Here is a 286,428-nt window from a genome sequence, read left to right as displayed (position 1 = left end):
TTCAAAATCGGGCATCTCACGCTAAACATGCTTATTAAGACCAAAGCATTTGAAAATTTCCCATTAGTAAGTGTTTTCTAGCTTTTAAACCTTGCGTGACCCCAGCCTGGCCGAGCGGGGGCATCAGTCTGGTCACTGAGAAAAAAAAAAAAAAAAAAAAAAAAAAAGGACGTGCAGAGCAAGAACTGCGCAGCGCAGTTAAAAAATACCTCCTTTAGGTGAAGCGAAAATGGTTGGAATCAGCACGCCTACCCCAGAGAGAGGTCTACCTGGGAGTCCTGGGTTGAAGGGACCACAAGGCCCTAAAGGAGCACAGGGTGATCCGGGCAGAAACGGAACACAGGGACCCCAAGGACCTCAGGGACCTAAAGGAACACAGGGTGATCCAGGAACAAACGGTACAAAGGGACCTCAAGGACCACAAGGAGCTGCCGGGAGGACTGGTGACAAGGGAAATCAAGGACTCAAAGGAGACCAGGGAGCCGTCGGGAGGACTGGTGACAAGGGATCTCAAGGAGTTAAAGGTGAAAAAGGACGAGACGGAACTGTGAAGTCTGGAGTGCAGTATATTCGCTGGGGAAGGACCACATGTCCTAGTGGTGCTCAGGAAGTTTACAAAGGTAAACGCAAAATATATACTACGGTTATTTACCTACCGTAAAAACTCGATTAGGCCTGCCGGCGGGAGGGGCTTATTTCGATTTCAGTCCAAATATCCTCGAGCCTTGCCCGTCTTCCCCAACAAAATTTTTGCCCGTACACCCATGACCAGTTTAAGGGCGCTTAAGCACGTCTTTGAACCACGTATCTTTGTGTCTGGCGCACTTTCACTCCCACTAAACAAACATTTAAAACTTGACATTTAAGATAAAAAGTCGATAATACGCTCCAAAGCAGAGAACGTTTGAGTACCGGTTGACGCCCATGGCTCAAAAACGTGTGTGCTTAATTTTTATTAAAAGCTCTAGGTAAATCTGTTATGAAGGCTAAATTGATAAAAGCGCTCTATTTTTTACTCAGGTGTTGTTGGAAGTGATCAATTCGATAACTATGGTGGTGGTGGGGAGTACCTTTGCTTGACAAAAAACCCAGCGTATACCAAGTACAAAGACGGACCCCAATCCCACTCATACATCTACGGAACTGAATACGCGATCAGTTTCAATCCATTCTCACCAACTGACGTTCACAATTACGAAGTCCCTTGCGTGTCTTGTTATGTTGCGTCACGTACAGCTTACATGATGATACCTGGGTTTAATGGCTGTCCCTCTGGTTGGCACGAGGAGTATGGTGGGTATCTGATGTCAGGACAATCTCCCCATAAGAAATCTCGTAATTTTATTTGCACTGATGTTGCGGCTGAGGGTGTACCTGGGACCCAGGCAGACCGCGATGGCGCGCTTCTGTACCTTGTAGAAGGAGTATGCGGCTCGTTACCATGCCCCCCGTACGTAAATGGTCGAGAACTGTCATGCGCAGTGTGCACTAAATGACAATAACAATTGCAGTTTAGAGTGTTCGTGGTGTAAGCCTGCACGAAATGCTAACTCTTTACCCTAACGATAAGGCGACAAACCACCTGGCACTTAAACACTGTTCAACTGTCTCACGTACAGTCGGGAGAGCAGGTTCTGTTTTTGAAAAATCTTCGTTGCAGAACTCGTTTAGTTTCCGATTTTTGTTGTCCAATCATAGAAGAGCACGAGCACCAGAGAGTGTTATGAGTAAAGAAGTACACGTCCGTACACTTCAAGAGTTTATTCTCAAGTACTTTTACAGAACATGTGAACTAAAGATCACGTGATAACAACAACTACACAGGACAACCAACTTATCATAACATCCCCCTTCTTAAGCTAGTTGGCTATCTTCTACAAGGTTAAGTTAATTCTAATAACAACTGGATCAAGCAGTAAACAACTCAACTGTTGATAATCCTACGATTACAATTCTTTCTACATAACATAATCCTTATGCCAACTCGGAACAGATCTGACCCGTGTAGAGCGACGTAGACCTGAGGGAACATCATTGTCAGGAGGGTCGTGTTCTGAGTTAGCACTGCCTGACTCTGCAGTTACACTAGGAAAGTTTACAATGGTTTCTGTAGTTACAGGTTCTGAATCATTGCTTATATCATCATCTATTGTTATAGGTGGCTCCTGAGTAAGATGAATATGTCGTCTATTTCTACGATACTCTTTACCAGTTTCATCAGTAATCAAATATGATCTAGGAGTCTCATGTTTACCTTTAACTACAGCAGGTGATAAATGTTTGTCACCTGGTTTCATAAACCTTACACTATCCCCTTCCTTAAGTTGTGGCAATGGTTTTGAACCTTGCCTATCATAGAACTCCTTATATTTAGCTTGACGCCTTTCTAGTAGTGCAGGAATGTCATGACAAATCTGTGGCACCAACATCCTAGGGTGAACAGGAACCCCGGTCCGAATTTGCCGACTGAACAACATTTGGTTAGGTGAATAAGGGAAATTGCTTATGGGGGTGTTGCGATATTCCATAAGACCTTCATTCAAATTGCACTCTTTTCTAAGCAAGTTTTTAACAATATGAACTGCCTTTTCTGCAAGACCATTAGCCTGACTATACTTTGGACTGGTTGTTACAATATTTATGCCACATTGTGTAGCATATTGCTTCATTTCTCTAGAGTTATAAGGCATGTTATCTGCAACTAGAGTTTGTGGGTATCCATGTCTTGAGAATATTTCATTCAGACTCCGAATAACAACACTGCTTGTTTTACCATTAAGCCTGAAAGCCTCAATATACTTTGAATAATAATCAATAACCACAAGGTAGTTTTGATTTTTGTATTCAAGGAGATCAGATGCAACTATTTGCCATGGTAATAGTGGAACTTCTCGAGTTTGCATGGGTTCTTTGGGTTGCTTACTCTGATATTTCATGCATTTTTCACAACTAGACACCATTTCTTCAATATGCTTGGTCATGCCAGGCCAAAATACTGTCATGCGGGCATTGGCTTTGGTTTTTTCAATGCCACAGTGGCTAATATGCAATTTCTGGAGAATATCTTTTCTCCATGCAGATGGAATGACAAGCCTGTTATCCTTGAGTAAAATTCCATCTGTATCATGAATGTCATTCCGCACATCCCAGAAAGATTTTAGAGGGGAGGGTACATTGCGTTTGTGTTCAGGCCAACCCTCTCTGGCATATTTGTGTAACATTTGCATAGTAGGATCACTGTAGTTAAGTTCTCGTAATTCCATCAACTTTACATCTGAAATTGGAAGATTGGTGATCACGGAATGAATGAAATGCTCCATGTCATGATGCATATCACTGTCAGTAGGAGCACTGGACTGATCAAATGCCCTGGAGAGAGTATCAGCAATGTAAAGAAACTTCCCTGGAACATATCTGACATTGAGATTGTACTTTTGCAAACGAAGTCTCATTCTTTGCAATCGAGGAGGTACTTTGAAAAGAGGCTTTTTGAAAATGCTTTCCAGGGGCTTATGATCCGAGAGCACCTCAATTTCTGCTCCATATGTGTACATGTTAAATCTCTCACACCCAAAAACAATTGCTAAAAGCTCTTTTTCTATTTGAGCATAGTTTGTCTCAGAATTTGACATAGCACGTGAAGCATATGCAACTGGTTGGTTCTGTTGCAACAAACATGCTCCTAAGCCACTTTTACTGGCATCAACTTGGAGTGTGGTGGGTAAATTTGTGTCATAGAATCGTAGAACTGGAGCACTACTCAAGACTGATTTGAGTTTTGTAAGCGCAGTATCGTGCTCTGGAAACCAAGCCCATGGTACACCACACTTAAGCAAGGATCGCAATGGGGCAGTTAATTCCGACATGTTTGGGATATACTTAGCAAGATAGTTGATCATGCCCAATAACCTTTGCAGGTCTTGTTTGCATGATGGGGTGGGCATATTGTGAATAGCAGAAATTTTTTCAGGGTCTGGTGAAAATCCTAACTCACTAACCACTTCACCCATGTACTTGACTTGGCTAACACGAAATTGAATTTTGTCACGATTGAATTTAATGTGGCGCTCTCGTGCTCTGGTCAGAACTTTGCGTAGGATCAAATCATGTTCTTGTTCATCCTTACCTCCAATGATAATATCATCAAAAATTGGTAATGCACCTGAAATATCACCAAAATGTTTTTCAACCATTTTCTGGGCCACTTCACTTGCACATGAAATACCAAATGGCATTCTCTTAAACCGGTATCTCCCAAAGGGCGAGTTAAACACGCATAAAAATGAGGATTCTTCTGTGAGCTTTTGGTGCCAGTAACAATTTGACATGTCAACAACTGAGAAAACTTTGCAACCGTTCAGCGTGTTTGAAATTTTTTCAAAGCTTGGAGGTTTGAAATCTTCCCGTTCTATAGCTTCGTTTAGATCTGGTGGGTCTAAACACAATCTCAGCGAATTGTTTGGTTTTTCAACAATCACTAAATTACTGACCCATTCAACCGGTTCTTCCACTTTGGCAATAATATCATTTCTTTCAAGGTCATTTAAAGTTACTTTGAGTTTGTCCAACAATCTTAGGGGAACATTCCTTTGTGGTTGAATGGTGGGAAGACTATTAGCCTTCAACTTAATGTTATATTCGCCCTCGACACATCCTAAACCCTCAAAAACATCCTGAAATTCATCCAGTAGGCTAGGTTTTGCTTGAACTTCACCCACACTGAGACCTATTTGTTCTACTTTGTTATTCAGGCTGATTAACTCTAGCTCTAAGCATGAGTCTAAACCCAGGAGAGGTTTCACATCATTCCGAAGGACATAATACTCCAAAGGAGTTGTACCCTTACTCTCGTTTACTTTCGTGTCAAGAAAACATTTGCCCACTGTGTCTAATTGGTACCCCCCAAATGATTTGAGTAACATGCTTGTTGGCTCTATACGGGCATTTAACTCATTTGCCAAACGCATGGACATTACATTACATTCTGCACCCGTATCGAGTTTGAAAGTTACAGGAACATTATTAACTAATAAGTCTGACTGAATGTTCCTTTTAGTGCTACCTTGAATTTCCTCGATGTACAGCCCCTCCACTGGTTCTTTGTCTCCACTCAGTTCAATTTGTACGTGACGAACTCTTCTTTCTTCCGTACCATCCTTCGGCTTGAGACAGCACCGAGCATAGTGGTTTCGCCCGTTGCATTTGAGACACGTGGCGCCATAGGCGGGACAATTTCCTCTGTTGTGAGACATGGCGCAGAACTTGCATTTGAGAATTTTCTTTGAGTCTTCCTGTTTGGATTTTCCTGTGTCGACCGGCGGCTGTGTTTTCTTTACGGTATCAATGCTGCTCTCTTCGGTAGTTGTGGGGGAGCTGAAGATTTTAGATTGTTCTTTGGATTGTTCCGTAATTCTGCATAATTTCATGGCTTTCTCGAGTGTTAGATCCGTTTCTCGTAGTAGTCTCTCTCGGAGCTTTGGATCGCTTATTCCAACGACAATTTGGTCTCTTATCAGAGATTCTTTAATCGCCCCAAAATCGCAGTAATCCGCTCTTCGTCTAAGATCTGTGACAAATACGTCGATTGGGCGACCTTCTTGTGCTGTCGTTCTGAAACGGTATCGTTCGTAGATTGTGTTCTTCCGTGGTACACAATACGTTTCGGGCGCTGTTAGAATGCCTGCAACGGTTCTTTCTGTGATATCTCCGGAAATGCCCGGTAGGGTTTTGAGCACTCGTCTTGCTTTGTTCCCGAGAACACTTTGAATGGTTGCTATTTGTACGGCATCGTCCTTTTCGTGTAGGCCGCTCGATACCCGATACAATTCCCACGCTTCTTTCCATTCATTCCACTCTTCTGCGAGGTTCAGACTATCAATATCCAATTCCGAGGGAGGTTTAATGCGTTCCATGTTACAGTTCAGAGTCAGTAAGCTTACTGTTGAAAAGATCCTGGTACCATGTTATGAGTAAAGAAGTACACGTCCGTACACTTCAAGAGTTTATTCTCAAGTACTTTTACAGAACATGTGAACTAAAGATCACGTGATAACAACAACTACACAGGACAACCAACTTATCATAACAGAGAGTACTCCGAAAGTTGGCACGCCATCGAGGCTCGGTTGATTGACGTTAAAGTTCGAACTAAAATGTAGTTGGAACGCTTACCCAAAGGCGAAAGAAATGTGGATAGATTATACATTAATATAAAGCTTGATCAATGTCGATCAATGACGCATGCTAATATTTTTAGAGGTTCTACTCCTCACTTTCAACTGTACGAACCCTTTGTGTAATATGCTCAACAATTGAGACGGGAAGGGGGGGGGTGGGGGAGAAATGGAATAAATTTGGTTATTGTGCCAACACTTTTGACGAGGGTTGCATGAAAATGTAGAAATCAAATTAATTGTTATAAAAATTAAAGGAAAAGAGATATAGCTACCATCATGATATTGTCTGATGGTTGCTTACTTACTGGCCCTTATGGTGGCAAGGTTATGACCCATGACTGTGACTGTCATTTATCGTTCAATGTTGAACCCTTCGTGGATAAGGATTGTCTGTGCAATATGTTGGGAAGCTCAACATTAAGAGGGGGAGGAAGAGTTGAGGAATAATTTTGGTAACCGTGCCAACAATTTTCACGAGGATTGTAAATTTGTTGGAATTTTCTCATTACATTGAACCTGATTTAGGTGGCTGGCGACAGTTTCCAGCACTTTCCAGAACTAAGTATTTGATGGATTTTTACTACCAATCTTAATCAGTTGATGCTGCAATGACGGTATCACTCAAATTATATTCGATTCCAGATTATTTGTCAACACGTTGTGGCCATTTTTACACGCCTGGTTACCATAGCAACAACATAGCTAAAATGGAGCTCGGTGACCCCAAATTTACTAAGATACAACTTTTTGCAAATTTTAAAAAAATCTGCTGAGGAAGTTCAGAGCCACCTTAAATTTTAGAAAATATTCAAAAAACTGATAACAGCTTGTAATTGTTATTGAAAAATCTTCTTGGGGAAAGAATTTTATGTTGATGTTGGATTCTGTACCAATTCTGTTCAGTACCAGCCGGACAGATAGTTGTCAGAACTTCAGCAAGGTATAGACTAGCCTGTTCCAGACGTTCGGTTAGTTGTGAAGCAGCACGAAAAACGGCCCATTTTATTTCGCTCACCGTTCTTCGCACTGTTCCCCAAGATATAGACGAGGTTCCATTTTGAATGAAATAGCTATAATAATATAAAGTGAAACTTAAAACAGCAAGGGGCCGCCAACGATGCTGCTGTAACGTAGGATCTACAAGATCAGCCGAAAAAATGAAATCACATAAACAAACACTACAGCAAGGCTGATCATACTACATGAAAAGTAGACTTTGCGAGACACCAACACAACTTGAACCAATAAAGCAGGGTTGCAACCATGGACAGCTGTTTTTCCTTATTGGGACTCGTCAGCACTGTGATAACAGGTTTTTGACCTAGGAAAGCATTTTATAAAACCTGAGGGAAACTCTTTAATCCTGGGGGAACCTGTTTGCTGCGGGAAGGTCGGGATCTGTAACAGCAGACAAAATCTTCTGAGACGACTAGAACAGTAGACAGAATTTGGGTCCAACGTAGACTTTAATCTGTAGCCAAATAATATTTTACAATGCAGTTCTATTTAGGCGAAATAACAGGATTAAGTAATTTTATCAAGAAGTCTTAACTAACATTAGATCATGCACTTTGAAAAGCACGATTGGCTATAACGGAATTCATCTTTTACAACATTAATTACTTCCAAAGCAGAGCTGGTGGATAACAGTTAAACAAAAGGCTAGTGCAGGTTACAGTTACACTTCAACACCAATTACACTTATGATCCGACACAACAACGGGTAGTGGTTACCGCTTACTAAACTGAAAACTGAAAGAAATATTTTCTACGTTGGCTTTTCTTTTTTTTCTATTCTTCCTGTATTTTTCTTCCCTCACAGCACGGTGTAGCAAATCTGAAATATTAAAAAATAAAAAAGCATTATAATCAGGTACAAATCCCTCTTTTTCCTAAACCCCCTTGTTTTAACTATCCCCCTGACCAAAAGAAGCGAAGGTTCTGAGGACGAGAATAGCTTGAAAACGTTCTCACCGAGCGAGACTAAACTCTACTCTTTAACCGCTGACCAACAAGTTCGCAGAAAAAGAGGCCGTGTTCTCCTTTCTTATTCCATTCTCATTTCCGTTCTAAAATTACGTTAAAACCCTACTCAAAACATGTTGTAACTCTTATTAAAATATTGAGTTCATGGTATTTTGATGTCGTTCCAGGAGCACTTCAGTAAAACAAAAGACCGTTTTGCTCCAAGGATTTATTGATTATTTATTTCTTTACAAAATGTCGCGCAGGTGGTTTTGTCAATTTTTGTTCATGAATTAAAAATACCGTTCTTATTGGCTGGAGTTAAAAGCCCCTGGAAATTATCCACCTGATATAACGACTAGAGCTATAAAACAAATAACGTTAACAATATTCAAGTCTGGAAAGTGTCGAATCAAAAAATTCGAAGCGCTCGCACTGGCAATAGCTATGGAAGAAATCGGTGACAATATTTAATTTATCGTTCTGGCAATTCTGAAAAGGCTTTATAATGTTGATAATTGGAAGTTTGCGGCCGGGAAAAGCGAGAAAATGAAGCAATTATCTATCAGTAGGGACGAATACAATTCTCCCAATTAAAAGCAAATAGGTTTTTGCGGACTGCAGTCCACAACCTGATGAGCTGGATTTCAGCAGGTTTTAAATTGAAAAGTCTGCAATTTTACCTACGCAAATCAACTTAAGTGGAGTGGATTTTGTCGTGCTTTTAAAACTAGCGAACCGCCGGTGCGACGTTTGAGCTGTTCTCCACGATTCTCTGCGGACAAAATATTTATTTACAAGTCTTAAAGTGCATCTGTCAATTGAGATGACAGATCTTCACGTCGCTCGGTCAGTGTCGTCGATGAATATCGAAAATTTAACCTCTATTCCCGTTGGAGGAAGTATTACTTTGATAAACTACGCTCACAGACAGCTACCAGCCGAGTACAGCCAGGCGAAGGATCGTGGATGGGCATGGGTCGTTTGTGCAGGATCTTTTTTTGTCATGTTTATGGTGTATGGCATTCATACGTCGTTTGGTGTGCTCCTTGTTGTACTGCTTGACCATTTCGATTCAAACAAAGCGAGTACCGGTAAGTTATTTTTTCTGCCGTAACTCAGAGCCGTACTGATTAAGTTATGATCTGCAAAACATCTCTGTGAATGCAATAAATTTTTAGCTGCGACTGTGAACTCTTTCCAAGGATATAAATTTATTATTTTTGTGATCGATTCGGTCGAAGAAATTAAAGGTGACGCTAAAAAACAAAACCAAATATACCCCTCATATTCGTAGCAATCAAAGTAAACCCTTTAAAATTATTTTAAGGTTTTCGCGGAAAGGCCGCAGTCACTTAAATATTGTCTATGTCATGCAATATGCAAATTTAACTGGTTTTTATATATCGGTCAAGGTTGAAAACCTGAAAATTATTTTCATGCTTCAGTACAAGATCCTAAAGATCGAAATGCCTTTCCTCTTCGTTTTTTAACACAACAATGTATGTTTTTACAACGATGCAGGAGCAATAAACGTAATGGCCAAACTATTGTTACTAAATATTATTTTGACTCGTAATTCTGCATCTTTGTACTCTAATTTGAAACAGTTTTGATTTTCCATTTCATCAGCCAGTTTAAATTGACATTTCTTTCCGCTTTTTAACATAAAATGAAACAAAAAAAAATGCAAGGGTCGGTAGCCGACAAAGCATACGTTTTACTAAGCTAGAGATATTTTATGAAACATTCTGTTGGTAAAATAACATAGCTTTTTCAATTTCTTTGCATACTAATCATATGCAAATCGGACCAGCAAAACTTTATTCGCCGGTCGGGTTCTTGGTCGAGTAATGAAATATTCACACATACAAAAACCGCGCAACCAGTTTTTTGATGGGACCTCAGTGTTAGAGTTTGTAATAGCATACGTTAGAACATTTTTAAATGGTGCTGTAATATATATTTTTTTCTTTTCACGATTTAAGAATCTTGAATCGTTGCTTAGGCTACATGAAACGGAATTTAAGGGAAACGTTTTACAAAGAAGTTGGTGTGCTATCGAATTTTCGTTTAAAGCGATCAGCAAAAAGAAAGAAAAACGAACAGATTTACTGGTAAATGGTGTTTTGATCAAGTGTTCGATCGATATTTGAAGTCGCGTGGGCAGAGTTCGAAGATAGGTACATTTCTTGATAAACTACTGTAGATCATACAGAGATCGAACAGATGCCTGGAGTTGTACATAATAGCTTGAATATGTAATGAAGGCCTCATGCGTTGAAATTCAAAGTAAGTTAGGTCTAGATCAGTGCTTAACAGGTGTAATACGATAAAAAAGATGAAAATTTCTATGACGCACGGTCTGCCCTATTAAAGTTATTGTCATAATTTTGCAACACTTTCAAATAAAAGTTTCTAGAATGAAATAGCACCTTTTCAGGTAAATTGTCTTTAATTGAATTATGTTAGAACCCCGTAATAATCTTTGGGACTGACATCATCGCTAAAGCTGGTTTTAACTAAGTAATGTCACTTCTTTTTAACATTCTTTTTTTCTTTGAACAAGCTATAGCTACCATGGTTTATTTTTCGCAGCCGGCTGAGAATGCCATTGCTTCGATTTGCTTCCTATCCTACTAAAGTATTTATTTCTTAAACGCATGCAGTTTTAAGCAGGTAATTTGCCATCAAAGTAAAATCAGTACAATTCTCGCAGCAAGAAAAACCCCACCTCATTATTCATATTATGTCTATAAGCACATCAAAGTCTGCCGATAATTCATACAACTGCAAACCAACCATTGGCAGTAAATATCGGGTTTTCGCTACAAATTACCTTTCCCTTCATTAGTTTTCTGATGGGCCGGTATAATAATCTTGGTTCACCATTGTTTTGACTCAGGGAGTCTCATTCCTCAATTCAATTCTAAATATAAAAAAGCGGCTCATATCATCTCTTGTAGTCATAATTACAAAAATATACAGTCTCATGAAGTCTGAAGCGATGAATTTTTCTCGAAGTTTCTTCTGATCAACATCAAATCCCTAAAAAGTGTATCAGTGCGATAATATGACGCTATACCATGCCGTGCTTCTAAAGTGGTCGCTTCCAAGACAAATGCAGAGTGGATGCACTTGTATAAATGGTTTAAATTGGAGTTATATAAACGACCATTCTACGAGCTCATGAACGAGTAAAGAAGCTCGTAACGACCTCCTAGTCTCGCTCTTCTAGCATTAGGTCTGTTTCCTGGTGTTAACGATTTTTGATTCTTACACTTGTTATGCCCACAAAACTACTACTTACTTTTCGCGTAACCGCTTTTAAAGGTGGCTACTGTTCTGCGCACGCACGCGTACCAGCGTGGAGCCCCTTTTGGAAATTTGAATTACCGTAAAGTTACTTTATGAACGTAGTAAAAACATATTTTAAAAAAAGCGAGATTATCCCGAAAAAAAAAAAAAAAATAAAAAAAAAAAAAAAAAAAAAAAAAATTAATAACAGATGGACAATTTCAGTGTTTATAGTAAAAACATGATTATATAAAAATATCAACTGCATGGAAATGTTCAGAAGTGTCCCCTTCGAGATTTATTGTTTGGCTAAACGGAGAGGGAAGACGAATGACATTTTCCGCTGGCAAATCGCTTCTTTTATGAACTCCGTAATGAATAATTGCAAACACAGTATTGTTTTTCATTGATCATGAGAAGAAAAAAAAAACAAACCTCTGGTCGCGGCAAAATGTTCGCCTTGTCCGCTTTTGAAGTTATCCGCTATCCGGAAGGGGCCAGGTCCGTGGGAAAAAATAACTAATATATAATTTGTTTGTGTTTGAAAACTTTTTTATTATCCAAAAGCAAAAGTTATTTTCCAAAATCCACTTTTTTAAATGATACACAGAAAAAATATAAGTAATGCGGGAAGCATGCGAGATCGGAAGAAAACGGCCAAATTAATTATATTATTTCCATTTCCGAGCTAACCATTCCCACAATTTTTTTAATTTCCACATTGCCTCTACATTCACTCTGATTTCAATGCCCTCTTGTTTTAACCCTGCCTCCCCCGTACTTGTACCTTCCCCTCTCTCCCCGCGTATACCCTACTTCCACCCCCCCCCCCCCTCCTCCCCCCCCCCCCCCCCCCCCATCGATCCCTATATTTCCTTTGTCCCTTCCCTTCCCCACTACCTCCCGCCCTCTCTTTTTCCCCTCCCCCTCCCCCCCCCCTACTCTACACTCCACTATTTACCTAGCCTCCCCCTTTGTTCCCTTTAACTAGTTCCCCCTTACTTCTAATCTCCCCTAAATCCCACTTCCCTCTACTTTTAATTTTCCTCAGTGATTTTACAGGAATTTATTTTTTTTTACCTTTCCCGCCATGCCTCGAACCTGCGACCTCCCGCTCTAAAGCGCGTCCTCTTATCCACTACGTACACCACGCCGCTCGCTGTTGAAAATACTGAACAATTTTTTTGTGATATCATAACTTATTAGCCCCAGGTCCGCTCGGCCAAATGTCCAAAGAAGAGTAAAATTGTATCGTGACTAGTACACGTCTAACTTGATTTATAAAAAGGTGGCTTTCGGGCTGTTAAGGAATGTATGGGGTTTCATTTTTATTTTTATTTTGAGGACATGGAGAATTGTTCGGCTTTCTTTCTTTAAAATGTTGCCCTTTTTAATGTAGGGATTTCAATTTTACTTTTTTTCTTTTCTCCCTCTCTGCCCCCCCCCCTCCCCCCACCAACCCCCCTCCCCTCTAGATTTACTTGTGGTTAGTTTAGCCCAGTCTCTAACTCCAACCCCTCTCTATCATTTGAATTCTATCGCGCGCGCGCTGACTCGTACTATTCTCTCAGACGTCCGTGGAGGGCTTTTTTCGGCCCGCTTCACGGACCGTTGGTGTCTCGGTTCAATCTGTCGCGTGGTAATGTTTTTGTGGCTCTGCGGTTTGCAAAACACTAATCACGTGATGCCATTTTGGTTGTTTTGAACTAAATAGCATCACGTGATCAGTGTTTTGCAAGCAGAGCCAAAACAGTGAACCGTCCGTGAGCGGCCCCTTGTCCACGGACGGATAGTGAACAGTTGTGATCTACTTTCCATTTTCTGTCTAGGAGTTTGCCGAGAATCTATCCTGTGGGTGGGTTGATTTGCGTCGGCTGGTGGGCAAAGCTACGGGTTGAACACTTACTCGTACGTTGCCAGGTCAGTGCTGGCGGTCTTGCCCTCATAACTCGGAACTAGACTTTAGGGCTGTTTGAGGCGGTCATGACGATATTTGGCTTGAACATTTCAGTGGCTTTAGACTTAGAATTCTTTTGGCGGGGTATTGCGGGCTTTTTCCACGATTTTTTTACATCCGGGGTATTATGAATAAGATAAGAAGATTACAAAGATCGCAACTAATGGTCTAGGAGCTAGAAATCACTTCAAACCTTATGTGAGTAGAATTTCTTATTTGTGATTTTTTTGCCGTTGGTTTAGCTGCGTGAGCGCTTTCTGAAACTTTTTAGTGAGAGAAATTCGATATGCGTGGTTTCCGGCCGTGAAGTGACATGAACAATGCCGAATCGTCTCGCTGAGTCATGAATTATTTAGTTATTCTAATCCCGATTTCCTTGAAAATGAAGCGAACGTCGATGTAAAACGCCTCTTGATAGTTCATTTTAGACCATGCATGGATTAAGAAAGCTTCAGTACGCTCTCGCTCTAGCAATGTTTAAGTTTGTTTTCAGTTGATGTTATTTCATATTGTAAACAAGTTAATTAAATTGGTAAAATTCTTGATTTGAACAAAATGCCGAAATAGTCTATTGTTCGAAAAGAATAAAAAGAGTTTAGTTCACCTCGAGCTAAAATAGGCCTCATTCAACGCTCCTTGCCGAAATATGGCTCAGAACAATAGTGTTGTGTCAAAATTCAGAAGACACGTTTTACTAAATCAAGTTAGACGTATTTTGCCAAGCAAAGTGTGTTTTCAAGGCGAAAAAAATTTAAACATGTTTTTTTCCTTCTTTTTTTCAGCTTGGATTGGCTCAATATCCGTCAACCTACTCTTTCTCTTCAGTCCCGTCACCAGCTCTCTCGCGGGCCGTTATGGCGTGCGCGTTGTTACCATTGCTGGAGGACTAATAATGAGTGTTGGACTCTTTCTCAGTTCTTACGCGCCAAGTATTCTCTTCTTGTACATCAGCTACGGTCTTCTTCTAGGAATTGGAACAAGTCTCTGCGCGACCATGGCATTGATTGTATCCGCGGACTACTTTGACAAACATCTTTCTCTAGCCACAGGCATCGTAGCTTCAGGAAGCAGTTTTGGGACTCTGGTTTTTCCTCCAACGTTGCAAATTCTAGTGAAAAATTACGGCTGGCAAACTACCTTCCGCATTATGGGACTAGGAGGAATTATGATGGCCATTACAGGACTTGTTTACAGATCAGTGCATAGAAATCATGTTCCTCTTCCCGCTGATGGAAACCAGTGTTTTGACATGTCGGTTTTAAAAAATAGAACCTTTGTTCTGTGGACTATTGCTACTACTGTTGCTGGGTTTGGGTATTTTATACCTCACTTCTTTCTGGTACGTAAAGATTTCTAGTCTGAAAAAAATAAAAACATTTCTGTTTGCGCGCGGCAACTCGTTCCCACTCAAGTGGTCTAAAGTCAATCCAAAATATTTAAAAAAAAAATGACAAACCTCTTCAGACATGCGTGTATCTCTCTGATTACATGGTTGTTTTTAGAACTTGCGCGCGCAAATTAAATTACCAACCGTCAGACTCTAGAGCTACGTTAATCCCAAGTGCCCCTTGAGCGGCGAAGAATTGAGCGCAGCTTAACGCCAATAGACCATTTTCGTATTCTTGGTATTGGACTGGAACTGGCTTGCAATGGATGCTAATGCGGGTAATCTTTTCAAATGCAAATGACATGACCCTCTTTTTGTGATATTCCCCCGCATTAGCCTCCATCGCAAGCTATTTCCAAACCAATACTGGGAATACGGTATTGGATTATGTTTATTTACTCGGGAGCTGTTGTTTAGTTCGTCTCGAAACGCTTGAGAAGTGTTCTCAGTTGAGAAGTGTTGTGTTACAAACCAATCATGGCTGCGAAAGAGATGAGCTAATTCCCGGAGGTTTTTTTTTTCGTTTCCTCTAGGTCCGTTATTCTGAAGACTTGGGAGTACCGCTGTCCCAAGGCAGCTGGCTCATGTCTTACCTCGGGATCTCCTCGGCTGTCGGTCGGATGTTTTTCGGACGATTCTCGGACGTTTGCTCTTTTAGAAACATTCACATCTACCGCGCCTGCATGTTTCTGTCTGGTTTAGCCTCGGTGTTGTGTCCGTTAGGAAACTCCTATTGGGCCCTAGTGCTGTATGTTGTGGTGCTGGGAATCCTGGATGGCTCATATATAGGACTTATGTCCATTGTGACCCTGGACATTGTGGGCGTACACAAAATTGCCCCCGCCTGGGGGATCCTATTTTTCTGTCAGTCGTTTACTTATTTACTTGGGCCTCCGGCAGCAGGTAATGTGACTAAAACTAAAATTCTCCATACTGATTTCTATAACTTTCTTTAAATGGCACTTTTGAGAATTTGGTGGCAAATCAAGACAATATCTTCCACTTGATGAATTTCTTAATTTCCATCACCTGTTTGACAATTAGATACTAATCACTGTAGAGCAGTTTCCAATCATTTTGAGTGTCGTAAAACCAAAACCAAAGTAATCACTTTGGCCAATCACAAAAGACGCAGACAATCCAGTGAAGCAATCAAAACTCGTAGCAAATACATGTAGCCGGCACGAAGCGCGGGAAAACGTGCGCGAGCGAGGCAAGATTAATCTGGTTTTGGTTTTATTTCTGATTGGCTGAAAAAGTGGCGGGAGTTTTTTAAACCAATCACTAAGCGTAGTAATGCAAAACCAATGCAAACGCAAATTACTCTTGACGCTCAAATGAAAACCGCTCTATTGCACACCCTCAAGACTAGCAAAACAAAATCTAATAGAGACAAATTACAATTCTGTTTGCAGGTTTTATGTACGACGATCTCCAAACCTTTAAACCTGTGTTTTACCTGGCCGCTGGACCAATGATTTGCGGCGCTTTTATGTTGTTCTTCGCTGCTTTTTGCAAGTCGAACCAGACTTCTGTCGGCCGACAAGACGTCACGAGTTATGTGTCGTCCCCCAAGCACTGTAACGGCGTGAGCTCGAGTTATCAGCGATGTTCTACTCCTCCGAGGATTATTTTAACTGGGCCTAAAGAAAGAGATTCCTTCATTGTTGTGGAACGGTTAACGGTGTTATGACTTTAATTAAACAGAAGTTGCAGGGTTTGACAGACAGACATCTGCATTACTTTGGCAGGCTCCATTGTACAATTATAGCCAATCAGAATCAATCATTACGACGGAAAATAGCGTTGTTAACCAATCAGAACTCGTCGCAAGCAAGCGCGGGAAACTAAGTGACGCGGTAGGTTTTGATTCTGCGCTTGATTGGTCAAATAGACTTATCTTCGCTCTGATTGGCTCGGGTGTGTGATAGTCACGTTTCTAAAGGAAATTATGCGTTTACTTTGGTTTTGAGTTTGCTCATTTCCAATTGGTGCAAAACTACTCGTGCGACCCACAATGGCCAATCAGAACAAACGATGTTGTTTTTTGCATTTGTTCTTTTAAACCAATCACGAGAAGACCGAAACCAATCGTGACTTGGCTTATGCCTGGTTCACACGTGCGACGCAATTGTAAATGAAAACGCAAGGAAAAACACGTCTGAACTAGCACAACGAAAACGTGAACGCAAGTGCAACTGGAAGCGCAAATGGTTCATACGTGCGACGCAATTGTAAATGAAAACGCAAGGAAAAACACGTCTGAACTAGCACAACGAAAACGTGAACGCAAGTGCAACTGGAAGCGCAAATGGTTCATACGTGCGACGCAATTGTAAATGAAAACGCAAGGAAAAACACGTCTGAACTAGCACAACGCAAACGTGAACGCAAGTGCAACTGGAAGCGCAAATGGTTCATACGTGCGACGCAATTGTAAATGAAAACGCAAGGAAAAACACGTCTGAACTAGCACAACGAAAACGTGAACGCAAGTGCAACTGCAAGCGCAAATGGTTCATACGTGCGACGCAAACGCAAAGGTTAAGTCACAACACGCGCAAAGAACGTAAGATACGCAGACACAGTTGTAGTCTTTTTCCAAGATGGCGGACAATTCATGCTTTTCTTGCTTGCGTTTGCGCTTGCATTGACGGTAGCAACGTTTACACTCAATGCAAACGCAAACGCAAAGGGCAAATGCAAGGAATGGAAAACTGTCCATTTATTCCTTGCGCTTGCATTTGCACTTGCGTTTTAGTTGCGTTAGTTCACACGTGTTTTTCCTTGAATTCGTGCATGCATTTGCGTTTGTGTTTGCATAAAATAAATAAATAAAATGTGTGAACCAGACTGAATGGAGAATTGCGCAGAATTATGCGAAAAAATTGTCCATTTTCTTGCACGTGACTTGCGCTTGCATTTACAATTGCCTCAGGTGTGAACAGTGCTAAACGCAAATGCAAGCAAGCGAAGCGTGACTTGTCCGCCATCTTGGAAAAATGACTTCAACTGCGACTGTGTATCTTACGTTTCTTGCATTTGCGTTCTACGTGTGAACGTCACTTTCATTTGCGTTTGCATTCTCGTCCTACAGGCTTTACACGAGTTCTCCTGGGTTAATTAGTCCATACCGGTTCTATGTGTCCCGCGCTTGGCACCGGTTACATGCTTTTGCGCCGAGCTTTGATTGTTTCACGGCGTTATTTGCGTTTCTCGTGATTTAACGTCGCCTGATTGGTTAGTTTTTATGAGACTAATATAAAACCACGCTGACCAGAAGTGAAATAAAATAACAAAATAATTCTTAATGTTTTGGTGGTCTCAAATAAAGTTTTGTTCTTTTTGTATATTTGTGTCGTCAGATTATTATAAACGTAATGTGCTTATTGATCAGTGAAGAAGAGTTTGATAGTTTTTTTCGTGAAATATAAGGCCAACCTCGGGCCGTGATTGATACAACTGAATACAAATATGCAACCACACATATTTGTGCGGAACACACTAGTAGTGATTTAAATCTCTGCGGCTTTCATTTTGAGTTCCCTCATGTTTTAACTTGTGCGTTTCATTTTGAGTTCCCTCATGTTTTAAATTGTGCGTTTCATTTTGAGTTCCCTTGTGTTTAACTTGTGCGTTTCATTTTGAGTTCCCTCTTGTTTTAACTTGTGCGTTTCATTTTGAGTTCCCCTTGTTTTCACTTGTGCGTTTAATTTTGAGTTCCTCTTGTTTTAACTTGTGCGTTTCATTTTGAGTTCCTCTTGTTTTAACTTGTGCGTTTTATTTTGAGTTCCCTCATGTTTTAACTTGTGCGTTTCATTTTGAGTTCCTCTTCTTTTAACTTGTGCGTTTCATTTTGAGTTCCCTCTTGTTTTACCTTGTGCGTTTCATTTTGAGTTCCCTCTTGTTTTAACTTGTGCGTTTCATTTTGAGTTCCCTACTGATTCAACTTGTGCGTTTCATTTTGAGTTCCCTACTGTTTCAACTTGAGCGTTTCATTTTGAGTTCCCTACTGTTTCAACTTGTGCGTTTCATTTTGAGTTCCCTACTGTTTAAACTTGTGCGTTTCATTTTGAGTTCCCTACTGTTTTAACTTGTGCATTTCACTTTGAGTTCCCTCTTGTTTTCACTTGTGTGCTTCATTTTGAGTTCCCTCTTGTTTTAACTTGTGGGCTTCATTTTGACTTCCCTCTTGTTTTAACTTGTGTGCTTCATTCTGAGTTCCCTCTTGTTTTAACTTGTGTGCTTCATTTTGAGTTCCCTCTCATTTTAACTTGTTCGCTTCATTTTTAGATCCCTCTTGTTTTAACTTGTGTGCTTCATTTTGAGTTCCCTCTTTTTTTTCATTGCTCGATTCATTTTGAGTTCCCTCTTGTTTTAACTTGTGTGCTTCATTTTGAGTTCCCTCATGTTTTAACTTGTGCATTTCACTTAGAGTTCCCTCTTGTTTTAACTTGTGTGCTTCATTTTGAGTTCCCTCTTGTTTTAACTTGTGCGCTTCATTTTGAGTTCCCTCATGTTTTAACTTGTGTGCTTCATTTTGAGTTCCCTCATGTTTTAACTTGTGCATTTCACTTTGAGTTCCCTCTTGTTTTCACTTGTGTGCTTCATTTTGAGTTCCCTCTTGTTTTAACTTGTGCGTTTCATTTTGAGTTCCCTACTGATTCAACTTGTGCGTTTCATTTTGAGTTCCCTACTGTTTCAACTTGAGCGTTTCATTTTGAGTTCCCTACTGTTTCAACTTGTGCGTTTCATTTTGAGTTCCCTACTGTTTAAACTTGTGCGTTTCATTTTGAGTTCCCTACTGTTTTAACTTGTGCATTTCACTTTGAGTTCCCTCTTGTTTTCACTTGTGTGCTTCATTTTGAGTTCCCTCTTGTTTTAACTTGTGGGCTTCATTTTGACTTCCCTCTTGTTTTAACTTGTGTGCTTCATTCTGAGTTCCCTCTTGTTTTAACTTGTGTGCTTCATTTTGAGTTCCCTCTCATTTTAACTTGTTCGCTTCATTTTTAGATCCCTCTTGTTTTAACTTGTGTGCTTCATTTTGAGTTCCCTCTTTTTTTTCATTGCTCGTTTCATTTTGAGTTCCCTCTTGTTTTAACTTGTGTGCTTCATTTTGAGTTCCCTCATGTTTTAACTTGTGCATTTCACTTAGAGTTCCCTCTTGTTTTAACTTGTGTGCTTCATTTTGAGTTCCCTCTTGTTTTAACTTGTGCGCTTCATTTTGAGTTCCCTCATGTTTTAACTTGTGTGCTTCATTTTGAGTTCCCTCATGTTTTAACTTGTGCATTTCACTTTGAGTTCCCTCTTGTTTTCACTTGTGTGCTTCATTTTGAGTTCCCTCTTGTTTTAACTTGTGCGTTTCATTTTGAGTTCCCTACTGATTCAACTTGTGCGTTTCATTTTGAGTTCCCTACTGTTTCAACTTGAGCGTTTCATTTTGAGTTCCCTACTGTTTCAACTTGTGCGTTTCATTTTGAGTTCCCTACTGTTTAAACTTGTGCGTTTCATTTTGAGTTCCCTACTGTTTTAACTTGTGCATTTCACTTTGAGTTCCCTCTTGTTTTCACTTGTGTGCTTCATTTTGAGTTCCCTCTTGTTTTAACTTGTGGGCTTCATTTTGACTTCCCTCTTGTTTTAACTTGTGTGCTTCATTTCGAGTTCGCTCTTGTTTTAACTTGTGTGCTTCATTTTGAGTTTCCTCTTGTTTTAACTTGTGTGCCTCATTTTGAGTTCCATCTTGTTTTAACTTCTGCGCTTCATTTTGAGTTCCCTCTTGTTTTAACTTCTGCGCTTCATTTTGAGTTCCCTCTTGTTTTAACTTGTGTGCTTCAGTTTGAGTTCCCTCTTGTTTTAACTTGTGTGCTTCATTTTGAGTTCCCTCATGTTTTAACTTGTGCATTTCACTTTGAGTTCCCTCTTGTTTTCACTTGTGTGCTTCATTTTGAGTTCCCTCTTGTTTTAACTTGTGTGCTTCATTTTGAGTTCCCTCTTGTTTAAATTATAACTTGTGTGTTTCATTTTGAGTTCCATCTTGTTTCAACTTGTATGTTTCATTTTGAGTTCCCTACTGTTTCAACTTGTGCGTTTCATTTTGAGTCCCCTACTGTTTCAACTTGTGCGTTTCATTTTGAGTTCCCTACAGTTTCAACTTGGGCATTTCATTTTGAGTTCCCCCTTGTTTTAACTTGTGCGTTTCATTTTGGGTTCCCTCATGTTTTAACTTGTGTGCTTTATTTTGAGTTCCCTCTTGTTTTAACTTGTGTGCCTCATTTTGAGTTCCCTCTTGTTTTAACTTGTGCGCTTCATTTTGAGTTCCCTCTTGTTTTAACTTGTGTGCTTCATTTTGAGTTCCCTCATGTTTTAACTTGTGCATTTCACTTTGAGTTCCCTCTTGTTTTCACTTGTGTGCTTCATTTTGAGTTCCCTCTTGTTTTAACTTGTGTGCTTCATTTTGAGTTCCCTCTTGTTTAAATTATAACTTGTGTGCTTCATTTTGAGTTCCATCTTGTTTCAACTTGTATGTTTCATTTTGAGTTCCCTACTGTTTCAACTTGTGCGTTTCATTTTGAGTCCCCTACTGTTTCAATTTGTGTGTTTCATTTTGAGTTCCTTACTGTTTAAACTTGTGCGTTTCATTTTGAGTTCCCTACTGTTTCAACTTGTGCGTTCAGGGACGGCGAAGCAATTTTCCAAGTGGGGGGGCTGACTAGTGACTTGAAGTGGGGGGGCTTAAAAGACTTTTCTCTTAGTAAGTCTGTATTTTTTCGGAAATTCTGGGGGGGCTAAAGGCCCCCCAGCCCCCCCGGCTCCGCCGTGCCTGGCGTTTCATTTTGAGTTCCCTACAGTTTCAACTTGGGCATTTCATTTTGAGTTCCCTCTTGTTTTAACTTGTGTGCTTCATTTTGAGTTCCCTCTTGTTTTAATTATAATTTGTGTGCTTCATTTTGAGTTTCATCTTGTTTTAACTTGTGTGATACATTTTGAGTTCCCTCTTGTTTTAACTTGTGTGCTTCATTTTGAGATCCCTCTTGTTTTAACTTGTGTGCTTCATTTTGAGTTCCCTCTTGTTTTAACTTGTGTGCTTCATTTTGAGTTCCCTCTTGTTTTAACTTGTTCGCTTCATTTTGAGTTCGCTCTTGTTTTAACTTGTGTGCTTCATTTTGAGTTCCCTCTTGTTTTAACTTGTGTGCTTCGCTTTGAGTTCCATCTTGTTTTAACTTGTGCGTTTCATTTTGGGTTCCCTCATGTTTTAACTTGTGTGCTTTATTTTGAGTTCCCTCTTGTTTTAACTTGTGTGCCTCATTTTGAGTTCCCTCTTGTTTTAATTTCTGCGCTTCATTTTGAGTTCCCTCTTGTTTTAACTTGTGTGCTTCATTTTTAGTTCCCTCTTGTTTTAACTTGTGTGCTTCATTTTGAGTTCCTTCATGTTTTAACTTGTGCATTTCATTTTGAGTTCCCTCTTGTTTTAACTTGTGCATTTCATTTTGAGTTCCCTCTTGTTTTAACTTGTGCGTTTCATTTTGAGTTCCCTCTTGTTTTAACTTGTGTGCTTCATTTTGAGTTCCCTCTTGTTTTAACTTGTGCGTTTCATTTTGAGTTCCCTCTTGTTTTAACTTGTGTGTTTCATTTTGAGATCCCTCTTGTTTTAATTTACGTGTTTCATTTTTTGAGTTCCCTCTTGTTTTAACTTGTGCGTTTCATTTTGAGTTCCCTCTTGTTTTAACTTGTGTGTTTCATTTTGAGTTCCCTCTTGTTTTAATTTACGTGTTTCATTTAGAGTTCCCTTTTGTTTTAACTTGTGCTTTTCATTTTGAGTTCCCTTTTTTTTAACTGTGCGTTTCATTTTGAGTTCCCTCTTGTTTTAACTTGTGTGCTTCATTTTGAGTTCCCTCTTGTTTTAACTTGTGTGCTTCATTTTGAGTTCCCTCTTGTTTTAACTTGTGCGTTTCATTTTGAGTTCCCTCTTGTTTTAACTTGTGTGCTTCATTTTGAGTTCCCTCTTGTTTTAACTTGTGCGTTTCATTTTGAGTTCCCTCTTGTTTTAACTTGTGTGTTTCATTTTGAGATCCCTCTTGTTTTAATTTACGTGTTTCATTTTTTGAGTTCCCTCTTGTTTTAACTTGTGCGTTTCACTTTGAGTTCCCTCTTGTTTTAACTTGTGTGTTTCATTTTGAGTTCCCTCTTGTTTTAATTTACGTGTTTCATTTAGAGTTCCCTTTTGTTTTAACTTGTGCTTTTCATTTTGAGTTCCCTTTTTTTTTAACTTGTGCATTTCATTTTGAGTTCCCTCTTGTTTTAACTTGTGCGTTTCATTTTGAGTTCCCTCTTGTTTTAACTTGTGTGCTTCATTTTGAGTTCCCTCTTGTTTTAATTATAATTTGTGTGCTTCATTTTGAGTTTCATCTTGTTTTAACTTGTGTGATACATTTTGAGTTCCCTCTTGTTTTAACTTGTGTGCTTCATTTTGAGATCCCTCTTGTTTTAACTTGTGTGCTTCATTTTGAGTTCCCTCTTGTTTTAACTTGTGTGCTTCATTTTGAGTTCCCTCTTGTTTTAACTTGTTCGCTTCATTTTGAGTTCGCTCTTGTTTTAACTTGTGTGCTTCATTTTGAGTTCCCTCTTGTTTTAACTTGTGTGCTTCGCTTTGAGTTCCATCTTGTTTTAACTTCTGCGTTTCATTTTGGGTTCCCTCATGTTTTAACTTGTGTGCTTTATTTTGAGTTCCCTCTTGTTTTAACTTGTGTGCCTCATTTTGAGTTCCCTCTTGTTTTAATTTCTGCGCTTCATTTTGAGTTCCCTCTTGTTTTAACTTGTGTGCTTCATTTTTAGTTCCCTCTTGTTTTAACTTGTGTGCTTCATTTTGAGTTCCTTCATGTTTTAACTTGTGCGTTTCATTTTGAGTTCTCTCTTGTTTTAACTTGTGCATTTCATTTTGAGTTCCCTCTTGTTTTAACTTGTGCGTTTCATTTTGAGTTCCCTCTTGTTTTAACTTGTGTGCTTCATTTTGAGTTCCCTCTTGTTTTAACTTGTGCGTTTCATTTTGAGTTCCCTCTTGTTTTAACTTGTGTGTTTCATTTTGAGATCCCTCTTGTTTTAATTTACGTGTTTCATTTTTTGAGTTCCCTCTTGTTTTAACTTATGCGTTTCATTTTGAGTTCCCTCTTGTTTTAACTTGTGTGTTTCATTTTGAGTTCCCTCTTGTTTTAATTTATGTGTTTCATTTAGAGTTCCCTTTTGTTTTAACTTGTGCTTTTCATTTTGAGTTCCCTTTTTTTTTAACTGTGCGTTTCATTTTGAGTTCCCTCTTGTTTTAACTTGTGTGCTTCATTTTGAGTTCCTTCATGTTTTAACTTGTGCGTTTCATTTTGAGTTCGCTCTTGTTTTAACTTGTGCATTTCATTTTGAGTTCCCTCTTGTTTTAACTTGTGCGTTTCATTTTGAGTTTCCTCTTGTTTTAACTTGTGTGCTTCATTTTGAGTTCCCTCTTTTTTTGACTGTGCGTTTCATTTTGAGTTCCCTCTTGTTTTAACTTGTTCGTTGCATTTTGAGTTCCCTCTTGTTTTAAGAGTAATTCATTTTGAGTTCCCTCTTGTTTTAACTTGGGCGTTTCACTTTGAGTTCCCTCTTTTTTTTCATTGCTCGTTTCATTTTGAGTTCCCTCTTGTTTTAACTTGTGTGTTTCATTTTGAGTTCCCTTTTGTTTTAATTTACGTGTTTCATTTTGAGTTCCCTTTTATTTTAACTGTGCGTTTCATTTTGAGTTCCCTCTTGTTTTAACTGTGCGTTTCATTTTGAGTTCCCTCTGGTTTTAACTTGTTCGTTACATTTTGAGTTCCCTGTTGTTTTAACTTGCATGTGCGTTTCATTTTGAGTTCCCTCTTTTTTTGACTGTGCGTTTCATTTTGAGTTCCCTCTTGTTTTAACTTTTTCGTTTCATTTTGAGTTCCCTCTTGTTTTAACAGTAATTCATTTTTTTTTTTTATAATTTAATACTTTATTAAATTAAATATACAGTTACAAGCACAGATATAGATACAGATACAGAAGTTTGAAGTACAATTACACTTTGAAAAAATACATAGTTACGGGTGCACTACAGTTACAATTTTTAATTTTGAAATACTACTACAATTACTCTGGAAACAGTTATGCTAAAAAAAAAATAATAAATAAATAAATAAATAAATAACAAAAAATAACAAAAATAACAAAAACAAAACAAACAAAAAAACAAAAAAAAATAAATTCAAAAAAAGAACGAAAAATGGCAGACGTTGCATACATTTACTTTAAATAAGTTTATCTAAAAAATTTTCCCATTTAACTAAATGGAGGTGCAATTTATTTTTCTGCTTAGCAATAAATTCTTCTATTTTAATAGTTTTCCTTAGTAGAGCATGGAAGACATTCAAACTGGGATTAGTAGATCTCTTCCTACAAAGTACAATTGTTTGTTTTGCCACAAGAACTATGTGGTTTACAGCCATAAAATGTTCCTCGAGATCAGGCAAACCAAGTATAACATTGACTACTTCTGACAAATCAACACTAATTCCAGTGACACACTGTTGCAGCCAGTTGAAAATTTCATTCCAAAAGGCACTAGAATAAGAACATAATGCAAACAAATGTTCAGGGGTTTCTTCCTCCTCTCCACAAAAGGTGCACAAAGGCGACTCCACCAAGCCAATCTTACACAATTTAGAATTTGTAAATAAGATTCTATTAACCACTTTGTATTGAAATTCTCTTGTGTGCGCATCTAACGCAACCTGGAAAGGCAAGCTGTATATTTTACTCCAATCACGCTTAGGGTCAGGGAACATTTCATCGAATTTCCTTTGTGCTGTTGGTTTTTCACAAACCCTTGAGACCAGACTCCCATACAGTTTTTTGGAATTTACTTTTGATGTGGGTACTTTAACTGAATTAATAGTTAAAGTGGATTCATTTGAATACGAGTTCAAGATATAAGGACCTGTCATGGACTTAATAGCTTGTTTCCATTTAACTGGTATTGCATCGATTAGACCTTGCCACAAAAGAAAGTTTTTCATTTTAAGACCTTTGTTATGCAAATCATTCCATGTCAAAAATTTACATGTCCCATCCAGTTTAATCATGTCACCAATTTTGTTTATACCTATATCCATCAGTTCGCTAATAAAACATGATTTATTATTTATACAGATGTGTTTATTATTCCAAATTATTTCGTTTAAAATTTCATCACTTGTTTCAGGCATTGAACCATTTAATTTTGACCATAAGGTCAAACATTCGTTATAAAATGGGGGGATAGCAATTTTCAAAGAACTTGGATCAAAATTGCATGTTAAGAGGTATGGGCCTCCCACAGGCTGTAGAAAAAAGTTGAGAACATATTTCCATTCGGCACCATCTTCCGGATCAGAGTACCGTTTCAAAAAGGATATCTTCTGTGCTTGAATAAGGGATTCTAAATGTATCATTCTTAATCCACCGTTCTCAATATTATTAATCAAAGCACGTCTTTTCACTTTGTCTTTACCCTTCCAAATAAATTCGTAGATGATCGTATTCGCTCTCTTGATAACGTCATCTGCAAAAAGGTAACTGCGACGCTCTATACAGGAATTTAGGGATAGCAAACGATTTTATAATTTGAATTCTTCCAAGAATGGTTAAATGTCTCCACTTCCACAGATTAAGAGTCTTTTTCAGCGAATCCAGGATTGAATCAAAATTTAATTTAACGGCTTGCTTCTTATCATATGAGAAAAAGATGCCAAGTATCTTTAAAGGTTTATCCATATTTTTAATACCGATATCAAGCTTTATGGACGAGTCGCCAAGATGGAGAGCCTCTAATTTCCCGTTATTTACTTTAAGGCCTGAACAGCATCCAAAATCTCGCAACATTTTTAAAAGATTTTCGAAAGATTGTTTATCTTTCAAGAAAGTCGTCAGATCATCAGCGAAAATGGTTAACTTAATTTCTTCGTTATCTGAAAGTTTAAAGCACACACATGAACAGGAGTGGTTTTGGCACAAATCGAGACAACTCGCTCGGCTCGCCCGGGCTCGCCTCGCTCCTTGTCACGATTAGTGACCAAAACCACTCCTGTTCATGTGTGTACAAAAATAGCGAGCGGCAAACAAAAATCTCTGCGGCTTGAGCGCTCAAAAATATCAATCTGACTTGCTGTGCCAGAAATAATTCCTATTGAACAAATACCCAATAAAGATAAAATGGGAAAAGGAAGGAAATCAATCATATCAACATGCCCAAAAAAAATCTCAAACAACACAAAAGAACAAGACATCATGCGTCCTAATTACCAGAAAAATGCAAAAAAAGAAAACTTTTTTATAAGAGAAGAAACCATCGAATTGTTAAAATCAGTTGACAAAAAGCTTCTTGCAAACTTTTTGACAAACAACGCGTGTTAAAAAACATGCAAATCATTGTCTGACAAAGTGCAAAAACGTTTTTTTTGACAGAAAATGGTTGCCCTGCTAGCGGCACGCAAAATCGCGGGCGACTTACGTGAGTTGCGTGACATTTTCAGAGAGAGTCTGGAAACCATATTTTTAGTTCTCAGGCCCTTGGACGAGCAGGAAGAAAACATGGCGGCCTAATCAGGATTTAGTGTTTGGGCCGATAAAAAACGAAACAGAACAGATATTACAAAAAAAATACGCTCAGTTAACGCGCTGTAATTTTTTGTGCCCCCACAGAAGCTGGCGAAGTGAAGCGAAGAGAAGAAATCGAGAAATAACAGGATTTGATCACAGAAGTTTATCGATCGATCGAAAGAACTTTCCCGAAACATCGGACTCAATCGGGCCTGTTTATTTTTTTTTCTGCTTCAAGCATTGCTTCCACGACTTGATATGTTATCTGTCTGACCTCATTTTGCCAAACGGGAGTAGAAAGTTCGGTTAAAATAAAGCAAATCGCTTGGAAAAGCACCAACATTTTAGCCTATTTACCAAACTTTACCAAGTGTCTAATTAATGATGACATCATCCTGATGCCCAAAAGCGCATGCGTACTTGCTCAAAATAGGTGAAAGGGTACCACAAGTGAAAAATGTGACAAAGTGAACTATATATAAGTTAACGCGGCCGTAACTTTTTGTTAGTTCACAAATTCTGGTGAAGTCAAGGGAGGTAGTGGATGGCCAACCACTTGAATCCTGTTATAATGGCTTGTGCGGATGGTGAATTACGGGGTATAGGGGGACTCCTTTCAGTGGGAGATACCCCTGGGTGAACCCGCCTCGGCCCTACTGATAACGTGGGGGTGCTCAGAAATTCCTCGGGATTTCAAACCTCGGCAGAGGTAAAAATGCGGGACAGCCGCCTTGTCAGCGGCGGGGAAAAAGTCCTAGCCGGGGCTAGGCAAGAAACAGCCAACGAGCACCCCCCGACCAGGGTTTTGCCCTTTCGTTTGACCTGTCACGCAACGTCACGCGTGACTGTCACGCTTTGTGTCACACAATGTCACGCTGTGTGTAACACAATGTCACGATTTGTGTCATGCGTTAATTTTATTTTTCTGAACACTAAGATTAAATCCAGTGTTTATTTTCTCAAATCTGATTTCGACTCTGCTGATATTCTTTTTTTTAACCTATCTAATTCTTCTTGTCGAATTTCCTGTCTCAGTTTCTCAATGTCAGGCTGTGGGGATGACTTTTTTTGGCTTAAATTTTTTGTAAGGTGCATGCGAACAGTCTCTTTGAGGGCCATGTAACGAGAATATTCATCCAAAATAATTTGAAACTCTTTGTCATCAACTTTATTGTCAATGAGAGCGGCAGAAACAAGTCTATTGACAGTTTCACGTTTGGCAACAGCAAGAGAAGTAATTTCATTATTTTTCATAATTTTTGGTTCAAGTTTTTTGCTCGCTCCAGTGAAAGCGGCAGACAAAACGCCTGTAATTGCAGCACATGCTGCGAGAGGAACGCTTACCGGCAAACCAACGACTGTTACCGCTGTTCCAAGGCTGGAAGCAGAGAGAACACTGGACAAACCACCCATTGAAATCGCGGAATAATGAAAAAAAGACTTCACCTTTTTATACTTTTTCAAAACAGCTCGGTATTTTGCAACCTCTTTGTCAAATTCTGAACAAATTTGATTGATTTTTGTTAACCTAAAGTTTTCTGGTTGATTTGGCAAAGCGGGATACAGTGTTTGTTTTACGCTGTTTTCTTCGCGATCACCATAAGCAGGGGCACTCGGGAGAACATTAGCAGATGACATGGTCGTATACAATAAAAAAATATTAATTTAATTCTAATTCAAAATGCAGCGGAGCTCCAACAAAGTCAAACTTACTGCCAGTTTTGTCTTTGACGGTCAATGTGACACTGTTCACACTCTGAAAAGCGTCGATTCGACGTGAATTATTGATAAAATTTTGAGGGTAATGAACCAAATCATAAGGTTTCCCGGTTATTGGTACACAAGCGAGAATGTCACTTGGCTTTCCATTATACAAGTTATTTTCTTTGGAAAGTAAATCGCAGTGAATGTAATAAAAGTCTGGTATAGTAAAATCTTCAATTCTTGCGTTAGCAGCATCAACAATAGTGTTCTTAAAAAGTTTAGAAAGATTTTTATCAAAAGAAAAGCTTTCAATATTTTTTGTTTTTGTTATTGAAAAGCCTCTTTTAAAATCATCCATTTTTACTGTTAGCTTTTGTTGATCTTTGAACTTATTAGTCAGGTAAGTTGTAATTTCATCAAAATTGTAGTTGCCTGGAAAAAAAACAGCAACATTGTTGCTCACATTGTTTTGTTTAATGCTTATGGAGCCAATTCCTTCCAGATTATGCCAGCTGTTTTGTAACGAGCATGACAGCAGGCTGATAAACCTTGGTTTTTCAATTGGCCGGTCAAAGTAAACAGCTTCCCCGTTGGAACTCGCGTCGATTGTGAGCACAACCACCTTTTTTATAATTATCTTTTGAAAAATAAATCTTTAATATAAAATGGCTCCGCCTATTCCGAGAGCTGATGACATTTCTCAATCAATTTTTCTTGATTCCAAAGAAAGAGATTTTATGAAGTGGATGAAAACCCCAGAAGCAACTACAATTTCTGAAGCGGCAAAAGACAAGGCATGGAAACCTTTTCTTGCAAAATATCCAAACGCTGACCGAAAAAAATTTAAAGCACAGGTTGAGTTCGCATACAACCACACAGCAACGGCAGACATTTATTTCAAGGCAGGGCAAGGCCATTTGATAAATGTTTTTGGCTCGAACAGCAAATATTGGAGCCCAGAAATGAAAAATGCACTCGGTGTTGCGCAAAGCGCTGGAGGTTTTCCACAACAGCTGTCACCAAGCGGCGCAAAAGGCGCATCTTTACCAATTCCCGCGGTTGGATTTCACGAAGCCGCACCGAGTTTGAAAAAAATATTTAACAGCAAAATTAACATCTACGTCACACCAGATCAATATTTCACAACGAAATTAAGAGAGATTTTTCAAAAAACAAAACTGAAGCATCCATCAGGAAAAGAGTCAAAAAGGTGGCTTGCTAGCCCTAATATGGGCTACTGGCCTCAACAACTTAACTTTGCTGTCTGGTGCGCGACAACAGGCAGTGGGATAAGTCGTGAAATTTTTGATGAAGAACACTCAGCTCTCAGTTTGCCACCTGTTGTGCGTAATTTTTACCTTTTTCACGTTTATTTTACAATAAGGCGAATATTGTTTCAGATGGGTGGAATTCAGAGCGTAAGCGCCTTGCCAGGCGACCCAACGTTTAGCCAGTTCGACAACAAGTACGACGTGGCTTCGTATAAAAGAATATGCGCTGAGTTCGGTGTCGACCCGTCAAGCGATTTTCGTTTCACAAGAGGTGCCAATCATGGGCTTGGTGATGTTTATATCTGGTTTACTAACATTGGACCAAAAAATTCTGGAGCAAAATACCCCGATTACGATAAATTTTCGGACGAAGGGGGAGCTGCAAGCAAGGGTAACTTAATTCAATATATCGAGCCAGACGACGCTGCATATGCACAGGCAGACTGGTTTTGTCCTAACGCCGCAGAAGGGCTGACTCAGGCAGGTTTGTCGAGAGTAAACCAGTCGATAGAGGCTTTTGTCTACTGTATTCTGGGTTCGCAGGTCAACGTTCGAAGTAGCATACTTGGCACAGGCGGCCGCGCAAAGGAGGCTCAAAGTGAGTTCCTCGTGTTGGTTGAAGACGCTATAAGGCAACCAGATCTGGCAAAGTCAGTTCAAAGATACCAACTTTCTATCGATGAAGCGAAGGTTCGGCTTAACCTTGCTGTCTGCCCTGGTGCCTGGCTGATGCCGGGTAGTATGGTGATAAACACAGAAAGCGTTGTCGGCTACAACAATCAGCTGAAGCAGGCTGTAGCAGGAATGAAAATAGGATTGAATAATGATGTTAATAAATCAACAAAAAAAGCAGCTCTTAAACTGATGGCCGGAGGACCATCAAAGGTAAACCCACCAAACAGCCACCCTTCAAATCCTATACACAAGGAGTCACAAAGGGACACAAAAAAAACTACGGCACCAGTGAGCACAGAAGGTGCTAAAGCTGAAAGCGCGCAAAGCGCAAAAGCGACGAAGGTCGAAGTCAATGATACACACGAAATAAACATAATGAGTTGCATAATGAGCGGCCGTGTTTTTTTGGGCTCCGTGTTTGGGGTCTGTTTTCTGCTCCTGCATCTGTGGTTTCCTTTCCGAATTTCTCGGGGGTGTGTGGAGGTCGATGGGGAACAGTCCAAAGACCTTTTGGGCAGTGCTCGTTCGGGAAATTTGCGGATTTGCGGGAAGTTTGATGATGGTGGAGCTAGCAACGGTAATGAAGTTCGAATTTGTCTGCCGCCTATTTGCATATTTCTCAGAAATGGAGCATATAACACCTCCAGAGATGTACACCTGCAACAATGGTACCAAATGAAGTGGACAATATCAATGGCTTCACATCACACCAAGCAATTGAGCTCCATTGTTCAACGAAAGTTTTTTAAAAGCAGAGTGCCGTACTCTCCGAAAAGTACTTCGACCTTTAATCTATCTTCGTTGCTGATCTGCATGGATGTCCACCCAAATCCCGGGCCTGAAGCTCCAACAGACAAAAAACACAAAATTAAATGCCCAAAATGTCCAGATTGTGGAAAAACAGTGCAGAAAAATCATAAAAGTTTTCGCTGTGATAACTGTCAAGACCTCTTTCATGCACGCTGCACAAACATCAACTATCTTGTAAACATCAAGGCCAAGGAATGCCGAGTATGGACTTGTAACAATTGCCTGGTGTCCGTGCTGCCATTCCATAAATGCTCTGAGATTGAGTTTATGTCACTAAACGACTCGTATCAAATTATCTCCGAGACGGGACGCATCCCGAGCCATAACGTACACTACTCCAACTTGCCGGCAAGTGATCAGCACTTAATAACAACTAACCGAGCTCATTTATCCATAATGCATTTAAACACACAATGCATGACTTCGACCTTTGATGAACTTTCACTACTCGTTAATGATTACAAGTTCGACATAGTTACTCTAAGTGAAACATGGTTAAAAGATAATCCACTTCTCCTACAGCATGTCAGTATTCCAGGATATCAGGCTTGTTATCGTAATCGGGATATCTGTAAAGGTGGTGGCGTAGGAGCCTATATAAAAGAATCAGTGAAATACAAGCGTCGAACAGATCTCGAAAATCTATACCCTAACATGGAGCATATGTGGCTAGAAATACCTGGCAAAAACAAGAACAGTAAATTACTACTGGGTGTAATGTATCGCTCACAAAGGATTATGGACTGCAATGAGTGGATTGAAAAATTTGAAGACATTCTTTCGAAGGTTGTAACTGAGTGGGAGGGCATGTTAGTCATTACAGGCGATATGAACATCAACCTGTTTAACAAGAGAGACCCCACTGTTAGGCGCTACAGCGAGATTCTGGAATCGTTGAACCTGACACAGCACATTGCGCAAGCTACAAGAACAACTTCGACTTCAAGAACTCTCATAGACCACATGATCTCAAATAACCCAAGTAACATCTCTCACTCTGGCGTACTGCCATGTGACTCAATAAGTGATCATGATGCAGTGTATGCTACTATTAACGTACGTGTTGCCAAATACGCTCCAAGATACAAATACATACGTAACGAGAAACAATTTGTAGAGTCTGATTACATCCAAGACTTTGCAATGTTACCTTTGAGTTTGGTATATGGCCTAGAGTCACCAGATGATAAACTTAATGCCCTGAACGACCTTATTACGGAGTGCATTGATCGCCATGCACCCCTTCGTAGAGTAAAAGTCACGCGTCCTCCTGCTCCATGGATGCACTCGGATGAAATAAGACAGCTACAGGCGAAAAGAGATCGCCTTAGAACAGAGGCTCACGCTAAGAACACTAGCACATCCTGGACAGCCTTCAGGGCTGTACGAAATGAGATAAAAGCCTTAACAAGTAAAACAAAGAGAGCATTTCTTTCGAAAGCACTCTCGTCGAAGCGCCCTAAGGAGGTATGGAGTGTTATACACCGAGTACTCAATCCTAGCCCACAACCGATACGAGCTGACCCAAATGATCTGAACCGCCACTTTGCTTCCACTGCAGAAAGAACACTTGGAGCACAACCCGATGACATTGATGATTTATTTCACCTTGTGAACTCTTTCCCTAATCAAGATGGTCCAAGGTTCAACCTGAACAAAGTGACACCCGATGAAGTTATGAAACAAATTAAAGTCCTTAGAAGTGATTGCTCAACAGGGGATGATCAAATTCCAATCAAATTTATCAAACCTGTTGCACCTTTTCTTGCATCGCCACTTACTCACATAATTAACCTATGCATAGAAACATCAATATTTCCTAAAACTTGGAAAACAGCTAGGATATCACCAATTCCAAAGAAAGATCACCCTAGCAGCGCTGACGATTATCGTCCAGTTTCAATCTTGCCTGGCTTGTCTAAAGTCTTTGAAAGGATCGTATTGGAGCAACTAATCTCATTTATCGACGAGATGGCAATAATTGGTCCCCGTGTGTCTGGTTTTAGGAAAGGGCACTCAACCACCACCGCTCTCCTAGGCATCCGTGATGACCTGATACGTGCAATGAGAAAGGGAGAAGTTTCCCTTCTAGTATTTGCTGACTATTCCAAAGCATTTGACACTGTCCGGTTCAGTACTGTTGTGAGGAAAATGCACAATATGGGCTTCTCGAAAGAGTTCCTAAAGTGGACAATAAATTACTTATCGAACCGCCAACATTTCGTCCAAATTGATGATAGAAGGTCAGATAAAGAAAGCGTAGTATTTGGTGTGCCTCAAGGCTCTATATTGGGTCCTTTCATATTCAATTTGTACGTAGCAGACCTTCAGGATCACCTTCCATGTCGATGTTTCCAGTATGCAGACGATACTACACTATACCTTCATTCAAAAGTCTGCGACCTGCAAAGTTCTATCTCTGAGATGAACAATGTCATGCAACAGCTTGGTTCCTATTCTAATGATTGCAACCTATCACTGAATAAAGCTAAAACAAATTGGATGTTGGTGTCTACTGCACAGATGAGTCGTGTACATTCATTGGATGAAAAGCCATTGCATCTTACTTGTGACGGAGCTACATTAGATCGTACTCGTCAAACTAAACTGTTAGGGGTTTACTTAGATGATCACTTATCGTGGAGTGAACACGTAACAAAGACTTTATCTTCTTGTTATGGCAGTCTAGCAGTCTTAAGGAAATTAAAACATTTAGCTCCTTTCTCATTAAGAAAACAGCTGGCTGAAATCCTGGTTTTATCAAAACTTGACTACTGTGATATCGTATATAACCCTATACCAGAATACATGCTAAAGCGCTTGCAACGTGTGCAGAATGCATGCGCCGCTTTTGTGTTGGGGAAATTCGCAACTGTTAACGATGTAATTAGTTTGAAATGGCTACCGGTGCGTGAAAGAAGGGAGTTAAGTCTGCTAAAAATGACATTCAAAGCACAACATAGCAATCACTGGCCAGACTACCTACGTTTGGATGTACACTCAGTTACAGCTTATAACCTGCGATCATCCGTGGCACCCAAACTATCAGTTCCGAGAGAGGCGGACACTTTCCAACACATGGCCGCAACTAGTTTTAATGGCCTACCAGCGAACGTACGAAATATACCCACATACACCCTTTTTATCAAGGCCGTTAAAGAGATTTTATTTAAAAATGCAAAGTCTCGCATAGGTTAATTTTTTCCCTCATTTTTCTTTTTTTTTCTTTTTACAAATCGAATGACTTTTTAGTGATCCATTTTTATAATATTCGTGTAATTTTACGAGAAGTTTTAGATTTCATAGTTCTTACTTTTTATTGTAAATATTGTAAATAATAATCTTTTATATATTTTAATAATTCTTTGTAAATTTAGTTTATTTGGAAGACGAAGAGCCACTCTGTGGAAGCTCTTCCAATAAAGCCGTTATTATTATTATTATTATTATATTATAAACAAAGCAACTGTCGCTGTTGGCGCGGTTGGAGCTGCAGCTTTGCTCTACGCCCTTATGCGTTAACGTCTCTTTTTGATGTATTTTTCAACAAGAAAAGCAACCACAGCAAGGATAAGCAGCCAGGTGTGTTCAGCAAGAAAACCGATGGCTTGACCCGCGGTTTTGAAAAGAAAGCTCACAATCGAGCCAATGAGCCCTGGCAGAGCTGATGCAACCTTTGAGCCAACATCTTTCAGGCCTTTTCCCAAAGCTTTGCCGGTAGCCTTCAAAGAGTTTGTAATGGCCCCAATAACAGCACCAATCGTGACACCAGCAGCAAGAAAGATCGCTGTAACTGTCACGCCATTTTTTTTGAAGATTTCTTTGATCCTCTCACGAAGTGGAAGCGCTCTTTCTCTTTCTGCAATCTGTGTTTGCAAACGTCCAAGTTCCTCGGTTCTTTCCGCAACTCTTTCTTCCGCGGCTTGTTTTTCAGATGGTGAGGCATTATCATCCTCTATTACAGCCTGATCTTCATCGTTTTGTCTCTTCAGCTCGGCTTCTTTCTCACGAAGTTCATTAAAAGTTTTTGTGTCGTTGTACCTTTCTTGCAAAGTGTTTCTTTCAATTTCTTTTGCAGCGATGATTGCCCTTTGTTGGTTGGCTATTTTTTTATATTTCTCTTTCTGCTTTGCTTGTTTTTCAAGAGCAGCAATTTCTTTTTTTGTGTTTTCATAATCTATTTGATAGTTTTTTATACGTTGCTCTAGCTCGCGCAATTCTGATTCATTTTCAACATTTGAACCAAGTTGATCCTTTCTAGCTTGGGCTCTCTCTTTTTTCATTCTAAGATCTTGCAATTTTTGTTTGGCTTTTTCTTTTGCTGTTTTGATTTTTTCGCCTTCTTTTACTTCTTTTTCAGTTTCTCTTAATCTTTGGCGCTCATCTTTTATTTCTTCATTGTCTCTCTCAATAAGTTTTTGTGCCATTGGTCCAAGTTCTTTCCTGATTTCTTTTGTAAGACTTGGATTTAGCTGTTGTTCACCACCTGTACCCCTTTTGGTGGTGAAAAGGTCATATAATTTTTTACCAGCTCCGGCCATTTTTACTTGTAATCTGCCCTTTAGACTGTAAGAGGCTTCAAGATTTGTTGATGAGCTTTCTGGAAACACCCCTTTTAGAGCATTCCATGCCTTTTCGCTCATTGATTGCGCACTGCCAAGCAAAGGTGTTTCTTCGTAGGAGGTATCAGGCAGCCCGCTCTGTTCGTGCTGCATCGTTTGCATTTCATGTTCTTCACCATGATGGTAGAATGTTGATGCCATATCTGGCTGAAATTCTGTTGTTCTGTTTACCTCTTGTTCCTCTTCATCATCGTTATCACTGTTGTGGTCAAGATCTCGGTCCAAATCAGGGTCCTCGTATCCAAAATCACCACCACCTGTTGCCATCACGTAATTTATATATATTTTCAAATTAAACTTTTCAATTTAACAATAAAACCAATCGAGAGATGGCTGCTGTTCAAGAAAACCTTCGACCGGGACGCACGGAGAAAATCCTCGGCGCACTGAAAGCCGAGCGCGCTGTAAAACGAATCACTTTTGACCGCACTGAAGCCAATCCAGAGGAAACGTTGTATGTTTCAGTGCCAAAGTTGAACGAAAACGAGGTCATTGTGCCTGGCTCGCTGGCGCTGCGCTTCAACATCGACTTGAGCGGAGGCCATGCCAACAACTTTCTGGTTGACAACGTCAGCCGAGCTCTGGTCGACAAGTTTGTTGTAAAGTACGAAGGCACCGTCGTGCAGGACACGGTTGGCTATGACATCTACAAAATATTTGAGGATTTTTTCCTTTCGCAGGAGGAGCGCGACGACAGGGTGCCAGAGGGCATTCAAAGCGAGGACCTCAACAAAATTCGCTCAAATGCTGGCGATAAGAAAACTTCAGGAGTTGACGCAGAAAAAAAGCTGAATGAGCTATATGGAAATAAATACCGGATACGCCTGGAACACCAGATTTTAACTGACCACGGTGCATTTTATCCACAGGCACTATACAACGATCTTGTTTTTGAACTGAAGCTCGCGGCAGCCGAACATGTTGTAAGAGGCTCAGATGCAACAAAACTGAAATACAAGCTGACAAACATACAGCTAGAGTACGAAATGATAAGAAGCAAGGAAATTGCAGATGAGGCGTTCAGCGCTTACTCGGGCGGCAAAGAGTTCGCTTACGACCACATCCAGCGTGCCGAAGTTGTTACTTTTGCAAAAGGATCCGACACACGTCTTAATCTTAAGGTCAACCCTCAGAGGAGGTCCCTAAAAGGTATCTTGCTACTTTTTATAGAGCAATATGCCAAAGGTGCAAGGATCTCGGAAAAGTACATTAACCCAGACCTTACAAAAGTAAGCGTCACTGTCAACGGCTCGCCAAACATGCTGTACAACAACGGCATCGAAGGAATGGACATATGGGAAGAAGTTAAAAGATTCTACATGAAAGAAAAAAATAAAACGCAGCACATGACCCTGCAAAAGTTTTACACAGAAGACAAGTTCGGCCTTCTGATTGATCTGCGTTCCATGGCTGACCACTCGATGCACGGAAGCGGCAAGCGCCTTGTGAACACAAAGGACGGTGTCCAGCTTGAGCTAGAGAGGAAAACAAGCGGCTCAGGTAATTTGAACTGCCACATTTACGTAATCAGCGACGCCCAGATGAACATAATTAACAGGCAGTTAGAATCTGTGCTTTTATAATATACGAACGCAAACGAAGTTCTGTTCTGACATGGATCCTTCCAATATTCCCTTCAACGCCCTCATTGTGGGACCAACAAACTCAGGAAAAACAAGGTACGTGGTCAATCAGCTTTGTGGCCCTTTCCGAGGAAAGTTTGACTACATCGTGCTCATATGCCCGACTTTCGCGCACAACAAGACTTATTATCGCTTTGCTGAGGAAGATCTTCGATTTTTTGTTTTCATTTGCGAGCAGCACGAGGTTGAATCTTGGTTAAAGCTTTCAAGATTTCTTTTTGAGGGTGCGAACACGCTTATCATCCTCGACGACTGCGCTGCTTCTAAAGATGTGAAAGGGCGAACGGGGGAGTTGGTGAATCTTGCTTTCTCTGCTCGCCACGCAGGTTTGAGCGTTTGGGTGCTGACTCAAAAAATGACAAGCATTACATCCTCATTCCGCGAAAATGTTGCGGCAATCGTTTTCTTTTACACCCCCTCTGCCAAGACCACGAAGGCAATCTTTGAGGATTACGCTGGCGAACTTTCCCATGAAGATTACAAAGAAGTCATTTCAAAGCTGAAAAAAAATAAGTTTTCGCATCTTGTTATTTCTCATCGCCACCCTTACGGCACAGAATTTTTTTATTGAACATATTTTTTTGAGTAATAAATGGCTGACCCGTTCGCAACTTCCACCGATATCACTGCAAGTGAACGAATTATGTTGGAAACGTCCGTAATGGAATTGCTTGAACCTGAACCAGGCAGTATGCCGTCAGAGATGCAAGCAGCGGGACCTGACATTCCAGCTTTACGTGAACAGCTTGCAAGACTTGTTTCAACAGGCAAGTCTAAAGAAGCAATCGGTGTGCAGCTAACTCACGATCAGGTAAAGCGCTTGACCGAGAAAGACGTCGAAAAGTACTTCAAGAGGTACGAAGCGTATGTTGGGGCCAAGACCACAGAAAATCTTATCGACAGCGCGCTCACTCTTTTTACGAAAGCCGCAAGTCTGTTCGTGCCCTTAAAAAATATTGAAGCTTTGCAAAAAGAGCTAAAAAATGACTACATCATCAACAACGAGCTTTCCAATCTTGTCGGCGGTTTGTCTTTCAAATACGGCAAGTTTCTTGCTCCAGCTTCTGTTGCTTTGATAACAGCAAAGCACATTGATTACAGCACAGCACCACAAGCGACTCTAGAAAGCGAGCATAAAGATCTTCCTGAGTAAATTACTAAGCAATGCTAAGAAAATGCTAAGTAATTACTGAACAATGCTCATTAAATGCTGACCAAAAAAGTTTGCTAAGCATTTTTCATTTAAATATTATTATTTTTTCTAATAAATGGCGGACCCTGAAACACAAATACCGAGCGAACCTGCAGTTGTTCTTGAAAACGTTCCACAAGTCACTTCAACAACTCCTGCAACAAAACCTGCCAAAAATCCAAAGCGAGTGGCTGCTGGCAAGCTTGCAGCTGAAAAAACAAAACAGGCTCGTGAAGCACAGAAAAAAGCTGCTGTCGAGGCCGCTGCCATAATTGCAAAAGAAAAGGAAAAGAAATCTGCGTCTGCTAAGCGAAATGTAACTCCACCCGTAACGGACCCAGCTCCGACCGAGTCTCCGCCGGAATCCAGCGGTCTAAGCACAAATCAATGGATCTCTTTGCTGGGCATTGGCGTTGCAATTATTACAACTTATTTCAAACGCGAAGACATCAATGCCTTTTTCAAGAGCAAAACCCACCCAGCCAAAGGCACGGCACCAGAACCCGAGCCCGCTCAAGAGGCTCCTGCAGAGCGGCAGCGAATCAGCGCATCATCGAAAATTCCGCAACCAAAAAGAGGAATTCGTCCGATGGATTAATAAACTTTCAATTAAATATTTTTTCATCATTTTATAATAAAATGTGGAAAGTCCCTGACATCCAACAGTTTATGTTAACCGTTGCTGCAGTTTCAACGGTTGGCTTGGTTTGGATAAATTTCACGGAAAAGTGCGTCAAAACAATCGTTTGGATTGCAAAAAACCCAGATATTTTCGTGAAAGTGCGCGAAAGCGCTCAAGAAGAAGGGGAACAATGAATTTTCAATTAAATGTTTTTTTTTATTTTATACTGAACTAAGTTCTACCGTCATGTCCGACAACAAACTCGTGAAAACACTCATGGATGCAGCCACCATTACAGGTCTAGCCGCCGGAATCGGCTGGGCTGCCAAAAAAGTTGTGAAAGAAAACTTCACATCCGACCCAAGCAGCAGTTTTATGAACTATGTAAAGTTCACAGCCGTCATGACAGGCAGTATTGCACTAAAACAATATCTCGAGGACCAGAAAATCCTCCCAACCAATTAAAAAAAAATTCGCATAATATAAGAACAAAGACACACAATGGCAAGCATCGCGATTATGGCTGGCGGAGCTATCTTGAACGCTGCTGCTTTCATTGGCGGCAACTACCTTGCTCGAGCTTTGGGTGGCGGAGATGACGCCGCTTTAAAAGAAAAAGAAAGACACGACAAAGCTCTCGAGGCTTACCAGGCCGCTTACGCTAAATACTCTCGCGACCGCACCAAGCTCCTCGACTGGATACAAACTAACGCGGAAATAAAAGAGCAGGCCAAACAGAACTTCACTAACACTGACTACGCTTTCAAACTCTACAACCAGGCACATCCTGACAAACAAATTATTTCACCGAAAGAGCCAAAGTTTTCTGATTTTTATAAGCCAAGCGAGCAGCAGAAACAAGGTGAACTTATGTTCGTTGGTGCTGGCGCGCTTGCACTTGGGTACGCTGCCTTTCGGTTTCTTTAAACTTTTCTTTTTTTCTTGTATACGCATGGATGCAAAGATCTCGAAAGTCTACTATAGCCCCCAGGGCTACTGGAAAGGAATTGCCGCGATAAAAAAATTAGCCGAGGCCGCCAAGGTTTCCGAAGATGCTGCAAAAAAGTGGCTAGTTAAGCAGGCCCTTTGGCAGATCTACCTTCCGGCACCACGATACGTTCCTCGCCCAAAATTCGATGTTTCTACTCCTAACGCGGTCCACCAGGCGGACCTTCTTTTTCTGCCACACGACAAACTGCCGAGAGGGAGAAAAGTTTTCAAATACGCGCTGACAGTTGTTGACGTTGCCAGCCGTTTCAAAGAGGCCGAGCCATTGACCTCCAAAGATTCAACTGAGGTTGCAAAAGGTTTTCAGACAATTTACAGGCGAAGTGCACTAAAATGGCCACAGATGCTTCAAGTTGACCCCGGGCGCGAATTCATGGGCGCTGTTACCAAAGAAATGGAAAATCACAAAACCTATATTAGGCGCGGGCGTGTTAACATTCACAGAGATCAAGCTATTGTTGAACGTTTCAACCGCACACTGGCAGAGCGCCTGTTTGGTTATCAGTACGGTGTCGAGTTGACCCTGCCATCTGGCCAGCGGTCGACAGCGTGGGTTAAAAGGCTACCCGAAGTTGTTGCCGCTCTGAACAACGAAGTAACCAGTCTTACTGGTAAGAAACCAGCTGCAGCAATCAAAGAAAAGGCTGTTTCGTCAAAACCGTCCTCAAAATATACAAGACCTGTTGGCAAGAAAGAAAAAAAAATCCCTTCTCTCGTTAATGTGCGCTTTCTCTACCAACCTGGCGAGCTGGAAGGTGGTGTAAAAAGGGCAACAGATCCGATTTGGTCATTAAAAGTCTACAGCATTGAAAGGTCTGTTACTAAACCTAATCAGCCAGTGCTTTATTACTTACACGATGGTCCCAAGCGCGGCTTCGTGCGTGAAGAATTGCTAGTTATTCCTCCAAATACACAGTTACCGCCAGAAAAGCTATAAAAGTTATTTTTATGTGGCTTATACCCGTAAGCATTTGTATGTATTCCATCATCCGCTATCCATCGCTTTGAGTCAAAAGGCGACAACGAGACCTTGTTGAGATGCATTCCGTAAATCTCATGACCCTCGCTTCTAAGTATGTTCATTCCATGCCATAACTGCTTAGTGCTTAAAAGCGTTTCCTTATACTGTTCATGTACAATTTGCTTCTTGACAACGCTCTTTTTTACACCCTTTGCTTTCTTTATATTTTTTTCGTCCGCCTTTATCGATAATTTTTTTGGCCCCTTACAATCACACTCTGATATGTATGTTCCGGGAAATTCGTATTTTATTTTGTTTAAAACCTTTTCATCTTCGTCCTCAGTCTTTATCGATAACACTTTCGTTTCCGTACAAACACACTCTGATATGTATGTTCCCGGAAATGCGTCGTTTATTTTTTTCAAAACCTTTTTACTTTCTCCCTCAGTCATTATCGAGTACATTTTCGGTCTGAGACAAACACACTCTTTTATAGGGGTTCCTGCGCATTCGTCTTTCATTTTTCCCAAGACCTTTTTGTTTTCGTCAGAATGGAGTGGATGCTCTTTCGGATAGTCGCTTGTATCATACAGAGTTTTGTTACATTCGATGTCTGTGTAAATATCTTCTGTTTCGATCTCGAGCAAAAGGCTATCAGTGTCAGTATACAATAACTCACATCGCGGGCCGTACACCTTTTTCATATGGTTGTAAAAGAAGTCATACATTAGTATCTTGCTGTTGTCAAGGATAGTCATTCCAGTGTAGACAGGCTTATTGAGAATAAGCTTGCTTTTGCGCATGTCGATTCCGACAAGGTCGTTTGAAAACATTACATGCCTTGAGTACAAAGGGCTTGCAATCAATTTTCGTATTTTATTTGTTTCATTGCTTCGTACTATTTTTATGTCAACACGGTTACGCAGGTTTTCCATTGTTTTTCCGAAAACTGAGTTATTCATTAGCTTGTAAAAGTTCTTTTCAAAGTCGTTTTTCGCGTTTTTCCTAAATTCTGTGTTCATCCGGATGTACGGCTCCATCCAGCATTCTTGTTCAAACTCCAACACTTTGTGCACTTTTTTGAGTTTCATTCCCTGTTTCAGATAAAACTGCAAGTTTCGATAATGCACAACGTAATTAGTTTTGCCCTCAAGAGTTAAAACAAGCTTTTCGCTGTCTGGTGGGCCCAGATCGAGGTTTTTTATCAATTCCTTTTGGTATGATGAAAACAAGTCCTTATTTATTTTCTTCTTCTCAGGTGCTAACGGGTAGCTGTTGTGCTCTTCATGCAGTTCTGCAGGGTATTCGAGGTCTACCTCCAATATCCAGCCAGTTTTTGCAAACTCTTTTTTTCTCATTATTTCTTTTTCATTCGGCATAACTCTTTTCCATGTAAAACCACTTTTTGGCAGTGGATTGCTCATAGCCCAACCATAAAGGTTGTTTGCGTCAAGGTACATTATATATTTTTTTGGCTTGCTTGGATCGTAGCCTTCAACATAACGATTGTTTGCATGGGCATATCTCTTGCTTACCATAGATATTCCACCCCTTATTCCCCTTTCGACAAAAAGATGCATTTCATGGTCTGTAAGGAGCTCAAGCTGCACGCCTGTCTTTTTCAAGAGTGCGTCCCAAGAAAGGCCAGGCGATGTAAAATAGTGAGCTGGATCGAGGCCATACTTTTCTTGGCATATGTTTCGAAAGTTCTCAAAAACATCAGCCAAAAGAGTTACGTCAGTTTTAACGTACAAATCGTGGTAGTCGCCCAGAGTTTTGCATCTAAAAGCCTCCCATACACTCTTTGCGTGATCGTACTCTTTATCTGTTATGTGCTCGTCGTTTAGCTTACTGTAAAACTTTTCTTTTTCTGGCAAACTTGTCTCGATAAATCTATCCCATGAGTCCATGTACTCGTACGGATAGATCCCCTTTTTGTAAAGAAGTTCTGCATTTTTTTCTATTTCTGCTTTTTTATGATTTTCTGATTTTCCCCCAAATTCTGCATTTTTTTTCACTGTTTATTTTTGATATGACTTTTGTTATTTTCAATGACTCCTTCGGTGTTGCTCTTACAAGTGAATCGAGGCTTCCTTGTAGAAAGTTTAAGCTGTCAATAAAACGCAGACCACCAAATGAAAATGTAATGTATTTCTCCATGTTGTTGGCGACGCATTTCACCTCTTTCTGTGTCGCTTGCGACAGCTTCGACATCGCTTGCATTAAATGGTGTGCATCATAGCCCCTCAGGTTGTGAAATACAACTGGTATTTGGTCCGTTTTTGGTTTTATTCGCATTTTCAGGTTGCACGCGTTGTGCGCGGCTCCGCGGTACTTGCCTGTTATGTGGCAATGATCCTTTACAACATCTCTGAAGTTTTTCTGAAGTAAAGGTTTGCCACAAAAGAAGCAGTTTTCCTGTTTTTGTGCATCTTCTTTGTCTTCTTCTTCTGTTAACCTTTTTAAGAAAAAATTGTAATATTTTTGTTCGTATTCACAATAAAAATGTTTTTTCTTTTCTGTGTAGAAACATTTTTTATGAGATTGGCCGCAATATTCAGGTTCTGCATATTCTTGTTCGATTTCCCAAACTGGCAGTGAGTCCAAAAACTCATCTTTTATCAAACTTTTTTCACAAATATGGCAATCTGTTGCATTTTTAAATTTTACCCAATCTTCTGAAGTCATCACAAGAGGTTTTGGCAATGACAAACTATTTCTTATTGTTTTCTCTTCCTCTTGAAGACAGTTCAAAAACACTTCAACAGCATTTTCACCTCTGTAAACCACTGGTCGTTTGTTTCTGCCATCACTCCTTACAACTGTGTAAGCAAAACCACATGCCTCATGCTTTTCTGTCTTTTCTGTGTAGCTTTTTTGTTTGCTTTCTGGGCCACGCTCGCGGCCTTCAATCTTTCTTATCAATGCCTCAAAGTCGGCATATATCACGTATGGCGCCCTCATCTGTTTGTTATGATTTTGGAAAAAAAGGGTGTTTTCCCCATCTTCCGGCATCTCGATCCTTGTCGGCCTGCCGTTCATGCCATTGCAATATTTTTCGTGGTTCTCGAGCAAGTCCGCTCTTGAAAAACCGGTCAAGCACATCATGCAAAAGTGTTTTTTACAACACCTTTTGCTCTGATCAAAAAGTAAAGCGCTTACTCTTTTTACATAACAATAGTGCTGAATTTCTTCAGACTCAATTAAAATAAGGTTTATACGAGGAATTGTTTTTTCTTTTTTGCTTATTCTGTGCACAATCACACGATTGTCTTCCCAGCCAAACACATTTATTGCGAGGCTGCTGTTTTGCGCCTCAAGCTTGTCAATCTGTTTTACTGGTGTTGGAAAGACAATTCCTCTGTAGTTAATTCCGTCGTTAACCGGATATTTGCTTGTTCTTTGCAAGTTTTTTCCGTCTCTTGGTGGGAATAAAGCAGCTCTTAGAGCCCACTTCAAACATTCGTTATCCCTGTTTCGCACGTTAATGATTGCTTTCTTGTTTGCCAAATTGACTGGGAGGGGTAAGTAAGTTCCTCCTTTCAATGGCTGATAGCGTGCAACATTCAAGTACGCTGCCATTATTCTTTCAAGAACCCACCCTGAGCCCCGCTCTGACCAAGCCTCAATTTGGCCCTTTACTATTTCAATAAATCTATCGAACTCTTGTATTATCTGTTGTTTATTATGTTCGTTAAAAACGTGCGGTTCTTTTTCTTTAAAATAATGCTCCATCTCTTGTCTTACACCAGTCTCAAAATTTTCTTTTGTAAACTTTATTTTCATCTCAAAACTTACTTTTACGCTTTCCAAATCTCTTATTTCATTCTTTACCAAATCAATAAACTTTCCTTTTGTTTTCTTTTGAAATACAAAAAGGTCTTTGCTGATTTGGCTTCCTTCTGGTATGGTCATTTTCCATACTCGTAGCCATTCATTAAAATCGGATTGGGCCAATAAAAACTTTTCGTTTCTTTGTGGTTTTCTTTCAAATTCACGAATTTCCTTCAAGAGTGCTTGCAAAACTTCTTGCGAATAACTTGCAGCAGACATCTTGTCTTATATATACTAAGAAAAAATTTTTTTTCAATAGAAATTAATTCTGGCACAGCAAGTCAGATTGAAATTTGTGAGCTATAAAGCCGCAGAGATTTTGGGTGCCGCTCGCGCGTACACACATGAACAGGAGTGGTTTTGGTCACTAATCGTGACAAGGAGCGAGGCGAGCCCGGGCGAGCCGAGCGAGTTGTCTCGATTTGTGCCAAAACCACTCCTGTTCATGTGTGTAAAGCCTTTAATATTTTTACTGCTTCTAATATTTATAGCAAGTATCTCGAGAGCAATAATGAAGAGGTACGGAGACAAAGGGTCGCCTTGCCTAACTCCTCGCTTGACGTCAAAATGAACGGAGGAGAAGCCGTTGTTTGTAACACAGCTTTTAATGTTACAATAAAATGTGCTTACCCACTTGATAAAAGATTCACCGAAATTGAAAGCCAGTAGGGCCTTATTTAAAAAAGCCCAGTCAAGAGAGTCAAACGCCTTCTCGAAATCGATCGCGACAAGCAGTCCACTTAAGTCATTAACTTTGGTATAAGACATGATGTCATCAATAATTCTCGTGCTATCGGAGATCAGTCGGCCCTTGACATAGGCATTTTGATTCCTGTGTATTATGAAAGGCAAAATGCATTCCAATCTCTTCGCTAAAGCCTTAGACGCAATCTTGACATCGACATTTATTAAGGAGATAGGCCTCCAATTTGCTATATACATCTTGTCCTTATCTTTCTTTTCAATTAATTTAATAATAGCCATTTTTTGTGACGTTGATAATTCTCCATGCTCATGCGCTGCATTCAAGCAGCCCACTACCAGATTCCCTATAACTGGCCAAAAAGCTTTGTAGAATTCGACTGTCAAGCCATCGTTTCCGGGTGCTTTACCATTTTGAAAACTCAGTAGCGAACGATAACATTCATTGAAAGTTAATTTCCCCTCACACTTCATCTGCATTTCCTTGTCTAGTTTTGGTATGTCAGGGTTTCCTAAGAAGATTTTAGCACAGCCCTGATCAATATCCGCCCCGTTGTTTTGGTATAAGGTGGAATAGAAGGACTTTAGCTGGTTTAAAATAACAGCAGGTTCCGTAATGACATCTCCGTCGTCTTGTTTTATTTTCCTTATGCAGGATTTGTTATGATTAAAGTTTTCAAGTCGCAGAAAATAGCTGTTACTTTTCTCCCCTTTTTCATACCATCTAGCGCGAGATCGAATCATAGCACCTTGTGTTATATAATCATACATAGCTTCATATTCTATTTTTTGCTCCTCAAGTTTCGCAAGATTCTCAGCCGTTGGTAACTCATTACACTTTTCTTCCCATTCTTTCACGCTTTTTTCAAGTTCAGATAACTTATCACGACGGTCTCTAGCTTTACGCTTGCTATAACTAATCGTTTCCTTTCGTATTCGATATTTGATTATGTCCCATAACAGTCTTTTATCTGTAATATCCCTATACTCATCTAGCCAACTAGGGTACGAATTTTTTAAAAATTCGGCGTATACAGGGTCGTCCGCCAGACTCGAATTAAACCTCCAGTAGGATGGTCCCCTATCATAATTTGTTATGCTTTTGAAATGAAGAGAAATTGCTGAATGATCTGATTTTATTGCGGGTATCACGTCTGTAGCAAGAACTTCTTCTTGGCACGAATCGCTTACAAGCCAGAAATCTAATCTACGTTGACAGTAATTCATTTTGAGTTCCCTCTTGTTTTAACTTGTGCGTTTCACTTTGAGTTTCCTCTTTTTTGTCATTGCTCGTTTCATTTTGAGTTCCCTCTTGTTTTAACTTGTGCGTTTCATTTTCAGTTCCCTCTTGTTTAAACTTGTGCCTTTCATTTTGAGTTCCCTCTTGTTTTAACTTACGCGTTTTACTTTGAGTTCCCTCTTGTTTTTACTTGTGCGTTTCAGTTTGAGTTTCCTCTTGGTTTAACTTTCGCGTTTTTGAACTTGAGCGTTGCATTTTGAGTTCCCTCTTGTTTTTCACCTGTGGGTTGCATTTTGAGTTTCCTCTTGTTTTAACTGTTGTGTTTTACTTTGACTCTTGTTTTAACATATGCGTTTCATTTTGACTGAGTTTTCTCTTGTTTTAACTTTTGTGTTGTTTTTTTTTAGTTTCCTCTTGTGTTAACTTGTGCGTTTGGTTTTGAGTTTCCTCTTGTTTTAACGTTTGTGTTTTACTTTGAGTTTCCTCTTGTTTTAACATCTGCGTTTCATTTTGAGTTTCCTCTTGTTTTAACTTTTGTGTTTTACTTTGATTTCCCTCCTGTTTTGACATATGCGTTTCATTTTGATTCCCGCTTTTTTAACTTGTGCGTTTCATAATAAGTTTCCTCTTGTTTTAACTTGAACCTGCTTGCAGAATACTGTATAGCTTTAGAAACCCGAAAAATTTGGTAGTTAAAGGGTTAAACTCCGATCACAAATATTCCGCGTTGTAGGACAAGTGAAATACAGTACGTATGTGTTAATGATATGTTGATGCCAAATAGGTTTGATTCTTTCCGTAAAATGTGATGATAGTATGATGTGACTTCTGAAATATTCACAATGACTTATATATTTAGATATTTTTATTTTAACAGATTGAATTTTAGGGATGGAGACTTTTTTGTAAATTTTCCCTGGTCTATCGATCAACATTCGTACTCAGACAAATGGTCAAATGGAAAACTGAAAACGAAAAATACCAAAATTGCAGTCAGGAGTTTACTTTAATGCTCTTTATAAATTCTGACACTGACTTATTTGAGCGTAAACAACGCTCATAATGAAAACTGAAAACGTTTATTGATAAAACGAAAACGTTGATAAAATGAAAACTGAAAACGTTTATTGATAAACTTTTGCAGAATTGCAGAATTTATTGCTCAACAGGCGAGCTGAACGTTTGTCTCTTGCAACTGAACATACAGTACATGCGTAATCTCATTTCTTTTCAAGATGTAGATAAAAGTACACCCCATGGCCCCATGGCAGATTAAATTCTCTTCCTTCCGGATTCCTGAATTGAATACCAAGTTGGTCACCGCTTTTTCAGCCCAGAATGAAGAGATTTGTATTGTATACTTTGTTCCAGGCTACAAATTCTCCATATAAAAATGCTATAACCAACGGCACAAAAGTTCTAAATATCAAGCCAAAAATAACTTAGAACGTGCAATCCGCTTCCGTCACGGGAAGGGAGGGGTTTGCTTTTGGCATCCTTTCATTCTCTTCAAGTTCCTAGTTTCCAGTTTCCCTTTCGTTTTGTGATAGGCTTGGCTACTAAGCTACTACTACTCGTCAATGTTTTTGTGGTGACTCGTCCCGAAAAGTGCTTCGTTGTGGTTTTTTAACGTAATATGTGATCATGTCTGTGTACTGTTTTTGCTACTCAGTTAAGTTTAACAGTAGCAAATGCTGCAAACAGAGGAAAACGCTGCAATGAAGATCCGTAAACTCTTGATCCCCGCGACCGAGCAAGTTGATTCTTACACGGTATGTGGTCGAATTTGTGATCATATTAAGCTTATGCATAGCGTTTTGTTTTTGCCGTAATGAAAGCTGTATATGGTAACCGAATCCGAAATGACCATATTTATGTATTTCATGAAGAAGGTGTATGAGATCAGAACAATTTACTCCAAAAATCTTGGATTTTCTGTTGCTATCGGACATGCAACTTACAAGCTGGAACGTGTAAATTTTTGCAGTGATTTCGACACTAGAAACGTTTTTCGCAAGATTTATTTAAGGGTCAAGCTTTTACAGTAAACATTTAAATTTTATGACTGTTTCTTTACTGTAGTCATAACTTAGATATTGAGATATGTATCGATTTTGCAATTAGATAATATCATCAGGAGATCTTCGCATCACTGACTTTAATTTACATTATTTAAGCAACATTGTACACTTGAAATTTATTGAAGATCAATACCAAAACAAAATCAACGTGTTCAAAGTGAGGTTACGATGTCTATTTTTAGGTGTATTATATTGAAGTTTACATAAGGGAATATTCTTGGATTGTGGCAAGAAGGTATAGAGAATTTTATGAGCTACATGAGAAGGTTGGTAAATTCTTTATGAAACTTGTAAATTATCTTTTATATACAGCAGATTCAGGTTGAGTGTTAAACGGTCTTAGTTGTCACATTCATTGTCATAGTTGATTGATTGCATTGCAAGACAAAATGACAGAAATATGGCGGAAATATGGCGGAAATGGCAACATTCTGTCTGCCAGTGGAAAAAGCACATTGTTACTTGTCCAGCGACTATTACTAGAAGAGGTATTTGTGTCTTGGATCTTATTAATCTTCAATCGCCATAAAAAGATCCAAGACTGAATACCTTGTCTAGTAATAGTCGCTGGACAAGTGACAACCTGCTTTTACCAGATAGAACGCTGTAATTCCCGCCTAGCAAGGTCTGTCATTTTGCCTCGCAACGCAATCAATCAACTGGTCAATGAACGCATCAACTGAGACCGTTGAACACTCAACCTGAATCCACTGTATCACATGATAACTAAGATACATGTCGCAAATTATAGGACCGTCATGTTAAGATAAGTAAAGATAATAAATTATTAATTTTTAATGCAAACAACTGACAACTACAGTCCACTTCCATGGGGACTCTCAGCTGTCTCATCATCATCGTCATCATCATCATCATCTTTTATAATTATCATCATCATTTCAAAAATTATTGCTACTAAAACTAAACTATTTCAGTTATAATCTTTAACAAATCAAAAATTAGTAATTTTATTAATAAAATTTGTTCTTGATAGCTTGTAAGAAATCATGGAGTGGATCGCTCTTTAATACCTCCAAAGAAATTTTTTGGATTTCTTCAACCTGAGTATGTGGAAAAGAGACGTCAAGCCCTAGAGGCATACCTTGAAACGCTGCTGTCAACATTTGCCGACAACTTGCCAAAAGAAGCGTTGGAGTTCCTTGAGACTGATAAATTTGTAAGTAACAATGATTTTATGGCATGTTATCTTTTAATAATTTAAGGAATCGCTACCAACATTCAATTGTCAAATGTTAATTGAAGGTTGTGTGGATCCAGAAAATATCCGTAGTAATCTCTACCCCAAAAAGCTGAAATTTTTGAAAGAAAGTTCAAGGCCAGAATTTCTGAGGGGGAGAAGGGGGGGTTGGGTTTTAATAGGGGATATTTTCTGGAAAACTCAATGCCCTGTGTTCTCGTTGAATATTTATAAACATGAGTCAGGGTCAAAAGAAAGAAAGTAAGATTTTAAAAAAATGAAATTATTTCTTATTTTTCTGAAGGGTGGCCGTGGAAGGAGGAATCTTTTGTTTAGAAACTGCCAAAATTTTCATTTTGTACTTGTCTATTGTTAGGATGTTTGTGGAGTAACACATTCATTGGCTAAGGAATTATTCACAACTGGTAAGTTAATTGAGCTGATAATCATTTTCTATAAATTGCTGGAATAGCGAATTTCAGTATTTATTACAAACACATTTGGGCAGACATCTACAGTAGCAACAGTCTTTTTCAGATTCAGATATAAATCTGTCAAGATTACTCTTGTAGGTTCCAAGAAACTATTAGCAGTTACCCAGGGCTGCAAATAACAGTTGGTCATCGGGCATTGGCTGACCAAAATTTGCTCATTCCCGACAAAATCCCAAGTGTGGTTGGACATAATGTCCGGACAATTTTTTGACCATAACTCGTTTTACGGCAACAATGAATAAAAATCTGTCTGTCCACAATTTTGTTTTGTCCGACCATGATGGTGTCTTGCAGCCCTGGTTACCTCATGTAATCTGTGTCGAAAACTGATATTTTTTTTTCTATTAAAGGAGATGAAATTCTGGCCAAAGAACAGCAGTTCACCCTAACACCTCTTCAGTTGCACTGTGTTACAAGCAGGCTTGGCATGGCCGCACCTACATGTGGTATGATGTTCCTAAATAATGTTTGATAAAAAGGCTTAATTTTATGCTTGTGGGAAACACTGGACATGACTTTATGGTGCGTCTAGATGCCTTGACCAGCATCCAGGGGTTAAACTGATTCATTGACAGTTTGCCATGCTGTATTCTTGGGCAAGATGCTCTTCTTTCACACTTTATATATTATCCATAAATGATTTCTTTCATTACTTTCACTGTGCCTCTCTTTCTTCATCCATGTAGATAGGTTAAGTCTGCATTTTGGGCCTAGAGGCCCATATCAGACTGAAGCTTAATTATCTCAGTTTCCATAGCATGAAGCGACTAGGAGTATTTCTACTCCCCCCTGGATGAGATCCTGGTCCATTGCAGGGTTACCTCCCAGCATTAAATTCACCGGTACACATGGTGGATTGATGAACTAATAAAGAATTATTTTATCTACTACCCAAAAGGGACTACTACTAGTCCTGGGTTATTGGATATTTTACCCGGGGGGGGGGGGGGTACTCCGGGTTGTAAATGACGGGGATGATCGAAGGATTTTTTTGGGTTGGAAAATTTGGCAAGTATTTTTTTGGGTGACTTGATTTAAATAGGGGATTTTTTTGGGTATTAAAAACATACTTTTAAGTGCCTTGGCGTATTTATGGTATGATGAATAAACAAACACGAGCATTCAATTTTTTATGGTTTTCTTTGTGTTATATTTATTGCCCCTCCTGGCAATTTAGGGGTAATTTTACAAGGGATTTTTTGGGGGGTTATTTTTGGTCCAGGGATTTTTTTGGGTAATGTCGGAAGACACAGGGATTTTTTTGGGTCCTGAGTTTTGCCTCCATTCGAGCCGGAGTACCCCCCCTGGGATATTTTACACCCTGCAATCACAACATCTTTTTGGTCATCCCGAAAGTGAACAAGATTTCTTATTTTTCTTGTCCTAGATTCTCATATTCCACATGGAGAAATAGGGAATCTCTATGACTTCTTATATCAACTGAAACACTTGAAGGTAAGTGCACTGTACTTACACTCATGTTCTGCTCATTTTGTAAGCAAATGATTCTTGTGTTAATATACCTTTCCTGCAAATAATAATTGTACTTTTATGTGGATTTCAGGCTTCTGGCAGTAAGAAGCTGGTAGAATTAAGTGACAACATAACACTGAAGTGCAACCTTGCTATTTTCAAATCCTTGAAGAGTCTTGAGGTACATTTAACCTAGCTTTCAATAGCCAGTACGTAGATCTATTTAATCAGTCCGTCTGTCTTCCTGTCTGTCTGTTTGTCTGTCTGTCTGTTTGTCTGTCTGTCTGTCTGTCTGTCAGTCAAGCAATAGATCAGTGAGGGATTCAGTCAGTTAGTACAATGAAAGTCAATCAGTCAGTAATTTGATAACTCAATCGGTCAATCAGTGATTGAGTGAGCCAGTCAGTCAGTCAGTCAGTCCGTCAGTCAGTTGATAACTTGATCAGTCAATCATTGAGCGAGTCTGTCAGCCAGTCAGTTAGTGAGCCAGTCAGTTATCACTGTGCTAAGCATTCCAAAATGTTTTCATTTTGTTAAGATTGACAGTTGTGAAGTGGAACCATTTGAAGGACTGAGTTTTGTTCAGAGTCATATTGAAAAACTTTCTGTTCACCATTCTGTTCATTTACTGAAGGTAAGCCAAGCTAACCACAGGAGATATTATGATCCATTTGTTCTCAGCAAAAGGACAGCAATCATTATTGACAACTTTTAAAATGGTAATTCTGGATAATTTACATGTGCACTTTTTCTGGCCCAGGATCTTTTGGTTTGAACCCCGTCCCTCCTCCACCCCTCTGGAAATTCCAGTTTAGCTTCATAAAACTTGGCCTTGTCACACCTCCCCTCCCCCCTTGGTATTTCCAGTGACCTTTCTTGGGATGGATATGGATGTTTCCTGAAACCACACAATAAAAATTTTTAATTAGTATTCTATTTGCTGATGATTTCCAGGACATATTGGTTGATGATGAGATTTGGGAGCAAGGAGTTCTGGAGAGTGTTGGAGCAGATGGTTCAACATCACTTAGCCCATCGTCAGACTTCCGAGCATGGACAGCTCTGACTGAAGCAGATTTCAGCAGGAATGACCTTCCATATATTGACGAATCAGTGGTAAATACTAACATAATAAAGTTAATTAGAGCGATTTTGGATTGAGTGTTGAAAAAGCATAGTAATGCAAAACCAAAGCAAATGAGAATCACATTTGACACTCAAGTGAAAATTGCTCTATATATTAATACATGTAGCAACTAAAAGGTTGATGTCTGGCCCCCTTGATAACCTTATTGGGTAGTGTGTTGCACTCGGCATCAAGTGATCTGCAATCATTCCCTGGCATAGGTCATTGTATTGTGCAGTTGAGCAGGACACTGTCCACTCACAGTGTCTCTCTCCACTCAGGGGTAAACAGTGGGTACAGGCTTATTGGCAGGGCAACCTAAAAAAACAACAACAATAACAACAGTGAGAGTAGAATAGTCAGGACTACATTGTAGTTGCTTCATTCTACCAAAACAGTAGTTAACTTTTTATAACTACATGACTGTACCATATGCAACACATACATGCTCACTTATGACTCCTAACTGCCTGCCTGCCTGCCTGCCTGCCTGCCTGCCTGCCTGCCTGACTTACTGACTGACTGATGGAAGGACTGACAGACTGACTGACTGATGGAAGGACTGACAGACTGACTGACTGATGGACTGGATTGATGGACTGACTGACTGACTGACTGACTGACGGACGGATGGACAGATGGACGACTGACTGACTGAATGACGGAAGGACTGACTGACTGATGGACTGGATTGACGGACTGACTGACTGACTGACAGACTGACGGACAGATGGACGACTGACTGTCTGACTGACAGAAGGACAGACTGACTGACTGATGGACTGGATTGACTGACTGACTAACTGACTGACAGACTGACAGAATGACTGACTGACTGACTGATGGACTGACTGAAACTGATGACCCCTAACATTCCTCTGACCCATAGAATTGGATGACCCTTTATCCTTTCTACACCCAGCAACTATTAATATCACTTAGCCTGCCAGCTGGAAACTGTCGCTTGTTACATTCAAAATTCAGGTAGGAGATAAAATGTCCACTAACTTTTCGTCATGTCTTGTTGTTAGGCTTTGTTACCAAATGTGACATGCTTGAATCTCAGTCACAACCTGATAGACACTGTGGAACATCTTGAGGTATGTCAAGACTGTTGATCAACAACTGATTTCTCCTGACTAAATGATTTTCCAAATGTGATAATGCAAAATTTGTTAATCATTGTTCTTTTGTGGAGGCTATGTGGCCTATCGTGGTTAGGAAACCCAACTACACTGTATGGGAGGCTATGGCTCGGTTTTTTAGGTAATTCTATTTATTTCCGTTAATTAAGAGCTCCAAATTTCAAATTGGCCGAGCAAAAGTCTTTTATTGGAAAAATCACAGCCACATTGCAAACAAGGATGATTGTCAAGCATTGTAAATTGACACTTTCATACAAATCAAGATGGAAAAATGTCAGCCAAAATTTTTTAAGTTATACCGAACGCAGTCCGTTTTAATCTTCTTGAATAATTGCCCATCCATTCCCCTTTTTGGCCTCTCTGTGTTTGTTTTTAGTTCTTCTACAGTTTTAAGCCGTTGTGAACACAATTTTGATATTTCAGTTAGAATTCTATGACCAGTTGGTTAGTGCCGAAATTGCCTAAAATTGCGTGACATAGCCCCTTTAAGTGTGGTGGTCCTGAATTCAATTCCATCATGCTTTGCTAATAGCCAACTAATTGGCCTTTGACCAGTTGAATTTTTTTTACAATATTTGTCTGTTTATTTAATTATCAGCACAGTATGGCTAATTACCTTGACACTTGCATAAATTGATTTATTTCCAAGGCATTGTCAAATCTGGTAGAGCTGGATTTGTCTCACAACAAAATAGCAAAACTTGCAAACAATTTGAATACAAAACTGGGAAACATCAAGAAACTGAACTTGGCAGGCAACGAACTGGAAAGTGTTGAAGGTAATGTACATTGTTTATTTTTTTTTTGTAGTTAAAATTTATTTTGGTTTGAAATTTTTCAAACCAACTACATTGTAGCTTTTTACTCGTCCTTTGTCTTATCCTGAAACAAAAAAATAAAATAAAAAATTGTTTCATACCAAAAGACCACAACTTGTATTTTTAAATAATTATGTCGTCGAAAGGTCCATTAAAGGAGATCTCAATTTGGGAAGCTGACGCGTTGAGTGTTAGCCCTTTGTAGTGGCAGTTCCTTTACTTGATAAGGAATTTAATAAATTTTATTTTATTTTTTTATTTTATATAAACAATTTGCCCATGGCAGGTGATAACATAATAGAACATTAGATCCCCTACAAGGCAAATGTTCTCTACAAGGCTTTTGTTGGTAGAATCATAACATTTCTTTTACAATAATGATAATGATAATAATTAACAATTAGACTACAAGCCCGAGTTTTCTAAAAAAAGGTGCAGCTGAGTTGACTATCACTCATAGAAAACAAGGGCAAGTAGTCTATAGTAATTGTTTTAGTAGAAACTCTAAATGATTGCAGTCCAAAAGCTACAATTTTATGATCTTTTAAGCCAAAAATCAAGAATTATTGTCTGTTAAAGAGCAACGCATGCGCGATTGTGTTCTATCAGCAAATAGAAAACAGTGGGAGAACCAATCAGATTCGCGGATTTCCAATAGAACACAACTGAGTTTCTACTGATGATTTATATATGATGATGATAATATCGTAATTAACATAGTTGTAATCTGAGCTGACTGAACTTTCCTTTACTCTTAGGTCTTGACAAGATGTATTCTCTGACAGATCTTAACCTCAGTGAGAATAACTTCACAGATATTGGCTCTGTACTGACTTTAGGAGAGTTACCCTGCCTGGAAGTTATTGACTTCAGAGAAAATGCCATAACAAAAGAATCCATGTATCGTATCAGAGTCTTCACAGCATTTGATGATCGTGCAGAACAGGTTATTAAGTCTCTGTTATTTTATAATGTGTGGTTCCAGAAAATGTCCATACTCCCCGCACAGAAGAGATATAGAAATTCTTGGGGGTGAGAGGGGTCTCAAAGGACAAAAAACTTTAAGGAAATATATGAAGGTTAATTGGAATTTCTCGAGGGGTGGGGTAAGGGGGTCTTAGGAAAAATCCCTTCCATGGGGAAGGTATGGATAATTTATGGAACTACACAATTTATCATTTTTTAACTGTGACCTTTATAAAACTTAGTTGTCAAGTCTGTACCAGGCCAAAGTTTCCCAAGTCTCCAGAGCTTATCCCAGTTTTTGTAGCACGAAATAACTACAGCTGAGGAGTAATTTGGCTACTAACCCCAGCAATTTGTTCAAGTTGCCCTGATGATTCATTGTGCTCAAACCTGGCATCTAATCCGATAACCCATCTGTCTTATTTTATCGTCATAAAATTTCCAATGTTGAAACCACAATTGTAACACTTAGGCTTTCAGATTGCATTTACAAATACTGATAGTTACTGATTTTAATTTTTTAGTTTTTTTAATTTAGAAATATGTGATTACAGGCTGGAAGTTACAATGTGTATAATTTAAAACTGTATTATCCCATTTTAGCCAATCAGAGCCTGTCTAATATTATTTCATGTGATTCTTTTTAGATTCAACCAATCAGAGCCTATCTAATATTATTTTATGTGATTATTTTTAGGTTGGTTCAACCAATCAGGGCCTTCCTAATATTATTTCATGTGATTATTTTTAGGTTCAACTTGATGGTCAACGCCCATCAAGCAGAGAGATGAATAGAATCCGTGAGCTACTCCAGGAAGAGCAGAATTTTGAAATCATCAATTATCCAACTCCTCCACAGTATTCAATGCCGAGAAAAGGTCACAAGAAGGTAGTTAAAATAAGGATTTAATGTTTCTGTACTCGCATACCCACTAACAACATACCATTTAGTTAACTTGTGGTTGAGTAACTACAGTACCGCACAGAAATAAGCGTCCCAAAGTATACGTGAAATACACGTGTGCGTATGCGCGCGTATGGGTATGTGCGTATACTCTGTATACGCGTATGCTCTACCGAATGTCATTGTTTCTTTGATTTTAGACCAACAGGGATTTATCATACAGATAAATTACAAAGTGGGTAATTTAGTTTGTCGTTCGTTGAATAGGACCTCACTGCTGACTGCAAAATCCTTTATAAGCCTACTTTTTAAGCCAATGTAGCAAATTCAAAAAGCTGACGTTTCCAGCGTTGGCCCTTCATAAGAGGAAATAAGAAGACTTGGGGTTTGAGATCGTGTATGTAGAGAATAAGGTTATGTTATTGGGGAAACGCGGTAATGAAAAACGAATGACTGTTTGTTTTGTCATTTTTAGGCCAAAAGCATCGACAGAGTGATAGCCCTTGATTCTGGAACAGACATCCAGTCAAGTTCGTCCATAACAGGTAGAGTCAATACTAAATTGCAAATGTTAATGATTGTTGTGATTAACAGCTGTTGTGATTCTCTTCATTGATTGACAGTGCGTTCTTAGTTGTGGTCCTTAGCATAAGAAGAGCTAACGTTTTGATCTCAAACTTAAAAGGTCTAAAAATCAAAATGTTCAAATTTGCTTCACAGATTCGAATTCATTTGTGGATGATACAGATGCAGAGTTTCGTTCCCGAGTGGAGAAAATCCGTCAGATTGGAGGAGATTCATGGCTCAAGATATTTGGTGAGATACAAGGAGAAGAAGAAATGACACAGGTTTGTACAAACTTCATAGTTACACACGTTCTGCACGATCGTCACGTTCTACACGTTCTTCACGATACAAATTCTTTGGCTCATGTCAAAGGTTTTCTTCAGTGGAGGGAAGTTTCTGGGTGGGGCGTGCGGCCCGCCTTCCAGAAACCCTTATTCTATTTCATACCAAAATATCTGACCAGGCTCTTCCCATGAACTGCTTTGGTTTGCATAAATAGTTGAGAAGAGTTTCAAATCCCCGACTTTTCTAAAGCGCAGTTCTCGAGGGATGAACAATGACAATTATAAAACAGTTTCTTCCAAGAATCGCACTAAATTGCTGACATGATACACAAACCATACGGCTCAATTTCAGACCACAGCGGCTTGAAAACCATATTCTTTGGGGACGCATATACTTAGTAGCTTATGTAAGGGAGTACATAAGATTGTTAAAAAGAGATTGTTAAAAAGTTACTGTATTTTTATTTCGATTTAGCTCCAAGGGAATGGCCAAGTCTGTTCAGCGGGTGACAGGAGTCAAAGTGAGCCTGCAAGCGATCAGCCGTCTCCCAAACTTGACATGATCAGTGGGGCTAATGCCAGTTCGAACAGTCCAGCAGAAGAACAGGTTGGATGATGTAGCTTGGGTGGTTGTGAGTGATGTCATTGCGTAAAACGCTCATGATTCGTAATTACAGTGGGGACGAGGAGCGGAGGGGGGGGGGGGGTGGGGGGGTGGGGGGTGCAGGGTGCAGGGGTTATGGTGTTGGGTTAGCGCTTGTATCCTTGTGCTATAATCCGGCCAGGACACATTAACTAAATTTGTGGTGGTTCGCTCGTCCATAGTTAGTAACTGTTACTAACTATGTCTCGTTTTATTCCAAGGTTTTTTTCTCCGTGTTTTTCGACTTTCCTCCCTCCTCGAAAACATAATTATTTACAAATTCCAATTGAACTACGTAAAGGACCCACATGAAATCTTGCTATAGCTGATGTGGCTTTCCTGTTTAGAAAGAATGCGGCCTTCTAACACACTTCAAAAGCATAGTGCTAACTTAATCCGCAAAAGTGTCCTACAGCTCTAGGTTTCTGAAACAAAACTTGCTCTGCTGTTTTAATTAACTAATGAACTTACGTGGGGTAGTTGTGAACGTGTTCATTTCATTTTTTAGGTGACTGCGGGCGCAGTGAACGAGAACGGGGCTCATCCTCGGCGTCTGCAGTTTGGCTTTGCACCTGAACTGGAAAAACTCGTTCACGACAAAGTGGAGTCAAGTGCTGACTTGTACGTAACCTGGAATTTTTTTTGGTGAAATGTCTTCATGTTCTCACTTTCTTTAAAAGTCAAAACTTATCTCCGTAGTTATTTTAAGATTGATCATTGTTTTGAATTAACTTGTAGGACCTCGGGCACGTTTATGGTGGAGGTCGAGGGCGAGGAGCATAATAAAGGAAGCACTGAGGAGAGGATGGTTGGAGTGGACCTATCTAAGGGAGTCATTCTCGAGATACAAATAACGACGGGCAAGACATTTGCCAAGCATAATTTGGGTAAGACTAAAGCAGTTTTCAATTGAGTGTCTAAACAAAACCAAAGTAATTACTTTGGCCAATCACAAAGTACACAGACAATCCAGTGAGCCAATCAAAACTCGAGGCAAATACAAGTCGCAGGCACGAAGCGCGGGAAAACTTGTGTGGGCGAGTCGCGATTGGTTTTGGTTTTACTTCTGATTGGCTGGGAAGTGGCGCGAGTTTTTAAACCAATCACTAAGCGTAGTAATGCAAAACCATTACAAACGCAAATTACTATCGACACTCAAGTGAAAACCGCTCTTTAGCGTTACTGATGTGACTTCTTGAAGATTTTTTTTGCTTATTTATTTACAACAACCTTTTCCCGTGTCTTGTTGTTTTCCAGAGGACATCAGCAGTGTTGACATTTTGAAAATGCAAGACGTCTTCTGTGTTGACATCCGGGACATTTTCTCCAAGGAATGGCGACGTCACCACGTGGATGACGACGGCAACTTGACTTCCGGTCACAGCAAAGACTATCGACAAGTGGCAAGGTACCGCATGCGCTCAATTGAAGATGCCGCTGAGCTGTTTGTTCTGCTTTACAAGTTCATAACTGAAAGGTAAAAAAATCACTGTGTTTCCGTCCGTTCGTTCGTTCGTTCGTACGATTGTTCCGTTCGTTCGTCCGTCCGTCCGTCAGTGCGTCCGTCCGTCCGTCCGTCCGTTCGTTCGTTCGTTAGTTCGTCCGTCCGTCCGTTCGTTCGTTGGTAAATTAGTACCGCAAATTATTAAGGCAAGCTGTCAAAATACTGGGGAGTAAACTGCGATGTACTAGCATCCCATCCGGAGGGGCAGGGTTAATCATGCTACAGAAACCTGCCTTCTGACCAATTGAATTATAAGGCTTCGAAAAGGCTTTACTTATATCCGCCACCAGATTTTGGTAGCCCTTTGGTTAAAAAATTCGCTTTCGAGCCTAGTGGCCCATACGACCGGTGTTTTTCTCCAGTTTCTCTTGCGAGAAGCGACTTGGAGTATTTCTACTTCCCCCTGGATAGGATGCTAGTCCGTCGCAGGGTTACCCCCCAGCGTTTAATTCGCCAGTACCCATTTGTGCACCTGGGTGGAGAGAGGCACTGTGAAAGCTGAGTAAACTGCTTTGCGCAAGAACAATAAACAGTGACCCCGGTCAGGGCTCGAACCCGGTCCGCTTGATTCGGAGTCCAGCGCACTTACCATTGGGCCACCATGCCCCCGACCTTCTTTGGTTAATAGGGTTCTTTGTCCAAAAGTAACGTCACCTTCAGACTTTAATTCATGTTCTTAACTCTAGCTATTCTTGTTAACATTTACAGGTCGTCAAAGGAGTCGATTCCCAGCGTTTTAATACAAGGACCACCTGCAGATCTCTTCTCAGGGAATATAGTGGAATGGCCGAATCCATTAGGAGTACAACAAGAACTCCTACACAAGTTTTTTGACCACTTTCTCCGCGAACCTGATAGGAAACAAGCGTCTTACCGAATCTAATTCATCGGACAGCCATCGCACGCAGAGGGTCCAAACAATTTATCAGGCCCTTCACGCCGAGTTCATAGACGTGGGGTGCTTAAGACATGATCGTTCCAGGCCCTCCCCGGAGGTGATCCGTTTGGTACTATGGTCCGGCTGTCTTCCGTATGTTTGTCCAGAACATGAACTTCCAATTTGTCTTCTGATGACAAATCTCAACATCTATTTGTTTCATTCGTCGCATTTAGACGCATCCGAGAGTTTACACACATTGAAGACATCCGGTGATCTACGCGAGATTCTGCAATGTTTCTACAGCTTTCCGGTTCGAGAATTGAACGAGGTTGTGTTCGGTTTGTACGATCAGGGCTTCAGAATGGAGGTCAAACTCGATGGCCCTCGAGGGACCTTTACGGTACTTACGCGTGATGCAGAGAAAACAGACAAATTTCTGGGGACATTGAGTGATGTCCTTGGGGAGCCCCTGAGTGAGGAGCAACCTACAGTCCCACGCATCAGGAGACAGTTTTCCTCCGGAAGTCTTCCCAAACTGACATTTCCCGACGAGGAAAAAATTAACAAATTAAAATCTGAGCTGGCAAAATATGACAAGGTATCGCCTACGAAGGACCAGCATTTGTTAATGTACTCCATCGTCCGAGAAATTCCCGACAGCGCCTCGTCAAGTGTCCAAGAAACCGGAGATCTCACGAAGATGCTCCGAAGCTTGATCGTGACAAACTCGCAGATTTTTCTGTGCGACGAGGATCATGTGCACTGGCCGCTGCCCTCGTTCGTGCGGGCGCCGCCGTCTACGCCTCAGTGGGTGGTTACCAAGTCGCAGCGAATCAGCAAAATCATTGGGCTTGATGTGTTTGAACTCGGGGGAAAAGCGTGCGATTTGTTTGGCGTGTTTGGGTTATCCCTGATCTTTGACCACGACGAATCCGAACCAGCAAACGCTGACGAACAACACTGCTGGCACTTAATTTTCCGAGCCGCTGACGAGCGCACACAGCTTCAGCGGTCTCTGTCACAAGTATGGAAGGATGATTTTCAAGCTGACCTCAAAATTACTTACTGCAACCCCAAGTCGTTTCCAGTCCCACACGATGATAAAGATAGCTTCCTCGAATCCACTTCTTCGATTGGCGTGCAATCTCCCGTGGGTACCCCTGTGGAGCCTAAGTTCAAAAAGACCCATCGGAGGGTGGGGTCGGACAGTTTGCCAATTTTCAAACCTTGCATGTTGAACAGCCTTGAGAGCTTAGTAGCGCTGGACAGAAAGGTGTTGAATGGTTTCTTTCACAAATGGATTTCACAGAAACAACACAACGAGGCTGAAACGCTTCTTCATGTTATGTGGACGGGTTGTACGCCATATTTGTTCCCATCGCAAGAATTCAAAGTCTGCATCTTGTTAAGCAACTTGTATGTGTACATTTTGGCAGACAAAGAACACAAGATTACTATCAACAAGAAGAAAGGCGTTAAGCTGAGAATTTCGGAAGATGTGGACTTAAAAGAAGCTAAACCTACCATTTGCTATAATTTCATTCCCATTAACAAACTTCGCCAAGTGTGTGTGGGTTTGTTTGATCAAACGTTACGACTCGAAACTGAATCGAAAGAGGACACTTTCACATTGATCACGCGCGATTTTCATCTCACGAGTACTTTTCTTGAACGTTTAAGCACCATCTTGTCATCAAATCACAGTGGGGATTCTCCATCTCAGACAACCGACACGGCTCCCACGAGTATCTACGACTCACAATCGATTGGCGATGCTGATCCGAACCCGTTTACGAAAACGGATTATCAGCACACGAACAGTGGGGTGCGATTCGTTTACCCGAACGATGATACTCTAGAGATTCTCAAAGACGTCATTGCTGAATTCAGCCGTCAGTCAGTTAACTGCAGTGTGCTTGGCGATGTAATTATTTTAGTCTATCTCTTGGTCTTCCACGAAACGGAAACAGCGCACGAAGAACCCCGCACGCTTGTAATCATGGACAAATCTCTATGCCTGTGCATTGAAGATCACGTCAATTACCCGCTGCCGTTATTCGCGACGGGACTTCCCGAGGACCCGCAGTACAACGTTCAGGACTTGCGTGACATCAAATCGCTGTCACGCGTGGAATTCAGTGACTTCAACTCGTGCGACTTTAAAATGGTTTTCTCGCCGACTCGACTTCAAGACGAGGATGCGCCGGATGGGTTTGATTCAGCAAGTATGGGGGAGTTGTGCGTTATAACGCATCATCTACCTGACCCTGAAGAAAGAGATGTTTGCTGGAGGATTGTTGCGCAGACTTACGAGGAGAAAGAGAAAGCTTTAAGTCTAATCTGCAAATTATGGGCAGACATTCATGGAGGAGCCCTGCCGGTCATGAAAGCCAAGAGTTAGAATCACGGTGGGATATGTTCTAGTCTCAGGAGCAAAGCTCAAAGTAGTAAAAGCGAAGTTGTTCGATTTAAGACAACGAAGGAGTACACCGCCCTGCTTCCGTGAATTGCCCAATGAACACAAATGAATTGGGCGACGAAATGTCAGGACATGCGCAGAGAAACGTTGACTCGAACAAGTATATCGACGGGAATAGGACTGATGACGGCATCAAGGCTCGTTCCCAGGGTCACTGAGACGCAATGCGCCATTGACACTTGCTAAAATGATTGAATAGTTTTTGATAGCTCTTTGACAACTCTCAATTGGTTTTCCAATGACCTTTCCTTCTCGACCAATTAAAGAGACAATAAGGGCACGTGCGATTTATCAGTTACTTTGAAATCCCCGCCTCTTAGGCTAAAGAATTGGAAAATGGGAAACTGGCAAAAAATGTCAAAAATCAATCAAGAACTTTGTCGCTTTATCGTTTAAGGCGCGACATACAGTCCTTAACCATTAAAACAAGTTATACATGAAAAGCAACGCGGAACTTAAATTGTAGGCTTTTACGATATTTAAGACCATAAAACGCTGCCTTTTGATCGCCAGTGTCTTGAATTACCGCAATTTATTAAGATGCTTTTGCATATAGTAACTATTTCTGGTAGTTTTATACCAACACTACAAAGGTATTTTTATAGAAAATAGCAGAGAAAACCCGTGCTCTAATTGGCTGAAATCAGTTTTTAATAAGAAAACACAGAACAGTATTGTATAAACTATTTTATGAAAAAAAGTTAAAACATTTCAGTCGTCTCTTCCTACAGAGTTATAAAATCACTCATGAAAGTGTGGGAGAATTGAAAATAATTGAAAACGAGCCGTAGGCGAGTGCTCCCACGGTTTTGCGAAGTCTCGCAAACTTTTAGTCGTGTTTCTATTACTCTGTAGAAAGAAGAAAAAGTATGTAATTTATCGTAAAAGTCACACAGAACATATCCACATATTCTAACAAATCAATGTATTCGTATATTTAAAAACTGGTAGTTTTATGAACTATTAATTCAAAAGGTGTATTGAAAATAAAATGAGGTTTAATAAACTATTATGGGAAATTGTTAACAGCGCTTTCATTTGTGTCAGTTCTAACGTCATTCTTATTACTCACTGTATTCTTCTTTTCAATAGGCTATTTCCGAGTTACCCTTTGCCTCTGTTTCAAAACGAGTCTACGTGCGAAACCATTCATATGAAAATGAGTTTGATTTGCATTAAAATGGACTTGTAGGTGAAACTCATTTTTAAAAGAATGGTTTCGCACGTAGACTCGTTTTGAAACAGAGGCGAAGGGTAACTCGAAAATGGCCTATTGGTTTGGATTTTTTTCGTGTTCTATTGGAAAGGAATTGATTTCTGTTGCCTAACTGATAAACTTTTTTGACCACAATTTTACTTGGTTGTTACACTTCGTGTAACGTGGCCTTAAGACAGAGAACATCGGACCGACGAGTCGCAGCGTGTAAATTTGCTTGGAACAAATCAGCCCGACGAATCGAAGCGTGTAAACCAGCCTTTGATTTGTCGGGCTGATTTGTTCCAAGCAAATTTACACGCTGCGATTCGTCGACCGGTTTTTCTATGCCTTATTTAAATTACGAGGATGAAAATTGGCCCGATTTCTAAAATTTGTGGCACTGCAACAGATTTTTAAAATTCGGGCCGATTTTTAACTGCGCACTCATTTCCCTATCAAATCTGAGCCAAATCAGGCCGAAAAATGGCATCGTGTAAACCAGCCTTAAGACAACACTTTCCAGCAATTTTGGATTGAAATATTTACAACCAAATTAACCGAAAACAGTTTCCACCAATAGAACACAGCGTAACAGCTGTGAACAGTTTCAACAGAAAAAGGTTCGTGTTCCAGTACTTGGATGTTTCGTAGGTGTTTGTGTGTGTGTGGAGGGGGGGTCTATCCCTTCTCGACAATAAGCTCCGCTTACTGATTTGGCCGGAAATTTCGTGACGTCACTGAATGACAGGCCCTTAGGTCAACCTTCCCTGAGAGAGGAGGAGAACGCCTAGGAACTAGACTGAGCTCTTGGCTGATATTTGTTCAAGGCTTTTTAGATGGAATTATTTTCATGAGGAGGAGCAAAAAGGGGGTTATTATCGAGGGGCATAATATGTATTGGTAATCAAATAGTGACGAGTGAAATTAGGAAATAATTTCACGCGCGTTTTGTCAAAATGCCAATAATTTCCCGAGCCTTTAGGCGAGGGAAATTATTAGCATTTTGACAAAATGCAAGTGAAATTATTTCCTAATTTCACGAGTATACCATTTGATTACATTTTAATATCATAGGTGACAAATTACGCTTGCAATCGTAGGTTTTTGACTGGTATATTCGGCATCGCAAACTCCGAGCTTTGAAAAGTTGAAAGCATACATTTTGCTCAAGTTCGCCAGTTTTTTAGTCTTTGAAGAAAACCTTTTACAGATTCCTTTTTGCTGTTGACAAAAAGTTTCAAAGATGAATCAACTGTCAATTATTTCTCACATTATGACCGTAGTTCGTCTTGAATGAACTGAAAACGGTGCCCGTGTAAAACGCTCAAAAATCCGCTCGATGCCATTTATGTAATTGGCTTAAGTCTAGAAGTCGTTTTGACGTTTTGAAATATAAAATATCATCAAAACGTTTATTACATGGCCAAGGCTAGCTGGCTAAGATGAAATTCAAGCGAAAATATACAAAGTTTAAGCTTTAAAACATATTTTATTTCGGACACCATCTTGCCGCTAACTACGTTGCCATGGCAATTTTATAATTTCACATGTGAAATTATAAATTAACGTTAAAATTTCGCGCCAAAATTAAGGAGTAATTTGTCACCTATGATATTAGGTAAGGAATGTTTGCTTTTCAACAATGTTGCAGAAGATCTTGCATCGGAAATGTTTAAAGGTGAGTACAAGAACACATTTTGTTAATTAAATGAACGTTAAAAGTCTCTAAGCATACTACCACATGAACTACATAACAAGCTCTCCAGCAGGTGAAATAAAATAGGTGCAGTGCCGAAAAGGATTTTTTCCCCATCCTTAGCTGTAATTTTCTAGTGCCACGCAGTATTTGGAACTTTTATTATCTCCAGTAAGTGGCTTATAATAGAAAGAAGTTAAATTTAAATTAGCGCCCATGGGCTTGTATTCCAGGGCCCAGTTGTTCAAAGGGTGGATAACGCTATCCACCGGATAAATCGCTATCCAGTGGATAAGTGCTTACAAAACATACTTCGCTATCCACCGGATAGTGATTTATCCGGTGGATAGCGTTATCCAGCCTTTGAACAACTGGGGCCAGGAGTTGGGGAGGGGGGATGGGGGCTTATCATCAAAAGAATGTTTGCGTCTCATTTGAATTGCAGATAAATTTTTACATTAATATTCAATTATTCATCCTTCGCCAACACGAGAAAAGAGAAGGCGAACGACGCTACTTTGAACAGCGTTTTGTAGTAATTCTGCGAGAAAGAATGCTCCCAAGTCAGCGTTATAAGCATCAAAATCGTCCATATCATCATGGCAGATGTTCTTTGGTACGAGGTTTGAACAAGGGAATGTGGAGTTGTTGTTTTACAAGAACTTTACCTTGAAAAGATGGCCGCTAACACGTGCACATTCAACGTGGAAGAAGTTGATGAATTGTTTCGTTAAGGGTCTTCTTGAGAGGTAATCCACATGTATTGAACTGTTTTTTAAGTTGCTTCGAAATTTCACTACAGGCTTCGTTTGTGTCACAGACACAGATTTGCAGTAAATAAATTTAACGGATTTACCCGACTAATTTGCATAAAGTATATTTCGGGAAGGAGCCCGGACAGATTTTAAAATGTATAAATCTAGAATAAAAGCATTCGATAGTTATGACGAAAATTTCTGATAATAGAAAGAACCATTTTTACAATCTTCTTTATAAAAGCAAGGTATATAATAATGAAGGTTGGGGGAGAGGCAGTGTTAGGGATGAGTTGACTTGCTCTTCACTTCTACTGATTCAAAACATTATTTGCACCATTGAGGAGAACTCGCGATCTTCGAGCCTTATTTAACCGACGTTACAATATTTTTTGTCTTAAGGCAAGACTGATCACACCGTGGTGCGACTGGAGACAGTTCTCGTGATTGACATGGACAGTCAGACAGACAGACAGTTGGATGATCATGAAGTTCCGTAAACCACAGGTTAGTGTTACTGTATCAGTCTCTCATTAAGCAAGTGAAGATAACTTCGCCTTTGAGTTAACGCGTTCCAATTTAGAAAAATTCCTCTCAAATTTACCATATAGCCTGCTGAAATATTTTTTTATTCCGAAAGATACGGTCTAATTGCATTGAGGAAAACTGTCACTCTGTCAAGTCCAGGGGTTGTAAGACATAACACGTTCCCTATTCCGTCAAATCGACGCCCTACCTTTAAAAAAAAAGACACCCCTGAAGACCTCAATAAATTTTTTAGAACTTATGACATCCCTGAAGACCTCGATAAAGTTTTTAGAATTTCTGACAACCCTCAAGACCTCAACAATACATTAGTCACACAATCTTGCTCCGAAAGTAACCTCAACATTTTTACTTTTTTCATTGATGTTCTATTTTTAAGTGTATATACACCATCGTGGACAGGCACGTTACCTACATATGGAAACAAAAGTCTTTGGATACTTCACCGTTTTGACGAAGAATGGGCGTTGTATTCACCTTACCCTCTCCACCCCTGTGCAATGTTGATTTCTATCCATCTAACTGTGCAACGATATGTCAACATTGTTTGAGAGAGGGAGGCTAGAAGAATTGAATAATGACTTCTCGACTCGAAGGGACACTAGGCACTATTCCGTTAAGTGTCCCGAGGACTTTTGTCAGTTTTCACATGGTTCGTATCTCTCTTTAGGATGATGTTAATTTTAAGCATTAAATGGGAGAAGATTGAAATCAGTAAGCCCTACTTGGAAGAGAAGGTGCAGCTTCAGGATGACGTTTGTTAATGAGGTTAGTTGAGTTGTTCAAACACTATTAGTAGCATATTAGTAGCATATTATCTTCGAAAAGCCCCCATGGGGAAAGATAATAAAGTAAGTATGTATGTACTAAGCCGTGGTTTATTGTTGCGCGAAACACTCGTTGACGTTCCGCACGAGACTCAACCTCGTTCTCAGGGTCCTCTCCTTCCTGTCCTCTGGAGCTGCAGGGGACGCGAAGGAGAGGACCCTGGGAAAGAGGTTAATTACAAGAGTGAAGATCCTTTACGTTAATGAGGTTAGTTAACCGTCGTTGCAAATTATGGGAAAAGCTGATTTGTCGGACGTTTTCCTCGCCCTTCCTTATAGAAACGCGAGGTTAATAAAACGTTTAATGCCACAAATTGCTTTGATTTTATCCATTGTCCAGAGTGAACAAGTACAATACCTACTGGATACTACTTCGCCTTTTATTTTAAAAGAACATACTCATCACTAAATTTGTTAACAAGGTGCAAATCGTGGGGGAAGGGAAGGGGAGCCCGGAACATGGGAACGCTAAAATATTCGCCGTGGAGCCTGGAGGTCTATTTGTAAAGCTGATTGTAGCCCCAAATTGCTGGGTCTTGGCTTCTTTTGGCCTGGGCGTGTTATTGAACGCTTGTCATCGCACGCCTGTCATCGCACGCGTGTCATCGCACGCGTGTCATGGCACCCGTGTCATGGCACGCGTGTCACGCGTGCCATCGCACGCGTGCCATCGCACGCTTGTCATGGCACGCGTGTCATGGCACGCGTGTCATCGCACGCGTGTCATCGCACGCGTGTGATGGCACGCACGCGTGTCATGGCACGCGTGTCATGGCACGCGTGTCATCGCACGCGTGTCATCGCACGCGTGTGATGGCACGCACGCGTGTCATGGCACGCGTGTCATCGCACGCGTGTCATTGCACGCGTGTCATCGCACGCGTGCCATCGCACGCGTGTCATCGCACGCGTGTCATGGTACGCGTGTCATGGCACGCGTGTCATCGCACGCGTGTCATTGCACGCGTGTCATCGCACGCGTGCCATCGCAAGCGTGTTATCGCACGCGTGTCATCGCACGCGAGTGATCGCACGCGTGTCATGGCACGCACGCGTGTCATGGCACGCGTGTCATTGCACGCGTGTCATCACACGCGTGTCATCGCACGCGTGCCATCGCACGCGTGTCATCGCACGCGTGTCATGGTACGCGTGTCATGGCACGCGTGTCATGGCACGCGTGTCATTGCACGCGTGCCATCGCACGCGTGTCATCGCACGCGTGTCATGGTACGCGTGTCATGGCACGCGTGTCATGGCACGCGTGTCATTGCACGCGTGTCATCGCACGCGTGTCATTGTTATCGCACGCGTGCCATCGCCAGCGTGTTATCGCACGCGTGTCATCGCACGCGAGTGATCACACGCGTGTCATGGCACGCACGCGTGTCATCACACGCGTGTCATCGCACGCGTGTCATCGCACGCGTGCCATCGCACGTGTGTCATCGCACGCGTGTCATGGTACGCGTGTCATGGCACGCGTGTCATGGCACGCGTGTCATTGCACGCGTGTCATCGCACGCGTGTCATTGCACGCGTGCGATGATAAGCGTCGTAGCCCTGGAACTCTAAACCCCGCTGGGACCCTGTATTAAACTGGGAGCGGCCCTAACGTTGTACACCCTATCAATGATTTTGTATTGATATAAATCTCCAAGTACAGGCACGTTACCTAGCAAGTGTTCTCATGGTTCTTATCTGTCTTTAGTGAAATGTCAAGCACAGAATGAGAAGAGCAGGAAATCAAGAAAGGTTACTTGGAAAAGAACGACAACTTTATTGTTAATGAGGTTAGTTATCTAGTTTACACGCACTTTAAATCTGCCTAGCTGGCTCAAGTCGTTTGAAAGTAGATTATCCTTAATGCAGGATAAAAAGCGGATCAAAACTTTACTCCTTTTGGTTTAGAATGTTTTAATAATTTTTTGACTTGTACTTGAAAACAGAATTCAAATTACGTTTATTATCCTGGATTACCTAAATCCTACTTTTAACAGCCTGGGCTTGAATTTAAGCGTTATCGAATATTATACAATCTCGTACCTCTATTTTTCGTTCCTTACTGTGCAAGCTTGACGAAACGAGCGACTCTTAAAAGTTCCGTTGCAGGATCGAATCTGATTGGCTTTAGAATAATGCAAATGGCCGGAAGTAAAATACTAAAAAGTTCGTTGGTAATGCTTTTGAAAGCTGGCCATATGTCAAATCGGAACTTTCCAGGGTCGCTTGTTTCTCGACCGCTGGTCAAGGAGAACGAAGACCCTGGGTACGAGGATGAAGATTTTAGAGCCTGTACGACGAGAATGCGCATGTCAATTTGCGACACTTACCAACGAAGGCTGTTGTATTTTGTGTCTAAACCATTCTGCTTTGTGAAAAACAGCTACAAGAACCGACCAAAGATATTATTAAACCTAGAGCAGCTTGTACAGTACAATCATCGTTTATAGTTGCCCACAAACACACCACCACCACCAACAACAACAACTCGCAGAGGTCATGGGTTCGATTCCCGTTCAAGCCTGAATTTTTTTCAGGCTTGCTTTTCTCAACTGCTTAAGTTGAGTACATTACTGCGATGATCTTTTATTTGCTTAAAATTTATATCCGCAGTACAAAGATATGAATTTCATATATTCATTTCATATCTTCTCCATCCACGGGTATATTACGAACTCACAAGTGACCAGCTCCCAGTTGGCTTGATAGCTCAGTTGGTTAGAGCGCTGCACTAGTATCGCAGAGGTCATGGGTTCGATTCCCGTTCAAGCCTGAATTTTTTTTCAGGCTTGCTTTTCTCAACTGCTTAAGTTGAGTACATTACTGCGATGATCTTTTATTTGCTTAAAATTTATATCCGCAGTACAAAGATATGAATTTCATATATTCGTTTCATCACAGGCTTACCATCCTATATTTGTATCCTATATATTTTTCGGCTACATTCCCGAGGCGGTACCGGATTTGTCGATGTCGAAGTTGCACGCCTTGTGTAAATATTTGTATTCAGTACACGAGTCGAAATTTTAAACTCCCAGAACTGCTCTCGCGCGCTACAAATTGCCAAGAAAATGGTATAAAAACAAACTTAAACAATGCGAAAATATTTCTATTTCGTTTTATTACAAATACAAGTCGTAAAAGCCGATTTTAGAAGCTTAAATATTTACAATAGCAATTAGTGAAGAAATTTGAATATTTATATGGGCATGCTGTGACCTCACAAACATAGGATGGTAAGCCTGTGGTTTCATGAAGAAACACTGTCTCGCAACGACTGAAACAGGGCAATGACACTGTTATACTTCCAGACGACGTAGAACGCTTCCTGGGGCGCAGGGGTAGGGGGGTTCCCATACAAAAGTAATAGGGACATTTCTCGGACAATGTTAAAAAAGAACCCGAAAAGAACCTGGGACGTCGGTTCGAGTTCGTTTTTGCTGCATTCCAAACTGAAATGTATGAGTGATGAGTAACAGTAGCCGGCCAAGAGCCAAGTCCCAGAAAAAAAGAGATTGATTTCAATTTTCTAACTTGACAGCTTGTTCATGTTCGTCTTTGTGGCTTACTTTGATGACGTACCTGTGAAATGTTGATTTGGAACACCCATATGCGGTAACAAAACATATTTTACTTTTAGCCCCTTATGGGTACAACGAGCATTCCTTTCTTGTGTCATGTTGACATTGTCCTCGGGGAGGATGCGTGACTGTTGTCCTGTACAAGGCTGACTATTACAACAAACTTTGCGCACTTTTTAATGACCAACAACTTTATGAAGTACTTACTTAAGACTCGACGCTAGGGCTGTCCAAAGATGCTCGGCAACTTCTGGGCAACTTTTCATCTTTCAAGCATCTTTTCTCCTTTCAAGCAACTTTCGAGCAACTTTTTGCAATTTCTAGACCTTTCTAGAAAAGAAGTTCCAAAAGTTGTTCGATGGCCATACGAATGTTTTCGAACATTTTTCGCACATCTCCGAAGATTAACGAAATTTGCCGAAGATTTCCGAAAAAATTCAGAAGATGCTTCAACTTTCCGATCATTTAGCATTACATGTAAAAACTCGTCAGCAAACATGACGTCATCGCTTTCTTCACAATAGTTCTTAGTGAAAGATCTAGAAATTCTTATAATTCAACAAATTTTAGCCTTAAAATGTTATTTAAATTAGTCTGTTGGAGTTGAATTGCATGAAAATGCTTAGAAATCCTACCTTCAAATGGAAATTAGCATATATCTGGAGAATTTTCGTCTTCAAAAGCAACCTTTTGGATCTTTTGAGGCAACCTTCGAGCAACATTTTTGATTTTGGAGCAACTTTCGAGCAACTCTTTAAGAAATTTCGAGGAACTTTTTGGGAAATTTTGATCATCTTTGTGACAGCCCTACTCTATGCCAGCTCTTCAACGTAACTTTGACGATGCCTTTTTTCACTCTTTACTTTACTAAGGTCTGAGATGCTGTGTACGACACTGACCACTGAAACTGTATGGACAAAGAAACTGCTTTCACAAGTTAATCACAATCATACGAACTCGCCAAGTAATTGACGACTACACTTCAGATCAATCGCTTAGCGACGGATCAAAACAAAAAGTACAATCCACTGAAAACGTTGTTAACCATTAGGACGGTACAAATACCTGGCGACTACTAACTAGATTTCTGACGTAAAACTCTTCAACAGAACATAAACCGGTTGACAAGGTCCCAAAAGGGGAGGGGATGGGGAATGAGAAAAGTACGAGCCCTGCAGCTCTGAAATGTTTGGACAGTTTACTCCTACCAGCAACCTACTTCTACTACCCTTCTTCTATAAATCGATAACTATACTTAACAAGAAAGCACGATTTTTGTCTCCATTGATTGCCACAGATCTTAAGAAAAACTGTACCAACCGATTCAAATGAACTACACCCATAAACGTTACTACATCGACAATATCTTGCATTAATCGGATGCCTGAAACAATAACATGGACTGACTGACTGACTGACTGACAGACTGACTGACTGACTGACTGACTGACTGACTGACTGACTGACTGACTGACTGACTCACTGACTGACTGACTGTCTGACTGACTGACTGACTCACTGACTCACTGACTGACAGACTGACTGACTGACTGACTGTCTGACTCACTGACTCACTGACTCACTGACTCACTGACTTGCTGGCTTACTCACTGACCGACTGACTGACTAACTGACTGGCCTTGATGACTGACTAGCCGATTAAATGTCTGGCGACTGACTGACTGGCTGGCTGGCTGGCTGGCTGACCGACTAACTAACGCACTGACTGACTTACTGGCTGGCTGACTGACTAACTGGCTGACTGACTAACGGACTGGCTTGGCTGACTAGATGGCTGACACCGACTGACTGACTCACTCAGTCATTGATGGACGGTCCGGCTGAAGGACGGACTCCATTCTTGCTTTCTGGACTGGTTGACTGACTGGCTGACTGACTGACTTGCTCACTAGGAGGATATAAACAACCATTCTACTGAACACTACTGACAAACTAGACATTAGAGAAACTGGCACAAGGCTGAATGAAGTCGCAAAGCAGATTACAGCAATTGTACTTTGATGGATTGAGATCACACTCTTATATCAGTTTATGATAAAATAATAGTGTCAAACGAATGCCATGGCAACAGACACCCCTAATTACAGCTTATGTGCTTATAACTCGAAAACGAGCTTTATAACCCCAATTTTTGCAAAGTGAAAAAGTTCTGCGAAAAGGGTTCATAGTCACAGTTGCTATGGTAACCTGCTATGCCGTGAAGGTCACCAATAATTGGGCATTGATTTGATTATCATACCGTCAACGGTAACTGGATCGTAGTATTCATCTTTCAAAGCACAAGGGCTGTTAAAGCGTTGCGAGCCACCTTAACAACAACAACAACAACAACAACAACAATTACTGCAATCAACGACTAGCACTATTTTGAAAACGGGTGCACCATTCTGGAAAAGACACTGATAAAGCATGTTCCTGTACCTTACAAATAAGGAACTTGACATCAACTAACCCATAACTTTAAGTCAGCAACCAGGCTTACCACCGACTGACAGACAACTTTTCACTTGACTCTGGAGATGATCTTCCAGTAAGTTTGCAAAAACGTCAGTTGCAAACATACAACCGTCCTTTTCAACTCTACCTTCACTCGTACGATCACACTAAACAAACTATAAGTTACTATACTACGTTGCAAAACTAAGCTCATGCTATAGACAATTATAATTATTTCCCGATTAAAAAAATGTTTAGCAGTTTTGTTAACTGATGACAGATTAAGGCCGAAACTCGCAACTGATTTCAAGGTGTTATTATGTTGAATGTTTCAAATGAGATATGCTCTCGTGTTGAACTGTTAGTTAAGCTTATCATGGCATGCGCATTACAGTAATACAGGCCCTTTCATTAAGAAGTTCACAACAAAAGGAATGGCATTTCATTTTGCATTTCACACCTTTCTTGTGCCAAATGCAAATTTAGAGGCACGCTGCGGACTCTTAAAAGCGCCGTGCAAAGTAAACAATTCAAAATTTCACCACGAAACTAAATTATCCAAAAAAAATTTTATTTTTTAACACTGAAAAATTCTAAGGAAAAAATTGAACAAATTTAAACAGTTACAGAAGAAAAACTGCCCAGGTTCATTAAGAAATAGGCATACGAATCCCAGGCTTTTTGCAGCGGAACTTCTTGTTTATATTTCGTGTGAATTTGCCAATATATGTAAATTTCAGAGAAATCACGAGATGGCTTTCTCTACTGTTGCAAAAAGGCGTTTGTTGAGAAGTCGCCCCATCGATATAGTCAAGTGTTTGGGTCCGCGCGGCAAAACTGCTTGTAATTTTTGTTATTCACTTTGATGTACTCCTGTTAGGATGGTTTCTATATGAGTGCTCGCGTTGCCTGGTTGTTTAACTTGCTCTGCGAAAACCAAATCTTTTTCAGTAATTACTAATCCTTTAAAAGCGAAAACAAGCACGCCATTCGCTACCATGTCCGGTTTTCTAAATTCTAATTTCTTTGAATTCACGATTGTGCGATCCTAGCAGTCATATGAAAAAACAGCCTTAAGTTTGGGTTTTTAGTTCCCTTTGCAGCGGGTATTTTGGTTGTGTTTCTAATGTTCTCACTTTTTTGGTAGAGTTAAGAACCAAAACTCGACATGCTTATTGCAACGCGTTTAAATACGATTGCATTTATTGATTTCTCTTTTATTTCATTTTCTTGCAGATTGCTGTTTGCCTTGGGTGTTTCATGCTAGAATCAAGCAAGAAAGATTATCATCCAAGTAAAAGACAAGTCTAATTTGAGGTAGAAAACAAACTTAGCGTTTGCGAGATTGTGCCGAAGAATATTTTTGTAAAGAGCCACAGCTATCATGTCTTGGTTTTTTACTTATTCCTATGCCAATGATTTCGATCACAAAAGCCAAGCACAATCTTTAGTATCATTTAGGATTGTCTGATCTGCAAAATCAAATCTTCAGTATAATTATTTTTCTATTGAAAGCAAGGACAAATTTTCTTAGGTCATGTTATGTCAATTTTATGCGATTGCAATTTTCTTGTTAACATCTGTTTAAATGGTTTGAATTTTCCCGCCAAAAAACTTAGAAAAAATACGGGCGCTTAAAATACGCATGCGCCGAGTTTTTTGAAAAAATTATTGTTGTATACTTCATGTACTTCGTTTGAAAATTTTTACTTTTCCCGCCAAAAAACTTAGAAAATACGGCGCCCAAAATACGCATGCGCCATTTTTTAAAAGAAATTTTTCCAAGTTTATACACGCAAATATGTTAAAATTAATTTACTGTTTGTCTTGTCTCTTTGATATATTATTTATATTGTAATTAAAATTGAGTCAATAAAGTACACAGTTTTCTTTGTAATCTTTTATTGTCTTTAATAAAAATACTTCAAACAAATAAATACAAACAAGTGTTTTGTGTTTCAATTACTTTTATTCACTTAAAATATCCCTTGATTAATTAAGTAAAATTCAATTAAATTAATTAAAAATGGTGTCTGGAAAAATTTTTCTTCTATATACTAAGACTTTTGGCGGGAAAATTTGAAAAATTTTGCACAGCGTTTCCCCTGACAACATTCTCGGCAAAAAATTCAAAATGGCTCCCATGAAAGTTTTCCCGCCAAAAAAGATGTAAACAGCATCTGGTGCAAAAACTTCCAAAATCAAACCCAAAATTCTTCCTTCACGCGAAAAAGCCAAGAAATATATTTTTACCAATCATTTCTTTTCTAAACCAAATTTTGAATCGAAATTTTCCCTCTTCGAAACGTCTTAGTTTTTCAAAGTTTTTTGCACGAGATGTTGTATACATGTTACTAACGAAAAAGATAAGACCTTTTTTCAACCGACAATTTGTAGCACAGGACAAATTTAAAAGAAACAAACGTAGAAAATCTTTTTAAATCACTTATATTGACATGGAAAAATTCAAGATTTGTTTTAGCCGCTAAAATTATAACAATTCAATTGCTTGCTTTCATGTCATTAATGAATTTTTTTATAACATTTTAGTTGAAATATTTTCAACTACGAATTTAAAAATTCGAAAGTCTACTCGACTTTATTCAGTTGTTTTTCTTATAACTTCTTCGTCCTGTGTCACATCAAATGTCGGCAGGAAAAAAGGTCTTATCATATAATAAGTAAATAACAGGCTAAGGATGAAACCCCGTGTCTGGTTCAAATAGGAATAAAAAACAGTACGAATTTGTTTTGAAAAAATCAATTTGACGAAAATAGTAGTTATACAGACCACAATAGAATAAGCAAAAGTTAAATGAAACACTTTGTCCGTTTTAAATTCTATCGTTAACATTTTGCGTTAGTTTTGCATTTGTACGATGTTTGTGCTAACTGCAAAGCAGAAAATCATCTAAGACAAAAATATATTTTGTTTCTTACTGTAATGAAGATTTCAATCAGTTCTCTTGTGAATTTAATTTGTTTTGTTTTGTTTTGGAGATAAAACTTGTGCAAATTAACATCAAAAATTTCCATACGAGTGATCAATGTAATTCCCAAAAGACTTTTTTTGAATAAAGGTTTTAAAAATAAATACAAGACAATTTCAGAGGAAACTTGAAAATTGTTGACATAAAAATCGGTATTTTCTGTTAACATCTCAAAAGTTACCAAGCAAAGCAATACACAATTGGTCTGATAATAAATTTTGTCATTAAGTAGGATTGTAGGATTGTTGGCCTGTACAACTGGTCTAAGAACGAATTTGTTTTTGCTAATGAGTGAAATAATAATCGTTATACAGACCACATTAAAGAAGACGAAATAAAGACGAAAATACCAAGCTTGTTCACTTACATTCTTTCATTAACTTTTCTGTTTATTATTGTACAACTTTTCCACTAGTTGTATCACAAAATGACTTTCAAAAATGAAAACATTTGTTGTAGTTGCTTATTGTGAAGAATGTTTAAATCAATGTTTTGGCAGATTGTTTGTACAAACAATCAAAATTTTCACTAATATTGTTCACAAAATGTTTTTGAAACGAGCTCTTTTTGTTTTCAACTTCAATAATAACCAAGACAATTTCAAAAATATTAAAAATGGTTGACTTCAATAAAACACAAAGCCTTTTTTGCTTCAAATCTCGACGATAAGCAAAACAATTTCAAAGTAAATTGAAAAATTATTGACTTAATAAAACTTGCAGATTTTTCCCAGCTTATACAAGCTATAACAGTTGTTAACCAAAAGTTTTTCAAACAAAACTGTTTTGTTTTAAATTTCGACAATAGGCAAGACAATTTCAACCAAAATTTAAAATATTTTTTGACTTCAGTAAATTATGGTGATTATTTTCTTAGCTTGAACAAACAATAGCAGTTGTTCACAAAAACGGTTTTTAACAGAGCTATTTTTGTTTCAAATCTTAACAATAGGCAAGACAATTTCAAAGCAAAAATTTAATCATGGATAAAATGAAATGATTTCTTGCTTAATCAAAGTATTCAAGAAAAGCCACACAAATTTCATTAAAGATTAAATTTTCAATTCCTTTTTTGGTCTGTATAACTGAAAATTCTGACTTTCGTGGGTGCTTCTTAATATCCTTTGAACCAGACATCAATGTTTACTTCGCTCCAACAAAATGGCAAGAGAACATAGGCAAGTACGTTTTTCTATCCAACCAAAAACAACAAAAGACAAGCCAAATTTTTTTTAAAAAAAAAAACAAGTACCGTACATCTTTGCCGCATAAAATATCCCCAACAATCCAGCAAAAAACATGTTTTTAGCATAAGAAATGCAAGTGTTCTCTTGTCATATGCAATTGTTCAGTTGATGAAACAAACATGTGAATCTTGTAAGGTGGCACTATCAAGTGTATTAGATAAATCAAATCGAATTTAAATTTTAGCAAAAGTTGTATGAAAAGCTTAATTGATCATTTTTGCTTAGCATTTTTCCTTGAAAAATAATTATTTTTGAAACACGCTGCCGATAAATACAATCTAGCCGTGTACCCACCTATCACTCGATCTTTTTGCAGTGCCACCTTTAAAATATCACCTCCCTGCGACATCAATTGACTTGAGGTACAGAGTGTTACAATACGTGTGGGCTTACACAAAGTTAAAACCTTGAGCGTATCAACACTACACGCGCGACTTCGTTGTTTTTGTACCCGATATTCAATAAACAACCAAATTACATCAAGACGATAAAGAACTTGTTCCGAAATAAAAAAAAATAAGATATCAACTGCTAGTGTATACAAATAATCAAAAATAGATAATCGCTCAAGGTTCTTATCTTGTGCAAATGGTCCGCAAAACAGTCAGTTCCTTTTAAAAAACCATTCCAGAAAATAGTGGCTGGTATTAAAATATTTCGCACCATTTTTTCAGTCCTTGATGTCGTTTGTTTGTTGTTTTTTTTGACCTGATACAGACAATAAGTAAATCCATCCTCATAAAACGTAGCCAAGGCTGAATTTTTTTTGCAGATTTAGACTATTTGGTCAGCCACTATTTTTACAAGAATTATTTGATAATTTCAAAGTTCTTATCTTTGAAGTATTTCGTCCTGATTCAATGATTCCAGTTTGTCCTCTTGGCCAGATTCTTTACTTTAATTTGCACACATCAAGTTGGTTGTCCTGAAAACAGAAATGATAAATTCAATGATTAACAAATGCTCAAATTGTATAACACTGAATAAAGAAGCTTAACAAACAACTCTATTATAGGGCTTTTGACGCACCATGCACGACAAATGCAGGAGCGGTTACTCGAACAGGCGAAGGAAAACTCGCGACGTTTACAAAGCCAAAGTTTAAATTTTACGTTCTTTGCAATGTCACAAAATTCCAAAAATAAAGCTAGTGACTGAGTTAAGGAAGAAAAAATTGGGAAAGCTTAGGTGAAATTTTATTGAAAACAAAACGAAAGATACCGCTTTGCTCTCGAGTTTCGAGATGAAGCGACGCTCAAAGCAAGCATAAATTAAAGCACACGTGTTGTTGAGTCAGTGCAGTAATATTTCCACATTCGTTTAGCTCTTTAAAGAAAATTAAAGTAATATTTTCCAAAAACAGTGCTCACCTTCGGTTTAAATAGCAAGGCTTCTTTCCTACTTTAATCCTCTTTTGAATTAAGCATCTTCTTCCTTCCAAAGCACAAGCTTGTCTTCAGGCAGGACGACACGTCCTCACACATCCACGGTCAGCTTCGTCTGTGGAAAATGCTACCATGTGTCATGAATATGGATTAGAAATTCAAACCAATCAATGATAAATACGTCACAGTTCCAGAGTTTTGTTTGCACGCTTTTTCAACCAGCGAATCATCAACTGAGAAAAAGGAAAGCCATTTTACCGAGCTCACAAACATTTGATTTCTCTCTTTGTTTTTCATGCGTTTACAGATTCACATGTGAAATCGAAAACAAAATGAAAAAAGAGAAACGCTTTTTTCTGTAAAAAGAAAAATGTCTGACAGCAGAAAAAAATATATAATGCAAGAAATTAGATGCTTTTTTTTAAAAAAATGAGGTAGTTCACGGCTATTCAAAAAACTCAAATATATCAATTAAAAATGTTTTGTGCGCTACACAGCACATCACATAACTGTGAATTTTTCTACAACAAACAACATCTCGTCAGAATAGCAAAGCGCGCGAGGTTCAAAAATAGATGGCATTTTTTTGGACCCTTCGCGAGACTCAGACAAAATAAGCATGTACTGAGAGAAATAAAGGTAATGTAGACGATGTTTTCGTTTCAGAAATGTATTTTAGCTGCTTTATTTCGATCACTGAATATCAAGAAAGCTCAGTTCGTCCGCCATTGCTGTTTGTTTGTCTGAGTCTTGTCTGATCATGACGTCACTCGCGCGCTTCGCTATTCATATTTATTCTTTGTTTTTTCGATTTTATAAACGGAAGCAAAAAATGAACGCAGCGCTGACAAGGTTTACAATTCCCGTCATGTAAAATGCTGGAATATAAGATCCATACTCATCTGCCAGGAAACCTAAATGTAGAAACAAGAAAAGAAATGTAAAAATTACTGAAGAACGCCAGTTATAATCCCTGGGCTTATACAATTCCGTAAGGGGTTTTATGAGGGCTTTATGGGAGAGCTCATGTCCAGGTTGTCTCAAAAGCGGTATAGAAAAATCCTGATTGCATTCTTGAGTTCTGAGGAGAACCGGCATTCCGTTCAGTAGATATATTTGGTACGATATATTTGGTAGTGAAGACCCAAAAAAAAAAAAAAGCGCGCAGATACAGGGAGAAAATTGACATTGTTGTGTGCAATGTTGCCGATAATGGACACGCGTTTCAAATGTTGCGCACGATGTTGCAGATAGTTGCAGATAGTGGACACGCGTTTAAATTGTTGCGCGCAATGTTTGCAGATAGTGGACACTCGTTGAAACTGTTGCGCGCAATGTTGCAGATAGTGGACACTCGTTGCTATTGTTGCGCGCAATGTTACAGATAGTGGATACACGTTTAAATTGTTGCGCGTAATGCTACAGATAGTGGACACGCGTTTAAATTGTTGCGCGCAATGTTGCAGATAGTGAATGCACTTTTAAATTGTTGCGCGCAATGTTACAGATAGTGGACACACGTTGAAATTAATGTGCGAAATGTTGCAGATAGTGAACGCACGTTTAAATTGTTAAGCGCAATGTTGCAGATAGTAGACACAAGTTAAAATTGTTGCGCGCAAAGTTGCAGATAGTAGACACAAGTTAAAATTGTTGCGCGCAATGTTGCAGATCGGTGAACACTATTAACATTGCCTCACGCGAACATCAAATCTATTGTTATAATAATCAAAATGCTTACATACAACTCGTGCAACGTTTTGATTAATTACGACACGTTAATAAACTATTATGTTAAGCTCTCCTTTGATTTTTGGGCTAGTTACAGTGTACTGAATTAATTTACTGTGTCAAATGTGTCAATGAATAGTCATTTGTTTAGCCATCCTAATGGAGTTAGAAAGAACAGAAATTGTTACACATTTTGCTGAGACATTTAGCAAGGGACCTTTGGTTGATGCTGTTCTTGTGAACAAATTGGACAACAATCCATTTCTGAAACGTACCGCCTCCAACTACAAATAAATGTTTTGCAGACACCAGAATATTCATTTCCACAATGGCCACAGCGCCTCGATCAGTAAGATTGTAAGCTGAAGGCTGAAAAATAACCGGTTTTAGAGGCGCTAAAATCTTCATGAGTGAATTGGCGTTTTCTCGCGCTGGTTTTACTTGTCGGGTCGAACTTCCATAGTCTGCGAAATCGGCGGCCAGAAAAACAGGGATGTGAGCTGTACTAACATTCTTGTGCTTTTGAACTAGCGTCGACAAATTTGATATACATTTCCTGACCGTAGAAATATTTCTTAAAGTATTTCCAGTCTGTAAAATCTTTTCTGTGCGTATGTGCACAGAAAAAAAAAGTGGACCAAGATTTTTTGCAACGAAGTCTTGCGCAACATGAAGGATTTTTGGACTGAAGAAACTGGCAGCGTCGTGTGTGCGCATAACGTGTGTTACAACAGATGACAGATCAAACTGTGCTCTGTACGATCTCTTGTTGTTACTTCCTCTCCATTCAGCCAAGCCAACACATGGAAGCCTCTTCACAATATCATTCTCAAACTTTTCAATTGAGTGAACCGCAAACACATTCACACAAATCGTTTTTTCAATCTTGAATTCCCTTAATGTGTTTCTAGAAGTATTTTTACAAGGATAAATTCCCTCCATAGTTGCTTGAGTATATGCTTTAGTTTTTTTAAGTTTTGTGTAATCAAAATGCACCAGAACATCTAGTTTACCTTGGCAGACCTCTTGAAATTCTTTCCAGCTTATTAGCGTACCGTGACCACGCGAACGAAGGGTGCGATTGAGCGCAGTAACATTATAATACAGTGCGAGTGTTTCAAAACCTCTCGTTGTAGGTGAAGCATGAAATCTCGAATTATTTACAAATGGCACAACAACTTGTCGTCCACCATACGCTGCTAGAGCTGTGAGGTCAAAAAAATTATTCGTTGTCGCCGTTAGTTGTTCCCAGTGATTAACTGCGATAAAAATCTTTTTACCAGTCCTGGTGAAATTGTCGATTGCCTCCTTGTTAAGAAATCTGTTGGGCTGGTTTGTTGCAATGTTGTTGCGGGAATGTGATCCATCAAGGACACCGGTGATTCTGTTGTTCACGATCGTGGCCGCCTGCTTAGATAGACAGCGCAGATAACCAGTACTGTAATTCCAAAGATTAGAACAAACGCTTTCTGAAGGGAATTATTAGATGGCCGACAGGATAGCTTTTGGTTAATCTTCTGCAATCGGATTGTCTTAGTTATATTGTCGTGCATACTGAATGTAGTCGCAAAACGCAAAATCACGCGAAATCCATCTTGCTATACACACGTTTAATCGAAGAAAGATACGGTAAAAAGTCGAATGTGACCACTGAAAAACCATAAAAGACGAACTGTAAACTTGGAACTTGACCATGGACTCCAAATAAACCAAAGACTCCAAACTTATTTTGAAACTCGCAAACAAAAACTGACTGAATAAATTACACGCAACAGAATGCATACCAATATGCAAATAAAAATAACATGTGCAGAAATAGACTAAAAACAAAGGGAACATATTAACACGAAAACAAACACGAAACTATGACACTAAAACTAAACGAAACGAAAATTCGGGCGCCTACACTGAAGTTTATTTGACAAACTTCACACTGCATAACTAAAAAAGCAAAATCTTTATAAATTACGCTTTTATTGTGATCTTAAAGTATAAAACATTCCCTCCCATTGTTAGCCCATTGTTGAAGAACTGATTTGCATTTATGTTCGGTTAGAACATGCTTGAGCAGTTGTGGCAATTATTTAGAATTAAGCGACAATAGAACTTGTTTTATGCTGTATGTCGTTATGATTTTCATATAGGTTTTAGCTTTTACCACTGTTAGAGAACAAAATTCACTTTTAAATCGAAAAGAGTAACAGTGCGTTATGGAAATTTCGATTGATATCGTGATATTCCCGTGCCAATACATTATACACTTAAAACAGCAATGTCACGATATTTTAAGACTTTTTTCTGATTACTTCCAAATTGAAGAAAACCTCCGCCAAAATAGTAGTTTTATAATGTAGAAAAACAACAAAGGAGTAATAAAAACAAGAAAATAACCAAGGATGGTTTCGACAGATTACGAACGACAAACTTGAAAAAACTTGCCAGTTTTTTTCAAGATGGGTTGTCAATGACGTAGCTCCTTTAATGACTTTTCACGAGGACAATACTTAATTTTGTTTCCCGAAGCCGAGAGAAACATTGGGACTCAAGGGAAATAAAATTAATGGATTCCCGAGGGATCAGTTATTAAGTGTTTTTATGTCACGGCATTTACGCATTAAACCAGCCAAGTGTCGAACGTGAGCTCTGTGGTAAATAACATGTCATGATATTCCGAACAACCGAGAAGCGCGAGATTAAATAAAGACAACTGTGTTGGATGAATCTGGCCACGGATGTGGCAGGTTTTAATATTGAATCAAACTACAGCACCAACACAGCAATGGGGCGAAAAACAACGCCACGTACAAGAACTAAGAAACAAAGGAAACAGTAATAACCCGTTGGTTGGCGAAAGGGGAGGTGGCGGGAGGAAAAAACTTATCTCTTGAGATGTTTCTCTGAGCTGATGGCAAGGGAAAGAAGGACTCAGTGAACAATGAAACTTGCCTATAAAGCTAATGGAACCGCCCTAAAACTTCATTGGATAGAATTTACGCAATCTTGGTACCTGGTACCAATGGACACAACGGGTTATCACATAGGCATCATGTCGCGACATAAATAACATTATGCCTTTGTCCATAATGTTTGCTTTTTATATAGCACGTCGAAGACTTTAAAAATTGGCGCACGTCGGTCAACATTCGCGGACAACATTGCAATGTTACCCGCTGACGTCATAGATTTTGCAATGTTGCCCGCTCAGAGGCTTTTGGCGGGAAACAGTTTTCATTGTTAGATGTCATGTGACCTCGAATTAGCCAATAAAAGCGCGCGCTGTTGGGGAAAAAATTTCTGTGTAACAATTCTTGCTGTGAATAATAAGCTATTAAAGAGAATACCATTGCCCATTAAAGACTTATGAAGGTTATCGGACAAGCACAAGAATTAGCACAAGTGCGTAAGACACTCATGCATTCTTCTCATGTCGTCCTATGATTTTGGTGTGCAGGAAGTTTTTGTTATTACCCACCCTCCCCTTCCTCCCCTGAAAAATACAATTGTCTGTCTCTAAGTATTTAGTGCAGGTACCTTAATTTTTCGGGAGGCGCGGTGGCCTAACGGTTAGCGCGCTCGACTCCGAGTCGAACGGCCCGGTTTCGAGGCCTGGCCGGGGTGCTGCGTTGTAGTGCCTCTCTCCACCCAGGTGTATAAATGGGTACCGGCGAATTTACTGCTGGGGGGTAACCCTGTGATGGACTAGCATCCCATCCAGGGGGGAGTAGCAATACTCCTAGTCGCTTAATGCTACAAAGACCCGGATAAGCTCCGGCAATATGGGCCACTTGGCTCTGACACAGACAGACTTTAATCAGTTTGTCGCGTGCTCGTTTTCCAAAGATTTATTATATTCTATGTCTATTTTGCCGCCGTTTTGATGCCCAATATATGTAATCACCAAGGCCACGAGTACCTTATTGTGCCGAATCTTGAACGCAATGGTGATTCTTTTAGTTTGTCTGTCTTGCTATGCCCTAAACAAAAACAAATTCGTTAACCAAATGGACAGAATTGGTAACCGTTGTTGTCTAACGAAAAAACCTTATCATTTATCTTTCCTATTTTTTTTATTTTTGTTGAAGTTAAAACAACCACTTCTCCGTGAAACACCCACTCAAAACAAATACGATGTCGTAAATAATTCTGCGGTATTTGACATTAACTAACTACTCAGCTCAAAGCAATGCCGTGAACTTCAAATAACTGGTTGAACCTGCCAAATTTTAGGGGCATACAAGAATACTGTATGGTAAACTCTAATCATAAAGCACAGAACAAGTTCTAATTTTGCTCTAGGAAACAAACATCACAATTCCTACAGAGCATACTCTAATGTCCCTAAATACAAAATAAATTCCATAATATTCAGAATATTGGACTTATTGTGTAAAGAAGTGTATTTTTCTTTAAAAGCAAAATTATAGGATATTTATTTAAATGTTTGACGTCTGTTATACAGTGTAGAGTTTGTCATAAAGTAGAATATACTCGACAAAATGACCAAGCCATTCTGAATGCAGAACATTGACCAAAAGCCGTTACTATCCTATCTGCCATTTAATAATTTTCTTCGAAAACGTTTGGGGTTTTTTTCTGTGGAATTGCAGTACTGGACATTTCCGTCGTAAAGAACGGAATCACGGAAATTCATGATGGATCACATTCCCGAAACAACAACACAACAAACCAGTTCAAGAGCTTTCCAAGCAAGGAGCCAGTCAAGACAATGCAACGCCCTGGTAAAAAGATTTTTATCGCTTTTAAAGGGGCTATGTCACGGTATTTTAGGTAATTTTATTTATTTTTGTTATTTAAGAGCTCTAAACTTCAAATTGTCAGAGCAAAAGTCTTTTATTGGCAAAATTACGGCCACATAACAAACAAGGACGATTTTCCCCCTTTAATTACTGGGAACAACTAACAATGGCAACGAACAACTTTTTTGATCTCACAGCCCTTGCTGTGTACGGTGGACGACAAGCTGTTTTGTTAAATGTCCTTGAATATAAGCATAAGTCCGGGCAGCAGCTAAACAGTAAACACTTTGATTTCAACAGCCCGTACACCTTTGCGGTTCATTTTTGGCGTGCGCGGTCGTTTGCTATGATTCGAACCGTGGCTATAGATCATCTCTCCGCCACTGAAATTTCCAATCAGTAATAATTTCTGGTGTGCTAAACGTTTCTTGAAGAAACCTTATGTCCGTTTTCTGTTTTTCAATCTATGTGAATGTGGATTTGCGTCTGTGGAAGTCTCGAATCCCTCGAGCGTTGAGTGACATAATTTTAAAATTAACTTCTCTGTATTTAGCCTAAGTAGACGGATTATCCTTGACATACGAGCAAAACAACAACCAAAAAGAGAAGGAAAGACTCTAAAGCAACTATTGCCTTCCATATTTAGCGTAGCTGGCAAAAACGTTACACACATAATTACAGTGGAACCCCGATATAACGATCCTCGATATAACGATATTCCCGATATAACGATGAATATTCTATGTCCCGGCAAAAGTTACAGTAAAATGTATGGGACGGAACCCCGATATAACGATCTTCGATATAACGATATTCCCGAATTAACGATGAGAATTTAGCGGACCGAACGTAAAATCTTTCCCGATATAACGATATTATCAGTACACAGTCACAATTTAAGCAAAACATCGAATTTAATGCAATAACATTACAGTAATTGAGTAATCTCTCACGTTTCTGTAAACAGCTTTGCCGTACGATGATATACGAAAATGATACTATGTTCTAAGCCTCTTTATCAATTTTATCATCTTTATCCTCCTTTAATATTCAGTAAAAAGCACTTGTTAGGTTTACCCCGATATAACGATATTTTCGGTTATTTTACAGCCATATCGTTATATCGGGAGTTTCGATAAAACGATTCCTCGATATAACGATATAATTTTACTGCTCCCTTGACATATCGTTATATCGGGGTTCCACTGTACAACACAAGCAAACAAGGAGACTGAATTGTACAAAGGGCGTCGTTACACCTACTGAGAATAACATTCCTGACGTTGAGTTTATGGTAGCTATGCGTTAAATTAAAGTCTTTGTGATGTACTGTAAATTATGCGTTCGGAAAAAGAAAAAAGTGTCGAAAAGTGATTAGCATAAGCCTATTTTGACAATAAAGAGCCAAAAAAGAATATGTTTCAGTAACTGTTAGTAATCCAGAATGGAGTTTGTTATAAAATGGAGTAAAAATGGAGTATGCATGAAGATATAACCAAGCCCATCCGAATGCAGAACATTAACCAAAAGCCGTTCCTATCCTGTCTACCATTTAATAATTCCCTTCTAAAAGTGTTTGCTCTATTCTGTGGAATTACAGTACTGGTCATTTGTGTCGTAAACAACAGGATCACGAGTACCCATGGTCGATCACATTCCTGGAAAAACGCAACAAATCAGACTGTCAAAAGTTTTCCAAGCAAGGAGGCAGTCGAAAATTTGCGAAGGACTGGTAAAAAGATTTTTATCGCTTTTAATTACTGGGAGCAACTAACAGCGGCAACGAATAATCTTCTTGATCTCACAGCCCTTGCTGCGTATGGTGGACGACAAGTTGTTGTCCCATTTGTAAAACACTCTTTATTTTACGGTTCACCAAAAGAGAAGGGAACTGAAACACTCGCACTGTACTATAACGTCACTGCGCTCAATCGCACCCTTGGTTCGCGTGGTCACGGTACGCTAATAAGCTGGAAAGAGTTTCAAAAGGTCTGTCAAGGCAAACTAGATGTGCTGGTGCATTTTGACTACACAAGAAATAATCAAGCCACAGGGGGATTTCTGCCCTGCAAAGATCGCTGGAGGAACACATTTGGCGATTTCAAGGTTGGAAGGTCAATTTGCATGAATGTGTTTGCGGTTGACTCAGTGGAAAAATTTGAGAATGAAGTTGTGAAGAGGCTTCCGTGTGTTGGCTTGGCTGAATGGAGGGGAAGTAACCACAAGTACCGATACAGAGCACAGTTTAATTTGTCATCAGTTGTAACACACCGTATAAATTCCGGTGACGCTGCCATTTTCTTTAGTTCAAAACTCCTTCATGTTGCGCGTGATTTCATCACAAAAAATCTTGGTCCACAGTTTTTCTCCATGCACATTCGCACAGAAAGGATTCTTAAGTTGGCAAAAACAATCAGGGATATTGCTGCGGTCAAGATGTGTATATCAAACTTAACAGCGCGAGTTCAAAGCGAGAAGAATGTTAGTACAGCTCACATCCCTATTTTTCTGGCCGCCGATTTTGCAGACTATGGAAGTTCGTCACGACATGTAAATCCTGCGCGAAAATCCGCCAATTCACTCATGAAGATTTTAGCGCCTCTAAAACCGGTTATTTTTCAGCCTTCAGCTTACAATCTTACTGATCGAGGCGCTGTGGCCATTGTGGAAATGAATATTCTGGTGTCTGCAAAACATTTATTTGTAGTTGGAGGCGGTACGTTTCAAAGTTGGATAGTTAAACAATTCCTTAACAAGAACAACATTTACGGAATATCTAGAGCTAAATGCCAAAGTGAACTGTGTAACAGATTGTGTTGTTATTAAATATTAGTACTATTTATGCTTATCAATGCGCAGGTGGAGGTAGCGGCTCGTGTAGACTACATAATTTACATTGCACAAATTATATTGAAATCCATAAACAGCGCATTGTTGGTTGACAAGAGAGAGCTTTGTTTCTCAAACTTTCAGCTCTTCGGTATGTTTTTTTTTTGCTTGTGAATACAGTGAAACCCCGACTTACGGTCGCCTTGTTATTACGGTCAAATATTTTTGTCCTGGCAAAACGCCCATACATTTTTGTTATATTAAAACCCCGTTAATGCGGCCACCCCGTTAATACGGCCAACGGCCACATTCTGAGATCCCAACCTGTATAATCCTTTATTATTTTACCCCGTTAATCAACCACCCGAGCCAAATACGCATTCATAATTAACCAAACATAACAAATACAGTAATTGGAAAAGAACTTTAAATGATGATACTCTGTTCTCGAGTCACGAGTTTATTCTCGTTCCATTTTAAGAATCCAGTTATGTTTATCTTTCATACTTTCCGTACTGATTGAGGTTTCATTTTTTTAATATATCTGCACTCCGGTTATTTCTTAGGCCCCGTCCACACTGACCCGGGTAAATTTGAAAGCGCATCTTATTTAACCCGGATAGGCCAACCGTCCACACTGAAACTTACTTTTCCAAAACGCTCTCCAAAGTGGGTAAATTTGAAAACGCCGGCTAGGTGGTGTAGTGTGGACGGCCACAACGGGACTTTTTGAAAACGCTGACGTCAAATAGTCATGTGTTCTCTGTCAGAACAAATACTGAGCTCTATGCATGCGTTGTAACTCAACGAGCGATGAAGCGTATGGTTTTCAAATTTACCCGGGTTAATGTGGACGGAAAACATTTTACACGGCGTTTTCAAATTTATCCGTTTTTAAATTTACCCGGGTTAATGTTGATGGGGCCTTAGAGAACAGCTGTTTTTAAGTGTAATAGTGATATGTATCACTTAAAATAGACCAGGCATGAAATTTAGCCCTACCCCGTTAATACGGCCAAATTTTTCATGGCCTGTTGGTGACCGTATTAACGAAGTTTCACAGTACTGGTTGTAACTCACGATTGAGTTTCCTTCCAAGATCACGTATAGCTCACGATGTTAGCGGACATCTGGCCCCAGTTGTTCAAAGGGTGGATAACGCTATCCACCGGATTAATCACTATCCAGTGGATAGTGTAGTTTGTTTTGTCATCCCTTATCCGCTCGATAGCGATTTATCCGGTGGATAGCGTTATCCACCCTTTGAACAACTGGGGCCTGGTCTTTAATTGTGATGTGTGCGGGGTTGGCACGATATAGGTTGTGTTTTGGTCTTGGAAAGTGTAAGATCTAGAACTTGTAAAATCAATTAGTTTCTCTGGATATTTCAGTTTTAAAAACATGGGTTTTAGATCCTGGCATTCTTGTGACAATAGATCTGATGAGGGAGACAAACACTTGTCGCTATCAATCGATATCAAGCATGGTTCTTAAAGGACCTACGTCACTTGACGAGAATTACGCAGATTTTTGGTCTAAACTGTTCTGAAATAAGTGGTAGGCCGGCAACTTAACCCATGGAAGATACAGCCTTAATCTGTAGATAATAATCAAACTTCGGCCTATTTTTTGTTGACAACGGAAACAACTTTGAAAAGTTTAGCCTTAGTTTTTCAATTGCGTTCCATTTTCATCCTAGCCATCCGCAGCCAAAAATGCTTGTTAACAGTCTCTTTGCTTTAACATAGCAAGTTTTAATTAAAAAATCGACCATTTGTTTTTGGTTTCCTACGACTCAAACGTAAATTTTGGCTGTTCATAAATCTGTGAAAATCCGCGACAGAGCTCCTTAAAAGTGATCGTTTGTATCTATTGTCAACGTGGCTCTGATAGTGGAGAAGAAGCCCCTTGTTGGTCTATTTTCTGCAGACACAAGTTTTAAAGGGACTATGTCAGATTTTTGAACAGCAAAAATTTATATTTGTGTCGCTTGAAACATAGAAATAATAATCCATTTTTATTAAAAATTGCTATATTAGAGCACTGAAACTGTTAACTAGCATTATTGGCTGCGGATGGCGCGGATGGAAACAGATTGCAATTTGAAAACGTTAGGCAAACGTTTTCAAATTGTTTCCGCGCGCCTTCAAAAAATCGATATTTATAGCCGTAGCTTGATTTCTATCCGCAATTAAGGTAATATCTTCCTTTAGATGTTCAAAGATACTGTTTTTTTTATGGGTTAGGTTGCCTTCCACTAATTTCAGAACCATTTAGACCAAAAATCTGCGAAATCTCCCTGACATAGTCCCTTTAAGGCGGTGATTGGATTGGATTGATTCGATTCAATTTACAGTGGAAACAGCGGTCAACAACAATAGTCCGGGAGCTAGGAGCACAGAAATGATGTTTTGCACTTCAAGAGTACTGAAAAGGTTTGACAACGGATTTCAATAGATTAAACCCTCCTCTTTCACGCTAGGTAGTTTGTGGTTTCAAATTGTGGTATACGTTTTGAGTTATAGCTATGTTTTTGTCTATACCACGACCGATTTAGGGTTGATACATTCACACAAATAAATTGTAACCCGTTACATGTTACATTAATATTGCTTCAACGTCAATTGAAGTCAATTGAAGTCCGCTGATAAAAGTAAACGCACATTAATGGAACAAGTTACCCTTTACGCTGAGAGGAAGGGGCAATGAAGGGGTTACAAGAGGTTATACTGGGCTAAAGTCAGTAACACACCGTTACACAGAGTCACAATCAGTTACACACCGTTACACTGGGTAACAATCAGTTACACACCGTTACACGGGGTAACAATCAGTTACATACCGTTACACGGGGTAACAATCAGTAACACACCGTTACACGGGGCTACAATCAGTAACACACCGTTACACGGGGCTACAAGCAGTAACACACCGTTACACGGGGTTACAAGCAGTTACACACCGTTACACGAGGTTACAAGCAGTTACACACTGTTACACGGGGTTACAATCAGTTACACACCGTTACACGGGGTTACAAGCAGTTACACACCGTTACACGGGGTTACAATCAGTTACACACCGTTACACGAGGTTACAAGCAGTTACACACCGTTACACGGGGTTACAAGCAGTTACACACCGTTACACGGGGTTACAATCAGTTACACACCGTTACACGAGGTTACAAGCAGTTACACACCGTTACACGGGGTTACAATCAGTAACACACCGTTACACGGGGTTACAATCAGTTACACACCGTTACACGAGGTTACAAGCAGTTACACACCGTTACACGGGGTTACAAGCAGTTACACACCGTTACACGGGGTTACAAGCAGTTACACACCGTTGCATGGGGTTACAATCAGTAACACACCGTTACACGGGGTTACAAGCAGTTACACACCGTTGCATGGGGTTACAATCAGTAACACACCGTTACACGGGGTTACAAGCAGTTACACACCGTTACACGAGGTTACAAGCAGTTACACACCGTTACACGGGGTTACAATCAGTTACACACCGTTACACGAGGTTACAAGCAGTTACACACCGTTACACGGGGTTACAAGCAGTTACACACCGTTACACGGGGTTACAATCAGTTACACACCGTTACACGAGGTTACAAGCAGTTACACACCGTTACACGGGGTTACAATCAGTAACACACCGTTACACGGGGTTACAATCAGTTACACACCGTTACACGAGGTTACAAGCAGTTACACACCGTTACACGGGGTTACAAGCAGTTACACACCGTTACACGGGGTTACAAGCAGTTACACACCGTTGCATGGGGTTACAATCAGTAACACACCGTTACACGGGGTTACAAGCAGTTACACACCGTTACACAAGGTTACAAGCAGTTACACACCGTTACACGGGGCTACAATCAGTTACACACCGTTACACGAGGTTACAATCAGTAACACACCGTTACACGGGGCTACAATCAGTTACACACTGCTACACGGGGTTACAATCAGTAACACACCGTTACACGGGGCTAAAAGCAGTTACACACCGTTACGAGTGGTTACACAACGTTGCACTATAATTGTGGTTTAATATACAATCTTCGTTCACTGTCCAAAATCCATGCGCGCAATTGATTAAATTAGATCACGTGATTTTGCTTTACCTGTCGTCGCAAACTCCGACAGTGCAGTATTGACAATAATGCACAAAAATCGTGCATTATTGAAAATCTCTTCAGCTTCAAGGCTTAATGTAGAAGTGAAAGAAACATATTCCTCAAATTATCAAACAAAATTGAAGAGTTGTTAAAGGTAAACTGCAGCTCAATAAATACATTTTTGTGTGCGATTGACTTGCTTGTAGTTGCTTGATTGTGAAAGCCATCGACTTACTTTGAACAAGCTTCTCGCTGACTGTATTTTATGAACGACCACAGCTGATGAACGATTTTATGAACCATTTTAAGCTTTATTTCTGTACGGCTTATTTGTGATTTTTATATTATTGATGTAATCCCGTGTAATTATGTACTACTACACTTCTCATTTTTAAACATTAAGCTTATAGTTTGAAGTTCGTTAAGTCGATGATCGCTTGCAGTGTACTCAGATTTTATTTTAAAAGGGTTAGAGGCTGTTGTGTGTGTTTTGTTGACAAATACACGCACTTGCTGGCCTCACAATGAACTCGAAATTTTCAATACTGCACGAGGCGTAGCCGAGTGCAGTATTGAAAATTTCTCGTTCATTGTGCGGCCAGCGCGTACATGTATTTGTCAACAAAACACTCACAACAGTCTCTAACCCATAAATAGATTGTAACCCCGTGTAACGGTGTGTTACTGATTGTAACCCCATGTAACGGTGTGTAACTGCTTGTAACCCCGTGTAACGGTGTGTTACTGATTGTAACCCCGTGTAACAGTGTGTAACTGCTTGTAACCCCATGTAACGGTGTGTAACTGATTGTAACCCCGTGTAACGGTGTGTAACTGATTTTGACTCTGTGTAACGGTGTGTAACTGATTCATGTGTCAAGTGAAGTGAGTCATGTGACGTGATGACGTAGTTGTAACGTGTAACGGGTTACAACAAATTTGCATTCAACAAGGCCGCCTAAATCGAACACCAGATGTTTTTGTCAGTCGGTACAGGTTAAAAAAGGTCTCACATGAGAACGAGGCTGACATTGCTACTCAATTTATTCATAGAAACTTATTCGATAAGAAAACAAATGTTATCCAGATAACTGATAGGACTCTATGAAAGTCGATTTTATGGAAAGCATCACGGCTTGCAAAGAAAACACATGGTATTTGTCGTCGTTTTGTGTGACGTGTCACAGCATTGTCATTCTCTGTTACATAGGAACAGAAACTTTTCGCTTACGTTCACCTGCAAACCATTTATTCTTTCAATTTGCTCTTTCCACACTAAAGAAAGGCAATATTTTTAAAATTCATCACTTGCTGACGTAAAAAAATTTGGTGAAAGCCGTAAAAGTGGCGCCTTTTAACTAAAGCCTCGCTTTGGTGTTAAAAGGAAAACGAACAGTAATAATAAACTTGGTTAGGGAAAACAACATTTGATAAAATTTTTCCTAACAGAAAATATCTAAAAACGAGTGTTGTCAATCGGAGACAGTAGAAAATAAAGTTAGAGATCGCAATTGGTGCCTAAAAATATTCTAAGATTTTATTATAACTTGAATTGTTCTCCATATTTCGTTAGTTATATACGGACGTGATGACATCAGAATGTTACAAATTCCAAGTAACAAGTAGTCACATTTTGTTCTTTCAAATGTTTCTACTCAAGAGCGCGTTCGAACTGCATTAGTCGGTTTTAAAGGTTTTTTATATTCATTTCTTGTTGTTTTCACAACACGACAACATGAAGTAATGACCAAATGAGGGAGGGTGGTGGAGGGTGAAAAAAGAACTGTTGTAAGTTGGCCAAGTGTCTCAACAGTGGTGTCCGAGATTGCACTGGCTTGGCAAAAAAATTGCGATGCATGCAGCTGCTTGTAAACTTCCATGCACAAATATACATTTCCTTGAAGATAGCTTTCAAGAAACGACAAAAAAATGATATTCAAGACTGTTACGTTTATTAAAAATCCTGCCATGCCTGCTCTATTCCCTCAGCCCTTGTACGTTTAAAACTGAAAGATGTATAAGCGACTTAGCCTCGAGATTTTTTCTGAAACATAAAGAAAAAGATGTACTTTTTGATATAGAAATGTTCATTATAGCAATTTTCCCCGTGAATGTTTTGATGTGTTGAGCGTTTGCCTGGGACCGTGTTTAGTGACGTGTAGTTTAAGCCTATTTCAGCTTTTTGACATATTTCTTCGTTTCAATCACGACGTTCCTGACTGATTTTTAGGCACCAACACAGAATGAGTAGATTGTAGCCAGCCATTATCATTCTGGGATGAATGTTGCATTATTTTACATTATTTTCTGACTTCGTGTCTGAAATAGTGACATTTATGATGTATGTAATGTTGAGGATATGTAAAAAAAAAGATATAATGCTGTCATACGTCGTCAAAAACCAACGAAAAGCATCAAGAACAAAAAACCCAATGCAAAAGTTGACAAGATATTTCAGAATAATTCTTAAAAAATTATTTTGCAGAAAGTGACTGTCAACTATGGCTTTCGATCGGCCCGTCATTGGGTTGCTCAAACACACTTTTACATAGTAAAACAAACTCAGCTAAGGGCTACCTGACTAAATGAAAATAATTTCGATGTGTCTTACTAATTCAAGAACCTAAGTGGAAGATTAAATTACGTTTGTTGAAGAGACTTGCTATTTTGTTTCTTTTGACACAACATGACTCATCCATTGAACAACTGAAGTTAGTCAGCCTTGCCTGGGAAGAGATTCAGGCAGAAGTTCCTCCAGCAAACTCCGTTCTCGGGTCTACCCTGGTGCTTTCTCCAACCATCCTACGATTTCTTGATAAGCCTGCGTTAATACATAAGAGTTTCCAAGCATTTTGCTTTCCATTATCAATATCAAGTTTGTAGAATCGCATCCCAAGAGTAAGAAAGCATGAATAACTTTTCACAACTGTTTACCAAACATTGATGAAACAATTTTGTGTACTTGAGTGTATTTTGTTTGAACTTTAAACACCGTCCGGAACCACGGCTCTTGGCAGTCAATTTCCTTGTATATATGAATGAGTACCAGTACATCACTCATTCTCAGCATCTGGCGATTGAATGAAAGCTCTCGCATCATTTTTCGCATCATCTTTGGCATCATGTTTGGCGTGTGATAGAACGCTTCTGATGGCTTTCTCGTTGTTTGAATCTAATGGTCTCATTAATTTTGGGCTTTCTCTTTTTCAAAGAAATTGCAAAATTTCTATTTTTACATTCAGTAGCAATAACAAGGTTCTTGTTTTAAGTATATTTTAAAAATCGGATTGGGAGGATACGAGATAAGTCCATTTTTTCGGTTTTAAAATATATATACAGTAAAAACCCGCGGGTAAGAACCTAACAGTTAAGAACCTGTTAGGCTAAAATTTGGAAATTAGACCCCTTTTGTATAAGAACCTATTTGGCTTCAAATTTGGAAATAAGTTGTTATTTTCTAAAATTTATTAAAAATGTTTTTGGGAAGTTTGGACAAAGCATGACTGTGCATATATATAATGTCATATTCTCAATGACTAGTGCTTTTTACATAAGCACTTATGTGGTATGCAAATTTTATACAAGGAATAGGCCGAATATCACTAAAAGTTCTATAAGCATTAAAGTAAATCTTCTTTAGAAAATACGAACTTATTTAGAACCTGAATAGCCTAAAATAATTTGTGTTACTACCATTTATATAAGAACCCGTTTAGGCTAACTTGGGAAAAAGAAGGCTCTTACTCGCAGGTATTTTCCTGTATTTAAATAAAGAAAGTGATGTATGTGGGCCATTAATATCAATTTCAATGTTTTTTTCCTCTCTTCGTTGGCTCTGCATCTTTTCCGGACCGATATTGGTCAATAACGATTAAAGACAATGTTCTGAATCTCCCCGCACTAGAATTGAGTGCTTTGAGGCAAGCGTACCAAATGTTATTACTTCGGACGATTGGAGACTTAAATTGAGCCATACCGCCAACCAAGTAAGAGCCTGGCTTCTTTGTCATAAATTATTGGAAGGCTTATTTATACCTGCCTCTATCCCAGCCCACCCCCCGGGCCCGTGCCAACCACCAACCCTCTCTTTCACAAAAAAGTCTCCTTAAGACGAAAGGGAAGTGATAAATTTGTGCGATCATTGCTTTCTGGCCGCGAGAAGAAACCTACACAAGGTTTCTATTACACACCAAACATGATTCGAAAGATGGTGCGAGAGCTGCAATCTTGCAAGACATTGCAGTACTTTAAACACTTATGTGCTGCCAGGTAAGGAGCTCGATTCGTGAGAAAACAACAACAAGTTTTGGTCCTTGAGTAAGGCTCAAAAAAGATACCATGGCTCTTCCTGTTGAATTCTGTGAGGCGACTTGAATTGCAAATGAAGGCGCTCACTGGGCAGCACAGACGTGTTTCATTACCTTTTTTTATTTAAGTGGGAAATATTGTAGTTCCCTCCTTTTTCCTGGTGATTTGAACTCGCTTGCTGTAACTGGAAACCGAAATGCTCAAACAGTTTCAGTTTACGCAGAATCAAAAACTAAGATCGCTTAGGGTGGTTAGAGAAAGCGGCAGAGGTAGACGAGAGAACAGCAAAGAAACCAAAGCTTTGATCTATAGAATGTATTCATCCCGAAAGAGAGCTGTTTCTACGTACTGCGAATGGGTTGTGCTATGTCATTTACTGTGAAAAAAAAAGAACATTACAGTATGTCCCTGAAGCTAAAGTCATTCAGACTAACTTTTGAATATATAACCTACAACTACTAAAGACCTTGCCATAACCTGTTGGGCATGGGTAGAAAAGTAAAAAAAATGCTGCACTGTACGGGGGACCACGAGCGCCAAAACAGAAATAGAATGACTGTTTCATTAAGCGACTATTTGTGACCTGGTATTTATGATATTCTAGGCGTCATCACGACCGTTTATTTTAAATTTTAAATTTAAATTTAATTACGAGACAAGTTTTAAGTGAAACTAAGGTGGAAACTTTCTAAATCTTCTCCTTTAATTTGGTCTGATAGGTCTTGTCAGAACATAGTTAAACGTCATATTTATTTTCTACGCTACAATTGACGGCACCTGCATGTATTTTAAATATTTTCTTGTGGGCAAATTTCATTAAACATTGCTTCTTTCTTTACCAAGTTTAATATCATTTTTTTCTTTTCCATCAACATGAAAGCGAGGCTTCAGTAAAAATGCGCTACTTTAACGCCTTTGGCCAAGGTTTTTATCTCAACAAGTTATAAATTTTAAAAATATTGCCTTTCTTTAGTGCGAAAAGAGCAAATTGAAAGAAGAAACGGTCTGCGGATGATCGTGAGCGAAAAGTTTCTGTTCCTATGTAACAGAGAATGATAATGCTGTGACACGTCACACAAAACGAGGACAAATATCATGTGTTTTCTTTGCAAGCCGTGATGCTTTCCATAAAATCAACTTTCATAGAGTCCTATCAGTTATCTGGATAACATTTGTTTTCTTATCGAATAAGTTTCCATGAATAAATTGAGTAGCAATGTCAGCCTCGTTCTCATGTGAGACCTTTTTTAACCTGTACCGACTGACAAAAACATAGCTATAACTCAAAACGTATACCACAATTTGAAACCACAAACTACCTAGCGTGAAAGAGGAGGGTTTAATCTATTGAAATCCGTTGTCAAACCTGGCGGTTATGGTGATCATCCGTCGACCATGTAGCGAGAGTCCCATTTTTGTTTAAATCATGAGTACGATTACAAACAGAACTGATTTTGAAATTCGCGTTAATAACATGTATCGTTAATTTCCTAAAGTAAGGTAATGACAATTATCACAAAATTCGGCAAAATGCCCTGGCAAAAAGCCATCGCTGGTGGATTTTTGGAATATAAAGAAGTCAGTTAGTAAGATGGAAAGCGCGCGCTAGACATGTTCTTTTAACGAGTTAAAAACCATATTAAAATAATTTTTTTTTCTTGTTGGCTTATGATAATGAAGAACACGTCATTTGTAGGTCTTTATAAAATCATAATTGTAAAGGAGGTTTGGATACCCAGTCTTAATCAGCATAGATTTTTACCGTTTTATTTCTCTGCTTACTTCGTAGTTGTTGTTTCGATTGAGAAGATATATCAAACACTCGAGACAGTGTTTCTTTGGCTATCCAAACAGTCAAATTTCGTTAAAAATACGACGCGCAGCGGAGTATTTTCAGCTCTCTTTTCGGTGTTTGGATATCCCGATGAAACACTTTCAGTCTCGTGTTTGATATATTACTTAATAACAACACAAACTGTTACACAGTTCATTTTGGCATTTAGTTCTAGATTTTCCGTTAATTTTGTTCTTGTTAAGGAATTGATTCACTATCCAATTTTGAAACGTACCGCCTCCAACTACAAATAAATGTTTTGCAGACACCAGAATATTCATTTCCACAATGGCCACAGCGCCTCGATCAGTAAGATTGTAGGCTGAAGGCTGAAAATTAACCGGTTTTAGAGGTGCTAAAATCTTCATGAGTGACTTGGCGTTTTTCCGCGCAGGGTTTACATGTCGTGACGAACTTCCATAGTCTGCAAAATCGGCGGCCAGAAAAACAGGGATGTGAGGCGTACTAGCATTCTCCTCGCTTTGAACTCGCGCTGTTAAGTTTGATATGCACCTCTTGACCGCAGCAATATCCCTGATAGTTTTTGCCAACTTAAGAATCCTTTCTGTGCGAATGTGCATGGAGAAAAACTGTAGACCAAGATTTTTTGCGATGAAATCACGCGCAACATGAAGGAGTTTTGAACTAAAGAAAATGGCAGCGTCACCGGAATGCATACGGTGTGTTACAACTGATGACAAATTAAACTGTGCTCTGTATCGATATTTGTTGTTACTTCCCCTCCATTCAGCCAAGCCAACACATGGAAGCCTCTTCACAACTTCATTCTCAAATTTTTCTACTGAGTCAACCGCAAACACATTCATGCAAATTGTTCTTTCAATATTGAAATTTCCAATAATGCTCCTGTGGCGACCTTTGCAAGAAAAATCTTCCCGTCTGGCTTGACTATTATTTGTGTAATCAAAAAACACCAGAACATCTAGTTTGCCTTGGCAGACGTCTTGAAACTCTTTCCAGCTTATAAGCGTACCGTGTCCACGTGAACGAAGGGTGCGATTGAGCGCAGTAACATTATAGTACAGTGCGAGTGTTTCAAAACCTTTCGTTGCCGGTGAAGCATAAAATAAAGAGTGTTTTACAAATGGCACAACAACCTGTCGTTCACCATACGCTGCAAGAGCTGTGAGGCCTAGAAAACTGTTCGTTGCCGCTGTAAGTTGCTCCCAGTAACTAAAAGCGATAAAAATCTTTTTACCAGTCCTGTTCAAATTGTCGACTGACTCCTTGTATGGAAATCTGTTGAACGGATCTGTTGCGTTGTTTCGAGGATGCGATGATTCATCTATCTCTGTGTCGCTGCTGTTTTCGATCTTGGTTTTTTGTGCGTAGTAAAATAAACTCACCACTGTAATTCCACAAAAAAGAATCAACGCTTTTTGAAGGAATTTATTCGATTTCAGCGCCGCTAGTAAAGCCATTTGTTAATTACATCCTTCGTGTTCATTTACAAAATTAAGTGCTGCATGAATAACTTTCAAACATTGAACCTCACTCATTAATATGTATTTTGTGCTCGAATCGAAACTGCCTCTCGATCAGTGACGCGTATTATCCTTTTGTAAAGGAAATTTCGCGACAATTTAAAATGTCGCCTTTTTCAAAAGAACGGTACTCATACTCGACGCCACATCTCCGAGAATCGTACAAATGTTCCCAACCCAAGTCACTATTTTTTATCGCAATTTCAAAGAAAGGGTCAACGATTTGGCACTAAAACAGCGAGTTAAAAAAATATATAGAAAACAAAACAAGCACTTAAACATGTTATTATGCTGATGTTTTAATTGAGTAGAACGAAAGGTTGAAAGTTCAGAGGTAGATTGATGTGGGCGCCAGAGAACGGAAAGCTTGAGTACTGTACTGAAAAAAATATTTATTACAATACTGGACACAAATGAACTTAGCATTGGGAATTCCAGCGGTTTTTTTTACGTTTTACTTAACATGTATATTGGTATAATTTTCGCGCATTCTTATTTATGTGCGTACAAAAAAAGCGAAACTTTCCCTTAAATCCATTGATAGAAGGTGAAATATGCAACGAAATAGCCGAATATGTAAAAAAAAAAACAAGGGATTGCCATTCATTTGAATTTTTTTCCGATAAGAAATAACTGTTTAAATTATGGTAGCTAACTAACTGTCTAAAAGAACAATATATGTAATGAAGTGTTTGTTCTAAGTGCTTTGGAAACGGAGGAAATTTTGACTTGCAAATCTCTATATTGACTTAGCCGCGTATGCTAAAACAACTCAAAGGATTCCTATCAATATAATTTTTCCGAGTGTAAATAACAGTTTTCGTATTTTAGCTAAGGCCCGGGCCAAACGTCGAACTTCACATGAGTCGAACCTAATGCAAAAATAGGTTTTGCTAACTTACTGTCTAACAGTACAATACCTACAATTTAATTTTTGTACCGCAAATTAATTTTTGTACCTAGTGTTTTGGAAACAGAGGAAAATTTGAATTGTAAATCTCTATATTGACTTCTGTTAACGTAAATTGTTCATTCTTAGGACGTAGCAACGTTGCCTGGAATCGTTTTCAAATATTATGGGCTTGGGAGGGTCTTCACAAGTGTTAGAACCTGTATTTCAGTGTTTCAAAATTTTAACGTACGTGAATGCAGAATTTTTAGGAGTGATACACGAGATTTGTATTGTAGTATATTGTATTGCGGCATAGACAGATGAGCGCAAACTTCGAAAACTGTTTCCAAAATTCCGAGATTCAAAGCTTAGTTAAGAAAATAACGCCTTTCCAAACAATTTCACGTTATAATCAAGTTTTAAAAGGTTCTGTTTTGAACACGTCTGGACTTGCAACCTGTGGGGTGGGGTTTGGGGATCTTATATTAGTGAGGTGAAGTGTTTATAAGTGTGGAGGAGGGGCGAGGATATTGAAATCGGATTGCTTGTATTGAGTAAAGTTCAAAAGTAGCTTGTCTAGAGTGCCAACCTTGTGCTATACGCGCCAGACGCATAAAATAGCGTATTATAATTATGCAACAGCCATCTCGTCATAAAATACAGACAATCAAGTATCGAACTAACATGAAATCCGTTTTAATACTGCCGGCTGGAGAGGGGTTTGGGGGGGGGGGGAGGGGGGGGAGGGCAAAAAGAATATAACCGGGTTTTTACGGCAGGTGCAAAATAAAGGTACCAAAAAACTTTTCCTGGAGTAAGTATACTAAGTATACTTTCACGAGCGAAGAAGCACACATTGGGCACAAAAAGGGTAAAAATAGACATGAAAAAAATCGCAAGAAATGAAATACGTACACGATATTCCAAACAACTGTACAACATGCAAGAAAACTCACACAATATGGTAACCGCAATGATGAACCAAAAGTGTTTATTTTAACAACGGATATTTTGTTACGGTAACATTTATGACTTGTAAGATCTATTATATAACCACTGCTTGAATAACCATCGAAAAATGTTCCCTCTTACCACGGGAATTTCTCTATCTGAAGACTCACATGAATGCCTTCCTACCCTTCGAGAGAACAATACAAAAAACAATGCTCCTAGACCCAAAAAACAATAGCAATTCCTACACTAAAGGAACAGTAGAATTACAAGATTACAAGGGCTGTTACGCTTCTTACTACTTGTCGATTCTTGTATATCCAAGCTGGAAAATGCATTCATTTACACCAAACAAATATGAGGTTTTTGCAATAACGATCTACATTTTTTACAACAAGTACTGTACTCATGAACAACGTTGTCTTTTACAGCTATATTTGAACTCTTTACAGTAATGTTACTATTTTTATTCAAGTGTAATTTACGTTCACGAATGCAGGACAACAAAATCAGACATTTTCATATTACCCTCGATTATTTTTATTACAAAAAATACCCAACCAAGACATTAAACAGGCTAATCTCTGGTAAACCTATATTACACAATGCTTTTGAAGAGCGGATGCTATGCCTCTACTGATAAAATTAGAAATAACAGAAATTGTTACACATTTTACTGCGACATTTGACACTAGACCTTTGGTTGATGTTGTTCTTGTGAACGAATTGGTTAACTATCCATCTTTGAAACTTACCCCCTCCAACTACAAATAAATGTTTTGCAGACACCAGAATATTCATTTCCACAATGGCCACAGCGCCTCGATCAGTAAGATTGTAAGCTGAAGGCTGAAAAATAACCGGTTTTAGAGGAGCTAAAATCTTCATGAGTGACTTGGCGTTTTCTCGAGCAGGTTTTACTTGTCGTGACGAACTTCCAAAGTCTGCGAAATCGGCGGCCAGAAAAACAGGAATGTGAGCTGTACTAACATTCTTGTGCCTTTGAACAAGCGTCGACAAGTTTGATATACACTTCTTAACCCTAGCAATATTTTTAAAACTACTTAAAATCCTTTCTGTACGAATGTGTACAGCGATAAAGTAAGGACCAAGTTTTTTTGCGATGAAATCTTGCGCAACATGAAGGAGGTTTGAATTAAAGAAAACGGCAGCGTCATGAGAGCGCATACGTCGCGTTACAAATGGTGACAACTGAAACTGTGCTCTGAGTCGATTCTTGTATTTACTTCCCCTCCATTTATCGAAGCCAACACATGGAAGCCTCTTCACAACTTCATTCTCAAATTTTTCAACTGAGTGAACTGCAAACACATTCATACAAACTGTTCTTTTAACCTCGAAATCTGTAGATATATTCCATTGGTTAGCATTACAAGGAAAAAATGGCCGCGTGGCTTGACTTTTTCTTGTAGTTTTTTTAAGTTTTGCGTAATCAAAATGCACCAGCACGTCTAGTTTGCCTTGACAGACTTCTTGAAACTCTTTCCAGCTTATTAGCGTACCGTGACCACGCGAACGAAGGGTGCGATTGAGCGCAGTAACATTATAGTACAGTGCGAGTGTTTCAGATCCCTTCTCTGTTGGTGAACCGTGAAATTTCGAATCATTTACTAATGGCACGACAACTTGTCGACCACCATACGCAGCAAGGGCTGTGAGATCAAGAAAGTTGTTCGTTGCCATTGTTAGTTGTTCCCAGTAATTAAAAGCGATAAAAATCTTTTTAGCAGGACGTCGCATGTTCTTAACTGCCTCCTTGCTTGGAAAGCTTTTGAACTGGTTTGTTGCGTTGTTCCGGGAATGTGAGAATGTGATCCATCAAGGACACCGGTGATTCTGTTTTTTATGATCGTGGCTCTCTGTAGATAGACGCCGCAAAAGACCAGTACTGTAATTCCACAGAAGAAACCAAACTTTTTACGAAGGGATTTATTAAATAGCAGAGAGGATGGAAACGGCTTTTGGTCAATGTTCTGCATTCGGACTGGCTTGTTTATATTGTCGTGCATACTGCAGTTTCTGACCAACTCTACACTGCATAACATACGTCAAACATTTCAATAATCACCCTCTTATTTAGCTTTTAAAGAAAAATGTACTTCTTCCCACAATTAGCCCAATATAATGGAATTTATTTTGTATTAAGGGACTTTAAAGTATGCTCTAGGAATTGTGATGTTTGTTTCGTTAAGCAAAAATAGAACTTGTTTTCATACGGTATTCTTGAATGTTCCTTAAGTTTGGCAGATTCAACCAGTTATTTGAATTTCATGGCATTGCTTTGAGCTGAGTAATTAGTTAATGTCAAATACCGCATAATTATATACGACTTCGTAATTGTTTTGAGTGGGTGTTTCACGGAGAAGTGGTTGATTCAACTTCAACAAAAAGAAAAACGGGAGAAAATAACAGAACAACAGTAACCAATTCTGTCCATTTGGTCAAATTTGTTTTTATTTAGTGCATAGCAAGACAGACAAACTAAACGAATCACCGTTGCGTTCAAGATTCGGCACAATAAGGTACTTGTGGCCTTGGTGATTACTTTCACAAGCCAATATACAAATATTGGAAATCAAAACAGCGGCAAAATAGACATAGAATGTAATAAACTTTTGGGAAACGAGCACGCGACAGTTAAAAGAACCTGCACTAAATACTTAGAGACAGATAACTATATTTTTCAGGGGAGAGAGGGGAGGGTGGGTAATAACCAAAAAATTCGTGTACACCAAAGTAAAGTAAGTAAGTAAAAACTATATTTTCGTGTCTATGTATATTGCCCAACACCAGGTGTCCGTCTTAAAGAAGTTCAGTGTCCGTCTTATACAGGTGTCCGTTAATGGGCTGTAGTACTTTAAGGGGTACTCCATTTGGGTAGTCCATCGGGGTAGCCCATATACATGGACTGGGGGTCAGTGTTTTGTCCACCACAAGCTTCCCCTCCCCTTTCATATGGGTGTCTCCCCCCGGGCTTGTGACAAGGAGTAAAGTATGATTGTTTGAATCGTACTAGCTTCAGAAGGGGAACATTAGTATTTGAGGTATTGTGATATTGGTTAATTTTTCATGCAGTATTTCACTAATTTTATCTTGAATTGCTCGAAAATAGGAACTAATAGGGACTAATCGTTCACGATTAGTTCCACCGGAGATGTTCGATTCGTACATGATCGTCGACTTTCGGATTACTTCGCAAGATTTACAAGGATAAAAAAGGGAAACACATTTTGGGTAAAGTTAAAATGCAAGAAATTAGACGACTTTATTTAAAAAGATAAAACAGGTATTTCAAAAATCGAATATATTAATTTATCACAAAATTAAAAAAAATTTCTGCGCTTCTCAAGCACATCACACAACTGTACATTTTTCTACAACAAACAATAGCTCGTCAGAATTCAAGTCTATCCTCTTTTTTTCGGACTTAACAAAAGGGAGTAAAAAAATGAACGCAGCGCCGACAATAATTACAATTCCCGTCATGTAAAATGCTGGGATATAAGATCCATATTCATCGGCCAGGAGACCTAAATGGAAACGAGTAAAAGAGATGTAAAAATTATTGTAGAATGCTGGTTTTAATCCCTGAGCTTATGCTAATTTGTAAGGGGTTTTTGAGTGGCCTTATAACTAGGGGAGCTTACATCCGGGGAAAGGAGGGGCGGGGTCGTAAAATGGTATTAAAAAATCCAGTGAGAAGACAATTCTTATATTCTGAAAAGAAGCGGCATAAATATATACAGTAACACATATTTAATTACAACCCATATCTGCAACATTACGCGCAATAATTTCAACGTGTGTCCACTATCTGCAACATTGCGCACAACAATTTCAACGTGTGTCCACTATCTGCAATTTTGCGCACAACGATTTTAACGTGTGTCTACTATCTGCAACATTGCGCGTAACAATTTCAACATGTGTCCACTATCTGCAATTTTGCGCACAACGATTTTAACGTGTGTCTACTATCTGCAACATTGCGCGTAACAATTTCAACATGTGTCCACTATCTGCAAATTTGCGCACAACGATTTTAACGTGTGTCTACTATCTGCAACATTGCGTGCAACACTTTCAACGTGTGTCCACTATCTGCAATTTTGCGCGCGACAATTTTAACATGTGTACACTATCTGCAACATTGTACGAAACAATTTCAACGTATGTCCACTATCTGTAACATTGCGCGCAACAATTTCAACGTGCGTACACTATCTGCAACATTGTGCGCACGCGTTGTCCATATGTCTACGAATTTTATCTGTAAGGAAGGTAACAGCCGATAGGAGATAGTTTTCTGATAGGTAGCTAGTTAAAAAGTGCTTGGTCGAAAAAGTTCCTTTATACTTTAAAGACTATTTCATGTTACGCAGCCAGAGCGACAACCAACATGTCAGATGCACTAGATCGTCAATCTCTGACATTATACTTCCTAAATGTCATTAAGATGTTGCATAAAAGTCTTTTTATCATCATGGTGCATCCATATTTACTATTTGCTATTTACTATCTGCAACATTGCGTGCAACAATTTTAAAGTGTACTCACTATCTGGGGCCGACAAAATTATAAATTTCGTTTGCTCTCACTTCGCAAGGAATGAGTGTAAACAAGAAAGTAACTGAAATTTACGCTTGCCGAGTGCAACGGATAAAAATGGCATGCGTAAAGGAGATATTAAGGACCAATCGTTTCGTTTGCATGTCTTCGAAAAGAATACTTGACCGCGGGCTCAAATGTTACCTTAATTTCTTGTTAACCTACCTCCAAGTGCTGGTCCAGCGGCAGCAACAACACAGCTAATTGTAAAACTAACACTAAGCGCAAAATTTCTGTGCTTGCTCGTAAAACAGTCGATAATTGCGACACACACGGAACATCCATTCGTTCCATCAGCAAATCCCCAAACAATAAAGTACAAAACAAAATGGTGATATCTATTGGCCAACGGTAACAGCAAAGTCGCGACTCCATCGATGAACGCCGCCAACTGATAAATGTAACACACGTCAATCCATTTAATGTCACACAACCGGCCAATCAGAGGACGCAAAATCAATGACGTCAAACCACTGTACAAGTAAAGCCTGGAGGCCTGAGCAGCGGACATTCCTAACTCTTCGCCGTAGCGAGCCTACAATAATAAGGGGGAATCACACACATTTTTAAAAAGTTATAAATAATTGTTTGCTTTTTAGTAATCGACCGTAAAGGTCGTTCTAGGACAACATCTGCCGTGATTGTTGTCAGTAGATCATACAAAGCACAGTTCAATTTGTCATCAAATGTAACACACCGTATGCGCATGCTCTCCGGTTAACTTACCATATGGACGAGTGGAATGTAATGCACCGCATAATATAAGTTCATCGACAGCATGATGACATCAAATCGCTTGTTTCTAAAGGGTGAAAGCAAGCGTTCACAACATGTCCCCTTTTGCTCAGCTTCGTTGTTCTCTTGATTTTCCTGCAGATTAGGAATTCGTCGAATTGTGCAAACAAGAGGCACAATAACTGCTACGAACCCAGCCAAGACCATGAACGTTCCTCTCCAATCGAGTACACGAAGCAGGGCCTCTACTATGGCGCTTAATACAAACAGGCCTCCTCCGGGCCCCATAGAAAGGAGCCCCAATGCGAAGGACCGTCGTTTAACGAAGTATGAAGGAATTACCAGGTACGTGGGGAAAAACACAAAACAGGCACCAAAACCGAAGATAACACCGTAAGTTACTAGGATGAAGTACAAATTGGTGCCTTGTGAGGTTGCTACAAGGGCCCCTGAGCAGATTATGACACCAATTATTGTGGTTGTTCGTGGACCCACTCGGTTGTACACCTTTGCCACCAACGGGCTGTAGAGTCCTTGGCCGACCAACGCTAATGAGCCAGCTAGAGCTGTGTAAAAGAAATTATAGATGAGAGAAAAACAAGAAGAAGGACCTGGCCTAGAGTCGTGGTTTGTACAGGCTTCACTTTTTTACATTCAAGGACTATTCAGGGACTTTTCAATAACAATTCAGTAATGTTCGGGAACTTTTAGGATCGCATGGAATTTGTCTTGATAGGGGCAGTGGTCAAAATGGTAACATTGAAATCTCGAAAACGAAATTTCGTGTGACTGTGTAGCGCATATAATTAGTGCAAAAGATAATTTAAAATGTAGAATGTAACTGGCATTTACATTTTCCACTGAAGAAGGGTAAGTAACCCCGAAACGTCTGGAAACATTTTTCTATCTCTGGCGGGTTTAATTTTGCAACGGTCAAAACCCTCTTAACCCTTAATATGCTGAAATTACTCCAAAAAACACGTTTTTTAACCGTTTATCGATTTTCTTGGCTCTACGGTCCTAAATTTCTCTAAAATTTGCTAGAAATGCACTTTCTGACACTGCATTAAGTTTTTGATGAAATTTCCATGTAAAAATGTACAACATTTAATTTGGCGCATGCGCATAAGCCAAGATTTGGACTTTTTTCTTGCTGAACCGTTCCGATTTTTTTTCCTTGCTCCTTTCCTTTTCGTTTTTCTCTGCTTCCTTATTCTCTCTATCTTTTACCTTGTGTACGCCTTCTGCTGGCCTGAAAAGTTTTGATCTTAATCAATGAAAAGCCCTGGAAAGGAGACCATGATCAAGTTAAGTAGGGGTATATTGGCCTGTTTTAGCACCAATTTTACACCAAAATCTGATCACCTTTTTTTCGATTAGCTCTGTCGGAATGCAGTCAATATTCAAGATGGACAAAAATCTGCTGACGTGTAAAATGGTGACGTCATAAGTGGTTGAATGGCCGTTCCTCCAAATCCCGGAATAATCCGGACTTAGCATATTAATTAAAGGCAGAGCTACTTGAATGTAGACACTTAAGGTATTATCAAAATCAACTTTTAATACTAGCTTTTTTTCCTCAACCCATATTCAGTCCCATTGCTGCTGCAGCTGCCCTCTTTTGGTGGCAAAACTTCAGTATTGCTTTTTTACTGTAATCACAAGTATTCACGCACTAAGTACCTTTTTTCAATAAAATTTTAGAACTTCTACGACTTTTAAAGATGAAAATCCAATATTTTCGTTTAAAGAACTTTCCAAGGCGCAAAAATACGGCCTGTTTTGCAATCTAGCCCTCGCTTGGCCATTCTTGACCAAAATTCTCAATCAAGCCGCAAACTGTAAACAGCTAACAATCTGTGCTTTTCCTACAATAAAAAAATAAAATTTCAACCTCACCGTGACCAGAACCAATGGTTGACCGGTGATACTAAGAACACTGCCCATCCGCTGGTCAGTAGGAACACTGGCTTATGATCGGCATTCAAAAATCAGAAATCCTCTGGGAGACTAGAACCAATTTCTGCATATTGTTCTATCCTTACTAGGAAATGAAAGCTAACCGCAAGCAAACCCTTAGTGGAACTAACCACAAGCACACTGGAGTGCTTGGGTTCCAGTCCCCCAGCGGATTTCTAATTTTGGTGTATCCATTCTAGTCACGAACCATAACACGTGGACTTCTTCAAAATGTTAGACATTAGACATTTACCGGTTGTGGCTTTTCCTTGCTGAAATTCCTCCAAAAGAATAGGAAATATGATTCCATAACTGAAAACAACACCGCAGATAATAATGTTTGTGAAGGCACACGCTAAACAGACGACCCAGGACCAACAGGAATCTGGCTGAGGATCCCTTGCAATGCGCATGCTCGGTTTATCTGAGATGAAATCCGTTGACATGCTGTGGTGTTATGGCGTCTCAAGTGTTTGTTTATGATTCAACTGCAGGGAAAACGAACAAGCGCTTAGATAAAATTTTACACTGACAGAGGAGGCCTGTACATATTGAAACAGAAGTAAAAAAGTTTATGAAAGGAAAAACAAAACCTTTGGGCAAGCGCCCCATATTTTACTTGAGATTATGTATAAATGCCGGTTTAAGGCATTGGACTTTAGAGTTTTGCATTTGGGAGGGTGGGCAAGGTAAAGGAAAAATTTAGATAACCGAAATTGTGCGACATCAGGGCTTTAAATTGTCTATGACTAAGTCTTGCTTAAAAATACTTGCTAGTACTTTACGAGTTGTAAACCGTTCTCATTCAGTTTTGACTTTTATTCTTTATGATGTCTGTTTATTGCCACTATTGCGCATTTCAAAATTGGTTAAAAAATCTTGTACCAGATAGCGTGCAGCCGCCATCTTGAAAAGCGCGACAAAAGTCACGCGATTTGAACTTCGCGACAAACTACTCAGGGAGTCACGCTATTTAACATGGCGGCCGGCTCCGCGCCGGTCAAGCGTGGTTTTGACGATCTTATCCGAAAGAAAACAACTCGTAGGTGGACGGCTTATAGTCTATTTACCCAGTTGACTGTACAGGATATTAAAAAAGGTCGCTGCTGATAATGGTGAGTAGAGAAATCTAAATTCTAACTTAAAATGAAAGGGTATAAGATATATGAAAGCATATTGAATAACTGATCCATGACAGACAAAAACAATCAGCGCAAAAACACACAATGGAAGCTAATCGAGGGTATTTTTTTACAAAGCAACTACAATATTTGGCGTCGAAAACGTGTCTCAAAGACAAAAACTTTACGAAGGAACATATAGCTTACAACAAGAGTGGTTTTTTCTTTTGATTTATTGATCGCATGATTTTGTGTTATCGGGCGCAGCTCCGAAGGCAGATGTGACAATGCGATCGCCACGTTTCGATATTACCATAAGGGATCTACAATATTTAGATCTGTTGTGTTTTCACATGTAATGTATTCATATCAGTGCTTACCTGTTTCAAGTTGGAGAAAAATCACTAGATGATCAAGTAAAGTTACTAAACTGGCTTCTAAACTGACTATGAACGGCGCATTGTCGAGCATTGTCATCGAACGAATTGCACCACTAATTGAAATTCATGAATTAAATTTGGTGTATTTATTTCGTCACGCTACACTCAACCCATAAATACAAGATTTACTGAGTCGTAAAGGCTCTACGACTGAAAAACCAATATCAAACAATTTACTATACTATTTCAATGCCCCAAATTTCTGGAATAAACTACCTTACAGGAGTAAAACAGAAGAAAACGTAACAAAATTTATTAAAAAGAATTTAATTAAAAGTCAAAATCTAGGGTCGTCTAGCACACATCATGTTTCAGTAATATAAGTCGCTTCTATATAGAGTGTTAAGCTTTATACACTATGCTACTTCCTTTGGAGTTTCCTTATGGCTTCTAAGAGGACTCTTTGCCTCAACCATACAAGGAAATTTTAACTATGTTCCGTATTTGTTCATGGCAATTTTTAATAAAAAATAATATGTGAAATAGATACACCATTTTAATTATTCGCTCCAATTAGTGGAGTATTTCTGCAGTTTCTGCGGCTAAATAAGACGCGTACAGCATTCTTAGCGTGCTTTTGAGTCTACAGGATTGAATAGCAGAATCTTTGAATAATGGAGCCATTATAGAGCTAACCTCTCCTGAAAGAAGATACTTGGACCATTAATGCTAAAATGATTGATACGCAATCTGGCCGTACAGAAATCGGTTCCAAAATTATATTTGTGCACAAAAAAAGTTGTCTAGATACGCAAGCCATGCAGTATGTAGCTGTGGGTAACGCAAACCGGAAGCGTGTGTGTGACTGGCGTGACTAGGAGCTATGTCACGTTATTTTAAATTTCTTTCTGATTAGTTTCAAATTGAAGGAGTTCTCAAAATAGTAGTTTTCTAAGTTAAAACATCGATGGATTAATAATAATAAAAAAATAAATAAACAAGGACAGTTTCGACCGATGAAGATTAAGAAGGATTATGAGCAACAAACTTGAAAAAAAAAAATGCCAATTTTTTCAAGTTGAATTGTTCGAGACGTAGCTCCTTTATATTGTGCAAGGAGTATATTTCTTCCCTCCTCGGGCAACGGCTTCCTGGGGGAAAGGAGGTTCTCTCTCCTCTCCCCAGCCTCCGAACAGTCAGCGGTCAAGGCCGCATCGTATTGCTCGTCACGCAACACTTCTCTGCACAATAGAGAGAAGCGTTGCGTGACGAAGGAGACAAGTAGCGACTCGTGTACAGTCAACTCTCGCCTTGCAGACACCCCGTTATTGCGGACACTCGCTATTACGGACAAAACCCAGATCCCCGGCGAAAGAGGTTTGACTGGAAATGACTCCCGCTATTACGGACTCTCGCTATAACGGACACTAAACGACGCCCCGAACGTGTCCGCTATAACGAGAGTTGACTGTATTAGTGTATTCCATGCCCCGTTTTAAAAGATTCTCTTGTAGAAGCACCAATTCAATAACATTTGTGTTTGGAGCCGACATGAATGTCAACAAAAAGGTACGTTTGTTATGTTTGAAGTCAAATTTAAGATTGAACCAAGTTGAAGTTACTGTAGCAGCTATATTTATTAGACTATTATCCAAAAAATATGGGTTTACAATATGTTTAATTGTTCCCAAACAGACGGCATGAAACAAGCCATGGCTTGGCTTCAGTGTTGCGAACTCATACATGCAAAAGAAATTCAGTAATCATATTTTGTATAGTGTCGCAGTAAATAACGAAACATTCTAAAACTCGTAGAAACGGCTGGTAGAAAGGGTATCTCCGACTCGTGCGTGTATTTCATTTTACAGTGAAATCTCGGTTGGTTGTTCACTATGCCCGCTTGTTCAAGAAAACTTGACCTCTAATTAATCCCGACGTTACTAATCGAACCAAATCGAACGTTCGATTAATCGAACTTACTCGAACTGAATCGAACTGTAATCACGCGATTAGGTTCGATTAAGTTCGGTAATCGAACAGAATCGAACTCTCACAAAAAATTTTGAGTAATCGAACTAAATCGAACGTTCGATTAAGTTCGATTAGGCTCGATTAAGTTCGACTGGGTTCGATTTGAAAATCATGGAAAATGGATGTTGATTAAAAAACAACGGTCGTAAAATTCACGGTCTAATTACATTTGGCTGCAAATGGCGGTATGTTCCCAATAAACGGGTGTGAATACGAGTGTCACAGGCGCGGTTGTTTAGCCCAGAACAACGAATAAATAAACAGAAAGGAAATTGATGTCAATTTTATTACTGTTTGTCGCTTATTTCTTCACATTCTTTCAACGTGTTTTGTACTCCAATTTGATCCAATTTGTTTGCTTGCAAGCGACCATAACACAGGAATTCACAGAACAGCAAACATTGAGCGAAGAAGACAGACTAGGAAACGACCTAGCTGATGGCTCAGAGAAGTTGCTCAACAGTGTCCTTAGAACAGAATGCCGTTTTCAAGTTATTTATTTTGATTCTAGACGGCATCGCTTGCTAAAGATATTGATCATTATATTGTTTTTTCTAGCCACCTCTGTAGATGTGAACATGTTTAAGTTCATTGAAGGATTTTTTGCATGTGTTAAGCTGTTGAGCGACCTTTTATGTGCTGAAATCGCTGAATTTTTTTTAGAGATTGCCATACTGTTAACGACTCTGTTGCTAATTTTAATTGCTTTCCTTGCAAATATGGCGGTTTCATTTATCGCACGTTATCTAGATCTCATAATCTTAAGTAACGAATTCCGCTTTCAAGGACGGGTTTTTTGCAGTTAGGTTAACTTATGTCAAATAACTTGAAAACAGTTTTTTAGCATTGTTTCAGTTTATAATATTTTGCTTGGGTTATAGTGTGCGCAGCTGACGGTTTTGTTGGGGAGCGAGTGAGCGGCAAGGTCGCTAGAAACAATCGGCAAAGTGAAAGAAGGCGAGTCTTCGCAGTAATCTCCCACGCGTGCTTTCCGACGAAATCGCCAGCTACGCAGACTACTTGGGACTCCATAGGTTGATAACATGAAATAGAACTAGAGTGAAGGAGGATTTATTTTCTATTGTCTGTTGAACTTTGCGTTTCGGGTTTTTTTGCCGAAAGTCCATAAATAAAAAATTTATTCATTTATTACTGTTACTTAGACAGACTGTTCAATTATCTGGTTGTATGAGGGTGAATTTAAGATTTGTCTTTTGTGTTCGATTAAGTTCGATTTGGTTCGATTAGTTCGGAAATCGAACGGAATCGAACTCTCTCACACAAAGTTTTGGGTTCGATTCTGTTCGATTATCGAACTAATCGAACCGAATCGTTCGATTAAGTTCGATTCAGTTCGATCAAGTTCGATTACCGAACTGTTCGATTAGTAACGTCGGGAATTAATGGGGCAATATACCTGAATTTGAATGAAATTTAAGAGGTTTAAAGAAAGGGATTGAAAAAAAAAAAAATTGCAATACCACCAGACAGTTGACCCCCACGCAAAATTCAAAAAAAATTCAAAATTCAAATTTTAAAAACATCATAAATCTCCAATATTTCTTAATTCTCTTAATTTTACTTATCCTTTGCGAAAAAACTATCCAACAACCTACAAAACACCGGTAAACATAGATATATGAGATAATGAAGGCCATTTGGATTCCTTGAAACGCAAACGAGATATTTCCGTTAAACTCGTGTTAACAGTTAAGCTACGAAAAAACGTCCTTCGGGTATAATTCCCCCTTAAAATCTCCACTGTCCCACACAACACTGTCTCGCCTCACGTGAGGAAATCCAGAATACGGCATCCAACGTATTTTCGCTCTTGGAATCCGGAATCCAGGTCTATGAAATCCAGAATCCAACCTTCTGTGGAATCTGGAATCTATTATGCACAGTATTGTTATACAGAAAATCGTGTATTTTTAGCATGGCGGTCAGTGGTCTCTGTGCCTCTTGACAGGGAGCATGCTTTATTTTCGTCATGTTTTCTTTTTGACCATTTTGATTTCGATATACTATTTTCCGGACCATACGTAACACTTTCAATTGGCCGTGCCGAGCCGTCTTCCCTGATACGGACACAGGGGGCCCATACAAGCGGCGTCACTGTTTGTATGTTCAAAATATAAAAAAAATGTATGAGGATTTTGAAAGGGTCTTATTATCGTTAACTTATTTCGAGTAATGTCTATGTTTAAATTCAAAAATAAACGTAAACCTACCTCAACTGTTGTATTTTGTCGTTTCTGCGGCTCAAAGTGGCGAATTTGGGCGATTTGGAGGGTTTTGCGTGAAGCAACATTGAGAAAAATAACGCCTGATCGCAGGTTAGCTCTTTGGTATCTATTAAAATGAACTACAGCAAGGTTTGCTAAGGTAGCAACTACAGCATGTCACATGTCGCCATTATGCTTACTGTTTGACCCTTTTTAACCTGAAAAGGCTCTACCGCAAAAAAAACTAGTTAGACAACAGGCCGTCTGTAGCTGTCACGTAAGCAGAAATGTCTCAGTTACGAAATACGTAGTGATGACAACGAAATGTAATAACGGTGCAAAACGTTATCAGACATATCTCTACGGAAATTATCTCATGCTGTGAAAAAAATTATGATAACATAAAATCACACGATACAGTGGAACGTCGATATAACGAAGGGCCAAGGGACTGACAAAATTTGTTCGCTATAACGAGGTACTTTTTCATACATTTTACTATTACTGGGGCGAAGAATATCGTTCGTTATATCGAGGTTTTCGCTATATAGAGGTTCGTTAAATCGAGGTTCCACTGTATCTAGTTTTAAACACGATGGCCCGCCATAAAGGTACTTTTAAGTACTATTTAAAGGGACACTGTCACAGGGATTTTTCTGCTTTTCAGTAAAAAGTACTAAAATTGGCGAACTACTCTCGCTCGTATACGAAATGCGCCTAGAACGTCAAGATGAAGATATAAAGTAAATTGTTGTTGGAGGAAGTGGGGATCCGTTATTAGTTTTTAGCTGTTTTCAGGTCACAAGGGCAGAACTTAAAAAAGTCAGCATAACTTTTTCAAGTTGAGATCTAAAGTTCCTGATGGCATCACAATAATGTCACTTGTTAATAACTTCACATCCTCGGAGGAGACCCAGGGGCAGTTAGTGGGGCGAAACGAAGGAATAAACCGGGGGCAGAAATCGTAGCGACGAAAGTTTTTTCGTCGCTACGATTTCTGCCCGGTTTATTCTTTCGTTTCGCCCCACTAACTGCCCCTGGGTCTCCGAGGATGATAACTTCAGGCCGGCATAGTAATTTTAACAAAACTGGACCACTATTTAGTATATGTTTAAATGTCTTTAGGCTCTTGAGTTTTTGAAGTCAAGCTCGTGTCAGCGTCCCTTTAAAAATAGCATTTATCGAGCATTTAGTAATTTTGAAAGCTGTAGATAACCGGCTTGTAGTTCGTTATTTAGAAATATTGTTTTGAAAGTCCATTTTTAACCATCTAACGGATTCGAAGATCCAATTGCTCCAGCATTGTCAGTCGATTCAATAGATATCGATATTGGGAATCAATTGATACAATCGGTATTCAGATATTCAGCCCAGTTATACGATGGACTTACCTTTTAGGAAATCGGAGCCACCATACAAGCTGAAGCGAATTTATCAACTCACTGTCTTAAAAAGGCCGACTAGATACACTGTATGCTAATTAGAAAAAATATATTAGTTCGAATTATGTTTGTAAAATACTAACAATAGTGTACCAATCTGTGGAAGACATAATAAGCTTGATGTGTTTAGTGGAAAGACAGACTTCTTTATCAATGACAATGGTCGCATTACGTTTTGTTCCTTCTTTCTTCTACTAAAGCGAAAAAGCCGCCAATTGAGTGTTCCTCTGAGACGTACGCATAATACCGTATTTTCTCGATGAAACTCCGGCCTCGTTTAAACGCCGGGTCAAAATTGCTAATTTTTTAAATAAATGCCGGGGGCGTCTGTTCGAGGTCCCGGCGTTTATTTGAGGTCAAGCTAACAAGCAAATATGTTCTCTTGAATGGCACTGCTATGACACACTAGTACGGTATGCTGCTTTGGAAATTTCAATAAACGTTCAAAGGAAAAGTCCGGCCGCGGCGTAACATAGCTAGGATGGACGCTGTACAACACAATAAAACCTAGCAGTGTTCGTGTTCCTGTCTTCATGACTGACGCATTTCCTATGTTAGTTCTTGTGTTAGTGCTCACAGTTGTTGAAATCTCAAGGATCCATCCAGCGTTTTTTAATAAGTTGTAAGAGGTTGTTTAAAAACGAGGAGGACGTTGGCGACATTGCCGTTTATGAACTTAAAACTTTGTACCCATAACCTTTACCTGCTTGCTTCTTTATTGTTCATACCCCGTTTATGTTCCGTTTGTCACAAATCTTGATTTCAACATGTACGTGTTCAATCTGCAGTCAACTTTGGATACCCAGGGACAGTTTCTCGTGGCAGAACGAAGAGAAAAATAGACCCGCCTTGACAAACTGCCCCTTGGTCTCGGAGATCGGTAACAACAAATCAATCTGAAAAATTGACAGAAAATTGCAGTCCGTTAATTAATAAACGCCGGGCCTCGATTAAACGCCGGGTCCACCAAGTCAAGTTTGAAGTAAACGCTGGGGGCGTTTAATTGAGAAAATACACAGGGCCGATTATTTAAACGAAGCCTAAGTTAGACGTGGTTTAAGGCTAAATCGAGGTTTAGACGACGACTCCATAAACTATGGCTAACCGGAGTCTAAATTGCATTATTTGAACGCCGATGAGCCGAAGTTCACGAAGACCACGTTTAGGGCCTGTTTATATGGAGGAGAGTTGTCTCTGGTGGAAGGGTTACCCTCCATACCGAGCCACCCTGGGCGAGAGAGCTTTTCATACGTTTCTTTATAAATAGCTGCGAACTGTTTATATGAGAAACTGCAAAGTTGGCTCGGGGGGTAGGGTGACCCTGGGTGGAGGGTCACTCGCTTTGAAGGTAGGGTGATCTTGGGAAGCGAGCCAACTTTTTTCCATAAACAGTTTGGTTATTTTTGCCTCGCCTACCAGGGACAAGTTGACACATACAGAGCATGCGCAAATGCTGGAATCGGCCAAAACAACATCGAGGTCGGCGGTAAATTTGTCCAAAATGGTCTTTGTCGATGTTTCAGCGTTCTGATTTTAGAAAAGGCCGCCATAATAGATATTTCAAAATAACTCTCGCCAGTCTTTTCAAACGAGAGGGCCAAGTTTTGGCTCGGTCAACAGGGACAACTTTCTCATATAAACGCTCGGTAAAAGATAGCGCGGGGGAGAGGGTAACTCTCCTACCAGGGACAACTCTTCTCCATATAAACAGGCCCTTAGACGACGTCTAACAAGTGTAGCTATTGTTTTGACATCATGCATGCGTGCTACTCCCAAACGAACACTATTGTCTTGCTGTTGTTTTCTTTTTATAAAAGGACTGCATACATAATGTAGTATAGAGCTGTGTGGAAATATTTTCAAGAAATTGAACTTGTGTTTTTTAAAGGAAATGAAACAAATGGAATCAAATATCTCTTTAAACCAGCTCGGAGGTTCAGGAAGCGCATACAAAATACAAATCAAGAAACAAGTTGATTGCAACGGGCTAGAATCAGTGAAAATAAACAGTTAAACGACGTTTAAACCTACTCAGGAGCAGGTCTAACTTGCCATTGTTTGTTAGTCAACGGTTAAACGTCATCTAGACGCGGGTTATGATAAACGTTGTTTAAATAATTGGATTCGCAGGCTAAATCCCGATTTAGACGATGACTTTCTTAGCCGCGGTCTAAACTTCGTTTAAATAACCGGCCCACAAAGTCCACACAGGACGCGGGTCAGTCAACCAAACATGTTGACATATTGCCAACGATGATTGGTTGTCGTCAGGGTCGATGAAAAGATCAATCAAGAGATTGTAAAATACTCTGCTTCTTTATTCATCCTTGGTTCGAACAGGCAAGGCATAAACTCTCTGTATTGGTCATACATTCATTTCAAAATGCGTTCAAAAGAATTCATTCATGACAAGGAGTATTTAGGCCACCACGTCTCCCATGAAATTCAAATAAACAATAAAAAACGCCCGGCGTATCAAATCGAACCAGTCGAACACCAATCGTTCGTTTGGGTTCCGTAATCGAACATAAACGAACTCACAATAAAATATGGTCAATCGAACAAAATCGAATGTTCGATTACCGAACTTGTTTGTTTATAAACTTTAATATTGTGCACCGTCCTCCTGATTAGTTCAGCGTGATTTACTTATCAAGAACAGATTCCGAACAAAATCGAATCGAATTGAGTTCGATTGTGTTCGATTGGTTCGAAAATCGAACTCACAGCAAAATAGATGTTCGATTTTGTTTGATTACCGAACCCAATCGAACGATTGGTGTTCGATTGGGTTCGATTGATTTTTTTGGTTCGGTTTTGTTCGATTGGATATCCCGGGAAAACAGAGCGAAGAAAAGGTTTGAAATCCGGAATTTCGCAAAGTAGCTAGAAGTTTGGACCAGCTTGGAATTCCGAATCCCATGGAATCCGGAATCCAACCGTTGAAATCTGGAATCCACTGCACTCTTTTTATTTTAAAAGAATATAGTTTATAAGAATATCGAGGCTAAAATTTGCGAATTTTTAAGAATACTTTAAGAATAAACCCGAGGCTGAGATTTTGAAAAGAATATAATTTTGAGTTGAAAATTTGTAAATACAATACAGTTAATATGTTTTTAACTGAACCGTAAAAATTCCTTTATTTCTTAACTAGCAAATAAAACGATAAAAACCTGCCCTAGCCAAATGTTCGATGCTTATGACAGTTCGATGAGCGGTGCATTTAACTCAACCTTGGTGGCTGCAACGAAAAGCGATGGAACACGTGCACAATGTAACACGATACAGATCTGGACACCAAACACTTGGAATTGATACCCCAATACAGGCTAAAACGGAAATGTCAAACGGTATTACCTAAGAATGTTCATAAGAATATTTTCATCCTGAAATAAAAAGAGTGTATGGGAAATCCGTTATCCAAGACTCTCTTGGATTACTTTTATGCATGGGGCGACTTGTCTGGGCAGCGCCGCAGAAGGATTCCAAGGCAGAGGTCCCTAAGAGGTCATGCAGGCACGGGCCGGATAACGAAATATTCTGTATTTCTCTCCTCTTGTCTTGCATAAACCAAAACTTGGTATTACATTGATAATGATATTCTGCCTCGTTTTCTTTATCTTGTTTTCAAAACTGTCAGGTGGCTATTGATTTTGGTTTTAAATAAAATATTTTTTTAACAGAACGCTAACACAGAAGAGGCAGATTCGACCGCCATCAATGTTCATCAAGATGGCTTACAGCAACTTCCAGCTAGAAGATCCTCTTGTGAGCCTGATTCTTGTTGGTCATGGTTGGTCTGTGTGGTGTGTGCAATCTGTAACATCATCATTAGTGGTCTAACATACAGTTATGGAATTTTATTTCCCTCTCTTTTGGACGAGTTTCAACAGGGAAAAGCTAAGACAGGTCAGTATTTTTAAAGTTTTGGTTTGACTTTTACTTTTTCTTGTTTGTTCTTATATTGTTGCTGCTGTTTGTTTAATTGGACCTGTTTTACTGCAACGCGAGTGTCCTTAAAGTGCTTATAATCCCAAACTCTTTTTTGGCCGGATTATGTTTGTATTTGATTAAAACGGTTTTTTACTAATTTTCATCAAAGTCGCTACCGAGTGAAGCGGAGAGTGGGACTAGACACGTCAACCCAGGATATTAGCGATAATTCTGAAGTGGAAATCACAGTTGTAGTTTCGGACAGGTAGTCTAGAATTTTCGTAGAATATCAGTGTACAGGGACAACTTGCAACAACGATTTTTCGCGTAACACCGCGTAAACTTTTCGTGGTATGTTAAACGAGTCAACTTTTCGCGCAACATCGTACAAAATGTACTTGGAAACATGCATGTTACACGAGTCGTTTTTAGCACAACGTCGACTCGCAACATTTCGCGTATCCAAGCAACGCACGTCCAGGCCATGTTGAACAGAAGATCTGGGAAGGTGTTGCGCAAAAAATCGACGGCGACCCTGTTACACAAGCCCACTTTCTAAATATTCGTCATCTTGCGTTGTGAGGTTTTGACTTGGGTTTAAAAACTCGCAATGTGTTGCCGAGTAAATTGTTGCGCCAAAAATCGTCCCGGTACCATGTTACATGGTGTTTGATTTTACGCGCAACATTGTTGCGCAAAAAAAACGTTGTTGTAAGTTGCCCCGTGTAACACCGCCTTAAGCCCTGCCAGGGTGGTATGTCATCTTCTTTCTCTGACATTTGACCGCGGTTCTTTTTTTTCTACAGCTTTAGTTGGCTCGCTGGCCATGGTTGGAGCAGGGCTCTATAGCATTCTGGTGGCTGAAGCTTACAACCGCATTGGGCCCCTAAAAACCGCCATTATGGGGACAGTCACTAGCATGGGGGCCCTTCTTGTGACGTCACGAGGGACCAGTATTTATTTTATCATGATAAGTTACGGTATCGTCTTTGGCATTGCATCATGTTTCGTATTTCTTCCTTTGTACTTGACAATGCCCAGGTATTTTATCAAACGGCGCTCTTTAGCATTGGGGCTCGTTGCTACAGGGCCGGGAGGAGGCTTGTTTGTAATGAGCCCTGTAGTGCAGGCCCTTGTTGTTGCACTTGACTGGCGAGGGACATTTATGACCATGGCTGGAATTGTGGCTATAATTGGTCCACTTACCTGCGTCTTTCTTCGGATGCCTGATAATACCGATCTGCGCGGCGCACAGAATGAGAAGAAAGGGAAGCTTTGTGACTTCTCGTTTTTCAGAAATAAACACTTTGTTATATTCACCGTGGCTATGAGCCTGATGTACGCTGGACATTACATCCCTTCTGTTCACATGGTAAGTCTGCTGAAAGAGCTACGTTACGCAGGAAGCCATCTACAGGCAAAATTAGGCTAAATGTTTCAAGCTTGCTTTAGATATATAGACAGTTTCGTACATCAAATGCTAGATAGCTGATATTTGCGCTAAACATTTGTGTGCAATCTCACAGTTATTGAATACATGTTGAAATTGTTGTGCGCAATGTTGCAGATAGTGTACACACGTTGAAATTGATGCACACAATGTTGCAGATAGTGGACACCTTGAAATTGTTGCACGCAATGTTGCAGATAGTGGACAAATGTTGAAATGTTGCGCGCAATGTTGCAGATTGCGGAAACATCTTGAAATTGTTGCGCGCAATGTTACAGATAGTGGACACATGTTGAAATTGTTGCATGCAATGTAACAGACGGCAGAAATACCTTGAAATTGTTGCGCGCAATGTTACAGTTAGTGGACACACGTTGAAATTGTTGCGCGCAATGTTACAGATAGTGGACATACGTTGAAATTGTTGCACGCAATGTAACAGACGGCAGAAATACCTTGAAATTGTTGCGCGCAATGTTACAGTTAGTGGGCACATGTTGAAATTGTTGCACGCAATGTAACAGACGGCAGAAATACCTTAAAATTGTTGTGCGCAATGTTACAGATAGTGGACATACGTCGAAATTGTTGCACCCAATGTTGCAGATAGTGAGCACACTTCAAAGCTTTTGCGCGCACTGCTGTAGAAGTGTAAACGAGGTTTGTGTTGTTTATCGCATTTTATATTGTATTACACAAAACGTTTGAGTAAACTTTATTTATTTTACAGGTTCGTTATTGCGAAAATATAGGAATACCTCCCACACAATCTTCCAAACTCTACATCTACAGTGGCGTGACGTCATTGTTAATCCGTCCCGTGATTGGTCGTTTGTGTGACGTCAAATGGATCCAAGCGCACTTTCTGTTTCAGATCGCCGCGGCATTGGAAGGAATCGCCTCGTTACTGCTTCCACTCGCAACAAGAAATATTCATTTTGTGTTTTATTTCCTTCTTTATGGATGTACGGACGGTACCATGGGCTGTTCAATGTGTGTTGCAGCCATGTTCTGTTTTAAAGGAACTAAACGAGTCCAAGGATTCGGTTTATTCCAGAGTATAACCAACATCGTATCGGCGTTTGGTCCTGCTCTGGGCGGTACGTATGAACATGTAAACTCTCCACACAATGTCTTAACGCTTTCAAGCCGATAGGTGATGAGAATATAGAGAATCAGTCTCGTACCCAGTCGCTTCTCTCGCTTTTTAAGCGGCGCGCAATGCATCAAGGGAAGGGCGAAGTTAAAGTGCGAAGCTTTTTCTCTCTCCTTCCCATCAACCTCTTCGAGCGTAGCGTAAAAACAAGTAACGACTGGGTACGAGTATGATAGAGAATCGTCAACAAAGCGTACAATGCAGCGTATTTTAGCGTCGACCGCGGTCAAACGATAGACATATGTAAAAAACAAGAAAAGTACTTCAAAGCATAGATAAGATTCTAATTTTAATTGTTCAAAGATCGACACTTAACCGGTATTCTGATGGTTTACTAAATATTTTGGAGCTTTAATGAAAAGTTCCACATGCTTAAAAACAGGTAAATACGGACTTGTCGGCGCCATTTGCCAAAGGCATTCGGTTCCGAGTTGAGGAGCGTTTAAAAAGTAGAAATACTCACTTATTCGAGAGAATGGAAATAAATTTACACTCAGCGACTATTTTATCTATTCTTGCTCATACTTGCTTTTTAATATAAACGAAATTCCCCGAAATAGAAAGAAAAACTGTCTGAGACGTTTGACCGCGGTGAAATTTTAGCGAGCGAGCGCATTTTGATCGGGAGAGTGCCATTTTGGATTTGAACTCAAGAGAGGCTTTAGGAGAGAGAGGGAAAAAAGCAACCTAGGGAGTACAACGCTCGCCGATCAAAAACTCCTATATTGAAGGCTACCTTCAACACGAACTAAAGAGATTGGAATGGCAAGGATTTAAGTGATTAGTAATTCCTTTTCATTTATTCTTGCAGGTCTCGTAGCGGATAGTCTTGGATCGTACCCTCCAGCATTTTACATGGCGGGCATTTTCGTTGCTCTGAGTGCTGCTGTCATTGTTCTCGTTCTGTTTGTAAAACAAGATCAAGAAGTTAACGGAGAGGCAACTATGACTGAGGCCCTTATGGTCGTGGAAAAATGTACAGTCGTTTGACAATCTCTAGAATAACGATATTTGCGAGGTGCTTGCTTTCGATTTTAGGAGACGCGGTGGCCTAAAGGTTAGCACCACTGTGGAGCTGCCAGGGTCCTGCGCGACTGTGCCTGCACTCTGGCTAAGCCACTGTCTGATCTTATCAACTCCATTATAGACTCCGCTTGTGTACCCACTGACTGGAAATTGGCTGACATTTGTCCAATCTTTAAGAGGGGCGATGAATTTGACAAGGCCAGTTATAGACCAGTTTCAATCCTTGTGACACTAGACAAGGTATTTGAGAGATGCCTGGACCGTCAACTTGCTCAGCACTTCTCCAGCATCCTATCAAAGTTCCTATCAGCATACAGGAAAGGTTACAGCTGTGAGCTGGTGCTATTGCGTCTTATCGAGGATTGGAAAAGAGCGCTTGACAATAAGTGTGTAGTCGGGGCCGTAATAATGGACCTGAGCAAAGCATTTGATGTCATACCGCATGATTTGTTACTAGCAAAGCTTAAAGCTTATGGAGTGTCTTCTCATAGCTTGAATCTTTTAAGCAGCTATCTACGTGGACGAGCACAGCGTGTACGAATTCATGATGTTACTTCGCGTGTGTCCGGGGTTTCTAGGGGAGTACCACAGGGCTCGGTACTTGGTCCCCTACTCTTCAATATTTTTCTAAACGATTTGTTTTATTTTATTGATGAAGCAACTTTGTCAAACTACGCGGATGATAACCAGCTGTACTTCTGGGATGCCGACCCTAGTATTGTGGAGTCTGTTATCAATAGGGAACTGAATGTAGCGTGCGATTGGTTTCGAAAAAATAGAATGTTATTAAACCCTGAAAAGTGCAAAGCCTTGGTTCTTTCAGCAAACAAAGACACAGAGTTGACATTCTTTGCTGATGGGAAACTCGTTCCCCGCGTCAAGGAGGCTGAGCTACTGGGTGTTATTGTCGACGATTCACTCCATTTCACAAAACACGTCTTGAAGTTATGTAAGAAGATAGCAAAACAAATAGATGTGCTCAGTAGGCTAAAGAACATACTATCCTTTTCGTCCAAACTGTCTTTGTACAATTCATTTATTATGTCTTACTTTAGTTATTGCTCGTCCATCTGGCATCACTGTCTCAAGTCGGACAGCAGTAAGCTGAACAAACTTCATGAACGGGCGTTACGTTATGTCTTTAGGGACCTATCCTCGGATTATAGTAGTCTGGCCAATCGCATTGGCTATACTCTAGAAGACCGCCGCATACAAGATATGCTGTTTATAGTATTTAAGGCTATGAACGGTTCGGCACCCGAATACCTTAGGAATTTGTTTAGCATCAGAGACAATGTCAAGAACTTGCGAGGGATGAATAAAATGGTCATCCCAAAAGTCAACACCACTACATTTGGACTAAAATCTGCAAGGTACACTGCTGATAAGGCGTGGAACTCGATTCCTGACACAATGCGGACGCTGACGTCAATTAAGGCATTTAAGAAGGCAGTACGTCAGCTGACCTTCAATACATCGCAAGTCGGATAGTGTTTTTTATATATATATATAATTGTAAATAGTTTCTTAATTTTTTTGTGTTTTCTGTTTATTGCCATTTTTTTTTTTTTTTTTCTCGGCACATTAGCATACTTTTGCTAGGGGCCTAATCAGCCCCATCAAACCGAGGTTAAATAAATGTTATTATTATTATGTTGGCGCGTTTATCTCCGGATCGAGTGGCCTGGTTTCGATCCCTGCCAAGCTGGATCATTGCGTTGTGTTCTTGGGCAAGACACTTTACTCTCACAGTGCTTCTTTCCAGCCAAGTGTATAAATGGGTACAATTGCAAATGCAATATTTCGCCACGCAGCACTGATATTAGGAGCTGAAAAGTAAAGAATTACTCCTGGTAACTTAAATTACCCTCGACCTGCTCCCGTCTGGCCTTGTAGCTCAGTCGGTAGAGCAAATTAACGGTGATCTAATTGAAGGTTCCGCCAAGGTCAAGAAATTTTTCTTCGCCTTTCAGTGTGATCCTCGATTTCCTTTCTAGGACTAACGCAAAGAGGGAAATTCCTGAGTTACTTTACAGCACTTTAAACTATCTACAGTTAATTCTTTATTTTCCAGCTATAAATGGGTTCCGGGGCTTAGGTTGTCATCAATGATATGCTACTAAAAGAACGAGAAAAGCTTTCCAGTGTACATACAAAGCGTTTATTTACAATGCACTTTATTTCGTTGTTGCAGAAATGCTCCTTTGCCTCATGACAATTGAAAAATGTATGGTTTATTGTCGCCATCAAAAATCACTAGAAGTTGTAAATAAGTTTGAAAAATTATATCTATTTATTGATTAATATATTTTTTATATAAGAGAAAGCTGTTTTGTGGTCTTACATTCAAGAGACTGTTAAATTAAAAAAATTGTTACTAATAAAATAAATGTTGTTATTTGTCTTAGTCAAAATGCAGTCCTGTTCCTTTCAATTTGTCCATGAACTGTTCATCAAATGCCCTGTTCAGTTCTTCACTAAACTGACTCTTCCATCCTCCAACTTCACCCTTGCGAAGAAGACTTGGTTTTGTAGGATGCACAGAGATTGTAAAAGAGTCAGAATTTTTCTTCATTTCCGCAAAGGTGCACTGATGAGAGATTTTAGCAACTATTTCTTCTGATAGAGGTTTCTCGAGAAATTCGCTGATTCGACGAACGTTATTACAAAGGTCCTAAAAGAGAAAAAAAGTTCAAAATCGTTAACCGCTGATATGACGCACGCAAGAACACATAAGAATAATTCTTCACGAAGAAGAAGATAAGACGAGGAAAGTGATATATTATTTTTTTTTGCAATGTTTAAGATTACGAAAAAAAAGTTAGATTCTTTCATGGACTTAAGAAATAAGAGGAGCGTCTTCGGAAATCGTTCACGATCATGAGTCTCACTCTCACTGAGTCTCGATTCGTGATCGCCGATCGCCGGTAAACTTTCGGCATACTTCGGCCGCTGTTCGGAAAAAATGAAGACCGGTCGGAGAGAAAGCTGCAGAAATCGAGCCTAATGATGAAACACGGAAGCTTTATGATTAATTACAAATCAAATTGTCTATTGTACTTAAAATTATCGATAAAAGGAGAGTTGCAAAGGACTAGGACATCACAGCAACATGTATATCTCTACCTTTTTCAAGTCTTCGTATTTGAGAAACAAGATGTGTGGTTCGTTTCTGTGTTTCCACCATGGTAACACGTGATCAGACCACAAGCCAAATGCTCCTACAGAAGAACACGTTAGAAATTCAACAATAATGGAGCCCTGTAACATGAGGTGAGTGGGCTCTCTCTAGCAATCAAGCCCATGGGCAAGAGTTGGTACCAGCTAGAGAGGGATGCACAGGACAGGAGGCTATGGCGAGAGACTATTGATGGCCTATGCTCCTGAGAAGGAGTGAAAGGCTACTACTACTTATCATAAGGGAGAAGTATTGCGTGACGTCCCAATAACGCCTGCAAGGCTGTGGCCTTTCTCGTGATTCGCTAAATTGTTCACCAGCGTTGGTTTAATATTACTCAAGCCCAGTTCCCTGATGTCCTCACTTTGCCCAGGGTGAAGCGCAAGCAAGAGCCTGGAAACGAGTTATTCTGGGTGAGGGAATAATTGAGGGAATACGTTCCCGCCAAAGGCTGTTCGTTGGTCCACGCGTCACAAAATAGTGACGTCAAGAATTTGCGGGAAGGGAACGCGACGAAGGGTTCACAATCGAAACGTCTTGACCATATGTAGTTTGACAATATAAATTGCCCGTTATTTTTCTACAAATAAAAGTGGTGTAATGAGGTATCCTTACCCTTCCCTTCCAAAAACATCTTGGCAAAGAACTCCCAATTCCCATAAAAGTGACTGGCAGGTCCAAAACTGCGTACAAAGTGATAAAAAGAAACTGCAGCATCTTTGGGATTTCGCGCTATGTAAAGATACTTGCTTCTGTTAGCTTTGTTTTCACTTATCGGGATCACGTGATATGGAAGATGAGACTTGATGAAGCGGGGACTGGGCCGGGAGTTCAGCGCAACTTGCTGCTCGTCCCCAGGCCTTTCAAAGAGTTGACTTTTTTCCAGTTGATAATATCGACTCTCTACTTCTTCTTTGCTGATGTCGCCATTGTGATATATTTGCCAAACAATTTCTTGTAGCCAAGTTGTTCCTGTAAAAATACCAAGATGGATGAAAGAACGTTCTCTCTGTTTCGTTTCGTGATCCTGCCGTTTTATTTTTGTAGTTTTCTGATGTTAAGGTTTATTTTAAAGGGATGTTCTTTCGCCTTGTCACGCATCTTACCTCCTTGCCCTGTGACACTATTTGCACCCTCGTTTTAAATAGCGCTCTGGACTAATTTTTTTTGGCAGCATAACGTCACTGAGGCAGGGAGGGCACCTCGGAGGAGGGCAGGGGAACAAACTGTTGCATGCTCCTTTGTCTAGGCATTTCATTTCATGAGCCGTATATTTTTTTATTCTATTTTCAACAAGGAATTGAACTTTAGTTTTGAACGAAATGCACAAAACCTCTGGGAAGTAAGAGTGGATTCTTAGCATAACACAGTTTGTGATTTTGTCCATCTATGGTGCGATGATCCCTTATCATGCTAAGCCGTTATGGCTCGTCACGCAACCCTCCCCTCCACTAAGTAAGAAGTGTTGCGTGACGTCCCGAATAACGGCCACGATTTGCACGACTCACGCATTCCTGTGAATTGAGTACGGATGCTCGTGTGTGTGTTGACATGTGTTGGGGGGGGGGGGGGGGATGAGGGTATAAATTAAAGGGGAAAGGGTTAGGGGGTATATTAAGAGTCCTGGTCCATATACAGCACACACACACAAAAAGCATTTTGCAAATTCGGGGCAATTCATTATGCATGCAATTTCGAAGTGCGTTGCTGCTGTGTACACAGTTTGAAGAAATTGCATACATAATTAGGAATGGAAATCTTACCACACTACGTCTCGATCGAGCATTATTCACCCATCTATACAGCCTCACCTGACTTGGGATAACTAACCACATAAACGTCGTCTGATCGGGTTTCAAAACGACTCAAATCTTTTTCAAAATCTTTATCTACGTTGGGCTCGTAGAATGGAACTCGGATACCGTGAATCAGTGCCTGTCGAGGCCCAGTAAATTCTCCCTTCCGTTCTTGGACGATCGTTATCTCTGTCATTGCCGTGTCGCCACTGTCGTACAATATGTAATTGGTTGGAATTTACCGCGTAAGGACCGCTTGTGAAAATCTGTACAAATCATTGATTGCGGTCTTTCGCAACCTGGTTCCCAGGTCCCTATCCTTCCTCGGTCCACAGCCCGTGATCTGGGAACGAAGTTTCTTCGCTAAAAAGGACCAAAAGTGTGCGTTTCCCACTTGTTTCATTATTATCTTTGTGAGTCAAATCCAGGCTTGTCCCAAGGGTCTGATTCTTTCATTGCCAAAAAGATGATTCGGAGCGGGGAGGAGTCAGCCCAGGTTATCCTTCCGCTATTAAAGGCTGCGGCACGATTTTTACTTCGACATTATCATATAAGGTCATATAACATATTATAACAACGTATCTTGTACTTTAACATTTGTAGTTTTTTGGGTGATATTTTGGGATGATTTGGAGGAAAAGGATATGTAAAACCCGAGATGTAAAATTTAGAGAAATAGAAATATTTAAGTAATTTCAATATTAGAATTTAAAGTTAAAAATTAGTCGACGGACACCAAAACAGTCCCCTGACAACCTGGGGTGCTCTTGCATGGGGGTCAACTGACTGTTGGTGTTCCAATTTTTTTCTTTTTTTATCGCTTCTTTAAACCACTTAAAATCTCACTCAAGTTCACGTTTACAAAAATAACCGCCACCTTAAGCCGGGGCTTAACGGTTTTTAAAACGTATCCAACATTTGTTGTATAAATGGCACCAGTACCCAACTGTCAAAATAGTCCCTTTGAGTTTATTCATCTATCCATTTATCGGTCATAAGCAATAACAGAGCTAACACTACTTTATTGATTGATTTGATGTAAGAATATCTTTCATTTGGCTTTACATGTCAAGTTGGAACAGTACATTTGGTACACGTGATGTCAATGCAACGTAGACGCTAACGTCATCGCCGACATATCCTGTCCAAGGAGCTAGTTCCCGGGACTTAAGAGCTAGCTATGTGGACAAGTTGGTCTGTGAATAGAGTCAGTAAAATAAAGAGTGAAGTGCTGATTATTGCGAGAAAAATGCGTCTCTGTCGTAGTTTTGTTAAAATCTCCCTTTAATCTTAAACAGCAAATCTGCTGTTTTTACTATTACAGAGCCGATTTAAAAATAGTTCATCTTAGGAGGAGACTCCCGATGGTGAATTCGGAATTCGCTGTGTTCACACATTATATTCTAGCAGAGGCTATTTGGGATCGTCGATCGTCACGCGGGAGGAGTGCGTGACGAGCCATATTAAAGACGTCTGGAGGCTAATTCTATTCCGGCAATAAAGTTTTTGGATGCTATCATACATATCTTATAACTCTGAGAAATGTGACCCAGAAGCTATCCCTGTTCATCATTCAATTATTTAAGGAGCTATGTCACGGCTAGCCTGCGTTGCAGACAAACCGGGGTTTTGTTCGTCTGCAGCGCGGCATATTGTTAACAAGCTACTGCAGTCGTTTTTAGGGCTGTACAAAACTGCCTTCAACCCGAAAGAACCTTAAAATAATAATTTACTAAGACAGAATAACATAACATAAGTAATAATAAACCAAAAAGGAAGAAGGATGGTTAAAATTGATGAAGATTGAAGCAGATTGCAAACGACAAATTTGAAAAATTTCAGCGCTATCCGTGGCATAGCTCCTATAATTCCATCAGTATCCACAATGCATCAGTTCACCAGACTGATGACGGCCTTTCTTGCTGCATCGTCCATATCATCTGCTGGGATCAGCGGCATTCCACTCTCGGTAAGAATGCGTTTGGCGCTTTCCACATTTGTGCCTTTGTTTAAAAATAAAGAAACAGAGTTAGTTAGCGTTTACTTGGCGCTTGCAGGAGGCACGCTTTAGCAGCCAGACGCGAAAAAAAACACAGTTTTTCTGCAACGGAGAATGCAACTTTTCAAATGGTCAAAGTCAAGGCCCACAGTTTTTAATCAATCATGGTGCGACCTGTCTTGTCAGTAACAAACCAGTCAAAAACGACTTGTCGCAAGCGCGGGCGGCTGGCCAAAAAAGGCGGGAAAATTTTCAGTGGGTACCTAAATTGATTGAAATGTTACTTAATTAAACCCTCGAATTATTTGGAATATTAAAAAGTTAAAGAAAATTTCTCACCTTCTAACCGTACTACGACAGGGACTTTTACATTGAGTTTTTTGTAAGCCGAAGTAATTCCATTTGCTACAATGGAACAGTCGACAATACCACCAAATATATTCACTAAAATTGACTTTACCTGCAGAATTAAGTGTAGAGTCAACATCAGCTAAATAACCAAGCAATCGTTACAAGTTTTATAATAGTCTGATCCCAAAGGGGCACGTTTTTGGGTAAAATTTCGTAGGTTAGCCTGTCACCATTTTAATTCAGTTTGGGTATAGCGTTTGTTACTTTGGACCATGGGTACTTCATTTAAAAAACTATGGTTTCCAATTTCATTGTCGTTTTTTCAAACAAATTTCTTAAAATTTACTAGTTCCGCGAGTTTACCCCTTACCCTTTTTCTCAAATTCCAGGGGTTTTCAAAAAGTTGATCAAGATAATGAACTTTTCAATAGTTTTCCAGGACCCAGTATATTTTAAATTTCACAAATTCCTGTTATAGCAAAGCCTTAACCCTTTAAGCCCCGAGGTAAATGGTCTCTTTTCCTAAATCAATAAAATATTAACTGGATGCCCATGTATGATACACCATTTGAAAGGTATTGATTAGAATACTTCATAAACCATGTCAACAAATAATAAGAAAGTTATGGCCTTGAAAGAAATGGCATAAAAATGTAAAAAGAAAAAGTTTTGAAAATGTGTGTAGGCCCCCCCCCCCCCTCCCCGTATATAATGGGTATATCCCTACACTTTAGCTTATTGTGCAGCTCTCAGTGTTGTGGTTAATTTCAGTTATGTTGCATCTCACATACATATCAGGAAAAAAAGTTTTAAAAGTTATAGGGGTGGTCAATCAAGTCACAAATAGGGTGAGGAACAAATTTAAGGTTGCAAAATGGAGATCTTTCCAAGTTATGACATTATGTGCCAAATGGCACTATCAGGGCTTAACACATCTTGTCACTTACGGTTGTCACTAGAATAAAAAACAACAGTAACAACACTAAAAATAACAACAACAACAGAGTCAAGAATATCACTTACTCTAGGATCCTTTGTTACAATGTTGAAGGCCTGGAACACACCTTCCTGCTGTACCCCACCCCCAAGATCTAAGAAATTAGCTGGGGTACCCCCGTGGAGTTTGATTTCGTCCATTGTTGCCATCGCTAAGCCAGCACCATTCACTAGAAAATTAAAAAAATACTTAAGGTCATTCCTCAGTATTGCATTGGGTATCCTGTACTGCGCATAATATTTAACAATTATCCTGCGAAATCGCGCGGAATATCGCCTGATACTTAGCCGACGAGGCCGTAGGCCGAGTTGGCTAAAATCAGACGATATTCCGCAAGATTGAGCAGGATAATTGTTTTATTATTCAACAAATTGTCAACGAAACACATTTTGCAGAAAGAAAAACTGTAATTATGGACCGCTTTACAAGATTTCGGACGAATCTTCGCAACCTACGTATGTCGCAGGATATCTGTTATGTACGGATGACAGATATCGTTAACATTTTGACCATATTTGGGCAGCGCGCGCATGTGTTGAATAATAATTCACATTATTAGTGCACACACATTAAGAAAATGACAGCTTTTTCTGTATGGCTTGGCTCGCAAAAAAGGTAAATCGTTGTGTACTTGTAAACAAGTACCAGGACCTATCATTTTTTTTTTTTATTTTTCTGCGTCTAGCAATAACCTTCTTTCTATAAAATGAATATGAACAAAAAACTTATCACTTTCCCCTGATGAAGGCTTTACGAACATTTTTACAACAAATTTTTAACCAGAGTAACGTTTTTATTTCTTAATGAATCAACCACCTGGTTACAGGTCCATTTTTAAAAGAATATGAACAAGTTTCTTTAGTAGAAAAATGAATAACAAACGGAAATGTGACCTTACCAAGTTTTTGTGATAGTATTATTGCTGATATTGTAAGGAATTATAGGGGATATGGAAGGTTTTTCTGCTCCTAAGCGAATACCGGGACCCCACTTTTTTATTTCAAAATAAAGTTCTCTTGGGATGAACAACCAGTAGGCAAAGTTTGAGCGAAAATCTATTGTTAGTTCTATTCTAACCTAAACATTGGCAGAAGCTTTCTCTTGTCTGCCTCCAAGTTAAGAGAATATTTGTGAAACTTATCTTACCGAGGCAGGCAATATTTCCATCCAGACCAATATAATTGAGGTCATATTTTCCAGCTTCCACTTCTCTTGGGTCACTCTCACTTTGGTCATCCATAGCAAACACTTCTTTCTGCCTGAATTTGGCGCTGTCATCAAAGTTGAACTTGGCATCAAAACAAACAACTGAAAAATTTAAACACAGGATTGTCAACCACCTGTTCAAACACCCACTATGTCACTATGTCACAGGGATTTCTCAGATTTTTGGTCTAAACTGTTCTGAAAATGGTGATAGAAGTTTGGTCCAACCTTGGAATTTAGAAGGTTTAACAGTGCAGCTGACACTTTTCTAACGGGAGTATTCCTTTGCCCCTGGATGGAATGCCACTTCTGTTGCAGGTAGCTATCTTTTAGGCCTGGCTAAAGTAGGAAACACTGTCATGTTTATAATGAAATTTGGTTTGTATCTGATCATTAAATCGGTTCAAAAAAGTTGTTATAGCACAACTAAAGTAAAGCGCGCATTCTGATTGGTTAATTTAGCGTCTACTATTCGCCCATGGGTGCACACTGACGTATGCCTTCAACCTGAGCGCGCGCACTGATCTGATGCGACATAGCACAAGAAAGTGCCACTACTTCACGAGTTTTTACTTGTTTTCTCGATTTTCCTGTGATTTTGAAAAGCTAAACATAAGAAAAACCATTTCTCCATAATGCTGAAAGACTTTGAGGTATAATGCAAGTTTGAAATAATTCAAAACTTTGTTTTGTTTGTATTTTTCTTTTAGGTTTTCGTCAGCGTTTACGTGAGCACTACACACAGTTGTTCAAATAAGCGCGCGCACTTGACCTCAAAAAAAAAAATAATAAATCGCCTAAAAGTTGTGCTATAAAACAAATGGTAAACGTCACAGCGTGCACTATTGAGTTACAGATGCACTTGGGAGGTTTGCTAAGCACTCAAGAAGCTAGAGTCGCCCTCGGCTATCGCCTCGGGCGACTCTTACGCATCTTTCGTGCTTAGCAACCTCCCGCGTGCATCTGTAACTCAATAGTGCACGCTGTGACGTTTACCATTTGTTAAGTAAAAACATATAAAACTGAATATGCGGTAACTCTCTGTTATCTTCATCAGAGTTAAAATTGGTTCAGTTTTGCATAATAAGTCTTTTATACGCCGCCGGTCTCTAGGGATGTTCTCAATGTTAAATAAACTTGTGGAAAATGCACATGCTCATTCACACAGTTAATGTCCTGGATAGAATGTAGCGCTTCTAGGAATAGGCATTGTTGCCTATTGTTGACATTTCTTTCTAAAATTTCTACATAATCCGGATGAATGTCATGGTCTGTTGTTTCCGCGTGAAATCTTATTGCGCTTTCGTTTTTAGATCTTGTGCCAGGCTTAATATACATGCATGTTGCCCAGTTTAGCCACCATGGAAGCAATGTTGACTAAGTGTCATGTTTCCTGGGTGGCTAAATTAGAAGGAAGAAAGTGAAATGTTTTGCTGCCCCAGTGGCTAAAGGAGGAAACAATATTCTGGGAACAAAGTGTCACACGTGCATAATATGCGAACATACTGTTGCTTGTAAACATTTTAATGAGCAGCATTGGAAACAACTTAGTCAACATTGCTTCCATGGTGGCTAAACTGGGCAACATGCATGTATATTTTGGAAGCAAAATTAAATATTTTGTGTCTAAAAAGCAAAAATGTTTCTGACCTGAGGCAACAACCTTTTTTTTAATTTCAAGAAGCAAAATTGGTTTCCACAACAAATGTTTTCCATGGGGCTAAACTGGGAAACACTTGCCTCTGCAACAATGCTTTTGCAACAGTGTTTTTGAGTTTAGACAGGCCTTTAACCTGGGATGAGAGGGAGTCTTCCCCAAAGATACAACATAAAGACACTAGCTGGGCTTAGCTTGAGCTGAAAAACTCAAATCCTACTTGCTACTCAATGTAGCAACTAGAGTGATAGAAAAATGTCTGAGAATATTCTACAGTATAAATTCTTGGAATAAATAGATTTATTTTTTTACAGTACTACTCAATGTTTAAATTTTCAGGATTTACAAAGAATACCTTTGCCATCTGGTGTTTCTCCAAAAGGGTTGATTTCTACTTGTGTAGCATCAACTTTAAGAAAGAGTTCATAGAGAGCCTTTATTTGTTCTGCAGCCTGTGAAAGCAACCAAAATTCCCAGTTATAAGCCATAACAGGAATTCTTTGAAACCAATGTCCCAAGCAGCAGCAAGTCAAGGTGTGTTCAAAAAGGAGGCAGGGGGGCAGAGATGGGCCTTCAGGGGGGATGGAGTAGGTGTAAATGAGGGCTTTTCTTGCTTACATAAATTGAATGGGGGGGGGGGAAATTTCAGCTCTTCAAGAATTTTTTTTACAAGTTCACTCAACCCCTTGTGAGAGAAATGCCTCATAATTCATAAATTGATATGACACAGCCCTACAGAGATATGTGTAGTGCCTTTGGTTGGTCGTTACACAGTTATATTGGGAACCAAGGTGGGGTGGGGTGGGGAATGAAAGGGGTGAGGGTGGGGAAAAGGAATACCTGCCAATGATTCCATTTAATATCATGGGTAAGCATATGCTTCCTCCTTCTCCCCCACCCTTACTCCATCCCCCTCAATTTTTTTGCTCTGCCTTAGGCCCCAAGCCATAATGTGCCTCTCAGCTCACACTCTCAGAAAGGAAACAACTACCGTACTACATTTTCCACATGGGAGTAACAACCAGAGATGCTACATGGCTCCCTGTTGCGTTAGGTAGGCTGAGGCTTTTAGCCAGGTGGGAGTCCTGGAGTCCTTTGGACAGCCACTTTTTAGAGAAAATTAATATGAATAACTGTATACAGAGGTTTTTTTGAGCCAATTTAGATATCTTTGGATACCTTTGCACTCATAACTGCAGAAAAACACCTTACATGCTCCTCAGACCCTCCTATGGGGACAAAGTTAGGCCTGCCTTATAAAAAATTTGGACTGTCACTTTTTAAATCTTGGCTAAAGCCTGGGTAGGCTATCAGTACAGACTTTTTTTAACCCAGAACTCAGTTTTCTAGTTTGTAGGGACAAAAATGAGTGCAAGAATGGAAACCTTTGTCTCTGTCAACTTACTTGTTCTAATAGAGGTCCTTTAAATTCTAGTTTTTCTGCAAGATATCTGGCATCTTTGTCTTGGATTCCTTTGAAAATATCAACAGCCACCTGATATAAAAGGTACATGTAAAAATCAATATTAAATTACAATAGCTTACATGTCAATGTACCTAAAATGTTTTCTTATCTCTGTGGCATTGTAAATATAACATAAAAATCAAAGTTAATTTTTGTGGTACATCAAAACAATAATATGCTGATAATGGGGAGCAGGGATAGCGTAGTGGTGAGAACCCTCACCTCCCACCAATCGGGCCTGGGTTCGATTCCCGGACTTGAAGTCATATGTAGGGCGAGTTTCTTGTTGGTTCTCATCCTTGCTCCGAGGGTTTTTCTCTAGGTTCTATGGTTTCCTCCCTCCACAAAAAACCAACACTTCTAAATTCCAATTCGATTGGGAATCCGAGGGCCAGGGGTTTGTCATTCGAAAGACTGTTTTGTGCAACCCTCCTGAAACAAAGTTGATTAATTTAATTTATATATTATTTTATTTTGATGTTGTTGCCTTTTTTCATCACCTATCTGCCTGACATTGTATTAATACAGTAAGGGGGAGTTAAAAGTAGATCAGCGTGGAATAAGACTGTTAATGTTATCATACCTTGTGTATATGTTCTGGTGTGCTCTCGGCAACTTCTTCAATATCCATACCACCTTTTGGACTCCCAACAATCACAGGCCCCTGGTAATCTCTGTCCATTAAAATGGCCAGGTATGTCTCACGCGCGATATCATAACTCTCTGCAACCATTACCTGAACAAAAGATATTAAACATTTGATATATAAATGTAACTAATAGATAAAGTGTAATGTATTCTTCAAACAAAACAGTCAAATAAAATATATATAAAGAAAGTTTAGGAAAAACTTTATTACTAGTGATAGTACAAGAATACAAAAAAAATACAAAATAATACAAAAAGTCAATCACACATATTATTTCATGGTATTGTGAAGCAGGTGCAAATTGAAAAGAGGACCAGATGACAATGTGCATGCCTAAAATGTAAAATATGTTGTTCCAGAAAAAATCCATACCCCCCCCCCCACGGAAGTGTTTTTTGGTTAGAATCCCCTAGACCCCTCTGGAAATTCCAGTTAGGGACCATTTATTTTTTAGAAGGGGGAGAGGGCCGGAGGAATCTTGGGGGGGGGGGGGGGTCACTAATTTTTTACAGTGGCAAAAGGGGAGGGTCATCATTATTTTCGGTTTGGAAAAGGGGGGTTGCGTAGAAAAACACTTCATTTTAATCCAGATCAAAATCCTTTATTTTCAATAAACATTAACTAAGACCAAAGTAAAACATGTTTATATGTTATAAAGTACTTACAAAAATTGTTCTTTACATTTTTCTTTCATTATTAAATATGTTCTTTCAACAAAATAACAACATTGTTATGAAACAGTTCTATTGTTGCATAAATAATAAAATTACACCAGTTACAAGTAGTGTACAAATTCAAATTTAAAAATTATTACTCTCCAACATAAACTGGAAGAATCAAACAAACAATAAGCATCAAACTAGAATATATAGTTATATATAAATCACAACTGGTAAATGTAACTATAACTGTATAGGAATGGCTCTTCCACTGGCATCCCTATCATCTCCACTATCAGAACTCTGATCACTTTCAACATCTTCTCTGACAGGTAAGTAATCTAGAATGAACTTTCTAGCCTCATCTGTTATAAAATGATCCTCTGCTTCCAGGATGTCTGACAAAATCTTTACCTCTCTCTTTGCTAATCCCTCTAATTCCTCAATGATCAGATCTCCCTTATCTACCCTCATAGTAAGACCCATAACCTCTTCTGTGCCAACGTCTGGTGCAATCTTTTGAAAAACTACTCCTACCATTTTCTAATCTGATTACCTTCCTTCTTCTTGCTTTCCTGTCATTTTGCTTACGCTTTCTGGATTTTTATGTACCAGCTTTTAAAACTAGACCCTTGAATGTGTTCTTTACCTCTTGATCCCTTTCACTGAGACTAGTAATAAATGAAGAAACCTCCCTTGACATGGTGTTTAATTTTTCAATTGTAGCTACATCATGGTGAACTGACTTCCCAGGGCAGAGTTTTCTACCAGTTTTATCAAACAGACTTTCGTCAAAGACTCGTAGTTCATCTTTGAGCTGGTTAACATCATCCTTAAGTTCAGTTAACTTTGCAATATTCTCTGATAAAACCCTTACATCACCAGGCTTTGGAAGATATGAAGCGTCTAAATACTTTCCACAAGCAGCCAAATTGTCCCCTCTAGCAAAGTCAAGCTGCTTCTGCATTAATCTCACCTTTATTGTAGTCTCGTATTGTCTGCTTCTTTCTTCCATGAATAGCTTTCGAAATGCTCCAACAGAAGAACAAAAGGGCCAAACAGCCTTGTAAAATTTTGGTAAAATTTCCATGTATGCTTCGGTATGTTCACCTTTTGGATGTGGAATATAACCAAGGGATTTTTTTTTCATGGTTCGGGGCCAAGGGCTTTATCAGTCCACTTTAGGAAGTTTGGGAACTTTTTATCTTGCTTTAAACCAGTTTCTGCTGGCCCAGTTGCTTCTTTGGTCTTGCGTAATGCTAAAGCCACTTTTTTTTTAGGTGCACGTGTGTGTGTGTGTGTGTGTGTGTGGGGGGGGGGGTCGCAAGATTTAATATTGCACTTTAGGGGAGGGCCTTCCTTTTTTTACTCTACTACAGGGGAGGGCCAAAAAGTTTCAACTGAATACACACAGGGATTCCTCCGCCCCCCCCCCACCCTTCTAAAAAATGAATGGTCCCTTAAGCTCTTTACTTTCCTTTAAAATTTTTGGCTTTTGAGACCCCCCTCCCCCTCGGAATTTCCAATGACCTTCAGTTCCTTGGGGTGGGTATATGATATTTTCTGGAAATACACAATGTAAATTTTTACCTTTTTTACCAGTACTCCCTCTGGAGGTGTTTGTTTGGTTGTTAGATTGTATCCCACCATTTGTTCTGTTAGTTGGCCAATTTTTTCTGGACTGTGCAATAAAATAAAAGATAAAAAACATATTATTTACTGAATAATACCAAATATATCTATAAATCTCAAGGAAAAAATATTTAATTTAACCGTGTTCCGAAAGATAACCACATGTGGTAAAAAGCTGACCAACTAGCCACCACTATTTACTAGTTTTGAAAATTATCAAAGATTGTCCCAAATATTGCTGATTTCTGAAAACAATAGAAATTCTAACTTCTATTGGCTATAAAAAAATACAGTTATAGCATAACAATGGATAAGCTTATCCATAAAATAGTGACTTACTCTGTTGACAAATGAACACCACCCTTCAGACCACTTGTGAATGTTCCTTTTCCTCTACCACCAGCAAGGATCTGTGCCTTTAGAACAAACTCTTTTGCATCTGCATTTCAAAAACATTTTAGGTTATACATGGGCTGATATTCAGGAGGGCCTTATAATTGAAAGGATTTTTGCATCTGAAATTGGGGCGGGCGGGATATGGCTTACTTTCAGGGGGAGGGCTTTTTTGCAATTTTATGATACTATTCAATTCTCAGTTGATTGTTATCAGTTTTGAAATATTGGTTGATTATAAATAATAATTAAATTATTGATAACAATGGACCAGTCACAGTCACTAAGTGGTTTAATATTTGAATAGAACACTTGGACTGTAACTTAAAAGTGATATTGATTTTCCACCCATGATGAAATGTACATTACGAATTTATATGAGCATGAAACATACCATTTAAATGTGGGGTCTGACTAAATCGCAGGGCTGCAAATAATTTTTTTCACTTGAAAGGACATATGTCCTACTAAGACACCATCTTGGTCGGACAAAACAAAATTGTGGTCAGACATCACCTAAAACCAAAGGCCACTTACAAGTTATCACTTATGATTTATGATCAAAAATTGTCCGGACATCATGTCCGACCACAATTCGGATTTCATCAGACATGAGCAAATTTTGGACGGCCAATGTCCAATGACCGACTGTTATTTGCAGCCCTGAAATCGGGTAATAATTTACTTTAATTTTCATCACAGACATTTTTTTGGATATTGACTTACTTAATTCCTTGGCAATTTCAACTGCCTCTTTAGCATTTTCTGCAACTTTAAATCTCTGCACATGAACGCCATTGTCAGCCATTAATTTCTTGCTCTGAAATTCTTGGAGATTCAGCCATCTGACTGGGATAACACTAACTGCACCTGCCTGCAAGGGAAGTAGTTGTTCTCATTCATCCAGCACGACGGTCTCATTGAGCGTATTACAATCATAAATAATAAAGATGGTAAATTTTAAGTTTGGCGATAAATGATAAAGATGAAATATTCATTATGTCATGGGTGTGGGACAAAGAAAAAATCTGAGTCCCGGATGGGAATTGAATCCATGGCCTCCCAGATAACAGTTGGGCGCTCTAACCAACTGAGCTACAAGAGACTCGTGGTGAGCTGGGCCATTTTCTAGGTTTATATGTGACATGCGTCCTGCATACTGCCAGGATCAGCAATTTTGAAAGCGTCAAGTGTGTGATAAATAATAATCAATATGTTATTATGTTTATGGCCTTAATTATGTATGTTATGTACTTGCCATCAGCTTCCCCTGAGGGGAGGGGGCACATATGGGGGGGGGGGTGGGGGGGGAAGGGGGAAAAAAAAAAGGGGGGGAGACCCCCCCCCACCCCCGCTCCGCCGTCCATGATATAGGGAAATTGTGGACTTTGTGGGGACTTTGCAGATAAAGACCATTCAGGGACTTAGATTTATAACAACCCAATTCGCGAGGAAATGTGGGGACTTTTTTAAAGTGAGGGAAGATTGGGATAGAGTCTGGTTTTTGCTTGCTGCTTGATTTAAAGATATGTTAATGAACTTGTAGAAAATGTAGAAAATGACATTGTAATAGACAGTACAATGCTCTTTTACCTCTATAATAATTATGAAACATTCAATTGTGACCTCAGCTTATACAATTGGGTTATTCCAGAAAAAACACCCCCCGCCCCCCGACAGATGGCAAGAATTTTTGACCCCCTCTTCTGACTGGATTTCCCAGACTGCTAGTGCCCCCCTCCCGCCTGGATTTCCAAGCTCAAGGACCCCTCCCCTCCATTGTCCTTGGCAATGCTTGTAAAGAAACAACTAGACTGCCTCCTGCCAGTTGGGATTTTTAACCATGTTATGTTCATTTAAAATATTTTAAAATTTAAAATATGTTCATTTAAATGTAACTATGATTGCAAAATGGCTAAGACAGTGAAGTTGACTTGCTACTGGAACCTTGGTTAGAAAAGAGTCTCCTACAGGCAGGGAAATACAGAAATATTACTGGAACTATAAAATACACAATAAGCTAAGTACCCAGATCAGCCTGAGCCAGGGGGGGGGGAGGGCGAGGTGGTGGCCTGGGGTGGGGGTGGTCCAATATATGTACCTGCAGCTATAAATATTATTTTCTAACACCTCAAAACATTTCAAGAAGACATCAAGAAATCTTGTGAGATGACTTTATCCCAAATCAGAAAACGTAAGATCTGAATGCCTTACACTACTTAAAACATCACGGAGAAAAAAATAAAGTAAACAATCAGCTTATAACATTGTACACCCCCTCCAAATATCAGCTGGTGAAATATCTAGACCTGTTTATTTATAATTTGATGCTGAACGCGATTACTTCTGCTTGGTGTAAAGCTGCTAATGAGTGATAAAGTGATTAGAATCCGTAAAACCAGTTGCAACATGAGCAAGAATTGTGTGTTATGTCAACACCACGCTGCAATTAAAGGACTTGCCACGAAATGCGTGGCAAGTCCTTTAATTTCAGCGTGGTGTTAACATTTCTTAGCTCACTTATAAACTTCGTTACACGCTAAAAAACTAAGCTCAGTCCAGCAAAAAAGTACCAGAAATAAACTAGAAATAACGTTCAACTTACTTGTGGCGATCGAAGCCCAAATCTGTTTGTTATCCCAGCGCATTTTCTGCAAACAGAAGACAAACTTCCAGCGCGCGATAAGGCCGCCATCTTGGATTTCGAAAGAACGATCGAGGAGGCATGCGTTGGAAATGAACCTGCTGAAACTTTGTGTCGTATCGCGGGCGCTTAAGGCCATTGCGAAGTGGAAAAGGGCATCGGATCGGATAGAGATTGTTCCTAGAAATCCCATCAAAAACTCCAAGACAGTTTTTACACGTCCAGATTTGGAGAAAGCTACAAACATTTTCGAAGGGCACTTGAGGAAACCGAGAATTTCTATTGTACACGGTGGAACTTCATAAGAAAACTTGTGTGACCTTGAAGGTTGAAGCGGCTTATAATTTTATACACAGCAAACAATTAGATATCTTTCACAGAACGTTATTACAAGGCTTATAACATGATGATGCTATAACAAGCATGTATGCACATACCGATGGTGGACTAGATAGACCGTTATTCGGAGAAGCAAGACCCAGGGTAGGTAGATATTAATTTATTAAAATTGAATTGTTTGCCATTTTAATACGCGCGTTTCAGTGTATTTTGATCACGAGTTCAGCATTACGTTACGTAAAATATCAACTACAACTTTTAACATCAAATGCCAACACCTTTTACTGCAAACGATGTAAAAACAATTTTCAGTTTCAGTTATTCATTCATAGAATTAACGATCGTAACAAGTTATTTCAAAGTAAACAAAATGTATTTCAAAAGTACATGTCTATGTTGCAACTTCTATTGTTATTAAGCTGTTAATAATTTTTTGTTAAAGTTATAAAATATTCCAGTGAAATGTACAGCGCAGATGTTTGGTTTTGTTTGCTGGTTATACATTTGTTATTTCGTTTTTTTTTTTACTGCAGGATCGGTACTTGAATTATTTTATTGGAGGAGCGACGGTCTTGTTAGTGTGTGTAAGTACACGTTCGACATTCTTATGTTCTATGTATGGATTCTATACGTCACGCGATTCATGCAATGGCGAGCGTCTCCTGCGAAATGCCAAATTTACAGTTTGTAAAGCTGGTGTCAAATTTTAATGCTCAGCGCAAAAATATTTTTTCATACAATCTGTGATTTCCACTTTAAAAACATTTTGAAAAGTTTGCAGAAAGTTTACTGGCAGATTGCAACACCACCCTCTAAAGGAAATCTTAAGTTTAATTCAAACACAGATACATCAAATGGTTCATCCTACCTGAAGTGCAAAATAATATTTATTGGTGGATCCAGGAAGTTGATATTGGGGAGGTACAAACTTTGATTCAGAAACACTGTTAAAACTTTAATTAAGCCAATTACTTCTAGCTACTCCCCCACAACTTCCCTGCCACCCCTCCCAAGTTGCAGTTTAGATTTACAAGTATGAAATATTTATAAGTTAAAAAGAATAATTGCAAATTTTTTTTCGGCAGAAATACCAATTTTGTTGAGTTTTGACCAGTTCTCAGTAAGATTTGGTGAAAAAAATCGTTTAGCTTATAGCCGAATAAATATGGTACATGTATATTAATATTTAAATCTTTTGCAGGAGACATTGATCAGCTCCTTGGTGTTCCCACATTTCCCTCCCACAGCAATCAACGTGTTTCTTGCCTTTATTATTGCATTAATATGTATATCAGAACTCACTTTGGTAAGTTCATTCTGTTTAAAAGTTACATCCCTATTTTATCCTCAAATTATGCTCCTGATGCTGGGGAAGCTGCTTGCAGGCTAATGCTGGGTTTGCTTTAGGAATGAGAAGTGCAAAAGGTTGGAAATTGAGCCTAGGGGGTTGCCCAGGCTTGTCTTGGGTTGAAAGGTTAGAGTTACCTTTGAATAATGGTCACAAAAAGTTTTTTTGCAAAGTCAAGGGAGATTTGAAGGACATGGATGTTTATAGCATTCCATTCCAGTGTGTGTGAAGAGGTCGGGACAGATCTAGAGGGAGGGTGCAGAGAGTGCACCTCCCCCCCCCCTGAGATGGCCTGCGGCTTTCTAATACAACTGGTATTCTGCAAAAAAAGTCAGTTACGCCATTCCTTAGTGGTTCACCCCCTCCTAAGAGAAATCCTGCATCCGTCCCTTAGAGGATTGATACAAGTACCACTCAGTAAGAGTAACTGAACTCCCACATTCCATAAATTTGCATGGAATGCGTGAAAATGACAATGTTTATTTCCTGGCCATTGAAGTATTGCTACTCCCCCTGGATGAGAACTAGTCCATAGCAGGTTATTACCACCCTCCCCTCCCCTGATTACCCTCCACCTCTCCCTAAAACGTTATTCCTGTCAGTAATAATCTGCATTCATTTCACAGATATATTGGTACAGACAAGGAGATGTCGATCCCAAGTTCCGAAAGATGATCTACTTCAATTCACTTACAACAATTTTGCTATGCATATGTGCAAATGTATACTTTCACAAGAAATACCATGATAATGATTGTCCAAAGACTTAATGTGAGCGTGCAAAACCTAGAGATATTTATTTTATGCAAAATTACAATTTCAATGCATCAATAACACTTTCTACTGTTTTATGAGACCTTATAAAATTAATAATTCAGGGCCATACCTAGGATTTTTGTCTGCGGGGGCAAGTTTTCCTGGCGGGGGCAACTGGTTTTTTTTTTTAGTTTAGTTTTTCTTTTTTTCTTTTGTTTTCTTAGTTTTTTACATTCCCTGGCGGGGGCAACTGCCCCCTCCCCCTCCCCCCGCTAGGTACGGCCCTGAATTTTGCTTTTTTACACTACCAATGCCTTGGGAATAATGCACCAACTCTTTCATTCCCATAAGCCAACCTCAAGTCAATGTTATTTTAATTTTTTAGCCTGTGGATAAGACGTTAGTGTGTGGCCATTCAAAATAATGCTTTCATATGGTACAGTTTAGTTAATATGCTGTACAAGGTGGTTCTAACGTTTAAGTCAGCCTGTGGAACAAACCCTGGTGTGACAATTCAAATGAAAGCTAGCACTATTGAGCAGAAGTTGTTGTTTGCAAAAATTAAATTTAAACATTTTTAAACTTTGAACTTGGAGTGAAAGGGTTTACATACATTTGAGGCTTTTATTAAAACAAAATAATGCTCCTGTGGGGCTATTCAACAATTTTTTATCCACCGTATCCTCCAAGAAGTTGTACAGTATTTCTGTGTAAAAAAGTTATGGAAGGTATTGCAACAAAGATCAAAGAAAAATCTTTTGCATTAACATGCATGAAATTAAACAGAAACCAAATTAATTTTTTTTATGGCAGCTATTTTTATACCTTCAATAGTTATGAACTTATTACATGTAGTATGAAAAGACCAGAAATTTTTGGAAACCACTGAAGATGCTGATGTAGAAATTGTGGATAGAAATTAAAGTTTATTACAAATAATGGCTTGTATTTTGGAGGCTTAGTACAGTCAACTTCCTCTATAACGGACACCATCAGGGCCATAATTTGGTGTCTGTAATAGAGGAAGTCCATACTAGCGGGAATTATAATTATTTTCAGTAATTCTTATTTGCCAGGACTTCAACTCCTGTCCGTAATAATGGGGTGTCCATAACAGCGAGGTATCCCCAAGGTGGGAGTTGACTGTATCCTTAAAGAGATTTTAAAAAGAAGTATGTTAACCCTGTCACTGCAAGATTGTTATAAAAGATTGAGGTAATAATATTGTAATTTGCACTAGCAGGATTAATTTAATAAAATTTACATGCAAACGCCAATTTAAACTTCAAATGTCAAGGTGGAAATAAAATTATCAAAGGACTAAATAATACAATGACTTTTGTATGTATGAATATTGTTTTAAAACTGTCAGTTATATCTTTTTCTATGAAAGTCTTACGAAAAAGATGGCAAAATTGGTAAGACTGAATGAAAAAACCATCACCACCACCAACAACAAAACAGTTGTACATCTTGAAAACATCAAGTCCAAAGAATGACTTTATTTTTGCTAGGGAAAATGTTGTCTACATTAGATGTGCACTGTTTACAAAAGCATAAATAACATTCTGTGTCCTAACATCTTACATGGGAGAAACGTTCTTGTCTCTTTGTAAGAAATAACTCAGTGAGCCTTCATCTTGCTACATGTTTATGACTCGGCTGAGTTTTTGGATTCTGTTTAACAGCAGATCTCCTTGTTTTATGGTGGCCTGAAAGAGAGTAAATCATAGTGTCATGAAAAAGAGGAATTAAATTGCAGGTTTAATGTGTTAATTAAATTTCACAAAGTTAACCAAAAAAATAGTACTAGCAGGGTTCGTATGGGTCCTGGAAAACCTGGAAAGTCCTGGAACTTTATTGTGGCACTTTCCAGGACTGCAAAGTCCTGGAAAAAGACTACCGGACCTGGAAATCTGCTAAACTCAAGTAACAACTGAATTCTCAGAACTAACATAAGAAATGTATGGCAGACAGTAAAGAGAAAGAATAATGAGATCTTGGAAGTGAAAGGGTTAATGTGAATTTGTTGGAGTGTTGGAAATTAAAATCAATCTGAGTCCTTGAAAAGTCCTGGAAAATTGTTTGTGAAAAAGGGTACAAACCCTGTACTAGTGCAAGTGCAAGCTGCTGTTGGTAAAGGTTAAGATACACTAATGCCTGCCCCCCAAAAATAATAAGGAGATTTCTATTTTGTTTTTATGGCTTGGCTGAATACAGTCAACTCTCGCCTTGCGGACACCCCGCTATTGCGGACACTCGCTATTACGGACAAAATCCAGATCCCCAGCGAAGAGGTTGACTGGAAATGACTCCGCTATACGGACTCTCGCTATTAGGGACACTAAACGACGCCCCGGGCTTGTCCGCTATAACGAGAGTTGACTGTAGTTTAGTTTACATACCTGGTACTGCCAATTTTTATGATCTGGCCTGCAAACAAAAACATATTTATTGTTTTTAGCTGGAAATATTTTCAGAACATTGCATGCTCTCATTGGCTACTTCAAGTTCAGCATCTAACAATAAAACTGTTTCCTGCCAAAAGACACTGAGAGGGCAACATTGCAAAAAAAAAAACAACAACAACATGCTAATGCTTGTGAAAAAAAGAACACAGTGCCATGTTCCATCTATTTTTTAACATGAAAGACTTTTTTTTTTTTTTTTTTTTTTTTTCTTTCTTTTCCCCCTTATAAAAAAAAAAAAAACCCTATTCTGTATAAAACTTAAACCATTTAGAGCTGAGGCCTGTTCAGTGAACAACAAACAAGTACCTGTTGGTTTCAACAACTCCTCCAACCTTGTCAATTTTACAGTTCAATCTTCCTGCTGCAATAAACCGTGAAAGCTCTCTGAAAGACACAACAGATAATGTAAATGATTTTACTCTGTCAAAGCTGTGCTCTTAAAATAATTGCAGAGTGCCCGTTCTCCTTTCCTGTAAGAAATCTTGGGTGCCCAGCTCTTAAAAGCTTTCATGAGACAAAAGTTATACAGGTCACCCAAAGACAAAAGTAAGTCACCTGTGGCAGCCGGGCTCAGCTAGAGCACAGCTCTGTCTGTGCCATGAAATCCATGGTTGATTTCTAATAGATGTCAGTTGGCGTCATACATAATAGTAGTCAAGCATCGGGGTCCTAAAACTAGGATGACCAGAGTTGGGGAGCCCTAAAATTTTCTATGTGAAGCCAAGAGCTCCATAACTTGGTTGCTTGGAGCCCTTTACTGCCAAGCAGGGAGCCTAGAGAATGTTTGCCACAGAGCCCGGAGCCTCATTTTGGGGGGCCCGGAACCCTGGAGCCCAGCTTTTGTGGGTCTAGAGCCCTAGAGCCCTTAACCCCTTTGGGACCCTGAAACTTGTAGACTAGTGAGTAATTTAAAATTATAAAAAAAATGTCTTACTTGTCAATGAACTCCTCACTAACTCCAAAAGCATTAGCCATGTACTGTAATGTTAGACTGCGGTAAGACTCCAACAGCTGAGTATAGCCATGAATTCTCATCTCCCTGACATAGTATCTACAGTGTGGAGCCAGAAATCGATCCTGCTTGAAAAAGTCCTCAAACTTTGCTGCAAAGGGTAAGGGAATAAAACACACACAATCAAAACCACTCACTTTACCTCTGAACAAGAAAATACCGCACAAATAAAATAATAAAAAAAAAAAAAAAAAACCCAATACATGTTGTGGTTCCATTTTAACCTTGGTACAATTTGGTGTTTTCCTTTGTTCTGGTGGAAGGTAATATATGATAATGAATATAAAACAAAGGAAAACACCAGATTGCATCAAGAGCAAAATTAAACAACAACATGTACATGTACATACATGAATGTGTAATAAATGTATTACTTTAATTTTCAGGATTTTATGTTCACCCAAATGCAGTTCTTATTTCAGAGGCCTTCCAGGGGGGTTTCTGACCTTTTCAGTCGTTTCCAACCCACCTATCTCCTATTTGGTGAGGAAAACGTTGTTGCTGTCGCAAATATACACCCTTTCAGTGCTAGTTTCTGTCGGCTGTCGGTGCTCTGGAAGAGAATTGTTGCTACATTTTTAGCTATTTTGGAGCAATGTCACTTGTCGCCAAAACCCCTTGGAAGGCCTCATTTCAGATAATGAAAAATTCATGTGTCAAAACCATGAAGAATTGCACATCATTTTTTTATACATTTTGAAAGGGGGAAAAAATTGATCCCAATCTTCACCCTCTTTAAATTTAAGCTTGATACTGAAGCAGTAATCTTTCACTTACCCAATGCCACAAAGAATTCTGCATAGTGACAGTTGTAAAAAGACAAAAGAAACTGGCTTGTAACAGGAAGCTGATGAAGAACTTCAAGGATTTCTGCGCCATTAACAACCTAAGAAAAAGAGTATCACCAATAGTAAGAAAAGCGCTTACCGTATTAAGTTGAATAAGCGCCACAGCGCTTATTAATTTTCTCGCACCTCAAAGTGCGGCGCTTATTCGAGGGGCAGCGCTTATTACCGGTAACTTTTTTGTCCCAAATGCGGTGCTTATTGCGAGGCGGCACTTGTTCAAGTAAATACAGTATTATGAGTTTCATCTGCAGAAGTACTGGCCGGTGATAGTTTTGCTAATTAATGAGAAACCATAAGAATTTGAACTCCAGAATGATAATCAAGCAAGTCCTTCAATGGTTATTGAAAAGTACATGCGTTGGAATCTTGATCAAAAGATTTTGGCTTGAAAGCTAAGCCAGGATCATTGTGTTGCGGCTGCTCCTCAGTAAGGCACTTTACATTTATTAAATGAACTGACACATTGTTGAGACAATGTGGCAAATGCTAAAGGTAACCAGTGATGGCTTAGCCTCCCATGCTGGGGAAGATGCAACACTTCTACAAACTATAATTTCAAGACCAGAGTCAAGTACCAGCACCGATGTCATAGCAATCAGGGACTTCTTCTTCGACTCCTGGGATTACAACTTACAGTGTTTAAATCTCTAATCGTTAGCTACAACCCACCTTGGTTCTGAGGTCAACCCTTTCTAATGCAATCATGCTTGCAAGGACTGTGTATGTGACAAATGTCTTGTAGTCCATCAGTTCATATGATGTAAAGGTAGAAATACTATCCAGGAAATTATTAGCTGCCGACTTGAAGTCTCGGATAGATAAAAAGTAAATTCCTTGGTACACTTTGAGCCTGTTGCGGCGATCCCAGTCTCCACCCTCTTCAATTAACCTGTTACACAAAAAATAATGTTCACTTGGTTAATTTATTAACCATGGGCATTATGCCTTGGGGCTTCAAGTTACACTGTCTTGAAGTCTATGATTATTGTCTCTTTTCACTCAGGTGTGTAATGTACAGTTGAACCTCTAATACCGACACTGAAGGGACAGAGCAAAGTGTCCTTATTAGAGAGGTGTCGGTATTATAAAGGTCACCACTATGACGTCACTTTTGACTTCATTGACAGCTTGTAGTATTAAGTAACTCGAAATGTCGTGCAAGGCAATGCTGCAGGTAAAAAATTAACACCAAGCCCAAATTTGAAAACGTCTAGGATGAATAAATGGTTATGTTGTTGTTTTTGTAACCACAAACAAGAAATCGCATTACGAACACAAAACATCATTGCCTGATATCACCGGAGTGTCCATTATTAGATTTAGTGTCCGTTGTCCATATTAGAGAGGTTCCGTATTACAGAGGTTTTTCTAAAGAAAATATATATTGAGTTTTGTTGGGACATCGAAGATTGTCCACAATAGAGAGGTGTCTGTATGGAGAGGTTCAACTACACTGGTGAAATGTCAAAGAAACTTACGTTTTGGCTTTGTCTATACTCCTTGTTATCAAATCATTGTCCAGATAAAACAATCCAATGCGAATCTGATAGAAAATTATATCCAGCTTGTATCCAAGTGCTACAGCTTTGTCGTAAGCTAGGCGGAATACGCTCAAGGCTTTTTCCTGAGAAGAGAAAAAGAAAAAACATTTCAAGTTGTCATGACAAATATTATTTTATATACATAATACAAGTAACTGAGCTGAAGTACAGTCAAACTTCCTGTAAGTGGTCTCCTTTGGGGACCAGAAAAGTTTCCGCTAAGGGTGTCTGCTTATAGGAGGTTAAAAGTGTACATGTAGTGCATGTATGTGGCTAAGTGTCCACTTGTGGAAGGTGTCTTCCCTACAGGAGGTGTTTAGGTTTGACTGTACATTGTACAACTGCCATATAAAACATTTGTGTCTGCCTACATTTTCAAGATTTTAGTTTTCAGTTTAGTTTGTTTAGTACTTATCAAATGGAGTGTACATTATTACTTATATGCAAAGCTCTCTTGAGTCATATCCCCATATCTCCTGGCGCCTTTCAGTTTTTTTTGCAAGCTTTAGCATTACTCACAAGAATTCCAGTCAATAACCTCATTATAGGAAATTAATGTTTCATGAATTTCAAAGATTTGGGTCAATTTAAGTCATGTTAATTTTTGTTAACATTAATTTCTGTGGCGTTAATTTCCATGACCTAAATTTCCAAGGGTGGAAATCAGCTGATATCATTAAAGCTATGAAGAAAGCTCAAAAAGGTCAGATTTGGGAAAGTACTAGAACATTGTTTCCGTTAAACATTATACATGTTGAAATGAACTTGTTCCTGTTGTCTCAACAATTTTTTTCTTTCTGTTCGTTGCATTAATTTCCTTCATTTTGAAATGTAAACCCCCCCCCCCTCTCTCTCAAAAGTATCCCAGTCACATATCTTTTTCTCTTCCCCTGACACTTCAGAAAACCAGAAGCACAACTGGCCAGAGTTGTTTTCTATACTATACCTTATCACCAATCTTACAGAGGTATTCAGCTTTAGCATACAGAGCATCTCTGATTTCTGTTTCTCCTAAGTTTTCCTCTGCATCTTTAAGTGTTTCTTCAAATTTCTTGAATGTCTCTTCATTGTTGGACTGCATTTTTGCCAGCAGTGAGTTGTCTACAGGCCACTTAAGCTCGGTACAAAGCTCTTCATAGAATGGTGCCATGTCTAAAAGAATAATTTTTTTACTTTCAATAGTCAGTATGTACAAAACAATGGTAAGGTTTAGTATGTTCCAATCCTTAGAACCAGAGAAGCTCGTGGTTGAGCTGTAACAGCAACTAGCGTAAAGAGTATTACTGAGGCCTTCCAAGGGGTTTCTGTTGTCAAATTGTCCCTTGTTTCCAACCCACTCGTCGCCTATTTGGTGAGGGAAATGTCGCTGTCGCAAATTTACACCCTTTCAATGCTAGTTTCTGTCAGCTGTCAGTGCTCTGGAACAAGATTGTCACTACATTTTTAGCTATTTTGGAGCAATGTCGCCTGTGGCCAAAACCGCTTAGAAGGCCTTATTACTATTCCCCCTGGATGGGATGCTAGTCCATTGCAGGGTTACCCCTGCCCCCATTCCCTCAAACATTTTTGTCATAGTTCACCAGTACTCATTTGTACTCCTGGGCCAGTATAGAAAGGCACTGTGAGAGTAAAACACATCACAATGACCCTAGGCCACCGTGTCCCATAAAATAAGACTCAAGTTTGAGTTGAATTTGTTTTCTGGTACGGGCTACGTTATATATACTTAGTTTGTTGATTTTGATTGGGCATTTTTGAAAGTTTGCGAATTTAAATTATAATTGTCAAACTGGTATCTGTATTATTCTAAACTGAATCAATCGAAAGAAAATCGAGGAATGAAAATAAAATCCATAAAACTCCAACACGCGGGCTGACACATGACTAAGCACAAAGTGGAACAGTCCATACCGTTTTCTTTGATAGCGTCCAAAAGACTTTTCTTCGCTTCTTCCTTGTTTTTCCCATCTGGATTCGTTAAAGTAAAACGAAAGGCTGCTAGTTCAAGGTTAGGATTTTTTGGTAAACCTTCTTCTTCGAGATTTTCAACCGGCATTTTGATCGCATAAAAGAAGTTTCAAACACAAAATGTCTTCCCTAATCTTTTGACGGATACTTAGTAACCCGGCCTCAAGGCCTTAGCGGCCTGGCATGTGACGACTGCATGCTTTTCGGCTAGGGCAGGGTGGGGAAGGTTGTGGGGGGGAAATAACCCTTGAAAAATTCTTTTAGAAGGCTGACTTTAAATGGGGAAAGAAGATTTATATCGGGTCAGGAATGGATGACGGGATCAAATGTTTCTTCGGTAGCTAGTAGTGATAGATGGGCTTTCCATACAGTTTTGAAGCTTTTTGAGTAGCTGAAGTTTCCTAAAGAAGAAGCTAAAAATAGCTTTAAACAGAGTGGTTAATGTTTAACCATTTATTTCGTTAACAAGAAAGCCTGGCTGAGACTTAATAGACGGATCCAGTAGCGTTATATGCCCTTTTGTTGTTGTTCAACAAGAAGTGCATTATGTTGAAGCGTGACATCCGATATACGATACTCTGCCTTCAGTACTGGGAAAGGCTGCTTTGATCGTTTTTGATCGTTTTTGATCACTTGGCGGCTTGTTTGCAGGCTACATCTCCCTCTTCCCTTCCCCAGCGCAGCCAGGCCAACACGATTATTCGCGACCCGCCCGCGGCGAATATTTTTGGTCGCAGAGGTCACGAATCAGTCAAGCATGTATGCATATTTGTCAAAAGCACTAGCATTTTAACACGCGCGCTTCAGCAAGCCGAGCTTGTTTACGTTTTGCTGTTTCCTTTGCACCGAAAGTATAATTTTTTGCAACTTTTTTTGAAGTTAGTTGCGAAGCAAACCTTCAAATGACTAGCCCTCAATCAATAAAGCTTTCTACTACGGAGGAAAGCTCGTTTAAGAACGCCGATGGGCAGAAAATTTTCACAAAATATTGGAGACCCAGCGAGAAACAACCCAGGTATGAGAATTTATATATGATAGGCACAATAATAGTGGCTTTTTAACAAGCGGTTAATAATAATCTCTCGGGATGACGATACCGTTAAATTTTGTTAATTAGTCAATACTTAACAAGTCCAATTCCACAAAGCTGTTTAATATAAAGCTAAGGCCTATCAGCCTTCCGCGACTAGCTTTGGAACATGGGCAGGGATTTGCAAAACAAATTAACTTATATGGTAATCAAAATTGTAGTATATGTATGCGGAATTGAAAAGGGATCTCATCAGGAAAAATATTTCGGCCTTTAAGCCTGGTTTTCACTAGCGACGCAGCCACAAGCGCCATGATAACAGCTCTTATTTCTCCGTGAAAAAGGCCTCGACTCAATCAAAAGCACAAGCGCATTTGGATGCTTGTGCTTGCGGCAACCACAAGCGCAAGGGTCAAAATTTGTCCTTTTTGCGTGATTGCGCTTGTGCTTGCGTCGCTAGCGAAAACCAGGCTTTAGTCATTGAATGCACGCAAGATAACAGATAAGCTTTTAAACAGGTGTGTTAAAAGTTTATCTGAAGCTGAATTTGTAAATTAATTTGTGTTTTATTTCCTACCAGAACTGTTTTCCCGCACTGCAAGAGCAAATTGCAAAATGAGCTTTTATAATATTGACTTTTTTCGACGTAAGCATTGTTCGAATTAAAGCTGTTTTAGTTAAACATTTTAGAATAATCAAAGTGCCCGTTGGGCTGTCTCGTGTTTCAGATCAGTAAAGTAGCACCCGTTGCTAACAATCATATAAGCTCAGAAAAACCATCACCGGATTCTACAATATTAATTCTCAAATTTCATTCTCAAGCATTTGCAACAGCCTGTGCTATACGAGCATCGCACCATGTGCCCTTTCTACACATTCTACTCAAATAGTCAAACCAAGACTGCCCTTCCAAAAACTCAACAAAATCTTCGCAATGATTTCTAAGGTATTCAACAACTGCAAAACGCACTATCTAAAACGCACTACGATTTGCTACTTTCATACTTAAAGGAGAAGTTCACTCCAGAATGGCCATTTATTTTCTTTACGCCAATAAAAAGTTTATACAAAGATATTGTATTCACCAAAATTTCAGCCTGTAACGTGCGCTATAACCCTACAAAATCTTTCTCTGCAGTAGCCCGAACCTCGACCACTGAACGCCGCCATCTTGGAGCTGATAATGTATGCGTGACGTCAAAGAGCTCAGCCTGAAGTTTGGCGGGAAAATTAAATAGTCGAAACTCCTTGTTTCTTTGTAGTGGCTTTTGTTTGCCAAAATCCCTGTTTGTGCAGCTCCGTGTTGCTCAAACAGAGCTCCAGGAGAAACAAAAATCTTTTCAACGTCTTTCAATATCTAAAAGAAAATTGCTCAAGAATGGCTTATAAGAATGGACAAATATTTGTGTGTTCCGAAAACTATACGGAAGACTGCTTCGAAGAAGATCACGTCTCCTACGTGAAAATACCCACACACAAAAAAAGAAAGAGCCAGACGCAATACCAACCAATGATACGTTTATGTTATTTCACTTTTAACTTACGTAATTTCAGGGAGGATTTTTTATCAACCAGAGAAACTCTTCTTGATCAAATATAAGATCGCAACTCCCAAGTGAGCTTTATGTCATTTTTTGTAGTTGACTGACTGAGCTAGAAATGTTTGAATTATTTCATTTTAGATCAAGCAAAATTTTAACTTTACTTATTACTTGTTTGTATCTTTTTCTCTGTCTTTTCCCTTCTATATTTATTTACATAAACAACCCAGTCATAGCATTTTAACAACTTAGCCCGTTTTGTTATTTCTATTATGAGAAGCTAGTTTTTTTTGCCCATTTAAGCAATTTTTGTTCATGCTGTATTTATATATTTTTTTTCTGGCAAATAAAATGGTTGTTTTTGTTGTTGATTAAACGTAGGTCCCCGATTAAACGCCGGGTCAAAACTGCTAACTTTTAATTAAACGCCGGGGGCGTTTATTTGTGGTCGAGCAAATCAGTAAATATATTCTCTTAAATAGCACTGCTACGACAAACTGGTACGGGTTGCTACTTTGGTATTTTTTTATAATGTTCAAGGAAACGTCTGGCTTAAAATAACTGGGATGGATGCTGAAAACAAAATGAAACAGCAATGTTCGCGTTCGTGTTGTCATGACTGACGCACTGTCGGTTTATAACAGTGGAGGAGGACGTTTATAACCGGGGAGGACGTTGGCGACATTGCCGTTTATGGACTCATTGGTTGTTTATATTCTGTTTGTAACAAATCTTGATTGCAACATGCACGTGCCGTATGCAATACTGTTACTTTGGTAATAATCATCCTCGGAGACCCAGGAACAGTTTGTCGGGCGGGACGACGAGAAAAATCGTAGTTCTCGAAGGATAAATAATAATAAATCAACCTGAAAAAATTACAGATAATTGCACTTCTTTAATAAACACCGGACCCCGATTAAAAACCGGCTTCAAATAAACGTCAGGTTTACCAGGGCAAGTTTGAAATAAACGGCGGGGGTGTTTGATTGGGAAAATACGGTAAGCAAAATGACTATCCTCTATTTTTTCCTTATTCTTTCGCCTCCTTTCGCTTGCATGTCGTTTGAATGGAGTTACAGAAGGAGATTTCTTAAAAATGGTTAGTATTGTGTCTGGCTTTTTCTTTCTTTTGTGGTTATTTCCACGCAGGAGACTGTATCTGTGATCTACTTTGAAGCAGTCTTCCACATAGTTTTCGGAACACACAAATATTTGTGTCCGCTTTTTAGCAATTGTTCTTTTAATTATCGGAAGATGGTGAAAAGAAACACCTCTTTTTGAATTTCTTGGAGCTCTGTTTGAGCAGAATGGAGCTGCACAAACAGGCATTTTGACAAACAAAGGCAATACAAAGAAACAAGGAGTTTCGAGTATTTAAATTTTCCCGCCAAACTTCAGGCTGAGCTCTTTGACGTCACGCATACATTATCAGCTCCAAGATGGCGGCGCTCAGTGGTCGAGTTTTGGGTACTTCAGAGAAAGATTTCGTAGGGTTATAGCGCACGTTGGAGGCTGAAATTTTGGTGAATAACATATCTTTGTATAAACTTATAAATGGCGTAAAGAAAATAAATGGCCATTCTGGAGTGAACTTCTCCTTTAATTACTTACTTCCCTATTCGCCATCGGCGCTCAGGGCAGCAAATGACTTGCTACCGAGTCAAATATCTGGTGACTAACACTTCGAAAAACGAAAACAGTCTCCATTTCCACCACAATCATAGACTGCAGCTAGTCGTATCTTTTGCGAACGCATGTAACACACTCGGTCTTTGTATAACAGGCCCGTAGGGAGGGGGGTGCGATGGGTGCGTTCGCACCCCCCCCCCCCACGAGCCTTGGAAGTCCGCTCATTGTGAAAAAATATATATATATATATATTAAAATAAATAAATAAATAAATAAATAATTAAATAAATAAATAAAGGGAAATGGTATTTCTGTACTTCGACTATTTACATTCAATATGGTCCTTTGGGTTGAAGATCCACCATTTGAAGATTCGTGTGGTATATTTTAGACCAAATTGTGTGATTATAGGTTAAATTCAACGATACATTCTACCTAATGTCCTTCATAGTCGAACCATTCCAAGTGCCATTCGAAGTGCCATTCCCAGGCGCTACCAAAAGAGAGGAGACTGGGTACTTGTTGGGCTCGGAAACACCCAAGGACAGTACTAAAAGATCAACAAACCGACTCTGGCTGATTTATGTAATAACCATTTTGACACTAAAATGAAGAGACCTATCTTTTTCCTGTTTTCCTTCTATGTGCTGCTGTCATTTTTAGCTAAATAAATTGTAAACTACGTTTTTGAGGTTCTGTTTCGAAAAATGTGATTTGAATTTAAAATGTACTAGAATTATTGTCGTCGTTTTCTTCACTTTTACCTGCCTTTTTTCGTGCCACAGTCGCTCATACGCACCCCCCATGAAAAATCCTGGTTACGGGCCTGTATAATATCTTAGTACGACAGCGAGAGGTCTGGCGCCAATGTAAAACTGTGAGTGGGACTGGGGAGAGACGCTAAAAGTTTTTTCTCGCCTCGCAGGCTCACAACGTTCGGCGCATTGCGCCTTTCAACGACTTAAGAGAACAAACGACTGTTTTGCAGTCTACCACAATCACAAGGAACAAGACCAACTGCACGTAATCTATTTCTAAGTTGTGAAAACGAAGTACAATCATAACATTCCCTGTTATTCACCGTCATGTTTTCACCGAAATTAACAATAGGCCATAGGACCAGGAATCTTTTCAATACACCACACATAAATAACATTTTATAAAATACAGAAAATTTTTTATCATAACTAAATTTCCAAAACCTATATGCATTATTCCAGAATGAAGAAAATGTAAAACTTCTATATTTTCATCCTTCCCATCACCCACCGCTCGCGCTTCGCGCTCGCTCAAAATCCCTGCCTCTCTCCAAAACTCTCCAAAATCCGTGCGGCCTTGGAAAAGCCTGTGAAGGAGGCAGACGCATTCTGATTAGGTTAGAATGGGACATCTTTCATCAGCCCCTTGAAATTGCCTGGATGGGGGAAGGGATATGGGACGGAGATAATGTAATCTCTGGTTTTTCTTTCTACGTCATCTGCCACTTGACATTAATTGCTCAGATAAGGCAGGAATGATGGCGGAGAGGGATTTTAACTACATACGTAATACGCATTTTGCATGGGTCTAACTCGATAATGAATCCTCACTTAGACAACAAAACAAAATAGAACCGGGCAATAAGAAATGACTAGTACAAGATATAAACGAAAGAGACAAGTTATATTTTACGAGTTTTTAGTATTAGAAAGAAAACAGACATTTGCTTAGATGATATCGGGAACAGGAATTTTGTTTACCTTAGCGTAATACGCATTTTTTCATTTTGTATGAACCATTTAACTCAACAAGAAATCCTCTCTTAGACCACAGAGCAAAATAGAACCAGACAATTAGAAAGGGCTTGTACAAGATATAAGTTAAAGAGACAAGTTATATTTTATGCGGTTTAGTGTAAGAAAGGAAACAGACATCAAAGCGGTGTAAATAAGCAAGCAGCCTTTGACCTTACTGGCGGCCCAAAGTATCGTATTCGTATATCGGTTGTCACGCAAAAAAGGAAATAACGCTACTAGGCACGTCAATAAAGCCACAGGGCTTCTTGTTTGTGTCTTTCTTACTGCGACGAGTTGACCTTTAGCATGTGTCTTAGTGAATGGGGGAATTCAGGGAATTTTGAACTGTTTTCCAAAATGGTTTAGTGTAATACTCGAATTGAACACACGCAAGGAAAAAAATGTTCAAGGGATCTACAAGTTGTTTTTTAACTAGTTTAATCAGCGCAAATTTCAACTTGCACCAGCTAGTAAAGGCACACATCTGGTTCGACTATTACGGTCTATTACATCTTTGAAATCCGAATCTAATCAAAGATTGAAACGACAAAAAAAGTTTTTTTTTCTGACATATTGTCGACATACCTACAGTTCTGTATGATTCTGTAAGGAGCAATCCTGTTTAAGAACAAAGCCGAAGATGAGATACCACATCAATATTTCTGTTTGCGTGATAACTTCACTTAATATTCTCCTTTTGACACATTATTTGACATATCTGAAAACTGCTCTGACGTCAACAACCCTCGACCCTAACACGCGCCAAAATGGTTTTCTTGTAACGCAAACAGAAATTTGACAACAGCTTTATCTTCAAATTCATACTTTAACAATACCCACCGCAAATATAATATCAAAACACAAACCTACCGTAAAGATAAATTCATTTTCCATGTAATAAACTACCTATTTAAGCAACATATGTGAGATAAAATCTCCTTATCAGATTTGGCGGTATTACTAAAGATAGTACTTCATGTAATATATTACATTATACACATACCTCATAATGCAAACATTTACACTATATGTCTCACACGTGTAAATAAGCACTTTTAAAACTCGACAAGAGAAAACGCGCAATACGAAGAACAGCATCCCGATGCATCTTATCAGCAAAATGTATCTATGTAAATATGGCTATTTCTTACCTTGTTTCCTTGCTACTTTATCACTTCGTTACCTTACGAGAGGTCTTACACAAAGCACTATTGTGAGCTACCAAGTCTACTCGGATAATCTCGTGTTACGTCACGGTCACGTCGTTCACGACGTGACCGCGACGTAACACGAGACAAAAATAAGCGATAAAAGTAAAGAACAACGTTTCGCTGTCTTCATGACAGCATTTTCAAGTTCAATGCAAATGTAAAGTGCGATGGCTATTTATGAATATGACTTTATAATAGAGCGTGGGGAATGTAGTAAAGTATTTTGAATGTAATTAGAGGTACATCCCTACCTCGAATTACATTCAAAATACTTTACTACATTCCTCACGCTCTATTATAAAATCATATTCATAAATAGCCATCGCACCAAATACCTTTCTAGCTAGTTGAGCGCAGCGAGCACATACAGCTCTATTACATGTAAATTCGAGAAAGGTTGTCGGCAAAAAGCACAAAAGTGCACGCGACAAGACTGAAAGGTAGTATGGGTAGAAGTAAAAAGCTTCTGCACGTGCTGAATACTAATAAGAAGGCGACATGACAAACGCAAATTTGCACGTTTTCTCTCTCGTCAGACATGTGGAAACAAGGTACTTTTAGCCACTCTGAACTCAAAGGCATACGAAAGTAAAAGCAAAGCTACAGAAAAAGGCCTTCAGAGGGGAAAAACAAAATCTTCACGTGCAAAAATACAAACTTGTACATTTCCGCTAGGCCAATATGCAAAATTACAGTGAATACCCAGACCACCTTTCGGTCTTGTCGCGTGCACTTTCGTGCTTTTTCCGACAACCTTTCTCGAATGACTCGAACTAGCTGTAAAATATGAAATTAACGCATTTTTGCCGCAAAACGCATTTCCTGGGCCGATGGAGTTGATTATGAAGTGACAAGTACAAATTATGTTAATTATACCGCTATTAGTTGGAGCTTTTAATATATGGTCATATATTTCACGGGTGTTTAACAAAATAATTAAACGTTACGTTTCCTTAACACTGTTTTTTAATTTAGCGTAAAAAAAGTAACAAAAACAAAATGTAGCAATTTTAATGCAAGGAAATCGCTATAAAACCCTATAACCGACAAAACAAAACCAACAAAAATCTCTTTTCGCACTTTTCAATGGTTTCTAGTCTTGTGATGTGAAGGTAACGTTTTGATTCCAACATTTCAGGTGTTTATCGACTCACGTATTTCACAAATATTGGTGAAAGGTAACATTTTGACGACATAGGCCCCAAGTTGGGTGAGGTTTTGAATCGAAATTGTCCGCTCCGCCCCCCCCCCCCAAAAAAAAGAAAACCTACCCTACATTGGCCCAAGGGGAGGGCACTGTATGTTACTATACCTCCAGAACGGCCTCTTATTTCCCTCCAAGGGACCAGAAGTTAATAGGAAGTTTGAAAGAATGAACTGGATGGTTTAAACGTTCTTTTTTTTTTTTTCAAAAAGGGCATTGGTCTTCATATGTCATGGCTTTGGAGGACACTGTTCACGTTATGAAAAACTTGGAAGTGCTTTGGCAGATCAGGGCTACTTAGCATTCAGTCATGATCACGGTATGATTAATCTTCCCCACCCTTTAAAGACGGAATTTGATGTTGTGTCACTCATAAACACAAAGCCAGGTGGCTCCAGAATTTTTCAAAGGGGGTTGCTGTCATTATTATTTTAGCTCCAGGGTTTTAGGGGTAGGGGGTAGATGTTACCAACTATTTTAACTTCATGTAAGCTAAAGTCATCAGCATTTTTTCCTTTTACTCAGTGTTATTTGTCCCTATTGCTCTGGTGGTTTAAGGGGGATGGCTAGCCCACCCCCCTCGTGGATTTCCCCCCCCTGACACCAGAAAATTTGAGCAACTAAATTGCAGGCTAGTAGGAACAAAAATGATGATAGGCCGGCCTTATTGGCCAATATTTCGACTAGCAGTACTAGTCTTCTACAGGGCCAGAGTAGGAGTATTAATAATATATTTACCAGAAAAATTGATATGGGTAATCACTGATATGATATGATATGGCAACTTTATTTTAACACGGTATTTCCATCAGCCTTTCTAAAAAACTTTAACCTACCACAAAACAAAAAAATACCAGGAAAACAGATTGCAAACCTTTTAAAGAGCAGAAAAAAACACTATTTGAAAACATTTACAGCGTAGTTACTGTGTTTTCAGGAAATCTTATTGATTTTTCAGTTGGCCATGGCCGCAGTGAAGGTGAAAGAGTCCAGGTGTCAGATGCTGGCTGTTATGTCAGAGATGTTTTTCAACACATTGATCAAGTCACTGCAATCAACACTGGAATACCAGTGTTCATTTTTGGTCATTCTATGGTAAGACAGTGTACAGCACTGCAATTGTTGATTTTTTTTTTCAGAACAGTTAACAAATTACCACATTTTTCTACTTTTCAGGGAGGGTCAATTGCCATTGTGTCTGTCATAGAGAGACCTGATTTCTTCGCTGGTGCAATTTTTAGTGCAGCAAATGTGATAGTTGATCCAGCTGTGGCCACCACCTGTACGGTAATTAACACTTGTTTTTTCTAGACTTTTTCTCTCTGTGGAAGACGCATATTGCCTCTCTTCACCCAGGTGTATAAATGTGTACCGGCAAATTTAATGGTGGGGATAACTTGGCGATGGACTAGCATCCAATCCAGGGGAAGTAGAAATACTCCTAGCAGCTTAATGCCACAGAAACCAGGATAAGCTCTGGTCTGATGAGCCACTTGGCTCGACAGCAGGCTTTACCTTACCCTTTCTCTTGAATAACCACATGTTGCCCAATTCTTAAATTCTTCTTATTTTTTTCTTTGTCCCATGCTCGTGTCATTGTTGAACAATTTACTACACTAAACAGAAACTTGTTAAAAACCCCAGCTGGTGAAAGGCCGACCAGTATACAAAACATCTGTAGAGGACTTGAATGGCCGATTCCCTCTATGGCGCGTGCCTGCAGGGAATCATGGTAGTTGTATTCATCGTTGCTAAGTCTCGTGCATCAAACCATGCAAGCGTGCCATAGAGGGAATCGGCCATTAGGAGCCACCAAATACAAATCCAGCTGGTGGTAGGAAGGAGGATTTGAACGTACCACAAGCTCAACTTGTAGGTGAAGTTTACCAAACCATGGCCAGGCCAGTGCTGCTTTCTAAACAGGAAGCTAATGAAAGAAAATAAAAATAGTTAAAAATAAAATCAGATCATATGTTCACTGGTCAGGGTCACGGTGTTGTGGTTTTTGAGCAAATAAAACATTTTACTCTCTTTCACAATGTAATTATTTTGTATGACAATTTGTCCCTGGCAAATTATCAAAATGTAAATCTGTGTTCAGCTTCATAAATGATTTCTTTCCAAGGGCCATCACATGCAATGTGTTGCTCTATATTTTGATCAAAAATGCAAAGCAATAATAATAAATTTATTGTTTATATAACAGGTGTTTTTAGCAAAAATAGCTGCATGGATTGCACCATCATATCAAGTCTTGCCACCCATTGATCCCTCACTTATGAGCCGTGATACTGAACAAGTGAGTCCAAGAACATGGTCTATACTTCTAGTAAATGAGGCCTTCCAAGGGGGTTTTCTGATGTTGCTTTGCAACTTGTTTCCAACCCACTTGTTGCCTATTTGCTGAAAGAAACGGTGTGGCTGTCGCAAATATATGTGCTAGTTTCTGTCAGCTGTTGGTTCTCTGGAACAAGATAGTCGCTACATTTTTGGCTATTTTGGAGCAATGTCACCTGTCACCAAAACCCTTGGAAGGCCTCGTGAATGTTATAACGATTAAATGCCAGTGAAAACTACGTCCCAAAGTCACACTGTCAGTCAGGCTAAGGTCTGACCAAACTGAACAGTAAACAAACAAAACAACAAAAAATGCAATGACAACTATTGCAGAGTACTGTACAGTACTTGTAACATAACGAAATATCATCATTTCATACTCCAGGAAAAATTAAAATTAAAGCAAAAAGTATAAAAAACCATCAAAATCTGTACAAAAAATATTGAACATGATTTTCTCTTCAAGGTGAAAAAGTTTGCTAATGATCCACTGAACTGGCATGGGGGAAGGAAAGCCAGATGGGCCAATGCTATGTTAGAGGCCCTGGATAAAATTCAAGGCAAGATTTCTACAATAAAAACACCATTCTTAGTTGCCAATGGTGATGCCGATCAGCTTACGAAAATGGACAGCCCAAGATTCTTGTATGAGAATGCTCCAAGTAGTGACAAAACATTCAAGGTAAGATTTCTAGCAACTTATACAATAGACATTGTAGGTCTGCAACACATGTATAGGGACAGATGATCTACAGCATGCAGGCAAAGAGATAGACAATGCAAATAAAGGCTTACAGAATGCGACTCAAATTTTAATAAGGCAAGTTATCATATGATCATGATACATCGTCATGTTGGTGTGAGCTGGGCAGCAAGAGAACTTTTTTCAACTATTCTCAAAAAGCTATCTGGTCCTGCATGAGTGAGAAATTACTGTCAAAGCAATTCAACCATGAATGCAGGGAAAATCTCTGCTTCAATGATTTTGTTGCTACCAGTCCGATACAAGATAAAACCACAAAAAAATCTGAAAGGTTGCCATTTTTACTTGGAAACACAAACATGAAAGGAGCTATGTCACGGAATTTACAGTCATTTTTCTGATTACTCTCAAATTGAAGGGAACCTCAAAATAATAGTTTTCTAACGCAGGAAAACTCCAACGGAGTAATAAAAACTTAAAAATAAACAATGAAGGTTTCGACTGCTGAAGATTAAGATGGATTACAAATGACAAACTTGAAAAAATTGGCCAATTTTTCAAGATGTATTGATTACTCTAGATTACTTTAGCTAATACAAATTTGTAATAATTATACTCTTTTCCATTTTAGAGTTTTGGCATAACTAGTGAATGATAATTTTAAAAAAAAATTCTCTTGATCGACCTATATGGTAATGAATATCGTTTTAAATGTCAGAATGTATAGACATTCTAGTTTCTTAAATTCCTCTGACAGACTGGACTGTTCATGTGCCTCCCACTTTACACTGGCATCCATGCAGTTCCCTTGTGATTTTTTTTTTTTGCTGTGCTCAACAGTCGAAGAAAATTACAAGAAAATAGAGGGTCACTAACAGACAATATACAATGTCAGAATTGTTTACCAAGGCTTACATGTTATAGTTTAACTCTTCCTCTTTAACTCTTTGGTTCCTAGGTGTACAAAGACTGCCGCCATGAGCTATTGAATGAGCTGGAAGAGAGTGCTGAGATGTTTGTGAAGGATATTCTTGACTGGATCAAACAACGATTGCCATAGTTTTACTGGCGAAATGAAATTATAGTAGAATCTAGCCTGAATTTCAGATGTCTTCCTCTGGTCCCTTACTCCCGAGAAGAGACGTCTGAACAAAATAGCCGCTAGTGCTGTCCAGTGACATCACTACCCGAAAACTGGGTAGCGATTTTGATTGGTTGATTTAAAAATCTTCGCATAATTATGAGAAATTATGAGTGAACTTCAACATAGTGTTCAGTATTTGAGTTGTAATGATTGAATCTAAAACTGTTTCAATTTACCTACCTGGCAGGTTTTAATTTAGCGGTGTTCATCGCTTTGACATGCAGTGATTTTCCACATTAAATTTTCTCGTTTTGCCAACTAGCCGCTCGACACTTTAATATGTAGCTATATGTCCAACAAGTGATTTCTGATATTCTTGTACTGAATTCCTTTTCTTGCTGCCTTTGTAACCATCTAAATGGATTCATTCAAATTTTTAAAGCAAATCAAGTACTGAGAGTGTATAATCTTGTTCGCGGCATAAGCTAAAGCTTACTAGGAAATATTAAATTTTGAACATACTCTGACCTCTTAATTCATAGTTTATTCCAATTAACTAACCATTAGGACACCATGTCCCATATAAGAGTCAAGTTTGCATGTCGCCTTAATCAAGCAAAGGCATATTGATTATTTTATATAATAAAACGCAAAGAATGATAATAAAATCCATAAACTCCAACACGCGTAATAATGCACCTATCAATGGTTTGCCCCAGGATGGGGGGGGGGGGGGCAACCCCAGGGGAATTTGAAATTTTTTGGAATCCAGAGTTGAATTCCCCACCCCTGGGCACCTAGTGAATGTCAAATTTCACATATCTCCTCTTAAATTTCTAACCCAGCAGAGCAGGAGGGCATTTTGCGTGCGCATGCGTCGATATGGGCTAGTGCACACGACAGAGAAGTTCTGCTATCGATTGTTTACATATTTTCCACAATTTATGGCCTAATTTCTAGCTCAAAATAAAACGTGTTTTAAGTTTTATTTGCTATATACGATACTAAGAGTCATTGCTTTATCTTCTGACAACAACAAGCATAGTTTGGTGTCGGCGTGCCGTTTATCTGATCGACTTTGGCTATGTGTATTAAACATTGCGCGTGGACAAAATGGCGACCGAATGTCGAGAACCTAAACACCATGCCCATGTTTTTAATAGCCTGAAGATCTAAACGGACAAAGCGCTACGGCTACTTGGTACTAAAATATAAAACAGCAGTTTTAACTATACGATGTTATAATCAAGTATCCCGGGTTTGAGCGAGTGGTCATGATTTTGTTCAGATTTGTCATAAAACTGCAATTTAATAGTTCTCACGATGCGAAAATCTCAAAATCTAGCCTTGATCTCCAGCGTCTACCGATGATATATGGAGCCTGAAGTACTTAAACTATCGTCAAATGCTCCGAAGGTAGCTTTAAAAAATGGTCAATTGTGGTAATTGTTAGCTTTCTTTAACGTACGTTCTTGCTGGTTTATTCTAACAGAGAAACAATCGTTTGTGATTATTTCCTTTAACTTGAGCATTGGACAAAATAACTTCACATTTCGATGATACCACAATTATTCCGTTGAACAAGAAAAGAATTACTGCGATCGGTCTTAATTTTAAAGTGTTATGGTAATTCTTTGCTGGTAGACTATTTGTTTACATTTCACTATGTTAATTAGTACATTTTTGGCTCCTTTATCAAAATCTAGCCTTGATCACCAGTCAAAAAATAGCATGAAACGAACAAGCGATATATATATTTTTCAGAAACGTTCTAATAACTGCTGCATAAAATGTCTTAAGAAATAATTTTTAACTATAAACAATGTTATTTTCAATTTTTCATTCAACGTTTATTTCTTTAAGATTGATGTTCATTCTGTTATAACGACTGTTTTACTTCTGTGTCGCCTAAATGTGTTTTAAAGAACTGCAGTTCTTGTTCCAGGAAACCCTGTTTGCCAGTCGAGGGCAAGTTGGCTTTGCTTTAGAGTCATCAGTGAGCTGCATTATCATGTGCAGAACACTCAAACATGTCTTTCCCCTCAGGGAAAACCCTTTTCTTTGGTGGCCGTCCCTTTAGGCAAAAAATCTCCCGACAAGCTATAATATTGCTCGCACTCTGCCTGTATTACAGCAATTGATTTGATGTGAAGTTTTGATCCTAATATAACACACTCCAGCACACGGATAAATGTTTTTCTCTTTTTACGGCCTGTTTGATTTTTGTCGGTGAAGGCTTTCATACCTGTCCCACATATTTTCCCATTATTTGCAACAACGATCCTGAAGCAGGCCAGAAAATCTGCTTTATAAGAGCCTTGCCACACACAAAACACTTTTTCTTAGCGAAATTTACGTCTATATTAAATTATGTGACGATAAACAGTACAAAAAACAAAGTTTGAATCTTCCGCGCCATTTTTATTCCCAATATCACGCGGTCTTTGTACAGCGGTTGCACGCATGCGCACGCAAAATGCCCTCCTGCTACCCAGCAGACCATTTTAGATGTCAAAATCCCTACCCTGGGAGAACTTACGATGTCAAATTCCCGTGGGTTGCCCCCCCCCCAAACCATTGATAGGTGCACAATGACACATGAGAGCCATACCATTTTGTATCCACACCCCCCCCCCTTATTGATGAGGTAAGTCTACCCCCTAAGAAAAAAATATCTAATTGCCAACAGTATACCCTCCTTCAGAAATAACCCGATATTTCAAAACCCCTTCAGAAAAAAAAACTTTTCCCTAACTCCTTCAGAAATATTCGAAAGATCAAAGAATGCCGACAGTGCTACCCGCTCAGAAATGACTTTCAAAGCCCCTTTAGAAAATCTCATCTATACTAGGGGGGAGGATATAAAATATGCAATGGCCCAGACTAAGAACAATAACATGAAACAGAACATACCGTTTTCTGTGAAAGCGTCCAAAAGACTTTTTTTTTTTTGCTTCTTCCTTGTCTTTCCCATATGGATTCGTTGAAGTAAGACACCAGGCTGCTAGTTCAAGGCATTCTGAACGATTCTGAACGAAAATCTCTGAACCGGCAGTTTGTTTGCATAACAGAAGGTGTTTACCATTTACAAAAAATTTCCGGAAATTCCGGATGGGATGTAAATGGAACACGACTTTTTCGGTTCGTTCCACTGGAAAATTCCCGAAATAAACGGTCAACCTGAAAAGGTAGTCCCGTTTTCCCGGTGGAAACTTCCCAATGGAAATTCGTGTTCCATTTACAGATTTCTCGTCTTTCTGACTAGTTCCAAGCCTTTTTCACAGCCGGGTCTCACGGCTCCTCAACTAAAATGGCGGGTCAGTCTTATGTAAGTTCTTCATGGTTGAGTTTTCAGGGTTTAAGTGTTTAAACGAGTGCTCTACTCAAGTATTTGCATTAGTCCTACAAAATATACTGCATCACGATAAATGGTAGGTAAAATTTGTTCCTGAAGCCAAGCCTTCTTTGGGCAAAGCAAGTATATTAAATTCATCGATCGAATATGCTGACAAAGAACATTCAAAAAAGCGTTACTATTGTGGTACAGGTAGCGTCTTATGAAAGTTGCAGCCGCTGCAAGGATACTAATTACCCCATAATCTTTTGAATTTATCAGATTTTCCTCGCCAACTATAAACTTTATGATTTCATTCATCACGGCACTTGAGTATAAACATCTTTCGCGGACGATTCGAGAGAGCAACAGAAACAAAACAGAGAGGAGCCTGTGAGCGAATGAGACCTGTCTAAATGGAACGCACTTTTCCCAACGGAAATTCCCAACGGAAATTTTCCGAAATTTTTTGTAAATGGTAAACACCCAGAAGTTTCTCCAAATTTGGTGACGGATACTTGGTAACCTGGCCTCATAGCGTAAGCGGCCGGCCTGGCACGTGACGACTACATGCATTTCGACTAGGGTAGGGTGGGGAAGGCCGAGCGGGGGTGGGGCGTATTATACCCCTCTTCTCTTTTCTTTGACCAGTAAAAACCCTTTAAAATATCATTTTAGACGGCTGACTTTGAATGGGGAGAGAAGTTTTATACTAAGCGGGCCAGGAATAGATGAAGGGGTCAGATGTTTCTCTGGTAGCCAGCATAGTAGCGATGTGGGGGGGGGGGGGGGGCTTTCAACACAGTTTTGTCAGGTTTGAAGCTTTTCAGGTGCCTGCAATTTGCTAAATAATTTTGTTATGCTAGTAGAGGGTAATGGATTTAAGGCATAAATGATTTTTAACAATATTTATATTTTTGGGCTTTTCCCCGTCTTCTCCCTTCCCTACCCCCGCTAGGCCAGCACGATTTTTCCCGCCAAATGTTTTCGGACGCAGTGGAGCAGGTCACGACACCTCTGCGATCAAACACCAGAAATTTGCATGTGTGCATGCATCATAAATGAGTTGTTTTGTAAAAAGCGCTAGCATTTTAACACGCTTCAGCAAGCCGAGCTTGTTATGTTTTGCTGTTTCTTTTGTACCGAAAGTATCTGCAGTTTATGTTAAAGTTAGTTGCGAGCCAAAAGTTCACATGACTAGCCACCAATCAATAAAACTTTCTACTACGGAGGAAGGCTCGTTTAAAAACGTCGATGGGCGAAAAATTTTCACAAAATATTGGAGACCCAGCGAGAAGCAACCCAGGTAAGAAACTTAATTTACGTACATGATAATCACAATATTAGTGGCTTTTTTACAAGCGGTAATACTATTGGAATGACCGTCGAATTTTGTCAATAAGTCTTACTTAACAAGTCCGATTCCACAAAACTGATTAAAGCTTTGGCCTATCAGCCTTCCGCGATTAACTTTACGACAGTGAAAAATTATATTGTAATCAAAATTGTAGTATGCAGATTAAGAACGGCGATCGAGAAAAATATTTCGGCGTTTAGTAACCGAATGCACGCAAGATTGAAGATAACAGATGAGCTTTGAGTTTGAAAGGTTTATCTGAAGCGGAATTTGTTAATTTCTGTTTTATTTCCTACCAAAACTGTTTTCTCGCAAATTATGGTAGAGCAAATTACAAAATAACCTTTACATATTCACATTTTCCACATAAGCAATGTTGACTCTTATAAATGCTATTAACCTTTCTAGTTGAGTGCAGCGAGCACATATGTAGTCAAGTTAACACAGTTTTGTTTAAAAACGCATTTCCTGGGCAATGAACACTGAAAAGCTTATTTTAAGCTGTTCGTGATTTTTGATTAGATCAAGCGACAAGTGCAAATTATGTAAATTTTACCGCTTTTAGTTGGGGCTTTATATTTCACGGGATATTTAAATAATTAAACATTACCTAAACAGTGTTTTTTTTTATTTAGCGTAAAAAAGAAACAAAAACAAAATGTAGCAATTTTAATTTACGGATATCACTATAAAAGCCGATAACCGACAAACCCAATAAAAGCCTAGTTTCGAACTTTTCAATGGTTTCTAGTCTCGTGGCGATGGCCGCCCCGGGCGAAGGAACTTTTACACACGCCCCAGAAGGGCGAGTTTTTGAATTGAAATTGTCCGTTTCCTAAGTGTCCGTGCCCCCCCCCCTCCCGCCCCCCAAGAAAAAAACAAAACTGTCCTACTTTGGCTCAAGTGGAGGGCCCCGGGGGGTACTCCCTATAATGGCCTATACGGGGCGGCTCCGGCCGAGAGGGTACCTTTTTAATGCTTCAGGTATATTAAGGGTAGGGATTTCACAAGTTCAGGTATATGAAAGGGTAGGGATGTCGACCGGTCAGTTTGGTATTTTAAAGGGCCTTCAATTTAAATATTTCGAACAGATGCACCTTATGGCTGTATCATTAAAAAAAAATTTTAAACGCTACAAAAATGACATCAAGACTTCCTGTTTTAGGCATGTCATGTCTTTTCGGTATATGAAAGGGGTACCTTTTTTCAGTAAAAGGTATACGAATGGGGTGCCTTTTCTGTTAAAATAGTATATAAGAGGGTGAAGGCTTGGACTTCGGGGAGGAGCCTCCCCATACAAAACTTTTTTTGAGGAGCCCCCCCCCCCCCTCCTGACCACCAGAGCTGCCTTTTATTTCCCTCCAAGGGGCCGGAAGTTGGGAAGTTTGAAAGAATGTGCTGGATGATTTACAAGTTCTCTTTTTTTCCAAACAGCGCATTGGTGTTCATATGTCATGGCTTTGGAGAACATTGTTCACGTTATGAAAGACTAGGAAGTGCTTTGGCGGATCAGGGCTACTTAGCATTCAGTCATGACCACGGTATGCATATGATAAACCCTCCCTACACCACCCCCCTCTTCAAAGTCAAGGAATCTGACTAAGACCAACATTCGTTAGGGGAGGGGGTAAGTGTCACACACAACACCAAAAAATCCTTATGGGTAATAACAAACCTACTACAAAACAAAATGCAAACCTTGGCCTCCTGGTTATTTGATATTATTTCAAGGACAGGAGAAACCTCGTTGAAGGTCATTGTGTTGTTCAGGAAAATTTCCATACCCCTCCCATGGAAGGTTTTTTGGTTTGAATCCCCCACCCCTCTGGAAATTTCAGTTAAGCCCACACTTTTCTTTAAAATTTTGCTTTTAAGACCCCCAACCCCTTCTAGAATTTCCAATGATCTTCTGTAGGGTGGGAATGGGTGTTTTCTAGAACTGCACATTTATAGGAAATCTTATCGTTTTTTTCAGTTGGTCATGGCCGCAGTGATGGTGAAAGAGTCCAGGTGTCAAACTTTGACTGTTACGTCAGAGATGTTTTTCAACACATTGATCAAGTCACTGCAATCAACTCTGGAATACCAGTGTTCATGTTAGGTCACTCTATGGTAAGTCAGTGCACAGCATTGTATTTTTTTTATATTTTTTATACAGGACAGTTGATGATGATGATGATGATAATGATGATGATGATAAAATTTTATTTAAGTTTAAAAATTCCCACATTTTTCTACTTTTCCAGGGAGGGACAATTGCCATTCTATCTGTCATGGAGAGACCTGATTTCTTCACGGGTGCAATTTTTAGCGCACCAAGTGTGACAGCTGATCCAGATGTGGCCACCACCTATACGGTAATTAACATTAACACTTGTTTTCCCTTGAACAACCACATGGTTTCCCAAGTCTTAAAATAAATAAATAAATAAATAAATAAATTACTTATTCAAGGGTAAAGTATTTAGCACTACTGCATAAATTGAGGAAAACTAAGTATTAAAAAAAATATAAATAAACAGCTGAAACTTGTTACAAAATCCCAGCCGGTGAAAGGCCGATCACTAAGTAAAAGCACAGAGGAGTTCAAAAAATCCATCTTGTGGCAGGGAGGAGAAATTGTACCCCTGACCTCCAGATTACAAGTCCAGCACCAAAACCACTACGCTATGGCACTTCTGCTTTCTAAGTTACAAGAAGTTAATGAAAAGAAAATTGACCATGTGAAAGTTAAAAATAAAGTCAGATGACAGGATCATTGGTCGGGGTCACAGTGTAGTGGTTTTTGAGCAAATAAAGCTTGTTACTCTCTTTCACAATGTAATAATTATTATGACAATTTGTCCCTGGCAAATTATCTTAAATTAATGTAAATCAGTGCCCAACTTCATAAATGATTTGATTCTTTCTCTGTGCTACCTCATGGTATTTGTGTCACTATTTTAATCACAGGTGCAATGCAATAACTTCTTGTTTATACAACTACAGGTGTTCTTGGGGAAAATAGCTGCATGTATTGCACCATCATATCAAGTTTTGCCACCTCTTGATGCCTCATTTATAAGCCGTGATACTGAACAAGTGAGTCCAAGAACATAATCTATACTTCTTGTATTTTTTAAACAAGTTTATATAATTTACATTACACGTGTGTTAAATGCCAGTGATCACTAGGTCCTAACCCTGTACGTCATGCTAAGGTTCTGACCAAACAGAACTGTAAACAAACAAACAAACAAGAAAGAAAAAAACAACAACAAATGCAATGACAAGTGTTGTAAAGGGCCGTGCAACATTAAATGACAAGATGTCAAAAATTAATATCGTCATTTCATACTCTATGAAAATTTTAAATCGAAGCTTAAAGTATCACTTTTAAAAAACCAACAAAACTTGTACAAGAAATGTACTGAAAATTACTTTCTCTTTAAGGTTAAAAAGTACGTTAATGATCCACTGAACTGGCACGAGGGAATGAAAGCCAGGTGGGCCAATGCTATGTTAGAGGCAATGGAAAAAATTCAGAGCAAGAGTTCTACAATTAAAACGCCTTTCTTAGTTGCCCATGGTGATGCCGATCAGATTGTGAAGATTGACAGCTCAAGATTCTTGTATGAGAATGCTTCAAGCAGCGAGAAAACATTCAAGGTAAGACTTCTAGCAGCTTAGATCATAGATTCCAACGGTCTGCAATGCGTGCAAAGAGATAGATGATCTATAGCATGCAGGCTAAGAGACAATGTAAATGAAGTCTTACAGAATGTGACTTAAACTTGAATATAGTATGTTATCATATGATCCCAATAATTTATTTAATAGTCTGGAAAAAGCCATCTGTCCTTGCACATACCAGCATTCATTGTCAAAACAATTACACCATCAATGCTAGAAAAATCTCCACTGATCCAGTACAAGATAATTTAACTGCAACAAATAAATCTGAAAATCTTATTCTAGCTAAAGAATTTATTATAAACTCTTTCTCATTTCAGTGTTTTGGTGTAAATAGTAAATGATAAGTAATGTTGAAGATTTTATCTTGATCAACTAAAATGAAATATTGTGCCTGAACGTGAAGATATATACTAGTCCTCTTTTGTTCACGTGCCTCCTGTTTTGCATTGGCATCCAGTTCTCTAGTGATTCTATTTCTGCATTATAACCAAATTAAATTTAAAAAAATAGAGGGCTGTATGTGAACAGTCTACTGTATAGACAATGATAAATTATATTGTTTATGAAAGCTTACATGTTATACTGTAGTTTAACTCTCAATCTTTAACTCTTTGCTTCATAGGTGTACAAAGACTGCCGACATGAGATATTGAATGAGCTGGAAGACAGTGCTGAGATGTTCCTGAAGGATATTCTAGACTGGATCAAGCAAAGATTGCCATAGTTTACTGATAGTACCACATTAATCTGTTTAAAGCAACACAACAGATTTCTAGTATTTTCCTACAGTCTAACCCATTTTCTAGAGTACTTTATGTCATTATATGAAGGGACAGAAATTTTTACTAGCAGGGAATTGTCTTGTTAACTTTTTTATGCCAAAGACTGATAGTGGTTTTTACATCCCCCCCCCCCCAAAAAAAAAAAAAAAAATGAAAGTAAAGGGTGAGGAAGTATCCACTATCATATACTTCCAGTTTACGTCACTCATAGACCATTATATAACAACTTTGCCAGAAAGACAACAAATAACTTCTTGTAATTAAGGAATCACCTTTTCTTTCCCTAATAATGTTTCTTCACATCAATAAAAACAAGTATAAAATATTCTACTTCTAAATACAATGCTATGACTCGACTTAATTTGTGTCTATACAATGAAGTCAGTTATTATAAGTATCGATTAAAAACTTTTCTAAATAGCACAATATCATTAAAAACTGGGTGAACTGCATCGTTAAAGTTTAAATGTACAGTAAATCAGGATGAATTCTGTTTCTGACTTTGAGATCACATTAAACATGATTTTATTTCCTTAGAGTTTGTTTGTCATCATTTGTGCACAAAAATGCTAAGTAACACTTTGCTTTGAGCAGATATAACTTTCACATTTTATAATACACCTGACAAAAATATACCTGACATGAATTTTACTGCTGTTCCGTGAAAGTTGCCCAACGAAACAAGAAAGTGTACACAACTATGCTGGAAGGCATTTAGGGTAGTGGCATTTTACCATGATTGCTTGATCAACGTTCACGGTGCTTATAAGGCACTATAGAAGGAAAAAGGATGAATTGGTACATTCACAGTTTCTCTTTTCTCTGTAATTAAATGCCATAAACTCTAATCAAGCATCGGTAAACTGCCACTACCCGTTACACCATTTGGCAATTGTCACATACACTTAATTGCTTTTGTAGGACAGCCTTATACTTAAAACAGCTGTATAAATTGAAGGACCAAGAGCAAAAAGAACACATCGAGTTTTGGCGAAATGCAACATTGTCACAAACAACTCCAAATTTCGCACGCAAGTTCGTTTACGTGTGCTCAACACTGCCCTGTATTAAATTTGGCTGGTCTTTCCTTCGTTTTCGAAAAATTACACATGCAAAAAGACAAGGTTTTTGCTGGCGGCATAATAAGGAATTTTCTTTGACAAACGATAAACAAAGGAACCCTTTTGTTCCTTAAAACAATGAAACCAGCAAACGTTTTAAGGATCAAACTATAACTCAAACAACTCTAACCCTAAGGTTAGGGTTAACGTTCCAAGTTAGGGTTTAAGCGCTTAACCCTAAGTATGGTGGCCCAGCATTATCATAGTAAAATATGTTAGGTCTTGCAAAGAAAAGCGTAAGAAATGTGAAGAAACGAAAAATAAAAGCAATCAAAATAGAAAAAAAATGAAAAAAAGTATAATTAATATAAGTATAATTAATATGATTAAAAAAAATAAATCAAATAATTTAAGCACAAAAAATATTTTAAAAAAATTGATTACAAAAAATAAAATAAAAATAATTTAAGCACAAAAAATATTTTAAAAAAATTTACAATCGAAAAAAAAGAAAAAGAGGAAAAAAACATTTAAAAATCATTGTTAAAAACAACATTGAAAATCAACATTAAAAATCGACATTGGAAATCAACATTAAAAATAGACATTGAAAATACAACATTGAAAATCAACATTGGAAATCAACATAGGAATTGAAAAAACGTTATTTCCACGTGGCCCATCGTTATCATAGACCAGGATGCTTTGCATGCATATAAAACATATTTCATCCATAAGAGAGCCCCAGAAGTCATTAGAAGCTCCTGATACACCAGGGTTTTCTGGACAGTACTTGATATGTGCAGTAGGTGATAACTAAAGTGTACATATTGTGAGCACCAGAGAGGAAAACGCAAAGGAAACAATTCATTGTTCATAAGCCAAAGCAGTGGCCCATCGTTCTCGTAGCCCGTGATGACTTTAATCAGCGGACTTCAGCCAGCCCGCTTCAGCGGAGCTTGAGATCCTTGAGACCTGCCATATCGAAAAGAAATCGCCTGAGAAATCCAAAGACTATGTGCGGCGTCCAAAATGAGTAGAATTCGACACCAGCACATCGCACGAGCTTACCGGATAGCCAAAGTGTTCCGCGCAAAACCGTACAAAAACGAAACATACGTACAAAACCGAAGCATGTCAACGAAGCTGTTGAAAAAAAAATAGAAAGGCCTGAAAAGTTACTGGTTTCATAAGAAAAAGAAAGAAAGAAAATGAAAAGCCCACAACAAGGGGTATTTTCAGTTGGTCACCCATCCAAGTACTAACCCCGTACAACGGGGCTTAACTTCGGCGATCGGACAAGAACCGTTGCCTTCCATGTGGTATCAGTAAGATGTAAATCAGCTCATAAAAGTTAAGACCAGTTTTAGTAGGAAAGTACCGAATTTTCCAAAAGATCCATTTAAACCAGGTATTTCTTTTTCTCTATTTGCATGACTCTTATAACCCTTTGTCTCTTTGACACTGATACCACAAGGAAAGCATTGGTTTTCGTCTGATCGCTGAAGTTAAGCCCTGTTCGGCAGGGTTAGTACTTGGATCGGTGACCAACTGAAAATACCCCTTGTTGTGGGCTTGTCATTTTCTTTCTTTCTTTTTCTTACGAACCAGTAACTTTTCAGGCCCTTCTATTTTTTTTTTCAACAGCTTTGTTGACATGCTTCGGTTTTGTACGTTTCATTATCTTGATTGGGGCGAGGAAGTCCGAAGGGCAGTCGCCGGCTTCTCCTTGAAATTCTCACTCGAAATAAACTCGAAATCCTGGCTCTAGATCGACCTCAAAGGAGTAAGAAAATGTGGTGCCCTTTTTTTGTGGGATACCATTTACTGTTGGTTTGCTTCTTTGTTTCTTTGCCTAGTTTTACGTAATTTTCACTAATTAAGTCTAGAGATCAAATAAGCCATTTACCGATGTTGCGGCCTATTGTGTGTGAAAAAAGAAAAAAAAATGGTTCCAGGTACTGCTGTCTGCAGGTCTGCAAAGTGAGAATTTGTTAATTTAATTTTCTTCATAGCAACAAATTAATTAAGTTATGTAAAAGAAAAAAAAATTCATTACGCCGATTCTCATTACGCCGTTCCGCGTTCCGCCGTTACTCTGATTACTAACAACCCTAAAGGGTTACGGCACCAAGCGACATCATTGACCCCATCATTGTGCAAAGGTTGACAGCAGAACCTGAAAACAAGCAAACGTTTCGCCCGGTACAACCGAGAGAATTCGTCAAGTTTTCCAGGGATGATTTAACCCTTGAAAACCTGAAGATTGCTTGCGTGGAACACTTTGGCTATCCGGTAAGCTCGTGCGATGTGCTGGTGTCGAATTCTACTCATTTTGGACGCCGCACGTAGTCTTTGGATTTCTCAGGCGATTTCTTTTCGAATTCTACTCATTTTGGACGCCGCACGTAGTCTTTGGATTTCTCAGGCGATTTCTTTTCTTGCCATAAGCTTTCACTCCAGTTTGCTTGCAGTTAGCTTTCACTGCAGTCTGCTTGCAGTTAGCTGTTTTTTGTTGTTTGGGGCAACACTATTTTGATAAGTTTTCTCGATAAAGCGCCTGCACAACACTCAACTTCTGTGACACACGCGCCATTGATCCGATTTAAGGAACGCCAAGTAAATGGCATGGCGAGCGTGCTCAGCAAAATCACATTCTGCTGGTTTTCCAATTACATCTTGCTTTTGCTTTCAGTAAAGCGCTGTTTGCTCTCCCATCTCCAATCCTTACACTATTACATCACACAAGACCCTGCGCGCGTAATCAAGACAAGATCGCAAGCACTTTTTGACCGATCCATACATGCATATCTAATGAGGTAGCGAAAACAAATTTGCGATGGGAGGTAGCGCTCCGGGCACTCACAAATATCTTATAAGTCTAAAACCAGGTCACTTCTCGGCAACTTTGTCGCGGCAGCATCCAAGCGGACACTGCAAAACTCGCATTGACAAAGTTCCTGGCAAGAAACTCTCGTTTTAGGCTTTTATTCTGCCAGGCTCAAAGCTACCTTGGTTTGTGCAACATTGTTCTGGAGCGCTAAACAGCGCTGTTGTACAAAACAAAGGCAGGAACATCCCTCAGTTCTTCGAGCGATGCTTTTAACTTACGGGTATTCAGACTTAATGATGTCCTTCAACCACCTGGCAGCCGCACTTACGCTAAAACTAACCAAAGGCTTTGATTTTCAGGAACAAACGGCCATTTTTTTTCTCTTTCCTCTCACGTGACACCTATCAGGTGACATCGCGTCACAATGTGATATCCAGTCCTTTTCTTAAAGCGAATCCTCAACATGGCGGCTAGAAACTAAAAGCATGGCTCTGACACGTTTTTCAACCTCCCCGGACAGTTAAATAACGCTAGAAGGAAAGACTTACATGTGATGTGTCGAAAAACTCATACTGCTGGCTGACTGTGGAGAACGTAAGCTTTGCAAAACGCCTTTGTTCTTTGCATACATAATTTGTGAACAACGAAGCTAGATCCAGCGAATTTGAATACAGATCAATGTTTAGCACACGGAAACGAACTTGCGTGAGAAATTTGGAGTTGTTTGTGACAATTTTCAATTTGGCCAAAACTCAATGTGTTCTTCTTGCTCTCGGTCCTTAAATTAGCAGTTTTCAATTGAGTGTCATAAAACTGACACCAAAGATATCACTCTGGCCAATCACAAAGGAAAACAGACATTAAAATGAACCAATCAAAACTCAAAGTTAAAAAACATAGATGACGTGAAGTGCAGGAAAACATGTGCGGTTGGTGTTGGCTTTACTTCTGATTGGATGAAAAATTGGCCCAAGTTTCTTAGACCAATCACTTAAGCATAGTAATGCAAAACCAAAACAAATTGCTTTTGATACCCAAGTGAAAACTGCTCTATAGACAAGTTCCCATTACATTGTATATATCCCTTGATAACTATAATGCCTGTTACCAAGGGTAACCCTCCTCTATCACTTGACGTGATAGCCTGAGAAGTTGGTTTCCTCATGGCCAAACTTGCTTGGGTTAAGGGTGTGGGTATGACTGGCCACACCGTGACAGATAGTCACACTTACACCCCAGAGGGCAGGTTAGGATGCCACGTTTAATCATTCTCTGCAAGAAAAAGAAACTGTTCTTCAATTTTCCCGAACTCTCATCGACTATGAGTATCATCAGCATGCAGTAAAATGGAACCTCTCTATGGGTACGTACGGTCTTCGTTTTCTTCGCAATTTTTTTCAAATCTTTCAGATCTTTGTTTTTCGGATTGAAACGGTTTGAACGTTTATTCAATGTATTTTTGTTGTTTTCAGCCTTGCAATAGCTTCATGTGGTTTTGCGGCAGTAATTGTAAACCACTGTTGTCCAAATTCTTAGTGAAATGTGGCCAAATACCAAAATTCAGAAATTACAGATATTTTCTTTAGTGATTATGAGTTTTGACAGTTTTATATCTGAGTGTTCAATTTGATCACGCGAATTTTGGCCAATTTCAAATCTTCGCTTCAACCTTAAGATCTTCGTTTTTTCCGCAGTGATCTTTGAGTCTTCGATTTCTTCAGAAATAAAAATGTTGAATGGCCTCGTAATTTTACGATTGCTGTTTAACCTGGAAAAAAAAACTTTACGATTTCTCATAAATGGAAAAGGAAAGTCATCATATCGATAGAAATAAAGTTTGTGTGTCCAAAAAGTTGTATTTATGCATCTGAGATGTGGGATGCGCAGGTAGATGGATCACTGCCAACACTGACAGACATTATAGTCATCGAAATTGACTGACATGTGACTGACATTAACTGACATGTCACATTACAAACACTGACTGACATAACATGTCATTGACAATTACTGACCTTACATGCCACAGACATTGACATGTGTCACCGACACTGACTAACATACATGTAACATGTCATCAACATTGACTGACCTTGTGTTGATTATTCACCCTCGTCTGGAACTCTTGGCTATCAGGTTTCAGTCCTGACTGATAGTTCCAAAATGAGCCAGCACCAACTATAGCTCGTGGCCAGATCTGAAAATTTATTTAACAGGAAAATCACATATTGAATGTAAAGTATAGGGGTGACTATTGGGGTCATTTTGGCTATTGCGATAGTATTGCAATAGTCAAAGTACTATCGCAATACTATTGCGATAGTAGTAACACTTTTGCGATACTATTGCGATAATACTGTAACAAATTATATTATTGACTTTATTGCATTGTTATCATTTCTTTCTCCAAGAGGGGGGTGGAGTTAATATTCAAACCACCATTTTGAACGCGGATAAGGCCCTGGAGACGAGACGTCCGTGAAGTTTGCTTTTATGGCTTGTTATACAGTACGGATTCTGATTATTTTCACCTCATTTGTGTTTATTCCAATGCCAAATGGCTTTCAGTGTACACTACATGACGTAGTAGAGCGTTGAAAACTTTTGGTGACATTTTATCTGGAGTGTGACAAGATACCACTGACTGAGTTAATGAAGGCGCGCATGTTAAAGTACGGTGTCGACATTCGAATGATCTACGATGTTTTTGACTTCGAGGAAGGAATTAAACATTCTGAATCCTGCCATTTTGCCTTGTAAACTTCAGTACAATACAAGAAAGCAAAGATTGAAAGCAAATTTATTGGTGTAAATGTTATGGCTAAGTTGAAACTGAAAAAGGAAGTTGCCTGTCTGAAGCTGCCAAAGCAATTTTGTTCAATTGAAAACCATAATTATAAGAGGTTTTCCAAGGTTTTTTGACAGGTAAACCACCTTGAAACAATGTTGAAATTGTCTTAGAACCTAGTTAAAGCGAGTATTTCTTCTTTCTTTTCTTGAATTGTGCGATTCTGTACGAAATATGCGATTTTTGATTAATTATGTCAAAATGTGCCATTTGAGATCGATTGTGCAAAATCGCACCATCCGCATAATATCAGAAGGCCTGTCTTATTGTCAATTAAACAGATCGAGAACTCACCATGCCAGTGGCTGATTCAGTAAACTGTGAATCAGCCTCTGGTCCATACATCCACCAGGCAGTAGGTTTAGCTCTTTTGTATAAACAGCACTGAGCAACAAAGCAGTATGCATCTGTCCAAAATGCCATCTCACCACCAAGAAGCCATGTCTGTTCATCTAGATTTAACTATAATCAAATGAAAAAATAACATTTTTTGTTACACTGTATATCAAATTAATGTTACTTATAAAGGACTGTAACTTTCAGGTTTCGTACCCTTTTTCACAGACAATTTTTCAGGATTTTTCAAGGACCTGTTTTGATTTTTCCAGGACTCCAAAATTTACATTTACCCTTTTACTCCCAAGATATCAATATTATTTCTCCTTACTGTTTGAGCATTTCTTGTAATGTTAGTTCTGAGAATTCAGTTGTTACTTGAGTTTAACAAATTTCCAGAACTTTCCAGGACCAGTAGTCTTTTTCCAGGACTGGAAAGTGCTATAATAAAATTCCAGGACTTTATTTTAAGATTCTTAATTTTTCAGCGCCTTCTTATTTATCATCTCTTATTTCTCTTAGGCTCCCCTCCAAATATAATTTTATTAATTCTAGCGATAAACTTTTACTTAGCTATCCACGTTTTAAATCAAAAGCCACACTAGGTGACCGTTCTTTTACCTGTGCTGCACCGAAACTTTGGAACGCGCTTCCATTTGACATAAGAAGTGCCAGCACTGATAGTATTTTTAAAGCTAAGCTAAAAACACACCTTTTTCGTCGTGCATTTTTATCATAGTTGTTTTTAAATTATATTCTACTTTTAATTATTGTAATTTTAGCTTTTTAAAATCATTGTAAGTTTACTCTTAATTTGTAATTTTAGTTTTTAGCTTTTTTATTCCGTTTTTAATCTTGTAATGCGCATTTGAACATTTTGTATATGAAATTTGCGCAATATAAATGTTATTATTATTATTATTATTATTATTATTATTATTATTATTATTATTATTATTATTATTATTATTATTATTATTATTATTCTAGGACCCATCTGAACCCTGTGTAAGGCATGGTGGCCTAAATGGTTTGTGTGTGCTGGACTGTGGATCAAGTAGCCTGTACAATCTATCCCTGACAGAGGTCATTGACTTATGGAGGGGGACATGGGGGTTTGCGGTGAACTGCTCATTTTTTTATGCGGTGTTGCGGTGAATAAAATTAAATCTTGCGGTGTTGCGGTGATCTCAAACCCTACGGTGTGCGATGTTTGTGTTTTTTAATCTACGGTGTTCGGTGAAACAAAATTATTAGCGGTATAACAGTTTTTTGTTTAACACTTGCATAACTACATTTAGCCTTTGCCGCTCGCTTTGCTCTCGTTACCCCACTCGCTTCGCACGCGGAACCCCACTCGGGAGCCTGTTCGCAGGCTAAACTACATTTATCTCTGTTATCTTCGTTAAATATTGTCTATTTAATCTTTAACCCAATCCTTATACGTTTTTATTGATAAGTAACTTGATTATATTGCGGTGACGGTGTTTCATCAAATTTTCTTGCAGTGATGCGGTGTTTATGTATTATTTTTTGCGGTGTTGCGGTGTTCAGGGTCCCCCCGTGTGCCCCTCCTTATGTGTTGTTTGTGTTCTTGGGCAAGACACTTTTCTCTCAAAGTACCTCTCAGCAACCAGGTGTATAAATGGGTACCAGCAAATTAAATACTGGTAAATTTAATGGTTGGGGGCACTTCATGCTTTTTCATAAATATTATTTATACATCCTATCGTTGTAATGAGCAATAGTTACCCCTGCTGAGATGTCTGTCCATTGTTTACTCATATCCGAATAGAGATTGAGGTAAAAGTGGTCTGACAGTGAGTTTATTCTGAAAAAAGAAAAACAGCACAGATTAGATTCAACATGCACATGTATGCATCAGCAATACCATCATGTTGGAAATGACTTATATTACAGTGACTGTCATAATTTTGTTAGCTGTCCATCAACTACATGTCGTCAGTCTGTCAGACAGTCAGTCAGTCAGTCAGCCAGCCAGCCAGCCAGTCAGTCAGTCAGTCAGTCAGTCAGTCAGTCAATCAGCCAGCTAGACAGCCAGTCGGTCAGTCAGTCAGTCAGCCAGCTAGACAGCCAGTCAGTCAGTCAGTCAGTCAGCTGGCCAGATAACCAACAATACCTAGTAGTAATAATAAAATTTTATTATTAATTTATTTTTTCCTGCTTACACTTGAAATCCTTTATCAATAAGAGTTTTCAGTGTTATATCTTTCCATGCCTGTAGTACGGTTCCATTCACTGCCTAGAAATTAGACCAGACAATACATCTTACTTCAAATTTGAAACAGTTGAGTGAAACTTTGTCAATTAATATTTAACTAGACCGGCCCCCAGCTTAGGTGATGGCAACAGATCAACCTCTTTACAATGGCCTTTAGACAAAGTATATTTCAGGCTTGAAAAAAGTTTGAATTCTAGCTTTCACTTTGGACAAGCAGAAACATTGGACAAGAAGCTCTCAAATTTTGCTTGGCTAGGACAATTGCATGCTTGTCTTAGTTTAATACTATTTTTTTTTTTAATTAAGACTGTGTTGTTCCAGAAAAAAATCCATATCCCTGGTTTGAATCCCCCCACCCCTCTGGAAATTCCATTTAAGCTCCATACTTTCCTTTATTTAAAAAAATTGACTTTCGAGAGCCCCCACTTGGGTGGGTATGAATATTTTCTGGAACTGCACATTTTGTCATCAGATGACTTGACTGGGCCATTGTCCTTCAGGCAAGTGAGCACAAAAAGTTACTTGCCTGGCAAGATTTACATGTCCCAGATGACTGAACAGGGTTTCTTTTTGAGCCCTAAAATTGCAGTATTGTAGATAGAGGTGGGCATTGTAGGAAGCTTTTAATAATAATAAAAAGTGTATGGATTGGCGCACATTTGGGACAAGAAAATCCTGACTGTTGAATCTAAGGTGGCCATAAATGGCAGTTTGACTGTATTGGTTTGTAAACAGCACTTACAGCAGAGGTTGAGGTTAGTGCTTCCTGCCAAGCATATGGTATTTTGCCCTTTTGTAGAACAAATTCCAGTAGTTCCCGTTCCAGTTCTCTGGTTTCTGTACAGTAAAAACTCACATATAAGAACCTTGTGATTAAGAACCTGTTAGGCTAAAATTTTCCAATTAGAACCCCTTTACATAAGAACTTGTTTTAGCCTAAAATTTGAAATAGGCTCTCACATATATCCATTTACAATGTTGCATTTAAACTTACTTTCCAGAGTACACACAGATGTTGTTATCACTTCATCTAAGCCCAGGTGAAAGTACTGATCAGGAAACAGACTCATCATTTCTTCAAGAATACTTTTCATTGTACTGACCGTAACTCCCTGAGAAGCAAAAAGACAATAATCAGAGGCAGCGGAGCATTTCGAAACATGGGAGGGGGATCTCATCATACACCAAGCCAAGCACATACTCTTATCTTTCTGGAGCCTTTGTGAGTATAATTTAAAGCTACAGTTTGCAAGACAGAAAAATCTACTTATCCTGGACAACCAGGTGGAGCTCTCTTGAGCCTGGCTCTATCCAATGAGGCATTTACACCCGCTTTCAGTGTTACGTGCATAGCTATCTTTCTACATCCATCTTTCGACATCATCTTTCAACATCGTCTTTCGACGTGCTGTTTGAAATGAGCCAATCAAAACCTATACATACCATTGTTGGTTTCATGCAAATGTGCGAAAAGGTCAGAAGGTCATGCTAGTGGGCTGTGATTGGCGGATTTCGATCCGTGTTGTTTGTTTAGCACGTCGAAAGATGGATGTCGACAGAAAGCCGGTATGCACGTAACACTGAAAGCGGGTGTAAATGGGTACTGGCAAATTAAACATGGGGGGAGGTCCTGTGATGGACTAGCATTCCACCCCAGGGGGGGTACTCCGGCTTGTAAATGACGGGGATGATCAAATAGAGGCAAAACTCAGGACCCAAAAAAATCCCTAAAGTCTTCCGACATTACCCAAAAAAATCCCTGGACCAAAAATAACCCCCCAAAAAATCCCTTGTCAAATTACCCCTAAATTGCCAGGAGGGGCAATAACATAACACAAAGAACACTCGTTTTGTTTATTCATGATACCATTAATACGCCAAGGCCGTGCCAAGGCCCTTTAGTTCCTTTTTAATACCCAAAAAAATGCTCTATCTAAATCAAGTCACCCAAAAAAATACTTGCCAAATTTTCCAACCCAAAAAAATCCCGGAATCGAAAATTTCAAACCCAAAAAAATCCTTTGATCATCCCCGTCATCAACAAGCCAGAGTACCCCCCCCCCCCTGGGAAGTCAACGTACAACTGAGGTGACATTTTGAATTAGCCACAACTTGACTTGTAAACTTTCATGAAAATTTAAACATGTTCAAACTTCACAATTTTGTTAGTCAAAGAATGCACAAAAATGAACAAGCTAAGAATGCAAGAGCATGTGGGTTTACATAAACAAGTGTTGGAGATCTCATTAACTCGCATAACTTTGGTTTTGAACACCTTACTTGTCTCAATTAATGAAACTTTAACTCACCTCTGGATCATTATAGAGCTCAAGAAATCCTGTCCTATTGCAGAACCGTAGTCCTTTGGTCTTGTTTTCCAGGCCTACCATTCCAAGGACATGGAAACTGAAAATCAAAAAGAATTTTATTCACACACTCATAATTTATCACAACAACTCTTTAAAGGCTAAAAAATTAAATTCAGTGTATATAATTTGAACCTCTTATAATCAGATGAGGGTTGTGAAGAAAATTAATGAGAAATAAAAGACAAATTTTAACTTAGTAATTAAGTGATATCTTTGAATAGTACCTTATTATAGGAAAAAAAACGCTTCATGAAATTAACGTGAAATTCAAAAATTCCACAATTTAAGTCGCATTAATTTTTGTTAATGTAATTTCTGTGCCGTTAATTACGTAAAGTGTTAATTTCCATGACCTTAATTTCCATTATTTAGGCCCCAATTTTTCAATACAGTCCAGCCATTCTTAACTCCTAGGAAAAGGCATTATTTCATCAGGGTGAAAATCTGCCGGTAGCACTGAAACTGTGGAGAATGCTCTCCAGCGGTCAGATTCCTTCACTTAACCTGACATTTTTTATTATATGTCTAGTGTTGAAAAAACTTGTTCCTGTTGTCTCAACAAGATTTCTTTTCTTTGTGTTCGTCGCGTTAATTTCCTTCATTTTGAAATGTCACCCCCTCTTTTGCGTTAATTTTCTTTATTGGGAAGTAATTTCTCCTTCAAAACGCATTACCGTATTTTCTCGGTTATAAGACGCACTCGGTTATAAGACGCACCCTAAACTTGGCAACTTTGTCATGTCAAGTTTCCAAACTAAAAATTTTGCGAAAACACTCGGTTATAAGACGCACCATGAGTTTGGGAGTTAAAAAGATGCAGTCATCAATTTAAGGACAGTTCTCCATACAGAATTTGAATGTTTGAATGTTGTTCATACTCCTTGGCACAATTTTCGAGTAAAGAGGTGAGATTTCTTGCTGTTATAAGACGTAAATTCGCTCGAGGTAAACATCTTTCCATCCTTCATGCTTCGATCTTGGCTGCTTAGTAACCTGGCAGATGTGTAGTTACCAGTGACCACTGAGTTTGTAGCTTGGTTACCAAGTACCCAAGCATGCTTCGTCTCACTTCGCACCACAGGCAGACCACCCTATGTGTTCGTAGTTAATTATTGTTGTTGACATGAGACGAACAAAAGAAATTTTGAAATCTATAAGGGCTACTGAAATAAAGCTCTGGAAATTAAATATCTACACTACATTTCGCTCTAAATATCTCAATGAAGTTGAATGAAACGTTTATCGACTCAATTGTTGCATTTCTTCGCCTGCGCGGGCCGTTTTAAGCGCCTTTTTAACTGATTTATTACCGACCTTCGGCCGGCTAAATCAGTTAAAAAGGCGCTTAAAACGGCCCGCGCAGGCGAAGAAATGCAACAATTGAGTCGATAAACGTTTCATTCAACTTCATTGAGATATTTAGAGCGAAATGTAGTTTAGATATTTAATTTCCAGAGCTTTATTTCAGTAGCCCTTATTGATTTCAAAATTTCTTTTGTTCGTCTCATGTCAACAACAATAATTAACTACGAACACATAGGGTGGTCTGCCTGTGTTCGCACTTTGTTTATCGAGTGTTTTTCAAAGATTCTCAGGCTTTTTTTGGTGTTTTCCTTGTCTTCTAAAGTCATTTATCAACTTTCCACGATGAGAAAGGTTTGTTTAATATAAGTATGCTTGATTTTCTTTGTCTGTTTCAACATAAATGCCGACAAAAGCAGTTGTTACCAAAACTTGTCAACTCATCAATACCGCGATAATAAACTTCACGTTGAAACTTGCTGTTTCTTGTTCTAGAAGTGTGAAATATTATAAAAGTGAATGACCAACACCAAGAGTTTTCTTTTTTCTTATTTTAACTGCAAGTTTCGGTAAAATGGCGGCCATAAGATTTTGTTGGGCGAAAATACTCGGCTATAAGACGCACCCCAATTTTGGCAAAAACTTCCTTAGAAAAAACAGATTTTCCTTGAAAAAACCGTGCGCCTTATAACCGAGAAAATACGGTAATTTAAGTCGCGTTAATTTTAAAATTATACCTTAATTAACTCCAGCGTTAATTTCCTAAAATCGCGAAATTAAAGTGACGCGAACAATAAGTGTCGCGAACATAACATGACGCGAATATTAAGTGACTCGCATGTCAGTAATCAATGTAAATGGATGTTGTCGTTAATTGACTCACTTGTAGACATTGTGAGAACTGCTCTGTTGTTGCTATTGCCGATATTAAGTCCCCTGCTGCGTTTTTGTTAATTTTGACGTTATTGCTTCAATGAAGTCGTTTTATATAATTCAAAGGCATACATGTCAAAATATATTGCCAAGAAAATGTAAATTGTGTCTCACTCAAAAACGCGAAATTAAAGTGATTCAAAATACAAAATTTTCGCAAAATCGCGAAATTTAAGTGTCGCGAAATATGTGCACCTCAAAATCGCGAAATTAACGTGTCGCGAAAATTTCATGTAATAAGGTAACTTACGCTGATTCTACTTCTGGGATGACCCTTATTCCTCTGTCACCAGCATAGGATACCAAAGATTTGACTTGTTCTTGGGAGTAAAATTCACTTTGATTATTTCTTAAATCTGGATAGCTGAAAAATAAATATAAAAATTACATAAAAGGTAAAGTCTGCTTCGAGCCTAGTGGCCCATACAGGCCGGAGCTTATCCCGGTTTCCGTAGCATTAAGCGACTAGGAGTATTGCTACTCCCCCCTGGATGGGATGCTAGTCCATCGCAGGGTTACCCCCCAGCAGTAAATTCGCCGGTACCCATTTATACACCTGGGTGGAGAGAGGCACTGCGAGAGTTAAGTGTCTGTCCCAAGAACACAACGCAGCGCCCCGGCCAGGCCTCGAACCCGGGCCGTTCGACTCGGAGGCGAGCGCGCTAACCATTAGGCCACCGCGCCTCCCACAATAAAAATTACATGATTGTAAACAATTAAGGATTTATTTCATACTCTTTGCTTTTTTATTGATTTATGCATCTTTGATACAACATCTTTGAAGGAGGCAGCATGGCCTCTGAGTGGCTAGGGCACTAGACTTGTAATCCAGGGGTCCCTGGTTCAAATCCACCTCCCTGCCACTAAATGGATTTGTCTTCGGTTTTCCCAAATTTAACTCCTCCATACTTTGTTAATAGCCAACTGGATAGCCTCCTGCCAGTTGGGGTTTTTAACATGTTCATGTATGATTTGCAATATTTGTTTATTTATTTACAGTGTCCATGCACAATTAGCACAACAGTGCTAAATAGATTGACACTCAAATAAAGTTATTTTTAATTATTATTTTAACAGGATTTGAAGGCTATAAGACTTAAAAAGAAGATAAAGAATAGAATGCTAAACTGGTGTGGCAAGAGAATAGAAATTTTCTGGAGTAACATGATACATAAACTCACAAAACTGCATACTCACAGTTTACTCTCGACGCTGAATCGACAAAAGTCTACAAAGTGGAAATGAAGCACATTTAACTTCACAGAGCTCATGCCATTCAGGATGTTGTACAGAAGTTCAAGAGGAAAATACCTTCGCCTAAAACACAATAAAATATCTAACTCTTTATTAATGACACAAATTGAGTATGTCAAAACTGACAAAAATACCCTGGCATGTTTAATGGTCACTAGCTGGGCATCAAAAAATGCCAGGTCTACAAGCCATTTCAATGAGAAATACGGTATAACTGTTGTTATCTACAATCTTGGACAATAGTAAGATTGACCACTAACTTTCTTAGTATAATGCCACTCCCAGGGGGGTACTCCGACTTGTAAATGACGGGGATGATCGAATGGAGGCAAAACTCAGGACCCCAAAAAATCCCTAAGTCTTCCGACATTACCCCAAAAAATCCCTGGACCAAAAATAACCCCCCAAAAAATCCTTGTCAAATTACCCCTAAATTGCCAGGAGGGGCAATAATATAACACAAAGAAAAACCATAAAAAATTGAACACTTGTGTTTGTTTATTCAAGGTTGCAGTGTTCTCCCTAGGATTTTGGGAAGGCCAGGTGGTATTCTGACTCTGATTTTTAAATGCTGTTAAAACCTGATTTGCGGAACTTGTTCCCCCCACGTTACTATCACTTTTCTGTCTTTTTTCCAGAGTAAAATTTACTAATTTTAGTTTCTTTTCTGAGCAACCCAAATCGGCTGAGTTCGCCATTCTTTATACGAACACGAGAACTTCATTTAGTATTCCATGTACGACACCTTGAAGTGCTGTTGTGTTTCTGTAGCAATTCGATAAAGCTAAGGTAGCTGCTGCTCAACAAAACGAATGCATCACACTCACAGATTTAAACACATTAATACAAGGGTAAATGACTTTTATAACGATATTAAAGGGCGAAAACACAGTAAAAAAGTGATTTTGTCTTTGCTTATGAAAAGGAATTCCCGTTCCAGATCTCAAACAGTAGGGTTATGTTGTGTTACATCTCAATTTTTAAGCCAGGCGGCAACGATTTTCCTGTGAATCAAGCTAGGCGGCCCGCCTGGCCTTAGATACCTAGGGAGAACACTGGGTTGGAAACTAAAATTTCGGAGCACTCGCCATCTGGGCGAGTGACCTTCAAATTGCACTCGCCCAGATCAGTTTTCACTCGCCAGGTCTCCTCCATTAAAAACGGAAAAATTAGCCCCCCTCCCCCACGAATAATAAAATGTACAACTTAAATTTTTAAGCACGTTTGATACTCACTGAGCCACCGTAGTGGTCGATCACGATACAGACTGCAATCTAAGCCTATTTCTTAAATGAAAAGTCGCCGAAAATAGACCTTACTCCACAATAAAAATGGAAGCACACTTCCATCAAAAGTTGAAACACAGTTTAATCTGATATGTATTCCTAAATACCTGTAGTTTGCAAGCAAATAGCTTTGATGGAGATTTCAAAATGTTGGTAAGCTATCAGCTTATGGACAGTGTAAGTAAAGGTTCCGCTTATTTTGAATAATATATTGAAAATCGTACTCGCCAAACCAGACGTGATTCGTGATCCGTGATTCGTACTCGCCCGACAGTTTTCACACTTGCCTGGGCGAGTGGGTGAGCGCTAATTTCCAACCCTGTTTATTTGTCATACCATAAATACGCCAAAGCCGCGCCAAGGTTTTTTAGTTCATTTTTAATACCCAAAAGAATTCCCCTATTTAACTGCGCTGCGCAGTTCTTGCTCTGCAAGCGGTTTTTTTTTTTCTCAGTGACCAGACTGATGCCCCGCTCGGCCGGGCTCGGGTCACGCAAGGTTTAAAAGCTAGAAAAAACTTACCAATGGGAAATTTTCAAATGCTTTGGTCTTAATAAGCATGTTTAGCATGAAATGTCCGATTTTGAAGCGTTTTACTCAAAGAAATTTCTAAATTTTCATGCGTCAAAAGAAAAATATATTTCAGCCGGCCAAAATCTGTGAATAAATACAATTACGTTGGTGTAAAAGAATGTGCTGACATGACAAGTTTCACTTTCGATCGGCTAGACCTCGAGTCACGTAATTTTTCAAAGCTATTATCAGCTTCCTTTAAAATCTTTGCGAAGCCATTAATCTTTCCTTACAAAATTCAGTGTGAAGTATTTTGAAAAGTTTGAATCGAAGAAAATACTAAAATTTCACGCTTTAAACAAATACGCTTTAGCGGGCAAGAATTTACATTTATTTACATTACGTTTGTGTCCTGGAATGTGCTGGCGTTAGCAAATTTTTACTCCACTGATCGGCAAGAATCACGCAATGCTCTGAAAGGTTTAAATCTGCCACAAACGGAAACTAAACAAATCCTCTGGTCTAAACTTAGCATGTTAAGTGTGAAATGTTTGACTTTTTAGCGTTATTTTTTTTTTTTTGGAGCTGTGTCATCTAGAGGATTTCTGAAATCTGATGGAAAACCACTGAGACAAACCCTGACTTGCAAGGGTTACGTCATTGCTAAATTAATTCCCCGGGGAATTCCCATTCAGGAAAACACAGGTCTAGTGTTTTTCTCAAATTTGATTTACCGGTAATTATTTGCTCCAATATTCCATTTTCGGAGCTGGTTATTCAATCTTTAAACGGTAATTCAAGACAACACTGGATGCTGATTTAAAAGGTTTTTTTGTTTCACGGATCAGGATCGTGGGAATTAAATTTGGCCAGCATTAGCATATAAGAAAAATATTTAATTTCGGATAAAACTAGTCAACCATGAAATGTCACGCAAGGTGTTTTCCTACCATCTTGTTTGTCAGTCACAACATTGTTCGACGCAGGTAAAGGGGATAAGGGGGGGGCGCATTTTTTGTTCCCCCCACATGGCTCCCCTAAAGTGCTCACGAGACCCACCACCAACCCAAAAAAATCCCAGAATTGAAAATTTCAAACCCAAAAAAATCCTTCGATCATCCCCGTCATTTACAAGCCGGAGTACCCCCCCCCCCCCCTGGGATGCCTGCCACTTACTGCTAGTAAAACTTTTAATGTAGTAAGAAATAAAATATTCAAGACATAAAACTTACCCAGCATCTAACATAAGACCTCTGTGTACATAATGGGGCTGGTCATCAATATTCACTGCACTGTTGATTAAACTGCCATTCTCAATAAGCTGAGTAAATGTTTCCATTCCATATCTGTATACAATAAATGAAAACAAACAAACATTGCCACATTGCATGTAACAATTTCAGAGGTGCATTGGGTACATGGTGCAAATAACAATTATTCCACGAGCGCGCGTTGGATATGGGATGGTAGAACGCGCCGAGTTGGCTGTAACGATCTCATATCCAACAAGCGCGAGTGGAATAATTGTTTATTAAAAACGCCCAAAGAATTGCAATATTTGAGCTCCTCAGCTGTTTTCGTTGACACGTTTTGGCTACCATATTTGTGGCCAACAGTACATGAGCTTATATACCATTGCCTGTTAATCAATCAAAACGCAGTCCTGAATTGCAATATACCATAATTTTGCTAGTTTTTAATAATGCTCAATGTTACAACATGAGTCCCGGCCTTGAAATTTTTGACAATGTTATGCACCTATCAATGTTAAGCCCGAGCGGGGGGGGGGGGGGGTCGGGCTAACCACGGGAATTTGATCGTGAGGTAGGTCCCCAGGGTAGGGATTTTGATCGTACGTGATGGCCCCAGAGTTGGAACTTTGGTCATATTTGAAGGTTTGAAGGGACATCTGACCACCTTTCATGGGGATTTTGACCAATTATTTTGTCCCGGGGGTGGGGAATTTGACATTTTTTTATAGAAAATGTCAAAATCCCCACCCCTTGCCCGACCCCCCCCCCCTCGGGCTTAACATTGATAGGTGCATTATTGCCACTAATATGCAACAGGGAACATAATTCAGCGCTCAAACTGCAACTGGATATAAAAAAAACCATATGGGGAGGCATTGCTCGCCCCCAGTGGTATCCCTGGTGGCGACGTGACCGACATTACCCCCTCACACACACACACACCCCCCCACCACCACACCCTGTCCATCACCCCATGAACCCTCCTTGTTCCAGGAGGGGGGGGCGGGGGGGGTTAAAACAATTATAGACATTATATACAACCCTGATATGAGGCATGCACTTACAATGCGCCATACGGTGTTTTAGCTTCTATATGAGCCTGCCCATCTTTTATTTCCAAGATGTACCAATAAGATGTGTCGACACCAAGACTTTCATCGTCGCTGCGAACTTCCAACACAAGTTCATTCAGAGTGTCATTGCTTTCAAGAAGACGTGCCATCTTGTTTTCACCAACTTGCTGCAGTATTATCTCCAGATACCGTGTTATTCCTCGTTTAAGGACGCCTGAGTTTGAAGAAGTCTTGAAAACGAAAGCTGGAGAAATCGGAAGAGGCGGCCCTGATGCAGAAATAGAGGCGGGAACAGGCCATAGTGTGTTAGGGACGCTGTCAGATGATTCACGAGCAGAACAGACGCACAAAATAACAAAGGAAACAAACAACAAGCTGTAGAACCTCGACATCTTGGAAGATTCTGCAGAAATCATGGCTAGTTGTTGACAAACTATGCGCGTGACCCGCACGAAAGGAAAGATTGTCAAACAGGCGAATTTCCGACAACAATCGGAAACTCAGATAAAGAATCGGAGATGTTCGTGTTTTGTTCGGGATTTCCGAAGCTACGCCGATAATCTTTCTAGTGCCAGGTTACAAACCCTATAAGGCTTGGTTACCCTATTTGGCTGACTCAACCCTACATTCGTACAAAGATTTCGCAGAAAAGAGATCAAAACAGCGAGAAAACAGTCTTTTTACTATGACTGTCCAGTGGACTCTTGCCGCCGGCTTTCTGTACGCCGAGATTGGTGTTCTTCTGTTGTTCTGCCTACCTTTTATTTCTGCTAAAAGGTACGTTCTTGCAAATTAAACGCGTTTTAGAAAACAGATCTCTCATCAAAAACATGTACTATGTACTCTATTCAACGTCTTGTGCAATGAATGACGATTTTAAAATCATTTTATATTTTGCATTTTAGGTGGAACACAATTTTCAACTCCAGGATCGTGGCAACTTTATTTGAATATGGGAACTTCTATTTCAACGTGGTTGTAATAGTGATGGCACTTCTTCTAGCGGGTAAAAACCATAAGCTTTCATTTTATTTATTTTTGACATCCACACTCCATGCACGTAGTACTAACTTGCGTAGAAAAAAAGCTCACAATTAAGTTCTCCTGCAATATTTTGAAACATATACTTTAATATAAGTAACATTTTTTAGATCTATAAGAAAGTAGATTTCGTTTCACTTTGGTTCCTTCGTGAATTTATCTGTTTGTTGCTTCCGGTATATTTTGTAACAGTCGCCTTTAGCTGTTCAAGGTTCGCAGGATCAAAGTCTTCTTTCTTGTTCAAAAGAGAATGATCGTACACAGGGAAAAAATAAATAAGTTAAGATGCATGAAGTCCATCATCTCAAAGCAATTTTGCAGATTTTTTTTTAAATTTTATTGAAATGTTTTTCTTTTACCTGCCCTTTTCAATTTCAGCTTTAGGGTGAGTCATCAGTTACTATTTATAGCAAGGATATGCTTTGTTAGGAATGTTTGTTGCATTCAGTGAGCTGATGCAACTTTATAATAGACCAGTTGCAGTTTTTTCATAATTCTGGAAAAGTTGCAAACATGATTTGTACATTATGTGTAAGAATCGGATGTTGAATAATCCACATATTTAATTTTCTGGAATACCATAGAATTTTGTTGTATAGTTTATGTCCCCACCTCACCCCCTCTGATAAGCCACTCTTGCTTTTTTAGGACCATAAGTCTGCTAACCCAAAAAAGGTGTTGTTTTTTTTTCAAACTCATCGGTTATTCTCAAAGGAAAAGAAACTTATAGGTCATTAATGTTTAATGAGCATGTATAAATTGGATACAGAGTTTCCCTGTTTTATCAGATCTATTAAAGTTTAACAAGACTGCTTTTTCATCCCTCAATTCATCATGTTTTGTTACAGCTTTATTAATAGGGTTTTAGATTAGATAGTTCCCTTGCTACACACATGTTAACAGCCAAAATAATAATAATAATAATAATAAAACATTTTTATAGCGCCTATCCAGGTCTGCTCTAAGCGCTTTACAAATCTATAAAAATTCGTTAAAATTAGCTGAATAAATCTTAAAAATTAAAAATGTACATTAAAAGTAATAAAAAGTAAGAATCGCTAAGAGTAATAAGTTGTTTTAAAAAGATAAGTTTTGAGTTTTGATTTAAAAGAACTTAAATTGTCACATGAGCGGATAAAAAAGAGGTAGACTGTTCCAGAGTTCAGGCGACGAAACAGCAAAAGCTCGAGACCCATACGACTTAAGGTGGAATTTGACAGGGTTAAGGCGTGAAGAGTGTGACGATCGGAGGGTTCTTGAAGGTTGGTAGTGCGTTAACAAATCTTGAATGTAGATAGGAGATTGTTGATGGAGAGCTTTGAAGGTAAGTAGCAGAATCTTAAATTTAATGCATTCAGAAACAGGAAGCCAGTGTAGTTCTTTCAATATCGGAGTGATGTGGTCGTATTTTCGGGAACAGGTGATGTCGAGCAGCGGCGTTCTGAACAGACTGGAGCTTTTTTAAGGCATACTTCGGCACATTGTATAAAAGAGAGTTGCAGCGGTCGAGTTTGGAAGACACAAAAGCATGGACCAAGATCTCGGTTGTTTTCGTGGATAAGTACTTCCTTATACGGGAGATGTTTCGGAGATGATAAGAGGCTGCTTTACAAATGGAACTGATATGCGGAAGCATAGTCATATTGCTGTCAAATATTACACCATGTTTCTAGCAAATTTAGATGGCTGAATTATGTCTTGACCAAAACGGATTGGAGGTAGAGACTGCTGTAGGTTGTGTTTTGAGTAAAGGAAGAGAAGTTCAGTCTTGTCCTTATTCAGCTTTAGCTTGTTGAGAGACATCCACTTGTCAAGATCAGACAATAAACATTGTGGGGTTTGGGGCAGCAGGTACATAAAGGGGTTTAATATCACAGCTTAAATTATTGTGTGGTTCCAGAAAATGTCCATACTCCCCCCACAGAAGGGATTGGAAATTCCTGGGGGTGGGAAGGGGTCTCGAAGGCCAAAAACTTTAAGGAAATGCATGAACTAGAAGCTTTATTGGAATTTCCAGAGGGGGGGTGGGGAGGGGGTCTTGGGGAAAAATTCCTTCTGTGAGGGAGGTATAGATAATTTATGGAACTACACTTTTTCATTCAGTATCTCTAAGGGAAAACAATGGATGAATCCCTTCTCACAAACAATTGCTAAAACTAATGTCTTGTGCTCTTTGCAGATTCCATTCGGGAAACCAGAAAGTACAGTAAAGTTGACACAACACCTCATGCAGACAGCTTACACCACAACCCACAAGCTGAATTGATGATGCAAATGAAGCTATTCCGTGCCCAGCGAAACCTCTACATCTCTGGATTTTCCCTGTTCCTTTTAATGTAAGCTGCCTTGATTATTAAAACAAATGCTCATTTATATTGGGGGGGGAGGGGTGAAAACGTGGGAGTAAAGCAGGTAGGAACGCTATAGGAAACAGGAGAAGAGAGGAAAAGAAGTGTGATTCCCAGGGTGACAGGAAACAGGATAAATGGGGAATTTTTTGCAATATTGGGAACCAGGTGGGATCCAGTAAAAAAAGGGTGGGGACCAGAGTAAAAGGTACAGGATGTTCAGATTGCCACTGCCCTCCCCCCCCCCCCTATTTATGGTGTCCATCTGGTATTCAGTGTGTTAGGGTCTAATAACAAACACCCAGTTGCTCAAGAAAAAAAAGAGTACCTTTACATCATATCATATTGGAAATGCAAAAATAAAAAAAGACTGTCTATCATCTGTGAGTTATTAACATGAAAAAGTTTGCTAAACATTTAAAATCATTTCTTTTGACAGAGTGTTGCGCCGCGTTGTAAGACTTCTTTCCCGATATTCAGTTCTTGAAGCCTCTAATGAGGCCAGTCTGCGTCAGGCTCAAAATGTCTCAGAGGAATGCAAAAGGTTGATGGATGAAAACGACAAACTTAAAAAGGTAATGTTGAAAGGTATGTAAGGTGGGTGTTGTAATGAATTTTGTTACATGCATCACCATCATGGCTGCTTATACTCCCTGATGTTACTACTATGTTGAAGTTAAGGGTCTAAAAATTACTCTGTGCACTAATTACTAAGAGAAAGTCATGAGATTTACACCCAGTTTTAGTGTTACGTGCTAAACAAACAAGATGGATAGGAATCCACCAATCACAGCCCACTAGCATGACCTTCTGAACTTATGGGCCTATTTGCATGAAACAAACACCGGTATATGCATCGGTTTTGATTGGCTCATTTCAAACAGCACGTAAAAAGACGATGTCCATAATTTATAGCTGCCATGCAGGTAACACTGAAAGTGGCCATGTGTTATGTTAACAGGCCGTAGAAGACGCAGGAGGCAAACCAGAGGAAGTGACAGAAGATGAGGACAAAGTTAACCAAGAGTTGAAAGAGTTGAGGGAGTCTTTGGATGAGAAATCCAAAAAGCTCACAGAAAGGACTGAAGGTGCTGCTAAGTATGACATTTTTAATCCGGGGATCTTATTGTTGTACAGAATGTGTTTTTATTCTCCAGACCTGAAACAGTGTTTTGGATAACATGGGATTCAGCATCATATTTGCTCTATTAAATGTAGTTTTGTTTTTGAACCCAAAAATGCAATGTCTCATATTAATCCTACAATACAGCCAGCTATTAAAGCCAGTAGGCTAATAGAAGCTAGATCATGCTGATTTTGATGCACGTAAAGAAATAATGGTCTTAAAATCAATTGAAACAAGTTTCTTAATAAAGGTGTACAGTATGATGAGCTGTAGAACAGGAAAAGTAAAACTGACATAGCCCCTTTAAACGTAATTTTTTCTGGGCCTGAGGTGCAGTGACCTAGTGGTTAGCATCTTGAACACTTTACTCTTGCAATGCCTGTCCTCCCAGGTGTGTAAATGGGTACTGATGAATCTTGGGGGGGGGGGGGTAAAAATACTCCTACCGGTAGTTGCTGACTGTTACAGAAACCAGGATAAGCTCAAGTGGTACGGGCCACTAAACCCTGATAGAGATTTTATTTTTTAATCAAGAGCCATTTAAAAAACCATCCGGTTTAGATTTTTTAACCATGTGTGGTGTGCTTTCACCCACAGAGCTTGAGAAAACAAAGAAGGATTTGGCTGCCTTGAAAGAGCAAGCTGCTGGACTGACACGAGAATATGACAGGCTGTTGGAGGAGCACTCTAAAGCACAGGTGGGTGGAGAGGGTAGGGGCTTATTTTTTTCTATTATTTGAAGACTTTAGCTCAAGAGGTTCTTATCTTCCTCTCCCCTCCCCCCCCCACCCCCTCCACCCCCGAACAAAAAGGAATAGTAGTAGGAAGAAAGGATTGGAAAAGATAAGCTTGAAATTAAATAAAATTGGCTGTTATCAAAAGCACATACTGGTAGCCATTTTTGTATAACTCTGCAATGGGCGCCAAAAGTCCTTGAGACAGTTGGTTGAAATTAATACTAATTTAACATTCCCATTTTCCCACCTTAAATCTGGTGCAGCTTGTGAACCACTCCCCCTCCCCCTTTTCAATGTTGTACACAAACGAGGCAAGTCTTGCAGATAGCAAATCCAACATTGTTTCGGGGGGAGGGGGTAATATCAAAGGGGTGAGGGGTAAAATTTGTCCAAGGTTCTCAAAAAGTGCTGAGTGTCTCAACACTTTTGGCGCCCAATGTAGTCACACACTGCACTTTAGGACCACAACCTCTAGATTAGATCAGCAAACTTGTTCTACCAACTGAGCTACGAGGCCAGATGAGAGCAGGTCTGGGTGGGTGGTAATTTGTGGCAAGGTAGACATTAATATCATCTTTTGTATCTGTTCTTTTTATTTATTTCTCTGATAGGCTCAGTTGGAGAAAGACGAGACTCAAACAGGAGAAGAGAAAAAAGACAACTAAAGACAAGTCAACACCCTTGTGTGCAAGATTGAGTTATTTCCCTGATTTGAACAGCTTTTACTAAAAAATAATAGTAGTTTCAATAAGTGAAGTTATTATTTTATGTTTTAGTTCCAAATAAGATCTACGGAGTGGAGGTTATACCATCAATACAGTATTTCCCAAAGTGTGCTCACTGATATCATTGTTCAAATTATATATTGACGGAAATGATCATAATTCTATTTGCCATAGTCACTTTCAGATGTACCAGTATGACTATAATTTACATATTAAGTTATATCATTAAGTGGTAGCCTGCGTTGCAGACGAACAAAACCCTGTATACTGGTGTTTTGTTCGTCTGAAAGGCAGGCTATTAAGTGGCTGCAAATCAAAACATTATGTGCAAACGTGGAATGCGTGATACACATGCCATTTTTTGCTTGTGAAAAAAGATGCTGCAGGGTTTTTGGTCAGAATAAATTTTGCTGCCAGTTCGTTGCTTGTTGAGTTGCATTTGCAGTGAAATTTATAGCCTAAGCACAAGCATGTAATGTTGAAAATGTTGTTTTCTTTTATTATTATTTGGTGTATTTTGTTTGTATTTTTATGTCAAAAGTAGGTGCATTTTGCCATTGTTTGCAATCCATGAGGAAAATAATGAAACTACACATCCATTTTTGAGTAAGGTTTAAATGTGGTCTCTGAGCAATAAGTGTGAAGAAAAACAGTAGTTTAATAGTTTGACAAATCGCTAAATTAAGTTGCAGCTACAAATAATAATAGTTCTAGCTACAACTTAATTTAGCGATTTGTCAAAATAGTGATCTGAAGGTAACAAACCCTTTAATAAATAAACAATTGATAAACTTTTTAAATACCCAAATTGTAGATTGCGTGGTATTCTTGGTAAAAAAAAAAATAAAAGTTAGCAAAGTTCTAAGATGTTGCCTTCCTGTGTGGTTCTTTGCAGATATGCAAATGAGAATAAAAATATTGCACTGCAGCAAAATCCCGACATGGCCTCCTCCGCAGCCAACTCTGGTGCTGAGGGGAGACTAGGGACTAATGAAAGGGGACTGAACGAGCAAGACAAGGAACAAAACATTTTTTCGCTGGGGAATGGGGAGAGATGAAAGCACGCCGGGCCAAAGCTTACACATATTTTACATTTTTCCGACATTGTTTTTATTTTTGAAACGCCCGCGCTTTGCGCGAAACCACTGATTTATTTAGTGCGTTCGAGGTGTCAGAACTAATCTCTAGCTGAATATGTAAGCTCATCATTAAATTCAACGATAATGAAACGTGAAAAACTCGCCGTGATGTTTCACGTTCGATTCTTTGGACACCCGGGGGGGACTCCCATACTAAAGGGACGGAGATACTCGTCGGAAATTTTGAAAAGAGACCAATCTGGGCGTGGCTCAAGCTATTTTAGATCCCTAAAAGATACCAAAATTCAAAAAAGAGCATTTATTTTTGTATATTTCTTCGTGTGTAACCCTAAACGAGACCATTATGGCTAAAAATATTGGCATTTTGCCTGGAACACCCAAAGCGAGACCAAAAATCTGGTTGATTATAAGGGCCGATTCGCACAGCGGACAAGTTTGAAATGTCATGACATTTTTGACAAAACCAAAATTGTCACGACAAGTCAGAGACAACTTGAAGAGACAAAAGGTATTACTGGCAACACTGTACATTTCTCAGCACGGCCGTCTTGGGCAAACATCAAATGTGCAGTACCACGCGGTAAAAAAATCTAAAACAATTCGCATTTTCAAAGTACGCAGAAAGAAGGCAAGGCCGAGAAGCGTAATCATTGTAAAAACCAAGTTTTGGTTTATTACAAGAAATTTGATTTTATAAATACAATATTTCGGCTCTATTACAGAGTCATATATAGTCTAGTGATGTTAATTTTAAAAGAGGAACTTAAATATCTAAGGCGTGTTGATGTTACGTAATAAAGTATAGAAATATTGGTAATCAGGGAAATAGTTCTAACTCTCTGGAGGCTTTGAGTCCTCTTGATGCTAGGCTTAAGATTCTTGATATGAAAGGCTTCTAGGAACGCTAATTGCGACCAATTGTAATTGTAATCAATTATCTCGACGTTGCTATAAACTGCGTTAAGAATATGGTCTTTAAAACTAACACACGGCGTTGTATGGTCATTAAAACAATCAGGTAATCCATCAAAGCTGACTAATTCATTGAAGCCCTTGCAATTAGCAAGATGGTGATACATAGGTTGTTCAGGCCTTGTGGCGTGCTCATTGACACCCTAAAGTCCCGAACGCGAAAACATCTTCTGCGTATCTACAGGGATTGCTTCACGAGTGTCATGTTCGCGTCTCCACGCTGTTAGTTAGCTAGCTTCGTGTGCTAAGTTCAAACGCATAATGGAGGTCGGAGCAGTCTACAGATGGCTGAAAAGCAACGGTTACAATGACCTTGCAGACTGTTTAAAGCAGCGGCACCTGGTAAGTTGATTTGACAAGATTTCCACTGACAGCCCCATACATTTATGATGCACAAAATGTTCTGACTGACTCGTTCTTTACATAATTTTTTGTGATAGTGATCCGGGATAGTGATAAACTGATAGCAGAATAGTATGAAATGGTTGCATACATTCCGTATTTACTCGATTAAAGGCGGCGCCGATTTTTAAATTTTTAGTGTTTCCGATAAGGCGGCGTGATCTCAACTATTAAATTGCGGTCGTTTCGCCTACGGGTGGATTCGCTAACGACCATGCCCAGTCCGCTAACGTCTTAGGTCGATTCGCCTACGTCTAAAGTCGATTCTTTAACTAGTTTGCACCCACCTTTTTGGCTTCTGAGAAATCGCTAACGTAGTCACCCTTTGCCATCGTTTTTCTCTCACTTGAAAGTTGTACAAAAGCGTGTGAAACATTTGGGGATAAATGGGTTAAAACATTTCGTTGAAAGTTTTGGCCTGGCTTAGAACTAAATATTTGAGTCAAAAGCATTAGCTTCATAACATATGTAACAGCTTTGTTTCAAGATCTTACACTGGATCCGCCACGTGCAAACGCTCGAGCTATGGAAAATTCAAACTTTTGATCTCCCTCGCCAATTTCCCACTCACTTCAAAATGATTGCAACTGAATTAAACTGAGGGGTCACGCAGAATTTGCGAGAAAAATCGAACATGATTATAGTAATTTGCGAGAGGAAACGAAAGCAGATAAATGATAAATTAAGACTTTTGAACTACAAAGTTTGCTATATTTCAAATACTTATTTTTGTTGATGTAATTCGTTTTGAACGTGAAGTTGAGAATTGCCGGCTTATTTTCTATATTTTTTATCTAGGCCTGTTGCCCGAATTCTAAGCATTTTGCCCGAAACATTTTTGGTCTTTTCTGGTCAGTTCAGCATCTTCTTGTATTCTTAGTATTTACGATTAAAAAATTCCGGCGAAACGCGAGTTTACGCCGGCCATTTCGTTTTTGTTTGGATCACGCATTATTCACAACATACACAGGGCTGTTCCGACCAAGGGCCACATGCTGTACACTGTATCTGTAACTTCTAGATCTTTTAAAGCTTAGATGTTTGTGCTGGCAATTAAGATGTTTCCTAAGGAATATTTATAACCTAATGTTGACACATTTTGGTTGAAAAAGTTGGTTACACTGAAGCTAAAATATACCTTACAACTGAGTTGTTTAAACACTGTTGAGCATTTTTTGTAGCAAACCAGAAACCCATAAGGGTTTTCTGAGCAAACTAAATACATTGTATACAAACTATGGCTGTTTAGCTTGATTAGATCCTGTGTTTAGTGATAAGCATATAATTTCTTTAATTTCTGCAATCAAAAGGCTGACATTATGAAAGAAGCCCTTGCTGCGTTTGAGAACTACGCAAGCGACGACTCTGCAGATGAAGCAGATGAATCTACAGTGCTGACAGTGAACTTTTGTCATGACGAAACACGGAAAAAGGAAAAGAGGAAAAAGGAGAAAGGAGAGAAAGAAAAGCCGAAGCCGAGGCAGAGGAGGAAGTTACATCTCTCGCGAGTGAAGATTCTGACGAACCAAAGAATTCGAAGAAGCAGAAGAATAAGAAGAAAAAGAAAACTGATGAGGAATAAGTAATGTACATCCATGAAGTAAAAAAAAAAAACAGTCAGTAGTTTGTTTGACAAATAGCTAAATTTAATTGCAGCTAAAATCTTAAGGTAATAAATTCTTTTATAAATAAACTATTGATAAACTTTTTGGTATTCTTGGTTAAAAAAATAAAAAAATAAAAGTTAGCAAAGTTGTAAGGTGTTGGGGGGAGGAAAAGAAATCGCGCTGAGCCTGTGTTGAAGAACACAAGTGCGCGGGGCGGGAACCTGTTGGCCCCCACCCCCACCCCCTCAGAGCAAATAGGTCATCCCATACCATGAGCTGAACCATATGCTACTGTGGAGTTTGTGTTACATGTTTGTTTGTTAGTTTGTTACAGTATGTTCAGAGTTTTGATATTTATTTGAAGACTTACATGGAAGACCTTAGCATTCTGTAAAATTCTCACAAACACGAGCACCAGCAGTTTTGCAAAATTTAACCGACAACAAGCCAGTCAAGTGATCCACTCAGACTTCCAGTCTAATTACAGTGGAACGTACGATCAAGTGTTCCTTTTAAGACATCACATTTACACTGATGAAGGGGTTTCCCCGAAACGTCTGTTTAAAAAAAAAACTATTTTGCACTCCAAGAACACTTATTGAACACTTATTGTAACAATTGAGTGCTACGCAGCAAAACTCTTTTTATGTGACATTTAATTACAGTGGAACCCCGATATAACGATATGCCAAGGGAGCAGTAAAATTATATCGTTATTATAACGATATGGCCGTAAAATAACCGGAAATATCGTTGTATCAGGGTAAACCGAACATATACTTTTTAACTGGATAAAGAGACTTAGAATACAGTATCATTTTCTTATATCATCGTATAAAGCTCAGTGTTGTCAGAAACGTTAGAGATTACTCTATTACTGTTATGTTATTGTAGTAAATTCAAGGTTTTGCTTTAATTGTGACTGTACTGATAATATCGTTATATCGAGGACGATTTTACGCTCGGTCCGCTAAATTCTCATCGTTATATCGGGAATATCGTTATATCGAGGATCGTTATATCGGGGGAACACCATAACAACCACAGAGAGGGTTTGTAGCTAGCCTGAGGGTATCAATTTCGAATTTTGGTTTCACTTAGAGTGTTCCAGGCATAATGCCAAGATTTTAACTTAAGGTCTTGTTTAGGTTTGCACGCAAAGAAATGTGGAAATATGAACCATATTGATTTTTTTTTGAAAAAAAAAAAGGTATCTTTGAGGGGTCTAAAAAGCCTGGGTCACGCCCAGATTGGTCTCTTTCCGACGATCATCCCCGTCTGTTTCATATGACAGTCCCCTCCTCTTGGGCTGGAAGCCTGTCGTGCAACAGGACATATCAAAAATAATGTTTAATAATTTTATTTACTTTAGCATAGTTTACACTTTATTACATTGTAGACGAAAAGAATCGATAAACAAATTCGGGTTTCATGGTAGATCATTCATTACTCAACACATTGAGTTGTACACGTGCAAAGTTGATCCCAGTCTATCGAAACAGAAAACACCTCACGGTCAAGCCATCGTTCGTAATTGTTCTTGAACTCGCCGCTCAATTCAATCTTTTCACCCAAAACGCTCAAAACGTCGTTGTCCACGGGTTGATACTCGTCGTCTTCACCGTTTTCTCCCTGACGATCGTAATTCTCTATTCCATATCGACGGTTGTTGAAGCGATCTACGCAAGTACGTAAGGCATTTTCTTCTCCTTGGAAATCCCATGGGCGCGCGTCAAGATCTGTCGACATAAACAAAAACAACGTTCTACTTAACAAATGCTACGACTATACATACGTTTTTCTACTAGAGAACATTAGGAACGAATAATAAGACAGTACAATTTTGCCTACGATTATCGTATGCGACAGGCTTACGCCATGACTTCAACACGAATCGCGTTGTGTGAACAGACCTCAGAGACAGACCACGTATAAATGGTCATGTCGTAAGCCTGTCGAAAGCTTGTCGCATGCGAGAAAGTCGGGAGTTTCGAAAAAAGAGAGTTCGAGAAAACGGGATTCTACTGATCTTCAACTTTTACGTAATTAAGTTTGACCAATCACAGGCCAGAAAATGAACCAATGACAACTGATCGTATGCTCACCGTTCCCATAAGCCCAGTCGTCATTCAACCGATGACGTACTTTCTGATAAATCGCTGACATTGTCTTCATGTTGCTCTTTCGCCAATTCCTCCCTAAGTACTTTGTTTGTGCCTTCAGCAACTGAGGGAAAAACAACAATTCCTCAATTGAAATGAAAGACTGGCAGTTTCACAGCAGTTTTTAAGAGCTTCGCACGTTTACAAATGGTTTGCTTTAAGCCTTCTGTCAACCTCAATATTAAAAGCAGTCACTCGTTTTTCACGAGCATCGTGCTTGACCGAACGCCACTGTGCAAATAGTTTCAGTTAAACGATATATAATTTATCACGTTTGTCGTTCGTACGTAATTCGCCTCAATTTTCTCTGTAAGACATCGATATTCTTGCTTTTATTTTTGGTTCATTTTTTCTTTTCTGGTGTTTTTCTATTTAAGTAAACTATTATTTCGGGTTTCCGATGATTTAAAGGTGGTAATAACAGTTAGGCCCGGTTCAGACCCCGATCTTTTCATGAGCCGAACCAAATTCCTTGAATTAAGTACATGAAAAGATCGGCGTCTGAATCAAATTAGAACGGCTATTTCAATTTGGAACGGCTCACCCGTTCTTCCCGCCTGGCTTGGCCGAGAATTTCGCCTGTGGAACGCTTTTGGAACGGCTTTGATTCAGACGCCGTACTTTTCATGTGCCGATCCTAATTCATAAATTATTATAATGTATTTTGACAAACTTTGATTGGTTTTATTGGAACTGTATTAGGAACGGCCTCGGAACGGCCAAAAAGTACGGCGTCTGAATCAAGAGGCGTACTTTTGTCAATTTGGGTCGGTCCAAATTCGAATTGAGTTCGGCTCATGAAAAGTACGGCGTCTGAACCGGGCCTTACATACCTTCGTGGACAATAAACTAGTAACGTGAAATAAACTAACCTTGAGTACATAGAGCTGAAGAAGTTCATGTTTTACTTTCAACACGCGCTTCAAGATCGGAGCGGACTTGAACACAACAAGCATCTGAAAACAGGACCCTTGTTAACAATGCTTGACTAACACGGAGCTGGGGAGGGGGGTGGTGCACTGCTGCAAACCGGTACCGCACGCTTCAAAGTTTGATATAGGACAAGAAAACGAGAACCTTTAATACTACAAACGGTTAAAAACCAGCACATTTTGATTTACCATTGTTCGCGAGTGTTTCCATTTTGTGAGTTTTTGAAGAATGCGCACCAGGTTGATACACGAAAATAGGTTTCTCCAACAACAAGCTTCTTGATCAGCGTTTTCCTGTGAAAAGAAGTACAATGCACCATCGTAAAGCGACGCTTACACACAAAAGCATATCATAAGAGTCAAAGAACGTGGCAACGGTATAATGCATGTAAAGAAATATTTTAAGTAAAAGTACTTCTCGACATTTACTTACCAAGCTTTCGGCGGTTAGTTCCAGCGGATCACCCAAGATACAAGCAGGGAAGTCGAGTTGAGGTATCCTAGTAAAGAAAACAATAACTGTTTTGAAGTGAATCCTTTTTTTTCCCTCGGATTGTAGAGTAGCTTATAATATAGCTGATATCTACCAGCATTTGGATAGTACAACGGTACAACGGGAACTTCGTTCCCTACTTTTTACGATGGGTGTGTGGGTTCTTTAAAAACGTCCCCTGCTTCCTGACCAGAACAGTGAAGATGAAGGAGACGGGGCCTACGCCGGTTTATCGTCCTTATTCGAGAAGACTAGAACGTCTAACCATTTGCAGATGTCATTGCAAAGGCAGCATATTTTCTTAAGTTATTTTAAGACCCTGAGTGTTGGTTCTGTCTAACGCGGTCTTGGACTAGAACCCGAGTCTTCCCGCACGGTAGCGGCAGCGCTCTACCAACTAGCCTGTTCCAGGCTCTCGGTAGTTATGGGAGAGCGAATAACGCGCGCGGGTGAGAGAGGAAAAAATGAGGCGGTTCACTCGCCTTCGTCCCCCCTCGTTTTTTTCTCGCTCGCCCGCGTTTTTCGCTTTCCCCTTCAACTACCGAGAGCCTGGAACAGGCTATCTACCAACTGAACTAAAGGTCGGCGGTACGACTAGAAAGGGAATTTTAAGTTGGAGATATCTGTGTTGAATGTTTAATTTCTCCTTGTAAAATCAATACACGTCGTGCAAACAGGAAATGAGAGTATACGAAATTGTCCACTAGGGGATATTGTCCTGATGTAACAAGAAATTCTCCTAACTAGCGTAGAAAGAGATGTATGAAAAAGGTAAGGAGAATTAAGATATTGACCTTGGTAAGGGTCTAACGCTCAGTATACTTACGTGTTCTTGGCAGCGACGAAAGCGGAAATATTTTGATTCAGATACTTCAGAATAAGAGGAATACAGTTGGCAAATACGAGGTGTTGGCTCATATACTCAAACTGGTGACAAAAAGTAAAAAGAAAATCTTAGAAATATCTTTTGCCAGGTGAATTACTAGTACAACTTCCTACAAAGCTCGAGAGAAGAGGACCAAAAATCACCGAACATTGCCCGAAGACTTCAAGTCATCGGAGATTTCCGAAGATCAACCGAGCTCTTCCGAAGCGTACCCCAAATCGCCCGAAGCCAGGCGACTTACTACAACGACTTCCTACATAGCTCGAGTGAGAGCTCAAAAAATCACCGAACATCGCCCGAAGACTTCCTGTCATCGGAGATTCCCTAAGGTCAACCAAGTTCTTACGAAGGTTACCTAAAAACGCTCTAAGATTTCCTTAGCTCTGATCATGGGGTTATTCCGAAATATTTTAAAATCTTCCGAAGCTAATTTCTATCTCACCTGAAAAACATGACTCAGCTTGAAGTGTTTTAGCAAAAGAAAGAGAAACGCTGATATCGCCTTCACTATAATCTCCTGAAACAAATTGGAAAACAAAATATAAGCCACACAAACCAGGAACGTTTGAATATCGGTTTTGGATTAAACGTTGCAAGATCTTTACACCCCTCACCTTGTGTCTATTGACATCAATTCCCAGCCTCATAGAAAGAAGAACTGTTGAACTAAAATAAACAAAATATTACTTATAATAAATTACTGCAAATAGTCTTCTCGCAAAAACTTTCGCGTATTTTTACCCTTCTCGTCATCGAACGACGATGGAGAAAGGCGACAGTTTAGACCAGGAGCTTATTACCTGTTTAGACAAATTCTTCAAATTGGTCGCAAACCTCAAAATAATTGTTTCTCAAGATAGAAAAACATCTAAGAGGTAGCAAAAAACCAAAAAGGAACTAGGATGGTTTAGACTGAAGATTAAGACGGATAACGACCTGCGAAGTTATGGCCTGTTACAGGCGTTCGGTTAGTTGGGAAGCGGCGCGAGGAACGGCGAGCGAAAAAATGGCGAGGGGACTAAGGCGAGGGGGCTCGTTCTCCTCCCCGCCCCCCCTCCCCTTATTTTTTTTTTCGCTCGCCGTTTTTCGCGAACAGGCTAGCGAAGTTAAAAATTTAGGCGTCACCTAACCGTAACTAAATAGTACAACTTACGGCATATCCTGTGGAAAGACATCAGCCAGTATATTGATGGATTCAGTCTTGGGTTTGGCCGTAGGTGCAGCAGCGAGGAGGATCTTTAGTAGGGCAATCTGAAACGAAGACAAAACTAAATTGTTATAATTTAATCAGTCGGGGGAATAAGTGCCAGTTTTTGGCAAATCTTCGTTGAAGCACTCGAAGAATTTCCGAATTATTTCATCCAATCAAAAACAAGCGCGAGCGCTTACGAGTACTCCGAACGCCATCGCCCGTATAAATACGTCATGTTGCTTAGCAACTTCTGGGACGAAAACCGCGGGCTCAGTCACTTCTTTGATGACATGTCGTCATCAACTGGCACTTATTTCCCCCGACTGTGACTGCGGCAATGAATCGTCCAATACCCACACCGTCTCCTATGGAAGGCACGATTTCGACACCCCAATTTTTTTGATGTCGGCACCTTTGAAGTTTGCATCCAAGAGGTTCAAAATTTTGTCGACTTCTTTGAAAAATATTCCGACAGGCTTTGTAGCGGAGGTTGCCTTCCATGGGGAGTGGGAGGGGGGTGTTCGGATAAAAAAAAGAACTGAATGTCTCAATTTGAAAAGCCGCTTAGAGCATTAGCCATTAGAGAGAGAAATCAAACATGTCAAAGAATTATAGACTGACGTAGAGCAAGACTTACTACATATTGTGGTAGGTTTGGAAGCATAGCTTCGTATAACTGTTCCACTCTGTTTGAAGGGATGTTCACCTTCCCCTGCAAAGATATGAAACTTCGTCAGCTAACTTCGAAGAAAACGCAGGAAAGCTTGTCTATCTACAACCACAAGCTCAAACTCCAAAATTAGGTACCCGGTGCATGCGAGGGGAAACAGGGTTCGTACTCTTTTGAGCTTTTGAAATTCCATGACTTTCCATGACCTTTTCCATGACTTTTTCAAAGTTTTCTATGACCTAAATGTGACCATTTTTCTTGAAAGTTTTCAACAATTATCTTGATTTCGGGCACGTTTTTATCCTTTTCTTCACAAAAATTGACATGCCTAATTTTTTTTGCACAAGCAATACCATTTTCCATGACTTTCCATGACCCACACTTAAATTCCATGACTTTCCAGGCTTGGAAAATGAAATTCTAAAATTCCATGACTTTCCAGGTTTTCCATGACCCGTACGAGCCCTGGGACACATGTTAAGGCGACCAAGCGCGGGAAAACTTGTAACCGGTCCAAAGCGCGGGAAAACAATAATTTCAAAAATACCGGCCGCTTCACTGACTAACTGGTAGTAAAAGAAAATAATCAAGTCATTTAACAAAAGAAGTGCAACATAGTACCTTTGTGAATGGTCTGTGCATCGCTTCTTCCTCTTCTTTGATTTGAATGTCCGCCATTGAAACATACATATGCTGAGTGAGAAAGAAGAGAATTTTCAAGTACTTCTCCCACGAAGTTAAAGGTAAACCAGCGTTATTTTCGTAAGTAATAAGAGCAGAGCACATGACAGAGCAAATTTCATATTGGGATCTTGGTTAGTTAAAGAGCTAAGAATCTTAGCTTTAGCCGGGCTGAAATTTTACGCTTTTTTTAACTTTAATTTTATCCCCTTCCAATCCCGAACATTCGTGGCCACATTTCAACAAGAGCATTAAAAACCTGGACTCAGTTTGTCAAACTGGATAAACCTAATCGTGGATTAGTGTTTAATTATAAATAATTACTTCCGTAATCTTACATTACCCCTCAATTTTGACTTTTAACCTGTTTCAAACTTTAACTTTAAGTTTTTAGAAGCGAGGGAACGCCTCTTTATACAATAGGAATAAAACATTGTAAACTTTTAATCTCGGATAAGTTTTAATCGGCTTTCTGACAACTGCAGCCAAGATTTGCGATAATCGGTTTTCGTGCAACCAAGACCTACTTGATCAAGAATTGTTTTCTCCAGACGCCAGCTACTAGTAGCAGATAGTCCAGCACGCATCTCTAAAGCACTGCAATCATTTTCGTACGAATGATTACAGTGCTTTAGAGATGATTACAGTGCCTTTTTTTGGCGAAAATGGCTAGCAAAACGCAATGGTTGAAATTTCGTGAGGAAAGTGTTTTGCTGTAAAGCTTGTAATACTGTAGCGTTTTTTTAGTTTTCCATTCAATTGTCTGTGAATATTCTTTGGACTTTGATCTTGTCTTGCAAACAAAAGAAACTGCTTACAGGAAACTTAACACGCAACTGAACGCTCTCCAGCAATTTCAACCGAGTTTAATTTTTGCCCAGTTTGTTTTCTGTGAAGCATTAATTTAGCTCAAGGGCAAGCACGACGGAGATGCTGAGAACTTTTGGGAAAAAAATCTTCTTACCAATCTTATGATTATCAAGATAAATTCAGCTTGTTTAAATTTCTCAGTGTACGAATATCATAGAGCACACACAATATAGCGACAACGTTCCAGTCCAAAAAGAAACATGAACATTTTAATACCACCGTGGCAAACGTCCTCCATAACATTCCATAGAAAGTAGAATATCGGCATAACACGCTGTCAACAAGAACGTCACCAAACAAAAGAGTATGGCTGCTTTTCAATGGGCATAAGCACAAGGATAGGCATGAAATCACAAGAACAACGAACACACTCATTCTTTCCGGCTATGCTGTCCTCACTATGAATAAGCGTTAGCACAAGAAGACACGTTTCTCATCCCTTAATTCTCGTCGACCCTCATTCGCTTTTTTATCTGGATTTAACAAACACGGCAAGATTGTTTATTCACCTTCTTGAGAATTGAGAGTCCTTCGTGTATCGGTCCAGGAAGACCAGCAATTGTCTGGGAATCTCTGCAGAGAAAAATAGAGACGATCAGTATCTTGTTTCTCCTTACAATATTAATACAATGTCAAGCAGACGGGTGATAAGAATTACGAAAATCATCAACTGAGGGATACTGTGTTGATGAACCACCAAATCCTTAGAACTAACATTAAAAGAAGTGTATCGCAATGTTAGGAGAATTGAAACATTCAAAAACTCATAAAACGCAACAAAAAGAAAAATCCATACAACTTCATTTATAGGTAGACACCTTTTATTAAGACGGAATCCGCCAGGACTTCGAGTATTACTTGGACAAAATTATGTAGCTAAATTTTTTCCATCTTATTGCAAACTTCTGAGTAACTGTTTTTTAATATCTTTTCAAAAGAAATCATTTGTAACAACACCAAACATCGAAAACAAATTTACACGTGACATTTTACCTATAGCTTGTTAAGGTCGCGGGGGACACCTTTGGCTAATCATTATGCATTTATTTAAAGCGTATGCACGAAGTGCAACGACTGTCATCGACAACTTAACGAGCGAGTATTTGCATAAAGATATGAGCGCGCGTGTGATTTGATGTGTTCGCGTGTGGAATTGTTTGTGAACAAAATGTTTACTCAAAAGTAAATTAGGGTTCTCAAAAAAAAAACATTTTTAATTGATTTCTAAAACATAAAAATGCTTGAACTATTAGAGTTTTCCGATTAAACGGAAATGGAACGACTTTTTCCGCCTGTTATAGCTAATTAGATGCAAAGTGCCGTTTGTTTCAATTTTTACAATGAAATTTCAGTTGTTTTTCATTGTTTACGAGTAGATTAAATTAGCAATCCTTGCAGTAAATACAATGTCTCGTGGTGGAATGCAAACTATACTCTTTTTAAACTGCTTGAAAATCAAGATACAATATTTACGTATCACAGTTTTCCCAGAAAAATATATTGAAAACAGCAGTATATTTTCTGAGACAACTGAAGAAAAATGTTTTTAGGTGCAAAGTATCCATGGTGTAAAAAATAGTTACTGAAAGGAGGCGGCTTTTTTATCGCATACGTAAAAGCCTGTGAAACCTGTGAAACTCACAAGTAACGTAAAACAAAGAACGATCAAGACAACAAAGAACCTCGAAACAATAAAAAGCAGGAAAACAATAGCCCCTAAAACAAAGAAACATTTTACAAGTTCTTACACCAGAGTAAACCCCAAACGTTAACGAACATGAAAGTTTTCGCAGCATAACTTATTTTCCAGCCAAACAGTTGCCATTTGTGGAACTTCACACTTCTCTAAGGTTTTGCAACTTGCTTTTTGCCACCAAATAATGAAAAAAAAAAAAATGAGGCGGTATCTTTTTGTTCTATTGTTTTCTTTTCATTTGCACATAAAAATTCCACGGGTAAACATAACATATCACCTTTTTTGTCGCACCTTAGGAGCGAGTACAACAGGCGAACATCACACGCATCTTGTTTTCTATCTTGCCTTTTGTTTCAGAACTAATTCTTCTTTCTTTCGAAACTGTGGCCATGTCATGTGGACTGCCTGCCTTCAGATATGCCATTTGACGCAGACGAGAGCAATACTTTTTTGAGAGCTGCACTGCATGGTGATATTACACTGCCCTCGAGTAGTGGACAACACGCGCGGAAGAAAAAGTTACCAAAGCGTAAAATGTCAAATCATCGATACACACCTATTGAGAATGATGATTGTGCAGGCTGTTGAGAAATGTGGCCGCGAGTGGCGTAGCGTGCCCAGGTTAATGATTGGAAATATTTTTGTGCATTTTATTCGAAATAAAAAATATTTTTTTAAATTCTTACATATTTTATTGGAAATGCACCACATTTTACTATATTGGTAATAGCTTTCTATAACGAAACGTGGATCGCGCAAAATTTAAGATTTCCTGATTTCGAGTTTTCTGTTTACCGTTATTACGGTAATATCGATTTAGTGAGTAAGAAATACACATCATCAAAACTTCAATCCTAGAGCAATAACTAGTGTAACTTTTATGTCAATCCGATGAAGGGAAATTTTCGGTTTGGTCCCGAAAAAACTGTTGAACCCAATCCCAAACTTGACGGCAACATCATTTTCTTCTGGGATAGCTTTTGACATTTTAGACTACCGTAGAATCCCACTTTCCTGAGGGATAGTAAAACAGAGAAAACAAGCCAGCAGATTAATGTACTTTTAATGGGTTAACTAAGTGAATTTAATAAGATTTTCAATAGGCGGAAAAATGTGTTCCATTTAAGTGAATTTTCCGCTAAATCGGAAAACTCTATTAAGAGATTTTACCCAATTTACAACAACAACGCTTAACTTTATTCGTTAGATTGAAGGAAGTCTATGGCCTAACATTCGTGTAACTCAGAGTTATCATAATAATATTCACTGATAAACAATCGTGTCTTTTTTGTTACAAAACGCATTGTTCTCACAATTAAAGCGTGGAATATAATTACCATAATTACCATTTGGAAACCGTGTTTTGATCGGGACACCTTCGGAAATCTCAAAATTTGGACTTTTCCGACAATTTTGGGGCTGAGAATACAGCGCGGATACAGAACTTCATGAGCTGCCACTGCAGAGAGGTAAACTAGGCATACTGTAGTGTGTCATAACAGAAGCGGAATTCTAAAAGTGCGCTTTTAAAAAGAGAGAGAAGGCATTATATTCAAATTTGCACATTTAAACCACCAGAACTTGCTGGCAAACTTTAAATTAAAAAATCCGCTTCTGTTATGACACCCTAGAGGTATTGACTGATTAGTTTTTGACAAGATCACAGTGTGCTGTCTCCTACTCGTTCCGCAAACTCAGCCCCAAAATCCAGTTCTTCCCAATTTGGAACTAACGAGGCTGTTACATCGCCGTTAAGTGCAATCTACTAAATAAAAGATCACATTTATAATCTTCTATCATTTCTGTATGTCTCTGTAAAATTTGAGCCTAATCGCACCCATAACAGCCGAGAAATAAGCGTTTTAAATGATGCAGGTCAAGCAAAATTTCGCTTCATGAATTTATTCATGCTGTAGGTGTCCCCCGCGACCTTAACTTCTGAAATTCATTTTCTCAGGCTCTGTTAAGAAATTGTTGTCGGTGTTATCACAGATAATTACTTACACCTTTAGCTTTTAAAAAGGGCAGAAAATAACGCAATAGGATTTAAGTTATTCTGGTACTCGACTTCTGTCCACCTTACATATAATATTACTTGATTTCCTGATGGATTCCGTCTTATACTCTTTATTTTTTATGTTTAAAATGCAACGACTCGATACTGACGCAGCAAGCAGGTTCCGATGTTTACCATGATAACGCAACCAAAATGGCGACGGTAGTGAACCATATGGTAAAAAATGAAACATGTTCCCTTCCAGCCGGAATAGTGATACTGTGCCAAGTCAATTTTTTTTGTTTTAGTTTCAAATTTATCAATAGATCTCTGGATGGCAAAAAAGAATTCGGAAAACATTGCTATAAGAGGAGTGCCTTTGGAGTTTCTCCAGAATCACCGAAACGAATTTCCGTAAGTTTCCAAACTATTGAATTTTTAAACGGATATTTGGACTAAATTGTAAGTGCTGTGGACACAACTTCAAATCGAAATCGGGATGTGTTTCACACTTGAAGATTCGTTGCTTAGAGATAGTTACAGCTGACTGAATGTTACGTCATCAAAATTCTTATACCTAAATTTTAGGCCTTGTTGTTCAAAAGCCGATAAACACTAATCCAGGATTTAAAGGCAAAGTTCAGTAGGTTTTAATTTCTCTTGTATTAAATTGTTTTCCACCACTAGTGTTTTATGGCATTTAACATTAGTCTAAGTTAAAATTGAAGGGTAAAAACTACAAAAAAGCCTCATGTTAAATTACAAAACTGACATCAAAATTCACGCTAATCCTAGATTAGCTTAATCGTGTCTGTTTTGTACAACTGCGTCCAAACCTTGTTCTTAAGACTATTACCTCTAATTCAGTAACCCAGGTTAAGTGTTTTTATTAGTTAAAGATAACTGAGTCGATGTAAAGAATTAAGTGAGAAAAGCAAACAGATTGAAAATCGGTTTTGAGAGCTAAGAATATTAAATTTAAAGTTAGTTGACGCTAACAAATGATAAGCATAAATCAACTTTAAACAACTATGCTCCTAATCCTATAAGAATGTTTTTACGCAGAAAATCTTCATGTCGTCATAAAAATGAAAATGCTCTGTTTTTGGAAAAAGAAAACTTTTGAAAACTGTGAATCAGTGTGTTCCCCTAATATTAATAGAAAAACAACAATATATAAGAGTTCCGTGGTAAAAACAAACCACACAGATGACAAACTTATGCAACGATATGGTTGTAATTTAAGTGTACTTTCAGCAAAAGCGACAAACTTGTGTTTTAGCACATATGAACCGGTTAATAAGCTTAAATAGATTTTTTTTTTAAAAAAAGACATTGACTATCTTCACCTAGGAGGAAGGAAGGAAGGATTTGAACACTATATAAATCAAATTAAAATGTTTATCAAGTTACATTAGGGGACATTTGCAGAACGAATAACAAATCTATATTCAGTCAGTTGCGGGAGTCTATCGGTCAACTCAAAAGAATGTAATGTTAAAGGTTAATTAATGCCTGTTGTTTAATATCTGTTGATAGGATCACAGATAAGGTTGAGTCGACGAGAATGATCTATCGGTAACGACCGAAACATTCTTGCGAAGTAAATTCTGGACATAGTAGTAGCGCGAGAGGTTAAAAATCCAGCCAGCCTTCAAAAATGTTCTCATATTGGCAGCAGTATGTTTTTTTTACTAAATCATTTCAGTTAATATCTCAAGTTAGAACTATATAGATGAATAATATGTTTAAGTCGTCATGGAAAATCCACTGTCTCTTAGAATTTAGCCACTTCACGTTGTTGTTTTGCAGAGGACGGCTAAGAAATTTGTCAAGATTTATCAGAGAATCATCAGAGAGCCAGCAGAGCCACCGTAGTTTTCAGAAAGTTTCTGAAACTTGTCAGTGTCTGTCGGCTCTTTTTCCCGGCCTGACCAATCGATGAAAATCGATGATCGGAAATCAATCAATCAATCGATATCAATCGATGATGGTTAGTTAATTGATATCGATTGGCATCGGCCAATCGATGACCAATCGATAGTCACAAATAAAATTTCCTTAATTACATCGATTGTCATCGATTGCTATCGATTTTTATCGATTGTCATCGATTGGGGAAATAGATTTTCGCAATCCTAAAACGACTGATTGTGAGCTATGCGCACAATGTCTATTTTCCTAAATCAATAAACATTAACTGGATGTCCATGTATGATACACCATTTGAAAGGTATTGATCAGAATAGTTCACAAAACATGTCAACAAATAATAAGCTTATTGTGCAGCTCTCAGTGTCGTGGTTAATTTCAGTTATGTTGCATCTCAATATGTATCAGGAAAAAAGTTTCAAAAGTTATAGCTGTTATAGGGGTGGTCAATCAAGTCCGGCACAAATAGGGGGAGGAACAATTTTATGTTTGCAAAATGCAGATCTTTCCAAGGTAATTTTGGTGGCAAAAACTCAATTTAAATGGCACTATCGGGGCTTAAAGGGTAAAAGTTACTATTAATATTATATTATTATATTATATTTGTTTAGAACAGACATAACAGTATATCACGAAAATGAATAAATGAGGTTTTGATCGCTTTTAAGAGCCACTGAGTTGATGTAATAACACCCATATTAAATCAAACCAAATAAAAAACGATCGATGAAAATCGATGGTAATCGGTGATAATCGATGAAAATCGATGACAGTCGATGAAAATCGATGAAATTAAAAGTCAAAAATTTTCCGTCATCGATTGGTCATCGATTTCCAATATCAATCGATTAATTGGCATCGATTATGATCGATTGGTATCGATTATCATCGATTATCGGTTTCATCGATTGGTCAGGCCGGGTCTTGTTCTATTAAGATTTTGGGCAGTTGTTTGAACTTAGTTGTCATTTGAACTTAGCAAATACAAGTCAAAACAAATTATTTAAAACAATTTAAGGCGAGATATGTTTTTTGTTCGGGTGAGCAGTAAATCAGTGCAACAATGACCTTTCGGAAAAAAGGCTTAGTGTCTTAGCAAGACGGAGATGCCCTGCTAGGCAATTGGCTGTGGACTAAGACTTAAATAAGGAATCTAGTTTTGCTATCCGACAGTGTTTCTAAATACTTCAAATATCAGGACTACTTTAAGACGATTTTAAGACGAAAATCACCTGAAGGGTCTCTATATACTAGTTATTTGCACGTTTGTGCAATCTGATTTTGGTTACCGTTAAGTTGAAAGCCAACTTGATTAAGTTAGCGTACCTTTTTTCGGTCGGATATATACCAGTGAATATTTTACGCGAAACTATCAACTCAATCTATGGAAACATAGCGTGTATTGATGGCAACTAGCAAGTTCTCGCCGATCAACGCGAACCAAAATAATTTGACCTCAGGTGCCCAGTAAATACCTATATCAGTTGTGAATAACACTTAAGTTAGGAGAAGCTGTTGACACGAAAATCCTCGCTGATTTAAAACACATCAACAAACATGATCTATTTGTAAGCACTGCAATCATCTCGCACTGCTATGTTTATAGATAATTCAGTATCAGTACGACAGTATTAGAATCGCACTTTCAAGAACAAAAAAACACCTTTCAAACGAACAAAAAACCTACGCGACCCAAAAGAATAAAATTTCTTTCATCAGATACAAAGCATATTGCACTATATACAGCCTAGTAATTGCGGGTTTCAAAATATTTTTGCACACAGCCTCCGGGTAGACGGTCTGGAATTTTGCGCAGTCTCCGAGTCTTAAAATGTTTCCTGCAGTAGTCTATACCCGCCGACGCACGGAAATCTTAAGTTGCCAAGGAGGTCAAAAAACAAACAAACAAACAAAAACAAAACAAACCAAAAAAGGACTGAAAAGGACTGTCAAGATCAAAACTTGAAGAAGTTTATCTTTTTCAGTTCCGCCCATCAGCTGCTCGCTGCGCTGGCTAAAGTATCGCATGCTAGTCTAAAAGGTTTTGTAGTTTCTATGTATGTTACGTAACAGCAAATTGTGATAAGGCCTACTCCAGAGTTATACAATGTTGTATACTTCTTGAATCTTACCATAAACGCCAAGAAACATGAGCTAACTCACTACAAGAATTGGTCACTTTCAGCATATTTACAAAGAAAAAACCATGTAAACCATTTTTGACAATCTTGTTGGAAGATTTTTTTTAAGTCAAATGTTTCGCCGTAAATACTAGTCTTGCTTCATAATATACTTTCAGTTTGGAAAGCAAACGAGCGCAAAATGAATACCGGTATATGTTTAGAATTTCCCTTAGAACGGTTAAATCACATCGACAAAGAACATTCGAAAAAGAAACAAAAACAACAACACGACAGTAAACCGCGGGCTCTTTTCCCGAAGATGACGGATTGAAGAAGAATATCATCTAATATCTTTTATCTTTCGCCTTCATCTGGCAAATATAGACAAAAAATTCAATTGTTAGAAGGAAAGTATAATTAAAGCTATGTTACTCTTAGTCTTCTTGTACGATTATGGCTTTAAAAAATCGAGGAACATTTGCGCATATCTTACCCGTTTAAATACGCTTTTCAAATTGGAGGTATTTCTTTTCTTGAAAAAAGCGACAAAATAAAACAAATTGTTGCGTGGTCCAACTCGCTCTTTTTTTGTCTATTTCTTGCCTGTTATTCTTTTGTCTTTAAGTTTTCCTGTTTTTCCGTCATTCCACGTAACATTACGGTCTAGAATTCTTTTCTGTTTTCAACAAAGAAATGCCGACTATGCAAAGAAAAGAAAAAATTAACAGTTACCCAAACTGCCAACGAAATAAATTTTTTACGCCTCAGTGAAGAAGAATATACGGCACACGCGAAAGATTTTCGCACAATCTCATCTTCTTTACACTCAATAAGCCTCTGATTTCAAAAGGAAAACAATGGATTTACTATGGTAAAACAACAACAACATAGAGATAAGAATAATCTATTGAGGAACACGGAGAGCAAAGCGGATTGAATGATATAAACGGATTGAAACACCCAAGATATCAATTCCCGCAGTCCGTGCAGGAATCATATTTTATTTACAACTGAGCTATTTGTCCTTTTCGAAAACATCTCTGTCACGTGTAGGTCATATATTCCATTGTTTTTTTATACCCCGTTGTCAAAATTTTCTGAGAAGATTTGATACCTCGCCTCGCCACAACCAAAACCGCAGAGCTAGGAAAGTCGAAGTGATATAACATAAAAAAAATAATCAAAATCCGGCTACATGATTGCACGTCAGAATGAAAAAAAAAAGATCAACAATTCTTAGAGGTATGCGATGATGCTGAAATTTGTTATCAACAAACATGCTCTGGAATTTTGTTTTGTAAATTTAAACGAGAAGAAACTGCGAGAAGCAAAAAACTGGGTTAACCTTTCAGCTCTGATCCGTCGTCACTTCGATAAAACGACACGAAACCCTTATTTGATTTTTTTCCTTCGACAAAACAATGTTGCGATATAACACCTGTTGATATCACAAGCCGCCCTGAGATTAAACCGCGCTTGAGAACACACTTCCTGTGAATAATAAACTTAGTCCGTGCATTGGTCCTCGAAAACTTCTGCTAGCCGCAGAAATACATCCAAGAATTTTCACTCTCGAAATCACCAATCTGCGCCGGATTTGCAACTGCACTTTGCCCCAGCTTGGGAATTCTTGATGGTGTGTTGTGTTTATGACAGCTTGCCTGGAAGTGTCCGCGAATACAAACACAATTGAACAGATCAAAACCTGATTATCTGTGACGTCACTCACAGAGATCACAGTTTCTGGTAAATCGGTGTTTTGTGTGCGAGGTGTTCACACGTTCCAAGCTCGAACTTGTGTTACAGCTCGATCTAAGCAGTATTTTGCTTCAAAAGATTCCACAAAGCACAGTCAAGATGCCTCGATCTTTCCTCGTGAAGAAGAAGCCAGAAAAATCTACCAAGAATGCGCCGTTTGAAGCAAAACCGAAAGGTGAGATTTGATCTGCTTTTTTCCGTGCACTTGTTGACCGCACCGTAGGTAACAAGTGTATGAATGCCAACAAACACTGCTCGCCTAAACTCCAACTTTCGCTTCAAAATTCTTCCAAATCTCGACTTTAATAAACGTTTTAAGTTTGCGCAAATGATTCTGACACCTTTAAACTGCACTTTTAAAAGGCAAACGAAGGCTAAATAGCATTTCACGTGTATTGCGTATGTTATTTTAGCACATGGTTCAGTTACACGTTTTTGTTTTAAAACCAACAGGTCGCCAGTTTGACCTCGAAGGCGAAACTATGCCAGATTCTTCCGCTCTTCCAAAATCTGTTCATGAAAACACAAGATTGCAGCCGTGGATTGGTTTTGGGACACCCTACTTTTATCCCGCTGAAGTCACCTCCTACACTTTCCAGGGTCACGTCCAAACATCGCCATACGAAGAGAAACCCGCAGATTTCACTGGTAACGAAGCGTTGCAAGATGACAAAGGATCAGTAATTTCTGCTGGGAAGGGGCGCGCGTTAAAACAACACAAATGCCACGAGTGTGAGAGAAGTTTTGTCACAGCAGCTGCCCTTCGAAAACACCAGCATCCTCGCAAAGAATTCGCGTGCAAGTACTGTGAGAAAACTTACGTTTCCCTGGGTGCGCTGAAAATGCACATTCGCACGCACACGCTGCCGTGTAAGTGCACGATTTGTGGAAAAGCATTCAGCCGCCCGTGGCTATTACAAGGGCACATCCGCACGCACACTGGCGAGAAACCCTATAAATGCCCGAACTGCCAACGTGCGTTTGCCGACCGCTCGAATCTGCGAGCGCACTTGCAGACACACTCGGCGGTGAAAAAATACTGCTGTAATCAGTGCTCAAGATCCTTTTCCCGAATGTCGCTGCTACTGAAGCATCAGTATTCATGCGGGGATGAGCTGAACTAAACTTCAAGATTTTTTTTTCATGTTAGCAACATGATGTTATTAATTCTGTCATTGACACTTTTAATTTTGTAAGTTATCCGATGAGTCATCGCCCGTCTGACTGTTCAAGTTTAATATTTTATTTATCGGAGGATAATGCTGTTTTTTCGCCTCCTAGTTGAGTTGAGTTATTTAGTAAACAGACTGCAGTGTTCACAAATTCGTTCACAAGATGTGTTTTCATGGTTAAAAGTGAGAAATAATCTGAATAATATAAATGAAAGGAAGTTAATGATCGTTTGCGTTTTAATGGTGTTTTGATGCGAAATCGCCTCAAACAGGCTTAGATCATGCAAGGTTAACGATGCACTACAAAAATAAAACGCTACAAAAATTAAAATTCTAACACAGATTTACAAACCTCTACTTTTTAAGTTTTGTTAGATTCCTCAAGAAAAAAAAACTTTTTAATAAAACTGTCAGTAATTAATTGAAACGTCTAGAGTTACACTTAAGAAGCTTTTTATTAATAGATAACGTGTCAAATAAAAAAATCAGATTTGTCCGGCGTTCGTGAAAATCGGCATATTTATAAATGGTAAACTCCATGTTAAAGTTTTAAAAGTTTCTAACAATAAATATATTAAGTAAATGGTGTTGTGCAAAAATATTTATGCTGTTGAGAACTTGACAGAGAGTTACGTGACCGAACCTGCTATCGGGGAGCCGGAGGCGAAATCACAGCTAAAAATAACTACGGATGGTGCAAATATTTTATCGAATGGGCATTTTATCCTGTTAGCATACACGGGGGAGGGAAATATGGGCAGATATAAGCATGCACGACTAGTCTCGATATGACCAACTAAAGGGGTCCTGGAGGCAATTCCTGAAAGATGGAAACTGTTCGACACTTCATTTGCGTTGCTACAGTACACCTGGGGCGCATTTCTTTGCACGAAAAACAAAATATTCAGAAATCCGTGTTTATATTTCCACTACAACTGATACGGCAGAATAATAAGTGTGTAACTTCAGATTTCCGATTTTGAAGAAAGCTCTGCTGGAAAAGATCTAAAAGGCATTCCGTGTAGTGTTTTGCGGTCAATGGAAGTGGGCCAATTTTATTGCGTTACTTTTTTGTTGTGTATATGTAACGTTCACTTGCACGTACGATGGCGTGACTGCTAAAATCACTGCCCACCCAGGCAACATGATTATGGGCTGACTCGTGATTTGGGTGTGCCGAGAGGTGAGCCGGAGATGCTCCACGTACGTATATTTTTTCAGTCTCAATACAATTGAAAAATAGAAAGAAAATTAGACTTAGCACCGGGCTTAGCAATTTCTTCCTAACGACTGGCAATTTAGACCTTGAAAACATAAGAATTGTCAAGAAAGAAAAAACAATCTGTAATCTACAATTGTGGTCAGGATTTATAAGGCCTTGCTGGCTTGTGTACCTATTTATAGGTCGCGCAAAAACACAACCAACAGTCACGCGTGATCTGAGGTGTTTCCTCGCGAGACATCCGCGTGATATGCAGATGACACCTGTTTTCTAATGGCTGGCATTAAACAAGCCTGAACTGATCTGTACTTAACGGTGTGTAGTAATTAACAATTTTTAAATAAGGCGGTAAGTGCGTAAATCGCACTTGATTAAGTTTTTAGTCCGATTTTTTCGCTATCCTACGGACGTCTACTTGAATAATGCTTTCTAACACTGTACGTCTACATGCCACGCTTTTATATGAAAGGTTCACTGCTACTGTGTACGGAAAGACTCGATAAGCCTGCAGAAAGACTATTAACTCGGGGATTAGATAGTGGGAGGGGGAAGAGGATGGGGAAGGGGATACCCGACCAGAGAGCATGCACGCAGGCTAGACGTGAGAGGTTTTTCTTGGAAGTCAAGAAAAACTTTTCCTTGGAGAAGAAACGAAAAACTTTGCTCTACAAACAAACAAAAAACTTATCTCTGACACTGACCCTCTCAGCTGAAAACCAACGAACTTGTTTCTTGTGTTATCCAGGAAAACATCCACGTCCTTCTGCCTGCAAAAGAACCCAAAATACTTCTCCTTTAGAACCGAGACTGACCAATGTCTAATTTCTCCACACAATATCAATACCTTATCAAGCAGGCAGTTGATGAGAATTACGAAAACCATCAGCTAGGAGGTTATAATGGTCTTGATTTGACACCAAATTCTCAAATCCAGCATTAAAGCCAATGTATAAGACAAGTAAAGAGAATTGATATTTTCACCTGACTTTAGGCCGCAGTTTCGGTGGCCTATACGTCATGTGTTCCTCCTCACTCCTGTCCCACTGAATTTCACCATTGCTGTCACTATCTGTGGGGGGTGGGGTGTGGGGAGCAGGCGTTCTCTCCTTGTTGACGGCTTGCTGGGGAGGGCATTGTATTTCGTAGCTGGCAGGCAAGCCACTCGCAACTCTGAGGTCTTCTTTCCTCTTGGCTAGCTCTTCTATCCCACCTAACGTTGTCTGTGCAAAATAATGACGTACAGGTATGAGCCCCGAATGGGAGAAACACCAACCCAAACTGTAAGGAACACGGGCGGTGGCTTAATGGTTAGCGCACTGGGTTTTAGCCCTGGCCGGGGTCACTGTGTTGTGTTCTTGGGCGATACACTTGACTCTCATAGTGCCTCTCTTCACCCAGGTGTATAAAAATTAATGGGTATCGGCGAAATAATGCTGGGGGGGGGGGTAACCCTGTGATGGACTAGCATCCAATCCAGGGGGAGTAGAAATACTCCAAGCCACTTAATGCTATAGAAACAGGGCATAAGCTCTCGCAAAAAAAAAAAAAATAAAATATTTATTTAAAATCGATGAGCCACTTGGCTCGTATGCAGGCTTTACCATATCAAATGATTATGTCACAATAATTATTTTTTCAGCAAAGAACCCCAACATGATAGATTGACCTACCAAAACAGTCTTCCACAACAGCAGAAGAATTTTCTTGATTGGAAAATGTGGACAGCTGCCAGCACAATACTTTAAAATCATTTCCAGTAAGATTATAGGTAACAGTTCATCACCACCTAGAGGTTGACCTTACGAGAAAACAGAGCTTGATCATTTGCGATTTGGGATACAGAATATTTATTTCCTCATTTTGATTGTCTGCACAAGATTTTCTCAGCCTCCTCTGTCAATAATGACTTAATATTGACTACCCTTTGTTGTTAACCAAAGTGAAGTTGTATTTTTAACAGAGTCCAGAAGACTGTTCCATAGTATAGGTGGGGCCCGCTCTAGAAAGAAAAGGCACGTTCACCGTATGTCACAGGGTTCACAGTAGGGGCAATAAAAACTAGTTTAGAGGATGAGCTTAGGCTTCATTGTGGGTGGTATTGTTGTAGGAGGGGTGACAAGTAGGCTGTTTTGGCAGACCATAAAAGATACTATTTTAAAATGAGCCCCCCCCCCCCCAAAAAAAAAAATAATAATAATAATAATTAAAATAATAATAATAATAATAATAACTATAACACACAATAAAAATCCCTTACAGCCACAAAACTACACTGTACCTTAGCAGCATTCATTTCCCCAATAATTTCGTGCACATACATGTGTAGCCTCCACTTCTTGTATTTGTATAACTTGTCAAGCAATTCTGTTCTAGTTAATTTCCCCCATCAACCCCACCCACAAAATAGGGGTGCCAAGAAGACTCATCTACCTGACCAAGTGAAAAAGTTTCTCCCAGTGACGTGATTTGCTTAATAAATTTCAATCCCAAATCATAACTACTGCATACTTACTTAGCTCCATGAAAAACATCTCCCGAGTTTGAGCCATGTCCTCTGAATCCCCTGGATCTGTGCAGCGCATGACCTCAACAATGGTGTAGATAATGTTGAGATAAACCCTAATTAATAGAAATTATTTACAAAGAGAGAGAAATTATTAAGGGAAGGACATTTTTTTTTTTTCGAAAAAAAAAAAAACACACAAATTCATTACTTTTCACATACTATAACACAGTAAATGGGGTAAAATGAAGCAAATTTGTTTCACATATAAATTTGCAATGGGATTTCCCATCTTGTGGGAACAGACCACCACATTCAACAGAAAAGCATTTACAAATGTGTAATAGACAGTAATAATTTTCTTAGTTGATTTACCTCAAGGTAACACTATCAGCCAAAGATACTGAAGGTTTTTGTAAGGCTGATATTGCAGCATCAGTATTCCTTAAAAAGAAAACAAACACTGTGTTCAACAGGCTGCATGGAATGCCCACAATGTTTTACTGAAAAGCCAACTTACTGTTCTTAATTTAAAATAAATAGGCAAAAACACGACATCACATGAATGTGCTGCTTAATAGCTTTCATTGAATGGTCACACACTGGGGTTTCAGTTATCCACAGACTTAAAAGTTACAACCAACGTGTACAGCATAATAAACAGATCACATGAGAGTACTTACCGTTAACAAATGACTATTTTCACATCACAAAAATGATCCGTTTTACCACAACACTTTAGAGACAAGGGTATCTCTGCTTAATTTTGGGACTCTGAAAAGGTATTGAAGAGGCACGGTGGACTAATGGCTAGTACACTGGACTCCAGGTTGAGCAGTCTGGGTTAGAGCTGATAGGGCATTGCATTGTGTTCTTGGACAAGAAACTTTATTCCTATAGTGCCTCTCTACGCCCAGGTGTATAAATGGGTACCGGCAAATTTAATAGTGAGGGTAACCCTGCAATGGAATAGCATCCCATCCAGGGGGGAGTAGAAACACTCCTAGTTGCTTCATGCTAAGGAAAATGGGAAACCTATGGAGCTCTGGCCTGATGGGCCACTAGGCTGGAACCCAGACTTTTGTACGTAGATGGTAATGAGTACTAGTCTACTACATGTATCTAGTTACTTACGACAAATAAAACTCACTCAATTTCTACATTCAGCAGTTGAATGAGAAGAGGCATGACTCCCATCTTGTACAAGAAGAACACATTGAACTGCGACTGCAACAGAAATATTTCAACAGTTACATGTTAGAATACATTCATTTTCTTTTTAAGCTGTAAAATGTAATACCAGTGATTAAGAAACTCAATAATATACAGGTTACAGCAGATGTAATGACCACAACAAATAATATTAATATATGCAAAGAGTCAAACACCAAACTGTAGGTTATAATGCAGCTGTGTGATTATCTGGATATTGAGAAAGGCTGTTGCTGATGATATGCATTTTGACAATCTGAGTGAAAATCTGTTCAGCAGTTGATGGCTTGTGTTATAAGTCACTGGTTGTCACTTGTGATGATTGGACCTCCAAAACAGACCTGCTAATAATATTTTTTTTTTCTTTGTCCCACGCTCAAGTCATGTTGAATAATTTCTTCACTATTTATCACCGAGCTTGAAATCTATCATCTTTATTACTTACTACACATTTGATGATTTCGACATTGCTGATCCTAGCAGTATGCAGGACGCGTGTCACATATCAACCTAGTAAATGGCCCAGCTCAACAACGAGTCTCTCGTAGCTCAGTTGGTTAGAGCGCCCAACCAGTATCTGGGAGGCCATGGGTTTGATTCCCGTCGGGGACTCAGATTTTTTCTTTGTCCCACGCTCGAGTCATGTTGAATAATTTCTTCACTAAACTTTATTCTGTTGTCCCGGTTAAAATTGGGAGACATGGAGGCCTAATGGTTAGCATGCATGTTGGGCTTTGGATTAAACTATCTGGGTTCGAGCCCTGGCTGAGGTCTTGGTCTTGGTGTAAAGGGTTGTGTTCTTGGGCAAGACACTTTACTCTCACAGTATTTCTCTCCACCCAGGTGTATAATGGGTACCAACAAATTTAATACTGGGGGTAACCCTGCGAGGCCTTCAAAGGACAAGCATCCCATCCAGGGGGGGGGTAGAAATGTCCTATTTGCTTAAAGTGCACCTAGCCCCGAAACAATACTTTTAAAATTGATTGTACATGAGTTAGAGAGTTGAATGGTTAAATATTTCTTCATCTCAATGTTGCATTTTTAAGTTATGAAGGTTTATTTTTCCAATATGTTAATGAGTATGACGTCTACCCAGGCTTTTAAGCATACTTGTTTTGCTTATATCATTATTTACTCGCCATTACCAGACACCAAATTTACAATAAAAATTGTGGAAATTGCGAGTATTATGATAATGCTTTTTAAATAATGCTTGTGTGAACCAGTCAAAATCTGTATATTGAATGAAGACTGGGTAGACGTCATACTCATTAACATATTGGAAAAATAAACCTTCATAACTTAAAAATGCAAATTGAGACAAAGAAATATTTAACCATTCAACTCTCTGTACAATCAATTTTGAAAGTATTGTTTTGGGGGTAAGGTACACTTTAATGCTATGGAAACCGGAATAAACTCTGACAAGATGGGACACTTGGCAGGCAAACAACAACATGAAGTTTCATCATCAAGTTGTTGTTTGTTACAAAGGGATGTGTTTTGTCATGATATTACTGGATAACTCAAAAAGGTGATTGGTCAGTTCAGCTACCATCAATTTTTATCCATCTACTCTTAGTCAAATTTGCATTTATAATGTTATAGTTCATTTTCTTTTTTGCTTGCTGATTTTTCTCAGGTCATGCATGCATGGGGAGAATAAGTCATTCATAAGGTGCATAGTGGTTGTTGGCAATGTTCAGAATAGAGGTCCTTCACCAAATTAGGGCCTCCACAGACTAGTTGTTTAGTTGTTGACAACTATTTGTTTTTGCACAGATTAGTTGTTTAGTTGTCTACAAATTTTACCCCCTAAAAGCTATGATAAGCACCCCCATCATTTTTAGAGGAGGGTCCTCCCCAAGCATGTGGTAAGGTAGAGATGATTAAATTTTAGAAATTAAACACTATTTCGAAAAATTACCGATTCTCTTTGTTCTTCTTCATCACTAACTTCACCAAAATTCCCTAAAAAGAAAAATGTCAATAACAATGAAATTAAATGAAGGCACGCGGGCAAAAGTAACACTTTGAAATTGGTTAAATTGAACATTGTCGCAAACAACTCCAAATTTTGCACGCAAGTTCGTTAACGTGTGCTGAACATTGTTCTGTATTTTACTTCCCTGGCCTTTCCTTCGTTTTTCAGAAAAAATATTACCACGTTAACATGTTAACCCATTTTAACACGTTAACACATGTTAACAAGTTAACATGTTAACCCATGTTAACACGTTAACACCTTTGCCCACGTTTGTACACGTTAATATTAACCCATGTTAAAACATTAACGTGCTAATCCACGTTAACACGTTAACATGTTAACCCATGTCAACACGTTAACACCTTTGCCCACGTTTGTACATTTTATTTTACTTCCCTGGCCTTTCCTTCGTTTTTCAGAAATAATATTACCACGTTAACATGTTAACCCATGTTAAAACGTTAACATGCTAACCCACGTTAACACGTTAACATGTTAACCCATGTCAACACGTTAACCCATGTTAACACGTTAACATGGTGAAATCATTTTAACCCAAGTAAACACTATTATGTTAAAACGTTAACATGCTAACCCACGTTAACACGTTAACCCATGTCAACACGTTAACATGTTAACCCATGTTAACGTGTTAACCCATGTTAACGTGTTAACAAGTTAACCCATGTTAACGTGTTAACATGTTAACCCACGTTAACATGTTAACATGTTAACCCATGTTAACACGTTAACATGTTAACCCATGTTAACGTGTTAACATGTTAACCCATGTTAACGTGTTAACCTGTTAACATGTTAACCCACGTTAACACGTTAACCCATGTTAACACGTTAACATGTTAACCCATGTCAACACGTTAACATGTTAACCCATGTTAACACCTTAACATGTTAACCCATGTTAACGTGTTAACATGTTAACCCATTTAAACACGTTAACCCATGTTAACACGTTAACATGTTAACCCATGTTGACACGTTAACACGTTAACATGGTGAAATCATTTTAACCCAAGTAAACACTATTATGTTAAAATGTTAACATGCTAACCCACGTTAACACGTTAACATGTTAACCCATGTCAACACGTTAACATGTTAACTCATGTTAACGTGTTAACATGTTAACCCACGTTAACATGTTAACATGTTAACCCACGTTAACATGTAAATATGTTAACCCATGTTAACCCATGTTAACGTGTTAACATGTTAACCCATGTTAAACCGGCAGATGTCTACAGACGCGAAGAAAAGAACACATCAGAAACGTCAAACCTGTTAACCCATGTTAACACATTAACCCATGTAAACATGTTAACACCTTAACACGTTAACCTATGTTAACGCGTTAACCCATGTTAACACGTTAACCTGTTAACCCATGTTAACACGTTAACCCATGTTAACACCTTAACATGTTAACCCATGTTAACGTGTTAACATGTTAACCCATTTAAACACGTTAACCCATGTTAACACGTCGTTAACATGTTAACCCATGTCAACCAATAACACGTTAACCCATGTTAACACGTTAACATGTTAACCCATGTCAACACGTTAACATGTTAACCCATGTTAACACCTTAACACGTTAACCTATGTTAACGCGTTAACCCATGTTAACACGTTAACCTGTTAACCCATGTTAACACGTTAACCCATGTTAACACCTTAACATGTTAACCCATGTTAACACGTAACATGTTACAGAGCGTTTCAAAAAACTTTTGACAAACGGTTTGCAAAGTTTGTTTGAAATTTCCGAAGTTCGCTGCGAACTTGGGAATTTAATTATGTAGTTGTCAATTAAATCGCGAACTTCGAAACGAAGTTGCAAATTTCACGTGCACCGAAGTTTACAAGTTGCGAAGTTCGAATTGCTTTCAACGGGACAGTTCTATGTCTTCCGTCATTTTTTTTATTGAAATAGCGGACTTGCCGAATGTCATTGCTGTGTTTAGGGGAAAAACGGATGAAAAAATACAGCAGCTAATTTTACTCTCAGCGAACAGAATTATTTACAAGTAGATTTCAGCTAAAACTTCTCACTTCAGATCAAAGGAACTAAGCTTACCTTTTGAGGCAAAACACTCGCTGATGTATCAAGTTGATTTGCTAAAGGAAGAATCACCGCTCCCAATTCGAGGTAAGAGTGCAGAGTGAAGAAATATTTGTGAAACTAAAACTAGCAGAGAAATGCAGTCGAAGGTGGAAATGCGCCAGGTAAGTTGTTTACGTGTTTTTACAACCGAGAAGTTTCATTTGTTTTTGACTTCAGTCTTTGACAATTAATTTCCTTTCAGTTTAGCTGCGTGAAATACACAACTTCGTTCCAAAGTTCGCAATTTGATTGACAACTTCAAAATGAAATTCTCAAGTTTCGAGCGAACTTCGGAAATTTCAAACAAACTTCGCAAACCGTTTGTCGAAAGTTTTGCGAAACTCTCTGTAAACCTAACCCTAGAGCTAGGATAAGGGTAGGTTTTAACCCTAAAACTTTAGCCAGTTTCATTGTTTTGAGGAACAAAAGGTTTCCTTTGTTTATCATTTGTCAATTGAAAGAAAAATCCTAAATACGCCGCCAGTAAAACCCTTGTCTTTTTGCATGTGTTTTTTATTTTTTTCAAAAATGAAGGAAAGACCAGCGAAATGAAATACAAGACAGTGTTTTACACACATAAACAAACTTGCATGCAAAATTTAAAGTTGTTTTTGACAATTTTCAATTTAGCCAAAACTCGAAGTGTTGTTTTTGCCTGTGTGCCTTCCAATTATGAACAGTAAAGAACAAAACAAAGACCATGTAAAAATCTGACACATGTAGCATGTGTTTAGCTTCTGAAACTGAGCACCACATCTAAGATACTATTAGAGATGGGTAATATACTGAAAACGTCACTCAAAAACAACCTGAAGAAACGAACTAAGGATGCCCCAGGCAAAAATGAGGGAGTACTGTCAAGAAGTCACTAACCATCTGGGAGTCAATTCAGGAAGGAGTCAGACATGGCTTATAAAGAGTGAACACTGTCAAGCCTTCCTCTCCATAGCAAGAGAAAAGTATCAAGAGATCAGGAACAACTCTTACACCCCTCCTTGTTAAAATAGATTCCAACAAACTTTGCACTCAAGATGTTCTTTTCAAATTATTACTAAAGTAAATTGTGCATACCCCCCCGGCTCTTGTACAAGATAAAGTAAGACCCTTGCTGCTGTGAGTCTTATGTCAGGATCAGCTGCTTCACATTTCTCAATGACAAGAAACAAAAACTTTCTTCTTTCATTTTCCTGCATCTCTGTCCATTTATCATAACCTGAATAAATAAAAACACAGAATCAAGTGAACACCCTGGGTTAGTGGGGGTTGTACTTCCTATGGCAGACTATGTTTTAGGTCTAACTGGGTAGGTCAAATTAATGTAAGACAAGTGTTTCATCATTCAAGGTTTATTTTTTATGAACATACAGAATTACAGTCCTGGAAATTGCTGTTGGTCATCAGACATTGTCCGATCAAATATGCCAAAATGTCCGGCCAATTTTGCAATATGTCTGGACATGATGCCCAAGAACTTATGTGACTACGTTTGATTTGAAATGCGAATTAATGTCCAACCAATTTTCTAATATGTCCGTTCAAAAATATAAAAGTTTGGAAGGACACGTGTCCTTTTAAGTAAAAAAATTATTTCCAGCACTGGAATTACCAATGCTCAAAATTATAATTTTGCTATACCTTGTGAATGCATCGTTGTTTCAAATGCTTCTCTGTTGAGTTTAAATTCACTCTCTTCAGTATAGCTGTAAAGCTCTGTTGGTAAGAAATTAAAAATCATTTCAAGACTGGATCAATCATCAACAAGAATCAGATATAGTTGGGGATGAGAGTTGGAAGAGAAATTTCTTTCAACTAGTGTCAACTGTGTAAAGGTCAGCACACACTAGAGTACCGACTAGTCCGAGGGACTAGTCCCTGCGACTTGTCACACACACACACTACACACAAAAGGGACCTGTCACGTTAATGAATGTGTGACTAGTCGCAGGGACAAGTCCCCTTGTGTTGTTTACACAAAGGGACTAGTTGCAGGCGCTGACTGCTTTGGTTTTTGATTGGTTGATTTGTTATTTTGGTCGCAGGGATCAGTCACACGAACAGTTCACACAACGGGACAAGCAAAATTAAAGGTGACTAGTCCCTGCTACTAGTCCCACAATTTCAAACCAGTTTGAATTCGTGGGACTTGTCACAGGAACCAAAAGTTAGTCGCTGCGACTAGATTTTTTGACCACAATGGGTCGTTCACACTTTACACGAAGGGACTTGGTCCTCGGGACTGGTCGCAGGGACTTGTCGCTGCGACTAGTCCCCTCCTGTGTGCCAACCTTCAGCTATGGAATGGGATCGCTGGCCACAGATTCCCGATCAAACGAAAAGGAATCGAACGTTTTTGTCTGTGTACGTTTGTATATAACTTACACTTGATGGTAATTGTAACATTCTTACAACTTTAAAACCCAGTCTCTCCTTACAGGCAATATTTGATATTTTGATACAATCTGTGCTTGTTTAAGATCTGGTTTGAGTGGATATAAACTCACCAGCGATCTCGGCCGATTTCTTATCTGCATCGTCGTAAGTGAAATCAACTTCTGGAGTGGAATCTAGTTGACCCTGCAAAGGAAAATTAACTTATTCGGACAATCTATTAATAGCTAAATTATCCGTCTGTTGATTAGTTACCTCTGATTCTCTTCTCTGTCGCCGTAAAAGATCTCTTAGTTTGGGAATTCCTCGCTGTTTACGATCAATACTGCCCTCCATCTTGGAATTCCAAGGTTTTTGCTTAGGAGCCACGCCTCCATCCAGGCCCAGGCCTTCCTCCAGATATTCCGATCTTGCAAGCACAGGCAGACCACCCTATGTGTTCGTGGTTATAAATAAGAGTTCACATATGCAAAAGACGAACAATATGTTGAAATCTATGAGAGTTATGAATAAAGCCCTGAAAATTACATTTCTAAATGAATTTCGTTCTAAATATTTCAATAAAGGTGAATTAAAAATTAAAATTTAGAAAATGATATTAACTTTTTTAAAAGAGATTATTTTGTAGTTTTGGCAGGGGATTTTAATGCCCGCACGGGTGTAGAACATGATTTTATAAATTACGACAGTTGCAATCTTGCGCCAGGGGGTATTTCTCCCCCAACCACAAAAATAGAACCCAGGAAAAGTTTCGATACACACGTTAACGATCTAGGAAAACAGCTACTTGAAATGTGTAAATCCCTAGATCTACGAATCCTGAATGGTAGATGCAAAGGCGACTCGCTTGGACAAATAACTTTCCATGTAAACCAAGGCTCAAGCACGGTTGATTATATTATTGCCAGTCATGAAATTCTGTATCTTTTCGAAACTTTAGTAATCCGTCAGCCAACACCATTTTCGGGCCATTGCCAATTAATCGCATGGATAAAAATTGACTCGTCATTATTAACAAGTGATGAGGAAATTCTTGAAGATGACTTCCTCAGCCTTCCAAGACAGTTTAAATGGTCCACAGACTCTAAGGACTCTTTTATTTCTGCACTAAATTCCGTTGAGATAAAACAACTTATTCATGATTTTGAACTTTTAGATTTTGAACATGTAGGGGATATCAACATCCTCGTCGAGAAATTTGTGAATATATTAGAAACGGCTGCAAAACAATCGCTAAAAATTGTAAATCAGAACAAAAAATCAAAACGTAACTCCCAAATTTGGTTTGATAACGAGTGTAATCGTGCCAGGAAAACTTTACATCGCCTTTCCCATAGAACACATAAAAATCCTTTGGATGAACAAACCCGACTCGACTATCTCTCATCAAGAAGCCAATACAAACAGTTATTACGAAATAAAAAACTCCAACACCGAGATAATAAAATTGATGAACTAATTAAAACTAGAGATCCACTGAATTTTGGACCAATCTGAAATCTCTTTCGAATCAAAAACAAACCTCGCTTGACTCAACTATTCCTATGCGCAAACTGTATAATCACTTTTAGCAATTACATTCAGCACCAAATGCAAATCTACTCAAGAAACAAGAGGAAATAATCAAAGAGTTAGAATACAAAAAAACAACACTATCGCAGTTTAATAACCTAGATAAACCTTTCTCTGAGAAAGAAGTTAAACGATCAATCAAAATGCTTAAAAATAAGAAAGCAGCTGGTCTTGATCGAATAAGGAACGAAATGTTGAAAAGCGGAGCTCATTATTTGACAACTTCTTTAACAAAATTATTCAACTTCATACTTAGCAAAGGAACTTATCCAGATTCATGGTCTACTGGGCTTATAACTCCTATCTTCAAATCAGGGAATAAATCTGATCCCTCAAATTATAGAGGCATTTGTGTCACTAGTTGCTTAGGCAAATTATTTTCCGTTGTCTTAAACAATAGATTACTTACCTACCTCCAAGACTACAATTTAATACATCCCTCTCAAATTGGTTTCCTCAAAGGTTTCCGAACATCAGATCACATCTTCTCGCTAAGGACACTTATTGATAAATACGTGACTAATGCAAACAAGGGGAAATTATTCTGCTGCTTTGTAGATTTTCAAAAAGCCTTTGATTCTATTTGGCATGATGGTTTGCTACACAAATTATTGTCCAAAAACATAGGTGGGCAGTTTTATCATTTAATTTCTGATATGTATTCAAAGACTAAATGTGCTGCCAAAAATGGTAACAAGAGAAGTTCCTTCTTCGATTACAACAGAGGTGTGCGACAAGGGTGTATCCTTTCCCCTTTATTGTTCAATTTATATCTAGATGAATTTCCACACTTGCTAGAATCTTCACATGACACAGATTCAATTACTTTACCAAATGGACTCCCTGTTAACTGTTTATTCTATGCAGATGATCTAATATTGATATCAAGAAGTGCCGCTGGTCTTCAAAAGCAACTAAACATCCTCCAAGATTATAGCGAGAAATGGTTACTAAAAATTAATCTTAAAAAGACAAAAACATTAATTTTCCAAAAAAAAAAACGAAAATCAACACGTGATAAGTTCTCTTTCTTTTTAAATGGAATTCCAATTGATAAAGCTTCACAATACAGTTATCTTGGCATTACCTTCAACACAAATGGAAGTTTTGCTAATTCCAAAAAAGTTATGGTCGAAAAAGCCAGAAGATCGATATTTGCTTCGAAACGTTACCTTGACTTTAATAAACTACCCATCAAAACGTGTAATCAACTATTTGATACTTTATTTCTTCCCATCCTTTTATACGGTTCCGAAATTTGGGGAGCTTACGATAGTATCAACTTCAAAAAATGGGAAAAAGACCCAGTAGAAAGACAACATACACAATTCTACAAATGCTTTCTTGGCCTCAATAGAAGAGCACCTAATGTGGTAGCCCGCAATGAAACTGGACGACTCCCTCTTAAGTTGAATATCTTATTAAGAATAATTAAATTTTGGATACATCTTGAATCTCTCCCAGAAAACAGTATTGCCAGACAATGCTTGATCATTTCCAATCAATTGGCAAATGAAACAAAACCCTCTTTCATGTTAACAGTTAATGAAATCATTCATAATTATCTAGACATTCCAAAACAATCGCATAGCAAAACAATTCAAAATAATAATAATATACCAACAATCAAACATAATTTACAAAAAATAAAATGCCACATCACAACCAATTTAAAAAGACCCCAACTGGAGTTAATCCGCTCTAATAAGAAGTTATGCTTCTACTCTATATTTAAATCACAGTGAAAACAGATGTTAGTAGATCTGATTATTTAGAACAAGTGAAGAATCAAAAGCAAAGACGAGCTGTAGCTAAACTACGATCAGGCAATCACAGTCTTCGAATCGAATCTGGGCGACATTGTATACCTAAATTACCCGAATCTCTTAGGATTTGTCAATATTGTCACTCTAATCAAATAGAGGATGAAATCCATTTCTTATTTCATTGTGATCGCTATAGAACTATTAGGCAACAAATAACAAGTGATATTGTACTTAAATATCCATTAGTTAATGTTCTGAACGATACTGATAAAATTATTTTCTTGTTTAATAATGTTGATTCTTTCATCTGTAAGAAACTAGGTTATTATATCTATGAAGCATTACGTATAAGAGAAACTTGTAAGCCTATTTAGTTTATTGTTAGAGTATGTAAATACTTATATTGTTATCCTAAGTAATACCATTTTATATGGGAATACCAATAAATTGTTGTTGTTGTTGTATCACGGAAGGAAAATTGGCGTTTTCGTTCCAAGTGAGATTGTGTGCAAACCATTGTAATTTTCGATTTTGTTTTGATCATATAGACCATAATAAGCAACGTCAGCATTTTGTTTGCAATTATGATGTTGCGCAACTTAAGGTTTATTTGAGAACACATTTACATGAGAGCCAAAACTTTTATGTGGAATTTGATCTAAATATATTGGTCTACAAAACGGTGTCTCAGATTTTTCTTTTCTTGCCATTAATTTTTTATGAATTTTTAAACTTTAAAATGGCGTTTTTAGAGCTTCTTTAAGATTAAAAATTCATAAAAATTAATGGAGCAAGAAAAGGAAAATCTAAGACACCGTTTTTTAGACCAATATATGTAGATCAAATTCCACATAAAAGTTTTGGCTCTCATGTAAATGTGTTCTCAAATAAACCTTAAGTTGCGCAACATCATAATTGCAAACAAAATGCTGACGTTGCTTATTATGCTCTATATGATGCAAACCAAATCCTTAATTAGAATCTTTATTCAATAAGCTTTCAGAAAATATATACTTTATTGGGGTTACCATTGATGGTTTCCACGCAATTTGACTTGGAACGAAAACGCCAATTTTCGTTCCGTGATACCTTAAATGTTAATCGACTCGAGTGTGGTGTTTTTATCGCGTTCCTAGGCGTGACGGCCCAGGAACGCAAAAAAAAAAACACCACACACGAGTCGATTAACATTTAATTCACCTTTATTGAAATATTTAGAACGAGATTCATTTAGAAATGTAATTTTCAGGGCTTTATTCATAACTCTCATAGATTTCAACGTATTTCTTTTGTTCGTCTTGTGTATGAAAAATATCCTGAACTATGTCAACCAATAGAAAAAGGAAAAAGGAGATCAAGAAATCCAGAAATAACCAAATAAAAAAAAAATCAAAACGAAATTTCTGGGGAGGAATTACTCGGCCCCCAAGCCTGATTGAGAGTAATTCCTTGGTCTTAGATACAAATCTCCACCCGGGGAGGCGGTTATTCGGCCCCCAAGCCAGTTCTAGAATAGCCCCTATAAAGCGTGATTCAAACCCTCGACCCCTGATGACTTCGTTGTCCTCGCTGCGCGCCGCGATTACCACTCGGCCAACTCTGAAATCTCTTGGTAATATTAGTATATTAAGTCGGTGTAGTAAGTTTTTTTAATATGGGGGTTCTGACTGAGAGTGCGTAATCTGCCAGACTAGTTAAAATGGGCTAAAATCAGCAAACGTTGAATTTCATTAGGTGTGAATAGTGCTTCGCAACAATTTAGCCTTTGAAAAGATTTCGAATCGAGCGTTTTTCCATTACCGAGAACTAAGTCTACAATCCTAGTCAAAAGTCCGGGACCGCTCGCCCCCCCCCCCCTCTTGTTTCTTCCTCCGGCATCTCACTTGTTTTGGGGGGGGGGGCTCGGCATGAGTTGGGCGTTGCTCCCTCCCCCCCCCTTCAATTTGTTTCTTCCATCATACCGTGGGACAATTCTCACATTGTTTTGGGGGGGGGGCTCGGAATCAATGAGTTCTTTGGGGATGGTCTGGCACTATTTCTTTGTGTCCCATGATTTCTAGGATTGTAGGCCTGGCAAACTATATATCCCACAAGTCTTGGACGTTTTCGGAGATCAAAACATGTTTGACCCAACACCAAAGCCAGCACCCAAATCAGTGCCGTTAGCGAAATCGAAGATTCTGCTGACTTTCTGAGCTCCAGGTTCAGATTTAGGCTGGATATGTTCCTCTGTCATCTTGAAGTAAGCGGAACTGAAATACGAAATTTCCAGTTATTACATGCAGGGAACGAGTGATAACTCTGTATTCCTTGTAATCTTTGTTATTTTAATATAGGAACCTTTAGCTATTTTAATTTTTGTCAAATTTAACACGTATATCTTTTAGGGCTATGAACTTTTAAACTTCGACGTACTTTATTCAACTAATTTTATTTCAATTTAGTGTCACAATTAGCCAGTGCATGTCTACTTAATTTATTTCACTACTGATACTGGCAATGTATTTCTTAAATCCCATCTGGTCATTTTTCCATGTATAAAGTGTTCAATAGTGTTCCAAATACAGTGGAAATAAAGTTGTCGTTGTTGTACAGAGTATTCAATGCGGCTAGAACGGTTGGCATGTAAATAAAGTAACCTATAATTTCTTAAAATAAACATAATGCGTTGTTAATGACGGTTTAGTCAATTGTGGATGTGTAATTGGCGCCCCAGTCGTGTCAGTCAGTTTTTTCCTTCTCACGCAATTATGACATACAGGATATCGTGGCCGGATTTGCTACGTATACTGACTTTCAATTTGTCGGTAAATCTGACGACTATACATAAGACCTGTTTTTTTTGTTTCTTTCCTTGTTTGTTTAAGTGTTTGTTTGTTTGTTTCTCGGTTTGTCTTTTTTTTGTGTAAGTTTAGTTAGTTATAAAATATGGCAGTATATATTGCCGCTTATAGCCGGCTGTGACGTCTTCCCGGTGTTTGGTCAGTTCTCGAACAATATCTTCAGAATGTACTTGATCAACTTAAAGTACTGACTCACGGACGTACACGTAAGCTTACTGCATATTCCGCTAGCAGGAAAGACAAGTTATATCTGTTAGCTTGCAGGGCAGAGAAAAATAAATAATAAAAAGTTGTTTCTTGGTTATTTAAACTGATATTAAACGAATAAAAAGAGTACAAAGGTATTCATGTTCGGTAATAAAGTTTTGATTTGAACGCATTGTTCTTACGTATACTCAGTACTTCGCTAACGTCACATGTGATATTGTACAACAGACGGAATCACGAAAGGGAAGCACATTTTTTGTTTGTTGAAAAACAGATTGGTAGAAACAAGAAAAGACAAACATCAAATAAACAAATTAACTTTGCCTGCTACAATTAAAACACGATATTTAAATACTCCATAGTGAAATTTGTAGCCGAGAAAGCCGCTGCCTTCTGTAAAAAGAGGTCAGCAATATTGCCAAGTCAGTTACGGCTTCTATTTTAGCGACTACTTAATTAGAGAATTTAGCGGCCGTTTTGTTACTAATCGCTAATTGAAGTACTTGCTAAATTTAAGTTCAAAAGAAGTTTCAGTTAAGGCCGCCAAAATCCCTAAAAACCGAAGAAACCCGGCTAAAATGTTCGCAAAATTTTGTGGAAGATGTAGCCACTTTACTCAAGTTTTCAACGCGGCATGAATAAAGAGCGTATCGGTTTAGTTGATCACCCAAGCATAATATAAGAGTTTGTTTGGAAATGAGAGCTGAGAATACTTAATTCAACTTAATAAGCAAACTTATCACTCAAGAAAGTCTGCGAGACAGCTATTGGTGTATCTGTAAGTCTCCAGGACTCCCCTCTACTTTGCTTCTACTGCTTTTCTCTTGTGACAATTTCAGGGGGTTTTTTTACGCGAGATTCCGTGTACTGGGAAAGGAGGAGTGCAATATCGCTACAAGGAATATTGCTCTTTGTTGTTCAAATACGACCATAGTAGTCATGATAGGCACTTAGAGCCGGCCTGAATTATTAGATCACGCGCTCTGAGCCCCCGGCTAAGACAAACAAAAGCCAATACTGAGATTCTACCTTAAAATTTACTTTATTTAAAACAGTAGCATCTATGGATTCGAGTTTGTATGAAAATCTTTGAAATGACTACTCAGTTGTAATGGCTAAAATACTAAAAGAATGCTTAAGAGGCATTTAAGTACGAAAAAACAAGTTTGGAACCTGTTCGTCAATTCAAAACAGCCTCCAATATCCCATGACCCTTGCCCCATCCCGCTAGGGGGTGGGGTAGGGGTACAAAAGCGACGATCACCAGGCGACCGCTTCTCAAGCTGTTTTAAAGAACGGAGAATGAACTTTTATCAGCAATCGATCGGAAATAATTGTTAACATCCTTTTATCTGCTGTGAGAAATATTTGAAAGAAATATTTTAAGCGTTTTCAGCTGTGATGGAAACCGCCACAGCTGAGTGATAAATTTCGCGTGACATACCATTCCCATAAATGGTCGTCGTATCCTAATTTGGTAAGTCAGTCGCTATATAACACCGGCTGTCGCAGATTGCTCTTCAGTGTGTGGGTGTGCAGTGTCATTCCGCCGATTTACTCGTTTTTGAGGTAACAATTTCAGCTTTTTGACGCTACAACAACCGCAGTTCAGTTTTCTAATCCGTTCAGGGTGTTTTTACAATGGAACTTGCAAAGAAATGTCCGTTTTTGGCGCGTGTACCGTCGTCTTTCGTGCGCAAAGCGAGGGGGCCTGTATTGGTGTCGTACGCCGAGCGATGTCCTGTGATGTCGGAGGTTATACACAAAACCGATGAAGTCCCCGAAAAGAATGAAGGTGAGAGTGAAAATCTTTCTTTTAAAGCACGTAAATATTGAGACAAAGCGGTAAAGAAGGGATGATTATGGAAAACCCGTTGGTTTTGCATGCACAACTGCCCTCGATCTTCGATCTTGAAACTTCACTCCATGTTGCATAACACCGTCTCGTTTCGAATTAAATTGTAATTTAATCTTTTTTCTTCAGGAGCAAAGACCCTTGGAGCCACAACTTCTGCTAAAGGTTCGTTGTGTTTACTTAATTTAACTTCTTAAAGCCTGAATCTTAATTAAAGTTACTTAAATGGTCGGATTAAGGAAAATATATTGCTGACCGATCGACCCAAATTTTCTAAATCACCTGATAATCGGATGAGCCATTTCTTCGACTCGTAAAAGTACAAATTGTTGTACAGTATTTTAGAAATTACTTTGTTGTTCCTTAGATACCATATTTCAACCTTTGATTTGAGCTATTTTTCGAGTAAAGAAGTTGTGTTACTTGACGTATTTACTCTCCAAGCGGAACCTTCTTTGCCCGGTTAGTTAGCTTTGCGTGTCATTTTCGAAAACCAAACCGGAATTTGTCGTTATTTTTGACGCAATTTTTATGCATTTGCATAGATTTCTTTTGTTTTGTACTTGCCTTAGGACATGGTTGATTGATAAATTTATTCACAAAAGTGCATCTTTGTCGGCTTGGTGTGTTTGAAATGCAAGCCTCACATTTAAAACAAGTGTCTTAAGTCATCCAATGTTTGGATTTGATTCGTTAAGTTTCATTTCGTTTGGATCATCTTTAATAATAGTGTACAAACGAGAAGACATGGATTACGTAAAAAAAAACAGAATCGAGGTTGACTGCTGAGTCACTGACAACTGAGCTGCAATATAGTACAATTAAAAACAAAAGAACAAAGAAACTCATTAGTAGTGTGGCTAATGTATGGACTTTTTTGACATGCAAATTAAGGTAAAGATGATATTGATTTTGTTGCCAAAACAGTGACTCAGACCATTAAAGATTTTAAGTTTTTTTAAAAAAAGAAAAATATTTTTAAAAAAAAAAAAATTAATACAAACCCCGAAAAATTATTTTTTTTTTTTTTATTAAAGTTTTGGGGCGGTAAAAAAAAAAGGCGGGTTTTTATTTTTTTTTTTGTTTTTATTTTTTTTTTTTTTAAAATTTTTTAAAATTTATTGGGGGGGCACAAAAAAAAAAAATCAAGACTTTTAAAAATAAAAAAAGTGCCGAAAAAGGGATTTTGTATTAATTTTCCACTCATTGCTCGAACTTTCAGCGGAATCCGTCTTAAAGGTTTTGTCGGTCTCTTCAGTTGCGCCTCTACTCAATTGTATACAAACCTAATATTGTAAACGAGCGGCATGCAAATAATATTCATTTAGCAGTGTTTTGTACCTCAGATGATATTACCTTTTGTCCGTTTTCCAGAGGCCATTGAGTACATAATCATGAATTAGTGTTTTATTCATACAGTGCTTCATTTGTGTGGCACATTGCCTAGTGTAAAAAACACAACACAATTCACTTTATAGCTCCTATGCCACTTCTCAACATAGCATATTCATTAGCCAATTTTTCCATGGGAGATGGTAGATTTTTTAGGGTCAAACTGATCTGCGAAATAGCTTCCAGTTAGCTGTACACTAGGCGATATTTTGTTTTGACTAGAGGCTAATACATCTTGATTTAGTGGCAAGTTTGGAATTCTGCCAAAAAGGACCCTGTTGTGTTTATAATCATATTTCTGCAGGCTTCCTGTTGATCTCTATACAAACAAATGGCGACAGTTTGTCTGGGTCAGCCTGGGTCTATAGCACACAATATAGACCTTCGAATCAGAGTATAAGGGGAAAAGAAAAAAAAGCGGCCGCCCGCCCTAGTACGAGTACAAGATTGAGTACAAGGACGGGTACCACTTTTCAAACCTAGTGCATACATATGCACTAGATTATCACACTTCACTTAAGTCTCATACCGATATCTCATTTTCAACTGGTCAGCACCAGGAAGGAGTGGGGGCTCAGGGAACATAACTTGATTGAAATTTGAAAGTCATACTCACACACAATCTTATGCTTGTACACTCGGACCTGAAGGTCCCTTATGTCAGATATTACATACCTATGTACAACTCTTGATCTTGCTGTCTATAGACTTACATGAAGTCATGTTTATTAGCTTAAATGTACGATTTTGGACAGGCAATGGAGATTTTTTTTTAAAAAAAAAATTATTTTTTTTTGGGATACAAAAAAAAAATAAAAAATCCCCCACAAAAAAAAAAAAATATTTTGTCTTACATTATCAAAAAATTTTCCAAGTGGATAGTGATAAAAATATAGTATACCCCTGGCTCCCTGAAAGTGTTTACAAATTTACAGCTGTAAGGACATTTTCCACATTTTTCATCAAGGAGTGGGAGTCCTTAGTGCACCCAGGTGCCCTTTGGGCTGAAACGTTTTCATCAACCTGATGACTTGATGAAAAGTATCTATAGCTTTATGAATTTATATTTAAAACATAGAGATAAAATTGTAAACTTTCCCTCCATGTTATACTTTCAGATGGCAAATGCCCATTTACGCACAATGCGGCTGTTGACGAGGCTCAGCTGAAGGCTGAAGGATTTGTTGCCTGTGCTTGCGATTACCAAGAAGGAGCTTGCAACAAGGAGACCACCGGGGAGTCAGGTAATTATTACTGTTATTAATAACTTAGTCTTTGTTTTGATATATAGTAATGGTGTTTGTAGCATTTAAGTTTGTATGTACAGTCATGTACCGCACTCTTTATACTTCTTGTTTCACAGACTGTTGTGATGGCATCATTTATAGGTGTTACTGTCAAATCAACTGATTCTGACATTTATATGGCATAAAAGGTTAAAACCATCAGTTTAGTTTTGAATAGTACGCCACCCTGCCCCCCACATCCCCCCCCCCAAAAAAAAATTAAGTAAACTTTAGTTAAGACAAGCATACAATATCACTTGCGATTATGATGATTTCCATCACCTACAAGATAGGGTTATTATAATTTAAGCTGAACACAGAGATGTGTGTTGTGTCCTTGCTTTGCTGTTACGTTGCAGACAACCAATCACAGAGATAACATGCACCTCTGTTCTGCATCACACAGCAGTCAAACGCAAAAAATGACGTCACGTTCTTCTTCGCCGCCTCGAACTTTTGACTCGAAAGTGGGCAAACTTTTGTGAAATTGTTAAAGAAATAGTACGGTGAAAGAACAGTTCAAGCTGGGACACTCAGTGGAGATGAATTATCAAATTTCCAACCCATAGCGGCGTATAAACCTTAACTTTCCAGGGACGGCGTTAACTTTTGGCTTTAAAGCGAAAGTTTTCGAAAAATTTAAGACTTTGTATGGAAAAGTTTGGCGGGAATTACACAAGAACTGCGCACGCGCGCTGCGTTTGACCGCTGTGTGGTTCTGCATCATTGAGGAATTTTCTGGCTTAAATCTCAGCTATTTCCCTTGTGGTGATCTTCAAGACTCTGTTTTGTATTTCAGCTGGGAAGTGCCCATTCTCTAGTGGCAAGTTGGTTGTTGATGCTTTGAAGAACATCCACCCCACCCCTGCCATGAAGGTGGGAAATGTTTTTCCCCAGCCTACTGGTGTGCGTCAGATGGTCACTATGCCTGCTCTTGGAGTCCAAGGTACTTAGTTCTCAATATTTTAATTATTATTTCATCTTTTTGCTTTTTTTTAGTGTATATCAAAAGATATGCAATAATCTGACAATGACAGTTTTGCAAGGAAAAGTGTCTTAAGACATTTATCACCCCTTGAGTATGATAATTTTTTAAATCAAAGGTGCACAGTTGATATGGAGAATAGTCACACAATAATTATCTCGGACTTATTTAAAATTAGGGAAATAATGACAGAAAGCAACAGTGCCTGGGGGCATTTCTCCAGCCATCAAACAGCAGGCAGGCAAACAACTATAAGTACACTCATTTTGAACCATTGGTTCCATGTTTTGTTTCTACTTGTAATTATTGATTTTCTGCAGTATGAGCTGTTTAATTAATAATAACTTTGGTTTTCCAGTGAGACAGGCATTAAAAAAACCTTCATGAAGTTAATGGTTCTGTTCTCTGTGTGTTTATTAACAGGCCCTGCACCCAGCATTGAGGCATTCCAGTCTCACTTTGACTACGATCGGTTCTTTTTGGAAGAGATTGAGAAGAAGAAGCAGGACAATACCTATCGTATTTTCAAGCGGGTGAACCGTCTGGCTGAGTCGTTCCCATTTGCCAAGGATTACAGCAATTCCCTTGATGGCAAGGACGTGACAGTGTGGTGCAGTAATGACTACCTCGGGATGAGCCGACACCCAGAGGTTTTGAAAACTGCAAGGTAAGATTGTTGTTTGTTAGTTATTGGACATAAACTGACCAGAAGCAACCTCTCGTAAAGGTCTTTGGTAATGCCAATTTGTTCATACAGGAAGCTCTTGAAAATTGCCATCCTTACAATAATTTAGACTCGGAGATGTGATATGTGGTAGCCTAACAATTAGTGTGCTAGACTTAAGATGGAGTGAGTCAGGTTTGAGCCCAGCCTGGGGTCGCTGCATTGTATTGTCAGGCATGACACTACTCTTGTAGTGCTTCACTCCACCCAGATGTATAAATAGGTATCAGCAAATTTACATGTTATGTATCCCTGGAATAGTAAACTGGGATAAGCTTAAGCCTGATGGGCCACTAGGCTTGAATGCAGACTTAACAGTTCTACAAAATTTAAGGCTGTTCTGTGTCAACATGTTTACACGGGTATTCTGCTTGATCACACTTAGTTGATCAGAGGAACAAAACATTTTTAACTTGGTAGAGGCCACAAAAAATTAAATAATTTTGGGAAGCCACCTCATACAAAGGAACACTGAATAGTGGCTCCAAATGACCGCAAGTGATGCAATGTAATCTCCAGTACTGTAGAGTACACCTCCCATTAAGGGACACTTACATGCAGATGTGATACTTCAAATGTCAGGTAAAACTTTTAGAATACGACAACCTTTTTGTACATATATCTATAGAGAAACTATTGAGAAGCATGGAGTTGGCGCTGGTGGCACCCGGAACATCTCTGGAACAAGCAGCTATCATGATGAATTGGAGAGGAAGCTGGCAGAGATACACAAGAAGGAGGCAGCTCTGCTTTTTACATCCTGCTACGTAGCCAATGACACCACTCTGTTTACCCTGGCACGTCAGTTGCCTGGTAAGAAAATGGTTGAAATTTCCACTTCTAGAAATTTTACTCGTGTACCCCCAAAACAACAAAAATACCTAGTTTAAATCTTGCTAAGCTAATGATTTTGACAAGAAACTTCTGTCATAATTTCCATAATGCTCAAAAGTGGGTGGATAGAAGGAAGGAAATATTTAACTAAGAGATAATAAAAATAGTTATTGTTAAATAAAGGTAAATGTTTCAACATTAAATCCAGCGTGTGGCAGTTAGTGTGGAAAATTTATCTTTTAAGCTTGGAAATGAAAGGACTAAAGCACTCCGGACAGTTTGTATTTGGGAAATTGGAATAAGGTAATTCATCTAGTTACTCCACAAAAATTCATAAGAAACATTTTTTCCTCTTAGATGGTATGCATTACTGTTTTGCTGTGATGCGGTGTCTTTTTGGTAAAATGTTAATTGCGTTTACAATAATTCATTTGCAGGCTGCCTGATCTTCTCTGATGCTGGTAACCATGCTTCCATGATCCAGGGCATAAGGAACAGTGGAGCTAAGAAATTCATTTTCCGCCACAACGATGTGGAGCACCTTGAACAGCTTTTGGAGCAAGCAGACCCTGACGTGCCAAAGATCGTGGCTTTTGAGACTGTACATTCCATGACTGGTGACGTGTGTCCTCTGGAGGAAATGTGTGATGTGGCGCACAAGTATGGAGCTTTGACCTTTGTTGATGAGGTAAGCAGTCAGGAAATGGTCAAGGAAAAATAAAATTCTTCAAAGTCAGGGAAAATTGAAATTCCTTATTTAAGAAAAGTCAGGGGCAATTGAGGGCTGGAAGGAACATTTCAGGTCAATGTGACCTCAGCGATGTTTCGTTTTGTTGGAAGCAGAGGCTGGAGGTCGCTACTATATCTGACGTTTTGTATTTGTTTGGTCGGGGAAAATTTATTTTTATCAGGATAACAAAAAAACCCACACAACCTAACCACCTACTAAAAGTCGGTAAAAAGTCAGGTAATTTTTATGTAAAACTGCATGTCTTATGGCAACCATGACTGTGTTACATGTATGAAACTGTTGGGACTAAAATGCTAATTAAGAATTACTAACAGTAATTGGGCTCATTCAACTTTCACTAAGAAGGTAATCTGCATATTGACAGGTTCATGCAGTGGGCATGTATGGTGATAATGGTGCAGGTATTGGGGATCGTGATAACATCATGCACAAGATGGACATCATCACTGGAACCCTCGGCAAGGCATTTGGAGCAATTGGCGGGTACATTGCCGCATCTGCTGCCCTTTGTGACAACGTCCGCAGCTATGGGTCAGGTTTTATCTTCACCACTTCCTTGCCCCCTGTCACTGTCAACTCTGCCATTACATCCATTGGTATTCTAGCTAGTGATGAAGGGCGCAGCCTACGTGAAAAACATCAGAGTGTTGTGCGTACCCTGAGGAACAAGCTTGTGAGTGCTGGCCTGCCTGTGGTGTACGCACCAAGCCAAATCATCCCAGTGCATGTAAGTTTTTTGTCTTTTATTTATTTTTTTAGCCTCTGAATGAAACAGATACATGACTGTACAAAAGGACACAACTTTGACCTGAAATGTCAGTGCTATTTTTCTTTTCTTACAAAACTATTTGTAATACCTTGGTGCAAATGGCTTATTAGTGTTTGCCACCTTAAATGCATGACAACTTCATCTCGATTTGAGTGTGTACCGCAAATTTTGCGGTCGTTAAGAATTCACATATTCAGTCTATTGTTCTAGCTCATTACATATTCATGCCGTGTAGTTTGCCGAGAATGCGGCATATTTCCGAAGAGCCTAAAGAGCGCAAACCCTTTGATGTAGGTGAGACTTTTAACCTCTGGGACTAACTTGCCGCTTGATTGATTCTGAAATGTCACTGTTTAGCGTGCCGCACGCCGCGACAAGAAGCGAACAACTTTTGCGGAGAGTTCAAAATGTGGCGTGGCGCGGGACCACTAAAAAAAATACATATATTGAGAAGTATTTAAAACAATGTTGGCTTAGCAGACACTGTAAAAATCCCGTTGTTGTCATTGCCAAAATGCACTGAACCTCGCAAAATAAGTTTAAGGGACCGTAATGCATTTTCTTTTGCATTGTCTTTGAAAAAATAAACTTATGACAACAAATCAAAGAAAATCTGATTAAAACATTTAACTTGGTAAGGGTGATGGTTAACATTAAAGCTGATAAAAGATGTAAGAAATTTTACGAACATTTCAGCCAAATTTTCTTTCAAGAGGTGCCAAATGATCTAGACCGTTAAATGATTTTGATCTACATGTAACTGCAAATTCTCCGAAGAGAATTGAGCAAAATTTATGGAGAAAAGTAAAGAGAATTTGCTGCTGATTTACAGGTTGGTGATGCTGCAAAGTGCACAGCCATTTCCAATGATATGCTGACCGAGTATGGAATGTACGTGCAGTCCATCAACTATCCCACAGTGGAACGCGGCAAGGAAAGGCTGCGCATCGCACCAACTCCTGAGCACACTGAGGAGATGATGGACAAGTTCGTCGATGCTTTGTGCAAGGCTTGGCAGGATAACGACATGGGTTTCCTTACCCCGGTCTGCACCACTCAATGCGACTGTCAGGAGCGCTGCATCACCTACGGGGAACTGGATTGCAACAAGTACGCTTCCCAGGTCAGCGCCTAGAGCGCTGGCCAGCACCACACTCCGAATCGACTTCTCCAGTGGGCTTGTGAAGCTCTTCAAATCCTGCACTATGGGACAAATATTAATTTTCAAATTGTAATTTCTGGAGAAAGTGAAATAATCAAATTGTACTCATGTAGATGTGTCTGTGTGTTGGTTGTTTAGTGTTGCTCTCCACCCATTCACATAGTCAACATTTCTTTCACATCAATACTTTAGTAGATGCCCATAACTTTCCACTAATTTCCACCAAAGCTAACCAAACCTGTGCAAAGGAGCACTGTATTCTAATTTTCTACACTGTTCTGAAATTTCCATGGTACTTTGTTTTCTTTCTTTGTTTATCCCTGTTTGTTTCAGTAATGAAACAAACCTTTGGAGTATCTTTTTACTAATGTACTAATTTTGGGATGCTGCCCTTATGCCATTGAAAACTCGCGAAAACAATCTTGAGTTTTTTTTTTTTTTTTTTTTTTTTCATTGTGGGTGACTGCCTTTATGCCATATGGACCATACCTTTGGTCTTGCCTTGATGCAAGGTCTCAACACTGAGGTCTGTTATTGCGGGATTGTCATGGACCACCTAATGCCAAGTGGGTCATTGAAAACTGACTCGGAACTTGAACAATTGTGACTGCCCTTATGACATGCAGTTTTACTGTATTACAGCAATGACTGACCCTGACTGTATGAACACTTACAGACCACAAAGTTCAACAACCTGGTTTGGACAAAAATTGTCCAGTAAAGGAGATGTCTGCCCTTATGCCATGGAGCTGTTTGCCCCAATGCTCAACAATGTTTGAATTTTTTTTTCTTAGTAGGGCCCAAAAGGAAAAATGGAAAACGCACTGTTCCTTGTCCCTCACCGGCCAAGTGAAGGGGCAAGGGTATTGTCGTATACCTTAACCAACACTTAATTTTTGTCTGATGTGTAAGAAAAACTGCCCAGTATTTCAACTGCTCAAGTTGCAGATCTGGGGGTGACTGCCTTTATGCCATTATTATGCCAAAAAAGACTTCCATCAAGGCTTGTTTGAGCCTACAGATAATTTTAACACCGTTTACCATTGTAGAAAGTAGTTTGTTGACAATTAAGTAACCACCATTTTCATAAGTCATTTGTGATTGAAGCAATGCTATCAAAACTGCAGTACAGTCTTCAGGGTACCCTAGTATTAAAGGCTATATATCGTTTCGCAGGTAGAGGGTTAAACTGGGGACAAGGAATTCTAAGGACTAAGTGCGAACGACTGTAGGTTTGGGTGTACCCTGTAGAAATGGTCGGGGGAATAAGTACCAGAAACTGACTAGAACCACAACTGGTTGCTAAGTAACAACATAACGTAGCCTTGACTAAAGGCAACAAGCTGACACGACAAACTTCGGAACTGCTCGTAGTATTTCTGATAAGTAATTGGAAATTCTTTGCTGTATCTACGAAAACTTGCCGAAAACGACGGTAATATTCCCTCGACTGACTAACTTTAACATAAACATGTAGAGTTACTTTGAGACACAATTAGTAGAGCAATAACACAACACTAGTTAAATTCGAAGTTGATTCTTTTTCAACACTTTTTTAGTTGATTACAGAAGTACAGCTACCTAGTGGAATTACAAAAGAGAGTTTAATCGATTCGCGGGGAGAAAGTTTATAAAGGGGGATGTGTTTTATAGGAGCTACGAGCGAACGATGAAAGTTTTTAAAGTTTCATTTATGTAGCTGTACTTGACATTCCTAAATATAAATCAACCTGCGAAGTGCTACGCAAGTCTAGGGAGACACTGATTCGGAGAAGCTACTTTTATTTACTGGATTTGTCTTTAGAATAGGTAAATGTCAACTGCTAATTTGGACTTGATTACAATATGGTGTTGGGTTTGGTAGAGTGAATTAGAATATGTTGTAACTCTTTTTTGTGCCTTGAGTCCAGACTCAAGGCTTGCTTTACGATCACTATTTTGAGTGTGAATTTATTCAATCTTTTAGTGTGACCATTCAAATGCATGCTTTTGAGCAGTACTTTTCAGTAGTACTGTTCAATTTTCCCTCATGGAAAGTTTATAAAATCTGTCGCATTTTATACTGGTCATTAACGTATTACTCGAACCACTGTAAGTTATTCATGGGGTTTAAAATAAAATATTGCAGTCATTGCAATAAGTGAACATCTTGTTACGTTCAACAGGGTTCAGTTGGGTCCTGGAAAACCTGCAAAGTCCTGGAATTTTATTGGTGCACTTTCCAGGACTGGAAAGTCCAGGAAAGAGACTACCGGTCCTGGAAAGTTCTGGAAATCTGTTAAACTCAAGTAAAAAATGAATTCTCTGAACTAAAATAAGAAATGTACAGACAGTAGGAGAAATAATATTCAGGTATCTTGGGAGTGGAAGGGTTCATTTGAATTTTGGGAGTCCTGAAAATTGTTTGTGAAAAAGGGTACGAACCCTGGTTCAAATTTTTCAGGCCGATTACCGCCAAGCTACGCTGGCTACCCAAAATAGGTACCTTTTTTTCCGGCTGGAGGTATATAAGAGGGTAGCGTTCTCCAGAGTTGAATTCCAAATATAGGAAAGGGTTGAGAAAAGTGTCCTCGAAAAGGGCCCTTCAAATTAACTTGGAACAAACGCACCTAACGACTGACTCATCTTAAGGCGGGGTTTTACCTGACGGCCGCTTTTTCCAATGCTTAATATTGAGTTAAACGGAAATATCTTGTTCGCGTGTCAAAGAATCCGAAAATGCTTCACTACCCTGGGTGCCATAGGGCTTTTTTCTCTTTTGTATTAAAGACACTTTGGCAAACAGGGTAAAGCTTCACCCATCCCATATGTCTATGTTATGTAAAATTTTTGGGATTTTTAGGAGGAGATAATTTTTGTCAAGGGATTAGTAACATTTAGAGAAAAAAAAAATATTGGAGATTTATTGGCTCTTTTTTAAAAAAATTAGAATTTGAAGTGAAAAATTGATAGAGGACACAGACAGTCCCCTGATAACCTGGAGTGCTCTTGCGTGGGGGTCAACTGTCTGGTGGTCCCGGGCTGGTGGTGTTTCAAAATTTTCTTTCTTTAATTCCTTCTTAAAACCTCTTAAAACTTCATTCAAATTCAGGTTAAACTCACTTAATACCTAATGGGTCACTCAAAAATTACAAACGAAGGTTTATAAAAGGGCTACCTTGATGTGAATGGGGCCGGGGGGAGGCCTCCCCATTCCCCACCCCCTCCCCTATCCCGTCCAGGGTGGAAGGGGAGGGCTAATTAGAGCATTCTTGCTTGTGAAAGAACCCTTCATCATTGTGGGACATAAATGGTGTAGTATAAGTTCTTTCTTTAGTAGACTTTCAAAAAGTTCGCTTCTCGTTTCCGGTTTGGTGTTGAAGCTCTCGCGCTCGCTTTCGCGCTCCGCGCCGTGTGTGTGGCTCGACTTGTAAGCAAGTCTATTTCTTTAGCTGCGACTACTGCTTTCAAAGTGGCAAACCAAACCGACTGTTCTTCGTCACTTGACCTCTCTTGACCGTCTCCCTCCTAACTAAGGTCAGAAATTCCTGTTAAAAAAAGGTGTGTTAAAACTGAAGGATAAGGCACACTTGGCCTTAGGAGTTAGAAGGGGTTGGGAAACTTGATCGCTCAGGCACATTGCTTTTCCGAAAATATGTTGAGTCTAAAACCTACAATTTTATGTACTGTATTTTTAAGGCAAAAATCAAGAAAAAAAATTCCCTTTTAAGAGCAACGCTCGTGTGATCGTGTTTTATCAACAGCGAATAGAAAACAATGGCAGGACCAATCAGATTCGCGGATTTCCAACAGGCACCGGCTGAGTGTCACTGTGTTTTTGCTTCTACCTTAAGGTTACTATTGTTAGCGGCTACTAATTTTAGCTATTTTTTCCGCGCAAAATTTAGCGACTATTTAATTTAGTGATTTTATGAAAATTTTAAAGAATCAGTGGTATCGTGTAAACCAGTTCAGTTTGAATTCATAGCTAAGACGGAAATCGATGTTCAGTAAAAGAATAAACTCACTTGAAATTGAACTAACATTTGCGTAGCCAGAAAGAACCGGTATCCATTTTTTAAAGACCTTTTCAACTCTTCTTTGTTTAATGGTGTTTAATTTTGTTTTCTTTTGTGGTGGGAGGGGGGATGCTTAAATCTACGAGTATTAAATTTGACCCAGGCAAATTTTAGCGAGTGCTAAATTTAGCGATTTTCGCCCAACTCACTAAAATCGCTAAAATGACTAAAATTAGTAGCCGCTAACAAAGGTATGTTTTATATTATTATATTTATATTTTGTCATTATATTACATTTTAATTTTATATTATTATGCGTGAATTATGAAGTATAATTACGCCCTCGAGCCAATAACGTGACGTGGCTCCTTTAACTTATACTCGGTTAACGACAATTGCAGTATCAACTGATCAAAACTAAAAAGAACGTTTCTTAATTGAAGATCATGGAAAAATCAGTAGAGGATACCACAAATTCTAGAGAGAGTCCTCGAAACATCGCCTGCTTCTTCGTGTTTGGGATATTATCGCTAATCTACGACGAAATTTCCCTTGCAGCCGCCGAAGACGTGTTAGCGGGCAGTATTATACCTACTACAATTGTGATCATTGCTATTGCTGTACCGGTTCTCGGTGTGAAAGCAAGTGCACCGTGGTTTCTTCAGAAATGTTCCTACTTATACAAGTCGCTTATTGTAGTATTCTTGCTTGTAACTGGATTAATTGTGATTGTATCGGTTCAGAATGTTCACTGGAGGTTGTTCGGCATCAGTGTTATTGAATCGGGCGTTAGTTTTAGTGAAATAACATTTCTAGCTATGACGGCTTGTTACCATGAAGTTACTGTGAGCGCCTTTGTGGCGGGAATTGGCGTTTCTTCGCTGCTTGGGCCCTTATATTACACAGGTGAGTCAGGAAACTCGATTTATTTTGTTTTTATTTGATGCAGGGGAGTAAAATTATTTTGCAAGTCTAATTAGTTCAGCCCAAAAACACAATGAGGAAAAGATCATTTTAACCTTGATTTCAGACCTTAGGTCGCACCTTAGGCAGTTAGAATGTGTCAAGTAGTCGAAACCGTTTTTCCTGGCCTCTTTTCCCGGCGTCCCAGACATAGTAAGGACCCTAGTTGCGATCAATTCGTTCATTGCTGTTCTCACATTCCAGTTGATCACCAAAAGTGTTCTTGACTACCCCCCCAAAAAAACAGCTTCCAAACCGTGACACTCCAGTCAGACAGTTATGTTGTTTCCTTCTTGTACAATCCAAGTCAAGTCAACTTTATTTCAAACTGTGCATTTTCACACGAACGATTACCGTTGAAAGTTTACATTAAGACGTAACTTAGCTTTTGATATAAATAGGTATGATTAATATGCGTGTCATTTTTTAATTTATTCCCAAGGAAATTTGAATTTAAATTGATATTAAAAATAACTAACCCAATTTAATTGAAAACCCTTCAGACTCCAAAATCCTTATTCAACAAAAACCGTAATTGTATGAAAAGAAAAGAAAAATGGACAATTTTGTGTATATGACTAATCTAGATTTAAGAAAATTCGCCACGGTTCACATCAAGATTAGTCATACCTGCATATATAATTATGGACACCCATCTTTCAAGCTCAAGCGTAAAACTGCAGGTTGTTAATGCTAGTCTATCTAACTACTAGCCACAAAGCCTATCGTCAAAGTTTCATGCCGTTATCGATACCCAAGTTCTAAAAGTATAGCAAATATTTATTTATCAATTTAACATTTTAACAACTGCAATGCTTCAGTAGATAACGCACTTGCTATGGTGAAAGCAGTACTTCCATCACAATTAAATTGCAAATTGATTTGCAAAAAAAGGAAGTCCCGTGTCAGCTATCAAAGTCGACGAAAACCGAAAGCAAACAGTCTTATTATTTTAGCATAACCCAGTGACTAATCTTTAACTTGCATAGCATAAAAATAAAACAGACTTATTGATGGTTTTGTTTCAATATTTTGTGGCCGTCGCTAATGCATGACAAACCTCGCGGGCGGCGTAGGCCTTCTAACGATCGATAGCAGGGACAAATGTATGTGTTTTAATACCTTTCGGCCATCACCAATGCATGAAAAATCTACCTCGCGGGCGATCAGGGCCTCTTGTTGCGTGTTTGCTAATAGTCAGTAGGTTCTATAGCCTGGTCTTGGACCTAGCTAGTCTGGGAAAACTTTACTGAGCCATGGACGATTTATGTCTTGTTGTTTTACAGGCCTTACAACCTGGGCGTGTTTACCTCCAAGAACAGCAATGTCGACGACCATCCCATGGCCCTTCCTTGTTCTATTAATGTACGCCTTCTTGGAAAAGAAAAACATCGATGCAAAAGAGACGGACGGCGGAGGTGCAAAGTATGAAAAATTACCTTCCAGTGAAAACGACTCTGGTGAACCAGGCCCAACGTTTAAAAATGGCTTAACATGGAAAGAAAAATTCTCAGTCGCAAAGCAAATTTTACCGTACATCACCTTCTTGTTTCTCACATACTTTGCAGAATATCTCTCAAACCAAGCTATTATCACTACCTTGGCGTTTTCCAACGCCTCGTTTAGCCCTAGGGACCATTATCAATACTACATCATATGCTACCAGCTAGGAAAGTTCCTCGGGAGGTCCCATATTTTCCTCCTCTCTTGCACCTGCTCAAAAGTGATCCCTTACGTGCGTGTCAAGAAAACTTGGATTTTGGCCCTGATAGAAATTTGCCATCTTGTATTCTTCCTATTTGCCTCGTGGTTTCGCTTTGTTCCTCATGTCAGTGTCATACTACTTCTCTGTATAACAGAAGGGTTCATAGCAGGTTCAATGTACGTTAACTCTGCATATACTGTTTCTGAAATAATTTCTGAGCCAAAGGAAAGAGAATTTGCTTTAGGACTGCTAACCATTGGAAATGGATTGGGAAAATTAACGGCTGGATTCCTGGGACTTCATGTTGAACCACAACTGAAGAAGCACTGTGTTTATGATCTGGAGTTACGTGATCAATGTATCACAAGATATCCACAACAATCAGGCTGGACTTCAAATAAACATTGTGGTACAAGTCATGATTACAATACGAACTCAACACGATTGTAAACGTTTGTTCAGTAGAAGTAATTCAAAGCCAAAAGCTGAGAAATAAGTTTAGAGGAGTTTGTAAATATGTGTCAATTAGAAGCGGTTCTCCATGTTCTTCGTCCGCGCCTGCCTCTGATGTTTCAAGGCCACTTGTTAATAGTTACCGGGGTAGCATTATGTTTATTTCAGTAGTACCCAATCAGTTCAGTTTTGCAAATTAAGTAAGTCATTCATCTATCCCGGTGGCTTAAAAATTTACATTCTACGTGACATACGGTGGTTTCAATCGACTTATATCAATTCCAGATTACCGTTTTACCATATTTATTCCCCCGGGAAACTTATGTCTTCTCAAGGTTTTTTCACAAGGGTGGGGGCGAGAGCAGGGGGACTTATTTACAACTTTATTCCAGTTAGAGTACACATAGAAGAAAAGGCTGTACTTTTCAATGTTTCTCGAAAAAGTAACAATAAAAAACAAATATGATAGATGAATTATCTTGTTTTCTTGTCTGTCTTGTTCACAAATAATCATTACCTATTATCTAGAGAAAGAGAACGCTTACTTCAAATACTGTATTGACCTTCCAGAGGCGGCTTGTTAGAGAGCAGGGCTTGAAGGAGGGGGCCTTCAGAGCTTTTACGGTATGTGTTGTTTGTAGGTTTCGGATACTTAAATGACGACCGACCTTACCAAAAAGCATACATACAGAGCTCGTACCTTATTCCATCCAGTGGCCCACGTAAACTCAGGTGTTTACCCTCTTTAAAACATTGAATAAAGTGTATATACCATTTTGTTAGAAACCCTACATTAGTTTGTCTTCCGCGATCTTTCTTCTTGGTAGTGTGACAGCTCTAGTAAGCTTGCTACTCTACTGGTCCTCTAGTGTAGCAGTCGCTAAGGCATTGTTCCTGTTGTGTGTTCTAGTGTTCTCTGAAATTGTAGCGAGCCATTCATGCGAGATCTGCTGGAGCTACTACCTGACATCTCCATTTTTGTTATTCGCCATAAGGCCTTTTTCTGTAGCAAAGGTATTAAAACTTCGTTCGATACAACTCTCGTCCTGCGCGCACACAAATACATCTGTACTCGCTCAGGGTGTACGTGTTCACGGCGGCGTGGCCTAGTGGTAGGGACTTGTAATCCGGAGGACCGCGTTCAAATCCACCTCCCTGATTCTAGATGGATTTGTCTTCGGTCGTCCCAAATTCAACTCCTCCACGCTTTGTAGATAGCCAACTGGTTAGCCTCCTGCCAGTTGGGGTTTCTAACAAGTTTACATTCGATTTGCAATATTTGTTTATTTATTTACAGTGTCCACAATTGGCGCAACGGTGCTTAATACATTGAAACTTAAATAAAGTTATTTGTTTATTTATTTATTTGGTTATTTATTTATTTATTTATTTATTCATTTATCTAGGGGCAACCGCACAAACAAGATAGTGACAATCATTTTTGTGATTTTCGTGGTCGGTTATAACATTAAAACTTTATTTCACTGTTATCAACTCTCCGAGATCATCCGCTTACATGTAGTTAAAAAACACCATGAACGCCACATCCATGAAAGAGGAAGACTAGAGCAGTACTACTTCTTCGGGGAGTTTCAAGCACATAAGATCCTCGCCCTGAGTGACACATTAATTGCAGAGAATAGGCTACCCTAATACCAAACTCTGTAGTAGCTTGATCATGGAGACAATACGGAGCGGGATATCCTCTCATGTCAATGAGAGGATATCTCACCATGACATCTCACCATGTCAATGAGACGTGTGCCCGTGTAAATGTCATATTTTGAAAGAAACATCTTCAAACTGATAATGGAAACAGAGTGTTCGAAACAAGTCTTTGAAATTTAAAAGTATGTTTATTTTTTCAAATGTTTAATTTCGCCCATACTTTTAGAAAATCTCGCTAATATTTTGAAAGGTACGATTTTCTTTAACTTTCTAAACATGCACGAGAGTGGCCATACACCACTTATATATCAAACAACGTAGCTCCTAGCTTCCTAGTCAACAAAGGAATTGTATTGTGTAGAATTTTTGCTGGACGCACACAGTTGGCTTTTTGCCCAGCAAACTGATTAAGATAAAGATATACGAACGAGAATTTCGCTCGCATAGCGACCCCTTACTCCCTCAAACGAAACAACTCAATGTAAACAATAAATGTAAGTTAAACTTTTGATGCATTTAACCAACAATTTAAGCAATGAGATGTGCCGGCACACACTCAAGATTAATAAACTGAACTCTTGCCAATTAAAATAAAAGTTAGCAAGTTTTAAGAAAATATATAAGCAAGACGTTTGCTCGCACACGCTCAAGATAATTTAAAAGTTTTTTTTTTCGCTCAAAAGAACAAGCGAGACTTTTACTCGTAAGGAAAAAAAAAGGAAAAAGAAAAAAATGGTTCCGTCCAGATTTGAACAAACGACCGGGACATACAGCATAACTACTCTGGAACTACTCTCTCCCAACTGAGCTATTGTAACTTTGTACGGTACAGATAATTTTTTTTGATTATTTATATATTATATTTGGACACGCTTTACAAAATCGTTAATTGTTCAGCTACGAGTAAACAAATTGCTTTAAACGAATTCCTCTATTTTAGCCAGTCATACAGAGATAATGTCCACCAAATTTCGTTAATATTGAAGGGGAGCGAATGATTTATATATATGCAAAAAAATAGTTTCACCTGGGGCATAACAGCTTGATTTCTCGGTGGTGTTTTTTCTACACTACAAGCGTCAGTCCAATTCTATTTGACATCAGCGGTTTAAGTCTCACTGAAATAGCCGGCGTTCGATCTCAACATACTGAAATATCAAAATTTACTGTTGCGTTTGTTCAACCTTTAAATTTTAAATAAAACGGCACACTGACTTAAAAAAAACTGAGAACAAAGAATAACAATAGCTTCCGTTTGAATTTGAACCAACGACCGAGGCATACACAACTTCTGTAGAAGTGTTCTCTACCAACTGAGCTATCGTAACTTTGTATGGTACAGAGTATTTTTTTTGTATATTTTAATATTATATTTGGACGCGATTTAAAAAAAAAACATGTTTAATTACTTGGTTATGAGTAAGCAAAACCCTAAAAAATCGCTTTGTTTTAGCTTGTCGTACAGAGATAATTTCCACCAAATTTTTGCTCTGCATGTCGCAATAATATTCAAGCGTAGCGAAATGGAGTTGGATTGGGCATGTATTGAGGAAGGACTCCGGCGATGTGGCTAAAGAAGGTTTATTCTGGACACCAGAGGAAAAGCGAGCACGGGGAAGGCCTAGAACAACTTGGCGAAGGTCGGCCGAGAAAGAACTTAAGTCCCTGCACCTGACCTGGAATGGGATCCGGAAGGCGGCACAAGACCGCTCCCGCTGGAGAGAGACTGTAGAGGCCTTATGCGTCCAATGGCGCGAAAAGGATCGATGATGTAGCGAATGATTTAAATATATGCAGTAACAGAGCAATGTATGGGCACGTTGCACAGAATTGCTAATTTCTTGACTCTTGAAAGATCCACACCAAAAACAAAAATGTAGGGTTATTAAGAGTCGTACAGAGACACTTCATGCCAAATTTTAGACTGAAAGGTGTAATATTCGAGCCGTAGAATTATTTAATCACAGAGACGATTTGCATAATTACAGAGCAATGTATAGGTACATCACAGAATCGCAAATTTCTCAACTCTTGAAAGATTTTTTTCAAAAACAAAAACGTAGGGTTATTAAGAGTCAAACAGAGATACTTCATGCCAAATTTTGGACTGGAAGGTGTAATATTCAAGCCGTAGAATTATTTAATGGTACTTATTTCATTATAAATTACAGAGCAATGTATGGGCATGTTAAACAGAATTGCAAATTTCTCAGCTCTCGAAAGATTTTCATCAAAAACAAAAATGTAGGGTTATAAAGAGTCATACAGAGATACTTCATGCCAAATTTTAGGCTGAAAGGTGTAATATTCGAGCCGTAGAATCATTTAATCGTACTTAATTATTTAATTTTACAGAGCAATGTATGGGCACGTTTAACAGAATTGCTAATTTCTCGGCTCTCGAAACATTTTCATCAAAAACAAAAATGTAGCGGTGTAAAGAGTCATACAGAGATACTTCATACAAAATTTTAGACTGAAAGATGTAATATTCGAGCCGTAGAATTATTTAATCGTACTTAATTATTTAATTTTATTTATTTGATATCTTGTTTGTTATACCGTTTTTGTGATTTTCGTCGTCGGCTATAACATTTAACATTATTTCACTGTTATTGACTCTCCGAGATCATCCGTTTACATGTAGGTAGAAAATACCATGAACGCCACATCCATGAAAGAGGAAAAGTACAGCGGTACTACTTATTCGGGGAGTGTCACGGAAACAATACGGAGCGGGATATCCTCTTTGAGACGTGTGCAGGTGTAAATGTCAAATTTTGAATGAAACATCTTCAAATTGATAATGGATACGGAGTGTCCGAAACATGTCTTTGAAATTAAGAAGTGTGTTTATTTTTTCAAATGTTTAATTTCGCCCATACTTTTAAGAAATTTCGCTAATATTTTTTTAAAAGGTGCGATAGTCTTTAACTTTCTAAACATGCACGATAGTGGCCCTGCACCACTTATATATCAAACAACAACGTAGCTCCTAGCTTCCTAGTCAGCAAAGGAATCAAATTGTGTACAATTTTTGCTGGACGCACACACTTGGGACTTTTGTCCAGCAAAATTAAGATAAAGATATACGAAAGAAAATTTCGCCCACATAGCTTGATTTCTCGGTGGTGTTTTTTTCTACACTACAAGCGTTCCAATTCTATTGACATCAGCGGTTGAAGTCTCACTGAAATAGCCGGCGTTCGATCTCAACATACTGAAATATAAAAATTTACTGTTGCGTTTGTTCAGCCTTTAAACTTTTAAATAAAACGGCATACTGACTTTTTTTAAAAAAAAAGAGAAAAAAAAGAATAATAATGGCTTCCATTTGGATTTGAACAAACGACCAAGGCATACACAACTTCTGTAGCCGTGTTCTCTACCAACTGAGCTATCGTAACTTTGTATGGTACTGAACATTTTGTTTTGCATATTTTAACTGATATTATATTTGGACGCGCTTTAAAAAAAACTTGTTTTTAAACAAGTTTAACCGAGTAATTGAAATTACTCGGTTATGAGTAAGCAAAGCACTAAAAAATCGCTTTGTTTTAGTTTGTCGTACAGAGATAATTTCCACCAAATTTCTGCACTGCATGTCGCAATAATATTCAAGCGTAGCGAATGATTTAAATTTATGCAATTACAGAGCAATGTATGGGCACGTTGCACAGAATTGCTAATTTCTCGACTCTTGAAAGATCCACACCAAAAACAAAAATGTAGGGTTATTAAGAGCCATACAAAGATACTTCATGCCAAATTTTAGACTGAAAGGTGTAATATTCGAGCGAGAATTATTTAATCACAGAGATGATTTACATAATTACAGAGCAATGTATAGGTACATCACAGAATCGCAAATTTCTCAACTCTTGAGAGATTTTTATCAAAAACAAAAACGTAGGGTTATTAAGAGTCAGACAGAGATGCTTCATGCCAAATGTTAGACTGAAAGGTGTAATATTCAAGCCGTAGAATTATATAATGGTACTTATTTCATTATTAATTACAGAGCAATGTATGGGCACGTTGCACAGAATTGCAAATTTCTCGGCACTTGAAAGATTTTCATCAAAAACAAAAACGTAGAGTTATAAAGAGTCATACAGAGATACTTCATGCCAAATTTTAGGCTGAAAGGTGTAATATTCGAGCCGTAGAATTATTTAATCGTACTTAATTATTTAATTTTACAGAGCAATGTATGGGCACGTTGAACAGAATTGCTAATTTCTCTGCTCTCGAAACATTTTCATCAAAAACAAAAATGTAGGGTTATAAAGAGTCATACAGAGATACTTCATGCCAAATTTTAGCCTGAAAGGTGTAATATTCGAGCCGTAGAATTATTTAATCATACTTAATTATTTAATTTTATTTATTTTATATCTTGTTTGTGTAATTATTTAGGGAAACATCAAGGACTTAGCTTTGGGTAACATCGAAGTTATTCCATGTTCGCGTCAAGCCGCGATCTCTTCGTTTTGAGTTTTATTGTTACGATGGTGAATCGAGCTCTTTTCTTTATCTTTTGATTAGTGGTGCGCATTCACTTTGTTTTGTTTTGTTTGTTAATTTAGTGATGCACACATCTTTTTGTTTTCTATTAATTGTTGCGCACGTTAGCGATGTGCGCTCTCTTTTGATTGCCACGTTGCTGATTCGTAGCTGTAGTTGACCTGCGTTAGTGAAGTTACGTTAGTGCAGCACGCTTTATTTGTTTTGCGTGAATGTTGCGTTAGTATGCGCGCTCTGTTTCTCTTGTTTTTCTTTTTACGCTAGTGATGCGCGCTCTCTTTTTTTTTGTTTTGATTGTTACGTTAGTGATGCGCGCTCTGTTAAATTTTGATTGTTACATTAGTGATGCACGCTCTCTTTGTTTAGTTTTGATTGTCACGTTAGTGATGCACGCTGTCTTTGTTTTTGTTTTGATTGTTACGTTAGTGATGCGCGCTCTCATTTTTTTGTTTTGATAGTTACGTTAGTGATGCACACTGTCTTTGTTTTAGTTTTGATTGTTACGTTAGTGATGCACGCTGTCTTTGTCTTTGTTTTGATTGTTACGTTAGTAATGCGCGCTCTCTTTGTTTAGTTTTGATTGTTACGTTAGTGATGCGCGCTCTCTTTATTTAGTTTTGATTGTTACATTAGTGATGCGCGCTCTCTTTGTTTAGTTTTGATTGTTACGTTAGTGATGCGCGCTCTCGTTGTTTTGTTTTGATCGTTTCGTTAGTGATGCGCGCTCTCTTTGTTTTGTTTTGATTGTTACGTTAGTGATCCGCGCTCTCTTTGTTTAGTTTTGGTTGTTACGTTAGTGATGCGCGCTCTCGTTGTTTTGTTTTGATTGTCACGTTAGTGATGCACGCTGTCTTTGTTTTTGTTTTGATTGTTACGTTAGTGATGCGTGCTCTCGTTGGTTTGTTTTGATTGTTACGTTAGTGATGCGCGCTCTGTTTGTTTTGTTTTGTTTTGATTGATACGTTACTGATGCGCGCTCACTTTGTTTTGTTCTGATTGTTACGTTAGTGATGCGCGCTCTCTTTGTTTTGTTTTGATTGCTACGTTAGTGATGCGCGCTCTTTATTTAGTTTTGATTGTTACGTTAGTGATGCGCGCTCTCTTTGTTTTGTTTTGATTGTTACGTTAGTGATGCGCGCTCTCTTTGTTTTGTTTTGATTGTTACGTTAGTGATGCGCGCTCTTTATTTAGTTTTGATTGTTACGTTAGTGATGCGCGCTCTCTTTGTTTTGTTTTGATTGTTTCGTTAGTGATGCGCGCTCTCTTTGTTTTGTTTTGATTGTTACGTTAGTGATGCGCGCACTCTTTGTTTTGTTTTGATTGTTACGTTAGTGATGCGCGCTTTCTTTGCTTTGTTTTGATTGTTACGTTAGTGATGCGCGCTCTATTTGTTTTGTTTCGATTTTTACGTTAGTGCTGCGTGCTCTCTTTGTCTGTTTTGATTGTTACCTTATGATGCGCGGTCTCTTTGTATTGTTTTGATTGTTACGTTAGTGATTCGCGCTCTCTTTGTTGCGGGCCCAAGAGAGGCCCGCAACCCTAACCTTGACAGTGACCAGCGGATTGCGTATTACGCGTGCGCGCCACGTTTATAAAGGCTATCTGCAAACCGGAAGTTGAAAATTTTGTTCTTCCACTAAGAACGATCGGAACGCAAAAAATGTGTCAATCACGATAGTTTGTCGTAACACCGGAAGAGAAAAATCTCTTCTCCAAGAACGATAAGAATGCGAAAAATGAGTCAATCCCTCAACAGTTTGTCACATAAGATCTACGCTTCTGTCACATGGAAGATTGCAAACATTACAATTTGTAGACGTTGTTTTATAGGTGTTGCTTTTGAGAAATTATATCAGATAAAACAACGGCAAAGCGAATGATTCCAGCAACGGTTATTCTCGAGGAATTCGTTATATATAACACTGACAACATAGCGAGTTTATCAACCGAGGAAAATCACATCTCAATTCACACCACGTGCTCGACTACACTTCACAATCAACTGTCAATCAAAAAACAACTCTGACTTGTTCGCGTCCGGTTCGCGGCAATTTTGCGTGACGCGTTGCTCGGAATAATTGTCTTTAATTTTGTCCAGTGATTTTTTATTAATCGTGCCACGTTAACAAAAGGCAAGCACAACATAGCGAGTTTACCGACTGAGAAAAAACACATCTCAGTTCACACCGGGTGCTCGATTACACTTCACAAAACTGTGTAATCAAAAACATAGATTGGTTCGCTGCAATAGGAAATGATAAAACATGCATTCCTTGCGTGACGCGTTACTCGGAATACCATTGTCTTTTGTCCATTTTATCATTTATTTATCGACACTGCTATCTAACATTACGCACTCTTGTACCAGTACCTTTCAGTTCTAAGTGTGCGTCAAGGCCCGCACTTTCTAACCTGTGGTTACCACTAGTTTAGTTTTGATTGTCACGTTAGTGATGCGCTCTATTTGTTTTGTTTTGATTCTTACGTTAGTGATGCACACTCTGTTTGTCTGTTTTGATTGTTACCTTATGATGCGCGCTCTCTTTGTTTTGTTTTGTTTTGATTGTTACGTTAGTGATCCGCGCTCTCTTTGTTTAGTTTTGGTTGTTACGTTAGTTATGCGCGCTCTCGTTGTTTTGTTTTGATTGTCACGTTAGTGATGCACGCTGTCTTTGTTTTTGTTTTGATTGTTACGTTAGTGATGCACGCTGTCTTTGTTTTTGTTTTGATTGTTACGTTAGTGATGCGTGCTCTCGTTGGTTTGTTTTGATTGTTTCGTTAGTGATGCGTGCTCTCTTTGTTTTGTTTTGATTGTTATGTTAGTGATGCGCTCTCTTTATATAGTTTTGATTGTTACATTAGTGATGCGCGCTCTCTTTGTTTAGTTTTGATTGTTACGTTAGTGATGCGCGCTCTGTTTGTTTTGTTTTGATCGTTTCGTTAGTGATGCGCGCTCTCTTTGTTTTGTTTTGATTGTTACGTTAGTGATCCGCGCTCTCTTTGTTTAGTTTTGGTTATTACGTTAGTGATGCGCGCTCTCGTTGTTTTATTTTGATTATTACGTTAGTGATGTTCGCTTTCTTTGTTTTGTTTTGATTGCTACGTTAGTGATGCGCGCTCTCTTTGTTTTTTTTCGATTGTAACTTTAGTGATGCGCGTTTTCTTTGTTTTGTTTTGATTGTTACGTTAGTGATGCGCGCTCTCTTTGTTTTGTTTCGATTGTAACGTTAGTGATGCGCGCTCTCTTTGTTTTGTTTTGATTGTTACGTTAGTGATGCGCGCTCTCTTTGTTTTGTTTTGATTGTAACGTTAGTGATGCCGTTTTCTTTGTTTTGTTATGATTATTACGTTAGTGATGCGCGCTCTCTTTGTTTAGTTTTGATTATTACGTTACTGATGCGCGATCTCTTAGTTTAGTTTTGATTGTTACGTTAGTGATGCGCGATCTCTTTGTTTTGATTGTTACGTTAGTGACGCCCGCTCTCTTTGTTTTGTTTTGATTGTTACGTTAGTGACGCCCGCTCTCTTTGTTTTGTTTCGATTGTTACGTTAGTGATGGATGCTCTTTTAGTTTTGTTTTGATTGTTACGTTAGTGATGGACGCTCTCTTTGTTTTGTTTTGATTGTTACGTTAGTGATGGACGCTCTCTTTGTTTTGTTTCGATTGTTACGTTAGTGATGGACGCTCTCTTTGTTTTGTTTTGATTGTTACGTTAGTGACGCGTGCTCTCTTTGTTTTGTTTTGATTATTACGTTAGTGATGGACGCTCTCTTTGTTTTGTTTCGATTGTTACGTTAGTGATGGATGCTCTTTTAGTTTTGTTTTGATTGTTACGTTAGTGATGGACGCTCTTTTTGTTTTCTTTTGATTTTTACGTTAGAGATGCACGCTCTCTTTGTTTTGTTTTGATTGTTACGTTAGTGATGGACGCTCTTTTTGTTTTGTTTCGATTGTTATGTTAGTGATGGACGCTCTCTTTGTTTTGTTTTGATTGTTACGTTAGTGATACGCGCTCTCTTTGTTTTGTTTTGATTGTTACGTTAGTGATGGACGCTCTCTTTGTTTTGTTTTGATTGTTACGTTAGTGATGGGCGTTCTCTGTGTTTTGTTTTGATTGTTACGTTAGTGATGGACGCTCTTTTTGTTGTGTTTTGATTGTTACGTTAGTGATGCGCGCTCTCTTTGTGTAGTTTCATTTGTTACGTTAGTGATGCGCGCTCTCTTTGTTTTGTTTTGATTATTACGTTAGTGTTGCGCGCTCTCTTTGTTTAGTTTTGATTGTTACGTTAGTGATGGGCGCTCTCTTTGTTTTGTTTTGATTGTTACGTTAGTGATGCACGCACTCTTTGTTTAGTTTTGACTGTTACGTTAGTGATGCGCGCACTCTTTGTTTTGTTTTGATTGTTTTGTTAGTGATGCGCGCTCTATTTCTTTAGTTTTGATTGTTGCGTTAGTGATGCGCGTCCTCCTTGCTTAGTTTTGATTGTCACGTTAGTGATGCACAATCTCTTTGTTTAGTTCTGATTATAACGTTAGTGATGCTTGTTTTTCTTGCTTTGTTTTGCTTGTTACGTTAGTGATGTGCGCTCTCTCTGTTTTGTTTTGATTGTTGCGTAATTTATCGAGCTATCTTTATTTATATCTTTAGGAACTGGACAACATTCTTTAATTTTTAAACATGTTTTGACCGTTACATCCGGCATATTCAGTGCAACGGTCGTTGTTACAAAGTGGATTTATATAGCGCACAATGTGAGCGTTATATTACGTTACAGAACAAACGCTAATACATTTGATTTAAACTTTCAACGGAAGTACAAAGTGCGCGTGCACCTGGCCGATAGAGCCTTTTGTTAGTGCGCCTACAAAGAAAGCGTTAAGTTAATTTTTGGACCTGTTGGTAGGGTTGGATGATGTGTCAGGAACTTGACATCACCATGGCAACGGCATTTTGACAGGCATGTTTTTCCAAATTTGTAATTTTGCGTGTTTCTGTTAATAAAAATCAACTTAAATGGAATTATTTTTACATTTTTAAAGGTTTAAAGCACATTTTCATTTATTTTGAGTACTTTGCAGTGATTTTGGGTGGTTTTCTGGCATTTTGGAAAAAATTTTGAAATCCAAGATGGCGGATCCAAGATGGCGGCTGTTTTGACATCATGTTGTAATTGTCACGTGTTGTGACGTCACCATCCCACGTGACGTATACCAAAAGAAAGAGTTTTGGACATACAATACATCCTATAAGTTTTATTGTGATTGCCTAAATATTCTGGAAGTTACATTGGGGGGCTTCCGAAGCGCCATCCCCCCTTGGTAAGAGAAGGTCCAAAAAAGCCCGGTTTGAATAGGGTTAATATTGTAGTAAGTTAATTTAAGAAATTTTAAGTCCAGACGTATGCTTCTGGGCATGTTTCTTTTGCAAATAAATAAGTAATAAAAAAGGTACATTAGAAGATCTGTCCAATGATAAGTGCTCGCGCACACGCATAGAAAAATGCCGGCTTGTTTCAGCGATGTAACAAGCATTACAACTTGCACATGAAAATTTGTAAACAACACGCGTGCAGAGACTATCAGGGACAGAATCTTTTACATTGAAAAGGTTCTTAATTTTAAAAGTTGAAAAACCAAGTTTGTTATCAATGGGCTTACAAAATCTTTTTACAAGTTTGCGTACCCTATGTTGTGCTACATTTGAGAACCTCTCAATATAAGGGAACTTGAAATGGAAGGTCGGCGATTCTTGTTGTTAGTCAAGGTTTACAGGTTGTGCGCCTTACCCTTCCACTGCCTTAGTTGCATTACTGTTTATTATATAGCTGTCAGTAAATCCCATATTGTCAGCACAACTATTTTTTCTTAATTTCGGGAACTGTCCAATTTGGGATTAAATTTGGATAGTTTCAATTAGGACTTGAAACACTTAAAATGCACAAACTGTCCAATTTAAGAAAAATTGGACAATTTTGTCTCAGCCAATCAAATCCAACAAAAAAACAACATGTGAGAGATATTAGCACCAAGCATAGCGACAGCACTGTAAACTTGTCGCATTGTTAGTCGACAATGGCGGAACTTCATTCTTCGGATTTGCTACGTTTTTACCATTCCTTTTGATCTCATTGGTGACAGTGACAAAATTGAGAAATTGTCTACATTATCAGAAGAGGAGCTAGCGGTACTAAACGCCCGGCCAAACGCATGCAACATTTCAACCCAACATATCCTAACATTGTTGCGCACAGCATGTTGCAATCGTTTGGCCACCCTGTTGCAACATGTTGGATCAAGTTTAAAAATGATCAAATTTTTCTTCCAACATCTCGCAACATTTTTGGATGTTGCATGATTTTGTACTCGTTCGGTCACGTTAGCGCAACATTGTTGCGCCGGAGCATGCGCATTAGTTCGGTTTGCGCCATCCAACATGCTGCAACATATAGCAACAGGGTGGCCAAACGCAACATGTTGTGCACAACATGTTGCGCTCAAATGTTGCGTGCGTTTGGTCAGCACCTTCAAAACATCTTGGGATATGCTGCGTTGAAATTTTGCGTGCGTTTGGCCGGGCCTTAAGAAGCAAAAACCAAGACCAAAATAGCTCCAAGAGTTTTAAAACTTGGCTGTACGAAAGTGCAGCGAAGCAAAGCATAAAAACTAGAAGATTTATGCAATTCTTTGACGTTTTTGTTCTGCTAAAATTCGAAAAAAAAGACAGAGATGAATACAAACGAGATAATGAAAAGGAGGATGTCAGGTTCAAAACGTTGAAAAGCTCGTTCCCACACTTTGTTCACGACTTTCATCGATTGATCCAGTGTTTTCACTCACTTTAATTTGTAGCAAGCTTCGCTACAAGCACTTTGCATTGTTCTGTTAAGATTTCTTTGTGAAGACAATGCTTTGAGTGAGTTGCATATGCTGTGTTATGCTTATTAATACTGAAGACGTTTCCTGTTCTAGACATACGTTTATTGTTTACGCTGGATTGACTGACTACAAGCTATATAATTTATATGAAACAGAGCTACCTGCCGTCCAATTTGGAAATAATTAGATTGAAAAACCCTCTGACAGCCAAATTGGACTCGGCCTACGGCTCTGTCCAATTGGCTGCCCTCGGAATTTTTTTCATCTAATTATTTCTAAATTGGACAGCATGTAGTCCAATTACGTGTACCAATAAACTTATTTGAAACGTGCTCAGGATATGGATTCTTCCGCATGATTACAAGCAAATCCTGGATATCGTGATAAAAACATAACAAAGTGTTGTTAATTTTAAAAGCCTTGTCAACAAAGGTGTTGTTGTATAGCTGAGAGGTGCAAAATTCAAAAAATTAGAAAGTTCAACTGTGAAGGTCTTTTTCCGATAAGTGCAGGTAACGGGAACGGGTAGAGTTTTGCGGCCTTTGGGGACAGTGGATACATGGATACGCAGTGGATATGTGGATACGCAGTGGATATGTGGATACCCAGTGGATATGTGGATACGCATTGGATATGTGGATACCCAGTGCATATGTGGATACGCAGTGGATATGTGGATACGCAGTGAATACGTGGATACGCATTGGATATGTGGATACGCAGTGGATATATGGATACCCAGTGGATATGTGGATGCGCAGTGGATATGTGGATACGCAGTGGATATGTGGATACACGGTGGATATGTGGATACGCAGTGGATAAGTGGATACGCAGTGGATATGTGGATACGCAGTGGATATGTGGATACGCAGTGGATATGTGGATACGCAGTGGATATGTGGATACACGGTGGATATGTGGATACGCAGTGGATAAGTGGATACGCAGTGGATATGTGGATACGCAGTGGATATGTGGATACGCAGTGGATATGTGGATACGCAGAGGATAGGTGTGCACGCTGTGGATACGTGGATTCGCAGCTAAGATAGTCGACGTGTCAAAAATCATTTTTACCATTCACAGGCAATTTTATACGCCTATCGCTGTCTCTTGCGAGAATTGCCAGGTATGCCCGTTGCAGAATGCGACAAAATTCGCTTGTGAGTTTTGCGTGCAATCAAATTAGCATTGATCGGTGTATAAAATCGCCTAGTGTTACGCCCTCTCTTTGTTTTTGATATGACGAGGCTGGGCATACTGAAAGGACATAAAATAGTTAATTTTTTTTAAAAGGAAAATGTTAATTACATGCAAATATAAGCCCATCGGCTTATATTAGGGAAGAGGGTGGCTTGTTGGGGACTGATGCGTCCGGAAATTTTGGGGCCTTGTTTGTTGAGGCTGTGGGGGTGAAGACCGTCGTTAATGATCAGAATTTTACGGTTTTTTCTTTGAAAATTATTACTTCATACTTTATCTGTAAACATTATAATTTTTAGCACTCTTATATTTTAAGAGACAAATCGGAGCGTGGAAAATGTTTGGTTATTTTCCAGATTCGTTTTCTCGCGAACTCGCGTGGGTAACACGCGAGTTACTTCCCAGTATTCTTTGCGAGGACAATTATGATGGCGGCCATGTTATGGAAACGACACCGATAAACTCTGAAAAGGTTCTTGATTTTTAGCCTGTTTCCTTGTTCAACTGTCATCCTAGATTCGTAGTGATGATTTTCTGTTTAACATTGTTTATCCGTTGTTACATTTTTTAGTAAATGCCGCTGATTCCTTCACAGAGAGCTGTGTTGCTGCGTTGCTCAGGTTCCCGCGTGACAGTTGGCGCGAAATTCAACCTTGGAGGTAAGCTTGATCTTTTAGGAAATAAATATAATTTTTACTTATTTAGGGAATTAGCTGTGGAAAAATTCCTTTTTTTCTTGTGTTGAGTGGTTCCAGCATGTGTAGTATTCATTTTTGCCCCATGAGAAAAGTTTCAAATGTGTTTGTGGTGGCCGCCATATTTATACAGTCAACTCTCGCCTTGCGGACACCCCGCTATTGCGGACACTCGCTACTACGGACAAAATCCGGATCCCCGGCGAAAGAGGTTTGACTGGAAATGACTCCCGCTATTACGGACTCTCGCTATGACGGACAATAAACGACGACCCGAGCGTGTCCACTATAACGAGAGTTGACTGTAGTTTGCTTGTTTATTGAGGGGAGAAGGGGAGAGGAGGGGTGCGGTGATGGAGGGGTAGGATTGGGGAGAGGGTAGCGGAAAAATCATATTAATCAGAATGACTGTGTTATCTTGGAAAATTTGAACCTTCGATTTAACTCAAAGCTCCCAATAACTTGAACCAAAAGTAGTTTCGATTCCTTTCCCACAGTCCAACACTACAGCTTGACCCTTGATTTCTCAAACTTGGACATTTTTCAAACCAATGTTTCAGGGTTTTCATTAAGAATTGTAATAGCAGGAGAATAGTGTAAAGTAACCGGAGAATGATTTCTAAAGGTTCCACATCTTAATAAAAAAAATAGGTACAGGCCTTTAAAATTCAGCCGGAGAATTCTATGAAGTAGGGGGAGAATTCTCTGATCTCCGATACCTAATGAACACCCTGATGTTTTTGTTCCCCTTGGAGGTTTGAGAAGTCAGAATTCCACCGTAACTAAAGTGAATGATATTTGTTTCTGTAGAGTATAGAAAATTATGTCACAAGAATCTGCAATGACTTATGCATCTTTTTTATGCAACTTAGCGAGACATGTAACAAGCAATATTTTTGCCATTTGAATTACCGGTATTAAAGCAAAACAAAATGAAATAATCTTTTTAATAAAAGTTTTTAATAATAATTTAAATTAAAGTTAAAATTTAAAAATTAAATTTAACCTAATTTTAATTAATTTAGATTTAAATTAAATTAAAATTAAAATTAAATTAAAATTAAATTTTAAATTTATTGAAAATTATAAATTAAATTGACGTTAAATTATAATTAAAAACTTTAAATTAAAATTAAATGAAAATTTAAAATTAAATTAAATTTTAATTAATTTTAATTGTGATTTTAATTAAATTTAATTTTAACTTAATTTTAATTAATTTAAAGTTACATTTAAATTAAAATAAAATTTAAAATTAAATTTTAATTTGAAATTAAAATTAAAAATTAAATTAAATTAAAATTAAAGGAAATTAAAAATATAAATTAAATTAAAATTGAATTAAAAAAAATTTATTTTAATTTTAACTTACCTTTAAATTAAAATTAAATTTAAATTGAATTTAAAATTTAAATTCAATTAAAATTAAATTTATATTAAATTTAAAAATTAAATTTAAATTCAAAATTTTAATTTTAATTTAAATTCAAAATAAAAATTAAATTTAAATTCAACTACAAATTAAAGTTAATTTCAATTAAAATTTGATTTTAAATTTAAGTTAATTTAATCAAAAATTTAAAAAAAATTACATTTAAAAATTAAAGTTAATTAAATTGATAATAAAACTTTAAATTTCAATTAAATTTGAGTTAATTTTAACGTTTTTTACATTTTTAAATTCACGGCGTTGTTGACACAAATGTTTTTGCAGTGGCTTGCAATCCAATGCAGCTGAACACAAAAAATGCTCTAAAAGCCTCAAAATAACCCCACCAAACTTAAGCCAAAGAAATAATTTCAGTTTGCAAATAAGCTCAGACTGTTTGGAAGTTGCATTCCTTTAAATTAAATGCACTCACTGTGTATCAACCCATGTCAGATCAGGCCAGATCAAATTGCAATCATAGAATAAAGATTTGACCAAGCTTGTTCAGGCAAAATGGCTTACTATTCCCCTGGCCCTCCTTGCTGATTACAGATTATCGTGTTTTATATTGTTATAGTTTTCTTAAACAGGACCCCTTTAATAATAGTACCTATGTACTGAATGGTCATCCCGTCTAAATATTTGGTATTATTATTTTTTATTGATATTGAATGTGTCTTGGTTCATAAATTAAACACACTAAAAAAATTGAATAATTTATCCAGTCATCTTGACACTCATACTTATGCATGTGTCATACTTGTGTCTGTGTATTTGATGATGTAACCTTTTAGCTCAGTAGAAGAGAAACTACCAGTTATTACTAGTAATAATCATAGATTAGAGGAGTGCGTTCGACCTATAGGTTAAATAGACCCAAGGTAGGCAGGCAGTGGCAAAAAACAATATGGTCAGCCTACTAATAGTATGCCTTATACCAAAGTTTGTTAATATGCATATACCTCACTAAACGCGAGGAGGATAAGTGTGAGAAAGATTGTGTGACAAGCCAAAAGAACATAGAATGAATGAAATATTATGTACACAAAAATAATTATTTATTTCACTTGACTTGTTATCGTTTGGCACTAAACGAGATTTAAACTTCCACAAACCTGTGGAAATAGTTTCAATTCGATTTAAAATTCCACAAAGTACTTAAAAATACAGACATAATTCACACAGTAATCCAATACACGCATGCAACATTCAAATATGTACAACGACTTCCCAGTCAAAATGTCTAGTGTTTCTAGGAACGATATATCACAAATTCAAAGAAGTAATAAAACAATTTTGATCCGTATTATACCCACTCTCGATGCGTGTAATTTGAACAATTCAATTGTAGTTTTTGTGCAACGTATAATTGCAGGAAAACACGCTGGTTTAGCTACGAATGAGCTCCGTACGAAACTACGCATGAACTTACTCGATTTCCACTCTTTTTACGATGTTCAGTGGCTGAAGACAACTCTGCTACCTTGGATGATAACCCTCTAATGTTCTCCATGACAATTTTGGCCACACGTTTTTAGCCCTTTTTCTCAAGCAATATAGTGTTTTTCAGCTCAAATTAGGACGCCATCTTGTTTTGCATGAAATCGAGGCCATCTGTGGCTACCAGTTTCCCGGCCGACATTTGCCCCTGCAAAAATTAAGCGGGGGAGGCTAATTGTGTGTCCATACATCTGCGCGCGCAATAAGGCTCGATTCATTCCGCATAACAGTACATAGGCATACCAACGTAGTTGTATGCCATTAATTACTGGTTTGTATGTGATGTAGTTGTATGCCATTAATTTCTGGTTTGTATGTGATGTAGTTGTATGCCATTAATTTCTGGTTTGTATGTGATGTAGTTGTATGCCATTAATTTCTGGTTTGTATGTGATAAAGTTGTATGCCATTAATTTCTGGTTTGTATGTGATGGAGTTGTATGCCATTAATTTCTGGTTTGTATGTGATGTAGTTGTATGCCATTAATTACTGGTTTGTATGTGATGAAGTTGTATGCCATTAATTTCTGGTTTGTATGTGATGTAGTTGTATGCCATTAATTTCTGGTTTGTATGTGATGTAGTTGTATGCCATTAATTTCTGGTTTGTATGTGATAAAGTTGTATGCCATTAACCCATTGACTCCCGAAGCTTTTACGCGCGCACCCACCCCCAAATTCCCGGCTCTTTTACAGCATTTAACACAGACGTGCGAGTGGAAAAAATAAACCATATGCGCAGTAAATTCAGACAAATAATTCGTTTCTGAAGTAAACTTTTAATACAACTAGACATGTTAAAAGACTTATTTATGACTTAAAATGTTTATGAACCTTAATAACTTGATCCCAAACCAAACTTGAAGGCGGCGAAAAAAATTATTCACTTCCGCGTGTCATTTTAAAAACTCACAAAAACACGAAATCTTTGAACAAAACATAAAGCAATCTCAAAAAACTCTGGCAAAATGTTGCCATATGTTATGTAAAACTGTTACTGGCATTAATTTAACAGCAATGAAGTATTATCCTGGTGCAGAAAAGCGGTAATTGGAAGTGATAAAATTATTTGCGAATCATGTTGTTGTGAAATAGAGCAAAACCGCTTGCAAAACTTCAGAATTCCTTCCACAAAATTAACACTCACAATGCTTTCTGTAAATCTCAAAGTCAATAAAAATACTTGTTTGTATTTTCTGAAGTATTGTTGTAAATCTTTTCGTGTTAAAGGTCGTAAAACACAATTAAAATCTTAGCGACTAAATCAACAATGCGACGGCAAGTCTGCCGAAAGAGATGCGTATCGGATAACACCTCGTGCACATCAAATCTGTTCGCTTCAAAAGCCTAAAATTCCAAACTAAAGCTGGACAAATGAAAGAAACTTGAAAGAAAGTTTGTTTAAAATTAATTCTCATTCACGATGAAGCTAATAAATGTCTAAAAAAGCTTAAAATTTCGCAAATTTTAAAGCCGTGATATTCCGCATGCACCATGTTCAAATTAAATTTTCGAGCTGAAGTGAATGTGTTTTATTTCAGAGCGACGGCTTTGTAAGGCAATTTTTCAATCGATCACTTTACCGATCTTCCTAAAAATTCCTTTCAAGTTCGAAGCAAATATTGTACATTACCATTTTGCTTTCTGAAGCCTTGAGAAGCTGCATTAAACCGTGATCAAGGCCGTAAATTGTAGTCGAGACACTTTAGAAGCGCCATGACACGAGGTAATCTTGGCAGCCGAAGGAAAGAAAAATTTCTTCACCAAAGCAGTTTTAGCACTCTGTTATCCATTAGTTTCCATTTTAGATCCACTTTAAAATCGATCCATGTTTCTTCATTCCATATTTAGCTTAAAAAAGGAGTTTCTCTGTGTCCAGAACGGAACACAAGACCCTAGAAGTTTGTAAATACGTCCCGCGAGGCGCCATGCTTTTCTTGTACATTTTCAACGCACGTATAAAGGCGAAAAACCTCCTTTCTAGGACCCCTAGAAATCTCTAAAAATATGCGCAGAAAACGGATTCTGATTGGTTTATTTGCCCTTATTATCTTTAGAACAATAGGAGAACCAAAAAAGCTCTAGGGAGGGAGGGAAAGGGCATTTGTCAACACGTGGTTTTTACGGCCGGTTGAGGCCGGCACGGGAATTTAGGGGGTGGTTTTCGCGCGGCCGGTTACGGCCGGCACGGGAGCCAATGGGTTAATTACTGGTTTGTATGTGATAAAGTTGTATGCCATTAATTTCTGGTTTGTATGTGATGTAGTTGTATGCCATTAATTTCTGGTTTGTATGTGATAAAGTTGTATGCCATTAATTTCTGGTTTGTATGTGATAAAGTTGTATGCCATTAATTTCTGGTTTGTATGTGATAAAGTTGTATGCCATTAATTACTGGTTTGTATGTGATGTAGTTGTATGCCATTAATTTCTGGTTTGTATGTGATGTAGTTGTATGCCATTAATTTCTGGTTTGTATGTGATAAAGTTGTATGCCATTAATTTCTGGATGGTATTATATATGAGGTGGCTGTATGTGATTTATTACTGGTTTGTATGTGATGTAGTTGTATTTCAGTAATTTCTGGTTTGCCCCAGTATTATCAAGTTACCCACTGTACAGATCTCTAGTATCCATTAATACTCTACATATATATATAGAGGAAGGCACTGTGAGAGCAAGGAGTCTTGCCCAGGGACAATGGCCAAGCCCCTTAAATTGGAAACCTACTTACCTTATTGTTACTTATTTTCACAGGAACTTAATTTCGCAAAAATGGAACAGGCATATTTCGAGAGACTTAAATTTTGTGATTTGGCCAAAATAATATATTTGAAGGAACTAAATTTTGCAAAAATATTTTTCCTGAAAACCTTTTTTCCCAGGTCTTAAATTTGGCAATTTTTTGAAAACCTCGAAATTTGCGAAAATTAAGTCCCGCAAAAATAAGTAACAATAAAATAAAATAAGTAACAATAAGGTACTTCCAGTCAGAAGTAAATTTTGTTTATTAATAAATTGTTTTCTATCTTTTTCAACAGGTGGAATCAAATCAAGAGAAGACAGAGGAGGATTTTATCTATTAACCTACTTTAGATTGATGATTTGATTGCAATCCAGGACCCAGGTAAACACTTGTGTTCTAAAGCATTGATCAAATCAAAACTTAACCTGGCTTCCCCAGGGAATCCCCCTAGGGCACCCTTGAAGAGTAATCCTTGTTATTGGGATAAAAGTCACAAAATTCTTAGACAATTGTAAGAAAAAATTATGGACAGGTACCATATAAAAATTACCACAGATTTCTATAGGTTATGGAGATAAATAGAAGGTGTGGGAAAAGGTCAAGTGAAAGTTGGGAAATAAAAAAAATGCTGTTTATCTAAAATCAAGTAAAATCTCCCTTTCTGTTTAGACCGTACAGTAAGCTGCAACTGCTATATTTTGCAAGTGACAGCACTTGTACATAAAAAACCTCCACAAACATCAACTGATAAACAACTTTTTACTTGACTCTGAAGATGACTCCCACTCAGGTTGTTGAAATTTCAGTCAACAAAAACAGCCCTTTTGCCCAGCCAATTTCACTGATATTTCTGGGTTTAAACCATTTCCCTTAACTTAGTCAAAATGTTCAGTAAAACAGGTAGAAGCTCAGGGAATTTTTTTTATTTACACCTACTCCTGGCAACCAAACAGTTTTTTCTCTCTCTTTGGGCACCCCATAATAGGACAGAGTTATGTGTTAACATTAAATTTAAATTCCCGGGTTTGCCCAGGTTAAGGAAGTTTTGAATTGATCATTGCATTTTATGACGTAAAACCAAGTTCTGCTTTAGATTTAACAATACCACAGACATGCTAGCAATAGTACAATTGGCTTGTTAAGAAAATTGGTTTTGAAAACATTTTGCTAGTGGATAACTCATTTGTTATTGTTTGCATTTTGGTTGTACATTGTATTCTACTTATGTTATTACTGTATTTCCTCTGTTTAACCTCAGATTAGAAGGGGAATTTTTTAATGGACCTCTTACTGGGGAGCAGGGAGGGAGGTAAAGGTAATGTCTGCCTTTGGCCCTAGTGGCCCATTAGGCTGGAGCCTATCCTGGTTTCCGTAGCATGAAATGACTAGGAGTACTTCTCCTCCCCCCTGGATGGGATGCAAGTCTGTCGCAAGGTTACCCCCAGTATCAAATTCGCAGGTACCCATTTACCCAGGTACTCATTTGGTTAAAGAGAGGCACTGTGAGAGTGTCTTGTCCAAGAACACAACACAGTGACCCGGGCCAGGGCTTATACCCAGACCACTCGATCCAAGTCCAATGTGCTAACCATTTGGACACTGTGCTTCCCTGGGGGAGATTGGGGTAGAGGGGTGGGGTCACAGTTATTCATGAACACTTGAAGGGGATTTTGTTCTGTTTTTACCAGATTGCCACATTTGTCCATATCACATCAAAATTGCAATTTTAATTCTGTAGAGAATTTAAACAGATTGGGGCAAAGTGTGCTTATCCATAGGGAACTAATTAAAATAATGTTTTCAAGTCAAAATTCACTGATTATACCTCTATGAAACATACTACTGATTAGTATTCACTGCCACTGTTCACAATTACTTGTAATTTAAAATATTTTCAGGGGGGTGGGGTGGGGTGGGGTGGGGTCATGGAGGTCGGCATTGGGGTATCGGGGGTAGTTGGGGTTTTATGTTTATTTGAATAATTGACTGATGGGTGTAAGCAATCACCCACCATTCAGATCAAAACAGAATTTCACATAAACTGGGGGAAGTGGGTACTTAATAACAGGGGTAAGAGAAGTTCTCACTAATGGGAACTTTCAACACAATCCTCCCCACCCCTCCCTCCCATTCTGACTTCCTCTGCAATTTCCAGGAAGTTGGCTTAGAGAGGGCTGCCCTATTTACATGCAAGTAACTGAAAGAATCTTTTTTGGGGGGGGGGAGAGGGAGGGGGGGGAAGTAGCGGTAGCATCTCTGACAAATATTTATTATCAACAAAATCCTCCCTAAAATCTCCATTCAATTAGGTTAAAACTGCAATTGTGTAGATGATAGAAATTTGTTTGGATGGAGTGGGCTTTTTATTCTTTTATTCCTGAGAGGGGTTCTGAAGTTAAAGTAAATGGGTGGGGTGGAGTGGGGGCTTAACAGAGGGGGGAGGGGGGGGGGGGGAGGGCAAACTGAGGAAATACAGTAGTAATTCTAATTTCTTTTGAAAGTTGATAAAATATCATTATTTTTGAAAAATATCTCTTCAAACTTTTGAATTGATAATATTTTTTAATCAAAAATTAGGGTCAAATATTTTCATTTACTTTATTTAAAAAACAAAAACAGTGGAAATTATTTTGTGGTCTCGTGTTCTGCAGCAGCTCGAACGTGAACTAAGAATAAATTGGCACTTGGGAGTGGTTAATTATGATTTTTCTGGGTTTGATCTTATAATTGAACAACGGCAAATTTATGACTCTATTATTTGATCAACTGGCTTATTTATGACTGCTTATCAAAGCATTTTGGTGACTGTCTATTGAACCTCACTCGGCTGTTATACACTGAAATTTTTTGCCAATTTCGTGTGTTGTATCAAACAAGTTTTATTGCCCAAAATATTTTCTATACATGATTCAATTTTTTCCCTTATTTTTTCTTAGATATACATGCTTCTTGAAGGTGTTATCTACTTTTGACAAATGAAAACTGTTTCTTTTTAAAAAAATAAAATTTGACCGCCAAAAACATTATTGTTTGTGACTTGTTTGAATAAGTTTGACTTCTGCTTGGCTGTATGCATGTCTGTGGTACTTGTAGTTTTTATACAGTGGCCCATGTGTACACATTGACTTCCATACAGTTAAATATTTCTTAACACTTATCCCTTCAGCACGAGTTGCAAAAAAGAAACATACTAGTTTTGTTATTTTTCTAAGGCAACAACATTCTAGGGAACATTCTGCTCATACAGACTGGAAGAGTCAATACTTAAAAATATCCAAAACAATTCACTTGGGGGGGGGGGGGGGGGCGTTTTATCATATGCCAAAACTAAAATGCCAAATGTGAAAAAGCTGCATCATCGAAAAGATGTTGTTTGTTATTTCTACCAAATTCTCACTACTTTGAAAATGTGAATTCATTATAAGTAAAATGAATTAATGACAAATGCAGAAATTAAAATTGGTGATTGCAATGTGCTATTCAAAAGTTGTTTTTGAGGGAGGAGGGGTGGGGGTGGCAGAGGGGGAGGTGAGGAGAGGCATGTTTAAGTGTCAAAATTGATTTCTCTGAGACAAATAAAACGTCATACATCAAAGGTATTCATTTTTTTTAATTTGTACTAAATTCTTATTGCTTTGACACAAGGTGAAATCAATTCTCTGTAGACGAACATGGGCCACTGTACATAACTAATACGGTTAACATAAACATTACTGAAGAACAATGTCTGTTGTAAAACACTCTTAAACACAAAGACGCATAATTAATGGTGTAGCCATATCAAAACTTTTATACTATTTTTTTTCTTAATCATATTTTCAGATTGTCTGGAAAAACTTAAATTTACTGCAAATTTAATATTACAACAAACCGAAATTTGAATATATTTTTGAGGCGGTCTTTCTATATTTCCACTTGAAGTGCGTCTTTGTTTTTAATACCTCATTTCGTTGTTGAATTTGTAAGGTACAAAATGTGCTTAGTTGCTCGGTTTAAAAATCATTTATACACCTTTTTTCGAGGCAAACTTTAAACGTTAAACAAAATTGTCATTGTCAGATAGGATACCAAAGCGCAATTAAATATTTACTTGTGTGCGCGTCTTTATTGAATGAGCATATCTTTGCACGCTTACATTTAATCGTGTTTTTCTTTGTTGTTGTTTTCAAGGTGATTTCGCAAAGTCAGGGCTTCTTTAAACGCGCGGAGTAAAGTTTGTTTTCTGCCGGCATAAAAGTTGCTTTTATTATGGCATCAATTCGTAACTCTTAATTTTAGCGCAAAATCTGTTTGGAGTTAACGATGTTATACCTTTTACGTCTAACGATTGTTTTGATTTGTTTATTCAGCCAAAATTTAGCGTGACACGCAAAGACAAACAGTCTTGTGTCACTCTTTTCTATTGGCGTTGTGTGACAGTTTAAGCTCGCAAAATTTAAATACGAGAAGACAAAGTTATTTTAAAACTCGACTTCTTTGAGCAACTATGTACAGCTTGTAACTTGTGAATACTACAGCGGTAGAGGTATAGTGAGAGTTTTATGGCAGACATTGTTTTAGTGATGGTTTTCGTAAAAGCAGAACTTGGTTTGAGGTCCTGTTATACAGTGTAATCTTTCATGCAACTAGTCTCGCAATATTCTCGAAAGCGGCGTGACAAGTGCGTTACGTGAAACATTGCGTCGTGTACCATACCATGTGACGGACAAGTCTTGCGAGACAGTTTGCTACAGCGGTTGGAGAAAGTCGGAACTTAGTTCTACTTTCTGCTGCCGTTGAAGCGTCGTATTTCGCAGGGATTTGATCCGTTTTACGGTGTGTTACATGATGCATTGTTTTCCATAAAATTTGACACGCCGTTTTCGAGAAGATTGCGGGACAAGTTGCGTGACAGATTACACTGTATAGCAGGACTTAGTCATGAACACAAGTGTTTACCTGGTTAGTTATGGAGGATTGCTGGTAAAAACGACAACACAAGAACTGCCTCTTTGTCTCTTTATTTGCGTTTTATTGTGTTAAAAAAAAAACTAAAATGTAGCCGATCTTGCCCCTGCATGTCGGGTTGTTTTCACTCTGCTCTGAGTTGAAGTGTTTCTTCTGTTCCTCTTTAATATTCCAACTTTAAAATCCTGGTTTGTTTATCTGATCCGCCATCTTTGATGACGACACTTGGCGCACTTTAATTATATGGCCGTTTGCTCCCAAGTGGAGATGGTATAATGAGGGGAGGTGAAAGTTTGCTCCCCATGTCTCTTCGGTTTCACTCAACTACGTCATAATACCACGCCATTTAATTTGAATTGGAATATTTATTAGTTTTGAAGGCCCTAATAAATAAAATAAAATTTAATACCAAAATGATAAATTTTAAGATGTGTGTTTTCAACAAATGTATCTAGAAATTTCCGTCGGAAGACCGGAAAAACCGAAGTGCTAAAATACAAATCGTGTTCAGCGCATTTCCATGGATGTCTAGAAAGAATCGAACGCAGAAAACCACTAATCTGACTCCCCGACCAAACCTCCTGCCGACTGTCATCCCACAAACTCCACCAAAAGAACATAAGTCATTCGAAACTCTCCCGTCAAAGCTGATACAAGTTTAAGAGTTTTCTGTCGCTTATGTTTAAATATTAAAAAGAAAGGTTAAGTGTGTAATTTGTTTAATAAGAATTTGGTTGAGTAAATAACAATTTGAAAGCAAACGGACGCTTTTAGCCGTTTGCATTAGCTAGAATTGCAATAAGCCTGTTCTGATATTAGATATTTTAATCTGCGTCGAAAGAATCGAAGTATTTTCCGAAAGAAATCGCGGTTTAGAAAGAGGTTTTAAATGCTTTGCGCGTAGTTTTATGTCGAGAATTTGAAAGCAAATCATAATTAAATATTCAAGATTGCATTCGCTTCAAAATGCAAATACGCTGGAATTTTAAAAGTTGTTTGTTTCGTTGTTATTGTTATAAATTTTGGTTTTGAATAACATCGAACAACGAAGTATCCTCGGGAATCCAGCGGCAGTTAATCGGGAAGAGCCGAAGTCACGTGAGCCGAACGGCAAAATCGGCACGTCAAATGTGCCGACTTGCTGCTCGATTTTTTTCGTCTCGCCCCGATTAGTTGCCGCTGTGTTACCGAGGATGCAACGAAGTTGATCAAGTGTTGGAAAGAACGGAGAAAATTTTTTCCTACGTTAGTTTTGTTTTGGAAGTCATGATTAACAATTGACTTATGAAGTTAGAAAACAATCGAAATATATATTTGGTTACAAAATAAGAGTTTTATGAAGTTAAGTATAAAGTTTTGGAATAGATGAACAATTAGCCTACGAAATCAAAATCGAATTATATATTTCAATAATTTGGTTAAAAAAAAAAGTTTCCTGGCTTTACTTTTGTTTTTAAAGTGAAGAACGAAAAATTGGCCTAGGCAATAAGAAATCGAATCCTATATTTAGATGTTTACTAGTTGTGAGGTTCAATATTAAGTTTTGGAAGAAAAAAATAAACAATTGGCCTACGAAGTCAAAATCGAATTACTATGTTTGGTTACAAAATAAAGTTTTTGAGGTTGTTAACTTTTGAAAATCA

General features: G+C 38.7%; 20 protein-coding genes, 1 long non-coding RNA gene, 1 other non-coding gene and 4 pseudogenes across 28 annotated transcripts; 15 read left to right on the top strand and 11 right to left on the bottom strand.

Annotated features, from left to right (window-relative positions):
- The first annotated feature begins 229 nt into the window (after positions 1-229).
- Positions 230-1,496, top strand: LOC144628663 (short-chain collagen C4-like). The gene is made up of 2 exons (XM_078486801.1): positions 230-620; positions 1,021-1,496. Exons 1-2 carry the CDS (start codon positions 230-232, stop codon positions 1,494-1,496), a joined length of 867 nt encoding a protein of 288 aa, XP_078342927.1.
- A 7,036-nt stretch (positions 1,497-8,532) lies between these two features.
- On the top strand, positions 8,533-16,716 carry LOC144628951 (monocarboxylate transporter 13-like). The gene is made up of 4 exons (XM_078487074.1): positions 8,533-9,235; positions 14,178-14,734; positions 15,316-15,685; positions 16,198-16,716. Exons 1-4 carry the CDS (start codon positions 8,968-8,970, stop codon positions 16,473-16,475), a joined length of 1,473 nt encoding a protein of 490 aa, XP_078343200.1. The 5' UTR covers positions 8,533-8,967; the 3' UTR covers positions 16,476-16,716.
- Positions 16,717-36,814: 20,098 nt separating this feature from the next.
- Positions 36,815-38,068, top strand: LOC144628662 (uncharacterized). Its single transcript, XM_078486800.1, has one exon. It carries the CDS (start codon positions 36,815-36,817, stop codon positions 38,066-38,068), a length of 1,254 nt encoding a protein of 417 aa, XP_078342926.1.
- Positions 38,069-49,263: 11,195 nt separating this feature from the next.
- On the top strand, positions 49,264-64,204 carry LOC144628950 (nischarin-like). Its single transcript, XM_078487073.1, is given in 21 exon segments — positions 49,264-49,459; positions 49,951-50,034; positions 50,763-50,945; positions 51,343-51,391; positions 51,811-51,906; positions 52,848-52,915; positions 53,025-53,114; positions 53,472-53,567; positions 53,888-54,049; positions 55,091-55,159; positions 55,854-55,983; positions 56,781-56,968; positions 57,740-57,877; positions 58,368-58,437; positions 58,613-58,740; positions 59,219-59,350; positions 59,895-60,007; positions 60,125-60,273; positions 60,644-60,863; positions 61,599-61,757; positions 61,759-64,204. Coding segments are annotated over 21 exon segments (4,818 nt in total). The 5' UTR covers positions 49,264-49,378; the 3' UTR covers positions 64,172-64,204.
- A 7,769-nt stretch (positions 64,205-71,973) lies between these two features.
- Trnat-agu (transfer RNA threonine (anticodon AGU)) lies at positions 71,974-72,047 on the top strand. The gene has a single exon. It is a non-coding gene; the product is annotated as a tRNA-Thr (tRNA).
- Positions 72,048-82,294: 10,247 nt separating this feature from the next.
- LOC144628022 (uncharacterized) lies at positions 82,295-84,432 on the bottom strand (annotated as a pseudogene). Its single transcript, XR_013566190.1, has 2 exons — positions 84,419-84,432; positions 82,295-84,314 (listed from the first exon to the last, which is right to left on the bottom strand). The product of XR_013566190.1 is annotated as an uncharacterized LOC144628022 (transcript).
- A 4,468-nt stretch (positions 84,433-88,900) lies between these two features.
- Positions 88,901-90,247, top strand: LOC144628661 (uncharacterized). The gene has a single exon (XM_078486799.1). It carries the CDS (start codon positions 88,901-88,903, stop codon positions 90,245-90,247), a length of 1,347 nt encoding a protein of 448 aa, XP_078342925.1.
- A 10,247-nt stretch (positions 90,248-100,494) lies between these two features.
- LOC144628222 (uncharacterized) lies at positions 100,495-102,168 on the bottom strand (annotated as a pseudogene).
- A 2,293-nt stretch (positions 102,169-104,461) lies between these two features.
- LOC144667181 (uncharacterized) lies at positions 104,462-106,999 on the bottom strand (annotated as a pseudogene).
- A 269-nt stretch (positions 107,000-107,268) lies between these two features.
- Positions 107,269-118,434, bottom strand: LOC144628082 (monocarboxylate transporter 12-like). 2 transcript variants are annotated; one of them, XM_078486139.1, is made up of 5 exons: positions 118,365-118,434; positions 111,470-111,704; positions 109,249-109,823; positions 108,688-109,057; positions 107,269-107,444 (listed from the first exon to the last, which is right to left on the bottom strand). In XM_078486139.1, exons 2-5 carry the CDS (start codon positions 111,660-111,662, stop codon positions 107,269-107,271), a joined length of 1,314 nt encoding a protein of 437 aa, XP_078342265.1. In that variant the 5' UTR covers positions 111,663-111,704; positions 118,365-118,434. The 2 variants fall into 2 exon arrangements, with proteins under 2 accessions (XP_078342265.1, XP_078342264.1); XM_078486138.1 differs by lacking the exon at positions 118,365-118,434 and adding an exon at positions 112,718-112,758.
- On the top strand, positions 112,198-126,013 carry LOC144628081 (monocarboxylate transporter 13-like). Of its 2 annotated transcripts, none has more exons than XM_078486137.1 (5): positions 112,198-112,331; positions 122,102-122,327; positions 123,158-123,723; positions 124,532-124,901; positions 125,769-126,013. In XM_078486137.1, the coding sequence occupies exons 1-5, from the start codon at positions 112,329-112,331 to the stop codon at positions 125,945-125,947; spliced, it is 1,344 nt and encodes a 447-aa protein (XP_078342263.1). In that variant the 5' UTR covers positions 112,198-112,328; the 3' UTR covers positions 125,948-126,013. The 2 variants fall into 2 exon arrangements, with proteins under 2 accessions (XP_078342263.1, XP_078342262.1); XM_078486136.1 differs by lacking the exon at positions 112,198-112,331 and adding an exon at positions 114,198-114,286.
- Positions 126,014-128,355: 2,342 nt separating this feature from the next.
- Positions 128,356-131,219, bottom strand: LOC144628224 (sulfotransferase 1C4-like). The gene is made up of 4 exons (XM_078486293.1): positions 130,973-131,219; positions 129,777-130,133; positions 129,110-129,204; positions 128,356-128,657 (listed from the first exon to the last, which is right to left on the bottom strand). The coding sequence occupies exons 1-4, from the start codon at positions 131,151-131,153 to the stop codon at positions 128,388-128,390; spliced, it is 903 nt and encodes a 300-aa protein (XP_078342419.1). The 5' UTR covers positions 131,154-131,219; the 3' UTR covers positions 128,356-128,387.
- A 1,018-nt stretch (positions 131,220-132,237) lies between these two features.
- On the bottom strand, positions 132,238-144,695 carry LOC144628607 (succinate--CoA ligase [GDP-forming] subunit beta, mitochondrial-like). The gene is made up of 11 exons (XM_078486737.1): positions 144,571-144,695; positions 142,692-142,839; positions 141,912-142,011; positions 141,531-141,621; positions 139,216-139,368; positions 138,573-138,662; positions 137,523-137,619; positions 135,451-135,612; positions 134,331-134,473; positions 133,296-133,416; positions 132,238-132,960 (listed from the first exon to the last, which is right to left on the bottom strand). Exons 1-11 carry the CDS (start codon positions 144,658-144,660, stop codon positions 132,848-132,850), a joined length of 1,308 nt encoding a protein of 435 aa, XP_078342863.1. The 5' UTR covers positions 144,661-144,695; the 3' UTR covers positions 132,238-132,847.
- A 48-nt stretch (positions 144,696-144,743) lies between these two features.
- LOC144628641 (transmembrane protein 243-like) lies at positions 144,744-147,409 on the top strand. The gene is made up of 4 exons (XM_078486785.1): positions 144,744-145,092; positions 145,482-145,532; positions 146,150-146,254; positions 146,923-147,409. Exons 1-4 carry the CDS (start codon positions 145,033-145,035, stop codon positions 147,064-147,066), a joined length of 360 nt encoding a protein of 119 aa, XP_078342911.1. The 5' UTR covers positions 144,744-145,032; the 3' UTR covers positions 147,067-147,409.
- A 1,125-nt stretch (positions 147,410-148,534) lies between these two features.
- LOC144667528 (26S proteasome non-ATPase regulatory subunit 6-like) lies at positions 148,535-155,151 on the bottom strand. The gene is made up of 9 exons (XM_078528957.1): positions 154,836-155,151; positions 153,871-154,076; positions 152,862-153,007; positions 152,053-152,272; positions 151,313-151,421; positions 150,458-150,626; positions 149,830-149,907; positions 149,458-149,485; positions 148,535-148,764 (listed from the first exon to the last, which is right to left on the bottom strand). Exons 1-9 carry the CDS (start codon positions 154,978-154,980, stop codon positions 148,696-148,698), a joined length of 1,170 nt encoding a protein of 389 aa, XP_078385083.1. The 5' UTR covers positions 154,981-155,151; the 3' UTR covers positions 148,535-148,695.
- A 496-nt stretch (positions 155,152-155,647) lies between these two features.
- LOC144628628 (monoglyceride lipase-like) lies at positions 155,648-167,643 on the top strand. 4 transcript variants are annotated; one of them, XM_078486767.1, is made up of 7 exons: positions 155,650-155,907; positions 163,498-163,604; positions 164,244-164,380; positions 164,462-164,572; positions 165,492-165,584; positions 166,089-166,304; positions 167,284-167,643. In XM_078486767.1, exons 1-7 carry the CDS (start codon positions 155,795-155,797, stop codon positions 167,383-167,385), a joined length of 879 nt encoding a protein of 292 aa, XP_078342893.1. In that variant the 5' UTR covers positions 155,650-155,794; the 3' UTR covers positions 167,386-167,643. The 4 variants fall into 4 exon arrangements, with proteins under 4 accessions (XP_078342896.1, XP_078342893.1, XP_078342892.1 ...); XM_078486770.1 differs by lacking the exon at positions 164,462-164,572 and having other exon boundaries at positions 155,648-155,907; XM_078486766.1 differs by having other exon boundaries at positions 164,244-164,572.
- LOC144628652 (uncharacterized) lies at positions 164,568-170,483 on the bottom strand. Its single transcript, XR_013566280.1, has 3 exons — positions 170,445-170,483; positions 170,323-170,413; positions 164,568-165,212 (listed from the first exon to the last, which is right to left on the bottom strand). It is a non-coding gene; the product is annotated as an uncharacterized LOC144628652 (long non-coding RNA).
- Positions 170,484-171,689: 1,206 nt separating this feature from the next.
- Positions 171,690-176,499, top strand: LOC144628621 (monoglyceride lipase-like). The gene is made up of 7 exons (XM_078486758.1): positions 171,690-172,049; positions 173,535-173,641; positions 174,076-174,212; positions 174,347-174,457; positions 175,089-175,181; positions 175,533-175,748; positions 176,398-176,499. Exons 1-7 carry the CDS (start codon positions 171,805-171,807, stop codon positions 176,497-176,499), a joined length of 1,011 nt encoding a protein of 336 aa, XP_078342884.1. The 5' UTR covers positions 171,690-171,804.
- A 4,808-nt stretch (positions 176,500-181,307) lies between these two features.
- On the bottom strand, positions 181,308-196,339 carry LOC144628011 (uncharacterized). Its single transcript, XM_078486058.1, has 12 exons — positions 195,852-196,339; positions 194,767-194,880; positions 191,679-191,798; positions 190,732-190,845; positions 188,187-188,283; positions 186,872-186,989; positions 186,620-186,714; positions 185,825-185,898; positions 185,388-185,466; positions 183,594-183,761; positions 182,544-182,648; positions 181,308-181,723 (listed from the first exon to the last, which is right to left on the bottom strand). Exons 1-12 carry the CDS (start codon positions 196,274-196,276, stop codon positions 181,634-181,636), a joined length of 1,599 nt encoding a protein of 532 aa, XP_078342184.1. The 5' UTR covers positions 196,277-196,339; the 3' UTR covers positions 181,308-181,633.
- Positions 196,340-196,469: 130 nt separating this feature from the next.
- LOC144667416 (B-cell receptor-associated protein 31-like) lies at positions 196,470-202,529 on the top strand. The gene is made up of 7 exons (XM_078528812.1): positions 196,470-196,637; positions 196,766-196,866; positions 199,081-199,237; positions 199,689-199,824; positions 200,211-200,337; positions 200,973-201,073; positions 201,724-202,529. The coding sequence occupies exons 1-7, from the start codon at positions 196,546-196,548 to the stop codon at positions 201,775-201,777; spliced, it is 768 nt and encodes a 255-aa protein (XP_078384938.1). The 5' UTR covers positions 196,470-196,545; the 3' UTR covers positions 201,778-202,529.
- LOC144628660 (uncharacterized) lies at positions 197,978-198,758 on the bottom strand (annotated as a pseudogene).
- Positions 202,530-204,146: 1,617 nt separating the features above from the next.
- Positions 204,147-205,966, top strand: LOC144628642 (uncharacterized). The gene is made up of 2 exons (XM_078486786.1): positions 204,147-204,251; positions 205,622-205,966. The coding sequence occupies exons 1-2, from the start codon at positions 204,171-204,173 to the stop codon at positions 205,895-205,897; spliced, it is 357 nt and encodes a 118-aa protein (XP_078342912.1). The 5' UTR covers positions 204,147-204,170; the 3' UTR covers positions 205,898-205,966.
- Positions 205,967-207,262: 1,296 nt separating this feature from the next.
- On the bottom strand, positions 207,263-236,313 carry LOC144628595 (striatin-interacting protein 1 homolog). The gene is made up of 23 exons (XM_078486712.1): positions 236,180-236,313; positions 236,038-236,110; positions 235,172-235,246; positions 234,620-234,749; positions 231,349-231,394; positions 229,357-229,433; positions 228,582-228,650; positions 228,216-228,322; positions 227,374-227,501; positions 226,685-226,923; positions 226,405-226,470; positions 214,314-214,377; positions 212,875-212,946; positions 212,221-212,295; positions 211,545-211,642; positions 211,006-211,057; positions 210,834-210,908; positions 210,332-210,432; positions 209,446-209,512; positions 209,202-209,306; positions 208,953-209,036; positions 208,024-208,144; positions 207,263-207,657 (listed from the first exon to the last, which is right to left on the bottom strand). The coding sequence occupies exons 1-23, from the start codon at positions 236,258-236,260 to the stop codon at positions 207,365-207,367; spliced, it is 2,298 nt and encodes a 765-aa protein (XP_078342838.1). The 5' UTR covers positions 236,261-236,313; the 3' UTR covers positions 207,263-207,364.
- On the top strand, positions 223,233-225,051 carry LOC144628633 (uncharacterized). The gene is made up of 2 exons (XM_078486776.1): positions 223,233-223,484; positions 223,763-225,051. The coding sequence occupies exons 1-2, from the start codon at positions 223,409-223,411 to the stop codon at positions 224,431-224,433; spliced, it is 747 nt and encodes a 248-aa protein (XP_078342902.1). The 5' UTR covers positions 223,233-223,408; the 3' UTR covers positions 224,434-225,051.
- A 7,499-nt stretch (positions 236,314-243,812) lies between the features above and the next one.
- On the top strand, positions 243,813-252,182 carry LOC144628576 (5-aminolevulinate synthase-like). The gene is made up of 9 exons (XM_078486690.1): positions 243,813-244,107; positions 244,297-244,332; positions 246,678-246,803; positions 247,645-247,791; positions 248,254-248,497; positions 249,183-249,367; positions 249,826-250,076; positions 250,504-250,866; positions 251,741-252,182. The coding sequence occupies exons 1-9, from the start codon at positions 243,954-243,956 to the stop codon at positions 252,041-252,043; spliced, it is 1,809 nt and encodes a 602-aa protein (XP_078342816.1). The 5' UTR covers positions 243,813-243,953; the 3' UTR covers positions 252,044-252,182.
- A 4,275-nt stretch (positions 252,183-256,457) lies between these two features.
- LOC144628577 (uncharacterized) lies at positions 256,458-259,528 on the top strand. Its single transcript, XM_078486691.1, has 2 exons — positions 256,458-256,974; positions 258,318-259,528. Exons 1-2 carry the CDS (start codon positions 256,515-256,517, stop codon positions 259,184-259,186), a joined length of 1,329 nt encoding a protein of 442 aa, XP_078342817.1. The 5' UTR covers positions 256,458-256,514; the 3' UTR covers positions 259,187-259,528.
- The last annotated feature ends 26,900 nt before the right edge of the window (positions 259,529-286,428 follow it).

The sequence above is a fragment of the Oculina patagonica genome, chromosome 10 (genome assembly GCF_052425735.1).
Source record: "Oculina patagonica isolate OP01 chromosome 10, crgOcupat, whole genome shotgun sequence".
Lineage (NCBI taxonomy): Eukaryota > Metazoa > Cnidaria > Anthozoa > Scleractinia > Oculinidae > Oculina > Oculina patagonica.
The sequence above is the reverse complement of the archived record's forward strand: the minus strand, read 5'-3'. Positions and strand labels throughout refer to the sequence as shown.

Coding starts and splice junctions, on each gene's coding strand:
- LOC144667416 (XM_078528812.1), top strand. CDS start 196,546: ATGACTGTCCAGTGGACTCTTGCCGCCGGCTTTCTGTACGCCGAGATT. Junction 196,638..196,765: donor CCTTTTATTTCTGCTAAAAG/GTACGTTCTTGC, acceptor TTTGCATTTTAG/GTGGAACACAATTTTCAACT. Junction 199,238..199,688: donor TTTTCCCTGTTCCTTTTAAT/GTAAGCTGCCTT, acceptor TTCTTTTGACAG/AGTGTTGCGCCGCGTTGTAA.
- LOC144628224 (XM_078486293.1), bottom strand. CDS start 131,153: ATGACAGAGATAACGATCGTCCAAGAACGGAAGGGAGAATTTACTGGG. Junction 130,134..130,972: donor GGTTAGTTATCCCAAGTCAG/GTGAGGCTGTAT, acceptor GTATTTTTACAG/GAACAACTTGGCTACAAGAA. Junction 128,658..129,109: donor AATACGAAGACTTGAAAAAG/GTAGAGATATAC, acceptor TTTCTCTTTTAG/GACCTTTGTAATAACGTTCG.
- LOC144628662 (XM_078486800.1), top strand. CDS start 36,815: ATGGCTGCTGTTCAAGAAAACCTTCGACCGGGACGCACGGAGAAAATC.
- LOC144628011 (XM_078486058.1), bottom strand. CDS start 196,276: ATGATTTCTGCAGAATCTTCCAAGATGTCGAGGTTCTACAGCTTGTTG. Junction 190,846..191,678: donor TTCAGCGTCGAGAGTAAACT/GTGAGTATGCAG, acceptor TTTATTTTTCAG/CTATCCAGATTTAAGAAATA. Junction 185,467..185,824: donor ATTGATAAAGGATTTCAAGT/GTAAGCAGGAAA, acceptor TTCTTTTTTCAG/AATAAACTCACTGTCAGACC.
- LOC144628641 (XM_078486785.1), top strand. CDS start 145,033: ATGTATGCACATACCGATGGTGGACTAGATAGACCGTTATTCGGAGAA. Junction 145,093..145,481: donor TCGGAGAAGCAAGACCCAGG/GTAGGTAGATAT, acceptor TTTTTACTGCAG/GATCGGTACTTGAATTATTT. Junction 146,255..146,922: donor GTATATCAGAACTCACTTTG/GTAAGTTCATTC, acceptor TTCATTTCACAG/ATATATTGGTACAGACAAGG.
- LOC144628628 (XM_078486766.1), top strand. CDS start 155,795: ATGACTAGCCCTCAATCAATAAAGCTTTCTACTACGGAGGAAAGCTCG. Junction 164,573..165,491: donor CTGTGGCCACCACCTGTACG/GTAATTAACACT, acceptor TTTATATAACAG/GTGTTTTTAGCAAAAATAGC. Junction 166,305..167,283: donor GTAGTGACAAAACATTCAAG/GTAAGATTTCTA, acceptor TTTGGTTCCTAG/GTGTACAAAGACTGCCGCCA.
- LOC144628642 (XM_078486786.1), top strand. CDS start 204,171: ATGGAGGTCGGAGCAGTCTACAGATGGCTGAAAAGCAACGGTTACAAT. Junction 204,252..205,621: donor GTTTAAAGCAGCGGCACCTG/GTAAGTTGATTT, acceptor TGCAATCAAAAG/GCTGACATTATGAAAGAAGC.
- LOC144628633 (XM_078486776.1), top strand. CDS start 223,409: ATGCCTCGATCTTTCCTCGTGAAGAAGAAGCCAGAAAAATCTACCAAG. Junction 223,485..223,762: donor GTTTGAAGCAAAACCGAAAG/GTGAGATTTGAT, acceptor TAAAACCAACAG/GTCGCCAGTTTGACCTCGAA.
- LOC144628621 (XM_078486758.1), top strand. CDS start 171,805: ATGAGTTGTTTTGTAAAAAGCGCTAGCATTTTAACACGCTTCAGCAAG. Junction 174,213..174,346: donor TCATGTTAGGTCACTCTATG/GTAAGTCAGTGC, acceptor CTACTTTTCCAG/GGAGGGACAATTGCCATTCT. Junction 174,458..175,088: donor ATGTGGCCACCACCTATACG/GTAATTAACATT, acceptor ATACAACTACAG/GTGTTCTTGGGGAAAATAGC.
- LOC144628081 (XM_078486136.1), top strand. CDS start 114,203: ATGCCCCGTTTTAAAAGATTCTCTTGTAGAAGCACCAATTCAATAACA. Junction 114,287..122,101: donor ACATGAATGTCAACAAAAAG/GTACGTTTGTTA, acceptor TTTTTTTAACAG/AACGCTAACACAGAAGAGGC. Junction 124,902..125,768: donor GTTTGGTCCTGCTCTGGGCG/GTACGTATGAAC, acceptor TTATTCTTGCAG/GTCTCGTAGCGGATAGTCTT.
- LOC144628661 (XM_078486799.1), top strand. CDS start 88,901: ATGCATGAAGATATAACCAAGCCCATCCGAATGCAGAACATTAACCAA.
- LOC144628607 (XM_078486737.1), bottom strand. CDS start 144,660: ATGGCGGCCTTATCGCGCGCTGGAAGTTTGTCTTCTGTTTGCAGAAAA. Junction 135,613..137,522: donor AGAAACACCAGATGGCAAAG/GTATTCTTTGTA, acceptor TAAATTTTTCAG/TTGTTTGTTTTGATGCCAAG. Junction 133,417..134,330: donor TTGTAACAAAGGATCCTAGA/GTAAGTGATATT, acceptor TTAATTCTGCAG/GTAAAGTCAATTTTAGTGAA.
- LOC144628663 (XM_078486801.1), top strand. CDS start 230: ATGGTTGGAATCAGCACGCCTACCCCAGAGAGAGGTCTACCTGGGAGT. Junction 621..1,020: donor TGCTCAGGAAGTTTACAAAG/GTAAACGCAAAA, acceptor TTTTTTACTCAG/GTGTTGTTGGAAGTGATCAA.
- LOC144628595 (XM_078486712.1), bottom strand. CDS start 236,260: ATGGAGGGCAGTATTGATCGTAAACAGCGAGGAATTCCCAAACTAAGA. Junction 212,296..212,874: donor TGCACAGACCATTCACAAAG/GTACTATGTTGC, acceptor ATATCTTTGCAG/GGGAAGGTGAACATCCCTTC. Junction 211,643..212,220: donor CAAACCTACCACAATATGTA/GTAAGTCTTGCT, acceptor TCTTCGTTTCAG/ATTGCCCTACTAAAGATCCT.
- LOC144667528 (XM_078528957.1), bottom strand. CDS start 154,980: ATGCCGGTTGAAAATCTCGAAGAAGAAGGTTTACCAAAAAATCCTAAC. Junction 153,008..153,870: donor TCTGTAAGATTGGTGATAAG/GTATAGTATAGA, acceptor TTCTCTTCTCAG/GAAAAAGCCTTGAGCGTATT. Junction 150,627..151,312: donor AGAATTCTTTGTGGCATTGG/GTAAGTGAAAGA, acceptor TACCCTTTGCAG/CAAAGTTTGAGGACTTTTTC.
- LOC144628577 (XM_078486691.1), top strand. CDS start 256,515: ATGGAAAAATCAGTAGAGGATACCACAAATTCTAGAGAGAGTCCTCGA. Junction 256,975..258,317: donor TGGGCCCTTATATTACACAG/GTGAGTCAGGAA, acceptor GTTGTTTTACAG/GCCTTACAACCTGGGCGTGT.
- LOC144628576 (XM_078486690.1), top strand. CDS start 243,954: ATGGAACTTGCAAAGAAATGTCCGTTTTTGGCGCGTGTACCGTCGTCT. Junction 246,804..247,644: donor GGAGACCACCGGGGAGTCAG/GTAATTATTACT, acceptor TTTGTATTTCAG/CTGGGAAGTGCCCATTCTCT. Junction 250,867..251,740: donor GCCAAATCATCCCAGTGCAT/GTAAGTTTTTTG, acceptor GCTGATTTACAG/GTTGGTGATGCTGCAAAGTG.
- LOC144628951 (XM_078487074.1), top strand. CDS start 8,968: ATGACAGATCTTCACGTCGCTCGGTCAGTGTCGTCGATGAATATCGAA. Junction 9,236..14,177: donor TTCAAACAAAGCGAGTACCG/GTAAGTTATTTT, acceptor TCTTTTTTTCAG/CTTGGATTGGCTCAATATCC. Junction 14,735..15,315: donor TTATACCTCACTTCTTTCTG/GTACGTAAAGAT, acceptor CGTTTCCTCTAG/GTCCGTTATTCTGAAGACTT.
- LOC144628082 (XM_078486139.1), bottom strand. CDS start 111,662: ATGTCAACGGATTTCATCTCAGATAAACCGAGCATGCGCATTGCAAGG. Junction 109,824..111,469: donor GCAAGGAAAAGCCACAACCG/GTAAATGTCTAA, acceptor TCTTTTACACAG/CTCTAGCTGGCTCATTAGCG. Junction 109,058..109,248: donor ACATTCCACTCGTCCATATG/GTAAGTTAACCG, acceptor TTATTATTGTAG/GCTCGCTACGGCGAAGAGTT.